The sequence below is a fragment of the Rana temporaria genome, chromosome 2 (genome assembly GCF_905171775.1).
Source record: "Rana temporaria chromosome 2, aRanTem1.1, whole genome shotgun sequence".
NCBI lineage: Eukaryota > Metazoa > Chordata > Amphibia > Anura > Ranidae > Rana > Rana temporaria.
Window position 1 is genome coordinate 140,101,305 of NC_053490.1, and position 288,358 is coordinate 140,389,662.

The 288,358-nt window shown below is 45.0% G+C and overlaps 2 protein-coding genes across 8 annotated transcripts; both read right to left on the reverse strand.

The window, feature by feature from the left end:
* Window positions 1–3,272: 3,272 nt before the first annotated feature.
* PRPF40B (pre-mRNA processing factor 40 homolog B) lies at window positions 3,273–121,795 on the reverse strand. 6 transcript variants are annotated; one of them, XM_040341217.1, is made up of 27 exons: window positions 121,751–121,795; window positions 104,441–104,524; window positions 101,794–101,937; window positions 98,030–98,101; window positions 94,294–94,324; window positions 92,411–92,427; window positions 91,204–91,257; window positions 85,815–85,925; window positions 76,274–76,394; window positions 69,700–69,727; window positions 53,870–54,052; window positions 49,405–49,516; window positions 47,268–47,332; window positions 46,032–46,196; window positions 44,338–44,446; window positions 38,994–39,144; window positions 35,056–35,189; window positions 27,526–27,640; window positions 27,188–27,279; window positions 23,551–23,667; window positions 23,316–23,453; window positions 18,436–18,531; window positions 13,883–14,047; window positions 12,806–12,908; window positions 7,581–7,642; window positions 7,330–7,497; window positions 3,273–3,745 (listed from the first exon to the last, which is right to left on the reverse strand). In XM_040341217.1, the coding sequence occupies exons 1-27, from the start codon at window positions 121,790–121,792 to the stop codon at window positions 3,653–3,655; spliced, it is 2,772 nt and encodes a 923-aa protein (XP_040197151.1). In that variant the 5' UTR covers window positions 121,793–121,795; the 3' UTR covers window positions 3,273–3,652. The 6 variants fall into 6 exon arrangements, with proteins under 6 accessions (XP_040197151.1, XP_040197150.1, XP_040197149.1 ...); XM_040341216.1 differs by having other exon boundaries at window positions 3,273–3,741; window positions 92,411–92,430; XM_040341215.1 differs by having other exon boundaries at window positions 92,411–92,430.
* A 22,609-nt stretch (window positions 121,796–144,404) lies between these two features.
* On the reverse strand, window positions 144,405–153,378 carry ATG101 (autophagy related 101). 2 transcript variants are annotated; one of them, XM_040341222.1, is made up of 3 exons: window positions 153,306–153,378; window positions 148,248–148,517; window positions 144,405–144,989 (listed from the first exon to the last, which is right to left on the reverse strand). In XM_040341222.1, the coding sequence occupies exons 2-3, from the start codon at window positions 148,497–148,499 to the stop codon at window positions 144,585–144,587; spliced, it is 657 nt and encodes a 218-aa protein (XP_040197156.1). In that variant the 5' UTR covers window positions 148,500–148,517; window positions 153,306–153,378; the 3' UTR covers window positions 144,405–144,584. The 2 variants fall into 2 exon arrangements, with proteins under 2 accessions (XP_040197156.1, XP_040197155.1); XM_040341221.1 differs by having other exon boundaries at window positions 153,160–153,355.
* Window positions 153,379–288,358: the final 134,980 nt, after the last annotated feature.

Sequence of the window (288,358 nt, forward strand, 5' to 3'; positions counted from 1 at the left end):
CAGTTGTGTGTGGATGGCAGCGTCTGCTGAGCCCGTACAATGCAACGACATGCTGGTGATCACGTCTGGACGCACATACAAAGTGCTGCTGGCATGTGTAACATGGCAAAATGCCTTTGCGAATGGTGCCCTATACAGTGCCTTTCCTAAATTGGGTAAAAAGCCATATTATCCTTTACAGCTGCTATGCATCTTATCATTCAGCTAGAGAATCCTATCCATGCACTATACTACATCCCTGTCCCCCTGGGCATTGCCATCTACACTTCATTTACAATCTGTTCTCTAAATTTATTTAAGTTTTAGAACACAGTGTTGGCTGTTTGTCTTTGCCCCTAAAATAACAGTGGTGACAGTTTGATGACCTATCGTTTATTTGCTCACCTCCAGCAGTGTTACAATTGCAATACATGTAGAAGACAAAAGGGGCCTGCTGCAAGCTTGTGGTTTTCTGTACCGTAATAATTCTACATGTGGAATACATTCCTGTTCTCCTTCTCCAGAGCCCACAGACATGCAGAGCAGTGTGCGATCAGAGAAGGTGTCCTTCCATACCTTTTCTCAGTGTATTAACCATGTACAGTATGTTATTTCTGATGTTAAGAAGCCAGTAATTGTTTATTACAAGTCATGTTTAAGTTCTTTAAGTGTCAGGTTTCAGGAAAATATTTAGTGCTCTCTGTTATATTATTATTTTATTTTGTCATCAATAAATGTGCAGAGCCCTATCATTCCATGTGTGTGACTCTACCTGTGTTTAGTATCAAGTAGACCAATTTGCACTACAATGCAAAGGCAGGGGGTACTGATATGGGCCAGACCAGTGATGAGGGTAACAATATTGTAATGTCTGGGTATACACAGTAACTAATGAAGAATGGATGTGTTGGTTGTGGAGCTTTAATGATATAAGGGAGAATGAAGGTGAAAAAGCTTTGAGAAACGTGCCTGATTATCTATGTGTTTGTATACCTTTTTCCAGTTGGAGTTGTAAAGGCAGGAGGTTTTTTATCTTAATGCATTAAAGCGGAGGTCCACCCGCCCCTTTAAAAATGAAAAGTCAGTAGCTACACATATACTGTAGCTGCTGACTTTTAACATTAGGGCACTTACCTGTCCTGGAGTCCAGCGATGTCGGCACCGCAGCTGATGTTTCCATTGGCAGGTCGGCTGCTGCAATGCGGGTAAAGGAACCCGGCAGAGTAGCCTTTCGGCTTCAAGACCGGGTCCCTACTGCGCATGGGCGAGGCGTGCTGCGCTCTCTCACTGGCCCGGCTGAAGAGGAGGGGGACGAGCTGCTGACGTAATTTGCCACGGCCCGATCTCCCGAAAATGGGGACAGGGTACCTGTAAAAAACAGGTACCTGCTTCCCTCCACCCCGAAAGGTGGAAAATGTGGCAATGGAATGGGGGGGATCACATAAGTGGAAGTTCCACTTTTGGGTGGAGCTCCGCTTTAAGCTAAGCCTTCTGTGTGCAGCAGCACCCACTAATACTCGCCTAAGCCCCATCTCTGTCCAGCGATGCCCATGTGTCCCTCGGCCATCTGGGACTCTTCCTCCTGATTGGCTGAGACACCACAGCAGCACCATTGGAAGAGATTAATCCAGGCTGCCCTGTTCAAAACCAACTTCACAGAGCAGGTAAGTATAACATGTTTGTTTGTAAAAAACAAAACAAGACTTTACAATCACTTTAAGGCACCCTTTAAAAAAATGCACAATCTGAAGCTACCCCATTCTAAAATGTAAAAAACAAAACTAATAGTTTTCCGTAATGCAGCAACAGCCACACATGTAGTAAACCCAACATTGGAGATTATTTATTCTTCCAAAGCAAATATACTTTTGCACACTGGTAATGACTAGCATTCCAATATTTCTCTTCTGCTTCCATTTTCTCCCTCATTCAGCTAATGTGACCCCAGTGTTGATGGAGAGGGATAGGGGAGGGGAAAACAAGGATGCTGGGCAGGCACCCATTGTCTTCATCAACCAATGATGTCATTATTGGTTGTTAGGATGCTGACAGCTAGAAGGTTGCAAAACCTGTGGCTTTGTGTAACTAAGGGGCAGACTTGATCCACCAGATGGCTTGTATACAATGTTGGGGCAATTTTTTGGCATTTTGCCAATGCAACCGTGATGAAAACTATAGGCACCCTGGTTGAAAAAGGCTGGTCTATGTTATATGAAACTTCTTCAGCACATTCTTACATGGCATTTAAATGAACAGCATATACATAAATATGTTCTGGGGACATATGGAGTAAGGGAACACTCCACTCTTTCATTAGAGAGATCTGTACACACTGGGGGTTATTTACTAAAGGCAAATTAACTTTGCACTGCAAGTGCACTTGAAAGTGCAGTTGCTGTAGATATGAGGAGAACCTCTGAAATTAGGGGAAGGTCTGCTGATTTGATCATCCAATTATGTGCAAGCAAAAATTCATTTTTTTTTATTTTCCTTGCATGTCCCCCTTGGATCTACAGCGACTGCACTTGTAGTGCAAAGTGGATTTGCCTTTCGTAAATAGCCCCCACTGTTTTTTCAAGATTGTTGATAGCACTACTAAACTGTTTTTAATCGAACAGCTTGTTATACAAATGACAATTTAAACTGCATAGCATACACGTGATAGTTTACTAACATGGTATTTAAGTTTATGGCTAGACAATATCTCTATTTTTTTTTTATATATACAATATTTTTTGCGCTATCATTGCAGTCATCTAAATGTTCCATTTAAAGCCCAAATGAATATTTAGTGTAATCAACATAATCCATTCCACGTAAATAAAAAAGTGTTTTAATGTTTTATTTTTTTATTCTAAAGCAACTACAGCCTGAGTAGAAAAGTCTGTCCCCTGCCAGAAGCTGCAGAGTATGACCCTTGTTCTCTGTGGAGAAACGGTGGTCTCTCTGCAAGGGTCTGATATGCCCCCTGCTAAGCCTGAGCTACCCAGTCAGCAGGGAACATGAGCTTTGTTGACTGCAGAGCTTTAGGTCTGCAATGCTTCTTCTTATAGAACAAGAGTCTTGCTCATTAGCTGTTGGGCTTTTCTCCTGAGTGTGTAGTTGTTTTAAACCTTTGTTTTGATGCACCTGCAATATATTTGGCAGATTTAAACTGAAGGATCATTTGGGCTTTAACAGATGCATTTTTTTACTATGGGAAACAATTCTGTAGCTTCATTAAAAATAGCCCTGCAGATATTTCTGTGGGGGGAAAAAAATGATTCTGATATGAAAAAGGATCAAATACAGACTTTTTTTTTTTTTTAATAAAGAATTTTACTTTACAACAAACTAGTAGGGAGCAGCACAATCACACAACTACTTCTGCAGAAGCCTATTGGGTTCTGATGTTTGTTGTATACAGATGCAGCATGTTATGTTTCCTCCAGATTCTGGAGCAATCCAAACAACACAAACTCTGTTTAGTAACACAGTACAAATATAAGTAACCAAGAACTGCAGAGTAAAGTCGGCATCTGCAGTCTCGTATTATTCAGCTCAGCTGAATTTAGTTACGGTATCTGACTGCACTATGTTACCAAATAAAATCAGTGACGTGCAGAGCACATTTAAAGGTTTCAACTCCGAAAAGTCGTTTTGGGTGAACAGAATATCACTCTAGGATGTCTATCTACTGATCATCGTCCAGCTGCTGTAGTAGTGTTCGTCGTCTCTTTTCCAGCTCTCCTTCACTGAGCTCGCTCTCTGATGTGTCCCAGCCTGTCTGATACATATGCAGGAATGAAAAACAGAAAGAATGCGTGATATTAAATAGAGAAAAAACAATTGCTACCTTGAGAACAACATGGTGCAAAATTTTACAAATTGTATCTAAAGCCAAAACGTATTTTCTTTATCAAAAAACTGTGGCCCGAGGGCCAGATATGGCCCTTTGCTAGCTTCTATCCGGCCCTTGGGACACTATTCCTTCCACTGATATGAGGCACTATTCTTCCAACTGACAGCAACAATGGGGCACTCTTTCTTCCACTCATACCAATGATGGGATACTATTCCTTCTATTAATAGGGGCACTACCCCTCCTATTGACCACCAATCCAGAGGCCATATTAATTCTCAATGGTGCCGAAATTTGTGTTGCCCCTGCTGGCCACAATCCAGCCCTCCTAAAGTCTAAAGGACAATAAACTGGCCCTTTGTTTAAAAAGTTTGGAGACCCCTGCCATAGACTTACCAAGACAAATATAGGGGCCGAACCTCTAATAGAAACAAAGAAAAAAAAACAGAAGAGTCCCTGACACAAGATCTAACCCTTCCCCCCTGCATTGAAAACAAAAAATACATTTTGGCTATAGACACCCTTTATTATAAAATCTTTAAATTTCTCAAGTGTTGCTGTAAACTACCATATTTGCCGGTGTATAAGACGACCCCCTAATTTTACAGTTTTTTAAAGATTTTTTGCCTGTACTCATCGTATAAGACGACCCCCCTTCTAAAGCTTCCGACGCTTCATATTTCTTCCTTCTGGAACCATATTCTTCTTCATTCTTGCTGGAGCTGGAGCCAATCAAGGCGAGCAATGTATTCTATTAATGAATACAAAGCCTGCTTGGATTGGCAGAGGCTGTAACATCATCAGCCCACGCTCTGACTCTCAAAGCCAATCTAGCCTGCTCGGATTGGCAGAGGTTGTTACTCCAATCCGAGCAGGCTCTGTATTCATTTGAATACATTGCTCACCGGGATTGGCTAAGCGCTATGTACTGTATGTATCAGAAGCTACATACAGTATTACTGCACATCCAGCAGGCATCCGAGCAGCTGACCCGGCATATAAGACGACCCCTGATTTTTGGCCATTTTTTTTAAGTGTAAAAGGTAGTTTTATACGCCAGCAAATACAGTACCTCTAACAAGATGTTTGTACTTACTGTAATAACACAGTTGACGTCGGTTAGTGAGATTTTTTTAAAATTTTATTTGCACTAACTATTACATTTTAAGGACAGGCTCTACCCCCTTCTAAGGTCCAAGCAGTACTGAGGTGACCTCGGACAAAATCAGGTCCACAAGAAAAGAGCAGCTGGTCTACATGGGAAGCCATATGGGTAAGGCTGAACTAGGATTTGATCCCACAAAGTCGTGAATAAATAGGTATGGTACATTGTGGCTTTGTATGCAAGGAAAATCAAGGGATAGAAGCTAAATCCCCCAACCAAACCTGCAGTACACATCCAAAAGAGTCTGAGGATCAAGCTCAAATCGCACCTAACCTTAAAAAAACAAATGAAAAAAGGCACCCCTTGGAAAAGCAATAAAGAGGGACTTTCTGAAATCTCCTGCCTATCCTGAGCCTTGAAGAGTCACAGTGATATATAGGCCCCTGACCCCAAAGATCCACCAATGCTTCAGAGTCTATGAAGCTACCCTCAGGAATCTCATTAGGACAGTGAATAACATTTGTCTGGGTAAATAAAATCAAGGAAGATCACTAGAAATGTCTTACTTTAGAGTCTGGAAAGCAACCAAGGAAGGTAGGGTCTAGAGCCAGGTGAACAAATCATTTGGAAGCCTTAAAATAATCTCTGGTACTACCAGATAATTCTTGATTCAGGAAACTTGCATGTTCAGCATGCAGATGACCCAGAGTATCATGGGGTCCTCCTGTGACAAACTCCACCTGCAACGCAGGGTCTGGAATGCACCTTGGTGTTTGGACTGCTCGCATATTCATATAACTAACTGTGAAATACTGGTCTTCTTGAGGCATTTTAAAGGAGTGGAGTGGATACGACTAGAACACAAGGTTTTATACAAGTAAGGATCTACACTATTTCTTGTCACAGCAAAATCTATTCTACCTTCTTAATAGGAAAGGCATGTCAGTGTCCTAATATTGTCTAGTGTCCTGAACAGAGAATGTTCCTGCAATGTTGAAGGAACTACTTGTTCTAGAAGTCCAGAATGTAGTCTATCTCCCCGATGACAGAAGAATTCTGATAGGAAGCAAAGTATTTACTAGGGTTAGGATCTTCCTGATCCTCAGAAACTGACAATTCAGTCTGTGTAAAAACCTAATCCACAACCACAAATGAAAGGGCTAAGGTCAGAGAATGACCTGCAGAACAGAGGGTACCTTAGAGCAGTGTTTCCCAACTCCAGTCCTCAAGGCACACCAACAGGTCATGTTTTCAGGCTTTCCATTATTTTGCACAGGTGATTTGATCAGTTTCACTGCCTTCGTAATTACCACAGCCGTTTCATCTGAGGGAAATCCTGAAAACATGACCTGTTGGTGTGCCTTGAGGACTGGAGTTGGGAAACACTGCCTTAGAGAGCCAACACATACTCTCCTGCAACAGTTGAGAAGCAGGTAACTCACTCATCAAAGGAAAGGGACATGAGAGCAAACATGCTTGAGACCCTTCAACTGAAAAACCATATTGGTTAGAACCGTCTACAGCTGTTAGAATTCCAGTGCAGGTTCCTGAAAAAAAAAAAATCCTGCCAAATCTTGGAGGCATTGGGGCCATCAGGAAGACGTTGAGCTCTAGAGCCCATGGCAATTGTTTTCCCCAAAGAAGGTCATCTGTGTGTCCCACAATGGGGTGCAATGAAAAGGCAGTAGGGCTAACATCCTGGAGAGCACTTGGGGTGAATGAGTAAGACGGAGGTCTCAGAGCTCTGGAAGGGCAGTGATCAGCAAGAACTTGTCCTAGATGACTGCACAGGCCAGAGGGTCCCTCTGGGAAGGGACAGTGGTGGTGGGTCTGATGGATACCAAGCACAACTGATGGCCCAAAGGAAACTGCTCTGGGGAAGAGAACTGTGTATAGGTTGGGATACAGCACCCGAAAACAAACTAGCAAAGGGAACTATAAAGGGAATTTTAGGTCCAGGAGACCTCAAGGGAACAGAGATAGGTCTGCTATCACTGAAGTGCTACAGAAATTTCTGGTGAGCCATAAGACGATAAGCAGTCAAATCTTGATGGAAATGTCAGGAGAAAAGGAAATCTGGTGATCAACAAAGTGGTCTCCATCACCAGAGGACACCAGCAAAAACTGGAGCCTCATGGAGTAGGCAGGGTTGTATGGCTGCACTGCTGGGGGCAGTCCCAACAAAGCTTTTGGCTTTTGGCAGTGTCAAATTGTCTAACTCATGGTCTAAGAATCGGTTCCTGCTGTACTGTATGGCAGCTAGCCAATCACAGGTGTCAAAAACAGCAGTAGGATATAGGCAGATTCCTGCCCCTGTCATTCGAACTGGGGTAAACCGCCTGTGCGAATGTAGCCTGACACTGTAGCTGTACATATGTGGTCTTGTACAGAATCACCCACTTACTTTCTCCTTTCTTTTGGCTTGCTTTAATGATCTATAATGACCGTCTGCAGTCTCCACCTCCAGATCTTGGTCTCTGTCTTTTGCTCTCTCTTTCAGTTGCTCGCCTTCTTGATCTCTTTCTCTCTTGTTTTTTTCTTTATCCTTTTCTGATTCACTTTCTGGACTGTTCTAAAAAAGAAAATGCAATTCTTTTTTGATCCCTTCTCCAACACAAACCGTACACTCAGCTTCCCCCATGTCAGTAGGCTCACCGATTTGTGCCTTTTCTTTTTGCTCTTCTTCTTCTGTCTCTTGGATTTCTTGGTGCTATGCTCTGAGAAAACACAAGTGAGATCAGTAAGAATGCATCAGCATCCCCTGGGGATCAGCAATCCTACAAGGCTTCCACTTATACCACTTATACTTCCACATGACATTTCTTGTCCCTAGACATGAGAAGGAGATGGTATTGAGGAATGTGCCTGGGCTGATCAGGGTTTGTATTTGCAAACCTTTTAAATGTATCAATTTTATACAGGAACTCTATTCAGATTTGTTTAGAAAATGATAAAAAAGCTGATAAAGTGCTGCCACTCGAATGAGGAAATTTCCCCTTACTATCAGGAGCCCACTTCCACTGGGACAGGAAGTTGAGGTAAAATCTTAATGGAGGTCCTGATATTTCTAATTCTACTTAAAAGAAACTTTAACAGCAGGGGGTGTGGCCAGGCTGGTTCCCCTGTGGAAGAATCGCACACACCTAGCGGACACAGGCTGGTGCTGGGGCCATCTTGGACACAAGGTCTGCAGCCATGTCAGCAGCAACACCAACATCTCCAGGGGATCCTGTGGCTGGTGGCTCCACAAGTGAGGGGAACTTGGCACCTATCACTGCTTCCAATTAGACACTGATGGCCGAGATATATTTCCTGGCAACGGGGATTGGTCTGAGCAGGTATGCTCTATACAAATTTTGCTCCTGTCTGTCGGAAGTGGAAGACCGTATATCACAAGTGGAGGATTATGCGGTCAGGACTGATTCCACATACCTACACGCTTTACAGCTGCAGGAGAGAGCGCTCCAGGAAAAGGCCATAGACATGGAGAATTGTCTCCGCCACAACCACATGCGGATCCTAAGTTTACCAGAGCATGCGGAGGGATCAAGATGGGTGGAATTCACAGAATCCTTCCTGGCCCAGCTCCTGGATAAGCAAGATCTCCCACCAACATTAGTGTTTGAGCAGGCCCATAATGTCCCCCCTACTTCGCCTGTGCCGGGTGCTCCGACGAGGCCTTTTCTGCTACGCATACTTAATTATCGAAACCATAACAGGATCCTGACCGCGGCAATGAACAAAGCGGATCTCCAATATGAGAATTCCAATATTCTCCTCTTCTCGGATCATTCTCCGGAAATTCAACGGCGTCAAAGGTCATTCACAGAGGTCCGCAGACGCCTCAGAGAGAAGGCTATTAAGTTCAGCCTTTTGTATCCTAGCAGGCTCTGAGTCGTGGATGATGACCGTGCATGGTTCTCTGAATCACCCGCTTGGCTGGATACGTGTTAAGTCCGGGATCTACTAACCCGTTACAGTGATGTCCGGTTGACGTCTTTGCCAAACTAAAGCAAGTACACAAGTTTTCAAAAGTTTTGTTTCTTTGCATTGGTTTATTTTTTGGCAAATGCACATTTCTGCTGCCTTTTGGGGGCTTGTGTTCCATGGGGTTACCCTCTATCCTTACATGAAGAGGGCCAGCCTACTGGAGCTTTGAATTGCCCTGTTCTGGTGCTTCTACTTCAACTCCTTTCAACAGGCTACACCACTTGGGATATCGAAGCGTCTTCTCTGCATTTCCCTACCGGCGTTGTTTTTTGGACTCCTGGTTCCCCTACACTGGACATAGTGTGGTGATTGTGACCAGTTTAGTTAACTGTTTGTTTTGGGATTAGGGTCCCTACCTGCCGCTATTCTCATTCTTGAACGGGGTCAGGTATGGACATGGCTTATACAGTAGTTCTTGGATTGTTTTTTGATTTTTGTTGTTTTTCTCATTCCCAGATAGCTCTTGCTAGACTTGCTAAGCTTCACAACGTTGTTGCACAATTGCAGCAAGTCTGCATTGCGTGACTCCAGATCAACTTTCTTTGCAAATATTCTGCAAGTCTGCTTCAAGTTTTGGTTCAGATATGTTGTGTAATAGTTATCCCACCACAGGGGTCACTGTGGCTGAATTGTCGTCATTGCTCCCTGCTGTGGTCTTGAAGCTGGGGCAGCCAAAGAATCACTTTGGGAGTGGTGTGCAGAGAGGTGAGTGGTAACCATGAGATCTGATATGGAGTTCAGGGAGGTACAAATCAAGGAGTGACTAACCTGAATATCTCATTGGTGTGGCACAATTTGGAATGTTTTATTTTTCCTTGTTTATATGCTGAGATTTAGCAGAAAATTTGTATATTTAACGAGAGGTGGAAATAGAAACCTCAAAGAAGACTACAAATCCCAGCAATACAGTAACAATGCAGAATACCAGCAGCTATAAGTGGGTGTATATAGAGAGCCATGCATTTTATATAGCGAGATGACTGCACTGTACTGTGATGTAAAGAGATCCATGTACTGTATACAGGGAGATTAATTAATTGTGCTGTATACAGAGAGACTCATGAATTGTGCTGTATATAGAGTTATCCCTTTCATGGGGAAAAAGGAAAAGGTGGATACCTTTGTCACCATCTATACCGGCCTCACCTCACTCTACAGAGGTCTCAGGTCACATTCGACCTTTCTGGTCTAGGCATGCCTTATATCCTTGACAGTAAAGCAGAGAGTAGAGCGGAGGGTTCCCCCACTACTGGTTCCTCTATTGGGCTTGGTCTAAAAATGGCTAAATGTGTCTCCTACATTGTGTGCAACGTCTACCATTTCCCTCTTACAATGTATTGATGTCTTCTGTAGCTTTATTCCTGGCTGGCTATTCTCTGCAATCTCTGTATTTATGCATCTGTTGCCCCTCAATCTGAAAACACAATGATTCCCATTATGGGATGCCCTGTGTATATGTAATAATAAATAGTGCGCCATTTCAAGAAGCTATGCAGAAGGAATGACTATCCCTAATTAAAAAAAATAAAATAAAAATGTAGTAATGTGCGATATGTGATCATTTTGTGAAGCAATGATAAAATGCACTAATTCAAGAAGCTATGCAGCAAAAATAAACACACATACATGAATGACTAGCACTAATTTAACCACTTCAATACCAGGCACTTTGCCCCCTTCCTGGCCAAGCCAATTTTCAGATTTCAGCGCTGTCGCTGTTTAAATGACAATTGCGCAGTCATTTTTGTTCCTACAAATAGAGCTTTCTTTTGGTGGTATTTGATCACCTCTGCGGTTTTTTATTTTTTGCTAAACTAATAAAAAAAGACTGAAAATTTGGAAAAATATATTTTTTCTCCGTTTTCTGTTATAAAATGTTGCAAATAAGTATGTTTTCTCATTCACTGATGGGCACTGATGAGGCTGCACTGACGGGCACTCATAAGGCGGCACTGATGTGCGTAGATGAGGTGGCACTGATATTTCACACTGATGGGCACTCATAGGTGGCACTCATGGGCGACACTGAAAGGCTGCACTGATGGGTACTTATGGGCATTTATGAGTGGTACTGATTGATGGCACTGATGGGCATCACCGATTATAAAGCACTGACAGGTCTTGCAGGTGGGCACTGATTGGCATCATGTGTGGGCACACATTGCCACCAGGGATGCCATACCTGATGGTCATCAGTGGTGGCGATCCCTGGTGGTCCTGGATGGGCATCTGCGCAGGGGGGGCTGCGCTTATAAACAATCAGCACAGACACCCCGTCAGGAGAACAGCCAATCGGCTGTCCTCTACTCGCGTCTGTCAGACTCGAGTGAGGAAAATCCCATTAACGGCTCTTCCTGTTTACATTGTGATCAACTGTGATTGGACACGGCTGATCACGTGGTAAAGAGTTTTTGTCATGGTGCTGGCCACATATTCGACAGAGGATGAGGCTGGAAGCCCTTCAGTGTTATTAGTGGAGGAGAGAGCAGTCAAACAGCCAATAAACCCTGCAGAGTCTTTCTGCTATTGCGGGAAAAGATTGAAAAAATATCCTGGTAACTGAATGATAATATTTAGTTTACCACAAATAAGGGACAGACTAGGGATGTTAAATCCTCTCATGTAAGGAGCAACTGATTGAAATTTGGCCAGTCCCTGCTTTGTTCAATGTATGGCCAGCTTACCCTGATCTGTCAGGTGTTTACCCTGATCTGTAATTCTGAGCTATATACCCTGATCTGTGAGGCTGAGCTTGTATACCCTGATCTGTGAGGCTGAGCTTGTATACCCTGATCTGTGAGGCTGAGCTTGTATACCCTGATCTGTGAGGCTGAGCTTGTATACCCTGATCTGTGAGGCTGAGCTTGTATACCCTGATCTGTGAGGCTGAGCTTGTATACCCTGATCTGTGAGGCTGAGCTTGTATACCCTGATCTGTGAGGCTGGGGCTGTATACCCTGATCTGTGAGGCTGGGGCTGTATACCCTGATCTGTGAGGCTGAGCTTGTATACTCTGATCTGTGAGGCTGAGCTTGTATACCCTGATCTGTGAGGCTGAGCTTGTATACCCTGATCTGTGAGGCTGAGCTTGTATACCCTGATCTGTGAGGCTGAGCTTGTATACCCTGATCTGTGAGGCTGAGCTTGTATACCCTGATCTGTGAGGCTGAGCTTGTATACCCTGATCTGTGAGGCTGAGCTTGTATACCCTGATCTGTGAGGCTGGGGCTGTATACCCTGATCTGTGAGGCTGGGGCTGTATACCCTGATCTGTGAGGCTGAGCTTGTATACCCTGATCTGTAATTCTGAGCTATATACCCTGATCTTAGAGGCTGAGCTGTATACCCCGATCTGTGAGGCTGAGCTTGTATACCCCGATCTGTGAGGCTGAGCTTGTATACCCTGATCTGTGAGGCTGAGCTTGTATACCCTGATCTGTGAGGCTGAGCTTGTATACCCTGTCCTGTGAGGCTGAGCTTGTATACCCTGATCTGTGAGGCTGGGGCTGTATACCCTGTCCTGTGATGGGGCTGTATACTCTGTCCTGTGATGCTGCGCCTGTATACTCTGTCCTGGTCTTTTTTGCAATGTCCACATCATGCAGATATTGACATGGACACTTCCTATTGACTGTCCAGTGATGAGGCTCTTTTAGGATTGAGAAAAGGAGACTGGTTGGCGAAGTAGGATGGGTTAAAGGAATGGGACGTGATCATGTTTTTCCAGCAGTGGGGCTTTGATATGTGTAATGGATCAGTGAAAAAACATTTATAGTCCTCTAGTAGTTTCGGTAACATTCACATTCTTTTTCCAATGTTAAAGGAATTATGAACATAATGCCTGGCACTGATCTTTACCTTCTCACCAAGCACACACAAACAGGATGTACCTGAATCAAGTGATGATGATATGTCAGATCCTGACCCTGAATTATTTCTCCTCTTTCTTTTCTGTGGTCGATGCTGGTGGTTTTCCTCATCAGTTTCAGAAGCCTACAGGTATAGCACAGACAACATAAACAACCCAGCTGTCACAATCTGCAAAAATAATACAATAAAAAAAAAGAAAGGGACACCAAACTACCTATGCAGACCTTGGCCCAGATCCACAAAGGATGCCCCTTCGTATCTTTGTTTTGTATCCACAAAACAAGATACAACTGAATGTGGGCTCGATCCGACTGACGTACGTCTTAGTACGCCGTCGGATCTTGGGTGCATATTTTCGCTGGCCGCTAGGTGGCGCTTCCGTCGATCTCTGCGTAGAGTATGCAAATTAGCTAGATATGCCGATCCTCAAACGTACGTCCACCTGGCGCATTTTTTTACGTAAGGCTTTTTTCGGCGTAACGTTACCCCTGGGTCTATGAGGCGTACGCAATGTTAAGTATGGACGTCGGGACAGCGTCGAATTTTCCGTCGTTTGCGTAAAACATTTGCGAATAGGGCTTTGCGTAAATTACGTTCACGTCGAAAGCATTGACTATTTGCGACGTGATTTCGAGCATGCGCACTGGGATATCCCCACGGACGGCGCCGTTAAAAAAAACGTCATTTACGTGGGGTCAAGATGAATTACCATAAAACACGCCTACATCTTATCCATTTGAATTGCGCGCCCTTACGCCGACACAGTTACACTACACCGCCGTAACTTACGGCGCAAATTCTTTCAGGATACGGAAACTATGCTCTAAGTTACGGCGGCGTAGTGTATCTTGGATGCGCTACGCCTGCCTAAAGATAGGCAGATCTTTGTGGATCTGGCCCCTTCGTCTAGATCAGAGAATTTATTTTATTTTATGACCACTTGTCCCTGTCTTAGACACCTTTCGGAGGGCATCCATTCTCGAACACGTCCTGTGTACTGGGTAATATCAATGAACCTGATTCAAAAACAGTTATTTAGCTATGTGATAGATTGCCTATAAGTCATTTAAAGGCATATGTCCACACTAGGTTCTCACCTTCTCCACAGTCCCAGCATTGTCCCATGCATTAAATGGGTCCAAAGCCTTCTTTTTCACTCGTTCCACAGGACTCTGTGACTGTGAGTGAGAGCGCTTACGGTGGTGTTTCTTGGATTTTTTTGAGTGCTTCTTGCCTTTTAAGTGATGATGCTGATATTCATTCTAAAAAAGAAATATGTCCATTAAAAAGGCTCTACTAGTAAATACACATGCTAATATATAAAAATCCAAAGCCTAAACAAGTACTTTCCCTGTACAGTTACACTTAAATTGGCATAGGGAGGATGAGCACTGCAAGCCAATCAGGCACTGCTGCATTGCCCTCTCTATTAATCTAAAGTTACCATAGTCAAACAGCAGCCTTAAAGTGGATGTAAACCCACTCTCATCCTTTCTAAACTACTGCCATGGTGGTTATCTATAAGGATATACATGCCTCCTGCATGTATCCTTTCCTGTCAAATGTCTCCCCTCTGTCTGTTATGAGACCTGAAAAACTGCAGATTCTGTGGGTGGGTCTTTTGTCCAGGGCTCGGTGGGTGGAGTCGTTATGTCAGTAGACTCTCCGCCCACCTCTACACTCCCCCCTTGTCAACATGAATTTTCTCCTGTATATTTCTTGCACTGAATTTCTGTTTGGTTATAGGCTGCTACCTTCAGGTGACTGAACACTGGCAGAGCTTTTGGATATGCCCCCCTTGGGTGTACCCCTATAATTCTAACCCTCTCTATGGGTCCTCAGTTTTTTTTTGTGTCCTGTAGGTTAATGTTTCTCAACTACAGTCCTCAAGTACCCCCAACAGGTCATGTTTTTCAGGCTCTCCATTATTTGCATAGGTGATTTGATCAATTTCACTGCCTTAGTAATTACCACAGCCATTTCATCTGAGGGAAATCTTAAAAACATGACCTGTTGGGGGTGCTTGAAGACTGCCATTGAGAAACCATGCTATAGGTGATGGACCACTTATCCCTTATGGAGAGGTTGCGTTGTGCTGTGCTTTTTCTTCAGAGCAGAAACTGATAGGACTCTGCAAAAAAGTTTGCTAAAATCCTGCAATGTTTATAGCTTGCCCACTGGGGAGTTTTTTTTTCTTCTGAGTTACTCTTTAAATCCAAGTATCTCCTTCACTGGGCACAAAAGGGTCATATTGAGATAAGAAACTGTTGTATCTACAACATGCACACCCCACTATTTATGGAACTCACTATCCATGGAGTAATGTTGAGCAAACCTTTTTGTCAAAAAGAACACTGTGTCAGGGCGAGCCAAGTCTGGGCACAAAAAACACCTTTTATATGCCGCTTCATGATCTATATCATGTAACATATAGAGTAGAGGACTCAGTAAAAGGTAACTTCAAATTAGTCTGGACAACTTCCACAAGAAAACTAGTAAATTCTTCGGATGAGGATTCTTCCAGGTCTCCTTCTACTGGAATATTCTCATCTTCCAGCTGACAAGTATTTTGGAAAGCTGTTACTGTACCCTAGTGATAGAAAATGAGAATTCCTTTAAAGGACCTGGAGGAAGGTGATCTAGAGGTAGTTAACCTACCAGATGGGTATAGGGAGTTAGTTCTGTATAGAACACACCTGCCCACAGGTAATGCATTACACAGAGGGGCTGCACCCAGGCTTGCTGACACATATATAGGGACCCTTGCTGTAAGCAGCGGTCCAAGTCATCTAAGGCTGGATTCATACTTATGCACTTTTAGTGCATTTTGCAGATTTGCACTACAGTCTATTTATCATGGTTTCCTATGGGACACATTCTGTAGTGCAAATCTGCAAAATGCAGAAAGCACTGAAAATGCATAGTTGTGAATCCAGGCTAAGAGGGCACTCAGGCAATAAGCCCCAGTGTACTTGTTTTACCTCAGTTTTCCTCGAAATCTGCCAGTGGCCCTCGCCGCCACAAAAAAAAGTGGTGTGACGTGGCCGCCTTTCAGTACTTGATGTGACCTGTAGTCCCACAAGGAATGGTCTTTTATGATTTGTAGTCATATAGGGGAAGCTGTATTGTGAGCCAGAGGCGTAACTAGGAACTTCATGGCCCTGGTGCAAGAAATCATGAAGGCCCCCCTCCGAAAATACATGATTTTGATTTTTTTTCTTTCACTGTACACTGGTGGTGGTGGTGGTGTTGCTCTGTCTCTTACTGGTCCCATCCCCCCACCACAGATCTTTATCCCTATACCCCCCCATCACCTTTGTTACTGGATGGATCAGTAAGAGGCAGAGGTGGTGGAGGCTGGGATCAATTACACTGGCAATTTGGCACTTACTTAGGTCAAGCAATTGATTCCCCCTCAGAATTCCATCACGGTGCCTCCAGGGATTCCTTTGCCTCATGGGGACTCCTGGCAGTCGCAGAGGGGAGAGCTCCTCCCCCTTCACCCGATTGGTATCGGCTGACTTTCTTTTCCAGTGTGCGCCCAGGTTCAGCTCTGCCCATGCGGGCTCCCCGTCCGTCTGCCAGTGTGAGGGGCACGCGGCCCCTCCGAGGATCTGCTTTTTCCGCCACGGGTGCCCCTCACACTGGCAGATGGGCGGGGAGCCCCCCAAACTGGTGGATGGGCAGGCCCCCCTGAAGTGTCGGAATTGCAGGGCCCAGTCGCAATTGCGACTGTTGCAAGCCTGATAAATCTGCCACTGCTGTGAGCTGTAGTCTGAAAGGCTGAGAACTGTCTATGGCCGGCTTAAAACACGTCATGAAAAAAATTTGCATTTCTCTATGTAAATGCCGAATCGTATGGTTGAACGTCGGGATAACTGAAGCCATCTGTAAAAGACACCTCACTCATATGCCCTTTGACGGAGGATATTTCTTTAGTAAGGCACTTGACAAATTTATCATAGGAGGAGAAAGGTCCTTCTCACAATGAAAGGCTCCAAAACTCCCCTCTTCTGGGGATCTTCTGCCTCATCAAAACACACACCGCTCCCTCAGGCTTCATCTCCATCTTGGAACACAGCTCACAAAAAGTCCGCCACAAAGCCCTCTCCACAATGAAGGGGCACCTTTACACCTAAGATGTTACATTTTGCATTCTTCTGGGTCATAGACATTCAAGTCCTATAAACCTCATTGTTTTCTTCTCTCAAACTTGCCAAAATCTGCCCAAGGACAGTCAAATTTACAAATGGCCCTGAACCATCTCTTGTGCCAGGGAGTTGTCGTTCCTGTCCCTCTCCTTTCAGTGTCAAAAGATTCTATTTAAGCCTGTTCAAAATCCCAAAACCAAACGGGAGTATTTATCCTATTCTGGACCTAAAATCCCCAAACAAAACTTTGGGGCAGATCCACAGACAGAGTTCGCCGGCGTATCTACTGATACGCCGGCGTACTTTCAAATTACCCGCGTCGTATCTTTGGTTTGAATCCTCAAACCAAGATACGACGGCATCTGGGTTAGATCCGACAGGTGTACGTCCTCGTACGCCTTCGGATCTAAGATGCAATACTTCGGCGTCCGCTGGGTGGCGTTCACGTCGTTTTCCGCGTCCGGTATGCAAATTAGCTATTTCCGACTATCCACGAACATACGCGCGGCCGTCGCATTCTCTTATGTCGTCTCTAGTCGGCTTTTTCCGGCTTATAGTTAAAGCTGCTATTTTGCAGCGTATAGTTAGACTTGCCATGTTAAGTATGGCCGTCGTTCCCGCGTTGAAATTAGATTTTTTTTTTTGCGTAAGTTGTCCGTGAATTGGGATGGACGTAATTCACGTCCAAGTTAAAAAAAAAATGACGTTGTTGCGACGTCATTTAGCGCAATGCACGGCAGGAAATTTAGAAACGGAGCATGCGCAGTTCATTCGGCGCGGGGACGCGCTTCATTTAAATGAATCACGCCCCCTAATCGCCGATTTGAATTCCGCGCGGCCACGTCACCGCGTATCGTGTACGCGCGGATTTCTGTCTGATGGTGTGTACAACCATCAGACAGAAATCTCCTGGCGGACATGTCTGCTGAAAACGGTCCGGCGGACCGTTTTTTAGCGGACAGTACGTCCGTCTGTACGAGGCCTTAGAGTTTAAAGTGATTGTAAAGGCAGAAGGTTTTTTATCTTAATGCATTCTATGCATTAACTCATAAAAATAAATAAATACAGATACAAATAAAAACGTGAGTGGCAGGCTGCGCACCCCCGACAACACACTACTGCCTGACTTCTAGTTTTACAAGATATGATGTGAGCTTTGGTCACTACTGTGCTAACACAGGAACAAGGCATAGTTAGTAATGAAGAAAAGATCAATGGAATGGATCCTATATAGACAAATATAGTCACTAGTCCCATTTAGTTACCTTTTCTAAACAAAGCTTGCACAGTTCAAGTCCTCTTTTTTTTAACAGTGCAAGAACATTGATATGTACTTAATTGTATTTAAACAAATGAAATATAATTTTTCACTGAATGCCGAGGGTTAAAGAACTTTTCGCAGTGCTCTTTTTCTTATTAAAAAAAAAAAAGGTATTGGGCACGTTATATCTTCTGAACAGTCACAAAAGGTGCGGGTATATTTGAAAGAACAGTCATACCTCAATAGATAAAACAAACTCCTTAAACAGACGGATTCTTTCCGATTCTACTGTGATTTGATTGAATGCACTGTCTCCAACAAAGCGCTCTCGGACCTGAATATGGAAAGCAGAACAGAACATACCTTACAGTATATACCACACTCAGACATGCAGCCAAGTGCCAACCCTTAAATGCCACATAGAAATAAAAACACAAACATGATAAATAATGTAACTGCTCCAGCTGATCGCAGGAATTCATCTAAAAAAAAGCACCGCTCCAGCCAAAATCATTTTTCTTTTTTAAGGTCAGTTTTTATTTTTATTTATTTCTCTATCCCCAACAAGGAGATGTTTCCTTCATGTCCTGTCTCAGAGGCATAACAATAAGTGAGCAAAAATCTCCCCGTAATCAAGGAAATCTCCCAATTAACATTAATCTACTGAACAGGTTCCCCAACTGGAAGATTTTCCCTCTATCTGCTGGAAGACAATGGTTATTGGGAGACATTATAAGAAAGGACGCTCCCAATAGGGACACACAGAGGAAAAACTATTTGACAGAATGAGCCTTTTGCTCATTCAGTACTAAAAAAGTTGAGTTGGAGTTCTACCTTAATTGCTTGCCGACCAGCGCACGATTATATACGTCAGCAGCATGGCACGGACAGGCAGAAGGACGTATATATATGTCCCCTTTAAGATTATTACGGTTTTGTGGATGCGCCCGCCGCGAGCCTGACCGCGGGTCCCGTGGACTCGATCGCCGCGGGCATACCCGCGATTGTCTCACGGTGAGGAAGAACAGGGAGATGCTGATGTAAACAAGCATCTCCCCGCTCTGCCTAGTGACAATGATCACTGCTTCCTGTAATCGGAAGCGGTCATCACTGCCTTTTCACTAGTAGCCCATACCCCCTACAGTAAGAATCACCCACTAGGACACACTTAACCCCTACAGCGCCACCTAGTGGTTAACCCCTTCCCTGCCAGTGTCATTTTCACAGTAATCGGTGCATTTTTATAGCACTGATCGCTGTAAAAATGACAATGGTCCCAAAAAATGTGTCAAAAGTGTTCGATGTGTCCGCCATAATGTCACAGTCACGATAAAAATCGCTGATCGCTGCCATTGCTAGTAAAAAAATAATTGGTAATAAAAATGCCATAAAACTATCCCCTAACTTTTGCGCAAACCGATCAATAAACGCTTATTGTGATTTTTTTTTTACCAAAAATATGTAGAAGAATACGTATTGGCTTAAACTGAGGAAAAAAATATTTTTGGGGGATATTTATTAAAGCAAAAAGTAAAAAATATTGTTTTTTTTTTTTTTCAAAATTGGCACTTTATTTTTGTTTATAGCGCAAAAAAATAAAAACCGCAGAGGCGATCAAATACCACCAAAAGAAAGCTCTATTTGTGGGAAAAAAAGGACGTCAATTTTGTTTGGGAGCCACGTCGCACGACCGCGCAATTGTCAGTTAAAGCGACGCAGTGCCAAATCGCAAAAAGTGGCCAGGTCATTGACCAGCAAAATGATCCGGGGCTAAAGTGGTTAAGAAATACATTTAAAAAAAATAAATCTTTAAAAGTTTAACCTGAAACTTTGAAGATCTGTAACCGGCACTGGAGAATCTGTCAGCTGATTGGTGCAGGCAAGTCTTATGTTACGCATGCCAAACAATGAGGCAATTTTTTGTGTCGTTTTTCAAAACGTCGTTTTTTGTTTCACAGAAATTGACCGTGTGTACCAAAAAACGACGTTTAAAACGACGTTTTTAAACCCGCGCATGCCCAGAAGCTAGTTTCAATGGAAAAAAGTGGTGAAACGTAACCTCGCTTTGCTAGAGCATTGTGAAAAAATGATGGTGTGTAGGCAACGTCGTTTTTGAAAATGATGTTTCAAAAACGTCGTTTTATTTCATGATTTAAAACGTCGTTTTTTTTTTCATCACAAAAAACGACCGTCTGTACGCGGCATAATAAATCTGAGCCACTAATCTCTGCAAAAAAAAAAACAGCCACTCCCAAAGTTCATTTAAAGGCATAACTAAATCCTTATTATAAATGAATACATGCAAAATAAATCATGAGACTATAAAGCTCCATTGTGTTTTTTTATTTTTCTTAAAGTAGAACTATAGGCAAAAAAAAATATTTTGGATAGAATAAGAGGGTTAAAACCTGTCATTTTTTTCACCATCTGCGTCCCTTTTCTGAGATTTCCCTTTACTTCCTGTCCCATAGCCAAACAGAAAGTGAGGGGAAATCTCTGCAAATTGAGGGAATTCCTTGGGGACCCCCAGGTCACCAGAACTAGTGTCCCCATTGGAAGATTTCCCCTGTATTACTTTTCTGGGGACAACTCAAGGTTTGGGGTTTTCTTTTACTTTCACTTTTAATGATAAACAGGACACATAGAGAAGGGTGAATCTCCTCAATGGGGGTACAGAAAGCAATAAAAACTGACCAGCATTCTAATCCCTCTCCACTCCATACAAAACAAACAAAAATAAAAAGTTTTGCCTTTAGTTATACTTTAAACTTACATTTTAAAGTGGTTGTAAACCCTCAATGACAACTTTGACCTACAGGTAAGCCTAGATTAATTTAATCTACTCTACTCTATCCTGCTATGCATACTAGCTCATTATGCCTTTGTCTTGCAGGGTGTATTTTTTTTTCTTCAGAGGGTTTACTTCCTCTGTAAAGATATGAAATAATTGTGAAGAGAACCTCTACTTTCAAAAGCTTGGAATCTTGCGCATGGCTACACGCTCATTGCTCCCTGGCGCAGACACTGTGGCTGGTTCAGTGAAGAGAGTTCCAAAGAGTAAAATGCTGGCAATATCACCAGCTAAAATTGGAAAGAAAAACTATTTACAAAAAAAAAAAAAAAAAGAATAAGCTTTCAAGAGCTAATGTGAGGTAAGTTTGCAAACGTTTTTTTTTTTTGTTTGTTTTTTTTATTTGGCTTTACATTAACTTTATCTACTTTGTCAGTTTTCCAGCATTTTTACATTTGCGGCACTCACAGATCAACGTAGAATGAACCCAGAACAACATACAGTAAAACCTTGGTTTGAGAGTAACTTGGTTTGAGAGCGTTTTGCAAGACAAGCTATTTTTTTTTATAAATATTGACTTGATATACAAGTAGCGTCATGTCACAACTGAGTATAAAAGAGAAGAGAGGCGCCTCTAAGTGTAGCAATATGGTTACATTTAATAAGGTACAACATTTAGCAACTCTTGTGGTTGATGAATAAAACAGGCACATCTAAGTATACCGGCATCTGGGGTAAAGCTGTCCACATAGACCATTCTCCGCACCGTCATCGACATTATCCCTTCCACGCTGCGCTTCAAACCTCCCTTTCAGATTGCTCTACTGCAGGGTAGACCGGTAGTCCCGGTCATGATTGCAGACTGACAGCGGTGAGAGCCGGCACTGCGGAGGATGGTCTGTGTGGACAGCTTTACCCCAGATGCCTGCAGATGTGAGTTTCTAAATGTTGTACCTTCATTAAATGTAACCATATTACTACACTTAGAGGCTCCTCTCCTTTTTTATACTCTGTAGCTCCTGCTGAATTGTGCTTCTAATCCCCTTGTGAAGGCTTCCATTTCTGAACGGACATTTTATGGTTACACAATCACATTGCTATAATCTTTTTATATGGACTATAAACTGAAGGACTCATGAATAAATGGTTGTGAAATTAATCATCTGATTTTCCATTATTTCTTATGGGGAAATTTGCTTTGATATAAGAGTGCTTTGGATTACAAGCCTGTTTCCGGAACGAATTATACTCACAATCCAAAGTATTATTGTATATAGAACTGTGTTAAAGCAGAGGTTCACCCAAAAATCAACTTTCTGCCATTAGATCCAGCATACTGCTGACATCTGCAGTATGCTGTTTTTTTTTTTTTGTACTTATCGTTTTATCAGCCGTTGTTATCCGGCTCCGAGCAGGGATTCATTCTGGGTATAAGCGATCCTAAGCCAAGCGGAGTTGATTGACGGGCTGCTAAAGCGCGTCACGCCTTCCGAAAATACCCGAAGTGACACTCGGGTGTTTACGGCGCCTGCGCAGTCAGCTCTAAACGGCAGGCGCAGGCGCCGTAAACACCCGAGTGTCACTTCGGGTATTTTCGGAAGGCGTGACGCGCTTTAGCAGCACATCGATCAAATACGCTTGGCTTAGGAACGCCTATTCCCCGCAGAAATCCCCTCTCGGAGCCGGATAACAACGGCTGATAAAACGATAAGTACAAAAAAAAAAACAGCATACTGCAGATGTCAGCAGTATGCTGGATCTAATGGCAGAAGGTTGATTTTTGGGTGAACCTCTGCTTTAAAGAAGCCGTGGAAATGAATAAAGGGGCATTAGCCAAGTAATCTTCTACTATGAATGAATCTACAGAAGGTTAATGACAGACTGAGGCCTCTTTCACACCATGGGACAAACATCTGTTCTCTATGTGTCCTCTTCTCACCACAACACCACATGCAGGGAAATATGCAATGTGTATGCAGTTTTCTGCGCAGAAAAAACTGACCTGACATCAACAGTTCGAAGCGATTCAGTTCGCATGCGCCGCGCTTTATAAGTTTTTCATTCATTCATTCAACATTGTGGTGTGAACAGGGCAGAAGAGAAAGTGATGGCACGGGGTATGATGTCTATCATTGCAAAAACGGATGTCAACTTTCATAAAAACTCACTGAAACTGATGCAAACGTCTGTCTCTGCAAGTGAAATCTGTGCGTTTTTTCCCCATTATGTTTTTATGACCGTATGGTGTGAATGAGGCCTAAATATCTGAGGTTTAACTTCACCAACTGTCAATCTCTTTGAGTCATTAGCACAAACTGTTCTCTCACATCATCCCAGCTGCTGTCTGCTTCCATTGGAGGAGCCGCCTGCTTCAACATGCTTTTAAATGCAGCTTCCTTCCTTCGAAACTTGCGGGCTTCCTCTTTTCCTCGCTCACGCTCCCGAGCTTCGGCTTTCTCCAGCAACTAGGCCAAATTAAACAGGGTTATGAGTCCTGCCCGCACGCTGCATCCTGCCTCCTCTAACACTTTCCACACTTGGCAGATGCATGGAATCACTTACGCTATTAAATGTTAGCTTAATGTTCCCTGCATCAAGTGTGGCGGCCCGCTTGTCAAAACTGATAATGTGAGCAAAGTCTTCAAATGTACTGTTCACTTCTACACTGAAGTTACGGTCCTAAAGAAAAAGGACAGACAGAAAAAATTGTATGTGAGCTTCAAAAATCATTTCCATTATACAGTTCATCTAAATAGTCAAGGGATCTAAATCGATTTTCAAGATTTTGGTATTTGAAAATAATAGGATCATCATGCAAATAACAATATTAATTTCCTGTAAAGCTTAGTTTGATGGATTTTAAGGCCCGGTTCACACTGGTGCAACATGCGATCCGACTTAGAGAGCACAAGTCGCATGACACGTTGCTCCCCATTGAGTGCAGTGGAGCCAATCTAATAGTTTTTTTATGTATTTATTTATTTATTTTTTTATTGTATATGTGCATCCACTGGACCTGCAACTTTCAAGTTTTTCTGTTGCTCATTGATGTACAACAATTGTAATAAATCTTTATATATTTACTTTCACTTGTGCTGTGTACATTGGCTATTATGCCAGGTAACTCACACTCATTGTTGTTGCCACTTTGTTACATAACACTTTGAAAATAATAAATAGATTTTGTCTCTTTGTTGGTTGTGAACATTGGCTGAACCTCTCTCACCTCATTCAAAGTCCCAGGGCTACCCCCCTTTTGTCTTTTTGTGTACTGATAGGGATGGAGGTGTGGCCACATTGGGATTGCAGATGAGGCTTCTTTCAGGCGCTTTACAGGCTTTTTTTTAACGCCAAAGCGCCTGAAAAACGCTCGAATAACGCCCGAAAAACGCCCCAGTGTGAAAGGGGCCTAAAACTTTCAGTTGTGGTTCTTAAAGAGAGTAGATAAAATACAGGATCAGAGCCCCTGGCAAAAGTTCTTCCGAGCAATCATAAGCTTAGTATGGTGGTAATTAAACTGAACACACATCCTCAAAATCTTGGAAACAAAGAGACGTTTAAAAAAAAAAAAAGTGAGTGTAGCTCCAGTAACAGCTTGTAAAAAATGTCCTTCTTAAAACAATGCACTTGGCAGTAATCTGATGAAAAGATAAGACCTGCCAATCAATAGGGATATGTACTGAAAGCCATGGAATTCCCAAAATACCAGGAAACTGCGAGAGGAGATCAGGTTGAAAGATATTTCTTGATGTACAGGTTCAATATTTAATTGTGGAGGAACAGTAATTATGCCAAGCTAGCTCATCTTTAATTTGCTCAGAAAGCCCCTATCTAAAGTAAATACACTGAGCACTGTCCTTTAAAGTGGTATTTGACACCCAGCAATGAAAATGGACAACATATTCACCTACAGAATATTTATTTTGGTGCAAGCTTAATAATATAGCTTCAGCAGTTGCACTACAATTGGGATAGTCAACAATCAAGTCCGTAGCTGTTAAAAAGTGTCCAGATTTCCCAGCATAGCATGCTCTTGCGCCAAGCATGGGCAAACCCAAGCCAGTGCCTTATCAGTGAGTAAATAAATTCTAAAGGCTCATACACACAGTCACACATCCAACAAACTTTCCCTTGGATTTTTGTCTTAATTGATTTGCCCATAGCATACACACGGTCATACTTTTCTGCAAACTTTTCTAAAAATGACCCAACATCACGTGGTTTTTCTGCTCTTTACCGCCACCCTTTGGTTAACTTCTGCTATTGTTGGTTGATTTTAACATTGGTTCTGAGCATGCGTATTTGCACTTTGTCCAAAAGTTGGTTGGCTTGCTGTACACACAGTCAGACAAGACACCATCGGACTTTTGTTGCAGAAAAGTTGGTTCGTTTGCAGACCCAACTTTTTGTCGGATGAAACCCGAAAAAGTTGGTCCGATGGAGCGTACACACGGTCACACAAATTAGAAAAGTGGACGATTTTGAAGTTGGTTGGCAAAAAGTGTGACCGTGTGTATGGGGCTTAAAGCCTGTCCTAGAGGGCTCCAAGCAAACTGGAAAGCTTGCAGCTAAAAATGAAGTCAACATTGGTTCATGAAGCCTCTCCAATATTTAGGACTCCAGGTAAATTTAGCAGGCAACAGGAGGCAAGTCTCTTTAGGATTGCTGACAGTAGCTACTTATCGCTCTAAAAGTTTTGATTGCTAAGTCATTACTTGTTTTTGTATTTCTTGTATTGTGACTGTATACCTTGAATCATCTGGGCTTTGCTTTGAACAGCTTTCGGTAAGGAAGCAACATGGTCACTCAGAGATTACATAGTTGCGGCAGTCTTCATTTGGACCAGATTGTTCTGTTAGGAATGTACCAGTGACAGGGAACATCAGGCTTGACACAGTTCTTAGTGAAAGAGAAATCAAGTAGTCCAGATCAGAAGGCACAGAATCACCTTAGGGTCAGAGGCCAGGGAAAGTTCAGGAGGTAGAGAATCAGCATTGGGGGTCACAAGCCAAGGTCAGAAAGTTCTACTGGCAGGTGCCGTGAGGTCCAGTCCAGCTGTCTGAAAAGCGCTTCCTTATAATTATTTTGTGAGTAGGACCATTGCTTTTTATTCTGTTTTTAATTACAATTTGTAAGTGGTAATGCACAAGGTTGGTGCGCCCTCCTTTCTTTTCTTTTTTCAGAAACCAGCAGCAACAGAGGTATCACAGGACAGTAGGCTGGATTATGTGTGAAGCCCAACAGTCTGGCAAGGAAAAAAGGAGGTCTTAAATAGCTGGCCAATCAACCTGATTTGCCATATGATCAGATGCAAGTGAGACTTAATGCAACTGCAATGCAGTTCTGCATAAATATGACAACTGGTAAAGCAAAAGCTGGAATGGCAGAACAGTATATACCATGATCCAGTCCGTAATGGGACCTGAGCTTAAGAGCCAGGAAACTCAGCCAATGACAGCTAATAAAGCTGGTTAAGCCTATAGGACAAGCCAAAAATTGCTGATTTCTGGAGATTAGGATACATCCGTATCTCTGTAGGGTCTGTGAAGTCCATTGGACATTGACTGACAGAGCTTGAATCTTTTGTTCCATCAGAAGGTGGTCATCTAGGTATCCCATTATGTCAAGAGGACAAAGCAGGGCAAGAACATGGGCTAGCACCTTGGGGAAGATCCGAGGTGCAGTTGCTGGGCGAAAGAGAAGGACAATAAATTGGTAATGTTGAGTGCCCAGAGCAAAATGCAGGTAGCATTGATGTGCCCGTAATAATGGGGACATTCAAGTAGGCTGAGCCATGCTGGTATTAGGAGGGGTTATCCTGGGCTATCAAATCCTCCAGTTGATAGCAGTTTAACCCACATAGAATGTATTAACGTGAAAAAACTTTTACCTTTAATGAAATAATGAAAGTGCACATTAATGGCCATGCATTCAGCATGGCTACTGGTGTGCAAGAGCCCTTAGTGTTTATTGTGGCAGTGTATTTTATTATAGTTATAGTTTTATTTTATAGTATTAAATTCACATGAAAGGGCAGTACAGTACCACATTTAAAAAAAAATCAATGAACCGTTTCCATGCACTGCAATATAAGCAAGCTGGTGGAGACAAATGGAATTCTCCTTTCATTTGGTGAAACAATGCTAAAACACTATAAAAAAAAAAAGAAGGAAAAAGTCTGAACGAGAGTTTTGCTTACCTTCAATATGTCTTTAATGATCTTCTTCTCATCATGGAATCGAGCCTTCAGATCTTCCACGTAAAATTTGAACAGATCGAGAGGAGTAGATCCTGACATATGGAGAGAATGAAAAGGTCACGACGATTATGACAAAGGCATAAAAATGCAATTGGAGAGCACTGGTGTTAACTTCTTTTCTACCAAATGAATAATTCTGCTCAGTCAAACTAGTGATTCACAAATCATTGTTACTCAGCACAGGCAGCAATGTTACACCATTATTCACTAATACAGCCAATGGACTGAAAATAAAGGAGATGAGTGTATGTAGAAATGAGTACAGCAGAATCACCTACCTGTCTGTCCCAGCATGTTAGCAAAACGAGAGTCAGTGCTGACAAAAGGGTAGAGCTCCATCCATGTAGACATGGAGTGTAACTGCCCGGTCTCATGAAGTTCATCAAGAAACACCTAAAAGACAGAAAAAACACACTACAGTATAATGATGAATAAAGTACTGAAACATTTTCTCTCTTCATAGTAAACTGGGACTGGGCGTTCCAATTTGATTGACAGGCTTCCGACGGTCGCATACAGCGAGTCACGATTTTCCGAAAGTAGCCGAACGTTGGTGCGCAGGCGCCGTATAGAGCCACACCGACGTTCAGCTTCTTTCGGCTACTCGTGACGCGATGTATGAGACCGTCGGAAACCTGTCAATCAAATAGGAACGCCCAGTCCCGAAGACCATACCCGGAAGCGGAGGAGAAGATCGCTCTCTAAAACGGTAAGTACTGCTTCGATTTAAAAAAAAAAACACCGATTCCCCTTCACAAAATGAGCCTCAATCTAATGTTAAAAATTGTTTTTCGGGTGAACTCCCGCTTTAAGGTTTCTTGGCCTTATCCATAATACAGTTCATGCAATACATATAGGGCCAAATTCTCAAAAAAGCTGCGTAACTTAACTTTCAGCAGTTAAGTTACACTGACTTAAAATTTCTACCTAAGTGCCTGATCGTCAAAGCACTTACCTAGAAATTACACGCCGTGTAACTTAAGTGCCGCCGTCGTAAGGCGGTCCTCCTCTCCGGGGGGCGTTTAAAATTTAAATGAGGCGCGCTCCCGCGCCGGCCGTACTGCGCATGCGTGTGACGTCATTTTCCCGACGTGCAGCGCGCGAACGTAATTAACGCCGGGCGGCTTTGAGAATTTCGACGGGACACTAAAGTTACGACGGGTGAAAAAAAAAAGACGCGCCGGGAAAACAAATAATTTTAAAAAAAAATGACAGCGTCGCTCAGCATGCATTCCTGAGAGGGAGAACTCCATGCCAATTTTCAAAGAAAAAACCGGCATGGGTTCCCCCCCCCCCCCCAGGAGCATACCAGGCCCTTAGGTCTGGTATGGGTTGTAAGGAGACCCCCCCACGCCGAAAAATCGACGTAGGGGGTCCCCCTACAATCCATACCAGACCCGTATCCAAAGCACGCTACCCGGCCGGTCAGGAAAGGAGTGGGGACGAGCGAGCGCCCCCCCCCTCCTGAGCCGTGCCAGGCCGCATGCCCTCAACATGGGGGGGTTGGGTGCTCTGGGGCAGGGGGGCGCACTGCGGGCCCCCCCACCCCAGAGCACCCTGTCCCCATGTTGATGAGGACAGGACCTCTTCCCGACAACCCTTGCCGTTGGTTGTCGGGGTCTGTGGGAGGGGGCTTATCGGAATCTGGGAGTCCCCTCAAATAAGGGGGCCCCCAGATACCGGCCCCCCACCCTAAGTGAATGGATATGGGGTACATCGTACCCCTATCCATTCACCTGGAGGCGAAAAGTAAAAGTTAGTAAACACACAACACAAGGCTTTTTAAAATAATTTATTATTCTGCTCCGGATGCCCCCCCTGTCTTCTTTATTAGCTCTATTAGCAGGGGGGGCTTCTTCTTCCACTCTCCGGGGGTCTTCCACTCTCCGGGGGGGGTTTCTTCTTCCGCTCTCCGGGGGGGGGCTTCTCCGGACTCCGGGGGGCTTCTTCCATCTTCTCCCCTCTTCCGCTGTTGACTCGGCGAACCCCGGTTGTTCTGCAGATGTCCGGTGCCTTCTTCTTCAGCGCTGGCTGCCTGCTATCTGTGTGTGTTAGCTCAATTTCTAACAGGCAGCCGGCGCGGTCTTCTGTGACGTCAGGGTCTTCTCTTCTGTTCTTCTCCCCTCTTCCGATGTTGCCTCGTCGCCTGTTGTCACTGCAATGATGGAAGCGCGCCTTGCATCCCATTTATATAGGCATCACCGTCCCATCATGCTCCGGTAGGTACCCACGTGGTGGGTGCACGTGGGTAGGCACCCACCACGTGGGTACCTGCCGGAGCATGATGGGACGGTGATGCCTATATAAATGGGATGCAAGGCGCGCTTCCATCATTGCAGTGACAACAGGCGACGAGGCAACATCGGAAGAGGGGAGAAGAACAGAAGAGAAGACCCTGACGTCACAGAAGACCGCGCCGGCTGCCTGTTAGAAATTGAGCTAACACACACAGATAGCAGGCAGCCAGCGCTGAAGAAGAAGGCACCGGACATCTGCAGAACAACCGGGGTTCGCCGAGTCAACAGCGGAAGAGGGGAGAAGATGGAAGAAGCCCCCCGGAGTCCGGAGAAGCCCCCCCCGGAGAGCGGAAGAAGAAACCCCCCCCGGAGAGTGGAAGACCCCCGGAGAGTGGAAGAAGAAGCCCCCCCTGCTAATAGAGCTAATAAAGAAGACAGGGGGGGCATCCGGAGCAGAATAATAAATTATTTTAAAAAGCCTTGTGTTGTGTGTTTACTAACTTTTACTTTTTGCCTCCAGGTGAATGGATAGGGGTACGATGTACCCCATATCCATTCACTTAGGGTGGGGGGCCGGTATCTGGGGGCCCCCTTATTTGAGGGGACTCCCAGATTCCGATAAGCCCCCTCCCGCAGACCCCGACAACCAACGGCAAGGGTTGTCGGGAAGAGGTCCTGTCCTCATCAACATTGGGACAGGGTGCTCTGGGGTGGGGGGGCCCGCAGTGCGCCCCCCTGCCCCAGAGCACCCAACCCCCCCATGTTGAGGGCATGCGGCCTGGCACGGCTCAGGAGGGGGGGGGGGCGCTCGCTCGTCCCCACTCCTTTCCTGACCGGCCGGGTAGCGTGCTTTGGATACGGGTCTGGTATGGATTGTAGGGGGACCCCCTACGTCGCTTTTTTGGCGGAGGGGGGGTCTCCTTACAACCCATACCAGACCTAAGGGCCTGGTATGCTCCTGGGGGGGGAACCCATGCCGGTTTTGAATTTAAAAATTGCCGTGGAGTTCTCCCTCGGGAATGCATACCAAATGCCGTCGCTGGAATGGGCCTTTACAATGTGTGACTAACTTTCCACATTATAAAACCAGCCCTAGTTTTGCGCAGGCAAATTCGGAACTTAGGCAGAAATCACAGTGATGAAATGCTTTGAAAATCTGCTTAAGTCCTCATTTGCATACGCAAAGCTGCATTTCAATGAGAAATGCCCCCAGTGGCGGATGCGGTACTGCATCCTAAAATCTGACCGTGTAAGTGTCTTACACATGTCAGATTTTCTGCCTAACTTTGGAAAAAGCCTTTTGAGAATCGTTTCCAAAGTTAGGCACAGACTGAACAGCAGTTAAGTCTGCGTATCTCTTTTGAGAATCAGGCCCATAAAGTATAATAGATGCTTGTTCTAGCCCAATCATCTTAAAACGTTCAAAAGAAGCCTATACTGAAAGAAATATAGGGGCTGCTATTGATGATCCCCTGCCCGGCTGTCTCTGACATCGAAACTTTCCCAGTCTCTGTCCCAGAATTAGCATGTAAATGATAAAAGTCAAAACATAACTCCAGGAATTATAGCCTTATTAAAATGATGCTGGTTTTTAAGGGTAAAGTCCAACAAATTGTATGCCACTTAGTGGGCTTAGCTCCTATTTACATTTTTACTGAGCACTGGGAGTATAGCAATAATAACCAGAAAGATGCCCTCTGCTTGCCCCTTCCTTCTGTTGTCCGAACATGGAATCTTTTGTATTTTGTGAATGGATTCTTAAAGCCTTCCAAGACTGGGCAATGGCAGAGCAAAAGTGGGCAGAGTGGCTGCAGGCGAGACCCGAAGGTCCACTATCAGACGTATAGCGATGGAGATTGCAGCAAAAAGTTTCAAAAACACTGGATCAGCATGACAGTCAAGCAACTTTCATTTTCAGAAGGAGAGGTCAGCAACAGAAGCCTCCAAAGTCTCTCCGGAGTGGATTACTGTAATTTTTCTACATATGGTAATTTCATGCACAGTACCATTTCTGTTGAGAATAATAATTTATTTCTACATTAGTACCACAAAGGAAAATGTTGTTTCTGACAGAGTGGTTGGCTAACTACAATTAAACTGAGATTAAACTCTAAAGTTACTGATCTGCAGACTATTCAAAGGAAATGTTCCATTTGGGAAATGGTTCCACCCATTGTCTCCTGTTCTTGGATCTGTATGTTGGATTACAGTACCTTCAAAATCTTTTGTGGACGTGACTGCCCTCTGCTGGTAACTTTTTTCTAAGCATGGATCCTTCTTTTATTACCATTCATCAAAAATATTTTTATATATAATTCAGTCCCTTTGCTTTCTTTTTTCTTTGATTAAAGTGTTTGTTAAGGCATTATTATAAGTCTATGCCAGCCCCTCTATTAGGACTCGTACACACGATAGGTTAACCAGAGGACAACGGTCTGAAGGACCGTTTTCATCAGTCAAAACCGATCATGTGTGGGCCCCATAGGTTATTTAACCATAGATTAAAAAAAAGACAACTTGCTTTAAAATTAACCTATGGATTGGTAACCGATAGGTCAAAACTGATCGTTAGTAGGCACAACTATCGGTTAAAAATCCACGCATGCTTAGAATGAAGTTGACGCATGCTTGGAAGCATTAAACTTCGTTTTTTTCAGCACGTCGTTGTGTTTTACGTCACCACGTTCTGACATGATCGGTTATTTAACCTATGGTGTGTAGGCGCGACGGACCATCAGTCAGCTTCATCAGTTAACCTAGGACAACGGTCCTTTAGACCGTTGTCCTCTGGTTAACCTATCGTGTGTACGAGGCTTTAGAGGCTGGCATAGCATACTACGTAAGTTGTATTTAAAAAACGAGCAGTGAAAATACTGAATATGAGCTGTCTTCAGGCCGGTCTCATCACTCACGTCCGCTTTCCAGCTCTGATAGAAGTCTTCTAAGGGAGGGGCCGTAATCTCCCTTTGATGTCAGAGGAAGATCACGTGGCTGCTCGTCTCCCCTGCAGAAGCCACCCATAAGAGCTGGAAAGCAGCCACAAGTCATGTGACTGGCCTGAAGACAGCTGATGTTCAGTATTTACAGCACTCAATTTGAAATACAACATACACAGTGTACTATGCCAGCCTCTAATAGAGGGGCTGGCAGTGACAAATTTTATATTTTAAAATTAAAATAATAGCGGCGGGGGGGGCTGGGCCAGAGACAGACAGAGAGGGCGCTGACAAGGAGGAAGGGGGCAGAGAGCAGGCAGCCTATCACAGAGGGAGGCACTTTGACCATGGAGATCAGGGCGGAGCTGCCCTGGTTATCGTGGTCTGTTTAGACAGGGCATACAGGAAGGTAGGTTTAATTTTTATTTAATTTTTTACAGTGTAGAGGGGGGCAAATTACATAGCACAAGCGCTGTGTAATCTGCTTTAAGGGACCAGAATCGAAAAAAAATTTTTTTGGGGGGGGGGGGGGGATTAACAAATGCTTTAAGTGAAGGAGTTGGGGTTGTCGGGCTGGCTGATTAGCTAACAAGACTAGCTGAAGCAGGTCTGGTTACTCTGGGTTTACCTATAAAAAATTGATTCTGGGGTTACCTATAAAATAGTTTGAGTTATGCTACCACCTTCAGATGAAGGGACACCTGCCTCAAACACAAGGCAGGAATCCTCAGCCAAGCAAAATCCTTACCAGATCAGCTAAACCTTAGATCTGTGGTAAGAAATCAGGAACACAGACAAGAGGGAAGAGATCTCTGTGTTCTGTGATTTACTTCAAGAAAATTATTTTACCTCAAGGTTCTCACAGTGGCCCTCTAAAGTTGGGTATGTTATTGTTCGGCCAGTCAGCACAATTCTGTTTGCCTAGTTGTTGCCCACTCTAATTATTCATTGCTTGGGGACGTCCCAGGTTGATACGATTATATTGATAAGATACAAGGAATATTGACTTACCTGTAAATTCCATATTTTGGAGAACAGTACAGGACACAGGTCCCACTCCCTCCTAATCCTGTGTTATTCTGCATTGCTTGCTACAAAACTGAGGAGTAAGGTACGATTATACAGGAACGACCAGGCTTTGTTAGTGTCCAGTCACTTAAAGGTATCAACGAATAACCCAGGATCCACAAATATCAAGCCTGTGTACTTCAAGGTATGGAATTTATAGGCAAGTCAAAATTCCTCTTTAGATGCACAAAGCCTGGCTCAGCACTAAGCCCATGAGTGCTCCCGTAGCAAGTGGCTTTATCTTCACCAGGATATGGTGGTGTTAGGGCCTCTGTCTTTTTTCATACCCAACGGGGTTTCATTGTTCCACTTATATCAGGAAATTGTGTTGCCATCATTTTGTACTAATCGTAAGCAACATAAGGAGAATGTACTGCACCCTTTGGATGTTGTTAGAGATGTTGTGGATGTTTAAGTTTAAGTTTATCTGAAGTCTACAATTTAATTTTGACAGTCTGATTCCCTATTTGTACAAAATAGATATTTGTTCTGCCTGAGGATCCTTGTAAGGGTCAGGCTGCTTTTCGATCACTCTTTGGTGGAGTAAGAACGTAATAGTGCAGGAGGAGCCTTCTCTTTTACAGTGTAAGCTCTTGAGATGAGAAGCCTTATCCATCTAGCGATGTGGTATTTTGAAGCAGTATCTTTTCCCTTGTGAGGTCCTGAGGGTAGGACGAATAGGGAGTTCTTCCTGAAGTTCCAGCTGTAGGTTTGAGGTAGATTCTGACCACATCCAGGAAGTGAAGAGCAATTTTCTTTTGGTGCTTGGGTGTAGGGCACAAATGAGAGAAGGACTATGTCTTCATTGTTGTGGAATACTGATACAACCTTAGGAAGAAAGAAGGGTCTTGCAATTTTCCATAGTGGATAGTGCATAGTGGAGAGGGCTGAAATGTGAAGTTCTGCCCAAGACAGGATTAGGTTCACTTCTTCCTAAGCAGCGTGGGTTCTTGTCCCTCCTTGATGGTTGATGTATGCCATATCTGTGGTATTGTCCAACAGCACCCTGATAGGGGGTCCTGAAGGCTGACAGACCAGTGTAGGAGAGCCAGCAGAAGTTCCAGGATGTTGATCAGCAAGTTTCGCTCCTTTGAAGACCCAAGTGCCTTCATGCATGTTCAAAACAAAGACGTTTCAAACTACCTCAGCTCGAGGAGACAGGCATTTCACCTGTGGAAGCAGTATCTTCCCCTGTTCCATATGCCAAGGCTGACTTCTAAAGGTTCAGTAACCAGCCAAGCCTTTCCATGACTTTTGCTGCCTGCTGGACATTTGATATCAGTTTATGAGCCAACTGCTTTAAGAAGCAGGTCGTCCAAATGCTGCAAAATAGGGATAACTTGGGTCCTCAACAACCTCAAAACCAGAATCAACACCTTTGTAAACACTCTGGAGGCTATGGATAGACCAAAAGGCAATGCCAAAAACAGTAGTGATTATCCTCAACTGGGAATCAACAAATCTCACCAACAGAAACTGAATATATTTTCTAATTGCCAAACCCGAAATGTCATAACATTTTTGCAATGAACATCAGGCATTTTACAAATATTTAGATAAGATGTACCTGGAAAGATTCTCGATTTTTGCGCTGCTGGCGTTTCTCGCGAACACGGTTTTTCTCTTTCTCTTCTACCTCATCTTTCTCCAGAGCTCTAATGTGCTCCTCAAAGCAAACGAGGGCATCTTCTTTATCCATATCTAACGCAATATAATAGGCATACAATGTTAATTAAGGGATTGTACAGATATACTGTATTTATTGGCGTATACCACTCACTTTTTTACCATGAAAATAGAGGGTAAACTGTGCCTGCGTGTTATACACAGGGGGTTGTAGAACGTTTTTTTCCTGAAACTGCCCTCTTAAAGTTAGGGAGCGTGTTATACGCCTGTTCGTGTTATACGCCGATAAATAAGGTAGTTGCTTTACCAAATTGGGTAGCATTTGCTGTTATGATTTTTATCCATGGATATGAATCATAAGTCTATTGTATATACAAGTATAGATAGCAGTATGCAAATCCTTTGTTGCAAAAAATGTTAAACCGCTACAGAGATATTTCTGTCTGAATGCTTATGATGTCGTAAAATTAGAAAATTCCTGTCATCACACAGTCAATTATTTTTAGATTTTATATATGTGTGTAAAAGAGCCTGAAGTAAATAATGTTATCAATGGGGAAGATTTACTAAACCTGGTGCACACAGAATCTGGTGCAGCTATGCATAGTAATCAATCAGCTTCCAGGTTTTATTGCCAAAGCTTAATTGAACAAGCTGAAGTTAGAAGCTGATTGGGTACTATACATAGCTGCACCAGATTCTGAGTGCACCAGTTTATTTAATCTCCGCCAATATGTTTTAATAAACCTGTATATAGTTTATAAATGTAGATTTATATATATAGTTTGTAAATATGTATGTGCAAGGGAAAATACATACCATTACGTATGTTGGCTGCAGCATTTTAGTGCTACACAATGTTTGTTTTTCACTATTGCAAGTCTGAGTCAATGCACTACTTATGTGGCAGAGATCTTAGCCATCTTTCACACCGAAGCGGTTTTCAGGCGCTTTAGCTCTTAAAAAAGCGCCTGAAAACTGCCTCCCATTCATTTGAATGTGTGCTTTCACACTGGGGCGGTGCGCTTGCGGGACGGTAGAAGATGTCCTGCAAGCAGCATCTTTGGAGCATGTTTGGAGCGCTACAAACAGCCCCTGTCCATTGAAATTAATGGGCAGCACTTCCAAAGGGCCTTAAAAGCGATTTGAAAGTGCTGCAAAACTGGTCTTTTTTCGTTTTTTTTTTTTAAGGTCAAATTGTCACCTTAGAAAAACTTCCCCACTAGGGCCTGAGAAGCACCGCAAAAATGCCACTAAAGCACCAAAAACGACCAGCGCTTTAAGGGCTGTTTTAGCAGTGCTTTAGTGTAAAAGGGGTCTTAGCATAGTGATTGCTAATTAAGTGTTCGGTCCCTCTAGTAGTGAATCAAAAAAAATTGCTTTATTTAAAGTGGAACTTCGTAGCAGTGCCTAAAAGTATGTTTACATTGAAAGAACTGTGCAATGCAAAATCATTTTTATTTTATTTTCATCAATAGTTTTTGGAAGAAAAATTACTGCATTTTTATTTAAAAAACACATTAAGGTAGCAGCATTGTATGATGCGCTAAAAACTTAAGCTGGCCATAGATGGCTAGAATCTTGACCCGTTCAGCAGGGACTGGCCATGATTCCAACTATCTATGGGCAGGCTGACTTCACCCAAGTCAATCCATTGATCGACTTAGGTACACCCAGCATGTCAGATTTTTACATATGATTATTGCAAGTGGCTATAGCCGCTGGCAATAATCATTGTGTTCTCCCACCAGGGATGGCTTCCCACACCCCATGCCAGGAAAATGCAATAGCTCCACGGATGGAATTCCCCAAGGAACACTGACAGTTTTAATGAGGGAATCTAGTGATCTTCTTTCCTGCAACCCATGGTCACATCATCTATGGCCGGACTTACGGGCTAAAGCCCCTTTCACACGGACGGATAGAATGGTGCTTTTAGCTGCAGATTCTACCGCAGCTTGAAGCACACAATGCTTTCCTATGGCCCCCTTCACACACTGTGTTTAGCTGCGATTTCGTTACCTTCAGTTTGGTGCAGATAAAAAAAATGTAATTGACTGCGTCTAGGAGCGATTAGGCACAGCTATCTGCACATAACCGCAGGTAATCGCAGTGCACTGTGTAAGCTGCGTTTGGTATGAATCTTGAGGGGGAACATCACACCAAATTTTAAATAAAAAACCGGCATGGGTTTCCCTCCAAGAGCATACCAGGCCCTTAGGTCTGCTATGGATTTTAAGGGGAGCCCGGTACGCCGAAATAACAGCGTGGGGGTCCCCCCAAAATCCATACCATACCCTTATCCGAGCACACAGCCCGGTCGGTCAGGAAAGGGGGTGGAGATGAGCGAGCGCCCCCCTCCTGAACCGCACCAGGCCGCATGCGCTCAACATGGGGGGTCGGTGCTTTGGGGCAGGGGGCGCCCTCCGGCCTCCCCACCTCAAAGCACCGTGTCCCCATGTTGATGGGGACAAGGGCCTCTTCCCGACAACCCTGTCCGTTGGTTGTCGGGGTTTGTGGGCAGGGAGCTTATCGGAATCCGGGAGCCCCCTTTATTAAGGGGTCCCCCAGATCCCGGCCCCCCCACCCTAAGTGAATGAGTATAGGGTACCTCATACCCCTACCCATTCACCTGGAGGACAAAAATGTAAAAAAAAAAACACACTACACAGGTTTTTGGTGCCCCCCTGCCCCAAAGCATTCACCCCCCATGTTGAGGGTATGCGGCCTGGTACGGTTCAGGAGGGGGGGGGGCGCTCGCTCGTCCCCACCCCCTTTCCTGACCGACCGGGCTGCATGCTTGGATAAGGGTCTGGTATGGATTTTGGGGGGAACCCCATGCCGTTTTTTGGGTGTACGGGGTTCCCCTTAAAATCCATAGCAGACCTAAGGGCCTGGTATGCTCTTGGAGGGGAACCCATGACGTTTTTTTATTTAAAATTTGGCGTGGAGTTTCCCCACAAGATTCATACCATACACAGTGCCTGGTATTGGCAGGAATCCAAGTCGGATCCCCGTTCAATATCGTGCCGCAGCTAAACGCAACCGCAGCTAATCGCACTGTACAAATGCAGCTGATCGCTGTGCCTGGAGTCTTGAATTTCAGCAGAAAATAAACATGCTTTTAACTGCGGCTAAACAGCCGTCCATGTGAAAGGGGCCTAATGGTGCAAAGCCTTCTTTGATTTCTCCTGTGATGTGCATTGTGAGATAAGGAGATCACGATTTTAAGCTGTTGATGAAGGCAGCACAATCTAATCTTGTTGATGGTCAGTTTTCAGACTGTATCATGAGAAAATAAATACTGACCAGCCTGTCCTAGACCTTCGATTAGTGCAGTCGTAAAATATGTGTCTGCTTAGCACGGATAAAGGACAGGAGCACTTTTCCCATTAGTAAATACAGAAACTCTTATGGCTCCACATTTAAAGGAGAGTCATATTGGATATTTGTTATAATATCAAACTACACTCTTGAATAGTGCAGTGATACGCCACAGGTTTTCCTCATTTCTGTTTATTTACTTTTATTCTCACTTTGTTGGAGCAGAAGGGACAGGTTAGGTGACAGGCTGCAAAGTCCATCCTGTCTCCTGCCTGAGCTCAATACTGAAAACAGACTATGATTTAAGACAGATACAGTCAGGAAGAAAAATAACCAAAGGAAATGTTATTTGACTTGTTTTCCTCCAGCAGCATTATGTTGATTATCAGTCCTAAGCTTTAGACATGGGACAGTAATACGGAGATGGATAAGGCGCACCGCCATATACAAAAGCGGCACATTTATTGTTATATATATATATATATGTGTGTTCAAATATTATGTTTTTATTGATTTATTTTGTTCTGTCATTTTGTATGTGTGAGGAAAACTCACTCTGCAGCTCCTCATCCTCTGCAAACATGGGGTTATCCATGAGATATTGCTGGGCTTCTGACCATGTAGTTTGAAAGCTGACATTGTTCATCTTATCTAGGATATTCTTCAGTGCTTGAACATTGCGTTTCCTTAGCTGCTTTGCCTGTTCCTAATATGACAGGAGAAAGAAGGTTTTACTGCATGCTGCAATAGAAAATTGAAAATATCCCCCAAAGCAAGCAAAATGTACGATAAGTACCCTCTCTAAAATGAAAATGTGCATTCCATTGCCTGTCTGATTCAGTTTCTTTTCTGTTAATAAAAGCAACGGCCCTCACACTGCTCTATCTGTTTTTATTCAATGGGGTTGATTTACAAAAGTCAAATCCACTTTGCACTACAAGTGCACTTGGAAGTGCAGTCTCTGTAGATCCGAGGGGGACATACAAGGAAAATAACATTTAGGTAGATTCAGGTAGAGTTAGGCCGACTTATCAGTTGATAAGTCGACCTAACTCAGAATCTACGCCGACCTATGTTTAAGCGTATGCTCAAACAGAGATACGCTTAAACATATCTAAGATAAGACCTATTCCACCTATTAGGTGGAATAACAATGTTAAAGTATGGCCGCCGTTCCCGCAGCGAGATTCTAATTTTTTACGTCGTTTGCGTAAGTTGTCCGCGAATCAGGATTTACGTTGTTTACGTCCACGTCGAAATCAATAAGCCCATGCGGCGTACTTAGCTGCAATGCACACTGGGAAATGTAGTCGCCCGGCGCATGCGCATTACAAAAAAAACGTAGAAAACGTGAGGTCAAGCCTCATTACCATCAAACACGCCCCCCTCCAACACATTTGAATTCGGCGCCCTTACGCCCGCCCGCTTTAGGCTACGCCGCTGTATATTAGCAGGCAAGTACATTGAGAATCATGTACTTGCCTAGCTAACTTACGGCGGCGTAGCCTAAAAAGGCTAAGCTACGCCGCCGCAAGTTTAAGCCTTCGTACCTGAATCTACCTAATTATTTCACAGTCTGGCCAATCACATTTGTATTATTCCACTAATAAATTATATTTAACAGTCTTCTAAAACAAATTCTTATAAAGCCTTGTTTATTTCTATAATAAACCCTAAAAATGGATGGAATGGAAATGCAGTAAGGGTTGTTTATTGAGGACGTTCTTGGAATTGTCACTGTTTAGTGTTTGAGGTACACTGTTAAATAGTTAGGCAGTTTTTTGGTAAAGGTGAACTATGTGGTTAAAGGGCATCTGCAAATTGTGCAGCGATGACCTAAATTGAATAATGCCCTTGGTATAGGTGTAGGCCATTTGCATACAGTATTGTGCAAAAGTTTTAGGCAGGTATGAAGAAATGCTGTATACTAAGAATGCTTTCAAAAATAGATATGTAATTGTTTATTTTTAGCAATTTACAAAATGCAAAGCAAGCGAACAGAAGACAAATTGAAATCAGATTAATATTTCATGTGACTACCCTTTGGCTTCAAAACAGCATCCGATCTTACACTTCCACACTTTGTACACTTGCACAAAGTCAAGGATTTTGTAGAATTAGACTCCGGTGTATGACCAATCAATTATGCCAAGCAGGTGTTAACGATCATCAATTTTATATGTAGGTTGAAATGTCATTTACAAGCCACATAGCAGTGTAGGAGGCTTAATACTGGGTGAGGAACAGACAAACTCTGCTACTAAGGTTAGGATGTAGAAAACAGTTTCATATGACAGGTCATACACCATGACAAGACTGAACACAGCAATAAGACACAAGGTAGTTATACTGCATCAGCAAGATCTCTCCTAAGAAAAGATTTCAAAGCAGACTGAGGTTTAAAGATGTGCTTTTCAAGCTCTTTTGAAGAAGTACAAAGAAATGGGCAATGAGGATCTTAGACACAGTGGTCAGCCAAGGAAACTTAAAGGATTTGTTAACCCATATAACTAAGACTTGCCAGACTCTCTATTAGAGCCTGGCAGAGCACACTGTACCTTTCTTATAGAAAAACGAGCATCGTAAATAATGATTTAGAGCTGTCTTCAGGCCGATCACATGACTCATGGCCGCTGTACAGCTCTGATGAATGGCTACTGCAGGAGGGGCCGTAATATTCCTCTTACGTCAGCCGGGGTGATCACATGGCCGCTCAGTCTCTCCTGCAGTAGCCATAAAAACCGGACAAGAGTCACCTGACCGGCCTGAAGGCAGGGCTAAAACTGTATTTACAGCGCTCGTATTTCTAATAGAAAGGTACAGTGTGCTCTGTCAGTATATGAAAGAGTATCTGGCAGTGAGGAAAAAACATTTTACTAGAAGCCGCGGGGGGCGAAGACAGAGAGCAGAGGGGACAGCAGCGTAAGAAGGAGGCCCGCAATTAGACCATGGTGATCAGGGGCGGAGCTGCCCTGATTTTTGTGGACTAATTAGAGAAGGGATACAGGAAGTGACAGATTCAGTTTTTTTTTTCATAGTTTAGAGAGGGGCAGATTACACAGCACAAGCACTGTGCTGTTTAATCTGCTTTAAGGTACCAGAAAATCTGTTTGGGTTAACAAATGCGTTAATGCAGCAGATGAAAGACACTTTTATCATGCTTAGTTCCCTTCGACATTGGAAGATGTGCAGCAGTGCCATCATTACAGAACTGGTGGAAACCAGTGGGACCCAGGTACATCCATCTACGGTTTGAGAAGTCTGGCCAAAAGTGGTCTCCGTGGAAGAATTACAGCTAAAAAGCCATACCTCTGATGTGGAAACAAGGTTAAAGCGGAGTTCTGGCCACAGTTTCACTTTTTAAATATAAATACCCCTGTAATACACAAGCTTAATGTATTCTAGTAAAGTTAGTCTGTAAACTAAGGTCCGTTTTGTTAGGTTGTTACAGCATTTAGACACTTTATAAAATAGAAATTGACTGGGGCCATCTTAAGTGTGTGCATCATGAAGCTAGACTGTATGACTTCCTGGATTTCAGCCTTGCAAATCTCGCACATGCTCAGTGCTGCACAAGCAGTGTCAGATCAGGTTTCAGCACCTGTGCTGTCCAAGTCACATGATTCTTTGAGACTGGGGAGTGCACAGACTCCTGGAAAGTTACACCCACTACATTCCCAGGAGTCTGTGCGGTGTAGGTTAGGAAGCATTAAGCACCTAGGTGCAGGAAGTGGGAAGATTAACTATTCTGCCTAGCAACAACACTTTGAAGGCATCTAAAAAAAAAAAAAATTCTTAAAGGACTAATGACATTTTTTTAAAACTACTGATGTAATGTTATATTTATGGGTGGAACTCCACTTTAAGTGACCTAACTATGCAGAAAAATGGCAGCAGGTACTCTGGACTGGTGAGTAAAAATGTGACTGTAGCAGGAGGCAGTTTGTTTGGAGAGCAGTACAATAATAAGTGTCTGTAGGCAACAGTGCAGCATGGTGGAGGTTTACTTGCACGTTTGGGGCTACATTTCCACAAATTAAGTTGGAGATTTGGTCAGGATCAATGGGTCCCCAATGCTAAGAAATACAGGCACATACTTATCCATCATGCAACATACAACAAATGTCATTAAGAACTATCTATAGTGTAAAGAAGAACTATGAGTCCTGAAAGTGATTGTTTGGCCCCCACAGAGCCCTGATTTCAACGTTAAGTCTGTCTGGGATTAGATGAAGAGACAGAAGGATCTGAGGCAGCCTACATCCACAGAAGATCTATGATTAATTCTCTAAGATGTTTGGAACATGCAAAACCTCTTGCCGAGTGCCTTAAAAAACTGTGTGGAAGTGTACATAGATAGAAGTATTGATGCTGGTTTGATCTAGAGATAGAGACATTTCAGATTCGGCAGCATCAATGTGACTAATGTGCTTTCATCATGATCACTCAACTTCCCCATCAAACACTGCTGTTCACATAGTGACTACTATCTTGACAGCAAAATGTAACTCTTCCTACCCGAGATCCATATATTAACATTCCTTGCACAATGCCCTACACTGGGAACGTGTTAATAAATATCCTTGCTTCCAGAGCCACCAGCCATCACTTTGTATGGCTCTCGATCCCGAATGTCACGAAGTGGTTCCTGAACTTGTGATCACTATGTCAGCTGTGACATAGTAGTTACAAGCAGACTGGAGGATTCAATGATGGAATAAGTCTTTAGCCTGTAGATGCCACCAGTCAATGTAACTGACAGTTACAAATACAGTATTAGAAATTATTATAAATTAAATTTGTCAGCTTATAATTTAAAAAAAAATGATCAGGGTTTTTTTATTAAAACAGAGTACCAAATAAAAGCCTCACATGTCATTAAGCCTAAATTCACACTGACTGCGGGTTAAAAATCGTGCGAGTCCAGCTGAACTTGCACGGTTTCAAACCAGCATGCCAGTCCGACTTCAGGAGCGATTTCAGAGACATCCCGCACAGATGTCTATTGAAATCACCCCCAAAGTCGCCAAAAGTCGTGCAGTAACTACTTTTGAGAATCGGTGCGGCGCAGCACCGATTTGGACGCCGCCACCGATATGGTTGTAGTGCGAATGTCAAGTAAACTGGTGCATGCTAATGCTGCTAAATTTGGCCTGGGAATGTAGGCATCAATCACTTCTGGTCACAAAAGGGTTAATGTAAACCAATGTGCTAAACTAGGTTTATAGTAGGGAAATTCTCTTCATCTCCATATTGTTCAGCCTTAGGCTCCTTTCACACTGGGGTGGGGGCGGCATCGGCGGTAAAGCGTGGCTATTTTTAGTGGTGGTTTACTGTCAATTTTGCGACGCTATTCGGCCGCTAGCGGGGTGGTTTTACCTTTGCTAGAGGCTGAGAAAGGGTTAAAAACCACTGCAAAGCACCTCTAGAGAGTCGCTTTGCCGGCAGGATATAGCCGTGGTGCGCCATTGATTTCAATAGGCAGGAGCGGTGGAGGAGCGGTATACACAGCGCTCCTTCACTGCTCCAAAGATGCGGCTAGCAGGACTTTTTTTTACCGTCCTCGGGGCCCTCTGGGCTTTAACACTGGAGAGACAGCAGCGGCTGTTTCAGGTCGCTTTGCAGGCGCTATTTTTAGCGTTATAGCGCCTGCAAACTGACCCAGTGTAAAAGGGGTCTTAGCGATTCAACAAATAATTGCAATGTTCAACACTTACTTTCTGGATTTTTCAGTTTCTGGGGGGCTTTGTAGGTTTAGGGTTCTTTGTCAATTACTTAAACGTGGACATGATTGGTTTTTGTATTTCACTTTAGGAACAACTTTAGTACTGTATACTAAATGAACAAACTAAGGAATTCCACAAATTAAATGTATAAACATAATTATCAAAATCAGAACCTTTTCTTTTTTTGCTAGGAAGAAGAGAACATCATCATAAATTTCTTTGCGATCTCGCTCTGGAACATCAGACCACTCTTCTTGATCACCAAACATCTGTTCGGCTTTCCTGTGAAAACAGAGACCTGAGCCATAAAGCGTTCATAACAACTTAAAATAGGTCGTTTATAGCCCGTAGCATGAGGAGATATTTACTATTCACTACATTATCAAAAATGATAAGGGTCCATTCGCAGCAGGTGTGGTAGAACTGCATTGGGCGGCTTTTCCAGTGCAGTCCCACTGCAAAACAGTGCCTTGTCTGCTACCTGGCTGGTTCAAACTATCGCGTTCCAGTGTTGTTCATGGGAAAAAAAAGTACAACATGCAAAAAAAATGTTCAATGCTTCGAGGCTCAATCCATCACCTTGCACCACACTGCGGCCAATAGAGCCTGGTGAAATCTGTTTGATATTTCAATAAAGTTAATTAAAAAAAGGAACCGTGTGATGTGCCGCAATTGGTAAATCGGCACTGCTTTCATCCCATCGCATACCAACAGATGTATTCTAACAAATCTTCTGGTGTGAACTGACCCTAAAAATTCAAGGACTCCCATGTGAACAATGGCCCAGATTCAGGTAGCAATTGCATCTGCGTAACCATAGTTACGCAGCACAATTGCTAACTGGCGCCGGCGTTTCGAATGCTCCTGATTCAGGAACCTCGATACGCCGACTGCAGCCTAAGATATGACTGGCATAAGGCTCTTACGCCAGTCATATCGTAGGCTGCATTCTTACGATGGCCGCTAGGGGGCGTTCCCGTAGTGGTCAGCGTATAGTACGCAAATTGCATACTAACGCCGATTCACTACCCTACGCGAGCCCTTCCGTTCGTCGGGTTTCGCGTAAGGCTGCTCCTGCTAATAGCAGGGGCAGCCAATGCTACGTATACCCCGTCGTTCCCGCGTCCCGAAGTTTAAATTTTACGTTGTTTGCGTAAGTGAATCGTGAATGGCGCTGGACGCCATTTACGTTCACTTTGAAGCAAATGATGTCCTTGCGACGGAATTTGCCGTAATGCACGTCGGGAAAGTTTCCAGACGGAGCATGCGCACTACGTTCGGCGCGGGAACGCGCCTAATTTAAATGATCCATGCCCCCTACGGGATCATTTAAATTACGCGCCATTACGCCGGGCATTTTTGAGGAGCGCCCACGCAAATTACGTGGCTACTGCTTCGTGAATGAAGCGTAGCGCAGATAATTTGCGGGGGCGCAGGGCAAAAACGGGACGCTGCACCTCCGTAAGAAGTGCGCAGCGGTACCTGAATCTGGCCCACTGCTTATTGCAATAGATTTACATGGTAAAGCAACACAGAACTTCAATCAGCTTTAAAATGACTGAAAGTAGATTATTAAAAAAAGCTTGATGATTCTTTACTCTGGCATACTGCACTTTGGCCATTGCCATACTGAATAAGTCTGCTAAGAGACTTGTGTTCATACTAGAGAACAGTTCATTAGCATTGTGATGATTCACTAGACATGTACGCTGTTCTAAGCTATCTGTTGGATGGAGAAGAGGGTAAATAGTAAATGGGGACCCTGTAAAATGAAAATAAGAATAGATATTTTCTGCTACACGGGTAAATTAGTCATTATAGTAAATATATAGAGAAGTAATACAAACACTGAAGCAGGCATACACACCTGTAGCGAGTGATTGAAGTCATCTTGTCGTGTTGCTCTAGGAAGTGCTGTAGCCTCTCTTTTGCTTCTTTAGCTCTAAGTCTCGCCTCCTCCTTTTCTTCTTTCTCACGCTGTGACTTGTAAGCATTGAATGCCTGCTTCTTTTCACTCAACTTGGGCAATGCACTGTGAGAAAAAAGTTCAACACACTGCCCAATAACACAGAAAACAGCAGAAATGACACATGTGCCTCACATTACACTGTAATGTATAAGCTCATATCTGGAGTATAATAATCTAGGAACAGAAACCTAAGTAAGACAGCAAACATACAGTTGGGAAAATAATTATTTGATCCCCTGCAGATTTTGTAAGTTTGCCCACTTACAAAGAAATGAAGGGTCTATCATTTTTATCAAAGGCGTATTTTATATGATAGAGACAGAATATCAACCAAAAATCCAGAAAAAACGTGATACAAATGTTATAAATTGAGTTGCAGTTCATTGAGTAAAATAAGTATTTGATCCCCAAGCAAAACATGACTTGGTACTTGGTGGAGAAACCCATAAAGTACACAGGAGACAGATAGCAGGCTGCAGATGACGGAAACACGCAAACTGACCACAGTGTCAGGGCTCAGCAGCCATAATTATGGTGGTCAGTTTGCAGGGGGAGGGTATAGCCAGGCAGGATCAGCCAGGTATTTCAGGTGATACGGGGGTCCAAATGACACAGCACAAGCACTGTTCTGTATAACATGTTTTAAGGGAACAGGATCTTAGGGTCATAGTCAGCTATATTGTTTTGATTTTTTTATTCCCTTCTTTTTTTTCACACGAAAGTGGAGTTTAACTCTGAGGTTGATCCCATGTCGAAATAACTGCTCTCTTGTAAAAGTACATATATCTCTGTACTTCCTGCAGCTATAAGAGCTACGGCTCTCATACATGGAAGTGGTATTATCATTTGACACTATACAGCTCTTACCATCCCTGTGTAAGAGCTGCAGCAGCCAGGAATATAGCGTTATGCCGCGTACACACGATCGGACATTCCTACAACAAAACCGTGGATTTTTTTCCGACGGATGTTGTCTCAAACTTGTCTTGCATACAACTTAATCTCATGTATTATAGTAACTATTATCTTTCATTTAAGGGCTAAAGATACCAGAGCACGTACGGTTAGCCATATAAATATAAGTGTACATTCATGTGATCAAAATATATTTGCATAGAACATCAAGGCTCTCACCTGTAGCGAGGATCATTTATAATCAATTTCATTGCTTGTTCCCATGAGGCATTGGAAAGAACCCCCTGCAGACGATTGACATGACATGATAACTTAGTAAGTGAATATGAAGAATGCTTTATGAACAAAATATCACTCCTATATTATGAACAACTAAAAATATGACTTTTACATAATGACAATCTAAAAAAAACGTATATACGGTATCTCACAAAAGTGAGTACACCCCTCACATTTTTGTAAATATTTTATTATATCTTTTCATGTGACAACACTGAAGAAATAACACTTTGCTACAATGTAAAGTAGTGAATGTACAGATTGTATAACAGTGTAAATTTGCTCTCCACTCAAAATAACTCAACACACAGCCAGTAATGTCTAAACCGCTGGCAGCATATGTGAGTACACCCCTAAGTGAAAATGTCCAAATTGGGCCCAATTAGCCATTTTCCCTCCCCAGTCTCATGTGACTCATTAGTGTTACAATGTCTTAGGTGTGAATGGGGAGCATGTGTGTTAAATTTGGTGTTATCGCTCTCACTCTCTCATACTGGTCACTGGAAGTTCAACATGGCACCTCATGGCAAAGCACTCTGAGGATTTGAAAAAAAAGAATCGTTGCTCTATATAAAGATGGCCTAGGCTATAAGAAGATTGCCAAGACCCTGAAACTGAGCTGCAGCACAATGGCCAAGACCATACCACGGTTTAACAGGACAGGTTCCACTCAGAACAGGCCTCGCTATGGTCGACCAAAGGGATTGAGTGCACATGCTCAGAGTCATATCCAGAGGTTGTCTTTGGGAAATTGATGTATGAGTGCTGCCAGCATTGCTGAAGAGTTTGAAGGGGTGGAGGGTCAGCCTGTCAGTGCTCAGACCATACGCCACACGCTGCATCAAATTGGTCTGCCTGGCTGTCGTCCCAGAAGAAAGCCTCTTCTAAAGATGATGCACAAGAAAGCCCGCAAACAGTTTGCTGAAGACAAGTAGACTAAGGACATGGATTACTGGAACCATGTCCTGTGGTCTGATGAGACCAAGATAAACTTTTTTGGTTCAGATGGTGTCAAACATGTGTGGCGTCAACCAGGTGAGGGGTACAAAGACAAGTGTGTCTTGCCTACAGTCAAGCATGGTGGTGGGAGTGTCATGGTCTGGGACTGCATGAGTGCCGCTGGCACTGGGGAGCTACAATTCATTGAGGGAACCATGAAGGCCAACATGTACTGTGACATACTGAAGCATAGCATGATCCCCTTCGTTTGGAGACTGGGCCGCGGGGAAGTTTTCCAACATGATAATGACCCCAAATACACCTCCAAGATGACCACTGCCTTGCTAAAGAAGCTGAGGGCAAAAGTGATGGACTGGCCAAGCATGTCTCCAGACCTAAACCCTATTGATCATCTGTGGGGATCCTCAAATGGAAGGTAGAGGAGCGCTAGGTCTCTAACATCCACCAGCTCTGTGATGTCATCATGGAGGAGTGGAAGAGGACTCCAGTGGCATCCTGTGAAGCTCTGGGGAACTCCATACCCAAGAGGGTTAAGGCAGTGCTGGAAAATAATGGTCCCCACACAAAATATTTACACTTTGGGCCCAATTTGGACATTTTCACTTAGGAGTGTGCTCACTTTTGTTGCCAGCGGTTTAGACATTAATGGCGGTGTGTTGAGTTATTTTGAGAGGACAGCAAATTTACATTTATGTTATACAAGCTGTACACTCACTACTTTACATTGTAGCAAAGTGTCATTTCTTCAGTGTTGTCACATGAAAAGATATAATAAAATATTTACAAAAATGTGAGGGGTGTACTTACTTTTGTGAGATACTGTATCTCATCTAAACCTGTATCTGTGCATTTCGCTTTGCACAGGTAATCATAAAATACATGAGTCAGGAATATCAGAAGAAGGAAAGATCTTTTGACAGTCATACCTTTTTTTTTACAAATAATATAACTCTGTTAGATCCATTCAGAGTAAATTTTCCTTTGTTTTACAATAAACGTCACATATCCACAAATGTAAGGCCATACATTATTAAATGAGAATTCATTTTAATTTACTATATATTTCTCTATTTTGCACATTTTGCAAGAATGTCTGCATTTGCAGATGTCACCCCACCTTGTCTTTTAGTAGTTCTTTGAACAATTGCTTTGCTTCTTCCTTTGTGTTCCAATGGTAAACTTTTTCCTCTGGTTCTACCTTGTTTTCATCCTCCAACTGTGAAGAATCACTGTAATACATAACAAATGCATTCAAGTGTTTTCCTTTCACAAAAGTACATGGAAAAGCATCATAGGTAACCATGGGAAATGGTGCAGTCCCCTTTCTCATTTACTTACTCTCCGGTAGTATTGCTCATGGAGGGGCTTTGCCTCCTGTCCCGTCTTTGTAACAATTGATTGTATCAACTCTCAGCCTGGAGAACAAAGGTATCTCTTTTTTGTCTAAGACATTTTCATAGGTCTTCCCTGCAGCATATACTGTGTATATATTAGGAATTTTGGTTTACCTGTAAAATCCTTTTATTGGAGTGCATCACAGCACACAGAGGCGTTACAATGATACTAAAGTCTTGTTTTTTTTTTTTTAAATACCGAACAAACATGTTATACTTACCTGCTCTGTGCAGTGGTTTTGCACAGAGCAGCCCAGATCCTCCTCTTCTTGGGTCCTTCCCAGGACTTTATGGCCCCTCCCTCCTTTCAAGAGCCCCCACAGCAAGCAGCTTGTTATGGGGGCACCTGAGCCAAGCTGGCACTTTGTCCATTCAGACACGGAGCCGTGGCTTGGCCCCGCCCCATCTCCTCATTGGCTCACTGACTTTGATTGACAGCAGTGGGAGCCAATGGCACCCGCTGTGTGTCTCAGCCAATCAGGAGGGAGAGTCCCAGACAGCCGAGTCTCTCGTGCAACCCTCCGGTGTCTTTGCCAGGCTGGCATGATCAGGAATGCCCTCCAACTTTATCCTGTGTAACAGATGAGGAAGGAGTTAAAGTGCAGGCACATTAGGCATGCCCCACCACAGACAAATCTCTGCAAAACATCTCAGGGAGAAGGGTCCATTTATTTTCATTCAGCTATTAACATCTGAGAAAATACACTTGTCAAGGCATTTAGATGGCTAAAAAACCTTCTCCGATTGAGCACAAACAGCGCACATCACTTCCCGCAGATGAGGGGTGCACCGGAAAGGCCTTTTTCTGAATTTTTTGACACCCGCCAGGACCCAAAACCAGGGACTTTAAGGGAAGTAGATTCAGGTAGCGCCAGCTTAAAGTTAATGCAATACAACCACCAGGAAGAATACTGTGGCCTTTTGTGCCTGAGAAAACCCTGAGATTCCTCTTGAGAGGACTCATCTACAGAGGATTCGCAATCCCCAACAGTTTACACTCCTTACTCTTCTTCCAGAAAAACAGAGAAGGGGAAAGAGAGAAGTCATGAGAACTGATCTCACAGTCCAGAAATGGCTGCAGAGAATTCCTCCTTTGACACAAAAGAAGAGGTGGACTGTGCCCCTGAAACAGTGGAGATATCAGATAAGGGTAGTGATTCAGAGGTAATATGATCCACAGGGGAACCATTGCAGGGCAAAGTACATATTGAAGAAATCTGGGAGCCCCTATTGTCCTTCTCCATACTTCTGTCTGCAAGAAGCTCTGGCTTTCTGAGGGATAAAAGACCAGTAACCCATTAGGAAGTGGCCACTCAGATGAGAGGATTGTCAGCGTAATTCAAAACCAAAAATTGACAGGACCCCCCAAAAATCCACCTGACCCTACGTTTGCTGTGACCTGATGGACAGAAGTCAGCTCGGTTACTGGTTGCAGAAGGTAGCATGGCTGAGATATCAGGCAGATTCTTTTGAGCACTGTGGGCAATGAATCCCAATGGAAATGAATAGGACACAAAGGAGTTGATTAACTAAAGGCAATTAGTCTGTGCAGTTGCCCTCTGCAAGAGTGCTCCAGTGCTTAGGAAATAAGCAGAAGCTCTGCTGACTTCTATCATCCAATCATGTGCATGCAAAAATGCTGTTTTTTTTTTAATTTTACTTGCATGTGATTGGATAAAGAAAACACTGTATCTGGCACAACTCCACAAACACAGAGGTAATTACCAGTCCATGCTGCAGAGCCTAGTATTCCCAAACTTCACCTATTACAGTGGGCATTCCCTACAGAGCTTTTAGGGACTTCTCTGCCCTGGACCTGTATAGCACCCTGCCAGTGAGATCATCAGGTGCCCTGTACTTCGAAGGTTCCAGCACTGAAAGCCAGACATTACAGGCGATCCCCGCTCTTGTATGCGGGGTCCTGGTACAGTTGCTCTGGGTCTGCTGGCCATAGTGACTGCTATGGACAGAGGCCACCTCTCAGAAGTGTTAGAACAAGCAAGGAAATGTAGGAGCAAAGTCTCAAAAGGAGACCATTAGAGAGACTCAGGAAAGCATCCATCACTTTCAGACACTAGTACAAAACTTAGCTGAGCTGGGAGGGGTTATGCCAGGGCTGGGATTCCTGCCTTTTTTTCTGGTCAATTACCATTTACCTGAATGTGACAGCATAACTTGTAGTAATGACCTCCTCTGTACTCTGTGATGCATGAAACGTCCATATAAATGAATGGAGACCTACCTTTTGTTTCTGTTAAAAAAAATGAATTTGTGGGAACCTTTGAAGGATTTGAAAGTGACCCTGTTACCATTCCACACATAAGATATTTAACACAGCCAGTAATAGTGAACACTGACAGCGGACACAGACAGCTTACAAATGACCCCTTTGTCCAGCCAGAGAGTTCTGCTGTTTTTGCGTTTTCATCTCTGAAATTTTTGAATTTCCCAATTCTGACACTTCATTCAATGGAGACTTTTTCAGCAGCAATTTCCCACTCCCCAGCCTAGACGTCACAAGTCCTGCAAAGGCCGATGTGGAAAAACGCTTACACAATCATTTAGCAAACAGACCAATCACATAAACACTGAGGCCTCGTACAGACGATAGAACATGTCCAATGAAAACGGTCCGCGGACCGTTTTCATCGCACGTGTCCGCTGGGATCATTTGGTCTGATGGCTGTACACACCATCAGACCAAATTCCCCGCGGACAGGATACGCGGTGACGGGCGGCGATGTCGCAGCGACAATGACGCGGCGACGTACGCGACCCCGGAAGTTCAATGCTTCCACGCATTCGTCAAATCATTTTGACGCATGCGAGGGATTTCGGCCGAGCGGACATGTCCGATGAGTCGTAATGACCATCGAACATGTCCAACGGATATGATTCCAGCGGAAATGTTTCTTAGCATGCTAAGAAACAGTTGTCCGCTGGAAACCTGTCCGCTAGGCCGGGAATCCGGTCGGGCCCTACACACGACCGAACATGTCCGCGGAAACTGGTCCACGGACCAGTTTCAGCAGACATGTTCGGTCGTGTGTACGAGGCCTGAGTCATATGAATGGTCTGTTTACTGAATAATTTGATTGTGGCGCGAATGCGCACCCAGCAAACTTTCATTCTGCGTCACAAGAGTGACATCTTTGTAGCTGCTAGATCTGCTGCACACACAATCAAGATGGCAGCATGAAGCTCACTATCACCAGGCTGTGATTAACCAAGCATATTGAGCCAAGTACATTGCAAAATTCAAGATATGCCTCCAAAATGAACATTTTAGAGCATTTCTGCATTTACGGAGGTTCTTTTTAAAGCATACATCCATACGTTCGTTACGTCGTCGCTAGTCGGTTTTTCCCGTCGCAAAGTTAGGCCTGCTTTTTCATGGCTTAACTTTAGACGAGCCATGTTAAAGTATGGCCGTCGTTCCCGGGTAGAATTTCAATTTTTTTGGCGTAAGACGTCCGGGAATACGAAAGTACGTTACGCACGTCGCCATTCAAAAAACACGTCGGGGCGCCGTAATTTCACGCAATGCACGTCAGGAAATTTCCTAACGGAGCATGCGCAGAACGTTCGGCGCGGGAACGCGCCTAATTTAAATGGTACACGCCCCATTTGAATTAGGCAGGCTTGCGCCGGACGTCTTTACGTTACTCCGCCGCAAGTTTATACTCAAGTGCTTTGTGAATCAAGCACTTACGAGGAAAACTTGTGGCGGTGTAACTTAAAGACGATACGTTACGCCGCCGCAGTTCTCTATGAATCTGGCCCTGTGTGTTTATTGGCATTAGTGTAATGCCCTGTACACACAATCCGAATTTCCGATGGCCTAAAATCTAAAAAAATTTGCCGGAATTCCGTTCAAGCTGTCTTGCATACACACTGTCAGACCAAATTCCGACCATCCAAAACGCGGTGATGTAAAACACTACGACGAGCCGAGGAAAAAGAAGTTCAATGATTCCAAGCATGCGTCGACTTGATTCTGAGCATGCGTGGATTTTTTCTACATCAGAGTTGCACACAAACGATAGGAATTTCCTATCGTTTTTTTTCCATCGGAAATTATATTTCTAAACACAGACAGAAAAAAAATGTCAGATGGGGCCCACACACGATTGGAATTTTTTCATCGGAAATTCCGATCGTGTGTACATGGCATAAGAGTAGCATTACCTGTTAGAGATTTCATTCTGGTAATCTGCGGAGTCTTCCTGCGTAGCTTCTATCTCAGGGGTGTCAGTGCGTTCTGGAACACTGGGCTGGGTGACTCTGATCTCCTCTGCTGGTGTCATTTCAGTATCAGAAGGTGCTGCAGAATGAGGACTAGATGCAGCAGACTGATTCTCATGGTCAATTCTATTATAGGAAAGAAGTCATGGTTATTTCAGTGATTTATGTTTAATAGTACAAATCTAAATATCCCATAAAATAAAGGTGCGATGGGTTAGAAAATTTCTGAATGTAGAAAACTGTTTATATAAGTAATTTGATCTCCAAAGAAGTAATATGACAGTTACACAGATGACAAATCCATAGTATCTACTGTATTTTAGATGACAAATATGGCTAAAAGGAAGGCCTGGTGTAATGCGTTTTATGTGTGCTGCATTTTAGGTGCATTTCACATGCATTACCATTGAACTCTTTACAATGTGCGTTTTGATGAAAGCGCATTAAAGTTGCAGCAAGCAGTAATGTTTTTTTTTAACAGCTTGCCCCTAAAATGTACCTAAAGTGCACAAGTTGTGAACTGTGTTTGAACATTCAGGGTACGGGTATTTAAATAACAAAAAGTACAGGCATAAAAAGGGAAGAATTTTACCAGCTCATGTTGGAACAGTAAAAACTAACATTTATAGTACCTATAATTAAGAATTATTTATGTCTATGTAATGTGGGGATAGTCTTATAAACTGAGCAGCTATAAATAATGGCCCAGATTCAGGTACATTTGCGCTTTATTTGCGGAGGCACAGGGCAACGATTTTGCCCTGCGCCCCCGCAAATATTTTGCGCTGCCCTTGATTCACGGAGCAGTAGCTCCGTAAATTGCGAGGGCGCGCCGGCAAAATTGCCCGGCGTAAGCGCGTGCAATGTAAATGATCCCGCCGGGGGCGGGAATCATTTAAATTAGGCGCGCTCCCGCGCCGAGCGTAAAGCGCATGCTCCGTCGGGAAACTTTCCCGACGTGCATTGCGGCAAATGACGTCGCAAGGACGTAATTTGCTTCAAAGTGAACGTGAATGGCGTCCAGCGCCATTCACGATTCACTTACGCAAACGACGTAGATTTTAAATCTCGCGACGCGGGAACGTGGGTATCCTATAGCATTGGCTGCGCCTGCTATTAGGATGTGTAACCTTACGCGAAACCCGACGTACGCAAACGTTGTGAATCGGTGTTAGTATGCAATTTGCAAACTATACACAGATCACAATGGGAGCGCCCCCTAGCGGCCAACGCAAGAATGCAGCCTAAAATCTGCGTGGCATAAGAGCCTTATGCCACGCAGATTTTAGGCTGCAGTCGGCGTAGCGATGTTCCTGAATCAGGAGCATTCGCTACGCCGGAGCAAGTAAGCAATTGCGCTGTGTAACCTATGGTTACACAGGCGCAATTGCTTCTTGAATCTGGCCCATTATTGCATTGAATATGTAGTGGTTTTGTACATATTTTTATATATATTTTATTTGACTATGGTTACACCTAAGAAAGTAGCTAAATACAATTTAAATGGTTTAAACCTGTAATAAACATTGCAGCTCGCCAATTCTTAGATATTGTGGCTGCATTTGTTTTCTTTTAGCCTTTTATTCACCCAATGATCCAGTCAGTTAGATTGTTATTATTTTTTTCAATGAATTCTTTATTTTGCTTTTACAAAAATGTAAAACATCAGAAAACATGTTTACATTCAGATGGTGTCGATTTATATGAATCTGAAGGAATGGATACAACAATCAGGAGTAGGTTGTCTAGAAGTAGTATCAGCAATTAAGTTCAAAACCAGGAAAGCTGGTCAAGGACACTGGAGACTGAGAATGTAACAGGTTGCTGTTTTGTAATGAACAGAGGGGCGATAGTATCTGCTGAATTGGCACTGCCCAATGTAAGTAAAACAGAATCCATAAACTGCTGAATATTGTCAGTGGGAAAGAGCAAATCATCTCATGTGTAAAGAATCTCCTGATACGCCGTTGTATCTCTGAGTGCAGTCGGTCGTATCTATGCGCCTGATTCAGAGAATCAGTTACGCATAGATATCCCTAAGATCCGACTGGTGTAAGTGTCTTACACCGTCGTATCCTAGGCTGCATTTTCAGGCTGGCCGCTAGGTGGCGCTTCTGTATGTTTACGCAAGGAATATGCTAATTAGGTAGATACGGCGATTCAGAAACGTACGTTCGGCCGGCGCAATTCTTTACGTCGTTTACCTTAGGCTTTTTTTGGCGTATAGTTACCCCTGCTATATGAGGCGTAGCTAATGTTAAGTATGGCCGTCGTTCCCGCGCAGAGTTTTGAAATTTTACGTCGTTTGCGTAAGTCGTTCGCGAATAGGGCAGGACGTCATTTACGTTCACGTCAAATCCAATACGTCCTTGCGGCGTACTTTAGAGCAATGCACACTGGTATATTTTACGGACGGTGCATGCGCCGTTCAAAAAAAATGTAAAAAACGCGGGGTCAAGTAAAATTTAAATAAAACACGCCCCCAACATCCCCATTTGAATTAGGCGGGCTTACGCCGCCACACATACGCTACGACGCCATAAATAAGGGCGCAAGTTCTTTCTGAATACAGAACTTGCGCCCAAAGTTACAGCGGCGTAACGTATTGGAGATACGTTACGCTGGAAGAAAGATGCGATCATCTTTCTGAATCCGGCCCAGTATGTAGAAAGCATAAAGGCCTGAGAGGGAAAATCCCAGGAGAGGAGGGTAGGTTAAAGGCTGGGGCCCGGATTCAGAAAGGAAATACGACGGCGTATCTCCAGATACGCCGTCGTATGTCCGAATGAGCGCCGTCGTATCTATGCGACTGATTCTTAGAATCAGTTACGCTTGAATTCGGCCAAGATACGACTGACGTAAGTCTCCTACGCCGTCGTAACTTGGGTGCATATTTACGCTGGCCGCTAGGGGCGCTTCCGTATATTTCCGCGTTGAATATGCAAATGAGGTAGATACGCCGATTCAGAAACGTACTTGCGCCTGTCAGATTTAGCTACGCCGTTTACGTAAGGCGTCGGTCTGGCGTAACTTTACCCCTCATAAAGCAGGGGTAAGCCATGTTAAGGTATGGACGTCGGAAACGTCGGAACAGCGTCGTATTTTACGTTGTTTGCGTAAGTCGTACGTGAATGGGGCTGGGCGTATGTTACGTTCCCGTCGACAAAGCATTGAGCCGACGTATCTTAGGGAGTATTTGCGACGTGACTCTGAGCATGCGCGTGCATGCGCCGTTCGTTCAGCCCCTCATTTGCATGGGGTCACGGCTCATTTCAATACAACACGCCCACTGCCTTGATCATTTGAATTATGCGGGCTTACACCGGCCCATTTACGCTACGCCGCCGTAACTTAGGGTGCAAGTTCTTTCTGAATACGGTACTCGCCTCTCTAAGTTACGGCGGCGTAGCGTATATAAGATGCGCTACGCCCGCCTAAAGATACGCGATTCTTTCTGAATCTGGGCCTGGGTGTGAGATTGCAAAAGAATAGATAAAAATACACTCTACTCCACTGAACCCATATATAAGTGCATGTACCCATACAGTATATATACCATATATGGAGGGAATTTGCACTGGGTGTAAGATTCAAAAGCTCAAAAAACTGCTTGGCTTTAACGATATGAAGAGGAGATTAGGCTTCTGCGGATGCCACAAAAATTTAAAGAATAGATAAAATCATGCCAGTAAAACCAGGTTTTACAGAATAATTCTGATCTTCCATTGGCGGACGCTATGGTGTCCTCCATGAGCTTGATTTCCTTAACTTTGCGGAACCAGAGGCTAATTAGTGAGGCATTGTTTTTTCCCCCCAAAACAGCAGACTACAGTACATGCCTTAGCAGCAGTTAAAAGATGAATCAACATAGCCTAGCTCTGAGAAAGGGGGTGTGCCCCCTAAAATGCGTTAGCAGTCCCCCGTGTTCTGTGCATGTCCATGCACTGTGTTTTTTGGCTTTTTGTGAGTACCTACGTTTATACAAAAAATGTATATTAATAAATTATCTCTGGTGATGCACTAGGTGTGTTCGCCTTCCATTTCTGTTTAACATAGATTTATTATAGCGTTTGGTCGAGAGTGGGGCAAGATGCAGGAGGAATGCAGTCGGGTCATTATTCAGGTTGATGTCAGTCAATTTGAAAGATATATCACCCACTTGCTTTCTGAATGTCTGCAGAACCGGACAACTCCAGAACATGTATAGAATAATACCTTCCTGTTGACAACACCACCAGCACAATGGAGAGGTGTTGGGAAATAGCCTATATAGAACTTGGGGGACTCTAACCACAAGGAGGTAATTTTAAAATTAGTTTCTTGAATTCTACTCGAAATCGATGCAGCATGATTGAAATGCAAAATCCTCTCCTTCTGCTGTTCTTTGAAATTTTTACCGAAGTCCTTCTTTAATTTCAATAGATAAGGTGGAAAAATATATTTGTAGGAGGCCGTTGACGAAACAGGGCAGAGGACAAGCAAAGTTTGTCAAAATTCATAAAGGGAGAGGAGGTTTGACACTCCTTCCATATTCTGGGTAAAAAGTGCCTGAGTTTTAATGCCATCCAGAAAGGCAAGAGGGGGTCCATCAAAGCCTGGATCTCCAGTATTGCTTTTATCCTTGTAGTGGAAAGAAAATGTTGTAGGCAGAGTTTTCCAGTGTTAAACAAAGGTTGGGTGGTCATTAAAGTGGTTCTTTAAGCATTGTATGTATGAAGTAAAAAAAAAACTCCAGCTCCCCCCAAAGCCCCCCCCCCCTGTATACTTACTTGAGCCCCATTGCGATCCAGCGCTGTGCATGAAAGTTGCGGCTCTCTGCTTTGACCCTCCTCATAGAGCAGATCCACTCCCACTGCTGTCAATCAAACTCTGTGAAGAGGAAGCAGGGGCAGGGCCATGCCCTTCTGTCTTTGTCTATGGACGCAGGCAGCTGGGCTCGAAAACAAGCCCGCATGAGTGCCCCCATAGGAAGCAGCTTCTTATGGCAGCACTTGATCAAGTGGAGGAGCCAGGAGCGCCAGCAGGGAACCGGAGAAGAGGAAGATCGGGGCTGCTCTTTGAAAAATAACTGTACAGAGAAGGTAAGCATATCATGTTACTTATTTTTGTAAAAAAATAAAAATAAAAATATGTACCTTTAGGAACACTTTAAGTCGAGAAAATAATTCACCCTGAGGAGAATATTATCTAATAGAAAACATTTATATATCTATCAAGGAGGAAGTCTCCCTCGTACCCAGGTAAGCCCTGAAGTGGAATCTCAGCTAATACTTGCTCCAGCTGGAATCATCATTTAGTTGTGCCCTGAGTACACCACTCTAAGATTCAAACCATGTGAACAGCCTTATAGTAGTTTAGGGGATCAGGAAAGCCTAGGCCCCCTCTTAATTTCGCTAGTAATAAGAGGGTTTGGTTCAGTCTGTGTGATTTGGCGGCCAGAGAAAATATAAAATTCGCTCCTGACTCCTTTCCAGAATGTTTGAAAAATCAAGATAGGGAGGGTCTGGAATTTGTACAGGAGTCACGGAAAGATAATTCATTTTTTAAATACTGTTCCGACCAAACCAGGAAACAAAGGGGTGTTCCTTTTCGCTAGATATTGATGTATTTCTGTTAGAAGAGTAGGGAGGTTAGCCGAGAAGATAACTTTAAGGGTCTGAGAAAGTCGTATGCCCAGATAAGTGTAATGTTGGGATGCCCATTTGAATGGAAAGTGGGATTTAGGAGTGTCAAGATCAGGAGTGGGAATGCTCAGGTTCAAGGCCTATGATTTCGGAAGATTGATTTTGAATTTGGATAGATGGCCTTATGTTTAAAACTCTGTTAATAAGTTAGTAAGAGAGGGACAGGGGAGGGTGATGAAAAATAGTAAGTAATCTGCATATCTTGCCAATTTATGATCACTACCGGAGGGCAAGAGACCATAAATGTTAGGGGTGAACCTGATGTGGCATAGAAGGACTTCCAGGGTAAGGAGAAAAAATTGAGGGGAAAGTGAGCAACCTTGGTGTGTTCAATTCTTCTATTGGAGCTCTAAGTGTGTCAGGGGGAAAGGAGTGACCATCCCGAAGGGAGTTGAATGCCTCCAGGAATGGTCGAGCCAGTAGGAGGGAAAACATCTGGTGTGGTAAAGGCATTTGGAAATGGAATCACACCAATGAAAATTCCTTAGAAGAAATAGGGGCTTCTAAAGATTGGTATGCCTTACTTGAAAGCCTGGGAAGTCCAGAGTCATCCAAGTATTGAATAATTTGCTCCCTACACACCTCTGAAAGTGGTAAGGAGGATAGAGGGGATGAGTTATACAGAAAACGATAATAGGCCTTAAAACTATTTGCTATTTTTTGAGTAGTATAAACCAGTATACCTCCACCTGAATCTATGCAAGGAACATGTGTTTTTGCTCTAATTTTTCTTGAGGCAAAAGCCTTGTGCCATCAGGACACACCGGGTGTAGCACTTATGTGCTTCCCAGAGCTTAAGTGGAAGCGTTTCCCAGTGGGAATTGAGTTGCAGACACAAGGAGATCTCTGTGGTGACTGTATTATGGACTTCTTCAGGGAACAGTGTAGAACAAAAGAAAACTAGTCTAGGAGAGACGGGTGGGGTGAAGGGAAATGGTCACCCTAATCTTTCCTATAAGAAAATGGTAAAGGAATGAGAAGAGAAACCCAGAGGTGTAGACAGAAAGTTTCCAGAAAAATAGCAAGACATGCATCCCACAAGCAGGATCCAAAAAGGAATCCAGGCGTAACCAGAGCTCAAGTGGCACGTAGTAAAAACAAGAAATCTAACCAGAATCCACATAACCACTATTTAAGCCAAAAGAAATGTTGTAAGAGCAGAAAACACACATCTCTAGAGGTGTCTCCCTCTCTATAGAAGGAGAACTGGTCCTGGAGCCATGAGGACTGTCCCCAGTATCCCAAGACCCGTTGTTTTGAAGATAGCCAGGTTAGGTTGGAGAAATCTCAATTCTTGGTGACAATCTGAAGGGTCCCGCCATTAATAGGGCCCCGCCATGAATAGGGCCCCATCAAAGGAGTTACTGAATAGTAGCCACTGTGTGCGAAGACCTACGGAGGAGCACCTGTCACTAAAAGAGAAGTGGAGCATGAGGGCGTAGAGAGCGCTGTAATGTTGATGAGTGTGAACTAGCATCAGAGTGTCTACCGAAAGACCACACACGTGCCTGATCATGTTAAGTCTACCTCAGGAAGTCAGTAAGAAGGTCCACCACATAACTAGTAGCCAGATGGCCAACCATAGCTACATAGACCCATTCGGGTCAGCACTCACAATTACGTAAGAAGTCCCCCTCCCAAAATAGGGATCAGCTCTCAACACAAGAATGAAAAGAGCTTTAGCTGTACTTCTCCTTCAATCTCCCCAAGGAACAGGCAGAAGAGAACAAAAACTAATAATTGCATTAGTCAGTACTCACTCTGCTCAGTTTGGAGAAACAGCAGTGGGACACAAGTTCATTGTCCTCAGGATGAGTCAGTTGAGTGGCTCTTGCTGATCAGGAGTGGGGTCTCTGCTGGCGTTGGGGCAACGGATTCAATCTGCTGCCTTGTGGGTGTGTTGGAGAATGACAAATGTGAGCCAGTCAGGGGTCTCCACAGGCTCTGTACCTAGAAAAGTGAATAGGTCCGGTAGTTGGTCAGATCGGTGCATGTGAAAATTGTTACTGTCTTTCCTCATTTATATATTGAATGGGTGACCCCAACGATATGAAGCTCCCGTCTCCTGGAAACGCTGTAGCAGGGGTTGCATCTTCCGGCACATAAAGAGGGTATAATTGAAGAGGTCAGGCAGGAAGATCATACCAGGCCTTTTTAATAGAACCTCTTCCTTGAGCTTATAAAAATGGATACGACAGAGTACATCCCTGGGGTTATTTTGCATCTCAGGGACCAGCCAACCAGTGTGATCTATTTCTGTTGTGGGATTGCAGTTCGAAAGCTGGTTGAGAAGAGCGGTGTCTGTGGGGAGCAGATCTGGACCAGCGGTAGCTTCTGGAATGCCTCTGATCCGGAGATTGTGCAATTGAGTAAGAGCTTGTAGATGGATAACATGTGCTTTCAAAGCCTTCAGCCGAATTTAGTTCTTTTGTGATATTGGGTGCACATTAGCTGAGATCTTGGGGACTGGGCCTGTAGCACATAGAAAAAATGTCCTCAAGTTGCCATTGCTTGGCCACGACCCCCTTGTTATTTTTCAACTTACTCTAAAAACCAAGCTGTCCAGACAAAGTAGCAGTTAGTGTTGAGACAAACCATTTAACATTGACAGTGGTGCTTACAATGGTCAGCCTTTATTCATTCTTGTATCCCCTCTATCTCAAATAGAAAAACATTGTTGTAAATGCTTATAAAGTGTTAGCTGGAGTTCAGTTTCAATTTTTTAGTCCATCTAAATCTGCTGGTCTAACACTACCCTCTCCGCAGACTGGCAATGCTGCTGTTCAAAGGTATCTGATTTATTACTTCATCCAGAATGCAGACACCATAAGACAGGACGGCGTTACTGCCAGGATCAGCAGGTGAAATAACAGATAAAATAAAACCTAAAAAATAAAGCTAATCTTGCTACCACATTTAAGGATTGGTAAGCTGTAATCTTTAGCTTTTTTGTTTTTGGGTTAAAATACTGCTTTAGGTCAGGTAACAATAAAATGTTGCATATGAATATTTTTAACTCTCATATGCAACGAGCAGGAAGAGTTCTCAGATATTTTCCTTTCCAGTTTCCTACTATTTTATATTTTCAAAGTATGTTGCTTAGAGAGCTCAATAGCTCAGGCTGACATTTGCATACACACAAGGGGAAAAGGTTACTGCTGAGAGGCAGTGACAGGGCGGACTTTTAAGGCAAGACAGGAACAAAGGATTTAGAAAAAATATAATTTTAATTACAAAAGATACAGTAAGATACATAAAAACCATGTAGAATATACATTCGATTGCAAAATATCCTTTCGTCTACGCGTTTCACCTATTGGCTTCCTCAGGACGAGGTAGGAGAATTTTGACAGTGGGACATTGAGTATTTCATTTATCTGAAATGAAACATGATGGATTATAACATTTGATAGACAATAGCTTTAATGGTTAAAACAATAATAGTAAGCATATAAACAAGGTCTCTGCAAATACCAGAATGATCTTCAGCCATCCATTGCACCGAGGACGTTTAAAATCGCAGGTGTACCATCAAACATTTATATGCAGCTTGTAGAAAAGCTTGTACAGCTACAACAGAAAAATATATATTCAATGTACGGACACATGCACAACATAAAAATAAGTTGAACAAAAAAGCATCCAAGACGCATCAAAAAATAGGCCTACCCAGGCGTAGAGGAGTTCCTCAAAATGACATCAAAATCACGTCTAATCCGTTGACAAGAATGAGATCTAGAGGGGGCAATAAGGTGGATAAGAGAATCCATAGCTGCCAAAAATCCGCACATAAAGTATTCAAAAAATAAAAATAGAATAATAAGAAAAATATGATTACCTAGCAAGTAGCCAGAGCTGTAAATTGAACAACTTTGTTTGCAAACTCTTGGCCTACATTTTGACCAATTTTTTTTTTTCTTTTGATGGGTCCCACTTCCTCCAGGTACAGGGAGTCGCCATGGGCACGTGCTGCGCGCCGCCCTTCGCAAACCTGTACCTGGGGGGGTGGGAACGTGAACTTTTTTCTAGCGATGCATCCACTGACTTATTATCATTTGTATTAGGCTGGTATCGCTACATAGACGATATCCTACTTTTGTGGACAGGATCTCTGGAAAATTTACATGCGTTTATGCAGATACTTGGACAAAATAATTACAACCTTAAATTCACTATGAACTCCAGTCAAACTACACTGGCCTTCCTAGATATAACTATATATATCTCTGAAGAAGGCCTCGTTAATACGTCTTTGTACCGCAAACCAACTGCTGGCAACACTATCTTGCATGCCGCTAGCGCTCACCCCCATTCCTTGGTCTAAAGCATACCTTTTGGACAATACTTACGTCTCCGACGGAACTGTTCAGATGATACAAAATTCAAGTATGAAGCAGACCTCTTATATGCACGACTTAGATCTAGTGGATACAGCAAACATTGCCTGAAGAAAGCCTTTGCGAAGGCCAATGGCAAGCCAAGAAGTGACTTGTTAACAAAAAAACAAAAAAAAAAACAATTCTAATGTAACAAGATTCATCCCCACTTACTCAAACCAACATGCCGAGATTCGGACAATCATACATAAACATTGGCATTTACTCACATCTGACCCAGTGCTCGTCAAACATGTAGGACCTAAACCCGAGATCACCTACAGGCATGCGAGATCTCTCCGTGATCGCCTAGTCACAAGCAAATATTGCAGATCAAGTGACACAACACTTGATCGCCCCGGGCTTTTTAGATGTGGTGAATGCAACTATTGTGAGTCTATAATAGTGGGTAATAGTGTGCTATTACCTAATGGTCATAATGACATGATCAAACAGCATATAACCTGTCAGACCAAGGGAGTTGTGTATCTTATTCAATGTCAATGCGGAAGCTTCTATGTTGGGAAAACTATCCGTCCCTTCTGGAAACGCATTAAGGATCACATATACTATGCCACAAATGGCCTGCTCAACACCACCATGGGACATCATGTAGCCTTTAGACATAGATACAAACCCTATGTATTCAAGTTTACCGCCCTAGAGGGTGTCCATGAGGACTCCAGGGGGGGTAACTTTGACCAACATGTACTCCAATGTGAGACACGTTGGATCTACAAGCTCCGAGCCAATATTTTCCCTGGCTTGAACGATGCCCTGAGCTTCAAGCCTTTTTTAACAACGTGAAAATATATATATATATATTCATTCTCCTCTTTTTGTATAGCTAGTCCCTTTTTACCCCACCTTTTTTCCCCTCATGTTTTGACCTGTCAAAGGCCAATGATGTTGCACCCGACCATGAAGAAGTCATACCCTGGCATTCAATATATACATTATACCGCTATGACCATGGTGTACTTATAATATGTTATGACAATTACTTTATATGTGGGATGACCAGGAAAGAAAAGAAAGGATTACATTTTAAATTATGGGATATACCACAATATGAGAGAAAAAGTCCCAAATTACTCTCTTTTCTTTCGTTCTTTGTTTGTATGGATAAACTATGTACAATCTTTTTTTATTTTATTTTTCTTAGGGGACCAATGTGTTACCTTTATAGCAAAAGTTTTTATTCTCTGTATCGTTTTTTATTCAATTTATGGTTTGCGTGTAGCCTGGTTTTTCGCACATGCCGATGGTTTTGCCTTATATGCCCTTTGTCCAACTTTGTTTGCACTGCAGCTGCCATCTTGTGGCTATTTTCAGCCACTACATACACATGGAAATACCTTGACCTTCTAGCCCATTTGAGCCATCGCCCTTATTTATTTTTATTTCATTTTATTTTTTCTTGGTGCTTTCTTGGAGGGCTCTCCTGCTATTGGAGATATTTTTTGTTTCACTCTTTGAGGGATGCGGGGGGATGCGTCTGCTTAGACGCGTATCGTGTCGGCCAACTGGTACCGTATGTCTCGTTTTTCTTTTGCAGCACACAATGCTATATGTTTTTTCTCGCCCCTCCTGTGTGTGTCGGCGGGATTCGTCCTGCGGACACTTCGTATGGTGCCGCTTTGCTTACGCTGGCCGACGCCGCTGCGTCACTGCGCCACGCCCAGCTCCATCGGCTACAATGTCTATGCGCCCCTCCTGTATGTGTGGGCGGGACTTGTCCTTTGGACACTCTGTTACGGTGCCGCCCCTGTTCACGTTGGCTGATGCCGCTGTGTCACTGCGCCACGCCCACTCCTATCGGCTGCAATGTCTTTTTACTTCAGCGCCCAGCAATGACGTCACCATGCCGTAACGACGCTGCGCCCGGCCCCCCTTCCCTCCTTTCCATCGCCCTATATAAGGCAGCACCGCGTTTGTTGGGTGGCGTATAGCACAGGCTATCCCCCTGGGACGTGTGACATCTCATCATCCGAGAGGCAAGTAATCTCATCCCTTTTTCTTTCATCCAGCATCTTTTTTCTTTATCTCTACCTGGCTTATGATTGCCTCTGCTCATTCACTTACATAGGCCTTAAACCTTATGGTCTTTCCTATAACGGACAGTGCATTGTGGCTGCCTAATCTGGATATATTTCCCACTTTGGCTTCACCGCTCCTGCGGTCCCGGCTGTTTTTGATGCTCTGGCTACTTGCTAGGTAATCATCATTTTCTTATTATTCTATTTTTATTTTTTGAATACTATATGTGCTGATTTTTGGCAGCTATGGATTCTCTTATCCACCTTATTGCCCCCTCTAGATCTCATTTTTGTCAACGGATTAGACGTGATTTTGATGTCATTTAGAGGAACTCCTCTACGCCTGGGTAGGCCTATTTTTTTTATGCGTCTTGGATGCTTTTTTGTTCAACTTATTTTTATGTTGTGCATGTGCCCGTACATTGAATATAGCTTTTTCTGTTGTAGCTGTACAAGCTTTTCTACAAGCTGCATATAAATGACCAATTCTTTCTCTCCCATTTTTGATATGCATATAAATGATTGATGGTACACCTGTGATTTTAAACGTCCTCGGTGCAATGGATGGCTGACGATCATTCTGGTATTTGCGGAGACCTTGTTTATATGCTTACTATTATTGTTTTAACCATTAAAGCTATTGTCTGTCAAATGTTATAATCCATCATGTTTCATTCCAGATAAATGAAATACTCAATGTCCCACAGTCAAAATTCTCCTACCTCGTCCTGAGGAAGCCAATAGGCGAAACGCATAGACGAAAGGATATTTTGCAATCGAATGTATATTCTACATGGTTTTTATGTATCTTACTGTATCTTTTGTAATTAAAATTATATTTTTTCTAAATCCTTTGTTCCCGTCTTGCCTTAAAAGTCCGCCCTGTCACTGCCTCTCAGCAGTAACCTTTTCCCCTATTCAATATTACGGATGTTGGCAAATGTGAGTGCTTTTTTGTTCCCCTTCCCTCCTTTTTGAATTGCATACACACAATTTTAACGCCATTTCTTTCAAATGGTAACACCTGTTATAAATATGTACACAAAGAATCCTTCATTGTTTTTGAGCGTACCCAATGAAGCAGTGCAAACCGTATTAAGTGTCAAACCACCAGTTTTGTGTAGCCAAATCAATAAAAGAAGATTTAGTGTATTTTCAGTTTTTTACTGAGCTTTCCTTGGTTAATAAGCATTTTAAAGTTTATAGGTTAAAGCATATGAACAGACTAAGGCCAGCCATACACGGTTCGAATCTCGGGCGATTCAGCAGGAACCGGACAAGATTCAACAACTTGGGTACAACCAGCCTGCCAGATTCTCTTATGATTTTCACTAGCGGTTGCTGTAGCCGCTAACAATAATCATGGTCTTCTTCCGGCTGGGATGGCTTCCCCCACCTCCTGCATGAGAAGACAATTGCAGATTCCCCTGTCAACACTGTCTGTGTTGATGGGGAACCGTGCAAATATCTTCCCTGCAATGCGCGATTGCAGGAAAGAAATTTGAAAAGTGTATGGCCAGCCTAAGGCAGGCAATAGATATGAGGTTGTCTTAGCAAGAGCGATGAACCAAGAGATGGATTGCTGTTGTCTTGCACTGAATGTGTGCTGGGATCTGATCTTTTTCACAAGGCATATACTAGAGTCCTCACCAGTGTTAATAAAGCCTAATGATGGGAAACAAACACCTGCCTAAGGGTAGGTTTACACAAACCACAGGAAAAACATTCAGTTAGAGGGTAGTGATCGCAGGAAGAAAAAGGGAGGGGCGCTGCCTTGCCATTTTACAATGCAAGGCAGTGTTTCCCCTTTTTTTTGTTACAAAGGGGGGATTTACTAAAACTGGTGTGCAAAGAATCTAGTGCAGCTGTGCATAGTACCCAATAAGCTTCCAAATTTATCTTGTTCAATTAAGCTTTGACAATAAAACCTAGAAGCTGATTGGTTTCTATGCAGAGCTGCACTGGTAAATCTCCCCCAAAGTGACATTCCATTAATTTCTTAAGAGTGACCACACAGAAAAATGCAGGGTCACACAGAGACCTGCAAAGTGATGTGGCGAAAATACAGCCATGTTGGATTTTTCCGCACTGCTCTCCCCCGAAGCTTGAAGCTGGGAGGAAGTGTAAACAGGACACGCAGAAAACCACTGGGGTTGATTTACTAATACTGGAGAGTGCAAAATCTGGTGCAGTTGTGCATGGTAGCCAATCAGCTTCTAACTTCAGCTTGTTCAATTAAGCTTTGACAAAAAAAATGACTGGTTTCTTTTTTAAATCAAAACGACTTTTATTGAGCATAAAATGAAAATGGATGAACAAGCGGGTTATAAGTGCAACATGCACTACAAGTACAAATAATATCCATTTGAAATTCATGGAGACATGCATGGCAGATATACATTAAAGCAAGGGGAGGTAGGGAGTTGGTGGTAACAAGCAAGAGGAGAGGATACGGACATGGCAAGGGCAACAGGGCACAGAGGTTCACAGAGGGAGTGGGCAGACAGCGGGCGGGGACAACGTCTAGTCCATTGTATTACAGGTGGAAGAGTCCCCCAGATCTTATTGTATTTCTTCAGGCAACCCCTGCGGGTGTACATCACTTTTTTGTAGGGAAGGGTAATGTTGACAGCCCTAATCCATTGCTGTAGAGTGGGTGGTGCCCCTCTCATCCACCTCCTAGCGACCTGCATTCTAGCAAGGAATAATGTTTCCTGCAGGAATGTATTAAGGTATTTTTCGCTTTCGGGGAGCGAGAGGAGCCCCAGTACACACTGGCGGGGGCAGAGTGACACGGGGGAGCCCATGCGGTCATGAAGGAACCGAACGACCTGAGTCCAGAACCCCTGTATGGGTGAGCAGGCCCAGAGTAGGTGGAAGAAGGATGCGTCGGGGTGGCCACAACTAGGGCAGTTGGGGTCGTGGTCTCGTCTGAACTTAGAAATGCGATGTGGCGTCAGGTATGACCTGTGGATAATAAATAGGTGGGTGAGGCGGTCAGAGAGCTTAGGGGACACAGTTTTGCAGTTGGCGAGGGTCTCCCCCCAGTCCCCGTCGGTCACCGCGCCAAGGTCGGGTTCCCAACGTGCCTTCAATCGGTAGGATATGGCGGTCGCGGCGGGCTGGAGGAGATATATATAGAGTTGGGAAATTAGTTTCTTATGGTCCGACCCCGATATGATGTCCACCAGGAGAGGGACCTCGAGGGCCGGTATAGGGCCACCGAGTTGTGTGTTGAGTGCGTGCCGGAGTTGAAGGAAGCGAATGAACATGTGATTAGGTAGTGCAAATTTATTTTTAAGTGACTGAAACGACTTGACTGAACCACGAGCCACGACCTGTGACAGGTAGATAACACCCCTGTTGATCCACAGGCCGTGGTCAGGGACAGAAGCAAGCTCGGGCAGGAGGGGGTTATCCCAGAAAATGACTGGTTTCTAAGCACGGTTGCACCAGATTCTGCACTCTCCAGTTTTAGTAAATCAACCCCCATTGTTTTCTGTGTGCTCTTGTGGAGAGCTGCCTTTTCCATATGCAGAGAAAATGCATTTCTCCAGTGAAGTGTAAACCAGCCATTAAGAAACGTCCATTCAAAATACTATTAAATTGTAAATAAGTAGATAACAGATTTCATGAAAGTAATTTTTAGAACAAAATAATTATTCATCACTCACCCAGCTTCTGCCTCTTGTTTTATCAAAACTGTAAAAAAAACATATATTTTAGTTATACCGTACATGGTCTGAGTGAACCTAGTATCAAAGTATCACGCTTATGCAGATTAGAAAATCAGAAGAAGGTCCAATATAGACAATTCTTAGTATTTGAAACTTTTGATATTCATAGTCATTTTGCTGATAAAATTATGATAGAAGATTATAATTACATTTTTTGCTTAAAGCAGAAAGTTGCTCTAGATGGGATCCTACAAGTGTACATTCTGTTTAAAGTGGTTGTAAACCCAGATTTTTTTTTTTAAATAAAGACCAGCAAGACAAAGGCATAATGAGCTAGTATGACTAGCATACTAGCACATTATGAAATAATTACCTTAGATCGAAGCCCCCAAAGCCGTCCTCGTCTCCCCCTCCGGCCGCAGACATCTATCGGGAAGGTTACTTCCGGGTATCGCCGCGAGCGGCGTTGACGTCACTCCGCGCATGCGTGCGGGAGCCATCAAAGCCGGCATTATCATTCATAAAACCGGCACTTTCAGTGCGCCTGCGCCAATGTCTACGGCCGCATGCGCCGTAAACATCGGTGTATTCTTTTTGGCAAAAATCTCCTAAACCGTGTAGGTTTAGGAGATATTGCAAACACCTACAGGTAAGCCTTAATCTAGGCTTACCTGTAGGTGTAACTTCCCCCAGAGGGTTTACAAGGAACAAATGAGAAGGGAAAAAACAGCTCTAGAGAAGGAAGGAAAGAATACAAAGTAAAGAAAAAAGACAAGTAATGATTTGAAAGTAGATTGGGGAGGATATACAAAAAGGGGGGGATAAAGGGGGGAAACCTGGTAGCGATGAATTTGCACCTGCTATATAATCAGATCTTGTATTAACTATCTGTGTATGATCCGAGCAGAGTTATTATGCCGCGTACAGACGGTCGTTTTATGCGATGTTAAAAAACGACGTTTTTAAAAACGTCAATTTAAATGACCGTGTGTGGAAGAAAACGTAGTTTTATGTCTTCTGAACAACGACCAAAAAAAATTGAAGCATGCTTCAATTTTATGTGTCGTTTTTCAAAACGTCGTTTTTTACTTCACAGAAATTGACCGTGTGTAGCAAAAAACGACGTTTCAAACGACGTTTTTACACCCACGCATGCCCAGAAGCTAGTTATGAAGTGAGCTTCAATGGAAAAACGTGGTGAACGTAACCTCGCTTTGCTAGAGCATTGTGAAAAAACAATGGCGTGTAGGCAACATCATTTTTGAAAATTTAAGTTTCAAAAACATCGTTTTTTACTTCACAGAAAACGTCGTTTTTTTACATCGCATAAAACGACCGTCTGTACGCGGCATTACTTTGTCAGAAAGAATAAACATGTTCCATAGCCTCCATGAATTAGAGAGCTTTTTGCTATTTATATTGCTCCGTAAGGACTAAGACCACTAATTTATTTATATCTTCTACTCTGCGTAACCAAGTCCCAATAGAGCTTTTCTTCCAGAGTAGGGGGATGCAGGATTTGGCAGCATTCAGTAAGGGCTCTTTCACACGGGCGGACCATTCAGGTCCACCTGCCAGTTTTTTAGGCGGACCTGAACGGGCGCTCCGTGCTCCTCTATCTACATGCCCGCTGACATCCGACCCGCTCCGATCCACCAAAATTTGATGGAGGAAAAACCTACTTTTCCATCCTTCTGGCGGATCGGATGAACACGGACAGACGGTCCGTGTTCATCCGATCCCCCCATAGGGGAGAGCGGAGAAAAGACAGGGCGGTCCCTGCACAACGGAGAGATCCCCGCTGAGCACTTGTGGCAGAGTCCCCTCATCTAGACAGTAGTCCTTGAAGGTTGTCTGTTTACGATTAATTTGGGTAGGATTTGCATGGGAATGTAAAAAATGATGTAGTCGTACGGCATTCCAAAAAGGCGGTTGAAAGTGACTGGTAGCATTCGTCAACAACTGAAGGGAAGGTCAATGGTCCCCATCTAAGAAATGCGATGCAAGGTCACGACCAGTCTGGGAGAATGCCTTGTATTCCGATTGTCCAAGTCCAGGGGGAAACGCCAGATTACCCAATATAGGGAACAGATGGGATTCTCTAGTGGAGGGAGGGGCTGGAAAGATAGTCTTGGAGCACATACGGAGAGTGGTGCCAATTAGGGGGTGGGATTTTAGCATAGAAGGTAAGCAGTCAAAACACCACACAGCTTCTTTCAGCTAGACGACAGTCTGGGCTTGTACCTGTGTCCAAAGTTTAGTCTTATAGTGCCGACTCCAGTCACTGACTCTCCCAAGGTGTACAGCCAGGTAGTAATTCCTCAAGTCTGGAAGAGCTAAGCCTTCAAAGTGTTTAGGTAATGTAAGATAACGCCTGGGTAGGTGAGGTTTCGAGTGTGCACCAAATTAATTTAACAAAAGGTGAGTGTGCTTGCTTGAAATATTGGGAAGACATCTTTAATAGTAGGGCTTGAAACAAAAAAATAAATTTAGGCAGTATACACATTTTAAAGTGGTTGTAAACCCTTACACACCACTTGTACCTACATGTAAGTCTATAATAAGGCTTACCTGTAGGTATTGGAAATATATTTGCCATATACGCTTACGCCAATATCATCGCTGCATGCACACTAAAGAAAGGGCATGATCGTGCCATTTCTATAGGGCCTGCGCCGTGATCGTTGGCTCCCATGCTTATGCGCGGGTGTGACGGCATGCGGCCCCAGAAAGAAGATTGGCGAAGATCGAGGTAAGTGCAACTTACTGAGATGCATACTAGCACATTATGCTTTTACTTTGCAGGGGAATAAAGAGGAAGTAAAACCCATCAGGGTTTACTACCTCTTTAAGGAGGTTACACCTGCCAAACCAAGAGAATGTATTCCTTTATGCCAACTCTCTAGCAATACACAAGTCTTGGTCAGCAGGGGTGGAAATTAAGTTTGAAAGTGCGCGTTAGATCACGAGTAATGAGAGTACCTAAATATTTGAGAGCACAGACTGACCATTTAAACTTACACTTGGATTGTAAGGTGGTTAAAAGATTGCTGCAGTTTTAGTGGAAGTTGATTTTTAAATTAGAAAGTGCGCCATACATTTTGAACTCTTTAAGAAGGTTAGGTAGGGACACTACGGGTTAGTTAGGGAAAAAAGAAGATCATTGACATACGCTGATATCTTGTGTTGGGAATTACCTATGGTTACTCAAAAGATATCCGGGTTCAAGCGAACTGCACGGAGAAAGGCTTCTAGAGATAGGTCAAAAAGAAGGGGAGAGTGAGCGGGCACTCCTGTCTCGTGCCATTTTTGATGGATAAGGGATCCGAGAGAATACCATTAGCCTTGACCTGAGCTGTCACCAGGCCAATATGTTTAAGCACCGAGGACATAAATACCCAGTTAACATGGTCAAATGTTTTCTCAGCATCCGTGCTGAGAAAGACACGGGGGGTTCGAGTCACAGAGGCAACATGAATTAGGTTAAGGACCTTAGTAGTATTATCTCTAACTTACCTTGAGGGGATAAAACCCACCTGGTCTAGGTGAACTATGTTCTGCAAATGTTGTGCCAGTCAAGTGGCCAAGATATTCACGAAGAGCTTGAGATCTTCAGATCTATACTAGAGATCCCTTAACCTCCCTATCGGTAATCCAGAGTGCGGCTTGGGGTGAAATTTCAGTACCAAAAGCGGTAACCCCGAGCCACACTCGGGATCGCATCGCAGGATCCATGTTCAGGTTACTTACCTTGTCCCCTGGATCCTGCGATGTCTCCCCGCTGTATGTGTCTCACTCGATTCACAGTGCCGAGCTCCGTTACCTGCGAGTGTTGCAACACCCGGGGACGGAGCTCGGCGCCAAATTCAAAAAGTGAAAAACACAGTATAGATACAGTATACTGTAATCTTACAGATTACAGTACTGTATCAAATAATTACACATCCCATTTGTCCCTAGTGGTCTGTCCAGTGCCCTGCATGCAGGTTTATATTATAAATACTTTTTTTTCTGCCTGGAAACTGGAGATTGTCCATAGCAACCAAAAAGTGTCCCTTTATGTCAAAAGTGCTTTTAGACCAGCTAGAAAACAGCGATAATAAATTATAATCACTTGCAGAATAGAACGATAATGATTTGTGGGGAAATTCGTTATCAAACACTGAAAGTAATGACAGCGACAATTCTGCAACTGAGCAAATTTCTGTGTTTTTGATTTGATTACATTATTGAATAATATTTATTATTATTATATTATTATTTGTTATAATTATTTATAGTTATTTATTATATTATAATTAATGATTTTGTGTTTCAAACTTTATCATACCTGGGTTGTCTACTAGACTCTTGTTTGGACAGATTTAAGTAAGTTATTTTTAAGAATTACAGGCCTACAATATTAAACGCCAAATTTCCATGCAAAACATTGTACCGCTTTCAGCATCAAAAATCTCACATAATCATACCGCCAGGGAGGTTAAGAAACACATAATGACTGTCACAGTCTATCAAAGTATAAAAAAATAAAAATAACTAGATCAAGGTTTGATCTGGGTCAGTGACATTGTTAGTGGTTAGGTCAAAAGTCATGATCGGTATATTTTGGGCATGATTTAAAAAAAAATAAAAGCATTTTTAAAGTGGATTTTCACCCAGGAATTTTTTTAGCCCAAAAATCTCCCCCAAAAAAATAGCAAAAACATTTTTTATACTTACCCGAAATACCTGTTGCTATGCGGAAGTCCGTAATCTGCCTTTTCCGTAGCCGCGGTCTATATTCTTCTTCATCTTCTTCTAGTGAATGGGGCGCGCTGCTTTCTGGGAACTGTGTGTGTTCCCAGAGAGCAGCCGCCCATTCACAAGTCGGCACGAGACTCGCGCATCCGCAGTAGGAAACGGCAGTAAAGCCGTAAGGCTTCACTGCCTGTTTACCTTAGTGTGAATGGCGGCGCGGGACCTGCAGCGATCAAAGGATCGGCATCGGGGGGGGGGGGGGGGGGGGGAGGGGGGGCATCAGTGCTGGCGAGTAGGACAGGTAAGTGTCCTTAAAAAAATAAAAAATTGTGGGTGGAATCCCGCTTTAAATAAGTATCAGTTAGTGTCAGTGGGGGAGATTCAGAAAGAGATACGACGGCGTATCTCCTGATACACCATCATATCTCTGAGATCCGACGGTCGGATCTATGCGACTGATTCATAAGAATCAGTTACGCATAGATCTCCCTTACATCCGACAGGTGTAAATGACTTACACCGTCGGATCTTAGGCTGCAATCTCCCGCCGGCCGCTAGGTGGCGCTTCGGTTTTTTACGCAGTGAATATGCAAATTACGATTTCCGCCGATTCAGAAACGAACGCCCACCCGTTGCTTTTTTTTTACGTCGTTTGCGTTCGGCTTTTTCCGGCGTATACTTACCCCTGCTATATGCGGTGTATCCAATGTTAAGTATGGCCGTCGTTCCCGCGCCGAGTTCTGAATTTTTACGTCGTCTGTGTAAGTCGGTCGCGAATACGGATAAACGTAATTTACGTAATTTACGTTCACGCCGAAACCAATGACGTCCTAGCGACGTCATTGGGAGCAATGCACGCTGGGAAAATTCACGGACGGCGCATGTGCATTTAAATCGGCGCGGGGAATTTGAATTCCGCCGGGGGAGTTACGATCCGCCGGCGCAAGTTTCGAGGTAAGTGCTTTCTGAATACTGCACTAGCCTCTCAAAAGATCTAAAGATCCGCTAATCTATCTGAATCTAGCCCAGTGTGTTTTTTATAGGATAAAAAAAGCAAAATGCGCACTATTGATTCTGGTCTGTACTACAGGTACAAGCAGCAACTAACATACACATATGTGGTATCGCTGCAATCATCGGGAACAGGAGAATTTATTTTGGGTTGTACATTGGTGGTAGGTTATGGTACTAGCAAAAAATATAAAGCTAATTTAAAAAAAAAAAAAAAAAAGTTTTTACTATTTTGGGCAAGTTTTCCTTTGATAATATAAAAAATCGGGAGATACCCATTACCATTTACAACCAAATGAAAGCCCAATTTGTCCTGAAAAAAACAAACAAGGTACAATTCACCTGGATGCGCAAAGTAGTTACGATATGATGATATGTACAGTTATATTAACATGTCAAAGTTGCAAAACTGTGTTCAGGCATTAACATTTGTTTTACCCTTAGGCACAAAGGGGTTAAACCAAGCAGCACTGACATCTCTGTCACTAAAGATGACCTACGAGTATCATAACTCTGGATCAACCGTGGGTATAGGAGTGTATGATTTTTTCCCCCTTTTTATTGGATGAACTAGATGGAATTGTGTCTTTTTTTCAACCAGACAATGTAACTATATGACTAACAGGGAAGATTAAAAAAAAATCTTAAAACTGAATGTGATAGCGGCCCATCTATATATATTATACCGTAAATAGTTGAGAGCACCAGGAGGACATGTGCTGTCACCCCTAGCAGATAACTGTATTCATACTGCACTGCAATGTAACATGCCATTGTAAAGAATAGAAGAAGTGTATCTGATTAACCAGTGCAGATCTCTTACCCTCCAGTTCCTCAAAATCTTTGGGCTTGGTCCAGCGTGATTCCTTGGTTTGAGCGTTATAATAATAGGGTTTGCCTGAATCAGATTTATATTCCTTCCAGTTACACTGTGACAAGAGAAGCTGAAAGAAAAAAATGAAAAGCAGTTGCTGTAGTTTTTTTTTAATGTACATCTGCAAAAAATCTGAAAAAAGTTAACAAACTTACATGTTCTTTCGGTGCAGTGTGTGTAGTAATATATGTACACTGGGGCACCTATATTTGAAAATCACATACAGTAGCTCACAAAAGTGAGTACACCCCTCACATTTTTGTAAATATTTTATTATATAATATTAAATTTTTATTTTATTTGTGACTTACTGAAGCAGAGCATGATCCCCTCCCTTCAGAGACTGGGCCGCAGGGCAGTATTCCAACATGATAACGACCCCAAACACACCTCCAAGACAACCACTGCCTTGATATGAAGTTGAGGGTAAAGGTGATGGACTGGCCAAGCATGTCTCCAGACCCAAGCCCTATTGAGCATCTGTGGAAGGTGGAGGAGCGCAAGGTCTCTAACATCCGCCATCTCTGTGATGTCATCATGGAGGAATGGAAGAGGACTCCAGTGGCAACCTGTGAAGCTCTGGTGAACTCCATGCCCAAGAGGGTTAAGGTAGTGCTGGAAAATAATGGTCGCTACACAAAATATTGACACTTTGGGCCCAATTTGGACATTTTCACTTAGGGGTGCACTCACTTTTGTTGCCCGCGGTTTACACATTAATGGCTGTGTGTTGAGTTATTTTGAGGGGACAGCAAATGTACACTGTTATACAAGCTGTACACTCACTACATTACATTGTAGCAAAGTGTAATTTCTTCAGTGTTGTCACATGAAAAGATATAATAAAATATTTACAAAAATGTGAGGGGTGTATGTTAGACCAAGCTTACCTCTTAAGTGTGTGTAAGCATGCATAATGTGTTTCTTAACCACTTCATTACTGGGCACTTAAACCCCCTTCTTGCCCAGACCAATTTTCAGCTTTCAGCGCTGACGCATTTTGAATGACAATTGCGCGGTCATACAACACTGTACCAAAATTGTATTTTTATCATTTTTTCCCCACAAATAGAGCTTTCTTTTGGTGGTATTTGATCATCTCTGTGATTTTTATTTTTTGCGTTTTTTGCATTTTGTTATAATAATATCCCAATTAAAAAAAAAAAAAATGTCCCTCGGTTTAGGCCGATACGTATTCTTCTACATATTTTTGTTAAAAAAATAAGCAATAAGTGTATATTGATTGGTTTGCGCAAAAGTTATAGCGCCAACAAAATAGGGGATAGATTTATGATTTTTTTTTTGTTTTACTAGTAATGGCGGCGATCTGTGATTTTTTTGTCAGGCCTGCGATATTGCGGCGGACGTATCGGACACTTTTGACACAATTTTGATACCATTCACATTTATACAGCGATCAGTGCTATAAAAATTCACTAATTACTGTATAAATGTGACTGGCAGGGAAGGGGTTAACACTAGGGGGTGAGGAAGGGGTTAAATGTGTATCCTGGGTGTGTTCCAACTGTGTGGGGGGAGGGGACTCACTGGGGGAGGTGACCGATGCTGTGTTCCTATGTACAAGGGACACAGATCGGTCTCCTCTCTCCCGGACAGGATGTGGAGCTCTGTGTTTACACACAGAGCTCCACGTCCCTGCTGTCACCGCCGATTGCGGGTACCGGGCGGACATTGCGGCCATCAGGCACGCGCATCGGCTTCCCAGCGATGCGCCGGGCACAGTGTTTCCCCGCTGTGCGCCCCCAGCGGTGCGCATGGGGAATGTAAACAACAGGACGTCCACCCGGCACTTGAGAGCGGCGCTGTGGACGTCTTTCGTCTTTAGCGCGGATCTCAAGTGGTTAATACTGTTATCTCACTGCAAGTCTACAAAAAGGTCTGTTTGTAAATAAAAAAACACTCTCTGCACATTCTAATGAATCATGTGGAATTCCCCAAATGCACCTAGTAGGCAACGTAAATGTCAAAATTTAAGGTCACACGAGGAACCCCAAAAGAAGCATCAATTAACATATGTATCACTTGTTTAAGTGAAGTGTGAATTTTCTTTTTTTAACAGGTAAAAGTTTATTAAATAAAGCACAGGGTAAATACAAAGATCAGTCGGTAGAACACAAATTAGAGGATATAAAAAAAAATGCCTCGTAAGAAGGAGTTTGTACCCTCAGAACAGACAAACCCAGGTAGGTAGGAACATACATGTAAGTTTCCAGAAAAACAATGAGAAACTGGCTCTGGAGAGTTGGCACTCTAGCCAGCTAGTTGCGCCAAAATTTAGATTTACCCTTGGCAGTATAATAGTAATCATTAGAAAGGACATGCACAACTGTCTGCCAGCTCAGGGAGACCTTTGAGAAATAAAAAGCCATGCCACTAAAGCAGGGCTCGACAATTCCCAGGTCGCCAGTTGCCACTGGGCCCTGGAGTTCCGCCACTGTGGGGGCCAAAAGAGCCTGCACTTTAGCTCCCCAGTGTGGTTGCTGGCTGCAAGACTCTGAGAGTGTCTCTCACACACACAGATGGGAGAGGAGAGAGAGAGAGAGCTAATCAGCTTCTCCTCCTCCCACTCTCTCCTTCTGTGTCGGACCAGCCCACACTCTCTAGCAGAGCTTTGCCTCAGAGAAAGGGATGTGTGGGCAGGAAGTTTAAAGCCCAGCAGCTAAAAGAGAAAAGCTGCAGGTGCCTCTCCATCCATCTACTGTGAGTGATGTCGCCTTACTTCCTCCCTTTTCTCTCCTGCCTCTCAGTGAGTACTCTAATGTAAGAGGGACTCAGATGTAAGGGTTGCTCTGTGGATTCAGATGTAAGGGGGGTTATGCAGATTCTGATGTAAATGGGAGCTCTGTGAACTCAGATTTAAGGGGGGATCCATAGACTCAGATGTAGGGGTGCTCTGTGGACTCAGATATAAGAGGTGCTCTGCGGACTCTGATTTAAGGGGGCTCTGTGGACTCTGATGTAAGGGGAGCTATGCGCACTCTGATGTAAGGGGGCTCTGCAGATTTAGATGTAAGGGGGGCTCTGGGGACTCAGATGTAAGGGGTGTTCTGCGAACTCTGATGTAAGGGGGCTCTGCAAACTCAGTACATTCAGAGCATCATGGACATGGCCAGTCAGGTGGCTCTCTACACCTTCAGCCACCGGTCCAACGAGTGGGAAAAGACAGAGGTGGAGGGGACATTGTGTACAGCAGATCTGCATCTCCTAAACATGGCTTCACTATTGTGAACCGGCTGAGTATGGAAACCCACACAGAACCTATTACAAAAGATTTGGACTTCCAGGTGCAAGGTCCCTTTCTGCTATACAGGAATGCCTGATGAGTGACTTCCTTAGATTGGAGTTCCAGCCCTTCTCCCTCTCACGGAGGGATCCGGGAGACAGAGATCCACTCGTCCCTGCAGAGGGCTGATTCTGCCTGCGTTTATGACCTTACTCTTTAGGAGGTCCATCATATCTGGTAAGGGAATCCACCCTAATGGGCTGTACACACGATCTGAATATCGGACAAAAACGTTTGTCCGAGGAAAAATCGTATGATTTTCGGATCGTGTGTACACTACTTTCGAGAGCCGATCACGACAGTTCATCTGATATTATTCGATCGGACAAGCACGAAAATTTTCCTCGTACGATGCCAGATCGCACGATTTTCGTTTAGTCAGTACAGTTGTCGTCCGAAAATACAATACAAATACATTACAACACATGACATCACTTACGATTTTTTTTTCTGTCGTACGAGAATTTTCGTGACTTTAATAACCTATTCAATTTTTACTTGCGACTATTAAGCGGAAAAAGTCGTACAATCTGTCGTACGATATTCGGATCATGTGGACAGGCCATTAGAGTGAGATCATCTTTTCCGATTTGGACTCCTGCACATCTCCTTTTCCTTGGTGAAGGTGGACAAATTCTGGACCTGTATTCATCTATTGTGGACACTTTCATTTTTCTTCCCATCAGTGTTCTAATTCCATATGGACTCAATACATCTTTATGTGTGTTTTTTCTGTTACTAATTACGTTTTTTCATTATAATCTTGATGTCACTATTATTAGCGCAACATATATATTTTTACATTTACTTGATTACCATAGAGATATTTTGATGTTTTTTTGTTGCAGCTTTTCTGTTAGTCCAATTTATTTATTTTTTAGCGCAGTATTACCCCCCTTTTTACATTACATGCAGACTCAGATGTAAGGGGGGCTCTGCTGACTTAGATGTAAGTGGGGCTCTGCGGACTTAAATGTAAGGGGGCTCTGCGGTCTCCGATGTAAGGGGGCTCTGCAGACTCTGATGTAAGTGGGGTTCTGCTGACTCAGATGTAGGGGGGGCTCTGCAGACTCTGATGAAAAGGGGAGCTCTACAGACTCTAATGTAAGGGGGGCTCTGCGGACTCAGATGTAATGGGGCTATGCAGACTTAGTTGTAAGGGGGGCTCTGCTGACTCAGATGTAAGGGGGCTCTGCAGACTCAGTTGTAAGGGGGGCTCTGCTGACTCAGATGTAATGGGGCTATGCAGACTTAGTTGTAAGGGGGGCTCTGCTGACTCAGATGTAAGGGGGCTCTGCAGACTCAGATGTAAGGGGGCTCTGCAGACTCAGATGTAAGGGGGGCTCTGCAGACTCAGTTGTAAGGGGGGCTCTGCTGACTCAGATGTAAGGGGGCTCTGCAGACTCAGATGTAAGGGGGCTCTGCTGACTCAGATGTAAGGGGGGCTCTGTTTACTCAGATGTAAGGGGGGGCTCTGTTGACTCAGATGTAAGGGGGGCTCTGCTGACTCAGATGTAAGGGGCGCTCTGCTGACTCAGATGTAAGGGGGGCTCTGCTGACTCAGATGTAAGGGGGGCTCTGCTGACTCAGATGTAAGGGGGGCTCTGCTGACTCAGATGTAAGGGGGGCTCTGTTGACTCAGATGTAAGGGGGGCTCTGTTGACTCAGATGTAAGGGGGGCTCTGTTGACTCAGATGTAAGGGGGGCTCTGCTGATTCAGATGTAAGGGGGGCTCTGCTGACTCAGATGTAAGGGGGCAGCTCTGCAGAATATGATGTAAGTGGGGATCTGGTGACTCAGATGGGGGGGGGGGGAGCTCTGTGGACTCGGATGTATAGGGGAGCTCTGTGTACTCTGATGTAAGGGGGGCTCTGCGGACACTGATTTAAAGGGGCTCTGCGAATTAAGACATAGGGGGTGCTCTGCAGACTCTGGTGTAAGGGGTGAATGAATGAATGAAAAAAACTTATATAGCGCAGCACATGCGAACTTAATCGCCTCTGGGTGCTATGAGAACTCTGATGTAAGGGGGACTCTGAGGACGGAAAAAGTTAGGATCCAGTTTTTTTAACCCCTTCATGTTTAAGCCTTTTTCTGGCACTTGTTGCTTACAAGTTAAAAATCAGTATTTTTGTTAGAAAATTACTTAGAACCCCCAAACATTATATATATATATATATATATATATATATATATATATATATATATAATCCCCAGACACTGGAGATCAACGACCATGCCTTCCCTGGGGGATTGGGCCACTGAAGTGGGCCGTATTAGAGATCTGGAATGTCTGTTGGCGCAGGAAACTGGAAAAGATGAACAATTCTCTATCACCTGAAACACATGGTCTATGTTCCAATATTCTGCAGAATTTACCCTGCGGGCTAACGGTGATCTGGTCAGTGATCTGGTAGTATAGGTGGAGTGTCCCTTATACTCATTTTCTCTGCCTTTAGCTTTCTCTCCCCCCCCTTTCTCTCCTTCTCCTCTCCATATTAATATCTGCCCCTCCCGTAATCTATGCGATAGGATTATTTTTTCCATACCGATAATAGGTGATTCATACAGCAAACCCTCCTCTGAGAATAAAGTTTGTCCGCATGGTTTGATATGCCTTAATTTGTTTTCATATGATTGTTCACCACCCATGAAGCTGATGGCGGTGGTCAATAATTCCACATATGTTCTTAGATACATAATTGTTATACTCAGTTGATACATTTCGGATACATATTTCTATGCATATCATAACCTCAGTACTCATATCTGTACTATGTATGCGATATTACAAAAAATTCTGTTTAATATGTAACTGAACAATTCTGTTTTGTCTTACGTCTTAATAAAATAAGATTGAATTATAAAAAAAAAACAGTAATGTTAGCATAATTTTTTTGTATAATGTGAGAGATGATGTTACGCCAAGTAAATAGATACTTAACTTGTCATGCTTTAAAATTGCGCACACTCTTTGAATGGCGACAAACTACGGTACCGAAAAATCTCCATAGGCGATGCTTTACAATTTTCTACCAGTTACCTGTTTAGAGTTACAGAGGATGTTTTGTGCTAGAATTATTGCTCCCGCTCTAACGATCACAGCGATACCTCACATGTGTGGTTTAAACACTGTTTACATTTGTGGGTGTGACTTACGTATGCGGTAGCTTTTGCGCACAAGCTCGGAGGGACGGTCGATTTAGATTATTTTTGCTCTTATTTATTTTATTTATTTTTCTTTTTTTACACTGCCCCTTTAAAAGGTTGTATTTTTGATTACTTTTTAAAAAAAAATTAAAATCTAGCGCCTTTAAGTCTTCAAGTGATATCATGACATTGCTTCCGGGTTACTAGATCCGAGACCCAATCAAATCTGATTCTGGCATTGTTTAGGTCTTCGGTAGCCAGCAGACTCCCGTTGCTTGTAATAACAGCCCTTTAGCTGCATTGGTTGTTATCTAAAAAATGGTACCGGGGTGATGCCTGCAGCTGCAAGCATCACCCTTGCACAACCCCTTGAAGCCGAGGGCCGCATATTTGCCAGCGTTAGGGGTTAAACTAACAAAGCTTTCGAAACCCCAACTCTTATGTAGCCCTGATGTGTATCTTTACAGATGCACGACACAGGTTTACACACAGTTATGCCTCTCAGCTTTTGCCTATTATTATTATTATGACACAGAATTAACCTGCTTGGGATCCTTAAGAACATAGGGCCAGATTCACAAAAGCGATACGCCGGCGTATCTCCTGATACGCCGTCGTATCTCTGAGATACGATTGTCGTATCTATGCGCCTGAATCATAGAATCAGTTACGCATAGATAGCCCTAAGATCCGACAGGTGTAACTGTGTTACACCGTCGGATCTTAGGCTGCAATTCTAGGCCGGCCGCTAGGTGGCGATTCCATTGCGGTCGGCGTAAGATATGCAAATGACTAGTTACGTCGATTCACGAACGTCCACTTTGCCCGTCGATCTAAATTTACGTTGTTTCCGTAGAGATGCGTCGCGTAAAACTAAGCATGCCCTCTAGGTGGTCTAACCAATGTTAAGTATGGCCGTCGTTCCCGCGTCAAATTTTTTTATTTCACATCGTTTGCGTAAGTCGTCCGTGAATGGCGCTGGACGCCATTTACGTTAACGTCGAAACCAATGACGTCCTTGCGACGTCATTTAGCGCAATGCTCGTCGGGAAATTTTAGGGACGGAGCATGCGCAGTACGTTCGGCGCGGGAACGCGCCTAATTTAAATGGTCCCTGCCCCATTTGAATTAGGCGGGCTTGCACCAGGCGGATTTACGCTACGCCGCCGCAAGTTTACAGGTAAGTGCTTTGTGAATCAAGCACTTACACTGTAAACTTGCGGCGGTGTAACGTATATGGGATACGTTACGCCGCAGCGTAACGCAATTGTATGTGAATCTGGCCCATAGATCCAACTGCCTTGAAAGAGCATGTGTTTTACATGAGAAACGTTCTTCAGCTAGATGTGTTTTACTTGTTTTTAGCCTTTGAAACAAAGAAGAGTAACATGCTGTGAGTGTCCTGGATTTTGTTTTCTAGGATTGCTATATTTAGATACTTATTTACCAGGAGACCCTGTGTTGTAATTGCATAGAGGTCAGAAGTGTGGGATCTCTAAGGGCAATCTCTTCAATATGCACTAGTCTGAGCTCCCCCCGAAGCTACTAACGGTGAAGGCCACACATCTACAATTGTGTGAAAAATATTTGCCCCCTTCCTGATATTTCTTTTTTTTTGCAGATTTCTCACGCTTAAATGATTCAAATAATTTAACACATTTTAATATTACATAAAGATAACCCAAATAAATCCAAGATGCAGTTTTTTAATTATTATTTCATTTATTAAGGGAAAAAACTGTTCAAACCTGCCTGGCCATATGTGAAAAAGTAATTGCCCACTCCCATGCTGAATCATGAATGAACTGTGACTTACGACATTTTTTGGAAAGTTAAAATTCACTTGCCACACCAAGGCCTGATTACTGCCAGACCTGTTGAATCAAGAAATCACATAAATAGAAGCTGTCTGACAAAGTGAAGCACTGTAACAGATCCCAAAAGGCAACACATCATGCCACAATCTAAAATAATTCAAGAACAGATTAGAAACAAAGTAATGTACATGTATCGGTCTAGGAAGGGTTTCAAAGCCATTTGTAAGGCTTTGGAACTCCAGTGAACCACGGGGAGAGCCATTATCCCACAAATGGAGATAACTTAGAACAGTGGTGGTCCCAGGAGTTGCCGCCTACAAAAATTACTCCAAGAACATGACGACGACTCATCCAGGAGGTCATAAAAGAACCCAGAACAACATCTAAAGAACTACAGGCCTCACTTGCCTCGGGTAAGATCAGTGTTCATGATTCAACAATAAGAAAGAGACCGGGTAAAAATGTCATCCATGGGAGAGTTCCAAGGCCAAAGCCACTGCTGACCAAAAAAAACCACAAAGGCTCATCTCACATTTACCAAAAACATCTTGACTATCCCCAAGACTTTTAGGCAAATATTCTGTAGACTGATGAGACAAAAATTTAAATTTTTGGAAGGTGTACGTCCCATTAATGGTTATCTGGCATAAAACTACTACTACATTTTTAAACATTTAAGAACATCATACATGGTGATGGTAGCGTGATGGTCTGGTGCTGCTTTGCAGCTTCAGAACCTGGACGACTTAACATAACTGATGGAACCATGAATTCTGAGCTCTACCAGAAAATCCTAAAGAAAAATGTCCGGCCATCAGTTCGTGACCTCAAGCTCAAGTGAACTTGGGTTATGCAGAAGGACAATGATCCGAAACACAACAGCAAGTCCACCTCCAAATGGTTCAAACAAAGCAAAATTTAGGTTTTGGAGTGGCCTAGTCAAAGCCTGGACTTAAATCCAATTGAGTAGCTGTTTAATGACGATACACAGGCCGTTCATGCTGGAAAACATGGCTGAAATGTAACAATTCTGCAAAGAAGAGAGGGCCAAATTTTTTCCACAGCAATGTTAAAGACTCATTGTCAGTTATCGCACATGCTTGATTGCAGTTGTTGCCACCAAGGGTGGCACAACCAGTTATTAGGTTTAGTTATTAGGGGCAATTACTTTTTCACACAACTGTATTTTACTTGTATTGTTTACACCTGATAATCTTACTTCTGATTTAGACTTAAACTCATCTGGCTTCTCCCAGGTGGATTGCTTGGTTTCTGTATTGTAGTAGTAGGTTCGTCCATCTGGTGCTTTGTGTTCTGTCCACGGGGATTTCTAAGATTAAAAAAATAATAATAAAAATAATTATATATATATATATGGAAAAACCATAAATTTAAAGCGAAACTTTAAGCTACTAACCATAACAATTTGAAAACAATTAACGTTCTTTAACAAACATTCATTCCATATTAATTATTATGCTACCAAAATGAGTGTGTGTGTTGTGAATTGCCTCCAATGTTGCTCCTTGTTTCTTCTTGCTGGGGGCCACCATTTTGTTGAAGCCCAGAGCAGTCACTTCCTTATTGGAAACTCTCCTGTTCCATCAGAATAGGCGACCCGTCAGATTTCGTAACGAAAGTGACGTTCCATCACGGCCATCTTGGTACAACCCGCACTCGGCAACACTAAGCCTACAGTCTGAAAACGCCAAGCAGACATCTTTTTACACCCTCAAAGTCTTGCATTACACACTTTAAACTGAGCTTATATTGTAAAATACAGAATTTAGAAGTCCATCACACTGTTTTGATGTTGAATTTTAACAGCAGCGGCAAGCCTGCTGATCTCAGAGGTTTGCTAATCTAACAGAAGACCGCTGCTTTTAAAATTCAACATCAAAACAGTGTGACGGACTTCTAAATACTGTATTTAATGATATAAGCACAGTTGACTAGTAAAAATAAGTGTGAAATGCAAAACTTTGGTGGGTGTAAAAAGATGTCCGCTTGGCGACTTCAGATTGTAGACTTATAGCTAGATTCAGTAAGAGTTAGGTCGGCGTATCAGTAGATACGCCGACCTAACTCAGAATCTGCGCTGACCTAGGTTTAAGTGTATTCTCAAACAGAGATACACTTAAACCTATCTTAAACCTATCTAAGATACGACGGCTTGCGCCGTCCTATCTTAGGGTGCAATATTTAGGCCGGCCGCTAGGTGGCGCTTCCATTGTGGTCGGCGTAGAATATGTAAATCACTAGATACGCCTATTCACGAACGTACGCCCGGCCGACGCAGTACAGATACGCCGTTTCCGTAAGAGATAGGCCGCCTAAAGTTATTCCATCAAATAGATGGAATAGTAATATTAAGTATGGCCGCCGTTCCCGCATCGAAATTCGAAAATTTTACGTTGTTTGCGTAAGTCGTCCGTGAATAGGGATTTACGTCGTTTACGTCCACGTCGAAATCAATAGGCCTGTGCGGTGGACTTAGCCGCAATGCACACTGGGAAATGTAGGCGCCCGGCGCATGCGCAGTTAGAAAAAAAACGTCAATCACGTCGGGTCAAGCCTCATTATCATAAAACACGCCCCCTCAGACTAATTTGAATTAGGTGCCCTTATGCCTGCCCGCTTTAGGCTACGCCGCCGTAACTTAGCAGGCAAGTACATTGTGAATCATGTACTTGCCTCGCTAACTTACGGCGGCGTAGCTTAAATGCTTTAAGCTACGCCGCCTTAAAGTTGCGGCCATCTATGTGGATCTAGCTATTACTGTGGCTGAGTGCGGGGTGTATCAAGATGGCCATGACGGAACATCCCCTCCGTTACAAGATTTGACGGGTCGCCTAATCTGATGGAACACCTCCTTCTCTCCTTGGCCTCAAAACTATATGTCACTTTTTGTAATTAAAATATGTACATTTAAAGCCTTTATTGTATGTCTTGGCTCAGATGGTGAGGTAGGCTGGCAGATTACAGTGATGAAGTTCACAGGCTGCCCATGAGAGAGAAAGGAGACAATATCAGAGAGATACGGTAAGACACTATCCATGTAAGTTTAAAGTGGATGTAAACCCTAACATATAGCCTCAGATGATACACAGAGATTAAACAAATCATTCTACATGGGTTTTACTTGTTTAGCTGCAGTCTTCTCAACTTCCTTCATCTGTGAGGAGCAGAGAGGAGGGGGTGGAGAGATGCAGTTACAGTGTGTGAGAGTTGTTTAAAGGAAAATAACACACTCCCTTCACACAGCAGAAGAATGAAGAACTGTGTTCTGAATGGACAGGCTCCATTCTACCCCCTCCCCCTGACACAAATCTCATGTGTTGGGAAAACTTCCCAAAAGTGACTTATGCTGATAACAGAGGAATGAAACACCAGAAAGAAAGGACACTTAGAGCTTTGGAGAGAGATGCGTTAACACTTCAGATATATGTGCTTTGCTCAGATTCTAGGACTGAGGTTTACAACCACTTTAAAGGATACTTTCACCATGTTATGAACAGACCAGCCCCCACACCCCCCCGATCCCCAATGTGACCACTTGCGTGGTTCTTCTCCCTCCCTGCTAGCTGTCACAATTTCGAAAAATTGTGGCCGAACAAGACTCTGCCTGCACAGCCACGTCACTGATTGACAGGGCTCTGGGCATGGAAAATGACAAGGTCCTCCAGATGAAGCCACGTGGGAGGTGGAGCCTGGCGGTGGACTACTACTACTGAGTGAGACTGGCATGCCATTTTTAATGCTTTTTAAACTTCATTAAATGTGAGTTCAATGCTAGCTGCGGTGGAGTGGTTTTATTTTTAACCCCTCAGATACTGCACTATAGGAGGCACTTTTCTCGTTTCTTTTTCCATGTGTTGCTGAACTTACCGGCAGTGGATTTAAAGTTTAAAACAGCATAGTGGAAGGAGTACCTACCTGCTTTTGATTATTTTCATCCTTTGAGCCACCAAGATTCTCTGACGATCCCTGGGAGGGAATGTTTGCACAGGGTACAATCACAAAATATTCCAACTGCACACCTTCCAGGAAAATGGCCAATAAGTAAAAGGGTGCTGAAACGATCACCAGCTGGGAACCGGAAAGCAAATCATGTACACATATTCGCCAGCACACCAAGGATCATTGAAAAAACGTCCAAAAACTTAATGCATAATAGCGATCCAAAAAGCAACGTTTCGAGGTCACGCAGGACCTCTTTGTCTTTTGTCTGACGAAGAGGTCCTGCGTGACCTCGAAACGTTGCTTTTTTGGATCGCTATTATGCATTAAATTTTTGGACGTTTTTTCAATGATCCTTGGTGTGCTGGCGAATATGTGTACATGCACAGGGTACAAGGCGTGTTTGACCCCTTGCAGGGTCGTTTAAAGGAGGTGAGCGAGCATTGCATGAGGTGGTGGGATCACTTCGTTCATGGAGGTTGTCTGAAGACATCACACAAGCTTGTTTTTGTTTTGTTTTTTTGCACAACATGGATTCATTTTTTGTTTTAGTTTTTGGACTTTTTTCATATTACTATAATATCAGTGTTTATCACCATAACTGTTTATTTCACTTTTACAGCGCTGTCACACCTATATTGTTTTTTACAAGGACTGGCAGCCTTTGCGTCTGGCCGCTTGTAGGGGTCTAAGGCTTTTGACAAAAACAAGTACTAAGCCTTGGTTTGGAGGCTGATGGTTTGGGGAAAGCAAGGGTCCCTTTTTCTGACTAGATGTAGTAGCCATAGGAGAAGGAGGGCTTGGGCTTTTTCTTGTGAGGTAAAAGTACCCTTTTCCCAGTGACTTCCTTGATGGATTTACCAAGGGATTCCTTGAATAGGCATTCACCAATAAAAAGGCACGCGTAGAACATTAATTTTACAATCAGTTTCAGCAGATCCAACTTTTTACCACAAAATCCAGCGCAACTGCACAGAGTAAAAAGACAATCTGGAGACTTGCCAAAGTACATTTTTAAGAGCATCAAGACAAAACAGTAAGGCCAAGGGCATCAGCATCAGCTGCAATGTCGGACGGTATAGGCCGTTCAATAGACACCAGCCGACATTTGGCTCATGTGTACTGCTGTCGGTCCGAAAGAAGGCAGCCGTTTGTCCGACTTCTGTCGAAGGGGCATGGCCGAAAAAAGGCCTGCCGACCGTGTCCCACTCAGTGCTCTTAGCCAATGGAGCGACCAGAGTGTTCTGGCGGGGGTGCCCCCCTGTCAGAACACAATAGAACAGCAGGGGAGAGCTCTGTAACTATCAACATCTGATTGTTAGTACATTGGCTCTGACCTGAGCAAGCAGTGCTTTACAGCCTTGCTGCAGTGCTTTTTCTACCCTGATTCCTTTCACACATGTGATTTGGCTGTGCATCACTGGCTATTCTGTGGGCTTTTATTTCCTTCTCTTTCATCACTTCCTGGCCTGCCACCTAGTTTGCTTGCCTATATAAGACATGCTCAGTGTAGCCCACGTTGCCTGAGCAACTTCACAGTTCTCTCACAGCTCCCATTCGCTTGTTACTTGTGTATCCCGTGCCTGACTACCGGTGTTTCTCTACCTGGCTTTGTTCACTGTCTGTGCTTGTTTGCTGCTAGTCCTGACCTTGGCTCGGCTCATGGATTTCCTGTTATCTCCTGCTGTTTGTACTCTGCACACCCGAGTGGTCTCTGCATCCGCAGCTGGGTGTACCCTGGGGCCGCGACCTGGTTCCAGCTTGCTGCAAGTCCACCCCCACCATCAGGGTCTCTGGTGAAGAATCAGGCTGGGGCTTAGACGCCGTGCCCTGGGGAACCCTTAGGTGGCAATCTACAAAGGCTCACTACCACAGATGTTTGACACAAGGGAACAGCTATCACTCAGTGTTTTGAGTTTACTGTATGTCATTAGCAGAGCATTTGTGATTCACCATTGCTTAAATAAGGGGATCCCTGGTGGGTAACCCTGGATACGGAAGGAATGGGGTTTTGCGTTTCTGGAATGCAGGAGCTACTATAACTCAGGCGCTGACCAAGTTTGTGCCATTGTGTCTCTGTAGCAGAAGGCAAGGTTATATCCACCGTGACAGGCCTAGCCTGTCACAGTGGGCATAACCTTTAACAGGTCTTCAGGGAACCATAGAGATGGACCATGTCCCTGGACCTGTATAGCACCATGTATCTAACTACACATGTTGATTCGTGCCTGGGTGAGCACTTAACGCCGGATTCAGTGCCTGAAGCAAACATTATAGGCTGGCCCCACACAGTGTGGTCTAGGTACAGCACCAAGTATTATCAATCTGGAAACTGCTAGATAGCCTAGAGCAATAAGCAATAAGACATTGATAGAAGTGTCTGAAAAGAGAATGGAATGATTTAAAAGAAAAAAAAATTCCCCAAAGGAGAAGGTCCATAACCTAATGAAAAACTGGTGTCTAACGGAGTGGGTTCTATGAGCATACAGTAGGGACAGCGCTATCAAAGTTTTGTATCCAGTATCCATTCATCTGAAGGTAGCCTGCATAGAACCCACTGACATGAAGTCCTGTGTCCTGTACTGTACAAAAAAGATAATATGTTTCTGAAAATGAAATACATGCTGTGCACAAAAACAAATATCAACCTTTTTTGGAATGTCCTGAGAGGGTGACTTGTCATCCACAGTTATCTTTGGCATCTGCACAATGTAGAAGACAACTGCATTAGAGCAATATTTCATATCAACATTCAGAATATTTATGTCCTGAAAGAATTAAAAAGCAGCTCAGAGCAACTGTCAGGAATGTCTCTAAACACCTCTCTGATGCGATCCCACGCCGTCTGTCACAGCTTCCCGGCAGCCTGCAGGAAAGCCTCCTCCATGCTGCCTGGCCGATGGCCACACTCCTCCCTCAATTAGGGTGTCTTTAGCCAGGCAACAGGTCAGGCGCTAGCAGCAACTCCTCACCTTTCTGCTTGGCCACAGTGTCTCGAGCACTCTATTTAAACATCAAATGCCCAAGGCTTGTGATAGCTTTGTATTACACTGGCACTGCACTCATAATACACTGTTCTTACCTTGCAGACTGTTACCCTAATGACTGCTGCCTGCCTTGACTTTTTGCTCCAGGTTAGTCTGTCCTGACTCCTTCCTGTCTTTGGATTATGCTTACTGACCGTTGTCTGCCCTCACCTCTGTCTGTTTCTGGATCACACTTACTATCTACTGCATGCAATGACCTGTGCCAGTCCCTGCATTATACTACTGACCGCCACCAGCCCCAACTATTGAGTGCCTCTGAATTTTGAGAACAAGCACTAAACCAACAAGAAAAATCAATCAGTTAATTGCTAATACAATCACTGCACTGCAACTTCTCTAAAGTTTACTCAATTTACTTTACATCCAGTGAAAAGTGGGAAAATTTCAAATGGATTGCAATAAAATGTTGCCAGGAGTTCTAGCTTTCCCCTACTGCACTAAAAGGAGTGGTTTTATTGCAATTTGTGTTTTCTTGGAGGTTGTCCTTCACTTAGGCCGGCCATAGACAGAGAAAATTTCTTTCCTGCAACCAAACTGTGTTGACAGGGGAATCCCTCCCCCTGAGCCATTTTGTTCTCAGTTGCATAACTGAATCAGGAAATGTGTGTGTCATTTACCCAATTGTGCTGTGTGGCAGAGGTGTGTAAATCACAAGCCCTAGGCAGAAAAAACAGTAAACATGCAGTTATTTTATCTATGCATTGAAAATACAACACACAAATTATGCTTTTGTGAATGGAACCTTGGAAAGATAAAGAGTAAAACTGCATATAGTGATTAGGGGTAGATTAATTACTAAGGTACTCACCGATGGAGCTGGCACTGCTGCTAAAAACACAACCACAAAAAAATTATGTTTATAATATTAGTAAATCAAAGAAGTACATTAGATGAGATCTACATGTGAAAGAGACAAAATCATACTGTATATCAGTAAAAGGCAATCTAAGGCAAGTGTGCCACAGCAGGCATGTGATGTCACTTCCAGTGGCACCAAGATGATTGTCATGTGGTATGTGTACATGCTCAGACTGGCTCCTGCTGAGCCCCTGCTCCTCACAAATACAGTACTGCCGCTATGGGCTGTCAATTTCAAACTATGGCCTGCCTCTCTGCGCCATGACTCACCAACATCATGTTTCAGAGGGGCCTGCCTTACATCTCTAGGGGTCAGGAGCCAGTCCTCCTCTCAGTACCAGCCTAGGCCCATCTGCAGCTTCAGGCATTGTTACATGAAGGAGCCCATCTGTCTACCCTCTTCCTATTTGAACCATCAGCATCAGCACTGAAGGAAAACCTCTTGCCTTCCTGAAGATGCACAAACTGGGGCTGATCCAGCCTAGGCCCATCTGCAGCTTCAGGCATTGTTACATGAAGGAGCCCATCTGTCTACCCTCTTCCTATTTGAACCATCAGCATCAGCACTGAAGGAAAACCTCTTGCCTTCCTGAAGATGCACAAACTGGGGCTGATCTGAGGTCTGAAGGTGCGGGGAACTGGGGCTGATCTGAGGTCTGAAGGTGCGGGGAACTGGGGCTGATCTGAGGTCTGAAGGTGCGGGGAACTGGGGCTGATCTGAGGTCTGAAGGTGCAGGGAACTGGGGCTGATCTGAGGTCTGAAGGTGCAGGGAACTGGGGCTGATCTGAGGTCTGAAGGTGCGGGGAACTGGGGCTGATCTGAGGTCTGAAGGTGCGGGGAACTGGGGCTGATCTGAGGTCTGAAGGTGCAGGGAACTGGGGCTGATCTGAGGTCTGAAGGTGCAGGGAACTGGGGCTGATCTGAGGTCTGAAGGTGCAGGGAACTGGGGCTGATCTGAGGTCTGAAGGTGCGGGGAACTGGGGCTGATCTGAGGTCTGAAGGTGCAGGGAACTGGGGCTGATCTGAGGTCTGAAGGTGCGGGGAACTGGGGCTGATCTGAGGTCTCAAGGTGCAGTAATTTGGGACTGATCTAAGGTCTATGGTATGCTATTGTTAAATGGCACACTGGTTATTTGTAAATTTACACTTAAAGCAGAGTTTCACCCTAAAAATTATTTGTCTTTATCTACCATCCCATCCAGCATACTTGCGTCAGCTATAGTATGTTTTTTTTTTGCCGCTGTAGTTACCGTTTAATCGTCCAGTTTCGTTTCAGACTCCGGCGGGGAAATAGGCGTTCCTATGAAGAGGGGAACACAATTGACGTGCCGCTATGGCACGTCACGCATCCCGAAAATAGCCGAAATAGGACTCGGATATATACGGCGCCTGCGCAGTCAGCTCCTAGTCTGTGCTCAGGCGCCGTATAGCGCCGAGTCCTACTCCGGCTATTTTCGGAACGCGTGACGTGCCATAGCCGGACGTCAATCATGTTCCCCTCTTCATAGGAACGCCTATTTCCCCGCCGGAGTCTGAAACGAAACTGGACGATTAAACAGTAACTACAGCGGCAAAAAAAAAACATACTATAGCTGACGCAAGTATGCGATGGAGCGCCTACTCCCCGCGGGAGTCTGAAACGAAACTCAAGGATTAAACGGTAAATACAGCGAAAAAGAAAAAAACATACTATAGCTGACGCAAGTATGCTGTATGGGATGGTACATGTTTTTTAGGGTGAACCTCGCTTTAATGTGGAAAATGTTGTTGACCCCCTCCTCTATTTCTCCCTTTGTGGCCCCATTACTCTCTCCTTGGAACAGAATACTCACAGCTGACAGACTCTATTCCTGGAGCTGTCACCTGCCAAAAGAAAAATCCACGTATTACTTGTGTACACAGAAACTGAAATGATCATTGTCACACAAAAAAGTGCATTCCTATCACAGAATGTAGTTAAAGTATATGTGCACCCATATATATATATATATATATATATATATATATATATATATTCGAAATATAGAATTTAGAATAGCTGCACTGAACTGACCTGGGGCATGTTAGTTGGACTATTATGAAAAATAAATAGTCAAAAAGACATCATAGCAATTTTTTCCCTTCCCCCATTGAATCTTATGTCATGCCTTGCATTGGGGCCTATTCACACCCAAACATATTCCTCTTTTTACTTCTCTTGTTCTTAGATTTAATGTTATGTTTCCTGTATATCCTTAAAAATGAATAAATGTTGAATGGAAACAGAAGCCCCAAGGGCTCCCCCTCCTGTTCATGCTGTTCCTAGAACCCTTCCTTGCTATGGTCTGAAATAACCCCAATGTCAAGGGTATTTAGGTGGGAGAAGACGAACATAAACTCTCAGCCTTCGCAGACGATGTATTGTTTTATATCATCAACCCCAGGACTACATTAGAGATTTACTTGAAATCCTTAAACAGTATGGAGAGATATCAAACTTTAAAATCAACGTAACAAAGACTGAGATCCTAAATGTCAACATTAGCAAATTAGAAGAACGGCTTTTAAGGGAGGAGTTTAATTTCCCTTGGCAGAAGGAACTTAAGTACTTAGGAGTAAAACTTGCTAATTCAATAAAGAAAATATATAAAATAAACTACATCCCCCCATTAGATGAAATAAGAGCAGAAATTAAAAAAAATATAAATAGACCAATATCATGGATAGGGCGAATTAATATTCTGAAGATGGTTCTTTAACCAAAGATCTTGTATAAATTCCAGATGGTACCAGTGGCAATACCTCAACCATACTTCAGAGTGTTAAAAACGTTGTTAATGAACTTTATATGGAAGAATAAAAAACATTGAATCTCCTTCTTGGTATTAAAACAGGATAAGAAATATGGAGGATTGGCTGTTGCCGACATTACAAAATACTACGATGCGGTTGTGCTGTCCTGGATGGTGGAGTGGGATAGATAAACAGATAAACAGGAAAAAAGATGGGTAAAAATTGAAAATGCACTGTCAAAGACACAATTGGGAAGTAATATATGGTACCCCACCCCCCCCCCCCCCACCCCAGTATAGAGCACTTGATGAAAACAAGCATGTTTTGACACGGAATGCACTTAAAACATGGGACATGTTACACAAAAAAATTGATAGGGAATATAATATCTGGTATGCAACACCAGATAAGATAAGTAAATTTCAAGTGGGACAGAATTAAAATTAAAAAATTTTGGGAGAAAATCCTGGGTTTGATAAAAGAAATGACCAAGAAGGGGATAAAACAAGATCCATGTATAGTCCTATTCCACGGAGGAGACGAGGGGGTGAAACATTATAAAGAGTCACTGATCCTACATCTGTTAAATGCGGCTAAAAGGCTGATTCCAAAAAAATGGCAGAAGGTGCAAAGCCCTCTGATTTGGGAGTGGATTGACTCATGGTGGAAGAGACGCATAGAATGGAAGTTCGGAAATATAGTATAGAGGAAGAAAAAATAGGATTTAAAGATAAATGGGAATCTTGGAAAGAATTTAAGAAATCATGGAGTTATGCTAAAAATCTATGAGTCTAGTTTAACAATGGGGACAGAACAGGAAGAAATAAAAACAGTTGACTGAAAGAACAGAAATCATGAGGTAGAGAGGGGGGGATGGGGGAGAAGGAGGAGGAAAAAAAGGGGGGGGATACAGGGGTTAAAATCAGGATTTTCTTCTAATGCTTGTACATAGATATATATTTGATCTTTTAATATATCTGAAATGTTATGGTATTTTTGATAAAATTAAAATAAAGAATTAAAAAAAAGAAGCCCCAAGGGCAATATGCAAAACATGGCATATACATATATCATATCTGCTATTAAAACATTTTAGGTCCACTTCATACCAGTAGGGGCCCTTTCACACGGTCCGTGTCCGGGCTCCGCTTTGCTCAGCAGGGATCGCTCCGTCGATCCCCGCTGAGCAGGCAGATGACAGTTATGTCACTGTGCAGGGACCAACCTGTCAGAGCGCCGCTCTCCCCTATGGAGGATCGGATGTCGACGGACCGTAGAGTCTGGAGCGGGTCGAATGTCAGCGGGCATGTCACCGCTGACATCCGTGGCTCCATAGACCTCGATGGAGCGCCCGTTCAGGTCCGCCAAAAAATCTGACAGGCAGACCTGAACGGTCCATCCGTGTGAAAGAGGCCTTAATCTGTTTCTGGCAACATCATACCAGTGACAAAATTGCTTAGAATCCAATCACCTTCTCCAACAGTGTCACTCCCTGACTGGACTAAGCAGCAGTGAGTGACTTGTATTAGGGAAAGTGACAGCTGCCCCTTGGAGATACTGTTGAAGTGTTGGGGTTTATATCTACATTAACCCCCTCAGCGGTATTCCCGAGTCTGGCTCGGGGTGTAATTTCAGCACCAAAAGCGGTAACCCCGAGCCAGACTTGGGATCGCCTCGCAGTGTCCACAGGCAGCGTTTACTTACCTTGTTCCTGGATCCTGCGATACGTCCCCGCTCTGTGATCGAGCTGTGTCTCCTCGCTCGATTCACAGTGCCCGTGTGCCGCCGAGCTCCGTTCCCTGAGACGTTACGACGCACGGGGGCGGAGATCGCGCCAAATTCAAAAAAGTAAATAAACACAATACATACAGTATACTGTAATCTTATAGAATGCAGTGCTGTATGAAATAAATACACACCCCCTTTGTCCCTAGGGGTCTGCCCAGTGTCCTGCATGCACTTTTATATAATAAAGACTGTTCTTTTCACCTGGAAACTGGAGATTGTCCATAGCAACCAAAAATTGTCCCTTTATGTCAAAAGTGCTAAAAAACAGCAATAATAAATTAGAATCACTTGCAGAATTGAGCGATAGCGATTTGTGGGGAAATTCGTCATCAAACACTGAAAGTAATAATTTTTATTATTATTATTATATTATTTGTTACAATTATTTATATTTATTTATTATATTATAATTTATGGTTTTGTGTTTCAAATTTTATTATACCCAGGATGTCTACTAGACTCTTGTTTGGACAGATTTAAGTGAGTTATTCCTAAGAATTACAGGCCTACAGTATAAAACGCCAAATTTCCATGCAAAATAATGGTACCGCTTTCAGCAACTAAAATCTGAAAGAATCATACCGCCAGGGAGGTTAAGACCATACAAGAATTTAGGATGACTAATTTATGATATTAACATACTGACCATTGGTCCGGGGAGGTGTAGGACTCTCCAAACCTCCCACCCATTATTTCCATCCTATTCACTTTCCTCTCCCATCAAACCTTTGTCTGTTTATTCCTCCATCCCTCAAAGTCATTCAAACTTTGGCAGAATATATTTACATTACAGTCCTCACTCTTTTATATTTCATTCTCCCATATGTGGAAATGAAATACTGCAATATTATCTTGCTATTTTAACATCAATTTATATTTGTAGGATACGGACACAATACATTAGGAAATTAATAATCCTGTAAGAGGTTTTTATTGTACCTCTATATTGGAATATTTCTGTGATACCCACTTTTCTATAGCAAAAAAACTGAAATCCAGAATACTCACCATTGAAGAGGCTGTGGTCGTTACTGCTGGTAGCATCATGGTTGGCATTAATGGCGGCACCAGGCTTGGAAGCTGTGCAGTAGAAAAAAAGTTAACAGTCTTATCATTGAATTAACTTGGATAGAGTAAGGGAGGGTTATAACCCCTGTCTGATTTTTTTTTCATCATCTGTGTCCCATTGCTCATATTTCTATAGCCAAACAGGAAGTGAGAGGAAATCCCAGAAAATTAGGGGAATTTCTTGGGGACCCCCAGGTCACCAGAACTAGTGTCCCCATTGGATGATTTCCTCTCAATTACTTTCCTGGGGACAAACCAAAATTTGGGATTTCCTTTTACTTTCACTTTCAATGATAATGGTAAATGGGACAAATAGAGATGGGGGAATCTCCTTAACAGGAACACAGACAGCAATAAAAAAAAATACATTTTTTTTCTTTATTTTTTTTTTTATTATTATTAAGCCCGTGGTGTGTGAACACGCTCGAAAAACTTTACCCGGTGCCGAAAAAGTGCACACACATAAAGAGTGAAACACAAAAATGTGCAACGCGTGTACACATGGTTCTCCAAGATCGAAGGACCTTGCCCTGAACCCCCGGGGCATTAGGCTCCAGACAGGGACTGGGGTACTTACACAAGGTCCATCTGGCCAAAACCAGACAGACCCCATTCTTTGGGAGGTCTGCCGAAACAGACTCACCCAAGGACTAGATGGAGCTCCCCCGAAGAAAGGCCCAATGAGAGAGGATCAACTAAGCCAGAAGGCCATGTCCATCCGCTCCAAAAACTTTCAGGGCAGGCCCAAGGACCTACACCCTACCCTACCAGTCACATGTGCAAAAACGTGTACAAACAAAAAAAGTGACAAACAAAGGGCTTAAATAAAAAGAAGTGGGGGAAGGAAGTAGAGGGGAAGTTAAAAGCGACCATTGTGCCATACAATGGCTGGCCCTTCGGCCAGGAATAAAAAATTCCTCTGGTCCTAGCCAAAAGGCTCAGCTCTAGAGGCAGGTGCGGAAAAAAGTGTGCGAGGTGCAGTGGCTTTGGTTCCATAATTCAAGTGATCCACATCACAGTGAAACTGCGGCACCCCTGGACTGCCACTCAAGGGGCACATAAACCACGGGCTTCTTTCAATCCCGGCCTACAGCCAGACCAGTGCAGCCAAAAAAGTTGTAATAGGTATCGGTAATTGGTATTGGCGAGTACCAAAAAAAAAAAGACCCTAATATAACTTAATTGTAATTTTTTTTAATACTTTACACATTACACATCACACCTTAGAGCTGCATGATTCTGGCCAAAATGAGAATCACGTTTTTTTTGCTTGGAATAAAGATCACGATTCTCTTACGTTACTCAGGGCGTAAAATCTTTCACATTATACAAACAAAAAGTGGGCTAACTTTACTGGTTAGTTTTTTTTTTTTTTTTTTATTCATTAAAGTAATTTTTTCCCCAAAAAATGCATTTGAAAGACTGCTGCACAAATACATTGCAACAAATATTGCAACAACCACCATTTTATTCTCTAGGGTCGCTACTAAAAAAATATATATATATATATAATTAAAGGGTCACTAAAGAAAAAAAATTTTTTTTAGCTGAAATGACGGTTTACAGGGTATAGAGACATAACAGTTTACTGATTCCTTTTAAAAATGATCAAAAACAGATAAAAACCAATCGTATAATGTGCCTGCAGTTTAGTTTCGTTTTTGCTGTTGTTTCCTGGTTCTCTGATGTACAGAGAGCCAATAGAGGGCAGTGAGCCAATAGAGGGCAGTGATACTTTGTCTAAAACTCCTCAGCACCAATCCAGTTTCGTTTTAAAGACAGTAATCACACCTCCTTGATTAGTCACCACCGTGAGAAATCTCCCAGTACTGTGGTGATCAGGAAACAGACAACCAGGAAGTGTCCAGAACAGAGAGGATTTACAGCAACATAAGAGCAAAAACAAACAATGAGGACATGAAACCAGGACTGCAGTAAGGTAAAGGAAGCTATTTAGCTAAAAAAAAAAATCCTTCAGTGACCCTTTAATGTTTGGGGGTTCTAAGTCATTTTCTAGCAAAAAAAAAAATGATTTTAACTTGAAAACAACAACTGTCAGAAAAAGGTTTGGTGTTTAAGTGGTTAAACGTTCCTAATTTACATACATAAGTCTATTCCTTTGATGTAAAAGACAAATTGATACAATGTTTAGACATAACATTCCACTGATAGAATGTTTTAAAACTTGGCAGACTGCCCAGACTTTGACTTTTAAAGCGGGAGTTCACCCGAAAAAAATGTTTTAACATTAGATTGAGGCTCATTTTGTCATGGGGAATCGGGTAGTTTTTTTAAAATCGAAGCCGTACTTACCGTTTTAGAGAGCGATCTTCTCCGCCGCTTCCGGGTATGGGCTGCGGGACTGGGCGTTCCTATTTGAGAAAATTCTCTGCATACCAAAGATCAGGAACCCTTTGTCAAGATCGCAACTGGAAAGAATCGCGATAACGATTCTTGACAATTAATCGTGCAGCTCTATCACACCTTATTCTCATTTTATCCAGAATTGTGAACAAGGAGTCCTGCAAATAATCTGGGATTACATGAAGAGATAGAAAGATTTCAGGCAACCTACATACACTGAAGATCTGTAGTTTGTTGTCCAAGATGTTTGAGACAACCTACCTGTCGAGTTCCTTCAAAAACTGTGTGCAAGTGTACCTAGAAGAATTGATGCTGTTTTGAAGGCAAAGGGTGGTCACATCAAATACTGATTTGGATTGCTCTTCTGTTTTACAAGAGGAAGTAAAGCCTTGTTAAAAAAAAAATACTCCCTGCAAGACAAAGGCATAATGAGCTAGTATGCAAAGTATAGTAGCTCATTATGAAGTACTTACCTGAAATCGAAGCCCCATGCAGCCATCCTCGTTCGCCCCCTCCATCGCCGCCATCTCTCCCGGAGTGGCTTCCGGGTATAACGGCTCTGGCGCTGTGACTGGCCGGAGCTGCGATGACGTCACTCCCGCGCATGCGCGGGGGTGCTGCCACTAACGGCAATATCGCCGTTAGAAGTGGCGCGCTCATTGCGCCTGCATGAGGTAAGCCTTAATATAGGCTAACCTGTAGGTAAAAGTGGTCTGTAAGGATTTACAACCACTTTAATTGATATAAATAAACTATTAACACTTCTATTTCTGAAAGCATTCATAATTTACAGTTTTTTTCCCACACCTGCCTGAAACTTTTACACAGTATTGTATGTTCATTTTGGTCCATTTCTTGTTGCATTACTTTCTATAGAATCATTTCTCTCTGTTCATCAATTACTTTTCATGTAGTAACATTATAGGGAAGGAGCTTGCATGAAATTAGCATGAAAATAATATAATACAGGATTGTTTACAAACACTGTAAAATTCACTAAGGCTGCGTTCACACCTAGGCGATTTGCGGCGTTTTTTACCGCGATTTGCCACGACAAAACGCGGCATTTTTAACCGCGGTTTTGTATAGGTCATTGTCGGGTATGGAGAACGCCGAAGCCGCCTGATATGCCGCGACAAAAAAGGGTCCGGGACTTGTTTGAGCTTCAGGCGTTCGGCGTTTGGCGTTGAGATGTGAACCATCTCCATAGAGAATCATGTTATTTCTCCCCTCCAGCGTATTGTAGCGTCGCGCTTCAGGCGTTTTGACGGCTAGGTGTGAATGCAGCCTTAGAATATTACATTTCTAACACCACCGACATGAAATGTTTTAGTTCACACCTGAGCGAGAGGTGGTGGTCCTGCCATGGGTGGGATCATTGGTGGCATCATCGCAAGTGGAATTGGTGGCATTGTGGGGGGCCTCTGCCCAACCGGTGGCAATCCAATTGGTGGAAATGGAGGTGGAAGCCCAAGGGGATGCATCTTAAAAAAAAACAATAAACCAATGTCAAAAGGAGGATAATAGCCGGTATATGGTCTACAAGAATATTATTACAGAGTAACTAAGGGCAAAACTTTTTAACCACTTAAGGACCGGACCAATATGCTGCTAAATGACCCAAACATATATAAAAAAAATTTTTTTTCAATTTAGGCCGATACGTATTCTTCTACCTATTTTTGGTAAAAAAAAACGCAATAAGCGTTTATCGATTGGTTTGCGCAAAATTTATAGCGTTTACAAAATAGGGGATAGTTTGTTTTTTTTACTACTAATGGCGGCGATCAGTGATTTTTTTCGTGACTGCGACATTATGGCGGACACTTCGGACAATTTTGACACATTTTTGGGACCATTGTCATTTTCACAGCAAAAAATGCATTTAAATTGCATTGTTTATTGTGAAAATGACAGTTGCAGTTTGGGAGTTACCCACAGGGGGCGCTGTAGGAGTTAGGGTTCACCTAGTGTGTGTTTACAACTGTAGGGGGGTGTGGCTGTAGGTCTGACGTCATCGATCGAGTCTCCCTATAAAAGGGATCACTCGATCGATGCAGCCGACACAGTGAAGCACGGGGAAGCCATGTTTACATACGGCTCTCCCCGTTCTTCAGCTCCGGGGAGCGATCGCGAGGGGGCGGCTAGAAACGAATAACCGCGCCCTCATCCCGGATCGCTCCTGAAGCCACGGGAACCGCCGCATGTACCGGGGGGGATCCCGATCGGACCCCCGACCCACGTCTAGGCAGGGACGTACAGGTACGCCAATGTGCCTGTCCGTGTCATTCTGCCGACGTAAATGTACATGCGGCGGTCCGGAAGTGGTTAAACTAGTTTTGGATAGAGTGGAGAGAGATTAGGACACCTGGCAGATTTTATTGATGTCTGTGCTTCCTTTATGGAGATTCATCATCTCTATTTGTCCTCTTTACCATAATCACCAAAGCCTAGGTTCACATTGGAGCAATTCTTTTATGCGATTTGAGAGATCAAATCGCATGACAAGTCGCAGCCTACTGGAGGCAATGGCACTGTTCCAATCGGTGCGACACCGATTTGCAAAAGTAGTTCCTGCACTACTTTTGCCGATTTCAGGTGCGACTTCAATAGACATCTGTCTATCAAGTAGCATCTGAAATCATGCTGACCTTGCTACTTTGAAATCGCGCTACTTCAAGTGAAGTAGCGTGATTTTAAAGTAGCAGCAATGTGAACCAGGGCAAATTCTGGGTTGACATCAGAACATTTATGGAGGGGAAATCTTCCTATGGGAACACTAATTCTGATGACCCTAGTCACACACTGGGATTCTCTCACTTTGGAGGGATTTCCTCTCACATCCTCTTTTGGCCACAAAGCAGGAAGTGAAGGGAAATTTCTCCAATGGGACACAGATGGCAAAAACAAAAAACAATCACATGGGTTATAACCCTCCCAAAGGCACTGGGGCGGGAGATGCGGTGGCGATATAGCGCCGCTAAAAATAGGGAAGGAGCGGTATACACACCACTCCTCTCACCGCTCCAAAGATGCTGCTGACAGGAGATTTTTTTTCTTTCCCGCCAGTGCATTGCCTCAGTGTGAAAGCCCTCGGGTTTTTCACATTGAGAATGCTGGGCAGGAGTTTTTTAGGCGGTATTTAGGCGCTATTTTTAGCGCTAAACCACCTGAAAAACTCCTCAGTGTGAAAGGGGCCTTACTCTATCCAAAATAAAATAAAAATATGTTGCCTTTAGTTAAACTTTACGACCTGTTACAGGAAAACTTCTGCTTTCTGTACCATTAGGTTGTTAGATCTGCTCACTATGGTCACTGGGGAATTTTTCCAATCACTCTGATAGGAGTGTTGTGCACTAACCAAAAGCAACCAATCAATTCTTATGAAGAAGTATTAAACCTAAAAGCAAACATTTATTATATTGCAGCTAGAGCTGGGTGATTTTTTCAACTAAAAAGATCTGCGATTTTTTTAATAAAAAACTTGATTTACGATTCGAATCAAGTTTTTTTTTTTTGATGGACACCGCGCCAGTCCTGAGGAGCTGCGGGCAGGAGTTTTTAGGCAAGGCTTCAGCCCTATCCATTTCGGTTACGTGATGTGCAACCCTGGCTCCCTATGTCAGTTGAAGAGAAGAGAGCACACACTGATACAGGGGAATGGGGACACGTGACCAGAGCAGGCCAAAAACAGGTAAGTAGACAACATAGGTAGGAGGGTGGAGAGGACATTTTTAAACATAGTTAGTGTTAGGAAGGAATTTTATGTTAAAAGACAGCAATAAACATGCTCGGTGTAGATTTGTAGGATCTCTTCACAGCTGCAGCAGGGGATAATATTATAATAATATTGTAAAAAAAAAGGTTAAAAGCTCATAATCTGTAGAGGAAAATAACCAAAAATGCATAACAAGGGCATACCAAGTATACACATGCAGTTTTTACATGTGAAATATGCAGTTAACACACCTAAGAGAAGACACTTACAAAGGGTGGAGGCATCAGGGGAAGAGCAGTAGGAAAAGCTGCAGACTGTCCAGGTGGAGCTGCTGTTCCTGAGTCTGGTGCAGACTGCAGAAAACAAAAACAAAAAAATCACAACGGCTAATAAAACCCTTGTCTAACTTTATAAGTTCTTTTCAGTGCCTAATGCAGCACTTAAATTGTGAACCTTTGTTTCACTTATGTAAGTTTTTATGGTTAAAGAATATAAAATGGGCAAAGTAAATAAAAAGTACAAAGGGCTGTGTATGCAAAACCTGGAAAATATAGTATATCTAAAGTAAAAAAAAATTTTTTTTAGTTCTGCGTATAGTTGTGAACAGTGAGCACCCCTATCAAGCTTGCTGTTTCTGTCCCCACTGGGAACAAGTATATCCCAATCAAAAAGCAAAAATTAGATATATCTCTAAAGGAAAAACCAAACTGCTGCTGTAGCTGCTTAAGGCTTCATGTACACCCTGCCTACATCAATTAACTTGGGTACAACCAGCCTGCTGGATTTTACTTGCAATTATTCTCGCTAGCGTCTGCTATAGATGCTAAAATAGTCACTGCCTTTGTATTTTCCTGGCGGGGGCGTGGGGGAAACTGTCCCCGCTGGGAGAATACAATGTCTAGGCAGGAGGGATTCACTGTCAGTACTTTCTGTGTTGATGGGGGAATTGTTCCAAATCTTTTCCTGCAACCAGCAAGAAATTTGAACCGTCTATGGCCTGCCTTAGGCCTCATGTACACTGCTGCTGGTAAACTGACGTTTTTCATCTGCTCCTGAACTCTCCTCTGTTATCTTATCAGTAAATTTACACAGGGTCGTTTACAGTCGTTTCTAGGCAGTTGAGTTTAGAGGCTTTTTTTGGAAAGCAAAAAAATTAGTTCAGATGCTGAGTTTAGAGGCATTTCAAGCGCCAAACGCTTCTAAACGCGGTAACTCGCGTTTAGTTTACAGGCGTTTTTGGCTATTTTTTTTATAAACGCTTCTAAGCGCTACACGCGGCATGTCTACGCGGCAAAATGGCCGTTTTAAACGTGGGTTACTATGTGTTAAATCGTTCAGGAGAGGTTGTAAAAACGTTCCGTGTACATGAAGCCTTATGCCCCGTACTCACGATCTGGCTTTTGCCCGGCTAAACTCACATCGGAATTCCATCGGAGTAAAAGAGAACATGTTCTCTATCTAAACTCCGACGGAATTCCTCGGAATATCTGATGGAAAAACTCGGATGGGCATACACACGGTCGGAATTTCTGATTGTGTGTACGGGGCTTTAGAGGGATGGACAGAAAAACTGATATGAGTTTTAAAGATCCCTTTAACCTTTAAGAAATAAAGGCACTATTGTTTATGTAAAAAGGGGAAGAAGTAGACCCTCTTGTGTTCTATATTATTGTCTGTGTCCTTACTGGAGATTTCCATTATTTCTGTTGTTAGACGACCAGCAAATGAGAAATCACCCCAATAAGGACGCAAGGTCTAAAGCTGCCCATAGGTTGGTCTTTTTTTTGATCAGCCAGTAAGCTGATCAAAAAAATAACTGATTTACTGATTCAAACAATCGAGGTGGATAAAGGAAGCCTTCCCCTTGTGCTTGTGTATTCTGACAGTGCGGACCCCCCCCCCCCTACTCCCAGAACACACTGATCTGCACTGCAGCCAATTGGTCGCAGTGCTGATCAAATTTAAAATTTTCAACATTCCCGTTGGACAGAAATTAGCTGAAACAGCTGAATTTCTATCCATCTATGGCCGGCCTAAAGCCTCATACACACGGTCAGACTTCAAACAAACTTTTTTTTGTTTGAAAGGGACTTGGCGGGGGAACTTGGTATGCATACACACAGTAAGACTTTTTCAGCAAACTTTCCCCAAATCACGTGTTTTTTCAGCTCTTTACTGCTCTTTACCACCACCCTTTGGTCAACTTCTGCTATTGTTGGTTGATTTTAACATTGGTTCTGGGCATACGTGTTTGCACGTTGGACAAAAGTCCGATGGACTTCTGTACACACGATAGGACTTTGCACCGTAGGACCTTTGTTACCGAAAAGTTTGTCCGTTTGCAGAGCGAACTTTTGTCCGATGAAAAACAAAAAAGTTTGTCCGATTTAAAAAAAAAAAGTTTGTTGTCTAATAGCTAGATTCACATACCCCGCCGCAACTTTAAGGCGGCGTAGCGTATCGTATTTACGCTACGCCGCCTTAAGTCAGAGAGGCAAGTACTGTATTCTCAAAGTACTTGCCTCCTAACTTACGGCGGCGTAGCGTAAATGCGGCGGGCGCAATCACGCCTAATTTAAAATAGGCTGAGGGGGCGTGTTTTATGTTAATTATGGTTGACCTTACGTGATTGACGTTTTTTTGGAACGGCGCATGCACCGTCCACCTACATTTCCCAGTGTGCATTGCGGTACGCCGCACGGTCCTATTGATTTCGACGTGTACGTAAATGACGTAAATCCCTATTCACAGACGACTTACGCAGACGACCTAAAATTTTCGAATTTCGAAGCGAGAACGGCGGCCATACTTTAACATTACTATTCCAACTATTAGATGGAATAACTATAGGCCTGATAAAGCGTTACGTAAACGGCGTATCTGTACTGCGGCGGCCGGGCGTACGTTCGTGAATAGGCGTATCTAGTGATTTACATATTCTACGCCGACCGCAATGGAAGCGCCACCTAGCGGCCAGCCTAAATATTGCACCCTAAGATAGGACGTCGCAAGCCGTCGTACCTTAGATAGGTTTAAGCGTATCTCCGTTTGAGAATACACTGAAACTTAGGTGAGCCCAGATTCCGAGTTAGGTCGGCGTATCTACTGATACGCCGACCTAACTCTTACTGAATCTAGCTATAAAAGTCAGACCGTGTGTATGGGGCTTAACTCTTCCCCGCTATAACAAAAACTACAAAGACGTTCTTTGAGCTCCTTTACTTGTAATCCTTTTCACACAACACAGATAAAAAAAAAAACTGGGCACTGCAATAAGCATCCAGAACAATGGAATTATTATTAGATGCTACTAGATATTATGCGTTTGTCGGAGCTGAACACAAGAAACCGCGTCAGTAATGAAATCTGCGGGAAGACACATTCATAACCTTGTACTATCCCTGGTAACACAATGGTATTTCTGGATTCTGAGACGATGCCCAGCTACTGATATTTGTCTTTACCAAATATTGTCAAACATGTATATGTCTAATGATTAATCTAAAGCAGGGGTGCCCAAACTTTTGAAGAGCGAGGGCCACTTAAGCAACTTGCCACCATGAGCGGACGGATGACAGGTCATGGCTACTTTATAGGCCCTCTGATCCGCCCAGATAGAAGGGGACAAATGTTTTTCGGATTGGAGGTAGGCGGGCGTAAATGGACATCTGTCGCTCTGTAGAGGTGAATTGAGGGTCCCATTTGGTCGGGCTGATCATGTGAAAATGGCCTAATACTGCTTTCACACTGATGTGCTGTGGTCTACCCACACCGCGAGTGCAGCTGTGTCTATCCTGCGGGTTAGCTGAACTTTGCCATAGACTCCGCCTGTTGCAAAAGCCGGCGCTGTAGAGGAAGCATCGGCTTATGAGGCTCTGCTTCGCAGCCGCTTTCTTCCTCTACCACTAGCTTCATATCACAACACTGATGTTGTGGTATGACGGGTCGGCAACCTGCGATCTATGCTTGCCAACCAGCCATTCGAGAGCAGGAGGTTGCCGGCCACATCAGAAGGGCTCCGTGGGCCACATCAGAAGGGCTCCGTGGGCCACATCAGAAGGGCTCCGCGGGAAACATCAGAATGGCTCCGTGGGCCACATCAGAAGGGCTCCGTAGGCCACATCAGAAGGGCTCTACGGGAAACATCAGAATGGCTCCGTGGGCCACATCAGAAGGGCTCCGTGGGCCAAATCAGAAGGGCTCCACGGGAAACCTCAGAAAGGCTCCGTGGGCCACATCAGAAGGGCTCCGTGGGCAAAATCAGAAGGGCTCCACGGGAAACCTCAGAAAGGCTCCGTGGGCCACATCAGAAGGGCTCCGTGGGCCAAATCAGAAGGGCTCCACGGGAAACCTCAGAAAGGCTCCGTGGGCCACATCAGAAGGGCTCCGTGGGCCAAATCAGAAGGGCTCCACGGGAAACCTCAGAAAGGCTCCGTGGGCCACATCAGAAGGGCTCCGCGGGAAACATCAGAAAGGCTCCGCGGGCCACATCAGAAGGGCTCCGCGGGAAACATCAGAAGGGCTCCGTGGGCCACATCAGAAGGGCTCCGCGGGCCACATCAGAAGGGCTCCGTGGGCCACATCAGAAGGGCTCCACGGGAAACATCAGAATGGCTCCGCGGGCCACATCAGAGGGGCTCCGCGGGCCACATCAGAAGGGCTCCGTGACCCACATCAGAAGGGCTCCGCGGGCAACATCAGAATGGCTCCGCGGGCCACATCAGAAAGGCTCCGCGGGCCACATCAGAAGGGCTCCGTGACCCACATCAGAAGGGCTCCGCGGGCAACATCAGAAGGGCTCCGTGGGCCACATCAGAATGGCTCCGTGGGCCACATCAGAAGGGCTCCGTGGGCCACATCAGAAGGGCTCTGTGGGCCACATCAGAAGGGCTCCGTGGGCCACATCAGAAGGGCTCCGTGGGCAACATCAGAAGAGCTCCGCGGGAAACATCAGAAGGGCTCCGCGGGCCACATCAGAAGGGCTCCGCTGGAAACATCAGAAGGGCTCCGCGGGCCACATCAGAAGGGTTCCGTGGGCAACATCAGAAGGGCTCCGTGGGCCACATCAGAAGGGCTCTGTGGGCCACATCAGAAGGGTTCCCTGGGCCACATCAGAAGGGTTCCGTGGGCAACATCAGAATGGCTCCGCAGGCCACATCAGAGGGCTCCTCGGACCACATGTGGCCCCCACCTTTTCTAAAGCCTCATACACACGATCGGACTTCAAACAAACTTTTCCGTGGATTTTTGTCTGAAGGGCGTTGGCCGTGAACTTGATATGCATACACACGGCAAGACTTTTTCAGCATACTTTGCCAAAATCATATGGTTTTTCAGCTCTTAACCGCCATCCTTTGGTCAACTTCTGTATTGTTGTCTGATCTTGTCTGATTGTACTTTGGACTTAAATCCGATGGATTTTTGTACACTCGGCAGGACTTTGCACCATAGGACTTTTTTTGTCAGAAAGTTTGGCTGTTTTCATAGTGAACTTTTGTCCGATGAAAACCGAAAAAGTTTGTCCAATGGAGCGTACACACGGTCGGATTTTTGGAAAAACCTTCTCATTTTGAAGTTTGTTGTCAGAAAGTCTGATCGTGTGTATGGGCCTTAAGATTGTGCCACCCCATGTATCAAATTCCATAAAATGTAGCCACTACATATGATGGTGTTTTCCAGCAAGGTGGCACCTTACATGTTTTTTACACGTTTTCGACCAGAAATCCTCCTATGGAGTCAAGCACAGAAATAAAAACATCACAAAGGTTCTAACCCTTCCCCCCATTTTAAACGTATAAAAAAAGTACTGACTGGTGTACTGCTAACAACTGTCTAAGCACACATTTGTTCCAAAGCATAATATGGAGCACCCACTTCTACATGAACCCATGTACTACTAATAATAAAAGCACCGAGTGTCACTACTGGAACCTGAACCTGAGAAACAATACCAGAAATACTCTGCAATCAAAGATTAGACAGCTCCGGGAATATATAGCATCCAAACACTATGTCATCACTCAGCTATGTCAGCTCTCTGTCCCTAAGCAAGTCACTGAAAGGGAACCCAACATAATCTCTAGTGAAGGAAGAATTGAAGTTCAGTATGTTTATATCAGCTCACATCAGCGGCCTACAAATAAATGTTATGATATACCATTATCATATAACTAAGCTATTAGTGTACCTAAATCCAAAAACAAAAAAAATCACTGATGGAATTTATCAAGACTGGAGCAGCCAGAATTTGGAATAACTGTGTATGGCAACCAATCAGCGGCTAGCTTTCATTTTCTACGTTTAAAATGACATTGACCACTTGCTGACCAGTCGCCGCAGTTTTACTGCGGCAACATGGCTCGGCTAGGCGAAACGACATTATGCAGAGTCGCTTCACCCTGTGGCCACTAGGGGTTTGGGTAAAACATTGCATGACCGCACAATTGTCAGTTAAAGTGGATGTAAACAGGTTATTTACATATCTAGCTTGGACATGTTTATCATATGTTATGTTATGTTTATCATAATACGAGGTGATCCACAGGTCATTGTATATTACCATGTGGGGGAGGGGTGGATTTCTCACTTTTTATACTGTGGATCACCTCATATTATGATAAACATAACATATGATAAACATGTCCAAGCTAGATATGTAAATAACCTGTCACTCAAAGCAAGGAGAGAGGAATGGACTTTGTATTTAGACAGGTTTTTATCTGTTAATTTTCACTGAACAATAAAAGAGGATTGCTCAGAGCTGGGTCAACTCTGTGTGGCAAGATTGGGCACAGATGATAGGAAATCTTATACTCTACATTGTGACATCAAAAAAAAAAAAAAAAAATGGGGGTTTACATCCACTTTAAAGCGACGCAGTGCCAAATTGTAAAAAGTGCTCTGGTCAGGAAGGGGGTAAAATCTTCCAGGGCTGAAATGGTTAAAGTGTTACTAAACCCACAACAGTAATGTCTGTATATCCAGTAAAGCATGCTTGTTATACTCACTGTGGGACCTGAGGGGTTAATTCTGCACATTGTGTAAAAAGGCGTTTGATCCCGTCTTCCACTGTCCCCAATCCATCTCATGATAGTACAGAGCCATAGGCCTCGTACACACGGCCGAGGAACTCGACGTGCCAAACACATCGAGTTCCTCGGCCAGTTCAGCACTGAAGCCGCCGAGGAGCTCGGCGGGACGAGAGCTCCCATAGAACAACGAGGAAATAGAGAACATGTTCTCTATTTCCTCGCCGAGCTCCTCGTCGGCTTCCTCAGGCCGAAAGTGTACACACGGCCGGGTTTCTCGGCAGAATTCAGCTCCCGACCGAGTTTCTGGCTGAATTCTGCCGAGGAAACTGGTCGTGTGTACGGGGCCATAGGGTCACTCTGAACATGCTCACTTTGGTGTGTATTGCTAGAGTTTTTTTTTTGGGAGGGAGCATGTGATCAGCACAGGGCCAATCAGCGCTGTCCAGACAGAGGCTTAGGGGTCCTGCAGCCTCATAGGACAGTCAGAATAGAATGAAAACTCCATCTACAAGCTTTAACCAGACACTGAAATAAGTCCCAAGACTGCTATATATTTCTGAGAAAAGTGGTTTACTGGTGTTGTGTGTGTCTGCAAACACATGCAGCCCAGCAGAAGCGTGCATGCATGGGTGCCCCTTAGCCCTCAGCTCGCTACAGAAGGCAACCAAAGGAGGGAGGAGCCTCCCGCTCTGGTGGGGACTGTGAGAAGAGGAGGTAATATTTTACCTGTTCTGTGTCACGATACTGCACGGAATAGTCACTTTCCTCCTCTTCTCACAGTCCCCACCAGAACTCTACGCTCCACCCTCCTTTAGGTGCCTCCTGTAGCGAGCTGAGTGTTAAGAATCACCCATGCATGCTCCGATTCGACCCTACGCTGGTCTGCGTGTGTCTATAGACACACACAACACCAGTAAACCACGCCCTCACATGAGTTTGACTGACGGCAGAAAAAGCGTGTGGCTCTACTGCTCTCAGTTTTTCCTATGGCATCAGGCAGTGCCAATGGAGCTGGAGACAGTGTTTGAGAGGTGATATGGAGCCAGGTAAGGGTTTAGGGACCTGGGATGGGGGTAGAACAGGTAGTTAGGCAATTTTTACCTTATGGCAGACAATGCATTAAGTGTTTGTTTTTTTTAGACTTCAGTACTATTTAAAATGAGCAAGCTGAAGATAGAAGCTGATTGGTTACCATGCACTGCTCTAGATTCTGTCTGCTCCAGTTTTAGTAAATACCCCCCCCCCCCCTTTATTAATTGGAGTTTTTCAGTCTTTGGATGTGGTGGCTGTGTTAGTTTTCTTTTTTTCAGGATTATTTATTTTATTTTCATCTGGTGATTCTGTCAGTAACACACTTCCCCCCATGAGTTTACAATGCTCACTCATGGGGGGTTATTTACGAAAGGCAAATCCACTTTGCACTACAAGTGTAAAGTGCACTTGGAAGTGCAGTCGCTGTAGATCTGAGGGGTAGATCTGAAATGAGGGGAAGCTCTGCTGATTTTATTATCCAATCATGTGCATTTTTATTTTCCTTGCATGTCCCCCTCGGATCTACAGCGACTGCACTTCCAAGTGTACTTTCAGTGCAATTTAAAGTGCACTTTGCACTTGTAGAGCAAAGTGGATTTTGCTTTCGTAAATACCCCCCGTTGCACGGTATCTGTGGAGGAACAGCCTCCCCTCACCTAAATAACGTAGGGTGAACGTATTTGCTTGACCTTGACACACTTCCAAAGAACTACAGCGTGCACAAGACAGCACTGAATTTCTGGCAGGATCAACAGCTTTTTTTTGCACTTATTGAAGACACATAACACAAGATTTTAATAATACATTGAGCAAATAGGCAAGGTTAATTGTTAGGATTTACCTACTCTTTTAAACCTTTTTTTATGGAAGGAAAGCATTCTTTGATTTGTAAAGTTAAACGTGCACAAAAAACCCGCAGCAGCAGCATACCTAACAGGGCTGTGGAGTCGGTAGATAAATGTTCCGACTCCGACTCCTCAGTTTTATGTACTTCCGACTCCGACTCCTCTGTATTAATATGCAAATGTATTTTATACATTCCTTGAGGGAAAGAAACGCAACCTACTACCACAGGACTACTGGATGGGAAGCCAACAGTCTACTGTATTGCACAGTTTAAGCAAAAGACAAACACAATGAAAACAAAGTTTTATTAATTTTTTTTTATTAAAGCGGGGGTTCACCCGTACATAACACTTTTTCCCCTTAGATTCCTGCTCGTTTTGTCTAGGGGAATCGGCTAGTTGTTTTAAAATATGAGCTGTACTTACCCGTTTACGAGATGCATCCTCTCCGTCGCTTCCGGGTATGGGCTGCGGGACTGGGCGTTCCTATTTTGATTGACAGTCTTCCGAGAGGCTTCCGACGGTCGCATCCATCGCGTCACGATTTTCCAAAAGAAGCCGAACGTCGGTGCGCAGGCGCAGTATAGAGCCGCACCGACGTTCGGCTTCTTTCGGCTACTAGTGACGCGATGGATGCGACCGTCGGAAGCCTCTCGGAAGACTGTCAATCAAGAAGGAACGCCCGCTCCCGAAGACCCATACCCGGAATGCCGACGGAGAAGATGCATCTCGAAAACGGTAAGTACAGCTCATATTTTAAAACAACTAGCCGATTCCCCTAGACAAAACGAGCATGAAGCTAAGGGGAAAAATTGTTTTATGGGTGAACTCCCGCTTTAATCAATCAAGTGGCTGGATAGTAGCAGCAGGCATAAACATCAGGAACAGGATCTTTACCAGTTCAAAAATACAAACCACATTATTTGGTTGTTTTAGAACAAAAACAAAACATAGGGCAGTGGGAGGATCCAGGAAGGGGCATTTATTCTAAAACATGATTTTCCTAGGAGAATCCCATAGTCATGTTTAAAGTTTAAGCTAACAATCGGAGTTTACAAGTTTTTATAGCCTTAGCTAAATGACAGCAGTTTTTCCAATGGTTTACAGCTTCAGTCTTGAACTATTGGCCCTCCATTCCCTTCACTTATACAAGTGTCTCACTCTCTAGTCCTGCAAAAAACATATTTATTTAATCCCTTATCAGTGAGAGGCTAGGTTACACATGGACGCTGCATTCCCTGTAAAAGCAGAACACAACACTATGGAAAGTATAAGTATTGCAGCTCCTAATTGTGCGTTGCGTGCCATATAGTGAAGCACATGAAAAGCATGCTTCTTCACGGTCACTTAACGTGTTCGTTTTGCGGTTACGTGAGGCACTGCATGCATTGGTCTTTATTCTTACAGTAGAGAAGTCATTAATTATAACTTTTTGTGAATTGGGACATTTAAACTTGCTTTTTTTTTTTTTAATTCCAATCTAAATTTAGTAGGAGTCGGAGTCGGTGCATTGTTTGCCGACTCCGACTCCAGGTACCCAAAATTTCCCCCGACTCCGACTCCACAGCCCTGATCCCTAAACCTCTGGTCACAGTGCACATAGTGCAGGTTCAGCAAAGTGATGTGCAGTTAGGATTCTTTGCGCACTGTGGGGGTGATTTACTAAAACTGGACAATGTAAAATCTGGCACAGCTGTGCATGGTAGCCAATCATCTCATAACTTCAGATTGTCCAATCAAGCTTTGACAAAAACATGGAAGCTGATTGGTTTCTATGCACAGTTGCACCGGATTTTGCACTCTCCAGTTTTAGTAAATCCCGTCCTTTATGACAAGCCTAATGGCCTGTACACACGATCCCAAAATCGGACAACAGATCGTCTGACTTTTTTCGCTTAATAGCCGCAAGTAGAAATTGAATAGGCTACTAAAGTCACGAAAATTCTCGTACGACAGGAAACAAAAATCAGAAGTGATGTCATGTGTTGTAATATATTTGTATTGTATTTTTGGACGACAACTGTACTGACTGAACGAAAATTTCTGTGCTTGTCCGATCGAATAATAAAATTGTCCTGATCGGCTCTCGAAAGCTCTGTACTAAAGATCCAATTATATGTGATCAGCCTGTATTGATCGATATATGATCAGCCTGTATTGATAGATACATGATCAGCCTGTATTGATAGAGATGTGATCAGCCTGTATTGATAGAGATGTGATCAGCCTGTATTGATAGAGATGTGATCAGCCTGTATTGATAGAGATGTGATCAGCCTGTATTGATAGAGATATGATCAGCCTGTATTGATAGAGATGTGATCAGCCTGTATTGATAGAGATGTGATCAGCCTGTATTGATAGAGATGTGATCAGCCTGTATTGATAGAGATGTGATCAGCCTGTATTGATAGATACATGATCAGCCTGTATTGATAGAGATGTGATCAGCCTGTATTGATAGAGATGTGATCAGCCTGTATTGATAGAGATGTGATCAGCCTGTATTGATAGAGATGTGATCAGCCTGTATTGATAGAGATATGATCAGCCTGTATTGATAGAGATGTGATCAGCCTGTATTGATAGAGATGTGATCAGCCTGTATTGATAGAGATGTGATCAGCCTGTATTGATAGAGATGTGATCAGCCTGTATTGATCGATATATGATCAGCCTGTATTGATAGATACATGATCAGCCTGTATTGATAGAGATGTGATCAGCCTGTATTGATAGAGATATGATCAGCCTGTATTGATAGAGATGTGATCAGCCTGTATTGATAGAGATGTGATCAGCCTGTATTGATAGAGATGTGATCAGCCTGTATTGATAGATATATGATCAGCCTGTATTGATAGAGATGTGATCAGCCTGTATTGATAGAGATGTGATCAGCCTGTATTGATAGAGATGTGATCAGCCTGTATTGATAGAGATGTGATCAGCCTGTATTGATAGATATGTGATCAGCCTGTATTGATAGAGATGTGATCAGCCTGTATTGATAGAGATGTGATCAGCCTGTATTGATAGAGATGTGATCAGCCTGTATTGATAGAGATGTGATCAGCCTGTATTGATAGAGATATGATCAGCCTGTATTGATAGAGATGTGATCAGCCTGTATTGATAGAGATGTGATCAGCCTGTATTGATAGAGATGTGATCAGCCTGTATTGATAGAGATGTGATCAGCCTGTATTGATCGATATATGATCAGCCTGTATTGATAGATACATGATCAGCCTGTATTGATAGAGATGTGATCAGCCTGTATTGATAGAGATATGATCAGCCTGTATTGATAGAGATGTGATCAGCCTGTATTGATAGAGATGTGATCAGCCTGTATTGATAGAGATGTGATCAGCCTGTATTGATAGATACATGATCAGCCTGTATTGATAGAGATGTGATCAGCCTGTATTGATAGAGATGTGATCAGCCTGTATTGATAGAGATGTGATCAGCCTGTATTGATAGAGATGTGATCAGCCTGTATTGATAGATACATGATCAGCCTGTATTGATAGAGATGTGATCAGCCTGTATTGATAGAGATGTGATCAGCCTGTATTGATAGAGATGTGATCACCCTGTATTGATAGAGATGTGATCAGCCTGTATTGATCGATATATGATCAGCCTGTATTAATAGAGATGTGATCAGCCTGTATTGATAGAAGTGATCAGCCTGTATTGATAGAGATGTAATCAGCCTGTATTGATAGAGATATGATCAGCCTGTATTAATAGAGATGTGATCAGCCTGTATTGATAGAGATGTGATCAGCCTGTATTGATAGAAGTGTGATCAGCCTGTATTGATAGAGATGTGATCAGCCTGTATTGATAGAAGTGTGATCAGCCTGTATTGATAAAGATGTGATCAGCCTGTATTGATAGAGATGTGATCAGCCTGTATTGATAGAGATGTGATCAGCCTGTATTGATAGAAGTGTGATCAGCCTGTATTGATAGAGATGTGATCAGCCTGTATTGATAGAGATATGATCAGCTTGTATTAATAGAGATGTGATCAGCCTGTATTGATAGACATGATCAGCCTGTATTGATAGAGATGTAATCAGCCTGTATTGATAGAGATATGATCAGCCTGTATTGATAGAGATATGATCAGCCTGTATTGATAGAGATATGATCAGCCTGTATTGATAGAGATGTGATCAGCCTGTATTGATAGAGATGTGATCAGCCTGTATTGATAGAGATGTGATCAGCCTGTATTGATAGAAGTGTGATCAGCCTGTATTGATAGAGATGTGATCAGCCTGTATTGATAGATACATGATCAGCCTGTATTGATAAAGATGTGATCAGCCTGTATTGATAGAGATGTGATCAGCCTGTATTGATAGAGATGTGATCAGCCTGTGTTGATAGAGATGTGATCAGCCTGTATTGATAGAGATGTGATCAGCCTGTATTGATAGAGATGTTATCAGCCTGTATTGATAGAAGTGTGATCAGCCTGTATTGATACAGATGTGATCAGCCTGTATTGATAGAGATATGATCAGCCTGTATTAATAGAGATGTGATCAGCCTGTATTGATACAGATGTGATCAGCCTGTATTGATAGAGATGTGATCAGCCTGTATTGATCGATATATGATCAGCCTGTATTGATAGAGATATGATCAGCCTGTATTGATAGAGATGTGATCAGCCTGTATTGATCGATATATGATCAGCCTGTATTGATAGAGATGCGATCAGCCTGTATTAATAGAGATGTGATCAGCCTGTATTGATAGACGTGATCAGCCTGTATTGATAGACGTGATCAGCCTGTATTGATAGAGATGTGATCAGCCTGTATTGATCGATAAATGATCAGCCTGTATTGATAGAGATGTGATCAGCCTGTATTAATAGAGATGTGATCAGCCTGTATTGATAGAGATGTGATCAGCCTGTATTGATAGAGATATGATCAGCCTGTATTGATAGAGATATATCATCAGCCTGTATTGATAGAGATGTGATCAGCCTGTATTGATAGAGATATGATTAGCCTGTATTGATAGAGATGTGATCAGCCTGTATTGATAGAGATATGATCAGCCTGTATTGATAGAGATGTGATCAGCCTGTATTGATAGAGATGTGATCAGCCTGTTTTCATTGATAGAGATGTGATCAGCCTGTATTGATAGATATATGATCAGCCTGTATTGATAGATATATGATAAGCCTGTATTGATAGAGATGTGATCAGCCTGTATTGATAGAGATGTGATCAGCCTGTATTGATAGAGATATGATCAGCCTGTATTGATAGAGATGTGATCAGCCTGTATTGATAGAGATGTGATCAGCCTGTATTGATAGAGATATGATCAGCCTGTATTGATAGAGATATATCATCAGCCTGTATTGATAGAGATATGATCAGCCTGTATTGATAGAGATATGATCAGCCTGTATTGATAGAGATATATCATCAGCATGTATTGATAGAGATGTGATCAGCCTGTATTGATAGAGATGTGATCAGCCTGTATTGATAGAGATGTGATCAGCCTGTATTGATAGAGATATGATTAGCCTGTATTGATAGAGATGTGATCAGCCTGTATTGATAGAGATATGATCAGCCTGTATTGATAGAGATGTGATCAGCCTGTATTGATAGAGATGTGATCAGCCTGTTTTCATTGATAGAGATGTGATCAGCCTGTATTGATAGATATATGATCAGCCTGTATTGATAGATATATGATAAGCCTGTATTGATAGAGATGTGATCAGCCTGTATTGATAGAGATGTGATCAGCCTGTATTGATAGAGATATGATCAGCCTGTATTGATAGAGATGTGATCAGCCTGTATTGATAGAGATGTGATCAGCCTGTATTGATAGAGATATGATCAGCCTGTATTGATAGAGATATATCATCAGCCTGTATTGATAGAGATATGATCAGCCTGTATTGATAGAGATATGATCAGCCTGTATTGATAGAGATATATCATCAGCATGTATTGATAGAGATGTGATCAGCCTGTATTGATAGAGATGTGATCAGCCTGTATTGATAGAGATGTGATCACCCTGTATTGATAGAGATGTGATCAGCCTGTATTGATCGATATATGATCAGCCTGTATTAATAGAGATGTGATCAGCCTGTATTGATAGAAGTGATCAGCCTGTATTGATAGAGATGTAATCAGCCTGTATTGATAGAGATATGATCAGCCTGTATTAATAGAGATGTGATCAGCCTGTATTGATAGAGATATGATCAGCCTGTATTGATAGAGATATATCATCAGCATGTATTGATAGAGATGTGATCAGCCTGTATTGATAGAGATGTGATCAGCCTGTATTGATAGAGATGTGATCACCCTGTATTGATAGAGATGTGATCAGCCTGTATTGATCGATATATGATCAGCCTGTATTGATAGAGATGTGATCAGCCTGTATTGATAGAAGTGTGATCAGCCTGTATTGATAGAGATGTGATCAGCCTGTATTGATAGAAGTGTGATCAGCCTGTATTGATAAAGATGTGATCAGCCTGTATTGATAGAGATGTGATCAGCCTGTATTGATAGAGATGTGATCAGCCTGTATTGATAGAAGTGTGATCAGCCTGTATTCATAGAGATGTGATCAGCCTGTATTGATAGAGATATGATCAGCTTGTATTAATAGAGATGTGATCAGCCTGTATTGATAGACATGATCAGCCTGTATTGATAGAGATGTAATCAGCCTGTATTGATAGAGATATGATCAGCCTGTATTGATAGAGATATGATCAGCCTGTATTGATAGAGATATGATCAGCCTGTATTGATAGAGATGTGATCAGCCTGTATTGATAGAGATGTGATCAGCCTGTATTGATAGAGATGTGATCAGCCTGTATTGATAGAAGTGTGATCAGCCTGTATTGATAGAGATGTGATCAGCCTGTATTGATAGATACATGATCAGCCTGTATTGATAAAGATGTGATCAGCCTGTATTGATAGAGATGTGATCAGCCTGTATTGATAGAGATGTGATCAGCCTGTGTTGATAGAGATGTGATCAGCCTGTATTGATAGAGATGTGATCAGCCTGTATTGATAGAGATGTTATCAGCCTGTATTGATAGAAGTGTGATCAGCCTGTATTGATACAGATGTGATCAGCCTGTATTGATAGAGATATGATCAGCCTGTATTAATAGAGATGTGATCAGCCTGTATTGATACAGATGTGATCAGCCTGTATTGATAGAGATGTGATCAGCCTGTATTGATCGATATATGATCAGCCTGTATTGATAGAGATATGATCAGCCTGTATTGATAGAGATGTGATCAGCCTGTATTGATCGATATATGATCAGCCTGTATTGATAGAGATGCGATCAGCCTGTATTAATAGAGATGTGATCAGCCTGTATTGATAGACGTGATCAGCCTGTATTGATAGACGTGATCAGCCTGTATTGATAGAGATGTGATCAGCCTGTATTGATCGATAAATGATCAGCCTGTATTGATAGAGATGTGATCAGCCTGTATTAATAGAGATGTGATCAGCCTGTATTGATAGAGATGTGATCAGCCTGTATTGATAGAGATATGATCAGCCTGTATTGATAGAGATATATCATCAGCCTGTATTGATAGAGATGTGATCAGCCTGTATTGATAGAGATATGATTAGCCTGTATTGATAGAGATGTGATCAGCCTGTATTGATAGAGATATGATCAGCCTGTATTGATAGAGATGTGATCAGCCTGTATTGATAGAGATGTGATCAGCCTGTTTTCATTGATAGAGATGTGATCAGCCTGTATTGATAGATATATGATCAGCCTGTATTGATAGATATATGATAAGCCTGTATTGATAGAGATGTGATCAGCCTGTATTGATAGAGATGTGATCAGCCTGTATTGATAGAGATATGATCAGCCTGTATTGATAGAGATGTGATCAGCCTGTATTGATAGAGATGTGATCAGCCTGTATTGATAGAGATATGATCAGCCTGTATTGATAGAGATATATCATCAGCCTGTATTGATAGAGATATGATCAGCCTGTATTGATAGAGATATGATCAGCCTGTATTGATAGAGATATATCATCAGCATGTATTGATAGAGATGTGATCAGCCTGTATTGATAGAGATGTGATCAGCCTGTATTGATAGAGATGTGATCAGCCTGTATTGAACAGAATGAAGCTCCTACTGCATGGTGCACTTGTACAGAAACACTCAGGTGTATTGAACTGTATTATAATTGCACTGTTGGCACTATATAAATCCTGTATAAAAGAATATAATTAGAACCCATTGGGCACTGGTGTGGCACAGCCAGGTGCCCAGTCCCAATGATAATAATGGAAGTTGTGTGACCATGTAGCAGTCCAGTGACATTGTACAGTGACTCTCCCTCATACACAGCCTGCTCCATCCCTATCCCTGGGATCACAGGGCTCTTATACAAGGTCCTATGGGGGAATGTCCATACACCGCGCACACAAGACTCCTCTGTATTACCTTCATAATAAGCACAGCCGCTGTCCCCCCCACTATACACACACATAGAATACCCTGGGCCCCCCTCCCCCATACACCATGCATTCTACCCGGCACCCCGATGTACAGCTCCCTCACCATCCCTGCTCCAGCCGTGAGCCGACTCAGGCTCCTCCCCATCAACAAGCCGCATGGCCATTGGCAGAGGAGGCGAGGAGGGCGGGGCCTGTGCTCTGTAACCTGAGTGATGCCAGCCGGGCACCGTGTAATCATAGAGTGCCCGCTACTGTGTAATTCCGAGCGTAATTCCGACAGAGCTTTATCCCCGGATTAGGCCAGAGCTGATGGGGAGGAGTCCGGGGCGGGCAGTGCCCGGAGATCAGTGACAGCTGTCAGTCTGGGTCGTCCATGGAATACACACTGAGAACCATACACTCTGATTGTACGATCACTGTACGGTCACTACACACCAAGCGATCGCTCACCAAGCTATTTTGTATGATCGGTTAAAGTAAACCAACAAGATTCTAAGAGATGCGGCTTCCTTTCAGGAAAAATCCTATGGAAATAAAAATCTATTTGACCACTTCTGTGCTAGAGAATTTTTTTCACACATTTAAAGTGATAGTAAACCCTGTTACACGCCACTTGTACCCATTAAAGCGGGAGTTCACCCATTTATTAAATTTTTTTTTTTCTCCCCTTAGATTCCTGCTCGTTTTGTCTAGGGGAATCGGCTATTTGTATTAAAATATGAGCAGTACTTACCCGTTTTCGAGATGCATCTTCTTCCGTCGCTTCCGGGTATGGGTCTTCGGGAGCGGACGTTACTTCTTGATTGACAGTCTTCCGAGAGGCTTCCGACGGTCGCATCCATCGCGTCACTCGTAGCCGAAAGAAGCCGAACGTCGGTGCAAATAGCCGATTCCCCTAGAGAAAACGAGCATCCATCTAAGGGGAAAAAGTGCCCTCTAAGGGTAAACCCCCGCTTTAAGAAGGCTTACCTGTAGGCACAGTGAATAAACTTGCACCATTTAGGAGATATTCAGAGTGCACACAGCCGATGACATAATCTGCGCATACGTATGCTCTGAAGGTCCGGCTTACCGTGCTGGATACACTCATAGGAGGTAAAGCCAAATCTATCAACAATGGGCCGGATTCAAAAAGCCCGGCGTAAATTTGTGCGGGCGTAGCGTATCTCAGATACGCTACGCCGCCGTAACTTAGTGAGGCAGGTTCTGTATTCAGAAAGAACCTGCGCCCTAAGTTAAGGCGGCGTAGCGTATGTGGTCCGGCGTAAGCCCGCGGAATTCAAATTATCCATGCAGTGGGCGTGTTGTATGGTAATGAAGGCTGACCCCACGTAAATGACGTTTTTGACTAACGGCGCATGCGCCGTCCGTGAACGTATCCCAGTGCGCATGCTCCAAATTACGCCGCAAATAGTCATTGCTTTCGACGTGAACGTTACTTACGTACAGCCCTATTCGCGAACAACTTACGCAAACGACGAAATCCACAGAAAATTCGACACTGGCCCGACGTCCATACTTAACATAGGATACGCCTCATATAGCAGGGGTAACTTTACACCGGAAAAAGCCTTACGTAAAGACGTAAAAAAATGCGCCGGGCAGACGTACGTTTCTGAATAGGCGTATCTACCTAATTTGCATATTCTACGAGTAAATCTCCGGAAGCGCCACCTAGCGGCCAGCGTAAATATGCAACTAAGAAACGACGGCGTAAGAGACTTACGTCAGTCGTATCTTGGCCAAATTTCGGAGTATCTTGGTTTCTGAATACAGAAAGAAGATACGCCGGCGCATGCTAGAATTTACGCGGCGTATCAATAAATATGCCGACGTAAATTCTTTCTGAATCCGGGCCAATGTCTTTGCTGCAAGTCACCCACCAGAATTTGCTGAAACTTCCGACTACCCTCCACTGCTTCCACTGCGCGGATCATCCCGGCTATTGCCTGTGTCCTCCTCTTCTGTGTCCTCCTCCTCTGCCCACAGTGTGCTCCTCCCGCCCCCCCCCCCCCCTTCGTACCCCACAGCCGGCTTCCCTCCTCTCCTCACCCGCCGGCTGCTAGAGGGATGTGTCAGGATGCAGAGCGAAGGAAGGGGCCGGTATGTCATTTACCAGCCCCTTCCTTTTCTCGAATGGACACAGAGCAATTGCTTCTGTGTCTTTTATTAACTGAGCAGATGAATGAATGAACGGGAGCCTTTGTCTCCTGTCCATTCATCTTCAATGCTGAGACAGCAGAGAATGGGACTGTGGAATGTGGGGTTGATTTTCTAAAGGCAGATAGATTGTTTACTTTGCAAAAGAAATGTCATAGTGAATAAGGTGAAGTTCTGCTGACCTCCATTATCCAACCATGTGCAAGCTGTAAAAACAAATATTTTTTTTTTTTTTTTCCCTTGCAAGTAATTGGGTTATAATTTGCACTTACAGTAAGACCCCCTTCACACATTGGGGCGATTTTCAGGCATTTTAGCGCTCAAAATAGACAAACAAAATAAGTCTGCGCTATCAATACAGTGAGCAGCCACAAACAATCTAGTGAAACAAGAAAGGGGTACAAATGTGGAAAAAATACAAATAAGTGGCGCTGAATAAATGATGAAAAAAAATGATTTGAAAAAATATAAGTAAATCAACATCAAATCCCAATAAAGACAAAAAATAAAAAGTCCATGTGTTAAACAAATGATATGGAATCGTGAAGAAGTGGTACTGTGGGTGGATAATCTGGTATGCTGAAAACTTCAAACACCGGAGTGAGGTGAAATAAATGACTGTGATAAGTGAATAACCACCACCAGGAAAGGAGGCTTACCAGAGGTATTGAACCCTAATAAGCGTACGCTTAGAGGGTCAATACAGACTTTGTGTGGGTAGTTGAAACCCCATCAATCAGATCCGGATGTCCAGTAGGAAGGATAACCTGAAGGAATCACTTTGGGCCAGAGCAGAAGGAATGACAGCAGCTCAACGATGGCTCATGGGGGATCGGATAGAATCCAAGGTGCATAAAAGAAAACGAAGTCGCATAGTGTGATACCGTAAAATTAATCTTAATTTAATAACGGTTAAAAACACTTACAGTTGCGATAAAAACAAAGGGCATCAATAGATAGTTGCGCATGGCAGCAGCAGAGTCCCGACGCGTTTCGATCTATGTGATCATCATCTGGGGTAAACTCTGCTGTTATTACCATGCTTTTATATGTAAAATGACCCCATCAAAACCATTTCCTGGGAGTGCGCCCAATCGGAGATCACTTCCGGGTTGAACATGTGAATGGGGAATGATTTAAAACAAAAGGGCTGGGAGGCTCTTTAATATTATAAATAATATATGTTAAAATTGTGTTCTTGAAAGAAAAAAACTTCACTTACTGCAAAGATGGTGGACGCTAGTGTGTTTCACATTGTATGTCCCTGGGATCATGTGACTTGTCACATGATTAGTGACCTATGTTAGGAACCAATGGAGTTTGAGTTTGGTAGGTCATATGAGCATTAACCCTATAACAGGCTTCTCACTTAGGGCAGTAAAGATTAGTGAAACTGTGAACTGATAGTCTGAAATTACAGTCACAGTGGCGGTAAATGTATCAATAGCTCACCCCCCAACTTTAGTGTAAAGCAGATACACAGACGTGTATGTGCCGTATAGTTGGAAAACTATGGGCGGGACGGGGACGCAAAAGCGGTGACCTGCGTCGCGTGACGTCGTACGCCGCCTTCCGCAATGCGTTCCAAGTTGAGTGAGTCGGGACGGCGCATGCGCGCACGTCTCGCGTCACAGAACAACACTGGACGTCCTGCGCTGCGTTCCACCGTGTACTCCGAGATGGAAAGAGCGGGACCACGCATGTGCGCAGCTCCGGCGTCGTAGGATAACCACGTAGCGCACGCCTGTCTTACCAGCAGACGTGCGGTGCGGTCCACGCTGGAACGCAGGGGAATAATAGAAGGAGGGAGGGTAAAAAAATATAATGGATAAAATTAAAACCAAATGAGGAATAAATGGTTATTGGTTAAACAAATCTTGTTAAAAAAGAGAGGCTGTTAGATGATAGTAAGTGCAAAAAGAATTTAAATGCCTGTGCCTGTTAATGGAGAAATTGAACGGGCAAAAGTATGTTAATCTCTGGCATATAAAAATATATAAAATATAAAAAATATATATATAATAATAATCTCCCTATGTGAAAAAAATGTTTTTAATTATTCTCTATACATAAACCTGAGAAAAAGGGAGAATAGTAAAATGTATGTATAAAATAGGATTATGAAAAGGGGAATGTTAAATCCAGGAAATGACCTCAAACTGGACAGACTCCCGTATACCCATATACATTATTTACAAAATGAATTATGCACATATTTATATCATGTATACCTGCTCATGTAACATATTGAAACATACAATGAATGTGTGGTATTGTATTAATTTAAAATTGAAGAAGAATAAAAAAATTAGGTATGAATCACAGAATAGACCAGGATACCTATGGTAATGGGAAATGAATCTAAGACTTATTAATAAATGAGTTAATGTCCCATTCTACATTAAGTCCTAAAGGTGTATGTGTGCCAAGTTCGTAAATCCAAAAAGTTTCTAATTGTGATACCCCACGGATTTTTGAGGCACCCCTCCATGGGGGAACAAACTGATCTATAACTAAAAACTGAGTCCCAGTTGGATTTCTGGCGTGGTGTGCTCTGTAATGTCTGGGTACTGTATGATGAGTGTCCCCAGCTAAAATGAGAGCTATATGTTCCGACACTCTCACTGAGAACTTGCGAATAGTGCGGCCAACGTATTGTTGGCCGCATGGACAAGTTATAAGATACACTACATATTTTGTAGCACATGTACAAAACCGTTTTATCGGATAAACTTTTCCAGTGGTTGAGGAATGGAATTCAAGGCTTTTTGCTCTTCCAAAAACATTATATTCACATACTTTGCATTTTTTACATGGATGATAACCTACCAATTGATAGAAAAAGGTAGGGCGTGTTGGTGGATTAATGATATTGGGAGCAATTTTGCTCTGGAGTCTTGGTGCGCCCTTAAATATTACTTTAGCGTGTTCCGGCAAAACTGTCCCCAAAACACGGTCATTTTTTAGTATGTCCCAATGTTTAGACACAATAGACTTAATCTGTTTGTGTTGGGTTGAAAATGACGTTAGTAGAGACCATTTGAAGCTGTCACCTTCTTCACGTTTAGGTTTAATTTCCAATAAGGAGCTCCTGTTAGTCTCCAAGACTGTCTGAAAGTCGGATTCCACAGATGTTGGATTGTACCCTTTTTCAATGAACCTTTTCTTAAGAACATTTGCTTGTATGCAAAAGGTGTCTGTATTGGAACAGTTCCTGCGTAGCCTAAGAAATTGACTTTTAGGAATGGAATTGAGCCATGAGGGGTGATGGCAACTGTCAATTGGTATAAAACCATTGCGATCAGTCTTTTTGAAAAAAGTCTTGAACTGAAATTGTTTGTTCACAATACTAATTTCCAAGTCGAGAAATTGAATGGTTTCTTGGCTAGCTATGAATGTCAGGACTATTCCCCTATCGTTGGTATTTAAAAAGTTCATGAAGGTGTTGAGTGTTGTCATACTGCCATTCCATAGGAGGAGGATGTCGTCTATATATCTTATCCACAACACCAATGAGCTGGTGTCGTAGGAATAGACGGCATCCTCCTCCCACTTAGCCATAAATAGATTGGCAAGACTGGGGGCGTATTTAGCCCCCATGGCAACACCGCGCTGTTGAAGATAAAATTGGTCGTTAAACCAAAAATAACTGCGCTTGGTGGCATACTCCAATAATTCCATAATAAAATCTGTTTGGAAAGACGCCAAACTATGATCTTGTTTTAAAAAATGATGGACAGCTTCAAAACCTCTGTCATGGGGGATACACGTGTATAACGAGGCTACATCTGCGGTAACCATAATGTAATCACCCGAAGTGTCTATCGACTCTAGTTTCCGTATGGTCTCACCCGTGTCCTTCAAATATGAGGGAGTACGTTGGACAAGTGGCTGTAAAAAATTGTCGATGTAGCGGCCGACTCTGGAGGTGACAGAGTCGATCCCGCTTACAATTGGGCGACCAGGTGGATGAATGGGGTCCTTATGTATCTTAGGTAAGTAGTAGATAGTGGGTATCCTGGGTACTGTGGGAACCAAATACTTCTTCTCCTTCAAATTTAAAATTCCTCTATCAAAACCGCTATTAACTAAATTGTGCAACTCTGCTTTGAAACGAGACGTTGGATTAATTGGTAGTTTTTGGTAAGTGTTTGGCTCATTTAGAAGCCTAAGCATCTCCGTTTCGTAATCGGATGTGTCAAGAATAACCACACCACCGCCTTTGTCCGCGGGGCGGATAATAATATCCTTGTTTTGACACAGGGACTTTAGGCCAACATTGGATACCGTGTGTGGGTAAAATCGTTTTTCTGGTATCTCTGCTAGGTCTTTTAAGACCAGGTCCTTGAAGATGTTAACTGCAGCAGCGGATGGAACAGAAGGGTTAAACAATGAAGGATTTGACAACCCTGAGTGTACTGTGCCCGAAGTTGCTGCTCTTGGTTCATTTCTGGTGGGATTAGTAATGATGTATCTCTGTATGTTAATCTTCCGAATGAACTTTTGGATATCGATGAAGGTGCCAAATTTGTCCAGTCGCTTAGGAGGGGCAAACTTGAGACCCCTATCTAGGACCGACATTTCTTCATGTGAAAAAACTTTGGAACTTAAATTAAAAATTCCTAATCCCTTTGTGTTCTTCTTCGTTTTCTTCTTCTGGATTCTCTTCCCCCCTCTTGTCCCTCTCTTGGATCGGGACCCCTTGTGTTTGAAGCTGGGTCCACGCGAAAATCCCGTTCCGCATAATTTTCCCGGGTGGGCGGAATGAATTCTCGATGGGGAGGTTCATGGTGGTTCCAATTCCGGCTGTAATAGCTGTCATTCCGCACTTCACCCAAAGGGGAGAATCTGTTGTGGACTGGAATGTGTGAAACACTATAATAAGGGGAGCGGTCTCTATAAGGCCCGGATCTGTCTCTATGTCTAGATGGAGACGGGTTGTGGGGTCTATCATTATAGTTATAATAAGTGTAACCTTGATGCGGGTTACCTCTAGAGTGACCTCTGCCGCCCTTATTTCCTCTAGATTTTCCTCTGCCTCTTTGATTATTGGTGGCATGAGGGGAGGAGTGGCGAACTCTCGATGTGGGGGAATGGGCTTCTCTACCTCTATTAATTTGCATAGAGGGAGCCCTTAAAAAGCCCAAAGTTCCTTGATTTGTAGAAGGACCCTCATTGGAATTGGACCTAATTAGAGACGCCGGTGTCATGGCTGGAGTAGAATCCATTTCTGTCCCTGAAGGAACTGAAAAAAGTTTCTGCCATGCAAAAACAGTCCCATTTTTGTAGTCTCCTGCGTCTCTGGAGTATTTTTTATGCTTTTTGATTTTTTGATCTCGATCCTCTTTTTCAAGGAAATTAAGCAAATTATTCGATAAAGATACATACTCCAAGGAACTTTTATGTATAACCAATTTTTCTTTAAGTTCCTTAATTTCTTTGTCTAAAGTAGAAAGTCTGGCCTTCTTTTTATTAATCAAAACACCAAGGAATTGAATTCCTGCGTTATTGAAATAATTAAACCAGGATTCTATGTCAGGATCTCCTTGTTGGGGTTGCACCTCCCACCTGAGGCTTCTGGGTACCATTTTATCAGTGATGTATTGATCTAAAAATACTAGGTCCCATTGGAGATGCAACTCAGATGACATGACATTTTTAAGTCTAGTGAATAAACCCCCTATCTCAGAGTCTCGGTCTGTGACAATGAATACACCATCTGTGTTTACAGTGCGTTTAGCTCTGTATTCAAATATATCCATGAAGAAAATGTGGCCTCTGAGATGCAGATAGCAGCAAAAATCAAATCACAAAAACAAGATATACAAACAAAATAAGTCTGAGCTATCAATACAGTGAGCAGCCACAAACAATCTAGTGAAACAAGAAAGGGGTACAAATGTGGAAAAAATACAAATAAGTGGCGCTGAATAAATGATGAAAAAAAATGATTTGAAAAAATATAAGTAAATCAACATCAAATCCCAATAAAGACAAAAAATAAAAAGTCCATGTGTTAAACAAATGATATGGAATCGTGAAGAAGTGGTACTGTGGGTGGATAATCTGGTATGCTGAAAACTTCAAACACCGGAGTGAGGTGAAATAAATGACTGTGATAAGTGAATAACCACCACCAGGAAAGGAGGCTTACCAGAGGTATTGAACCCTAATAAGCGTACGCTTAGAGGGTCAATACAGACTTTGTGTGGGTAGTTGAAACCCCATCAATCAGATCCGGATGTCCAGTAGGAAGGATAACCTGAAGGAATCACTTTGGGCCAGAGCAGAAGGAATGACAGCAGCTCAACGATGGCTCATGGGGGATCGGATAGAATCCAAGGTGCATAAAAGAAAACGAAGTCGCATAGTGTTTTTAACCGTTATTAAATTAAGATTAATTTTACGGTATCACACTATGCGACTTCGTTTTCTTTTATGCACCTTGGATTCTATCCGATCCCCCATGAGCCATCGTTGAGCTGCTGTCATTCCTTCTGCTCTGGCCCAAAGTGATTCCTTCAGGTTATCCTTCCTACTGGACATCCGGATCTGATTGATGGGGTTTCAACTACCCACACAAAGTCTGTATTGACCCTCTAAGCGTACGCTTATTAGGGTTCAATACCTCTGGTAAGCCTCCTTTCCTGGTGGTGGTTATTCACTTATCACAGTCATTTATTTCACCTCACTCCGGTGTTTGAAGTTTTCAGCATACCAGATTATCCACCCACAGTACCACTTCTTCACGATTCCATATCATTTGTTTAACACATGGACTTTTTATTTTTTGTCTTTATTGGGATTTGATGTTGATTTACTTATATTTTTTCAAATCATTTTTTTTCATCATTTATTCAGCGCCACTTATTTGTATTTTTTCCACTAGCGCTCAAAATAGCACCTGAAAAGCGCCTCTCATGCCTCCACAGTGTGAAAGCCTGAGTGCTTTCATACTGGGGGTGGTGCGTTTGCAGGATGGGAAAAAAAGTCATGCAAGCAGCATCTTTGGGGAGGTGGGGGAGTAGTGTATACACCGCTCCTCCATTGCCACTGCCCACTGAAATGAATGGGCAGTGCTGCCGAATTGTTGCAACACAGGCGCTTTTAACCCTTTATTTGGCTGATAACAGGGGTTTAAAACACCCCGCTAGAGGCCATAAAGCACCGCTATACATAGGTGTGCGCAGCCTATTGCATTAGGGTGTGCACCCCAAAGCTCAAACAAATATGCATTTGACATATTTACCAGCCTCTTCCCCCGCTCTCCATCCTGAAACAATGGGAGGAAAGGGGGATCAAGGGAGTACATGGCGGATCCGGGCAACAGAAGGAAGAGGAACAGGGAAAGGAGGGGTGGCATATATTAGTACCGATCCCCTATATTTTCCTCCTGTGGCAGCTGAATGTTGACAAAAGGGAGAGGAGGAGAAGCCTACTTTCAGCCTAAATTCCACCCCTGCCGCCTCTCCTGTGCAGTTTCTGAGGACCGCTGTAGTGTCACAGTTTGCTGCCTATCCTAGAATGCTGCGGAAGTCACGTGGCGGCCAACTGCGCATGCGCGATGTGTTCCAAACGCAAGTGCGATGCGTAACCAATGGATTTTCGACAGTACACACCAGCGAACCCGGCATTCAGGGCGACGTGGATTTAGAGGAAAGTGGCCAGTCGGCCTCCGCTCGCTCGGTCTTTTTTTAACATCCTCCAATCCACGGGGATGTTAAGGAAAGAGCCTGGATGCCGACCCAGGTTTCACTGGTGTGCACTGTTGTGAATGCATTGGAACGCATCGCATTTGCGTTTGGAACGCATCGCGCATGCGCAGTTGGCCGCCACGTGACTTCCGGAGCATTCTAGGATAGGCAGCAATTTGTGACAATACACTGGCAATAAGGATTGCGGTTTACCTGTCACCTGCCCACCATTGACAGGTTGCCAATCCCAGTATTAGGGTGTGCCCAGGCACACTTGGCACACCCCTTGCGCACGCCTAGACGCTATAACAGCGGTTAAGTGGGAAAAAAGTCCTTCAAGCAGCATCTTTGGAGAGGTGGGAGAGTAGTGTATACACTGCTCCTCCATCGCCACTGCCCACTGAAATGAATGGGCAGCGCTGCCGAATTGCTGCAACACAGGCGCTTTTAACCCTTTATTTGGCTGATAACAGGGGTTTAAAGCACCCCGCTAGAGGCCAAAAAGCGCTGCTATAACAGCGGTAAGGCACTGCTAAAACTAGCGATGCTTTGCCGCTAACAGACCCCCACCCCAGTGTGAAAGGGATCTAAACTTCACCACATTCACCAAACTCTGAGGTAAATATATGAAGTTCACCTGCAACATGCAACTTCCCCTTACAAAGCAAATAGCCTATTTGCCTTAATAAATAAACCCATGGCTTCTTAAAGGTCTTTACAGGTCTGTGAATCTGTGAAATGTTTATATAAAAAACACAGACCTCTAGGTTAGGGGCGAATGGATAACGAGTTCTTATCAGAGAATTAGAAGATGTTAAAAGACGTATTTGGGGTGAGATAACGGTTGTGTTCCAACCTAAAAGGCAAACTCCTTGGAAGCCTTGGAGAATTGCTGATAGTCTAAGGCCCCGTACACACGACCGAGTTTCTCGGCAGAATTCAGCCAGAAACTCGGTTCAGAGCTGAATTCTGCCGAGAAACCCGGCCGTGTGTACACTTTCGGCCGAGGAAGCCGACGAGGACCTCGGCGAGGAAATAGAGAACATGTTCTCTATTTCCTCGTTGTTCAATGGCAAAAGTCGGCCCGCCGAGTTCCTCGGCGGCTTCCACACTGAACTCAACGAGGAACTCGATGTGTTTGGCACGTCGAGTTCCTCGGTCGTGTGTACGGGGCCTCAAGGTAGTGAGCATAAAATGGTTTGAGGCATGTAGAGAACAGCATTTCCATTTTCCTCATTGATTTGTTTGCACGTGTGTAATTTTTCCCCAAACAGGAGTTTCAAGATGGCGGCACAGATGTAGAACAGCACAAGGAGAACTTTGACTGAAGGGAAGCATACCTCCTAACTTTTTGAGACGGGAATGATGGACACCTATCAGCAAAAGTATCCAGGCATAGGACACACCCCTTACCACGCCCCCTTAAAGGAGAATTGTACAAAAAAAAATAAGATTGGTTAAACCAACAAGTGCTTTCTTTTTACCACTACTATTCCTTTATATTGGCTTTTGGAATTTACAAATGCAGCAATTTAGAAATCAGATGAAAAGTTTAGCGCTGGAAAACACTTTTTGATAGATAAAAAGTGCATTTTTTATACAGCTGTACAGATCAGACCAAAATGAGGAGGAATGAGGGACAGAGGGACATTGCGCCAAATCAGGGACAATCCCTCGAAACCAGGGACAGTTGGGAGCTATGGGGAAGACAACACTGGACTCCATGGACTAGTAAGTATTTTTTTTTAGCGTCATACATAGACAAATATTAGGGAGTTGAATTTAGGTTAACCTGGGCAGATGACGTTCCTTTATTATATCCTCATTAGTACAGGACCCAGCTAGAGTGAGAGGGGGCATTTCCAGGATTGCCCTATGTCACAGGTCACAAATGCCGCATAGCCACAGTGGAGCTCCAGGCATGGTTTTCCTTATACCATTGCAGGTAATGCACTGATCAGGTCTGAGTAAGCATCTAGGTGGGGAAAACACTGACCATGTAGTACAGGGGCCTGAGGTCAGAGCCATAAGCACCAGGAGGCTGCAGGTTGGGCACCAGGGTCTATACATCCTTTGACTTCCCAGCATAGTGGAGGTGACCATAATGTGTTATTATATACCTCCGCAGAGGTGAGTTGCACAAACTATGGAACCATGTAGCAAAAAAAGCGATTTTAAGACTTTAGTCCTATAAAATATGATAGATAACACCAACTATATTATAATAATGAACTCAATCCTAATTGGGAATGATTCTTTGAAGATTGCAGCTCAATATGGACAGATAACAAAGAAACATCTTCCAATGCTAAGTGGAATTGATTTTCTTACCTTGCACTGGGAATAAGAACCTTTTCTACCTGGGGTCTCCAGGGATATTAAGCAAGATTGCATGTGTTTAAATATATAATTAAGATTAGCTCATGAATATCTTGTGTACTTACCATTTCAGATTCTTCATTCAAGGTTTACCTTATTTTGTTTGTAAAATAACCAAAAATCGCATGTGATCTGATCCTCTTTGCAAATCAAAACATGAAACAGATATCTAAGTGATTTGGGGGATCATTTCCTTCTAATGTCCATTTTGAAGTATCCAGTACCAGTCAGGAAAGCTTCCTTGGATGCTGTAACAGGAAAGCTTAAAGCGGGAGTTCACCCATTTGTAAAAAAAAAAAAAATCTCCCCTTAGCTTCCTGCTCGTTCGGTCTAGGGGAATCGGCTATTTGTATTAAAATATGAGCTGTACTTACCCGTTTTCGAGCTGCATCTTCTTCCGTCGCTTCCGGGTATGGGTCTTCGGGAGCCGGCGTTCCTTCTTGATTGACAGTCTTCCGAAAGGCTTCCGACGGTCGCATCCATCGCGTCACTCGTAGCCGAAAGAAGCCGAACGTCGGTGCGGCTCTATACTGCGCCTGCGCACCGACGTTCGGCTTCTTTCGGAAAATCGTGACGCGATGGATGCGACCGTCGGAAGCCTCTCGGAAGACTGTCAATCAAGAAGGAACGCCCATTCCCGAAGCCCATACCCGGAAGCGACGGAGAGGATGCATCTCGTAAACGGGTAAGTACTGCACATATTTTAAAATAAACAGCCGATTCCCCTAGTAAAAACGAGCAGGAAGCTAAGGGGGAAAAGTGCCCTCTAAGGGTGAACCCCCGCTTTAAAGTATATACAAAAAATCTATGTATATGTACACAAAGGGGTTGATTTAATAAAGGCGTATGTAGCGCCCCCTTACTTTCAGTAAAGGCACTACGCTAAAGTTAGTGGGGGAATGAGAGAGATAATTTGCTCTCATTCCGAATTATGTCAAATTTGGCTGTCGCCAAATCTGGATTGTTCTGTGTGACAGACTACGTTCTAGGGATGTGGTGCCATCCCTGGGTGGCAGGTGGTGCCAGAGAGGTCCAGGCAGCCAATTAGAGGAGTTTTCCCTCGTGGGGCATGCTGGGGAGGAGTATTTCTGTCGCGGAGGCCGTTGTTCTTGGTTCTTCGTGGGTTCCTGGTTCCAGGTGCGGTACCCACCTTTAGGGTGTGCGCACATCGCGGGCCCCACCACTATGGCCTACCTGGCCTGGGGTCGTGCGCAACGCGGAGTTCCGGACTCTAGGCCCTCCTGGCCTGGAGCAACTGATGCCACAGAGGGGCCCCAGTGAATGGCTGGGTCCCCCTTCTACTGAGGAGATCCCAGGCTGTATGCCGTTCGGTGGGGGACTGGCTTGAGGAGAACCCGGAGGCAGGTTGTCCAAAAGGGCTTGAACGAACCATCGGGGATCTGGTGACCGGGACATTGACAGGTACACTTCCACTGTCAACCGGTGACCCTAGCGCAAATTTACTGGGAGGATAAGCTCAACTATTTATCTCATCCAAGTTCTAGGCCTGTGGCAGAGGCCCCATTAGAGCCAGGTCTGTGGCAGAGGCCTGCTCCTCCCAGCATCCTTAAAGTGACACTTCGGCTGCCAGGCCTGTGTGCAGGGGTCTGTCCGGGGGGACTTCACCCACTCTGGCTGGAGTGGCGACGAACTGTATCTACTACTACTGAGAGCAGGATTGCTCTTTCTTCTATCCAAGCCTGAGGCCCCGTACACACGACCGAGTTTCTCGGCAGAATTCAGCCAGAAACTCGGTTCAGAGCTGAATTCTGCCGAGAAACCCGGCCGTGTGTACACTTTCGGCCGAGGAAGCCGACGAGGACCTCGGCGAGGAAATAGAGAACATGTTCTCTATTTCCTCGTTGTTCTATGGGAGAACTCGGCCCGCCGAGCTCCTCGGCGGCTCCAGGACTGAACACGCTGAGGAACTCGATGTGTTTGGCACGTCGAGTTCCTCGGCCATGTGTACGGGGCCTGATACTGCAAGGTTTTCTTACTTCATCAACCTTTCCTGTCCTACCTCATGTTGATGTTGGTCGTGTTGGGCCGAGAAATAAAGCATTCAGAAAACCTATTTCGCTAATCGGACATTTGTTTACTGGTCTGCTCACTGCTATCACCCCTAGACAGCGATTAGAGGTAACTTAATACACCGATCCCAAATCAACCAGCGGCTCCTGAGGGGGTAGCGCTACACGTACCCTTTTCACTTCAAATACATCTGAATGACATTAAAGTGGAACTTTGGACAGAAAATTAAAGCAGCACTTTACCCATAACAACTTGATAACAAATAATGTTCCTTAGCAAGTAACACATTCCACATTAATTATTATGCTACTAAAATTAGTGTGTGCTGTAAAATGCCTCCAGCATGAAGAAACATGAGCAATGCTGGAGGCTGCCATTTTCCTGAAGCCCACAGTCCATAAACAGCAGTAAATAATAAAGCGGAACTAAACCCATCAATTTAACAGTTTCAAATAACAGCTACATTCCTGGAATGCCGAGATTGTTAACTGTCATATTTGCTTGTGTCCTTAAAGTATAACTAAAGGCAAACCTTTTTTTTTTTTCAGTTTTGGATAGATTGCAGAGATATTAGAATGTTTGTCAGTTTTTATTTCTCTCTGTGCCTACGTTAAGGAGATTTAACCTCTCTATTTATCCTGTTTACTATTATCATTGAAAGTGAAATTATTGAAAATTACACATGTTGTCCCAAGAAAAGTAATAGAAGGGACCTATGGGGTTCTAGGGGACCTAGTTCTGGTGACCTAGGGGTCCCAAAGGAATTCCCTTAATTAGTGGAGATTTGCTCTCACTTCCTGTTTGGCTACGGGACAGGAAGTGAAGGGAAATCTCTGCAATGGGACACAGCGAAAAAAACTAATCTGACAGGGGTTATAACCCTCCCTTGCTCTATCCAAAATAAAATATTTTGTCTGTAGTTCTATTTTAACCAAACTGTCAAACCATCAAAAGGCTGGCGTCATAACTGATCACATGTGCAGCACCATGGCAGTTGTAGATCAAATAGAAGTTTAAAAGGGTTGTAAAGGCAGAAGTTTTTTTTACCTTACTTTGCATTAAGATAAAAAGCCCCCTCCCTCAGCCCCCCTAATACTTACCTGAGACCCCTCTCTGTCCAGCGATATCTATGAGTGTCTCGGCCATGCAGGACTCTGCCCCCTGATTGACTGAGACACAGCAGTCGCGCCATTGTCTCCCACTGCTGTCAATCAAAGCCAGTTAGTCAATCAGGAAAGAGAGGGGTGGGACTGTGCCATGGCTTTATGTCTGAATGGGCACAGGGAGCTGTGACTTGGCTCTGGTGCCCCCATAGCAAGCTGCTTGCTGTGGGGGCACTCGACAGGAGGGAGGGACCAGGAGCACTGAAGAGGCAACAGAGAAGAGGAGGATCCAGGCTGCTCTGTGCAAATCCACTGCAACAGAGCAGGTAAGTATAATATGTTTGTTATTTTTATAGAAAAAAAATGAGACTTTACCATAATTTTAATTACGCTTTAAGGCTGTCAATAGATTGGCCTCTACAAACACGGAAGTGCCTAAAAATGCCTAAAATAGAGAGCAACTGAGCATGTGCAGAGCAGGGTGAACTACTTACTCCTATTTGTAATGTTTTGCATAGCTATACCTGAAAAGGGGGTATCAAGTTATTATGGGTAAAGTTCTGCTTTAAGTCCTGCTAGATGACTTCAGGCAGGCCCCCTTTGCAGGTATAGCTATGTAAAACTTAAAAAATAAGGACTGTCTAAAATCCAATAATACACTACCTCACCCTGCTCTGAACATGCTCAGTTGCCCTAAATGTTTAGGCAATGTCGAGTTTGTTTTGGTGTCTTTTTTTCATTAATGTACCTGTTTAAAAAACTCCCAGAGAGCTGCTTTGTTGCTAGGACATTGCTAAGAGACTTATAGCTGTAAAGCCGCGTACACACGACCATTTTTCATGACGAGAATTGTTTTTTAAATTGGTCGTTAAAAAAAGGTCGTGTGTAGGCTCCAAAATGGAACTTCACCTTTATAGTGCCGTCGTACGTGTTGTACGTCACCGCGCTTTGCTTGAGCATTTTTTATCACAATCGTGTGTATGCAAGGCAGGCTTGAGAGGAATCACGTAGAGAAAAATGTTGTTTTTTTCCATAACATGAAAAACGGTCCAGTGTACGCGCCATTATTCTTCACCTCCACCATCACAGGAGTGGGCTGTCCAATGCTGAGCTCAGAGCCACTGCGTCAGGAGAGAGAAAGTGCATGTAATGGGGTTTTAATCAAAGAAAGAGCTCACCTTTAATTTGCGATTGGAATTGTACGGTCTCCAAAAAGTGCTAAGTTGATATAACTCTGAAGGTGTAATATTTTTTTTTTATAGTGATATGCACCAAGCTAAGGAATATTTAGCAACCATCTACAAAATAATGTTACAGACTAATAAAAACCATAAAGCCATATAAAACGATGTTTTACTGTACGAATGACAAAATATTCTAGCATGGCAGCAACCTATGTTATTCAAGAGTGGTGGGACACATAGATCTTTATGATGATCTTATCTGTTTTGTACCACTTACTTAAATAGTGCTAGCATGGCAACCTAGATAAGCTGGAGATCACTTTCTGCATCCTTTGCTGCTGTCATGCTGTGCCAAACTCCAATAGACTTTTCTAAACAAGGCTGATTTACCTTTAAATCAATATGCTTACAGTGCAGTAAGTAAAGTAAGTGAAGTAAGGATTTCTTCCTAAGAGCTAAACTAATGGATTACAAATAAAAAACACACACCTGATTGTTTTGGTGTTGTGTCAGTGCATGTATAGTATGTGTACCAAAGGAAAGATATCCATCCTCAAATTTTCCACTCGCCTCCTCGCATTTTGCGAGTGTAAAATAATTGCTGGCGTTCTTTCTGTTAAAAAAAAAAAAATTGGCGAGTGTGGGGATACCTTGGAGGGGGCAGCTGAATGGGAGCTGTTCTCCCAGCCAGGGGAAGAGAGAGGAGAGGAATGGGGCGAACTGGCCAGCTCATCAGAGAGCTGGGATTGCCTGATGTAACAGCTTTCATTTGATCTGCCCGGTGTTCCCGGAGCGCACCGTCACAGTCCCGCCACCTGGCCCGGAGCCTTTGATAGACAAAACACCGGTCCAATGCTGGGACGTGTGAAGTCATTAAAGATGCCGGGCCAGAAGGCATGACTGTGTGACAGTGAGCTCCAGGAACACCGGGCAATTCAAATGAAAGCTGTTACGGCGGGCAATCCCTGCTCTCTGATGATCCGGCTGGCTCGCCTCTTCCTCTGCACAGGTGAGGCTGTATTGGTGGGCACAGGTTACGCTGTATTGGTGGGCACAGGTCATGCTGCATTGATGGGCGCAGATCACGCTGCATTAATGGGCATAGGGGAAGCTGTATTGATGGGCAGAGGTCACGCTGCATTGATGGGCACTGCTTATGCTGCATTGATGGGCACAGGTCAGGCGGCATTGAAGGGCACTGGCGAGGCTGCGCTGGTGGGCAGTGGTGAGGCTGCACTGATAAAGTGGTTGTTAATATTTATTTTTGTAACTTAATTCTGCAAAAAACATTTAAGTGTAATTTCAAGAGATAATTTATGAGGGCATGTTTGGGGATGGGGCATGGTAGGGGTTGGGTGGGGCAACTGGTGGCGAGTAACACTTAAGGCCTGGCTAATAGCTTAGGACTTGAAATTTTGAGCCCTGCTTGATATCATTCTCCCCTATTTATGAAAGCATTCTCCAATTGAACGAGATAGGGATCATGATATCACCCCACCGCATCCATTTATTGAATAAATACAAAGCAGGCTCTAAATGGCACCCATGCCGAGCACCACAATGCAGCAGGGCAGCAGATCGGCACAGGACCCAGAAGCAAATAAAGATCACTGCAGTAGCGGTGCCTAATACAGTGATTTACAGCTTCCGCAGTTATTGGATGGTATATGAAAAGTTACATTTGTCCAAGCTGGAAATAAAAATATTCATAACTGAAATTCATCTTTAATACTGAATTCAGATTCATACATAAATCTAATCCTGGCTGGTTCTTGATAAATTCTGATACTCAATTCGCTCTTTTGATTCATTCCTGTACAGCAATTTCTTGGCTTCCTAAGAAAAGTAAAGCCTATCTCTGGGCTGCTTTCAGATTTACCCATGTAGTGGTCCCAGTGACCTCCCTCCACCCCCACACTGCATGTATTAAATGCTTATTTGGCTAGGAGAGGGGGGGAATAAAGCTGGCCATACATGGGTGGGCCTCTCGGGTCCTAGACCATTTACAGGCCCCAGGCTGCAAAATTATTGGGGTCATGTTCTGGGTCTGCCTCTGACCCTCCCTCATTCACAAAATGATGCACTTTCATCTTCTGTTTAATTAGCTTCTCTTTTAATAAAGACGTTATTTTCACCAGTTTTAGGCCAGAAAGGGTGTGGGCGAAGAATGGGAAAAGCAGAGCTCCGGGCAGATACATCTAACACAATATATCTGAAAGACTGTGAAAAACACCAACCTGTGTATCAAATGTCATTACCTTTCACACAGTTACCGCCTGCAGACATCTTCATGGAAACCTGCTGCCCCTTTTCTTTATAATTCTAGTTACTTTGCTATCCTTGACCTATACACTTTCTGTGTTACTGACCCGGAATCAGGGTACAGGTCCTAACCCTTCAGGGTTTGGACTAAAGTGGTCATCAATCCTGTCCTCAGGGCCCACTAACAGGCCAGGTTTGCAAAATAACTGAAATACATGACAGGCGATATAATTTGCTGCTCAGTGATTGCAGTATTCTAGTCTGCATCTCACCAAGGCAGGGGTCTCCAAACTGTGGCCCTTTGCTTGCCTTAATGCGGCCCTTGGGGCATTATTCCATCCAATTTAAATGGGGCATAATTCTTCTTGCTGGCACCAATGGGGCACTATTCCTCCAACTGACACCATCCATTCTTTCCATTAACACCAACGATGGGGCATAGTCCTCCCACTGTCACCAAAGATATGGAATTATTTACTCCCACTGGACATTTTTTACTCCCAATGGTCCTAGTCTGGCCCCCCTAAAGTCTGAAGGACCGTAAACCGGCCCTTTGTTTAGAAAGTTTGGAGACCCCTGCCCTAAGGTAATACATAAAATCTGGCCTGATAGTGGGCCCTGAGGACAGGGTTGATGACCACTGGACTAAAGCACACCCTAAATGCCCCTTGCACATGGGGCAGTGGAGGTGCGGTGGCGGGACAGCGGCACGATTTTTAGCGCCGCTATACCGTCGTATTTACCGCGATATTCGGCCGCTAGGGTGTGGTTTTAACCTCCGCTAGCGGCTGAAAAAGGGTTAATACCGCCGGCAATGCGCCTCTGCAGAGGCGTATTACCGCGGTGTACCATTGATTTCAAACACCTCGCTCCTATACCGTTCCAAAGATGCTGCTTGCAGGAGATTTTTTTTCCTCATGCCAGCGTATCGCCTGTGTGAAAGCCCTGGAGAATGCTGGGGCAGGATTATTTCAGGCGTTATTTATGCGCTATTTTTAGCGCTAAAACGCCTGAAATACGCCTCAGTGTGAAAGGGGCCAAAGCCTCATACACACAATTGGACTTCAAACAAACTTTTCCGTGGATTTTTGTCTGAAAGGCGTTGGCCATGAATTTGGTATGCATACACACGGTAGGACTTTTTCAGCAAACTTTCCCGAAATCACGTGGTTTTTCAGCTCTTTACCGCCACCCTTTGGTCAACTTCTGTATTGTTGTCTGATCTTTTGCATTGGTTCTGAGCATGGGTGTTTGTACTTTGAACTTAAGTCCGATGGATTTCTGTACACACGGCAGGACTTTGCACCATAGGACTTTTGTTGCTGGAAAGTTTGTCTGTTTGCAGAGCAGACTTTTGTCCAATGAAAACCGAAAACGTTTGTCCGATGTAGCATACTCGCGGTCGGATTTTTTGAAAAACCTGCTCATTTCGAAGTTTGTTGTCAAAAAGTCCGATCGTGTGTATGGGGCTTTAGGTGCACTCTTTAGTGTGTGTCACATGCATGTTTTTTGTTCACTTTATTTTTTTCTACTGAAACAAAAATATACATTAAGGGGTAGATTCAGGTAAGAGATACGACGGCGTATCTCCAGATACGCCGTCGTAACTCTGAGTGTGCGGCATCGTATCTATGCGCCTGATTCATAGAATCAGTTACGCATAGATTTGACTAAGATCCGACCGGCGTAAGTCTCTTACGCCGTCGTATCTTAGTTGCAATTTTAAGCTGGCCGCTAGGTGGCGTTTTCGTATATTTACGCGTTGAATATGCAAATTAGGTAGATACGCCGATTCAGAAATGTACGTTTGCCCAGCGCATTTTTTCACGTCGTTTACGTTAGCCTTTTTCCGGCGTAAAGTTACCCCTGCTATATGAGGCGTATCCTATGTTAAGTATGGACGTCGTTCCCGCGTCGAATTTAGAAAATTTTACGCAAGTCGTTCGCGAATAGGGATTTGCGTGATTTACGTTCACGTCGAAAGCATTGGCTTTTTGCGGGTTAATTTGGAGAATGCGCACTGGGTTACATTCACGGACGGCGCATGCGCCATTAGTCAAAAACGTCATTTACGTGGGGGTCATGTTTTATTTACATAAAACACGCCCACCTCTTCACAATTTGAATTAGGCGCGATTACGCCGGCAGATTTACGCTACGCCGCCATAACTTAGGGCGCAGGTTCTTGGTGAATACAGAACCTGCCTCACTAAGTTACGGCGGCGTAGCGTATCTGAGATATGCTACGCCCGCACAAAAATAAGCAATTATACCTGAATTTACCCCTAAGTGTCCCCGTGGAAAGATATTCTTCTATTCCTGTTCCCGTAACAGCTGTAAAAAATTGAATTTGTTTGTTCAATTTATTTCTGTCCCAGGGCAATATTCCCCAGAACAAACAGGAGGTTGAAACTCCTCAATGTAGACATCGACAACAATAAAACCTTAAAAAGTGGCAACAACCACAATGGAGTACCATGTCATGGGTTTGCAGCTCAAGATAACGGTTTAATTCATTATAATATATAATCCAGTGTGTTTCAGGGGCTTTTGAATGCCCCCTTTATCTTGAGCGTTAATAGCTGAAAGCAGTGTTAAACCCAAAACCAAAAATGTGTTACATTGCAGTTAACGAATCATTAGATGTGTTGGCTTCATTTGTTTTCTTTTTAACCTTCCTGGCGGTGTTCCCGAGACTGACTCGGGGTTAGATTTTCCTGCTACGATCGGTAACCCCGAGTCAGTCTCGGGCTTGCCTCGCTAGATCCACAGGCACTTTTTACTTACCTTGTCCCTGGATCCAGCGATGCCACCGCGCTGTGTGAGCGAGCGGGACCTCGCTCGATTCACATAGTGCCTCCGTGTGACGCCGATCTCCGTTCCCTGCGACGTTACGACGCACGGGGACGGAGAACGGCGCCAAATTCAAAAACGTAAACAAACACCTTACATACAGTATACTGTAATCTTATAGATTACAGTACTGTATGTAAAAAAAAAAACACACCCCCCCTGTCCCTAGTGGTCTGTCCTGTGTCATGCATGTCATTTTATATAATAAAAACTGTTCTTTCTGCCTGCAAACTGTAGATTGTCCATAGCAACCAAAAGTGTCCCTTTATGTCAAAAATAGTTTTAGATCAGCTAAAAAACAGCGATAATAAATTATAATCACTTGCAGAATTGTGCGATAGCGATTTGTGGGGAAATTCGTCATAAAAAAAAAAAAATAATGACAGCGACAATTCTGCAACTGAGCAAATTTCAGTGATTTTAATTTGATTACATTATTGAATAATTTTTATTATAATTATATTATTATTTGTTATAATTATTTATAATTATTTATTATATTATAATTTATAATTTTGTTTTTAAAAAAATGTCATACCCGGGATGCCTATTAGAATCTTGTTTGGTCAGATTTAAGTGAGTTATTTCTAAAAATTACAGACCTACAATATAAAACGCCAAATTTCCTTGCAAATAATGGTACCGCTTTCAGCATGTTTTTTCGGAAAGAATCATACCGCCAGGGAGGTTAAAGCCTTTTCTCTTTTTTCCACCTGATGATCTGGCCAGTAACGTACCTCCTGTGCTAGAGTGGCCCTACTCTGGATGAAGGAGAAAAGGGGGACCTTTGGACTGCAGCATTGTCAGTCTGAGGGAAGAGAGTGTTAGATGTACTAGCAGATTTGGAACCAAATTTCAGCTAAAACTTTATAGGCAGTTAACATTCATCTCAATAACGAATGTGGTGCCTTGGTGTCTTTTTTTTTTTTTAACTATTTGGATTTACTGCAAATTGCAACAGTTACTGCACACTTTTAATTTTACACCACCTACGGATATTTTTCAAGAGAACATTTTTATACATCTGGCTTCTGAAAAAAATAAATAAAAAAAATACAGTGAATATAAAGAATATATAATAAAAAGGCCAATAATCTGGATATCTTTTAATATTTATAAGAATTACAATATTTTACACACCCTAAAAGAAAAAAGAAATTACTATATACAAACTTGACACTGTTCTATGATTTCTCGTCAATCAGTGTAATTAATGAGCATAAAATGAATGACTGCAGTCCATTCTATAAATATTTCAGGTACATGCAGAGCTACAGTGCCAGTGTGTCTTTGATGAGTCTCCTCATTGTAGTAGTGACAGATGTGCCCAAAGAGTCAGTGATCTGAAAGGAAATTTTGTACAGATAAGGCTGAACATCTTTCAAAGTTGTATCAAAGACATTGTCCACTTCTGATTGGGTTGGCATTTTTGGTAGATACTCGTGTCTGTTCATCACTTCCACAATGTTAATGATCTTTTCTCCCAGTTTCTCTCCCACTTTTTCCCTACAGATCTGTCGTTCCTGCTCAGTGGCCAGTGACACGACGTTGACTTTGATTGTCCAAACCTCCCATGGGATGCATTCATCGGAGAATGGCCAACGAGACTTCTTCTTCTGGTAGAATTCAAGGGAAATCTGACCAATGCCATCATTCCCAGAATTCCTGAGAGCGTCCTGAAAAAAAAAGAGAAAAGTTGAGAATTCTAACACACCCAGGCTCATCAAATAAGGCAACAAGGTGCCCCGAGCAATTACCTAAGCTTTAGGAATCGGGCTAAATTCTGTGTTTTAGCACATTATATATTTTCTTTAAATTTCAGTTTACAAAATGTGTGAAATTGGTATTGAACTTAAAGCGGAGCTCCACCCAAAAGGGAAGCTCCGCTTGTTCACACCCTCCCCCCCTCCACTGCCACATTTGTCACTTTTAAGGGGGGGTACCTGTTTTTTACAGGTACCCGCTCCCACTTCCAGGTAAGATCGCCGCAGCAATCTGCGAGTATGTCCGGCCCTTCCTCCTTCCCCCCCACAGCTTTTTGGGGCACACTCAGGTCCCAGAAGACGGCGAGACCATTTACAAAGGGCAGCACGGCTCTCGCATGCGCATTAGGAAATTGGCTGTGAAAGGATCACTAAAGGAAAATATTTTTTTAGCTAAATAGCTTCCTTTACCTTACTGCAGTCCTGGTTTCATGTCCTCATTGTTCGTTTTTGCTTTGAAGTTGCTGTAATTCTGCTGTGATCTCCACACTTCCTGCTTGTCTGGCTCCTTATGAAAAATCTCATGGCAGCTTTTCACTGTGGTCCAAGCTGTGTGTCTAAAACTCCTCAGAACCAATCAGATTCATTTTAAAAACAAAACACTGCCCTGGATTTGTTTGTTTTTGTTCTGTGTGTCTCTTTACTTCACAGAAACATGAAACCAGTTTAAAAACGAAAGTGAAACTGCAGGTACATGCTGGTTTTCCTTAGTGAATATGCCAGCCCCTGCACCAAAAGCTGATTAAAGAATCTGCTCGGGTGCCAATATCGCTGGATCCCTAGACAGGCAAGTGTCCTTATATTAAAAGTCAGCAGCTAGAGTATTTGTAGCTGCTGACTTTTAATTTCTTTGGGGGGGGGGGGGGGAGAGACTGGAGCTCCTCTTTAAGAGGAACAGCCAAATATGCAGTTGAAATACATTTGAAATCTGAGAATTATTGTACCTGCTAAAGGAGATTTACTTCTGTCCATTTATTCCTGAGATTACACAGCTTTGCCACTCAGAACCACCAGCCCGGAGACCTTCAATTAGTCTACTGCAATCAAAGTGGATCTCCAGCCCCCCTCCCACATTTTAGACCTGTGCCTACCTTGATGTGGGTTGTAACCAATTTAAATACTCACCTGTCTAGCTGTGTCGCTGTGTCCTGCATAATCCACTCAGAATTCTGCCTCACTCGGTCCTGCACCACCATCTTTACTTGAGACATCCTATGGAGGTACACTTTTTTTTTCTGGGTTCAGCCCCCGGGCCTCGTGATGATTCGGCGCTAGACCCGGCCCCTCTCCTCCTTTATCAATGGAGCAATATGTCATGGGATAGGTGATATACAATTCCCAGGAGGCAAAGGGAGGACAGTGCAAGGGGGGCAGGACTGAACGTCTTTTAGTAAATAATAATAATAAAAAACATAGCGCACTCCCCGTGTAAGGGAGGGGAGGCAGGGTGGAGAGGAGATAACGTGACTATGAGGGTGAAGATCGCTTTAAGTACTACAATTGGGTCTCGTCCCTGCCACAAGCCTGGACTGGACAATGAAAGAGACTTACAAGCTCATCCCTCTACCACTCTGCTTTGTTTTCTTGTTGGCATATGAAAACTGCAGCATGTGTGACTAGCTTTTTATGTCTAAAGTCAAACATTTTCTTTAATATTTGTTTAGCATACACAAGGTTTAATCCCTTACTGCTCTATGTTAAATGAAAAAAAAATGCCTTTAAATACACTTTAATCAAAATAAAAAAGTACTTTTTTAATTTTGATTAAAGTGTATTTAAAGCCATTTTTTTCATTTAAGATAGAGCAGTAAGGGATTAAAACTTCCTGTTGTGTTTTTATTGCTGTCAGGGTCCCCACTAGGGAGACCGTTAGTGCTGGTGACCATTTTCACAAATACATAAAGGGGCAGATCCACAGAGCGAGTACGCCGGCGTCTACTGATACGCCGGCGTACTTTCAAATTACCCGCGTTGTATCGTTGTTTTGAATCCTCAAAACAAGATACGACGGCATCTGGGTTAGATCTGACAGGTGTACGTCTTCGTACGCCTTCGGATCTAAGATGCAATTCTTCGGCGTCTGCTGGGTGGCGTTCACGTCGTTTTCCGCGTTGGGTATGCAAATTAGCTATTTCCGACGATCCACGAACGTACGAGCGGCCGTCGCATTTTTTTACGGCGTCTCTAGTCGGCTTTTTTCGGCGTATAGTTAAAACCGGTATTTTGTCGCGTATAGTTAGACTTGCTATGTTAAGTATGGCCGTCGTTCCCGCTTTTAATTAGAATTTTTTGTTTTTGTTTGCGTAAGTTGTCCGTGAATCGGGATGGACGTAATTCACGTCTAAGTTAAAAAAAATTACGTCCTTGCGACGTCATTTAGCGCAATGCACGGCGGGAAATTTAGGGATGGCGCATGCGCAGTTCATTCGGCGCGGGGACGCGCTTCATTTAAACGAAACACGCCCCCTAATCGCCGATTTTAATTCCGCGCCCTTACGCCGCCAGAGATGGACTACGCCACCGTAACTTACGGCGCAAATTCTTTGGGGATTCGAACCTGCCAAAAGTAAGTTACAGCGGCATAGCGTATCTCACAAAAGCTGCGCCCATCTATTTGTATGTGGATCTGCCCCACAGTGAGTAAAACCTGAATAGAGGGGAAATCTTCCAATGAGGATTATTGTTCCATTGACAACTGTCTAAAGTCAGCCATACATGGATCGAAATTCAGCCAATTCAGCAGGGACCAGACACATTTTGATCCATGTATGGGTACAAGTTGATTCATCGGTCAACTTGTGTACAACCAGTCTGTTGGGTTTTTTCTGAATGGTTAGTGCCACAGGCTATAAGCCACCAACACTAATCCTTGTGTTCTGCTGGCAGGGAAAGCTCCCAGCGGCAGAACACAATAACTCTGTGGGAGGGATTCCCCCCATCTATACCGACTGTGTTGATGGGGGTGGATCAAGTCATTTTCCTTCCTTCCACCCGTGGTGGAAGGAAAGAAAATTGCATAATGTATGGCCTGCTTTAGAGAGGATTTCCCTCAAATTGGTGAATACATTTGTGTGTGTTTAGGACAGAAAGTGAAGCGAATTCTCCCTACTGGCAGAGATATTTACACTTCCGTACTCTACTAAGACTTTAAAGAAAATCCAGTTGTCTCACCTTGAATTCACCAACGGCCTTCCTCAGAGCTCTGTCCAGCTCATCTGAAGAGATTTTGACGTAAGTAAACTCTATGAAATCACAGTCAATGTCCTGAGTGCCAACAGTCCCGATAGAATAGGTTCCTTCCTTCTTGTAGTGGAACTTGCCTGTGCTACGGTGAAGAAGTATAGTATGTAGTACCGCCAGCATTGCCTCTTCTACCTGACGGCCCTCTACAGACACTTCCAATACCTCTGAACGGCAGTTCATTGTGATTTGTTAGGAAGCCTGTAGATACACAACAATTCAAATTTGTAAACATCAACCTAAATCATTTGCAGATATTGCGATGTCTTCATTACTAGAATAAAACGCAACTCAATTATTAAAAGGGGTTGTAAAGGTTCATTTTTTATTTTCTAAATAGGTTCCTTTAACCTAGTGCATTGTTGGTCCACTTACCTTTTTCTTAGATTTCCCTTCTAAATGTTTTTTTCCCCCCCTTTGTCTAAATTTCTCACTTCCTGTTCCTCCTCAGTAAGCTGTTCTGGCTGACTAACCCCCAGCCAGAACAGCTCAGATGATGGGGGCAAGCTTACTGAGGAGGAACAGGAAGTGAGAAATTCAGACAAAGAAAAAAAAGATTTAGAAGAGAAATCGAAGGAAAAGGTAAGTGAACTAACAATGCACTAGCTTAACCACTAGCCGACCAGCCGCTGCAGTTATGCAGCGGCAGGTCGGCTCGGCTGCGCGAAATCACGTAGCTATACGTCACTTCGCATTGCAGCCATTAGGGGCACGTGCCCGGTGGGCGCGATCACTGCCGGGCATGCGTGATCGTTCGTTACAGAGCGAGAACCGGGAGCTGTGTGTGTAAACACAGAGCTCCTGGTCCTGTCAGGGGGAGAAATGACCGTTCATCTGTTCATACAATGTATGAACAGCGATCTGTCATTTCCCCTAGTCAGTCCCACCCCCTTCAGTTAGAACACACCCAGGGAACATAATTAACCCCTTCCTCGCCCCCCCTAGTGTTAACCCCTTCCCTGCCAGTGGCATTTTTACAGTAATCAATGCATTTTTATAGCACTGATCGCTATAAAAATGCCAATGGTCCCAAAAATGTGTCAAAAGTGTCCAAAGTGTCCGCCATAAGGTTGCAGTACCGATAAAAATCGCAGATCGCCGCCATTACTAGTAAAAAAAAAAAAATATTAATAAAAATGCCATAAAACGATCCCCTATTTTGTAGACGCTATAATTTTTGCGCAAACCAATCAATAAACGCTTATTGAGTTTTTTTTTTGAAAAATATGTAGAAGAATACGTATCGGCCTAAACTGAGGAAAAAAATTTTTTTTTATATATTTTTGGGGGATATTTATTATAGCAAAAAATATTTTTTTCAAAATTGTAGCTCTATTTTTGTTTATAGCGCAAAAAATAAAAACCGCAGAGGTAATCAAATACCACCAAAAGAAAGCTCTATTTGTGGGGGAATAAAAAGCACGCCAATGTTGTTTGGGAGCCACGTCGCACGAGGCAATTGTCAGTTAAAGCGACGCAGTGCCGAATCGCAAAAAGTGGCCCGGTCGTTGACCAGCAAAATGGTCCGGGGCTGAAGTGGTTAAAAGGAACAGATTTAGAAAATAAAAAACAAACCTTTAAAACCCCTTTAAGGGAGAGGAGGACCCTTACCATGCCAACATCCAAAAAAAATAAAAAATTGGTGGACTTTGTGGGCACATAATGAGAGGAAAAAATCCTTTAAAAAAAGTATACATTTTATTACAGCATAGTTAAAAAACATATAAAACAACATACAAACAACACCCTGTATGGACACAGTTACCAGTTACCCAATAGTGCAGTTACAGAGGGCGGGATCTAAGGTACAAGGATTGATTTGATAATATATCGAAGTGAAAAATATATTTTTTTGATCCAGTAATGCCTCCCAGAACTTTCTCAACGTGTTTCACTAAAATATTAGCTTCTTCAGGACAGATACTGCGTAGGTGCTGGTAAACGTGTGGTTCAGGGTATGGGGACACCTCACAAAACTAAACAGACACCCAAAGAGACAAAGTTTTACGTTTTCATATATATGTATGCAGTGATGAAGTACATGCATATCATATGGTCTATAGTAGGTATCACTGATACAAATATTAGATTATAGGTCACACACAGAGGTAGGTAGGCACTGCGCCAGTATACAGCTTTCCTCTCTGAGAGAGCTGAGTCTGTACCATCAATGACAGATTATTACAACCATGATTTAGTTTTATTTGGTACTAATTGCTGTTATTGGTAATTGTATTGTGTCACTGTGTCTTGTTCCGTTTGTTATTGTGACCTTGTGTTGTCTCTGTTGAATGTAACTTTATCTAAATAATGTGCCTTTGGGATTAATAAAGCATTCTGATTCTGCAAAAATGGCAAAATGCAGGTTCAGATGCCATTATTATTATTTGTAATGGCCCCTAAAACGCTGTGTGGTTTTGCATTAAGCTTGTCACCCAAAATAAGCTCCTGTTCCTTTTTGGGCGTTAAGCTTAATGCAATGCGATTTGCCCCGATTGCAGCCTGATAAATTGTGAGTCACAGCAAAGCTGCACAGCATTTTAGATGCCATTGAAAATAATGGCACCTGAACCTGCGTTTTGCCATTGTAGTGCATTTTGAGATCGTGGGCAAAATCCGCGATCCTAAAACGCCCAGATGTGAATAGAGCCTTAGGGCCCTTTCACACGGGGCGGATCAGTAATGATCCGCCTCCTGGTGTCCGTAAGCTCAGCGGGGATCACTCCGTAAATCCCCGCTGAGCCGTCAGCAGACAGGGCGGTCCTCGCACACTGTGCAGGGACCGTCCTGTCTTTTCTCCACTCTCCCCTATGGGGGATCGAATGAACACGGACCGTGTGTTCATCCAACCTGATCCGCAGGCGGAAGAAAAAAATAGGGTTTTCTTCCGTCCGCAAAATCGGATCTTTGCGGGTGATTACGGGTGTCAGCGGATGTTTATCCGCTGACATCCGCAATCACATAGGGACCAATGTATGTCCCTTTTTCATCCGCAAACTGATGGATGAAAAAGCGGACATACGGTCCGCACGTCTGAAAGGGGCCTTACAGAGATTGGTTTGTTCTAATGACCGTTATCACCGAAGGTAAAAGAAAACACGATTCTGAAAGGTATCCACTCTCACCTTGACCGCCTAAGCGATCAAAATCGGAAGTTCTCCTTCCCTCCTCCCTCCTTGTGTTTTCTGGGACACATGACAGGTCCCAAAAGGCTCCCAGGCCATTCACTGTGCGCAGACATGTTATAGCCAAAAAGGACGGTTACAGCATGGGCTTACTTTGCCAGGAGGGCATACATGGATATCCTCCCGTGATTGCACTTCACTTCGGACTCAGCTAATCACAGATCAGGGTAAAGGGCCAATCACAGCAGCCCTTTACCACGTGATCAGCTGTGTCAAATGACAGCTGGTCACGGATGTCAACACAAGCCAGTTATCAGCTTTTGTTTCCTCATGCTGACAGCGTGAGGAGAGAAGAAGAGAGCCGACAACCGTGTTAAAGGGACACCTACACTGATCATCAGTGCAGTCAGTGTCCATTAGTGCTGCCTACCAGTGCTACCCATTAGTGCCACCAGAGCCTATTATTGCCGATCACTGCCACGTTTGCAAAGTTTTATAACAAGCTATGAAAAATGGGTTATTTTTCAAAAATGTGGGTAAGGTGACCAGATTTTTAAAATGAAATCGGGGGACTTTTTTTTTTTACTAGCAATGGCAGCAATCAATCAGAGAGTCATAGCTGGACTGCGATATTGCAGTTGGAAAATCGGACACTAAGCGACACTTTGTGGGAACCAGTGACACTAATACAGTGATTAGTGCTACAAATATGTACTGTCACTGTACTAATGACACTGGCTGGGAAGGGGATAACATCTAGGGCAAAGGGTAAAATGTGTGCCTAACAAATGTTTTCTTACTGTGGGGAGAGGTGCTTTTACTAGGGAAAGGCATAGATCCCTGTACCTGCTTTGCAGGAACACAGGATCAATGTCTTCCATACTGACAGAATGGCGATCTGCCTTGTTTACATAGCCACACCACCGTTCTGCCTATGCACATAATGATCAGCGGGTACCGGTGGACATCAAGTCCGCACGAGCAGTCGATTGGCTCCCATACCCAGAAATGCAGGGTATGGGATCGCTGTATAGCAGTAAATCTGTTATCAGGCGATCAGCAACTGGTTAACATCATCAGCATTATAACTCACAGGCAGCAGGCACTCTACCATGGCTGAATGGGCATCGCCCGAAACTGAAGAAATGGTCCCTCTGCTCCGACCAGCACATGATCATCAGAAAGGGGCACAGATAATGGAAAAAAATACACCCCCTAAGCTAGTAGGAGGTGCAATTCAGAATTGTTTTTTTTTTTATTATTCTGTACTGTCTATGAAATTGGCCCAGCCCCTGATCTAATCCAGGGATAGACTTGGTCCGGGGACAGTGTCCTCAATCCAGGGACTGTCCCTGGAAACCGGGGATGTCTGGTCACCCTACAGTAGAGAAGTGGTTGATTTTCACTTAAAAGACTGCAGCTCCTCTGTAAGGAGCCCACCATACACTTGGTATCTTCTTTCCTTTCAGTGTCCTTTATCTGTAAATCCTCCCCGGTCCTGGCCGGTTCCCCCTACACTGGCCTATGACTCCCTTGTCCCCCAGGATCAGGAGGTCTCACCTAGGTCCCCCATGTACACAGATCCCTCATCCAATAAGAAAGAGGTACCACGGCTATGTGCCCTGGGATTGGCTGATTGTGAAGTAGGAATTAGGAAGACACCTGTATGTGAGCGCCTTCCACCCAGTGACCCCCAACAACCCAGCCATGACACTTACCGCCTCGGAGGGACAGAAGGCCTGCAGCTGCCGGTCAGTGCACTCATATAGGAGGAGGCGAAGAGGGAAGAGCCGGGCTCAGCGCTGCCAGCTATGTACACACCGGGCCCTCACCACCCGCACAGCTCTGTGCCCCCCACTAGTACCTGCTGATGATGACAGAACCAAAACAATCAACGTCACCGGACTGTACCACCTTCACCGGAAACAGCCTGTACGCCGCTCCTATTATCCGCTCATACAAGAATGCCTGCCGTCTCTCTGTCATTCGAAAGAAAGACGCTCTGACGGATTTTCAGTTTTCATTATCTATCGCACGGACCGTATTCGTAGTCCAGTATGGCTTTTCCGTCCCCTTGTCTCCCTACAGCAATGGTATGGCCCGCTCTGTCAGGTTGGTGCTTGAGCTCCCCCTGCCGGCCATGTTAGTGAAGACAGGAAAGTCGATGAGGTTCTGTGATCATAGAACAGGTGAAGGCATGGAGGCAGACATGACTAGTCTGTCTGGGGGCTTCCCCTAGAAATCCTCTGGATCAACAGCTCATCTGTTTATTTCATGTATGTGCAAAGGGAAAAAAACTTTTTAGTGTTGGATGGAGTGTGGAAGAGTTCAACATTCTAAAAAAGTTGTTCTAGCTGCCCTCAGAGAGATTCACCTTTTCCCTTGCGCTATAAACAAACAAACAAAAAAAAAAAGAGCGACAAGTATAAAAATAAATTATTTTTGCTCTAATAAATAACCCCACCAATTTTTTATTTTTTTTTCTAAAAAAATTATTCATCAATTTCGGCCGATATGTATTCTTCTACATATGCAAATGTAAAAAAGTAGGTGGCGATCAAGGGGTTAAATGTGTTCCCTAGTTACTGTTTCTAACTGTATGGGGATAGGACTGACTGGGGAAGGAGACATATCGCTGTTCCTACTTACTAGGAAAAAATGATATGTCTCCTCTGCCCTGACAGAACAGGGGTCCAGATTCAGCTAGCAATTGCGCCTGCGTAACCATAGGTTACGCAGCGCAATTGCTGACTTGCGCCGGCGTAACAAGTTCTCCTGATTCAGAGAACTCGTTACGCCGACTGCAGCCTAAAATCTGCGTGGCATAAGGCTCTTATGCCACGCAGATTTTAGGCTGCATTCTTGCGTTGATCGCTAGGGGCGCTCCCATTGTGGTCAGCGTATAGTATGCAAATTGCATACTTACGCCGATTCACAATGTTGCGCGGGCCCTGCGTACGCAAGGTACGGAGTTTCCGTACGGCATCTTTGGCGTAAGGCTGCCCCTTCTAATAGTAGGGGCAACCAATGCTAAAGTATAGCCGCCGTTCCCGCGACGTGAAATTTGAATTTCACGTCGTTTGCGTAAGTAATTTGTGAATGGCGCTGGACGCCATTCACGTTCACTTTGAAGCAAATTACGTCCTTGCGAGCATGCGCTCTACGCTCGGCGCGGCTCGGCTTGTCGTAGTGCTGTACGTCACCGCGTTCTTGACGGTTGGAATTTTGTGTGACCGTGTGTATGCAACACAAGTTTGAGCCAATATTCCGTTGGAAAAAAATCCACGGTTTTCTTGTCGGAATTTCCGATCGTGTGTATGCGGCGTAACACCAAACTGATGACCTATAGGGGGCTTTTAAAGCACCAACCTATGAAAAATATAGAGTACTGAAGTTTGTGGCCATTTCACAGGCGCACGCAAATTTAAGGTTCGACATGTTAAGTATCTATTAACGTGGTGCAACCTCGTCTTTTACATTTTACAAAAAAATTGGGTAATTTGTGTGCCCTAAAATTAACTTTTACTAACACATTTTTTACTTACATTTTGCATTAACTAGACCTTTGCGGTAATATTGTGCGAAATTAAAAAATAGAACTACCACGATTATATTCTCTAGGGCAGGCATGTCCAAAGTTCGGCCCGGGGGCCAATTGCGGCCCCCGTTTCAGTTTATTGTGACCCCCCTGGTAATTTGGATATATACTGTATTTATCGGTGCTGCCTCGTGGGGACTGGAAGGGGCGGGGAATGAGTGCTGACAAATGACATACAGGAGAATCTCATGTTTACTCTGCGGCATCTGTAATAGGAAGTCTTGTCTCCTGGACAACTCCTCTGTCTATCATAGGAGGCAGGACATTGTAGTAAAGAGGCTGCTGTGTAAACAGGAGATTCTCCTGTATGTAATCTGTTGGCACTCGTCCCGCCTCCCCTCCGAGGCTGCAGGTGGGCATCGATCAGGCTGCATTCATGGCAATGGAGAGGCTGCATTCATGGCAATGGCAAGGCTGCATTGATGGGCACTGACCCTTATTTTGCTTCACAGTTCTTTATTAACATTTTTTTCCTGAAACTTCCCTCCTAACGTTAAGGTGCGTGTTATACGCCAATAAATACGATATATCCAAATAATACGCTCATCTCTTCACCACACACAGCCACAAATGCAAGAGAATACTTGTTGGGCAGTGTATTAGTGCTCGGGCAAGCACACTTAGACTAAATTTTAATGGTTCAAAGAATGTCAGCAAAATGTTCGGCCCTTACGCATGTTCACTTCATCAAATGTGGCCCTCTTTGAAAAAAGTTTGACCACCCCTGCTCTAGGGTGTCTGCTTTCAGAGAATATACAATATTTTGGGGGGGAGGGGGGGGTAATCTTCAGGCCTAAATAGATTTTTTAAGCATGCGTGCAAAAAAATGCAAAAACGGCTACTTATTGTAGCGCCTGGTTACTTTTCAGAACCGTTGCTAGTGTAAATTTAGAGGGGGTCAGAGAGTTAAGTGACTCTGACTGGGTTAATCTGTTTAAATTTGGAGCCTCTGTCCCAGCTTTGGCTGTGCTGTGGGTTCATGCTGTCGTTTCTGGGGTGCCGATCACACCCCAGGCTGACAGGTGGCAGCAGTGGAGTCAAGGGTTTGGATACTTTTTCCCGGCAGCCTATCAGGAGGAGGTTTCCTCGCTGTGCATGCTGGGGAGGGGTATTTATGGGGCAGACGCAATCTTCTTGTGTCTTCTTCCCGTGTGGCGCCCACCTTCAGGGTAGCCATTCCACGGCACCCCGGCAAATGGCATTCCAGGCCGGGGTGTGCGTGCTACGCAGTGATCCTGGCATGCTTCCTAGTAGCTTTAGCTAGACATTGGATTGCCCAGTGCAGTCTTGCTATTATGACGCTGCTTTTTCTTGGCATTAAAGAACTAGAAGCTTGCCTATGTCAGTGGGGCCCCTGCTTGGCTGGGTAAAGTCTTTATAAAGCAGTTTAATATTTTTGGCTGACTTTGACCAGAAGATTTGATTGCCCCTGAATCACACACAGGCAACTGCTGTTTATAGTAGGCAGCTTTAAACAAAAAAAAAAATAGAGTAACCCCAGTGAGCTTCAGTACTTCTTTAAAATGAGGTTACAATTATGAAAAAAAAAAAAAAATGATATTGGGAAAACAGAATATAATATCGGAGAGTTTATATTTACTGCACTGGAATATGAGAGACAAGAGACAATAAGGCCCCTTTCACACTGGGGTGGGGAGGTGTAGTGGCGGTAAAGCGCCGCTATTTTAAGCAGCGCTTTACCGCTAATTTCGCTGCGCTATTTGGACGCTAGCGGGGCGGTTTTACCCCCCGCTAGCGGCCGAGAAAGGGTTAAAACTGCCCGAAATGCCCCTTTGCAGAGGCGCATTGCCGGTGGTACAGCCGCGCTGTCCCATTGATTTCAATGGGCGGGAGCGGTATACACACCGCTCCTTCACCGCTCCAAAGATGCGGCTAGCAGGACTTTTTTTCCTGTCGTGCTAATGCAGCGCTCCAGTGTGAAAACCATCAGGCTTTCACACTGGAGAAACAACAGCAGCTGTTTGGGGGCGGTTTGCAGGCGATATTTTGAGCGCAATAGGGCCTGCAAACCGCCCCAGTATGAAAGGGGTCTAAGGCAAGCAGCTGACTTTACTTTATTATAAGTAACAAAAAGAGAAGGGTTAACTATTATATACTTGTCTCCCTCTAGCAATGCATTGTGGTTATGCACAGTAAGATACGCATCTGCTATTCATATATACATTCACATAGCCTGAAAATTCTTCTCTTTTATACAACTTGGGCTAGGTTCACATACTGTATCTACCATCTGCGACCCAACAGTCTCTCCCAACCCGCAGAGAAATGCGCTGCACTTTAGCAGGCATGTGCAAGGGTGAGTGGGTGGTTGTTTGTAATGTCCTCCACGTTTCCCTCCTCATTGGGCACCATGAAAGGGTACACGAGAGGCCTACCCAGGGGTGGGTTCTTCTGGGCTATGCTAGGCACCTTATACAGGGTCACTTTACTACACATGGAGTACCTTTACTTTATGCCATCTTCATTAATTCCCTGGGACAAGGCTGAGGTTGCCGTGGGGAATACGCAAACGTAAGGCAGACCTATACACTTGATGAACATACACCATGTACACTGGCACTACAACTGTCCTCCAGTTAAGGCTGGGTTCACACTGGTATGACACAACAGCCATACAACTTTCATCCTACTTTGCTCTGCGACATCAGTCCTACATCCATCCGACTTGAATGAACAGGATACTACTTTGATCCGACTTTGTGATAGTCTGATTTGTTCTTTGACCAATCAAAACAATCCCAGTGTGAGATAAATTCCTTTTACTGCTGCTGTAATCACCATGTCAGATGTCAAAAGTCGGATGGTTAGGGCACGGATCCTACTTTGATCTGACTTCAATGATATTCAATGGCCTGAAGTAGGATCAAATTTGGACCAAAGTAGTACAGGGAGCATTTTTCGGACCAGTTAAGACGGCTCCCATAGGGAAACATTGATTTTCACATGTCATGTGACATGAGCTCCCAATGTCGGAGCATTTGTCGGGACTAGTGTGAACCCAGCCTGACTCTCTGTCCCCTACGATAATGCGCACCTTCTCTGTAATCTGTATTTAGAAGGGACATGCTGAGTTTTGTCCACATCCACCTGTCCAGCGTTTTCCTCTACTACTCCCCGGTAGCGGAGTGAACCCAGCCAAGCACTCTTGAACCTCCACACCTCTGTACAGGATGGGAACCTCTGCAGCATGAATCTGCTCCTCTTGCTCTAGTAGACAGACCGATGGCGGAAGAAGAGCCGACAACATCTCCCTCTCTGCTAGAGGCCACGCCACCTATATCAGGTACACACTACCGACAGGCTGCTTGTTAAACTTCTGTTACCCTAGGTAACCATTTGTGTCTTCACCAGTGGCAGCCCATGCATTGTTGGCCAGAGGCTCTAATAGGCTTTAAAATAGGGTGGGCTCGGAGCGCAGAGCACTGCGTCCCGATCCCACTCTGTTGTGTGATGATAGCGAATACATTTTCGCAATGGTCACACTACAGTTCCTAATTGCCAATCAGGTGTCAGGTCTGTTAAATTTGTTTCCAGATTGGCCAAAGCGCCAGGCGACCCTATTGGATGCCTAGCACTTTGGCGCAAGAGGAGACACACAGGGGAGGAAGCCTATGGAGCGGACACCAGAGCCGCTCCTGCCTGTATTGGAGGAGAGAAGGACAGCCCCGCCATTGCAGGAGAGAAGGACAGACCCATCAATGCAGGAGAGCCCTGCCACACAGCGGGTAAGTGCCCAAAGGTGGTCTGGCTGGTGGTCAGTGCCGTGGGTGGTCCAGTGGGTGCCACTGTGGTCAGTGCAGCAAGTGGTCCAGTCCGGTGGGTGCCGCGGGTGGTCAGTGCCACGCCACCCGGCAACAGTTGGTGCATGTTTGCTGCCCCCCCAAAAGGAGAACTCACCAGCCGCCACTGGTCTTCACTCTACACCGATATCTTCATACCCACTTGGTGAACTATGTGTGTGCCGGTTACCTGCGATACACCCCTTTCAGTAAGTTCCGGCTAGCCAAGGACAATGTTTCAATATTTTACTTTGGGAAAGTGCAAAATGAACATTCCAAAGTCCAACATACAAGTGCAAGGTTATTCATATGTCTCTACTCCTAACTACAGGCTTGTGCTGCCCCAGTAAAGGTGAAGTCCAATCAATTACAGTCCTTCAGAGGTACTCTCATGCAGATGTAAGTCCTTCAGAAGCATACTCCAGTGCTGGTGTCTTCGGGGCGAACTCCAGGTTCAGATGACTTTACATCCCAATGGTAATAGATGACCTCCTTCTGCTCCTCTGGCATCATTCTCCATTTCTCTCCCTTATGGGCCCCAGTCACAGCTATCTCTGTCTATGGGCTCTCTGCGGGGGAGCTCTCTGAACCCTCTATCCTCAGACAGAAATCTCCAGGACACAGGACACCTTGAGGAAAATGCAATGGTATACAATTGGGAAAGGGAGGGAAAACCAGGAGATGGGGAGGGACAAAGTGTAAAATAATAACAATGTAAAAAACGACCTAACATTGGATCTGTGGTTGGAACCATGGCTAGTGGTGACTACCATGGTCTCCATCGTCAATGTTAAAGGAAGAAGGCCTATATAAGGGGAACGGGGACAAGGGGGAAGGGAAGGGTAATAGGGAAAGATGAGGCACAGGGATTGTGGGACTTTTACATGAAACACAACACCAAATTATATTGAATCAGTTAATAAAATACAGTGACATTTATTGGATACAATAGAGCATACCAGAGGTGAACATACATCACAATAAATATTATACAAAATAATAGGCATGATTGGTAAATCAAAAATGATTACATAATGAAACATAACAATACCTATAGTATACCGTAGTATGCATCACTGTAACCAAATGTAAATGTGAGACTATAGAATAAGATATATATAATGAACAAGGTCAGATTGACAGTGTAAAAATTAATTAAATGATCCATAATTCTCAGAGATAGAAATCAATAATGTGATAAGATTGCTGGGACAGAACATCAGTAGGGAGCTCGACGCGTTTCGTGGATATACTTCCACTCATCAGGAGCAAGTAGGGCCTGGATAGATCTGTAAATATAATAGAATATAATACATAAATTCACTAAGTGGTAGTTTAGTGATTGTGACTGGAAGAGTAGGGGGCATAGGGTAAAGTCCCATTACTCTTACCTCTAAATAGGTTGACAGTCAAAAGTAATAAAGGGTAACTGATGATACTGACATCTAGGAACGTTGTGGAAGCTCTCCGTCTGTCACTGAATTTCTTGGACTCCCAGCTACCTGCTGGATCCCTTGCGCTTCACCCACAGCTAACTGCTCCACTTATCTTCAAGCTTTACTTACAGATACCCGCTGTACTCCTTCAAGCTTTATTAATGGCTACCCGCTGTATTCCTGGATGAGTCTCCACTGAAGCTTTCCCACTTATTCACCGTCCCGGCTAGTGAAGCATCTTCTACTCCTTTACCTCCAGCAATAAACACGCTCCCCTCCGGCTGAGCATCTAACACATGCCATTCCGCCCAGACTTCGGGCTTCACTTTTGTTGCTCCTCCTTTGCAGAACCCTGAATTACTGGATAGGCCTCACATAGACCTAGAAACCAGTAGAGCTCCTGCATAAGCCTCAGGCTTCAGGTCTAGTAACCAGGAGCTGTTTGACACACATCCACCCAGGCCGCAACCACCGGCGGGAAGAACCCAGAACACCTAACTCCTTCCGAATAAATGGCCTATCACAGCATACACAGTGACCAAATAAGCTCCTGCTGATTGGCTGAGACAACTTATTTACCCCATCACCTGAATTCAAGTACCAAAGTGCCACCTTTTGACAGAAGAGAGAGATTACAAATTAAACTCAGAATTTGGACAGAAATCAATGGACCAAAAAGACTACCAATTAGCCAGGCTAGTTACCACCTAGTACAACTAGATTTATTAGCAGCCCTGTTTAGGACTAGGGTGCTACATATTTATATACCACAGGATTAGTGGGCCGGACCCAGAGCAGAACCGACCTAAAAAAAACAAAGAACCGGGAAAAGTATTAGCTCCTACCATCCTGGCCGGGACAGCACCTATCTAATTTTAATCTGCCTACACATGCAATTTATTCCTAATGGCACCCCCATGCATCAGGAGCCCTGGCACGATTTTGCACACGTTAAAGCATATGGTGCCGCAGCATTTTTTCCTCGCATTTCTTGCTGGTAGGACAGCCTATTGAAGTGAATGGGCTGCCGTACCCATGACATGCATGCACAAAAATCCTGTGAACGAAGGCTTAAGCAGGCTAGTAAGCGGTGAGACTATAATAAGCAGAGAACCACTGTTTTTACACACGGTACCAAGGTAATAGAGAGGAAGAATATATTTTGTCTTTGCATGCTTTACATCATAAAGCTCACCTCATTCATGGTACAATCTCAGTCAGGTCTGCTAACAACTATGTAGTGCAAGGGCTTGCTTAATCGGATACAAATTGAATGTATAATTTAGCTAGGATTGTGAAAGAGCTGGGGCACCCTTAGGCACCCTAAGTAGAGGAACAATGCAGCCCTATTTGTGGGTGTGACCCAACTATGCAGTGGGAGGGGCTTAAAGAGTCATGGTTAGAGTAGGCTTCTAGACAAATTTAGTTAGCTCCTCTGTAAGCAGAGGAGCTGGGGTTGAGTTCAGTGTCACACATGCTCCTGTTATAGGGTGACCAGACATCCCCAGTTTCAGGGGACAGTCCCCTGATTGAGGACACTGTCCCCGGACCAAGTTTGTCCCTGGTTTTGTCCCCAGATTGGATTTAATAGGGGGCAGGGGCAATTTCAAAAGACAATCAGTGCAGAATTAAAATAAAAAAAATTGAATTCCACACCCCCGCTCCGCCGTGCCTACTAGCATGGGGGGGGGGGGGGGTGTATTTTTCCCATTATCTGTGCCCCTTTCTGATGATCATGTGCTGGTCGGAGGGAATATTTCTTCCGTTTTGGGCGCATGCCCATTTAGCTTCGCTCGCATGTTCTTCTGCCTTGGCTCAAATCCTGGCCAGCCACCCGCCTATCTCATTGCCTTCCCTGGCGGAGTGATCTTCCTCCGCTCCCCATCCAGTAGTAGCCGGGGCCCGAAGAGTAAGACTTAAGAGGCTATGAGGCGGGCGGCGACGGGCAGAAAGTCGCTGATTGTTGCCATTACTAGTAAAAAAAAAATATGTCCCCGGATTTCATTTTAAAAATCTGGTCACCTTATCCTGTTAGCTACTTTCTCTTGTCTTTTGGATATTTCTAGAAGTATAGTGGGAGAGAGAGCAGGACATGCAGCCTGAATATTTATAGAACTCCAGGCAATCCCTGGAGAAGGTGTGTCCAGTAAGTGGCTGGAGAGCCTATAAATATTCTGAGGCCTGGCAGCCAAGGTGCTGAATTCTAGGGTCCAGCCTTCTGGAGGTGGAGGCTTTGCCCCTGGGACACAGAGACAGAGGAGAAGCCTGAGGAGTCCTTTTTGAAGACATCACATTCCCAGCTAGGGTTAGCTGGGGAATCTACCAAAGAGAAAGACCAGAGAAAGAGAGAGCCTGGATAGACCCAGGAGAACAGGTGTGAGGAAGCTCCATTATTCTGAGACTGAGTGAGTGCTTAATCCTGCTACACAGAGGAGAAGTGACTGTGGGGTGCTTTGCCTTACAAGCCAGTGCAGTGCAGCCAGGAGTTTTGCATTATGGCCTCAGTGTGTCCAGTGCAGCCAGGAGCTGTTCAATGCCACATAAGTGTGTCCAGTGCAGCCAGAAGCTGTGCAATGCCACCTAAGTGTGTCCAGTGCAGCCAGAAGCTGTGCAATGCCACCTAAGTGTTTTCAGTGCAGCCAGAAGCTGTGCAATGCCACCTAAGTGTGTCCAGTGCAGCCAGGAGTCAATTCAACAAAGAGACAGTACAGTTGTGCAATAGAGCCAGTATTTTGTACATAGAAGCTAGAAGCCTAGCTACTTAAGGACCGCCTCCTGCACATTTACGTTGGCAGAATGGCACGGCTGGGCACATGCACATATAGGTACGTCCTGTGCTAAACACAGCTTCCCTGTTCTTCACTGTGGCAGCGTCATCGATCGTGTGATCCCTTTTATAGGGATACACAATCGATGACGTCACACCTACAGCCACACCCCCCTACAGTTGTAAACACACATGAGGTCACACATAACCCCATCAGCGCCCCCTTGTGGTTAACTCCCAAACTGCAATTGTCATTTTCACAGTAAACAATGCATTTTAAATGCATTTTTTGCTGTGAAAATTACAATGGTCCCAAAAATGTGTCAAAATTGTCCGAAGTGTCCGTCATAATATCGCAGTCAAGAAAAAAATTGCTGATCGCCGCCATTAGTAGTGAAAAAAAAAAAAATTAATAAAAATGCAATAAAACTATCCCCTATTTTGTAAACGCTATACATTTTTTTACCAAAAATAGGTAGAAGAATACGTATCGCCCTAAACTGAGGGAAAACAACGTTTTTTTATATATTTTTGGGGGATATTTATTATAGCACAAAGTAAAAAATATTGCATTTTATTCAAAATTGTCGCTCTATTTTTGTTTATAGCGCAAAAAATTAAAAACCACAGAGGTGATCAAATACCACCAAAAGAAAGCTCTATTTGTGGGGAAAGAAAGGACGCCAATTTTGTTTGGGAGCCATGTTGCACGACCGCGCAATTGTCTGTTAAATCGACGCAGTGCCGAATCGCAAAACCTGGCCGGGTCCTTTAGCTGCCTAAAGTCTTAAGTGGCTAGCAAGCCCTCAAGTTCTACAGTTGGGGGTATCCCAATCCCTATCCAATTTCAGTTTCAATAAAAACCCTAAAAAGAAACCCCTAGATTGATTCTTGAGCCAGAGGAAGAATGCTAAAACTGGCATTTGTCTGGCTGTGCATGCGGTGAGTGGGGGAGGCCAAATTATAAGCAGCTTCTGTGGAGATAGAGCTACACAATGTTGGTGTCAGTATTAATGCCCCCCCCACAGCTCTGATGTCAGGGGTCACTTACCTCTGTTTACACTCCATGTCCAATGCCACTCCTTGTTGTAGCAGAGGATCACTCCACCCAATAGTGCCAATTAAAGATTAACAGGTGCAGTCATTTAAAAGAACACGCCATAGTTCCATGTCCATCCACATTGATCCTGCAGGAGGACAAAGCTGCTGATAAACCAAGGATCTATTTCTGCAATTTATACCATAATGCTATGTCGCTCAAAACATGGAGCTTGTATGGTGTGCACAGCACCTATGTATTGCAAGAAAGTAAAACTGCTGCAACATCATTCCTATGATCACCTGTTAGTATAAATGTGGATCTGGATTGTTCATATTTTTCCAATATTGTTTAGAAAGTGAGGGTGGTGCCTATGCAGGCTAAATATTGTTAATACAAGCCTTAAATAACTTTTTTTTTTCTTTTTTTTTTATTCACTTCAGACTCTACCTCATAGAGTGCGTATTTATGCTCATGTTCTGCGTACCAGCCCATTGCATCTCTATTTTGGTTTCGCATCATTAGTGTCGCTTTTCTTTATGTGGGTTTCTCTTTTTTTTTATTTATTTATTTATTTTATTTCCTTTTCCTTTTTGTTCTAGTTTCATTTTTTTTTTTTTTTTTTTATACATATGCTATTGTAACATGCACATATACAAATAAACCTATATGAGCCCATATATTACTCCATTTGCAAAGAGCAAGAAAAGCACCAAAAATTAACCATTCCAAGTTTTTAGAACGACCCATGGGTCCATCTTTATCTTTTTCTTTGTGATCTCTTCCACGCAACCCAATATATTTTAAATAACTTTTTATACCTGATTGTCAGACCATTTATTGACACCTTTCAGGACTTACACTAAAATAAAACATTTAATTAGCTTTTTCTAGGTTGATAATTCTTTTCAAACATCAAATTAACTGAATAGGGTGAATCTGCAATTCCAAAAGTCAACCAGCAGATGGCAGAGAAGTATGGTAATTAAAATGTGGCTTCATACTAGTCAAATGATAAACAATAAATACTTGATGCATTTCATACAACTTCATTTTTTTATTTTTATTTTTTTACAAAAGTTTTACAAAAGTATTAAAAAAATAAAAATAGATTTGTATCTGATAAATTTCCAGATGAAATATCTCCTTTTATCATTTGAATAAAATAAAAAATAAATGTCCTGCTGTTTTTAATACATAACAGTTAAAAATTCATATTTTTTATTTGTATAAAAAATAAAATAAAACTAACATATGCATGTGCAATTTATATTTTAGGTAATTTAAATGAATACTTAAATGTATTACTATGACTGTATTTGGCACTAGGGGAATCTAATGTTTAAATTGTATATCCAGCTAAAGACATGATATTACACAGACTATTGATAAACCTGGATTTTTTTTGTTATACCCTCATCATAACCATATTCAGAAATCATATTATTATCCTCATAATTATTCACATGCTTAAAGTGGAACTTTATCCATAACAACTTGATAAAAAAAAAAAAGGTTCTTTAGCAAGGAACATAGGACCAGATTCACCAAAGAGATACAACGGCGTTTCTCCTGATACGCCGTCGTATCTCTGTTTCTATCTATGCGACTGATTCATAAAATCAGTTACGCATAGATATCCATAAGATCCGACAGGTGTAATTGTTTTACACTGTCAGATATTAGGATGCAATACCGCGGCCGCCGCTGGGTGGAGTTCGTGTCGTAAACCAGCGTTGGGTATGCAAATTAGCAGTTACGGCGGATCCCTGATGGATTATCGCGTTCGCTACGTCGCTGCTAGTCTAGTTTCCCGTCGCAAAGTTAGTCGTCGTTTGACCTGCCCTAACTTTAGTCAGCAATCGTATTGCTGTCTAAAGTATGGCCGTCGTTCCCGCGTCGAAATTTAAAATTTAACGTCGTTTGCGTAACACGTCCGGGAATACGGAAGTACGCTACGCGCGTCGCCGTTCAAAAAAATGACGTCACGGCGCGCAAAGCACGGCGGGAGTTAGGAAACGGAGCATGCGCAGTAGGTCCGGCGGGGGAGCGCGCCTAATTTAAATGGCACACGCCCATTTGAATTGGCCCGCCTTGCGCCGGAGGCCGCCGGCGTAGTTTTCATCGCAAGTGCTTTGTGAATCAGGCGATGAAAACTTGCGGCGGTGTAACGTATCTACGATACGTTACGCCGCCGCAGTTCTATGTGAATCTGGCCCATACATTCCATGTTAATAATTATGCTACCACTCAAGGTTTCTACAGGGATTCCATGATCCCCTCCAATTCTAATGTTGGACTTCTAAAAATCTTTATAAAATATATGATCTAATCTCTCCCACTGGGGTGTTGAGCTTTGCCTTTATTAAACAAACACACAAATTACTCCATAAAGAAATTTCTAGGTACAGTGGAACCTCGGATTATGAGCATAATTCATTCCAGGAGAATGCTCGTAATCCAAAGTACTCACATATTAAAGCGATTTTCCCCATTGAAGTCAATGGAAATGAAAATAATTTGTTCCCGCATGAACTTCAAAGGCATGCAATACCGCATGCGGCCAGAGGTGGGGGGCGCCGGAGAGCCTCATAAACGTCCGGAAAGGTCCTAGGACTCAGTTCCCGAGCCTTTCCAAGGTTTGCCGAGGTCAGCCGAACTGTCCTCGGGCCTTTCCGTGCATTTCCAAACGGCTCCTGCGCCCCCCCCCACCTCAGGCCAAAACGAGGTACTGCACACTGCTTTGGCCTGAATCCTGCTTGTGTTGCGAGACAACACTCGCAAACCGAGTTAGGATTTTAGGAAACACAGTGCTCGTATTGCGAAACGCTTGTTAACCGCGTTACTCGCAATCCGAGGTTCCACTGTACCTTCGAATTAAACAATTCATAATCCAAACTATAGGATCATCTTCCAATCTAAAAAAACCCTCACTCTTTTTGAACATTTGTGTAAACATGATCCTACTACTAAAGGTCTTCTCTCAATGATACACTTGAAAAAAAGTCACCTCTATCTCATTCATACATGTCTAATGGGAACATTATCTTGGTGAACCTATAACAGGAAAAGTTTGGAAACAAATTTGGTGCACTACATGCCACTGTTCTATTAATACAGCAGCAGTGGAATCCAATTATAAATTACTCATGAGATGGTATTTAGTTCCCCAACGCTTGGCCAAATTTAACCCAACAGTTTCTGATAAATGCTTTAGAGGTTGTTTGGAAACTAGAACCCTCTGACATATATCGTGGGGCTGTCCTAGAATAGAACAATTTTGGTCTGACATATACCAAATGATTTTTACCATATTTGGAAAACAACTTTTCAAGAACCAACTAGAGCAGGAGTGCCCAACCAGTGGCCCGGGGGCCACATGTGGCCCGTGGAGCCCTCTGGTGTGGCCCGCAACCTCCTGCTCTGGGATGGAATAAAATAGAATAGAATACTGTTATAAAAGGTAAGATTATTACTAATATCACAGTGTATATGGGAATATCTGTACTGCAGTGGTTACTGAACTGCTTTCAAACTGATCCACAGGTAGAAGTGCACCTGTGGGTTACCTGCAGTGAGCCATAGACTTCTATTACCTGCGGGTTTGGTGTGCTGAGAGTAGAGTGGGCTCTATAGAGCCGAGTGGGCTGCCATCCACCTGCTCTGCTATTTGATACAGTAATGTAATCTCTAAGATTACAGTGTACTGTTTGTATTATGTTTTTTTTTTACTTTTTGAATTTGGCGCCGAGCTCCGTTCAGAGGCGTTGCGACGTTCGCAGGGAACAGAGCTCAGCACTGTGATACATTAACTAGTTGCCGACCAGCCGCCGTCATTCTATGGCGGCAGGTCGGCTCTCCTGGGAGAGAGCCCGTAGCTATACGTCGGCTCTTTTAGTGGCCACTAATGGCCCCCGCTCGTCCGTGACTCTCGTGCGGGTGCCCGGCGGGCGCGATTGCCGCCGGGCACCCGGGATTCCTCATTACAGAGCGGGAAACGGGAGCTGTGTGTGTAAACACACAGCTCTCGTTCCTGTCAGGGGGGGAAACGCTGATCCTCTGTTCATACAATGTATGAACAGAAGATCAGTGTTTCCCCTAGTGAGGCCACCCCCCCCCACAGTAAGAACACACCCAGGGAACATACTTAACCCCTTCCCCGCCCCCTAGTGTTAACCCCTTCACTGCCAGTGGCATTTTTATAGTAATCCAATGCCCACTGATCGCTATAAAAATGCCAATGGTCCCAAAAATGTGTCAAAAGTGTCCGAACTGTCCGCCATAATGTTGCAGTACTGAAGAAAAAAAAAAATCGCTGATCGCCGCCATTACTAGTAAAAAAAAATATTAATAAAAATGACATAAAAATACCCCCTATTTTGTAAACGCTATAACTTTTGCGCAAACCAATCAATAAAAATATGTAGAAGAATACGTATTGCCTTAAACTGAGGAAAAAAAATGTTTTTTTATATATTTTTGGGGGATATTTATTACAGCAAAAAGTAAAAAATATTATTTTTTTTCAAAATTGTCGCTCTATTTTTGTTTATAGCGCAAAAAAAAAAAAAAAACACAGAGGTGATCAAATACCACCAAAAGAAAGCTCTATTTGTGGGAAAAAAAGGACGCCAATTTTGTTTGGGAGCCACGTTGCACGACCGCGCAATTGTCAGTTAAAGCGACGCAGTCCCGAATCGCAAAAAGTGCTCTGGTCTTTGGGCAGCAATATGGTCCGGGGGTTAAGTGGTTAAGCGGAGACACGGCTCACACACACAGCGGGGAGACATCGCAGGATCCTGGGGACAAGGTAAGTAAACTGTACATGGATCCTGCGATGCGATCCCGAGTGTGGCCTGGGGTTACCGCTTTTGGAACATAATACATTCCCCCGAGCCACACTCGGGAATAACGCCAGATAAAATGAATTGGTATATGTCTAACGATAACCTTGCTGCTGTTCTTTATGGTGTACACAACTTTGAGAACATTTTGTCCCCTTAGATTACATCCTTCTTGCCCTTTCACACATACGATATGTCCTTAAAAACTCTTGTACATTTGCTAATCGTTTTTGTTCCCTTTAACCACTTAAGGACCGCCTCCTGCAGATATACGTCGGCAGAATGGCACGGCTGGGTACAAGCACGTACCTGTACGTCCTCTTTAAGTGCCCAGCCGTGGGTTGCGGGCACACGCCCGCGACCCGGTCCGAAGCTCCGTGACCGCAGGACCCGCGGACCCGATCGCCGCTGGAGTCCTGCGATTGGTCCCCGGGGAGCTGTGTGTAAACACAGCTTCCCCGTTCTTCACTGTGGCGCTGTCATCGATCGTGTGTTCCCGGATATAGGGAAACACGATCAATGACGTCACACATCCAGCCCTGCCCCCCTACAGTTAGAAACACAGATGAGGTCACACTTAACCCCTTCAGCGCCCCCTAGTGGTTAACTCCCAAACTGCAATTGTCATTTTCACAGTAAACAATGCATTTTTAATGCATTTTTTGCTGTGAAAATGACAATGGTCCCAAAAATGTGTCAAAATTGTCCGAAGTGTCTGCCATAATGTCGCAGACATGAAAAAAATTGCTGATTGCCGCCATTAGTAGTAAAAAAAAAATTAATAAAAATGCAATAAAACTATCCCCTATTTTGTAAACACTATACATTTTGCGCAAACCAATCGATAAATGCTTATTGCGATTTTTTTTACCAAAAATAGGTAGAAGAATACGTATTAGCCTAAACTGAGGAAAAAAAATGTTTTTTATATATTTTTGGGGGATATTTATTATAGCAAAAAGTAAAAAATATTGAATTTTTTTCAAAATTGTCGCTCTATTTTTGTTTATAGCGCAAAAAATAAAAACCCGCAGAGGTGATCAAATACCACCAAAAGAAAGCTCTATTTGTGGGAAAAAAAGGACGCCAATTTTGTTTGGGAGCCACTTCGCACGACCGCGCAATTGTCAGTTAAAGCGACGCAGTGCCGAATCGCAAAAACTGTCCAGGTCCTTTACCTGCCTAATGGGCCGGGTCTTAAGTGGTTAATATTTTTATCCCATTTTTTATTGTTAATTTATCTATATACATTTTAAAATATTTGTTGTATGAATTTGTATACTTTGTGATTATTTTTATTAAGGTTTAAAAATAATAATTTTTATGAAAAGAAATTATTATGCTACCAAAATGAGTATGTGTTGTAAATTACCTCCAGCATTGCTCCTTTTTCTTCTTGTTGGAGGCTGCCATTTTGCTGAAGCCCTCAGCCCATGAACAGCAGTAAAGTGGAACTGAACCCACCGATTTAACGGTTTAAAAAAACAGTTATATTCCTGGAATGCCGGGAACTGTCACATTTGCTTGTGTCCTCAACCAAACTGTCAAACCATCAAATGGCTGGTGTCATATCTGGTCACATGTGCAGCACCATGGCAGTTGCAAATCAAACAGAAGCAGCTTCCTTGGCTGTAAACTAGGATAAGAGGGTTTAACCACTTGCCTACTGGGCACTTTTACCCCCTTCCTGCCCAGCCCAAGATTAATAACAACTTTTAACAGTACAATAAACAATGCGCAGTCCGAAGTATTACATTTATACAATACCGGCACAGAATACAAAGTACAGTAGAATAATGTTCTTGTATCAAAGCAGGTTAATAAAACCGATTGAACCTGAGATGTCATTAGTCGTTATATCTCACAGCGTATGCATCCCTAGATATGGATTCACATCATATCTCTTCCCCAGTACTTTAAATTAAACTCACTCCAAGGGTGAGTACTCACTGAGCGGTTGAGTTCCCATGTTAAGTCAATAGCTTATCAAGAATTAGATCTAATGGAGCCAAGCCAGGGTTAGCTGGCCAGCATCCCTCTTATTGAACCGGGTCGGGCTGCCTCTATGCTAATAAATCAAGCGCTCATATCTCAAAGGTAATCCCAGATTCGCTGACCATATCTCTAAAGTTGGAGAGGGTTGAGAGATCCAATGTTGCAAGATCAGCTTTCGAGCTTAGAACAGTGCTCTGGACACCGCTTCTCTGACATATTTGTCCGTTCTAACCTCATCCAGTATACCCAATCAGCACGGTTTAGGTTCAAGAGAGAGGGCTACTTGAAAAGTAATGTTGATGGCGTTTACTATGCCAGTCCAAAGCGGTGCAACTTTGGGCACCACCAAAGGAGATGTATCAGGTCCCTATTAGCTGGGCGGAGTCCAAGAGCAAACACTGATCCCCGTCTATATCACCCACATCCTCCAGCCATTTTTCCATAGTCGTGTTGGGAAAATTCTCCAGGCACTCATAGCACATGGAGATGAACCCTTTAGTGGATTGTGGATTGCTGCATCATATTGAAAAGAGTAGTGGGAGATAGCGCCACCTACTCTAAGGATGCTTGCGCTTTAGGCTGGGTTCACACTACTACACTACTTTCATCCTACTTTGCTCTGCTACATTGGTCCTACATTTATCCTACTTTCATGAACAGGATACTACTTTGGTCCGACTTCAATGATATTCAATGGGCTGAAGTATGATCAATGTCGGACCAAAAGTAGTACAGGGAGCATTTTCAAAGTTGGACCGACTTGTGTAGGACCAGTTAAGACAGCTCTCATAGGAAAACATTGATTTTCACACGTCATGCTACATGAGGCTCCCAATGTAGGACCGTTTGTCGGACAAGTGTGAACCCAGCCTAAATGGTGTGCTGCAATTAAAGGTATGGGAAGTCAATTTTCTTTGACAAACCATATCTGGCTTGCAGCTGGGCAAATGTGAGCAACCTGCCATTGCTTAAAATATGACGGAGGCAAGTAACATCATATGTGCGCCCAGGGCTGCTGTTAGAAATCACGGGGCCCCGTACAGCCTACCTGGCAGGATCCCCCCCCCCCAAATATATATATAAAAAAAACATTTTCACAATAAATATACTAAAATCATTCTTAGCGGACACACAGATAACAGAGAAGCTGTGTGAATTAGCCCTTTTTTAAATAGTTTTCAATTTTTTTTAACAAAAACATTTTATAATTTAAAAAAATATATATTTTATTTTACAATTTTTACAAATTATTTTTATACAATTTTCAATTTTTTTTTTTACAATGGATTAAAACAATACAGGGTTAATTAATTTTTTTAACAGGAGAAGGAAGCCGGCAGTTGAGTCTGTGTCTCTCCCTGCAACAGCTAAAAGTCGGCGGGAGGGTTTTCAGCTGCTGCCGAGAGCCGCACAGGGCATCCTGTAATTGCCCCTCCCTCCCTCTGGTGTTTGGGCCCCCCTGTGTGCCCGGGCCCCCTACAGGAGGATTGGTGGTCCCCCCCTATCAGCGGCCCTGTGTGCGCCACCGGACTGCACACTGCAGCTTTGCCAGTTTTGGTTAAGTATTTTTATTCCAGATGGGGCTGTGACTAGTAAATCATGACACTCTTTGTAGTTGTTTTTTTGCTTTAAAACAAATCTTATGTAGTAACCTATACATGGGGTACATTTTGTTGGACTTTAAGAAGAGCTTGACCTTTAGGGCTTTCAGGAGAGTCTGAGCGTCTACACAGTACTGTAACGCCACAGCTAAATGTGGAATCAGTGTGTGTGTGTCCCCCTCGGCCAATACACCATTCATGCCATTCAGCAGTTGCTGCAGCTGGGCTGCCAGGTAGTACAGCCAGAGGTTCGTGAAAGTTAGGCCCCCCATTATCCTTGGGCCTCTGGAGTTGCCCCAGCCTGACACTAGCAGGGCACGATTTCCATAGTAGTGAGCAAAATATCACTCAAAATATTTTAAGAGGTATAACCACAGGTGTATTGTGAAGGAAATAGAGCAGCTGAGGCATTAACCACTTAAGCCCTGGACCATTTGGCTGGCCAAAGACCAGGCCACTTTTTGCGATTCGGCACTGTGTTGCTTTAACTGACAATTGCGCAGTCGTGCAAAGTGGCTCCCAAAACAAAGAGCTTTCTTTTGGTGGTATTTGATCACATCTGCAGTTTTTATTTTTTGTGCTATAAACAAAAATAGAGCGACAATTTTGAAAAAAAAAAAATATTTTTTACTTTTTGCTATAATAAATATCCCTAAAAATATCCCCAAAAAACATATACAATTTTTTTCTACTTCTACATATTTTTGGTAAAAAAAGAAGAAAAATAAATCGCAATAAGCGTTTATTGATTGGTTTGCATAAAAGTTATAGCTACAAAATAGGCATTTATATTAATAATTATTTTTTAGTAATTTTAGTAATGGCGGCGTTCAGTGTTTTTTATCGTGACTGCGACACTATGGCAGACACATCGGACACTTTTGACACCATTTTAGGACCATTGACATTTTTACAGCGATCAGTGCTATAAAAATGCAGTGATTACTGTATAAATGACACTGGCAGTGAAGGGGTTAACCTGTAGGGGGCGCTGAAGGGGTTATGTGTGTACTAGACAGTGATTCTAACTGTTAGGGGGCGTGGCTATGAGTGACACATCACTGATCGCTAATCCCGATGAGAGGGAACATTCGATCAGTGACATGTCACTAGGAAGAACGGGGAGATGTGTTTACACTGACATCGCTCCATTCTTCAGCTCTGTGACACGATCGCGGGACACTGTTTATATTGTTTATGTCTCCCACTCCAGTGAATGTGCCTCCCCTTTTCTGATGGTAACCGGGTCGGTTGTATCACTTATCTGTGTGAAGTGATCTGTAGACTGGATGACTAAATGTCTGTAATGAAGGTAAGTCTGCCTGCTTATTCGCCTGGTTCCACCATCTGCAAGTGAACCCGTGTCCAACCCACTCAAACCAATGTCAATGTGAACTAAGACGAATGGGAGTTGTAAACGGACTACAAGGGGCTGCAGCGGCATATACCAATGGCGGTATTGGCAGGACTATAGACTTGGTGATTGGGTTGATGAGCGTGTATCTCAAAAAACAATAGTATTAGGTTGTCATCCAAAGTGTACATATATAGGTTAGTGTCCTCTCATAGTATAGAGATGTGTCATACCATGCTGATTGGTAAACCCATAAATAAGAAGGCCAATATGGTGGCCTGAGTTTATGGGAGGAGCCCGGAGGGTATTTAAGCAGCCCACTCACACATGCTCTTTGTCGGTTCAGTGTGCGGTACTACACGTCACTGGGCCCACTCTTTTCAGCTCACCTCATGTCCGTGAGTCTGCGCATTCAATCGCATTAGACATCGCAAGCGCTTTGCGGCTTCTCCCTTCATGGTCTTCGCCGGCGTTTCCCGCTTACTGTCGCAGGTAGGATTCAAACCTTTTCGTATCTTGTGCAATCTTGCAATTCGTTATGCTTCCTATCCTGCATCCCTTTTGGGAAAAAATCTGCCCCTGAGTTATTGTTGCTCATGTTCCAACATCATTCGGCTCAGGCGTAGTACATTTGTAACTTCCTTCTGCCAAACATACGATTCATTTGTAAATCCATTTGGAGATTGACATGTGTTTGTATGGGTTCTTTGGCAGATTGAGGTGGTAATTGGACTCACATGGTGCCTTGGTAGGTGTTCAGTTTCAAAGCAAGGGGTAGCATACACTCTACAACCAATTCGTATCAGATTCGTTCAATACTCCTTACTATCAATTCGTATCGGATTCATTTCATGCATTTTACAACCGTTTTGTATCAGATACATTGCATACTTTCTACCGTTGCCATTCATTGTTTCCCCCATGTCGTGTGTTTTAGTTCCCGCAGCGGAACTTATGAATTACTTGTACACGGTTCTTCTCTCTCATTTATTTACCAAAGTTATTGCCTGTGTGTCATGCATGGCACCACACCACACTCTTGGGATGTGTTGCAGATCCACTCCAGTCCAAAGCAAACCCAGTCGCACGTTCACTGTCCTAGGTAGGATTCGTTAGCTTGTTTGTCATGTCAAATTCGTGGCCACTCATGGTGTCACCCGTACCATATGTTTGGTTCCCGCAGTGGAGCTTACAAAGCATTGATACGCACTTCTCGTGTTCCATTTTCTACACCAAACCTCGTTGTTTTGCCCCATGCACAGCATCACGCTACACGTTCCCGACATGTTTCACTCCAGCCACAGTCGGCCGCAAACTCACTCGCATGGCCCACTGTCGCAAGTAAGATTTGTTATTACATTCTTTATGTCTTATCAATTTTCTACCATTCGTTGTATCCCATATCGTTCATTAGTGGCCCCTGCGGAACCTACGATTCAAACAGGCGTTGTCCTTCTACCTTATACTACAAACAAACCAGGTGTTTCTATCCTTTCTCAGTAACCCAATTCTTATTGATTGAGACCTTGCAACCATGCAAATCATCTCAGCAGTCTGATACTCTTGTTGAGACCCTTGCAACACATGACCCTTACAAAATGCAAAAAAAAAAAAAAAAACGCAAAAAGGAAAAAATATATATAAAACGCAAAAAAAAAAAAAACAATTGCCACCACGTAATCTCAGCCCAGCAACCTGACACCTGTTGAGACCGTTGCAACCACGCAAAATTCGTCTCCACAGCCTGACACCCTTGTTGAGACCCTTGCAAACACAATACCGTCTCAGCAGCCCCACACTCATCGAGACTCTTGCAACCACACAAAATCGTCTCAGCAGCCTGACACCCTTGTTAAGACCCTTGCAACACATGACCCTTACAAAACAAAAAAAAAAACGGAAAAAAAAAAAAAAACGCAAAAAAAAAACATATTTACACCATGTAATCTCAGCCCAGCAACCTGACACCTGTTGAGACCGTTGCAACCACGCAAAATTCGTCTCTGCAGCCTGACACCCTTGTTGAGACCCTTGCAAACGCAATACCGTCTCAGCAGCCCCACACCCATCGAGACTCTTGCAACCACACAAAATCGTCTCAGCAGCCTGACACCCTTGTTAAGACCCTTGCAACACATGACCCTTACAAAACGCAAAAGAGAAAAAGAAAAGAAAAAAGAAATATAAAGGTGCAGAAAAAAAAAAATTGCCACCTCACAATCTCGGCCCAGCAACCTGACACCTGTTGAGACCATTGCAACCATGCAAAATTGTCTCAGCAGCCTGACACCCTTGTTAAGACCCTTGCCAACGCAATACCGTCTCAGCAGCCCCACACTCATCGAGACTCTTGCAAGCACACAAAATCGTCTCAGCAGCCTGACACCCTTGTTAAGACCCTTGCAACACATGACTCTTACAAAACGAAAAAAAAAAAAAGATATATAAAAAATATATAAAAACGCAAAAAAAATATATAAAAGTGCAAAAAAAAAAAAAAAAATTGCCACCACACAATCTCGGCCCAGCAGCCTGACACCCTTGTTGAGACCCTTGCAGACGCAATACCGTCTCAGCAGCCTCACACTCATCAAGACCCTTGCAACCACACAATACCGTCTCAGCAGCCTCACACCATAGTTCAGACCTTTGCAAACGCAATATCGTCTCAGCAGCCCCACACTCATCAAGACTCTTGCAACCACGCAATACCGTCTCAGCAGCCTCACACCATTGTTGAGTCCCTTGCAAACACAATACCGTCTCAGCAGCTCCACACTCATCGAGACCCTTGCAACCACGCAATACCGTCTTGAGCAACCTCCCACTCCTCAAAGACCTTTGTGACCATGCAGTCTCGCCCCAGCAACCTGGCATTCATTGAGACCCTTGCAGCCAGACAAATCATCTTTAGCCTCATGTACACTGCTGTTGGAAAACAGACGTTTAGGAACAGTTGGGTGTTTTTCAGACGCCCCTGATTTCTCCTCTATGTTATCCTATCAGTACATGTACACAGGATCATTTATAGTCGTTTTTAGGCAGTTGAGTTTAGAAACCTTCCTGGAAAAAAATAATAAAATAAAATGGGTTCAGACGGATGTTCAGAGGCATTCGAAACGCCAATGCCTGGAACAGCTTGTAAACACTGCCAGATGCGGTAACAACTCATGTTTACCAGCGTTTCATTCACAGTCGTTTTCATAAAAAAAAAAAAAAAATAAAGGGGAATATTGGCTCAGCAACTTGACACTCATTTGAGACCATTGCTAAATGTAATATCATCTCAGCTACCTCACACCCGTCTAGACCTTTGCAACCACACAATCTCATCTCAGCAACCTGACACCCGTTCAGACCTTTGCAGCCATACAAAGCCGTCTTAGCAACCTGACACTCATTTGAGACCATTGCAAAACGCAACATCGTCTCAGCAACCCCTCACTTGTTGAGACCCGTGCAAACAAACAATGCCATCTCAAAACAAACCTCATAATCATCGAGACCTTTGCATCACGCAATATCGTCTCAGCAAACCAGACTGAGACCCTTGCAACCACGCAATGCCGTCTCAAAACAAACCTTCATACTCAAGGCCCCTGCAACCACACAATATCGTCCCAGCAACCTGACACTCACTGACACCCTTGCAACCGCACAATATTGTCTGCAGTAGTATAAAACACTTTGCGGCACGCACCTACGTGCAAACCCGAATACAAACTAAACTTGCAAACACACCTCAGTGACAAACAATCAGCCACACAAACACACAGTGGAACCCAGTTGGCCATTCATCTTCAGTGGCACGCGGGCCACTCATCTTTTCTCTGTGTTTTTTCCCTGCGGTTAGTTCAGGTTTTCATCCAGCACCAGCGAGTGCACGTTGGCCTGCGAGTGCACGTTGGCCTGCGAGTGCATGTATATCGTCTTGTTGAGCACCTGTGTATTGTCTTGATTTTCCCACACCAACGCAAGATCCAGTCCAAGTTCTCAAACTAGACCAAGCATCAGTAGCAGACTTAGCTATGTGGGACAACTTCCCCACCTGATAGAACAGCATTTCAATCTTCATCCTGGCAGTGTCAGCCGAGCCACCAAAGGCTTTTGCAGCCATTTTTAGGCCGCCACTGGTTCTCCAAACCTTGGCCCCCAGAAATTCTCTTAAATTTTTGCTTCACCCAGTCTTCATCACGCCTCGTGCTGCACCCCATCGTGGCAGCTGCCCAGGTCTGGGACCACACTTGAACAGGACAGACACTGCTCTTCACCACAGACAATCAGGCCACAGCCGACATCATCAATTAAGGTAGATCTAAGTCACTCCCCATCACTTCCTGCGCAGGCTCGCACAGCTGTCACTCCGTCACCAGTTAATATCCTATGTAGAGCTTTTCCAGGCAAATGCAAAAAGCAGCTGATGTGCTTTCCTATTCCAACCTTGGAATGGATGTTTTTTCCAGCAAGAGCCTGGAGCCGACCCAACAACTATCCCTGTCCCACCATGGACATTGCTGACGATGCACTGAAGTCGCATCTCACAACGCAACGCAATCCAACTTATTAACCACTCCTTGGCAAGCAACACACTGAAGGCATATCGCACTGCTTGGAACACTAATCGCAAATTTTTGGCCCCTTGCCCCGGAGCAGCAATAGGCAACGTTGGACACATCCTAGCCTTCATATCGTATTGCCACATGCAGCTGACCATTTCTCACAATACTATCACGCCATATCTAGATGGCATCCAGCATTTCCTGTCCCTGCAGGACCCCAGTAAACCATCAGTATTCTCGAGCCCATGCAGTCAAGTCCCTCCTACAGGGCATACAGAAGCACCAACCTGTAGTCAGTGACAGGCACCTACCTTTCAAGAGTCCCCTCTTAGGGACATGTCTAAAATCCTTACTTGTTCCCTGTTTAGGGCTTTGCCCAGACTAGTCACCCAAACAGCCATCTACCAGGCCTTCTACGGTTCTCTACAACCTAGTGAATTTAGTCAGCGGCCTTGGCAGTCAGACACTGCTCCGACGCCACCCGACTCGCTTTCGAACCACTACACTCACACAGTCTGCAAACGCAACAAACCAGCCCCTGGGATTGACATCAACCTGTTTCAGACTAACAACGCCTGACGCCCAGTGACGGTGCTCGACCCACTACTGCTCCATCTACCCAGCCAATCTGATGGTAGCTCGTTGCTACCCTTTCTAAACCAGCGCCCTGAATGTCAGCCAGTGTGTCAAGCATGTCAGAATCCTCCTAAGTAACTTGGGCTTCAAACCCCAGTCAGTTCTCTGAACATTCTTTCCGAATTAGAGCAGCCTCAGTTGCCTCCCAACAGGGAGTACCAGACCACGTAATCAAGATACCAGGCTGAGGGAAGTCTCCTTGTTTTGCCACATACATCCCAAATCCTCATGAAGGAATGGCACAAGCCTTTAACAAGCTGGCTCAATAATTACAAGAAATCAATATAAACTATTTCCCTATCTGAGTCTTTTGCCCCCTTTTCTTTGCATACTGACCAGACCACCAAGGCACACTTCAGGTCTATTTATGTTGTAAGTCTTGTTGCGTGTTTATGTGATCCACATCTCTCTCGGTCAGAGGGTAACGACCATAAATAAGAAGGCCAATATGGTGGCCTGAGTTTATGGGAGGAGCCCGGAGGGTATTTAAGCAGCCCACTCACACATGCTCTTTGTCGGTTCAGTGTGCGGTACTACACGTCACTGGGCCGACTCTTCCCAGCTCACCTCATGTCCGTGAGTCTGCGCATTCAATCGCATTCGACACCCTCCCGCCCTTCCCTTTTTCAGGGCACTTCTCAGCATATCCTTCTTCAATTAACTACCCATTACTTACCTTGGGTATGCCCCCTTTTCTTGGCATACTGACCAGACCACCAAGGCACACTTCAGGTCTATTTATGTTGTAAGTCTTGTTGCGTGTTTATGTGATCCACATCTCTCTCGGTCAGAGGGTAACGACCATAAATATAGTTCTCAGTGGCAGCTGGCGCTCAACATTTTTGGGGGTGTGCAAACAAACGAAAAAAAAACAAAAAACAATTGCAGCCTCAATGTGCCCATCAAACTCAGCCTCTGTGCCATGCCATCAATTGTCGCCACTGTGCCATGCCATCAAACGCAGCCAATGTGCCATTAATTGTCGCCACTGCGTCCCCTGCTTAACTATTTGGAAAATATATGAAAAGAGTCCGATGCGCTACTGTGAGTAAACAAAATAGGATAAAAGGTGTGCTAAATGTACCTGGTGCAGCTGTATCTGAAAGTGTTCACATAACACGAAAATATAAGCAAAGTAAGAATGTGATAAGCGCTCCAAATACAAGATAAATCACAACAAAGGTATAAACATGTGATTCAAATGAATATAATAAACCGGAATATGTGACAACTCTAATGTGTATAGAGAGTGTGTCCAAAAGGTGATGCAGGGGTATGACCTCTAGCTGTGGAAGGTATCTAACCCTCTGCGTAACAACATGCATCAAAAACCACAGAAATGTGCAAAATACGAGTGATATAAAATCAAATCAAAATGAGTGATGATCTAGCAGTCTATGGAAATGATGATATATAATTCCAATTTTCAAGTTCTTCACTCTGATTGTAGTGCAATATCCACACAGATGTTGTAGTGCCCTTACCTTAAAGCGGTTCTCCACCCTAAAGTGGAGTCCCGCTGATCGGAACCCTCCCCCCCTCCGGTGTCACATTTGACACCTTTCAGGGGGGAGGGGGGTGCAGATACCTGTCTAAAGACAGGTATTTGCACCCACTTCCGGCCACACGCTACGGGCAAAAGACGGGCATTCCGTCACATCCCGTCTTTCGCCCGTTGTGTGCTGGGAACACTCGGCTCCCAGCACACAGCGTGTGAGCCAATCGGCGGACGCAGCGCGACTCGCGCATGCGCCGTAGGGAACCGGGCAGTGAAGCCGCAGCGCTTCACTTCCTGGTTCCCTCAGCGTGGATTGCGGGGGGAGCAGCAGAGTGACGAGCGATCGCTCGTGCTCTGCTGCGATCGGCGCTGGACTCCAGGACAGGTAAGTGTCCTAATATTAAAAGTCAGCAGCTGCAGTATTTGTAGCTGCTGGCTTTTAATATTTTGTTCCCGTGGCACATCCGCTTTAAGGGTGCTATATGTGCGCATATAGTGTTGTCTCTCCAAGTCCCGGAGTCTCAGGTCTCATCTGTCCCAGGATTGCTGGCTTGAGCTGTTCAAATGCTCCAAAGGATCCAGGCTCAATGATTCCGAATGTGAGATGCAGAAGGGAAAAAGGAAATGCCTCCAATGGTGTAGTATATTAAAATCCCAACAGGGTTTAATGCACCAAATACGGGGGGTTGTACAGACAAAAATAAATAAAATGTACAGGCAGCGTTTTGAAAATCGCGGGGACGCGGCGTACAAACTACCGCCTTACGTCCTGATGGCCTCCGGCTTGTGCGGATAATCCTCGGTCTCGACTCCCTACGGCGTTACGTCCCCTGATGAAGTCACGAGGTGCGTGACGTAACTCATTTTGATTTGATTTTATATCACTCGTATTTTGCACATTTCTGTGGTTTTTGATGCATGTTGTTACGCAGAGGGTTAGATACCTACCACAGCTAGAGGTCATACCCCTGCATCACCTTTTGGACACACTCTCTATACACATTAGAGTTTTGTCACATATTCTGGTTTATTATATTCATTTGAATCACATGTTTATACCTTTGTTGTGATTTATCTTATATTCGGAGCGCTTATCACATTCTTACTTAACTATTTGGAAGCTGATTACAGCCCTCAGGCTCTGATAGACACTTCCAAAGCCAATCAACTGCTGTTATTCAGATGGCCGGCGCTCACCAGGGGGCCGGCCATCTGAATAGCGGGCTGCTGCGGCGCCAGCAACAATACATAGATTCATGCAATGCATAAATCTATGTATTGTTTCAGTGGTGGTACAGGGGAGAGAGTGGGTGCAGGAATGCCGCCCCCTATCGACGCACCGCCACTGATAGTTCTCATACACGCTTCCATTGACTCCCTTTTAGTCCAGCCTGTTGAACACTGATGTCAGATAACACTCGTTTGCTGATTGACCTTCATCGGGAGATGGTGCTAATGAGAGATCTATAACCATCCATCTGCATGTGTATGGACTTCCCAGTAGTGTGTACACGTGGATTGTAGGAAATGAAAGACAGATTGGCATATATGAATACAGAGTTGCAAACCAGATGTATCAACATGCCATGTAATATCACGCTGATTTGTGAACGCCTTGATATATTTCTCATATCCACCACCATAAACTCCCTGCTAGGCACTGATATCAGATAAAAAAACTCAGCAGCTGATTGATATTCACGGGGAGATGGTGCTAAAAAGAGATCTATAACCATCCATCTGCATGTGTATGGACTTCCCAGTAGTCTGTACATGTGGATTTGTTGGAAATGAAAGACAACAGATTGACACATATGAATACAGAGTTGCAATCAAAATTTTCAGCATACCATGCTTGCCCATGATTCCAAAAACGTGTATCTCTTAGGCCGGGTACACACGGACAAACATGTATGGTGAAAGCGGTCCGTCGGACCGTTTTCACCATACATGTCTGCCAGAGGGCTTCTGTACGATGGTTGTACACACCATCGTACAGAAGTCCGCGCGTAAACAATACGCGGGGCGTGTCCGCGGTGTCGCCGCGTCGATGACGCGGTGTCGCCGCGACAATGACGCGGCGACGTGGGCGGCCCGCCTTTAAAATGCTTCCACGCATGCGTCGAAGTCATTCGACGCATGCGAGGGACGGCGGGCGCCTGGACATGTACGGTAGGTCTGTACTGACGACCGTACATGTCCGAGCGGGCTGAATTCCAGCGGGCTGTTTTAAAACAAGTCCAGGAATATTTGTCTGCTGGGAAAAGGCCCGGCGGGCAAATGTTTGCTGGAATTCGGCCCGCTCGCACCTACACACGACCAAACATGTCTGCTGAAACTGGCCTGCGGGCCAGTTTCAGCAGACATGTTTGGTCGTGAGTATGGGGCCTCAATGTGCTTGTCCTCCCTCCTGTTTGGTCCAGCCTATTATGCAGTATCTGCTTGTGCTGTGTGAGCACTGAACAGCAACAGCTGATTGACCTCAATCAGGGGGTGGTGCTCAGGAAAGATCGAGGTTGGACGGCTATCTGCGTGTGTATTGCCGCGTACACACGATCAGGTTTTTGCCCGGCCAAATCACATCGGAATTCCATCGGAGAAAAATAGAACATGTTCTATATCTAAACTCCGATGGAATTCATCGGATTTTCCGATGAAAAAACTCGGAATTTCCGTCAGACTTTTTCCATCAGAAATTCCGATCGTGCGTACGTCTCCCTAGTAAAAGCACTGTATCTGAAATGAGCCCAGATTGAAATGGTTAGAGTATTGGCCAGAAATTCGAGGATATAGGAGATATTTCCAGTTTGTAATTGACAGTGAAAGTCCGCTTGTCCCAACACTCTCTGTTATCGGCCCGCAAAGTGCAAAAGAAAATTAACATTTTGATGTCAATCTCAAAAAATTGGATGGATTTCTGTCCAACAATAAACAATGTTCATCTATTGAAAAATAAACAAACAATCGTCCTCTCACCACTTCCTACAATCACTGTAAATGAATATCCACGATAAAAGAGAAGGCTGGATTTAGATGCTGCATGCTGATAGTTCTAGTTCTTCCAAAGCATTTTCTTCCTTGCAGACTCTTATGCCGCGTACACACAATCGGAAAAAGTCAGACAGACTTTTTACATCGGATATTCCGATCGTGTGTAGCCCCATTGGATATTCCAATGAATTCAATTGGAGTTTAGACATAGAACATGTTCTATTTTACTCCGATGGAATTCCGATGTGATTTGGCCGGGCAAAAGCCCGATCGTGTATACAAGGCATAAGCTGTATAGCACCGTGTGGATACCTTGAACCTTTCTCTAGAGCGGAGATGCATGCCCACATGGATTCACTGATGCCAGCAGGAGATCAACATAGCCGGGATAGAAACCACCTGTGGACCTTGAGGGGGCATGTGTACCCCTCCACCTACGCGTTTTACCCCTCCTACTGACTGGGGCTTTGTCTGGGCGTATGAGTGGTTTGAATGAAAGTTCGCTTATATACCCAGTGCTTAACCATTTCTAGTCCTCTCTAAGGCGCCTTTCACACGGGCGGCTGTTTTGCCGCAGCTAAAAGCATGTTTATGTTTTGCTGGAATTCAAGACTCCAGGCACAGCGGTCAGCTGCATTTGTACAGTGCTTTTAGCTGCGGTTGCGTTTAGCCGCGGCACGATATTGAACGGGGATCCAACTTGGATCCCTGCCAGTACCAAGCACTGTGTTTGGTATGAATCTTGAAGGGGAACTCCCCGCCAAATTTCAAATAAAAAACCGGCATGGGTTCCCCTCCAAGAGCATACCAGGCCTTTGGGTCTGCTATGGATTTTAAGGGGAACCCCCATACGCCGAAAAAACGGCGTGGGGTTTCCCCCAAAATCCATACCAGACCTGTATCCGAACAGCAGCCGGTCGGTCAGGAAAGGGGGTGGGGGACGAGCGAGCGCCCCCCCTCCTTAACCATGCCAGGCCGCATGCCCTCAACATGGGGGGTAGGTGCTTTGGGGCAGGGGGCACCCTGTGGCCCCCCCACCCCAAAGCACCTGTCCCCATGTTGATGAGGACAGGGCCTCTTCCCGACAACCCTGGCTGTTGGTTGTCGGGGTCTGCAGGAAGGGAGCTTATCGGGATCCGGGAACCGCCTTTAATAAGGGGGCCCCCTGATGCTACCCCCCACCCTAGGTGAATGAGTACCCCTACCCATTCACCTGGCGCCCCCCTGCCCCAAAGCACCTACCCCCCATGTTGAGGGCATGCGGCCTGGCACGGTTAAGGAGAGGGGGGGCGCTCGCTCGTCCCCACCCCCTTTCCTGACCGACCGGGCTTCTGCTCGGATACAGGTCTGGTATGGATTTTGGGGGGAACCCCATGCCGTTTTTTTGGCGTACGGGGTTTCCCTTAAAATCCATATCAGACCCAAGGGCCTGGTATGCTCTTGGGGGGGGAGGGGGGAACCCATGACGTTTTTTTTTGGTTGAAATTTGGCGTGGAGTTTCCCCTCAAGATTCATACCAAACGCAGCAGACACAGTGCACTGCGGTTATGTGCCGATAGCTGCGCGAGTTCGCAGCTGGGCGCTTTCAGTTCTATTTTTTCTATCCGCACAAAACCGCAGGTAACCGTAGTGTATGAATGATGTCATAGGAAAGCATTGTGTGCTTCTAGCTGTGGTAAAATCCGCAGCTAAAAGCACCATTCTATCGGTCCGTGTGAAAGGGGCCTAATAGGGTATTGGCAACTTTTCACAACACTCCCGGGATCCATACAATTGTGGGTTTTTTCTTTAAGGTATAGTCACCTACAGTACATTATGATTTAAAGCATGTTATATGGCTTATGGTTTTATATATTGTTTATGTCTAAAAGTACAGTGATATCACCAGGTAATTAGGAGGTACTATTTCCAATCTTTACCTAACCGTTTTTGATCTCTGTGAAAACTGTGTTGCAGCAACCTTTTCCTTTTGTCCTTTCTTGCACCTCCATGAATTTTACTCACTACGTAGTAGCGTAGGGGTTGCACTTTCACTTAAATTTTCAACACACAGACACGTTTTGCCTTTCATTTCTATTTAAACCTGAATGGCCTAAATGCATACAATATTAAAATGCAGAAACACATTGGGCCAGATTCTCGTAGAACGGCGTATCTTTTCGGCGGCGTAACGTATCCGATTTACGTTACACCTCGGTAACTTGACGGGCAGGTGCTGTATTCTCAAAGCACTTGCTCCGTAAGTTGCGGGGGTGTAGCGTAAATCGGCCGGCGTAAGCCCGCCTAATTCAAATGTTGAACAGGGGGGCGTGTTTTATGTTAATGTGCTGTGACCCAACGTGATTGACGTTTTGCACGTACGGCGCATGCGCCGTCCGTGGAATATCCCAGTGTGCTTTGCGTCAAAGTACGCCGCAAGGACGTTTTGGTTTCGACGTGTACGTAAATGACGTCCAGCCCCATTCACGGAGGACTTACGCAAACAACGTAAACATTTTAAATTTCGACGCGGGAACGACGGCCATACTTAACATTGGTACGCCGCACTTACACCACCATATAGCAGGGGTAACTATACTCCGGGAAAAGCCTAACGTAAACGGTGTAAATGTACTGCGTCGGCTGGGCGTACGTTTGTGAATTTGCGTATCTAGCTAATTTGCATACTCGACGCGGAATTCGAAGGAAGCACCACCTAGCGGCCAGCGTAAATATGCAGTTACGATACGACGGTGTAACAGTTACGCCGGTCGGATCTACGGGAAATCTATGCGTAACTGATTCTAAGAATCAGGCGCATAGACACGACCGCACAACTCAGAGATACGACGGCGTATCTGGAGATACGCTGTCGTATGTCGTTTGAGAATCTGGCCCATTATTTATTGAAAAAAGTATTAAACCCAAAAGCAAACATTTATTATATTGCAGCTTCTTATTTCTTTTAATTTTTTTTGTTCAATTTAAAGAATTGTGCTTTTTTATTTTATAAAATACATAAAATATCTCCAAACATATAAAATAAACATGTGGAGCAGGATCCTCCCAATGACAGCAGCTTCCTAAATTTTAGATGTGATGGCTGCATTCGTTTTTTTTTTTAGGCTCTATTTCTTCTGTTTTCATCTGGTGATCTGGCCAGTAAGGCTGGGTTCACACCTATGTGAATTGGATGTGGCTTACACCGCATCCAATTTGCATGACATTTTAAACTACGTTTATTTGAATGATGCCGGTTCACATATCAGAGGTACATTCGTACTCCGCATTGCCTAAAAAACGTGTGCGTTTTCTAGGCAGTGCGGTCCGGGTCAGGTGCGAATTCAGGCCCATTATTTTCTATTGGAATGCATCTGCAGATGCGTTCCGTTGTGAACATGAATTCTCTCCCCCTCCTCCTCTCCCTGCTCAGCTGATTCGCAGCTACAACGGAGAGGCACCGCTGAACAGCTGCCGGAGCTGGAATTCGCACCGGACCAGAGTGAATCCAGCCTCAGTCTTCAATAGAACAAACTCCCCCAAAAACAAATGCAGCCACCACATCTAACAATTGGTCAGCTGCAAATGTTTTGGTTGTGGGTTTAACCACTTGGGATCCGCGCTATGGACGAAAGACGTCCACAGCGCGGCTCTCAAGTGCCGGGTGGACGTCCTGTTGTTGTTGTTCCCCATGCGCGCCGCTGGGGACGCGCAGCGGGGAAACAACGTGCCCGACGCATCGCTCGGGAGCCGATGCGTGTGCCTGGCGGGCGCGATGTCCGCCAGACACCCGCGATCGTCGGTGACACAGCAGGACGTGGAGCTCTGTGTGTAAACACAGAGCTCCACCTGCTGTCAGGGAGAGAGGAGACCGATCTGTGTCCCTTTACATAGGGACACAGCATCAGTCACCTCCCCCAGTCACCCCCCTCCCCCCACACAGTAAGAACACACCCAGGGAATACATTTAACCCCTTCCTCACCACCTAGTGTTAACCCCTTCACTGCCAGTCACATTTATACAGTAATTAGTGCATTTTTATAGCACTGATTGCTGTATAAATGTGAATGGTCCCAAAATTGTGTCAAAAGTGTTCGATACGTCCGCCGCAATATCGCAGGCCTGACAAAAAAATCGCAAATCCCCGCCATTACTAGTAAAAAAAAAAAAAAAAAAAAATCATAAATCTATCCCCTATTTTGTAGGCGCTATAACTTTTGCGCAAACCAATCAATATACGCTTATTGCGATTTTTTTTTAACAAAAATATGTAGAAGAATACGTATCGGCCTAAACCGAGGGAAATTTTTATTTTTTTAAAAAAAATTGGGATATTATTATAACAAAAAGTAAAAAATATTGGGGGTAATCCACAAAAGGGATATGCCGGCGTATCTACTGATACGCCGTCGTATCCCTGTTTCTATCTATGGAACTGATCCACAGAATCAATTTACCATAGATAGACAGAAGATCCGACATGTGTAATTGAATTACACTGTCGGATCTTAAGGATGCAATTCTAGGCCGGCCGCTAGGTGGCGAGGCCATTGCGGCCGGTCTAGAATATGCAAATGAACACTTACGGCGATCCACGAACGTTCCGACGGGCCCGTCGCGCTAAATCTACGTCGTTTACGTCGAGTTACGCCGCGTAAAAATAGGGCTGAGTCCTATTTGACTAAGCCCTATTAAGTATGGCCGTCGTTCCCGCGTCGAAATTTTAAACTCTACGTCGTTTGCGTAAGACGTTCGTGAATGGCGCTGGACGCCATTTACGTTAACGTCTAAGCAAATGACGTCTGAGCGACGTCAGTTAGCGCAATGCACGTCGGGTAGGTTACCCAAGGGAGCATGCGCAGTACGTCCGGCGCGGGAGCGCGCCTAATTTAAATGGGACTCGCCCCATTAGATTCGGCACGCTTTGCGCCGGACGGATTTGAGTTACACCGCCGCAAATTTCCAGGTAAGTGTGTTGTGGATCGATACCTAACTTAGGAAAGTTACGTTGCGCTGCGGGGCTGTGGATTTGGCCCATTGTGTTTTTTTTCAATATTTTCAGTTTTTTTATGTTTATAGCGCAAAAAATTAAAATCGCAGAGGTGATCAAATACCACCAAAAGAAAGCTCTATTTGTGGGGAAAAAATGAAAAAAATATAATTTGGGTACAGTGTTGTATGACCACGCAATTGTCATTCAAAATGCGTCAGCGCTGAAAGCTGAAAATTGGTCTGGGCACGAAGTGGTTAATAGCGCTTTAAGTATACTGACAGGATTGACTGACACATGGTTTTAGCCTGCACAATTAGTAGAAAGCCCCCATATAGTGTGAAATGGATTTCTGCTACTTAGTGAACTGCAGGTTCCTGCGTTGTGTTACACACTTTGCTCCAATATGGATTATAGGCAAACAACCTAATTCTATAAGGCATACCGGTTTGTCATTTGCATTTCCTGTACCATAGGTTTTCATTTATTTGGCTGCTGCATCCTGTGCACAGCCTGCGTTGTGTGATGATAAAACACTCCTTCTGGCACTGAAGTAAATGAGGAATAACATTTGGATTAGCAGGGTTTCGCTAGCGTCAGTGACACCCAGAAAATAAGACACAGCTCAGAGTTCACCGAATGGATGGGATGGTGAGAAAGAAAATGAACAGTAATAGATATTTCTAAGGACATGTTTGTCTCTTATTGCACCTCTGATGTAAATTGAGCGTTACATTGTAAACATATTGTTACAGAACTGTTTCACCTCCTCATCTACAGTGCCTTGCAAAAGTATTCACCCCCTTGGCGTTTTACATATTTTTTACATTACAGACTTTGGTTTAATGTTTTTTTTTTTATCTGAATTATATGTGATGGATCAGAACACAATAGTCTAAGTTGGTGAAGTAAAATTGGAAAAATATATACTATTTTTCAGAAATAAAAAAATGATAATTGGCATGTGCGTATGTATTCACCCCCTTTGTTATGAAGCCCATAAAAAGCTCTGGTGCAACCAATTACCGTATTTATCGGCGTATATCGCGCACTTTTTTGCCCTAAAAATCAAGGCAAAATCGTGGGTGCGCGATATACGCCGATACCCGCTTTCTCGCGCCGAGTTTTGAATACTGCGCCGACATATACCGAGCGCAGTACACTCGGGTATAGTCGGCCAGTCTCGGCTTCTTCCGCGGTCACGTCCTGGACGTACAGGACGTGAGCGCGACAGTTGCCGAGCCTGCCCGAGTGTACTGTGCTCGGTATATGCTGGCGCAGTATTCAAAACTCGGCGCGGGAAACGAGCGGGGAGGACGCCGCGAGGACGCCGCAGAAGGACGCCGGACCCGCCGAAGAGGACACCGGACCCGCCGAAGAGGACACCGGACCCGCCGCAGAAGGACACCTGAAGCCGCAGAAGGACACCCGAACCAGCAGAAGGATGCCGGACCCGCCGAAGAGGACACCCGAAGCCGCAGAAGGACGCCGGACCCGACGAGGCCGCCGATGGACCGATGGACGCCGCGCAAGACACCAAAACTGTAAGTACAAACATAACTTTTTTTCCACAGGATTGGGGGTCACTTTAGGGGTGCGCGGTATACGCGGGAGCGCGTTATACCGCGATAAATACGGTACCTTCAGGAGTCACATAAATAGTGACATGATGTCCACCTGTGTGCAATCTAAGTGTCACATGATCTGTCATTACATATACACACACCTTTTTGAAAGGCCCCAGAGGCCGCAACACCTAAGCAAGAGGCTTGTGCCACGCTGTGTGTGATTTTAGACTAGGACATAGGTTCATCTTCCAGCAGGACAATGACCCCAAACACACTGCTAAAGCAACACTTGAGTGGTTTAAGGGGAAACATGTAAATGTGTTGGCATGGCCTACTCAAAGCCCAGACCTCAATCCAATTGAAAATCTGTGGTCAGACTTAAAGATTGCTGTTCACAAGCGCAAACCATCCAACTTGAAGGAGCTGGAGCAGTTTTGCAAGGAGTAATGGGCAAAAATTCCAGTGGAAAGATGTGACAAGCTCATATAGCTAGATTCAGGTAGGGGCGCGGAAATTTAAGGCGGCGTAGCGCATCGTATTTACACTACGCCGTCTTAAGTCAGAGAGGCAAGTACTGTAAAAGTACTTGCCTCCTAACTTACGGCGGCATAGCGTAAATGCGGCGGGCGCAAGCGCGCCTAATTCAAAATAGGCTGAGGGGGCGTGTTTTATGATAATTTGGTTTGACCTGACGTGATTGACGTCTTTTTGGAACGGCGCATGCGCCGTCCGCCTACATTTCCCAGTGTGCATTGCGGCAATGTACGCCGCACGGGCCTATTGGTTTCAACGTGGATGTAAATGACGTAAATCCCTATTCACGGACGACTTACGCAAACAACGTAAAATTTTCGAATTTCGACACGGGAACGGCGGCCATACTTTAACATTACTATTCCAACTATTTGATGGAATAACTTTAGGCCTGATAAAGCGTTACGTAAATGGCGTATCTGTACTGTGTCGGCCGGGCGTACGTTCATGAATAGGCGTATCTAGTGATTTACATATTCTACGCCGACCGCAATGGAAGCGCCACCTAGCGGCCAGCCTAAATATTGCACCCTAAGATAAGACGGCGCAAGCCGTCGTATCATAGATAGGTTTAAGTGTATCTCTGTTTGAGAATACACTTAAACTTAGGTCGGCGCAGATTCCAAGTTAGGTCGGCGTATCTACTGATACGCCGACCTAACTCTATGTGAATCTAGCTAATAGAGACTTATCCAAAGCGACTTTTTAGGGGGGTGAATAGTTATGCACATTGACTTTTACTGTTATTTTGTTGTTTGCTTCACAATAAAAAATAAATAAAACATTATGCAAATCCTCAAACAATCAATGGGGTAGATTCAAGAAGCACTTGCGCCCGCGCAACCATAGGTTGCGCGGCGCAAGTGCTTACTTGCTCCGGTGTAACGAGTGCTCCTGATTCAGGAACCTCGTTACACCGACTGCAGCCTAGGATCTGACAGACATAAGCCTCCTTATGCCTTCACATCCCAGGCTGCATTCTTGCGTTGGCCGCTAGGGGGCGCGGCCATTGTGATCGGCGTATAGTATGCAAATTGCATACTACCACCGATTCACAAAAGTTGCGCGGGCCCTGCGCACGCAAGGTACGGAGTTTCCGTACGGCGACTTTAGCGCAAGGCTGCTCCTGCTAATAGCAGGGGCAGCCAATGCTAAAGTATAGCTGCGCTTCCCGCTCGTGAAATTTAAATTTCACGTCGTTTACGTAAGTGATTTGTGAATGGCGCTGGACGCCATTCACGTTCACTTAGAAGCAAATGACGTCCTTGCGACGTCATTTGCCGCAATGCACGTCGGGAAAGTTTCCCGACGGAGCATGCGCTGTTCGCTCGGCGCGGGAGCGTGCCTAATTTAAATGATTCCCGCCCCCGGCGGGATCATTTACATTAGGCGCCCTTACGCAGGGCTAATTAGCATAGCGCCCGCGCAATTTACGGAGCTACTGCTCCGTGAATCGCTGGGCAAATCGAAATATTTGCGTGGGCGCAGAGAAAAATCTTTGCTCTTTGCCCACGCAAATATTGCTCCAATCTACCTGAATCTGGGCCAATGTTAATTGCAGGTTGTGAGGCAACAAAACACGAAATATTCCAACGGGTGTGAATACTTTTGCAAGGAAATTTAATTGTGTTTATTAGGTGGAAGGTGTCCCAGCTCAATGGATTGCATTCTGAGACATTAAAAAAAAAAAAATGTAGGCATATACTGTACAAATTTTATGACATACATATGCTTTGTAGGACCTGCATACATTTTGTCATCAGGTTTTTGGGTGTTATTTACTAAAGTGAACTCTAACAATAACATGTACCGTACTTACAAAAATATTAGCAGTATGTACTATTATAAAGCAAGCAATCATAATTCATATTTTACTGATCTGGCTTTCAGAAGCTGAAATTAAAGCAGCGCAACGCTTTATTTTTTTTAACAGAGGAGGTCTTGGGTCAGAATTTTTGCTTTCACTCTAACATTTGTGGCGATACCTTACATATGTGGGCGTGACGTATGTATGCATTCCCTTCTGCGTGCAAGCACATGGGGACAGGAGGGCGCTGAATTATTTTTTTTTATATTTTTTTGAATTAAAAAAAATGTGATCACTTTTATTCCTATTACAAGGAATGCAAACATCCCTTGTAATAGGAATAGGTCATGACAGGTCCTCTTTACAGAGAGCTGTGGGGTCATCTCTCCTCTAGCCTGGAAAGACTGAGATAGAAAAACAAAAACAAACAATCTCAGCCTTTCTAGCCGAAAACACAGCAGTGTTTACAACTTGTCATAACGTCGCGCCCAGCCTCCAAAAATCATAGAGACTGCTGGGGACCTTCTGGTCTGCGGTATTCTCTGTGGTGAACTTCCGCCACCAGCGCATTATTTCTCCGGCTCGCCGATCCGGTAGAGGCATTGGGGGCAGTGGATATCCCCTCCCGGTGCCTGTAAAAACAATCAAGCGACTGAGCAGCCACTATGATTGTTTTTATGGTGCAAGCAATCGCCAGCGGAAAATAATTAGATCTGAATGATGCCTGTAGCTGCAGTCATCATTGGGCACCCCTATAGCAGGTGGGAGTCCAGTGTTTTGTCTCACTTGGTTCAATGTCAAAAAGGGTACTTGAGTTACTTTGGCATCTTTGTCTGTCCAATGAGCCTCCCCTGTGGCATGATAAACGCGCCAACAAATGTGATAGAAATTGCATTGTGTCACACAACTGTGAAAGCAGCTGTGATACTTACCCTTTCTTCACCTGTACTTTCTAGCAATCTTCATTGGTTAGCGAGGATTATGCCACTCCTGCATATGCATGATTTTCTGCCTCTAATTGTCTTCTAACTGCCACTTTTGCTGGACATCTTGGTCTGGTAATGGAAGTTGAAAAACAATAGACTTCCTGCCTGGATCATCAGGTGGAATTAAGGGGGAAAAAAACATAAAAAAGAAAATGAATGCGGCCATCACATCTAAGAACTGGTGAGCTGCAATTTAATATACATATTTGGTTTTAGGTTTAATACCCCTTTAAGGTTCAATAAAGATTTATTGAGGTTTTTAGACAGTATAAAAGAAATAGAACATGGTGCGGTCGAGGGCCCGACACAAGGCGGCCCAGGTCCGAAAACATAAAACGTGCAACATAGTTAATCCTTATTACATAAGGCATGAAACAAAACAGGCAGTCATTGCAGTAAAATGCATGCATCGCAAATTTCACTACTTAACCACTTAAGCCCCGGACCAATATGCAGCCTAAAGACCCAAGGTGTTTTTACAGTTCGGGACTGCGTCGCTTTAACAGACAATTGCGCGGTCGTGCGACGTGGCTCCCAAACAAAATTGGCGTCCTTTTTTCCCCACAAATAGAGCTTTCTTTTGGTGGTATTTGATCACATCTGCGGTTTTTAGTTTTTGCGCTATAAACAAAAATAGAGCGACAATTTTGAAAAAAAAGCAATATTTTTTACTTTTTGCTGTAATAAATATCCCCCAAAAACATATATAAAAAAATTTTTTTTCCTCAGTTTAGGCCAATACGTATTCTTCTACCTATTTTTAGTAAAAAAAATCGCAATAAGCGTTTATCGATTGGTTTGCGCAAAATTTATAGTGTTTACAAAATAGGGGATAGTTTTATTGCATTTTTATTTTTTATTTATTTTTTACTACTAATGGCGGCGATCAGCAATTTTTTTCGTGACTGCGACATTATGGCGGACACTTCGGACAATTTTGACACATTTTTGGGACCATTGTCATTTTCACAGCAAAAAATGCATTTAAATTGCATTCTTTATTGTGAAAATGACAGTTGCAGTTTGGGAGTTAACCACAGGTGGCGCTGTAGGAGTTAGGGTGCACCTAGTATGTGTTTACAACTGTTTGGGGGTGTGGCTGTAGGAATGACGTCATCGATCGTGTCTTCCCTATAAAGGGAATGACGCGATCGATGCGCCGCCATAGTGAAGGACGGGGAAGCCGTGTTTACACACGGCTCTCCTCGTTCTTCAGCTCCGGGGAGCGATCGCGACGGAGCGGCTATAAACAAATAGCCGCGCCGTGGTCCCGGATCGCTCCCCGAGCGGACCCGACCGCCGCATGTAGCGGGGGGGGTCCCGATCGGACCCCCCACCCGCTAATAGGCGAGGACGTACCCATACGCCCATGTGCCTGTACGTGCCATATTGTGGACGTATATGTACATGGGCTGGTCCTTAAGTGGTTAAAGGGTGTGGCCCCAGTCTATGTAAGACCCCCCTCCGGCCTGGGCGCCCCCATGGGATCCATCTGCGTCCAGGCCCAGGGGGGTGGGAAGGTTCAAATCGACCAATGTAGTGAAGTGGCCAGAACTGCCAAATACAATGATACAAAACTCGAACAATGCGAGAATGCTAGAGTACAAGTAAATGACCGTGTGCATCAGTAGGATTGTGCTAAGGTGTCACCATGAGGTAGCTGAAGAGTCAGCCAGAAAAAGAAACAAAAGAAAGGAAAGAAGTAAAAAGAAAAGGAAGGGGAGATGGGGAAGGGGTGAGGGAAGCGATGTGCTCGGCCTCCAGCAGGAGTACGACAATATGTCCCTGACCGACTCTCCTGGTAGATGTCCAGGGAAGAGTGTAAAGCCTATTACCTAAGTTGGAAGGGAGCCCCCCGTGTTGTTTCCATAGCTAGCCCTTGGTCCTCAGGTGGACCCTACGGGGGCGACCCTGTCTTTGTTAATACCCCTTTAAAGTGTAAGTTCACCTTTACAGAAAAATCAGTACAGTGAACTTACACTGGTCCCCCTCCTCGCCCCCCAGGTCCCGTTGACCTGGACTGCCGCAATCTCTGGTTCTAAGCCCCAGTATATCAGCGTCAGGAGCCCAGGGCTTAGAAAATCCTCTCTCCATCCACGCGGCATCTTCATAGCTGACAGGATGGGCTATGCAGCTGTTGATTGGTCAGCGCCACCCATGTGATGGCGCTGACCAATTAGAATGCTCCAAAATGTCCCCCTGATGAGGGACATTTTGGACATTCAGCTGAGAGGATTTCTAAGCCCCGGACACCTGGCCCTGAAATACCTGTAATAGCCGCTTCTTCTGCCGGCTGTTCCTTGTTTAACAGGCGCCGTCGCGCTGCCTGTTCCCTGAATAGCTGGCACTTTCAGTGCCGTAATGCGTTCCACGCTGGAACGCTTACGGCGCACGCGCGATGATGTTATCGCCAGCTTGGAAAGCGGAAGTGCGCCGTGGAGTACGTCGGTCGTTTGAATCAGTGCTGTATGCACTGCACCTGGTCTCCTGCCTAAAAAAGGCATTCAAAGGAGACACATACCCTGTTCTACTATTGTCAGCCATACCGGCCACGCTATAAAGAGGCAACACTATGGCCAGCTAGCAACAGGTCATCACTGCGTCCAGCCTGCCATCGCTCCCTATGCTGCTACACTGCTCCAGGCAACAACTACACCTTTAGTGCTGGTGCACCTGCTACGACAGAGCCATTGCTGGGGACAACCTTGGGCCTTCCTTGCTGAACATCCTTACCACAGATTCCCTACTACCCGCACAGAAGCCTGCAAACGCATAAGTAGCTATTGTGTCACTTGTAGTGCCATAGGAAGAACTGTTGCTTATGTTCCATCTAAACACAATTGCTATTGTTTGTAATGTCTGCTGCCTATCAACATACTATGTGGGTTATACCTCTATTCTAAAGCAGTGGTCCCCAACCTTTTTGGCACCGGGGACCGGCATTGTGGATGAAAATTGTGCCAAGGCCCGATGATGCGGGCCGACGATGCGGTTTTTCGCGGCCAGTTTGTCAGGAAATGGCTGGTGTTAGCACTTCAATCATCACAACACCATGGTTAATATGGTGTCAGGATGATTGAAGCACATTATTTGTATTATTATATTGTAATATAAAATTAAATAGTTAAACTCACCATAATGCAGAATCTGCCACCAGATGCAGCTTGCCACAGTGCCTGTCACCAGATTGCCACATGCTACCAGATGCAGATTGCCACAGTGCCTGCCACCAGATTGGCACATGTCTCCAGATGCAGATTGCCACATGCCTCCAGATGCAGATTGCCGGATGCCACTAGATGCAGATTGCCACATGCCACAGTCACATGCCACCAGATGCAGATTGCCACAGTGCCTGTCACCAGATTGCCACATGCCACCAGATGCAGATTGCCACAGTGCCTGTCATCAGATTGCCACATGCCTCCAGATGCAGATTGCCACATGCCTCCAGATGCAGATTGCCACATGCCACCAGATGCAGATTGCCACATGCCACAGTCACATGCCACCAGATGCAGTTTGCCACATGCCACAGTCACATGCCATCAGATGCAGTTTGCCACAGTGCCTGTCACCAGATTGCCACATGCCTCCAGATGCAGATTGCCACATGCCACCAGATGCAGATTGCCACATGCCACAGTCACATGCCACCAGATGCAGATTGCCACAGTCACATGCCACCAGATACAGATTGCCACAGTGCCTGTCACCAGATTGCCACATGCCTCCAGATGCAGATTGCCACATGCCCCAGTCACATGCCACCAGATGCAGATTGCCCCATGCCACAGTCACATGCCACCAGATGCAGATTGCCACATGCCACAGTCACATGCCACCAGATGCAGATTGCCACATGCCACAGTCACATGCCACCAGATACAGATTGCCACAGTGCCTGTCACCAGATTGCCACATGCCTCCAGAAGCAGATTGCCACATGCCACAGTCACATGCCACCAGATGCAGATTTCTACAGTGCCTGTCACCAGAATGCCACATGCCACCAGATGCAGATTTCCACATGCCACCAGATGTAGATTGCCACAGTCACATGCCACCAGATGCAGATTGCCACATGCCACAGTCACATGCCACCAGATGCAGATTGCTACATGCCACAGTTACATGCCACCAGATGCGGATTGCCACATGCCACAGTCACATGCCACCAGATGCAGATTGCCACAGTTCCTGCACATTGCCCCCCCAGCCTGGGACCCCTGCACATTCCCCCCCACCACCAGCTCTGGACTCCTGCACATTGCCCACCCACCCTCTCCAGCTCTGCACACTGTCTCTCCCTCCTCCTGTGCGGTGTAATGTGATAGCGGCGGCTGGCGATGAGTGTCAGTCAGCCGGGTACAGTCCGCTGCTGCCTGTCACCTCACGGAGGGCGGGGGGGCGCCGGGCTGACATCCCCCCTAATGAATGGCATCCAGTGCAGAATGCACCATCGCCCCCCCTTGGTACGCTGGCCGGGCTGTGTGGGCGGAACAGCGGTGATGCAGGCAAGCAGTGGGAGATGATGTCATCTCTCTGCTCTCCTGCTTCACCCCTAACAGTGTAGCGGCAGGGCTGTGTGGGCGGAAGTGCGGCGGGGCTGTGTGGGCGGAAGTGCGGTGATGGCGGCGATCTCTCTGCTCGCCCGCCGCACCGCAAGCTTCGCGGCTCCCCAGTATACAGGCTGCGGCCCAGTAGTGGGCCGCGGACCGGGGGTTGGAGACCCCTGTTCTAAAGTATTGTTTACTGAGGAAGAACTTAAAAGGACATTTACACCCAAATAGTCTAAGCTATATTCACGTCTTATATGTAACTATTAGTTATTGCTACAACTCCTACTTACAACCTATACTCTTAAAGTACCTGAGCTATATTGCCTCTCATACACAACTATTAATTGTTACAACAATTCTTATTTACTACGTGTACTCTCAAAGTACCTTAGCTATAATTGCTACTCTTATGCAACTATTAGTTGTCACTACAATGCTTATTTACTATGTGCTGACATAAGTGCTACTTGTATATGGGCCCATGCCCTAAAGTTGCGGAACATGTTTGCCTAAACTTTCTATGCTAAGGGTTGACGTATTCTATACCTTCTCCCTTAGTCACCTAATGCATGTCGCTATGTAATACTCATAATCACTAGAGTACAGTTGTGCATTACAATCTTTTAGTACATTATATATTTTAAACGCTTACCTCTGGTCGCATGTTGTAATGCGTCCATCCTTAGTAGCTCAATGCCTTTCTTTAAGTGACAGAGACATGATGTAGAGATCCCCCAAAACTCCAGGAGTGACGCCTGGGGCCCAATACTGAGTTGTCACATAGAAAAGCGCATTGAAATCCTTGCATCCGCAGTTGTGGTTCACTCCCGTTCCCTAGAGCCGTTACAATACCGGGGCCTAGAACTAGAGGTCGACCGATATGGGTTTTTCTCTGGCGGATGCCGATATTTCGAAATTGTGGTGGCTGATGGCCGATATATGATGCCGATTTTTTATTTTTTTTTGGCCGATAGGTTAGGCCGATTTTTTTTATTTTTTTTTCCTTCATTTCATAAAATCTAACAGTTGGTCCCTTTTCACACTGGGGTGTTTTTCAGGCGCTTTTGGGCTGCAAATAGCACCTGTAAAGTGCCTGCAAAACGGCTCCCCTGCAGTCTCAGTGTGAACGCCCGAGTGCTTTCACACTGGAGCGGTGCGCTGGCAGGACGTTAAAAAAAGTCCTGCAAGCAGCATCTTTGGAGTGGTGTATACCGCTCCTCCACCACTCCTGCCCATTGAAATGAATGGTCACTGCTGCCGAAGTGCCTGCAAAGCGCTTCTGCAGCGGTGCTACACGGCCGCATTTAACCTCTTCATTGGCCGCTAGGTGGGTTATATGCACCTCACTGGCAGCCGAATAGCGCCAGTAAAATGATGGTAAAGCGCCGCTAAAAGTAGCAGCGTTTTACCGTCAACACCTGCCCGCTCCAATGTGAAAGCAGCGGAGTTCGGCTGCTGACTTTTAATATATGGACACTTACCTGTCCTGGGCGCCCGCGATGTCGGCACCCAAAGCCGATCTCTCCCTTGGCTCTTGGGTGCTGCCCCCGCCATCTTCGGTAAGGGAATCAGGAAGCAGACACAAAAACAGGTAATCAAAACTTTTGGACCAAAAAAAAAAAACGGGATAACTTTACTGTTTCGTTTTAATTTTTTTTATTTTTATTCATTAACCACTTGCCGCCCGCCAATGACAGATTGACGGCGGCAAAGTGGTTGCCTAATCCTGACTGGAGGTCATATGACGTCCTCAGGATATTGAGCTGCTGCACACCCCGGGGGCGCGCATCGCGGCGATCGTTGTTGCGGGGTGTCAGTCTGACCCCCCGCAACACCGATCTAGGTAAAGTGTCTCTCACGTAAACAGTTTACCAAGTGATCAGCCGTGTCCAATCACGGCTGATCACGATGTAAACAGGAAGAGCTGTTGATGGCTCTTCCTCACTCGCGTCTGACAGACGCGAGTAGAAGAGAGCCGATCGGCGGCTCTCCTGACAGGGGGGGTTTGCGCTGATTGTTTATCAGCGAGGCTCCCCCCCTCGGATCGCCACACTGGACCACCAGGGAATTAAAAAAAAAAATGGGCAAAAAAAATAAATAGTAAAAAATATATAAATAAAAAAAGACAGAAAAAAAGATGCCAATCAGTGCCCACAAATGGGCACTGATTTGCAACATGGATCCATCAGTGCCACCCCACAGTGTCCATCAGTGCCACACCACAGTGTCCATCAGTGCCACCCCACAGTGCCAATCCGTGCCCAGTGCCCACCTATCAGTGCCCATCTGTGCCACCCATAAGTACCCATCAGTGCCACCCATATGTGCCGCCCATGAGTGCCCATATGTGCCGCCTATGAGTGCCCATATGTGCCGCCTATGAGTGCCCTTCAGTGGCGCCCATGAGTGCCCTTCAGTGCCGCCCATGAGTGCCCATCAGTGCCGCCCATGAGTGCCCATCAGTGCCGCCTATGAGTGCCCATCAGTGCCGCCTATGAGTGCCCATCAGTGCCGCATACCAGCGCCGCCTATCAGTGCCACCTCATCGGTGCCCAGCAGTACTACCTTATCGGTGCCCATCAGTGCCACCTCATCGGTGCCCATCAGTGCCGCCATATCAGTGCCCGTAATTGAAAGAGAAAACTTACTTATTTACAAAAAAATTAACAGAAAAAAATAAAAACTTTTTTTTTTTCAAAATTTTCAGTCTTTTTTTAGTTGTTGCGCAAAAAAAAAATCGCAGAGGTGATCAAATACCACCAAAAGAAAGCTCTATTTGTGGGGAAAAAAGGACGCCAATTTTGTTTGGGTACAGTGTAGCATGACCGCGCAATTGTCATTCAAAGTGTGACATGGCTGAAAGCTGAAAATTGGCTTGGGCGGGAAGGTGCATAAGTGCCCTGTATGGAAGTGGTTAAAGTGTTTTTTTCCCCCCCAAAAATTGCATTTAAAAGACCGCTGCGCAAATACCGTGTGACATAAAATATTGCAACAACCGCTATTTTATTCCCTAGGGTCTCTGCTAAAAAAAATATATAATGTTTGGGGGTTCTAAGTAATTTTCTAGCAGAAAATACAGGATTTTTAATTGTAAGCAACAAGTGTCAGAAAAGATTGTCTTTAAATGGTTAAACTTCTAGTTCAGTTCATTGATAAGTAGAAACATTGTATCTCTTTTCTCAAACTTGGCAGGCTGCCCAGAGACAATGACTTCTATGATACAGAAGTTATTTGCAAGTCGCGCTGAGGTTTTACATTCGTTTTTTTTTTTTTAGCACAATCGGCCAATGCCAATAAATTAAAAAGTGCCAAAAATTGGCCGATATATCGGTCAACCTCTACTTAGAACCGGAGATTACCGGTCCAGGTCAGCGGGACCGGGGGATGGGTGGGGGACCTGTGTAAGTTCATTGTACAGAGTTTTCTGTAAAGGAAAACGTACCCTTTAAGGAAATCATGAAAAGGCTTGTTATAGTGCAGAAACAGTGTAGTCATACCTCCCCAACTTTCTGAGATGGGAATGAGGGACACCTATTAGCAAAAGTATGTAGGCCTATGACACACCCCCTTAAGGCCTGGTATGTAAAGGGCCAGGGACTTTTTTCTGTTTTTGTCTCCATAGACTTTAATGGAGGGAAAAAACATGTATTGAAAAATGCTAAATGCACCTAGAATACGTAAACTGCAACCTGCATAGTGACACAGGCCTAAAGTAGAATTATACAAAAAATATATATTGATTAAACCCACAAGTGCTTTTTTTTACCACTACTATTCCTTTATATTGGCTTATGGAATTTACAAAGGCAGCATTTAAGAAATCGGATGAAATGTTTAATACTGAAAGATAAAAGTAAATTTTATATACAACTATTTAGATCAGACCAAAATGAGGGACAAACGAGGAGGAAAGAGGGACAGAGGGACATTGCTCCAAATCAGGGACAGTCCCTTTAAATCAGGGACAGTTGGGAGCTGTGATGTAGTGTGTGCTTGTTACAAAAAGTTGAGATACATCCTCTTTCAGCTATTATTATAAATTTCCCTCCCGTAATTACAAATGATATTGTCTCATTATAAAATACCCTCCTGAAGTATTCAAAGATGATTTCCGTAAAAACAGAATTTTATTTTTTTGATAAGTGTCAATATACATTGCATAGTCTTTATTAGTGTTTGGTAATTTCTACTGCTTTGGGGTCTGGAAACTACGGCCCGCGAGTCCATTATGAGATTGTATCTGTCCCACAGCTAGAGTCAGTGTCACGTCCTCAGACTCAGTGCACAGACTGAAGATTTGGAGCCGTTGTTTTCTGATTCTCCGACCCCCCCTCCTTTTCCTAAATGCCCTAAAGACCCTGATCTAAGGGGGGCTCTGATGTAACAGGGAACTTTGCTTTGTTTTACTGGAGTTCTTTCTCTTTTTCTCTGAATCAAATCATGCTGATTCTGAAAAAGATCCAAATAAAGCTTATTCATTAATTTTATTTATTTAAATTTATTTTTAAAATTCATTATTTTTCTGCCCGAGAAGTAATAGCAGTAGGGCCAATCAATTTGAAAAGCGGGAAAAAGCAAACTTAAGTTGTATATCATTTTGTATTGTTTTATGTTACTGAAAAATATATAAAATGATCACACTCCCTAAGGGGTGTCAACAAATTAAAACAGCGCTAACAAATATCTGTGCATATTTGACTAAATGTGGAAGAAAAAATTATTACAACCCATATATAATGATATATAGTGATAATTAGCAAAATATACCCAGTTGAGGGATGAACACTAAACTGTGACTGTAATAATAAACACCCGTGATTAACTAAATGTGAAGTGAACGCACTACAAGTGCAAAAGAACAGTCTTTAAAAATAGTTCAAAACGTGACCAAAAAAAAAGTTCATGTGTTTAAGGATCCAAAGATCTTCAACTTTTCAAAAACTTTCACCACACCCGACAGTGCTCTGTGACTCCTCCCCCATCAAATGGACACTCACCGGATAGATATGCCTCACACTCTTGTGTTTTGGCACAAAAAACCTTATCAGATATAGGTGTTCCCGTCAATCAAGATGTAATCCAGATATGACTTCCAATAAGTTTCACATATATGTCAGAGAGAGAAAAAAGGAAGTGCAAAATAGTGTGATACCGTCAAGGGTTTAATAGCACACTAAAATAAAACTTCAAACAGTACACTCACAAACAAAATCTTGTAAAACAGCAAAAATGTCACATCAAGAAAATCCTTCAAACGTCAAAGATGGTGAGAAGCGGTCACGGCGGACCCCCGATCAGCGAAAAACAGTGGAACCAATTCTTCTACTCACGGTGCCAAAGATTGCTGTCAGATGAAGCTGCACATCCACTTAAATAAAAACTCCAAGCACACTCTGCATCCAAAAAACGCAGCATTCACTGGTAAAAATAGACTGTGTGGCAATACCCCGACATGTTTCTTTTTAAAAACTTATTCATGGGACGTTTTTATAACGAAACACTTGCACTTGCACTTCCTTTTTTCTCTCTCTGACATATATGGGAAACTTATTGGATGTCATATCTGGATTACATCTTGATTGACGGGAACACCTATATCTGATAAGGTTTTTTGTGCCAAAACACAAGAGTGTGAGGCATATCTATCCGGTGAGTGTCCATTTGATGGGGGAGGAGTCACAGAGCACTGTCGGGTGTGGTGAAAGTTTTTGAAAAGTTGAAGATCTTTGGATCCTTAAACACATGAACTTTTTTTTGGTCACGTTTTGAACTATTTTTAAAGACTGTTCTTTTGCACTTGTAGTGCGTTCACTTCACGTTTAGTTAATCACGGGTGTTTATTATTACAGTCACAGTTTAGTGTTCATCCCTCAACTAGGTATATTTTGCTAATTATCACTATATATCATTATATATGGGTTGTAATAATTTTTTCTTCCACATTTAGTCAAATATGCACAGATATTTGTTAGCGCTGTTTTAATTTGTTGACACCCCTTAGGGAGTGTGATCATTTTATATATTTTTCTGTTCACTTATTATTTTTTAAACAGCAGCTAGGCATCATCTACTCCTCCACAGGCGCAACGGTGGGCGGCTATTAGGGCGCATTCTATAGATCACCCATTGTCTCTATCTGTTTTATGTTACTGTATCTTTATTGTGTTAACCACTTCCATACCCGGCCTATTCTGGCACTTCTCTCCTACATGTAATAATAATAATAATAATAATATATTTTTTGCTCGAAATTTACTCAGAACCCCCAAACATTATATATGTTTTTTTAGCAGACACCCTAGGGAATAAAATGGCGGTCATTGTACGGGATATTGCACGGTATTTGCGCAATCATTTTTCGAATGCCTTTTTTTGGGGGAAAAAACTGTTTCATGAATTAAAAAATAACAAAACAGTAAACATAGCCCATTTTTTTTTGTATAATGTGAAAGATGATGTTACGCCGAGTAAATAGATACCCAACATGTCACGCTTTAAAATTGCGCACACGGTTAAATTTGGGGAGTCCTCGGGCCTTAAGATAAATTGGTCAAAGTCTGCTTTAATGCCCCTGGATGATGCCCAGTTGCAACACGGAGACCGGGTGGGTGGTATCCCTGTAGCTACCTCCTTTAAGTACTTGGGAATATATGTGACACCGCGTATCGGGGACTAGGGCTTACTGAACATCTCCCCGCTGCTGGCTAGGTTTCGCTCCCGTGTTAAGACGTGGAATGCTCTATGTATGTCGGTTGCGGGCAAAGTGAATCTGATTAAGTTGATTCTTATGCCCCAACTGCTCTACATGCTTCACAATTCCTCGTTGGTGATCCCCCTAAAGACCTTCAGGATAATTAACACCATCTTTCGAGAACTGATCTGGAAAAATCGCCTGCCCAGGATAAAACTAGAGCATCTGCAGCGCCCCAAGGATGAGGGGGGTCTTGCCCTGCCGAATCCTTGGCTGTACTACCTGGCATTGCAATTGCAGCACCTGATAGGTACCATGGTCCCAGAGGGGGGCAGTTGGGCAGGGTCCCCAGCGCCTCGGAGCATATTATGCTCCGGACGGTGGGGGGAAAATCAATCCAGACAGCACCTGAGTCCCTGGCCTTTGAAAGACCCCATAAAAGCTTCCCCACATATAGCTTAATACAAAAGATATGGAACAAGACCAAGCATTTACAAGGGGCCTCGGGCGTCACCGAGTTTAGCCCCATTTGGGCAAATGACTCCTATACCGAACTGGCCAAATTGCAACAGGGGGAAAGATGGAAGAGGTATGGGATCCGCTACTTGACACAGGTTTTGGGTAATGGTGGCCTATTGCCTTTTGAGACATTGAGGGAGGCATACCAGCTACCAGCGAGCATGCTCTTCTACTATATGCAGCTTAAGCATGCATTTGTCGCCCAGTCCAGGGCCTCGGAGTGGCATGTGGACTACCCTTCCAACCCTCTCACAGCTCAAGAGTGCAGAGACGTCTAAGGCCCCGTACACACGACCAAACATGTATGCTGAAACTGGTCCGTGGGCCAGTTTCAGCATACATGTTCGGTCGTGTGTAGGCGCGAGCGGGCCGAATTCCAGCAAACATTCGCCCGCCGGGCCTTTTCCCAGCGGGCAAATATTCCTGGACGTGTTTTAAAACCGTCCGCTGGAATCCTGCCCGCTCGGACATGTACGGTCGTCAGTACAGACCTACCGTACATGTCCGAGCGCCCGCCGTCCCTCGCATGCGTCGAATGACTTCGACGCATGCGTGGAAGCCTTTAAATGGCAGGCCCGCCCACGTCTCCGCATCATCGTCGCGGCGATGACGCGGACACGCCCCGCGTATTGTTTACGCGCGGACTTCTCTACGATGGTTAGTACAACCATCGTACAGAAGCCCTCTGGCAGGCATGTACGGTGAAACCGGTCCGATGGACCGGTTTCATCGTACATGTTTGCTCGTGTGTACCGGGCCTCAGGGTTTTATTTCCCAGAGCTATATTATACTGCTTTGCAAATATCTCAAGAAACATCCCCTGACAGTTAGGAGGAAGTGGGAGGTGGATGTAGGTCCCTTAGACGAGGAACAGTGGGAGGAGGCCCTGCAGTCGGTTACCATTTGTTCCCTGAATGTGACACAACTATATACACTCCTAAGAGTATACTATATGCCCCACAGACTACATGTTATGGGATTGCGGCCCACACCGACTTGTGCAAGATGAAAAAGGGACCACGGGGATTTGATACACATGCTTTGGCGCTGCCCCAAGTTGCACGCTTATTGGAAGGGGGTGACAGACACACTAAACACAGTTTTCCAGGTTTCGATCCCGTTAGATCCTAAGCAGTGTCTCCTGAATCTTTTAGATGAGCTGGAATGGGAACCCCATATTAGAGAGGCCATTACCAGGGCCCTTTTTATGGCCAGGAAATTGATTATGATGCACTGGATATCTGAGGTGCCCCCCACGGCTATGGGACTTGTGGTTGGGAATGCCGGGGCTAGCCCTGAACGACCTAGTCATGGACAGACTCTTGGGCTAGCAGGTCGGGGGGTGGTGTGGGGGTTGGATGCGGTTTATATGCCCTTTCAGTATGTTGTTTTTTGTTTACATATACTACTGTTCTGTATATGGCCATGTATGTGTCTGCTATATTGGATATGATTGCGGTACCTTGGACTGTATGTGTCAAATTTTTGATCAATAAACTTGTTTTTCTTGGTAAAAAAAAAAAATTGCGCACACTCGTGGAATGGCGCCAAACTTTGGTAATTAAAAATCTCCATAGGCTGGATGGGGACAGGGTTTAGTGATGATCCTGTGGGTTAAGTGATGTGAATGTCTCTTCTTTTTTTAAATATTTGCGCTGCATTGTCATACCCTTGGCCTGTTATAATTATTTTTATTGTTTGTGAAAACAATTCTTAATAAAAATGATTGTTTAAAAAAAAATTCTCCATAGGCGATGCTGTGATTCTTTTTACAGGTTACCAGTTTAGAGTTACAGAGGAGGTCTAGTGCTAGAATTGATGCTTGGTTTGAACGGCATTTACATATGTGGGCGGGACTTAAGTGTGTGTTTGCTTCTGAGCGCGAGCTACACTTTAAAAAAAAAAAAATGTTGATCATTTTTATTCCTATTACAAGGAATGTAAACATCCCTTGTAATAGTAATGGTTCATGCCAGGTCCTCTTTATGGAGAGATGCAGGGTCAATAAGATGCCACATCTCTCCTCCAGGCTGTAAAGCATGAGAGTGAGAAAAAAAAATTCACTGATCTCATGCTTACTAGCCGCGATCGGAGCTTTGTTTACATCTGGGGCCCGGGTGTGACATCATAACGTTGCGCCCGGGCCTCCGACGGTCATAGAGATGACTGGTGACCATTTGGTCACTGGAAATCTCTATGATCGTCATCCGGCGATGGGCGATTCTTTCTCCGGGACACGAGAGAGCCTGGAGAAGCACCGGATCGCGGCGGGAGGGGGGGTCTCCCCTCCCATCGCTTATAAGAACGATTAAGCGGTGGAACTGCTTCTATGATTGTTCTTATCGTGTACAGAATCGCCGGCTGGAAAGAATGATATCTTAATGAAGCCTGTAGCTGCAGTCATCATTCAGATTTCCCCACACAAAGTCAACAACGTCATATGTCGGCGTGCGGTAGGGAAGTGGTTAAATAAAAAAATTAATATTTTAATATTTTGAAAAGTGGTAGGCTAGAGTTACCTGATATGTGCTAATCCTCCCACTGACACCACCAGGGGGACACTATTCCTCCTACTGAAGCCAATGGTGGGGCACTATTATTCCCACTGATACCAGATGGGGCACTATTCCTCCTCCCACTGACTACTGGCTCTAACTTGTTTATTCCCACTGACCACCAATACTGGGTACTTCCACTGTTTCTGGGACATTTTCTAATCCTACTGGGCACAATAGCCCCCCACCCCCCCCTAAAGTGTGAACTGGCTCCTTGTTTAAAAAGTTTAGAGACCCCTGCTCTAAACCAACAACAAATAGACGACAAAACAATTTTAATCCTGACAATGTGCAGCAAACAAGTAATTAATACAATATACAGGTTTTAAACAGGCAATCGTGACAATATACAGAAACAAGCAAGCAACTATAATAATGCATGGGCAACAAGGCATTTGATACAAAAGAGGGCAATAAACAGGCAATAGTTACAATACACGGGCCACCAATGGACAATTGTGATAATATGCGGGGGAAAAAAAGGGAATCCTCACAATATGCAGGCGTCAAATGGGCAGTTATGACAAAACCTGGGCAACAAATGGCCAATCATGAGCAACATTTTTAATACACCATGTTCCTTAAAATAATAAACATAATGCTCACAACCAATAATGAGTAATTTTTTGTCAGGTCCAACATCATTTAAATAAGCTTCCATAATACTCGGGAGCCATTTAACCACTTCCCTACCTGCCCATTGTCATATGACGTCCACAGATGGGATCTCCCATCCTGGGTGGACGTCATATGGCATCCTAGGCTTCCTGGCCGTCTAGGGGGTGCACCCGCGGCATCGTACGGGACCTGGTGCGCGTACCCGGTGGCCGCAATGTCTGTCAAGCACCCGCGATTGCCCGCAATCACAGCAGGACCGTGGATCTGTGTATGTAAACACACAGATCCATGTCCTGTCAGCGGTAAGGAGACCGATGCTGTTTTCCCAGTACAGAGGAACACACATCGGTCTCCTCCCCTTGTGAGTCCCCTCCCCCTACAGAATCACACGCTAGGGAACATATTAACCCCTTCAACGCCCCCTAGTGTTAACCCCTTCCCTGCCAGTCACATTTATACAGAAATCAGTGCAGTTTTATAGCACTAATCGCTGTATAAATATGAATGGTCCCAAAAATGTGTCAAAAGTATCCGATATGTCGGTCACAATGTCATGGTCACAATAAAAAACGCAGATCACCGCCATTACTAGTAAAAAAAAATAAAAAAATAAAAATGCAATAAAACTATCCCCTATTTTGTAAACGCTATAACTTTTGCGCAAACCAATCAATATACTCTTATTATGATTTTACCAAAAATATGTAGAATACGTATTGGCCTAAATTGAGGAAAAACATTTTGTAACGGACCTATGAACTATTCTGCCTGGACATCGATAATCCTCATGCAGTGAGGCCTACAAAGAACTGCATGACTTGTTACAATTGGATTTACCACATTATATTCTGAGCTCAAAGGGTTAATTATAGAAGGGACTCTTTCACTGCTAAATGCTAATATTCCCTTTGCATAGCTAATTGACTCTCCTTTGTGAAGTTAACAGCCTCCTGTCAGGTGTATGCTGATGGGATTATGTGTGAGTGTATAATTGTTTTAAAGGTTAATTGAATTCTATTGATAAAGGAAGGTGTCTGATCAAATCATGTTAAATGTAAGCTTGGAGCCAAACCGTCTAGAGACTGATTGGCTCAAGGGAATGTCATTATTTCAAAGTATCTGTATTGAAGCCCCCCCCTGTGTGAGGGGGGGCGGAGATTGTCATTGTTCCTGTACAGTTTGTAACCACATATAAGCTAGGGGAAATGTGCCATTAAACAGTCTACTTGACCCTTCAAATGTAGCCTCGTCTCGTTCTTGGAAGGGCATTCGATGGGATATACCGGCTGTACCTGCATATCACAACTTGCCAGGGAAAAGGACGTCTCCAACGGCTGATACCTCCTCACTACCAGTGGGTAGCCGTTACATATTTTTTATAGATTTTTTTGGAAATATTTATTATAGCAAAAAGTAAAAAATCTAGAATTTTTTTCAAAATTGTCGCTCTATTTTTGTTTATAGCGCAAAAAATAAAAACCGTCAAGGTGATCAAATACCATCAAAAGAAATCTCTATTTGTAGGAAAAAAAGGGCGTCAATTTTGTTTGGGAGCCACAATTGTCAGTTAAAGTGATGCAGTGCCGAATCGCACAAAGTGGTCTGGTAAGGAAGGGGGTAAATTCTTCCGGGGCTGAAGTGGTTAAAGCCAATTTTACCTTTTAAAAACCCCCACAGACCACTATAGGTTTGCTTTCCCAATTGACTTCAGTACATTTCCTGAAATGCAAATAGTGTGAATGTTGTTCATAACAACCAATAGGATTCTTTCATGCACAAGAAAATAAAGTTCTGATTCTTATGGACACAAAATGCAGTTTAAAAATGGGCATGGTTCTCATTAAAATGACCATGAGCAGATGAAAAAAAGCATTGCAATAAAAAGTTTATTATATTATAATTTAAGTTATAAAAATTACTTACGTCCAACATACTTTTGCATGACTGACTACCAAACAGAATTCCAAGCACTTGTATACAAAAGAGAATGCAGGGTTTTGGTGCTGTATAAAGACTATATTGAAGAATCAAAGCAGGTCACAACTGCAAAGCCTTAATCAATGTAAACCCAATGAACATAAGAGCTGATGTGTCCTAATAATTACACTTTGTTAGTGAGCAAAAGGAACATTTTTGCCCTCTGAGATCCCCTGTTCCCGAGGACATTATTCTAAATGATAGAAAAGCTTCTGTGCTTCTCAGGCAGAACAATGGGGCTCAGTAAAGAGCACTGCTAATATTCCATCAGTAATGTTATTTGAACTGCCCTCTATAGCAGACAGGTCAACCAGTGAAAGACGTGGACATTTTGTGACTTGATGGGATGTATGTTTGAAGTAACTTGTCCAATTATTCTGTAATTGTTAGAGTGGAATAAATGAAATTGTGGCGTCATTTTATGCATAGGAAAAATAGAGTCTACACCCTAATGCCTTGTACACACGATGAAAAAAGTCTGATGGAATTTTTTCATTCGAAATTCCTATCGTGTGTGGGTCCCATAGGATTTTTTTCCATTGGAGTTTGGAAATAGAACATGTTTTTATTTTTTTCTGATCGAAAAAATCCTATGGGAAATTCCGATCGTCTGTGTGGAACTCCGACGGAGAAATAAACCACGCTTGCTCAGAATCAAGTCGACGCATGCGCGGAAGCATTGAACTTCATTTTTCTCGGCTCGTCGTAGTGTTTTACGTCACTGCGTCGGAATTTAGTCTGACAATGTGTATGCAAGACTGATGGAAGCTTGCGATCACCTCCCTCGCATGCGTCGTAATGATTCGACGCATGCGTGGGAAGTCTTTACCTTCCAGCGTCGTGCACGTCGCCGTGTCATCATCGCGGCGACGGCGCGACACGTCACCGCGGATGGATTACGCGCGGATTTCGATCTGATGGTTAGTACAACCATCAGATCAAAATCCGCCAGAGGATTTATCCGCGGGAACGGTCCGGAGGACCGTTCCCAGCGGATAATCCTCTCGTGTGTACGGGGCCCTACAGAAAATTCCATCAGATTTTAGCCCATAGGAAATTTCTATCGTGTGTACAGGGCATAACTGTAATATACAAGTATAGAAACAATACTGATGCACACTTTAAAAAATATTCAGTTGCGCTGTATAACATTCAACCATCGCAGTTATTTGTAATTACAACTTTGGACAACTAACGTTATAAAACTGGTGGATTAATTGTATGGGAAGCAGGAACTGATACACAAGGTGGTAAAAGCAGTATGTTATGTACTGATTTAGGGAATGGTATCTGATGAGAAGCATGGTCTGATTTTTTGGGCTTTTGGCAACATTTCTTGATGGAGTTACCAAGACAGGTGGAACAGTGCAGACCAAGAGCAGTCACCAGAGGAACAGATGTGGAGATTAGAAGACAGGAACAAGTGGCTGGAAAAAAAGACTACATCCTTTGGGAAATTTACCCCCACCTTTTGTTTTAGTAACTGTAACATTTTGGATTTCGCATCACTTTCTGTTTTGGTGATAATGGTCACTATGGCTGGCCATAGACAGTTCGGATCTGTGTGGGCAGGCGGGATGTACCAAGTTGATCGATTAATTAACTTGGGTACAACCAGTCTCCAATAATCAATGTCTTCTCTCAGTAGGGAATTCCCTTGTCGGCATTGACTGTGTTAATGGGGTTGCAGGAAATAAAATTGCACCATCTATGGCCTGCCTAAGACTAATGGATGAACACATTGAATCTCTCAATCAGGAATATAGACTACAGTAAAGGGTTTTAATCCTTCCATACTTTAAAAAATGGTTTTACATTACTTCAACTGGTGAAAGATATCTTCAGACTGCTTGGTTTGTACTAACCATGATTCAATGGCTTTCTTGGCCTTCAGATGACCCGCTACAGACTCTCTTGATACTGCCTATAAAAAGCGGCGATTAATACGTATGGAACAAGATTCAGCTGCCTTCACTATTTACTTAACCAAATAGAAGTTGTGAAAAAGACAAACATTTCCTAAAAATGCTTTTTGTTCACCAATTTAATTTAGCTGGAGATGAACTGAGTTCCTGGTCGAAAAGGCATCACCCTAAACAGGTTTAAGAGCGATCAGAAAAAACTTGGAAAACGATGTAAGCGCTTTGTAACTGAAGTCTGCAAACTGCTAAAGAGAAACAGTAAGGACAGGAGTTTTCTTTATTACCAACTCACCCAATTCAACTCAACCAAACTTACTGTACACCTGATACACACATTAGGTGAACTTACTATACTCACTTCATGGCTACATTGCAGCAGATCATCAAAGTCTATGCCATCAAATCAATCTTTTCAAGACAGAGAATATGACATGCGAGAAACACCTCTGACTTTTTGGGGAAAGTCCATGGCTTGATGCATATTTCTACCTAATGCATGGTATTGTGGCTGCTCAGAACATAAAAGAATACATACACTAGGGAGGGCATATCAGCCATATACAATGGTCACCAATTTGGCAGGTCACCAGTTGCACATTTTTGTTAGAAAAGTCAGAATAATAGAAACTTTGGTTCTCTAAGCCATTAGGATGGGAATACTATTCTGTCAAACATACAGTATATTACAAATGTATACATGATTATTTCTGTTACAGTATATATGCAAACATCCTTTTCTAAGCAATAGTAATTTACCAATTCATCAATATTTACAAGTTCATAAATAACAGATTGTTAGTACATTATCAGACACACATGAGGTCTTTCGGGAGCCGTGACAGCCTTGTGTACCTTTTGTGCACCATGCTTTTCTTCACCCTGTTTTTAAATCCCGATACATAGGTCATGGTAAAGACAGGTGAGGGTAGATGTTTTACATACTACAGTTGGGGAAATATATATATATTTTTTAAATGTATTAATTCCTTATGCAAACCTGGGGTGGATATTTGGGGAGATGGTCCTGACCGTTATTATTCTATTATGGCTGGTGCTTTGTTTTTGAGAAGTATTTCTATACAGTAAGGCCTCGTACACACGGCCAAGTTACTCGTCGGGCGAAACACATCATTTTCCTCGTCGAGTTCCTTGTTAGGCTTGTCGACAAGCTTGCTTTGCGTACACACTGTCAATCTCGTCGTTCAGGGGAAGTTCGATTACACTGGCACAATCCTTGGGGCTTCTTTTCCTAATTTCATGTTACTGTATGTTAAGTAAAACTTTGGTGAGAGACGATTTGCACTTTTCAGTCAGTTACAGCTTGAAAAATGTGTTATCTCCATTACAAATGCTACTTTCACTCCCGTCTCATACTTCATTCTGAGCAAGCGCGGGTTTTTTAGCATACACACGCTTGAGTTTCTCGTCAAAAACCAGCCTGACGAGGAAATTGAGACTCCCGTCGAGGAAAAAGAGAACTTGCTCTCTTTTTTGCTCGTCGAGTTCCTCGACAGTTTCCTCGATGAAAAATGTACACACGACCAGTTTCCTCGGCAAAAAAGCTCTCCCACCAAGTTTCTTGATGGATTCTGCCGAGGAAACTGGTCGTGTGTATAAGGCATAACTGATTTTGGTATATACGTCTGTATGGTACTATAACATTTCTGTTTATCTAGAAGTTTATACACTCGGGATAAAGAAACAAATCTGTGGGGTTGATTTACTAAAACTGGAGATTGCAAAGTTTGGTGCAGCTGTGGGTCTGGTATGGATTTTGAGGGGAACCCCTACGCCATTTTTAAAAAAAATTGGCGCAGGGTTCCCCTTAATATCCATACCAGACCTGAAGGTTAAAAATCCACGCATGCTCAGAATCAAGTCGACGCATGCTTGGAAGCATTGAACGTAATTTTTCTCAGCACGTCGTTGTGTTTTAAGTCACCGCGTTCTGACACGATCGTTTTTTTAACTGATGGTGTGTAGGTACGCCTGATGAAAGTCAGCTTCATCGGATAACTGATGAAAAAATCCATCAGTCCGTTTTCATCGGATGAACCGATCGTGTGTACAGGGCATTAGTGCATGTACTTTCCATAATTTGCATATTATTGTACATTTATGTATACAATGTGCTTTGAGGTCAACTGTGTTTGTTTGGGGAGAACTGAAATCTTACCAAACAGCTAATATGAAGAACGTAACTGCTCATTGACTTCCTCCAACTATTTTCTCTGAGATTAGTTGGCCAGGAGGTGTCAGCAGAGCTCATCGTCTATCTGTAGGCATACGATTGTTTTGGATTGGCCTGCCATAATTTCATACCCACTGTTAGTGTAAATTCTAGTGAAGTAAACATATGTACAGTATAGGTCTTTTTTCAAAATCATCTCCCCGAAGTAACGTTTTAGGAGAGCAGATGTATCTTTGGATAATGAATTTCTATGTTAGCAGAGGGCCTGTCATCGAATCCTCTGTTTTTTGTTTATTTGTTTGTCACAGCTTGGTTTGCCATGGCACCAGTCTTTGTCACTCAGCAAGAATATCTCATTAAAGTGGGATGTTCTGATTGGCTAAGAAATTTGGCAATAGCACACCCGCTGTAACTCATCTTCTACAGCAATCCATTTACAATGCCATCAATGTTCTCACATACCAGACACAACAACTTTTATACTCTGATGACACTGGTGATTGAAGAAAAATAACTGTTTAATGTTTTAAATCACACAATAAACTTTTAAGCATGAGGCTGACAACAGTCCTTTAAGTCGAATATGCTTTAGAAATAGTAACAGGCAACTAAAATAATCATCTCTTATGGAGACTGCCAAAAATACTTCATTTACAGGATTCCTAGAAGTCAAACAAGCTTATCATAAGGAATCTCATTAGTGAACAGGCTTAGGATCAGCACTCTTCCCTTATGAACTTGGCACAACCATGTATAGTGCATTTGTATTAGAATGTCTGGGAAAAAGCGCAGTGGCTCAGGGAACTGATAGGTGGTCAACTTATTTTGCTAGAGCTGAACTGTTCTCTGTTTTTTGAGTTCACAAATTATAAGGTAATAGATTGATTCTGGAATCAATTGGATTGATTTACTGAAATAAAATAGGCAAGTTTTGGTGTGTGGGGATGAAGTGCTATGCAAAATCTACCCTTTGAAAGTACCGCCCCCGAAAATAATAATAGACAACTATATGTAGTTGGCCAGTCTACCGGGTCCCAAGGCCAAGAAACACAGTTAGGTAGATTCAGTAAGAGTTAGGCCGGCTTATCAGTAGCCGACCTAACTCAGAATCTACGCCGACTTATGTTTAAGTGTATGCTCAAACAGAGATACGCTTAAACATATCTAAGATACGACAGCTTGCGCCGTCCTATCTTAGGTTGCAATATTTCGGATGGCCGCTAGGTGGCGCTTCCATTGTGGTCGGCGTAGAATATGTAAATTAGTAGATACGCCGATTCACGAACGTACGCCCGGCCGCCGCAGTACATTTACGCAGTTTACGTAAGCCATTATCAGGCCTAAAGTTATTCCATCTATTAGATGGAATAGTAATGTTAAAGTATGGCCGCCGTTCCCGCTTCGAGATTCGAAATTTTTACGTAGTTTGCGTAAGTCGTCCGCGAATAGCGATTTACGTCTTTTACGTCCACATCAAAATCAATAGGCCCGTGCGGCGTACTTAGCCGCAATGCGCACTGGGAAATGTAGGCGCCTGGCGCATGCGCAGTAAAAAAAAAACGTAAGGTCAAGCCTTATTAACGTAAAACACGCCCCCCTTACACACATTTGAATTTGGTGCCCTTACGCCTGCCCGCTTTAGGCTACGCCGCCGTAACTTAGCAGGCAAGTACATTGTGAATCATGTACTTGCCTAGCTAACTTACGGCGGTGTAGCCTAAACACGCTAAGCTACGCCGCCGTAAGTGTAGGCACATCTACCTGAATCTACCTATATATTATCAAAAGTATTGGGACACCCGCCTTTACACGCACATGAACTTTATTGGCATCCCAGTCTTAGTCCATAGGATTCAATATTGAGTTGGCTCACCCTTTGCAGCTATAACAGCTTAAACTCTTCTGGGAAGGATATCCACAAAGGTTTAAGAGTGTTTTTATGGCAATGTTTGAAGTGCATTTGTGTGTTCAGGCACTAATGTGGAAGAGAAGGCCTGGCTCGCAATCTCCTCTCCAAGTCATCCCAAAGGTGTTCTTTCAGGTTGAGGTGCAGGCCAGTCAAGTTCCTACACCCCACACTTGCTCATCCATGTCTTTATGGACCTTGCTTTGTGCACTGGTACGCAGTCATGTTGCAACAGGAAGGGGTCATCCCCCACAAAGTTGGAGCATGTAATTATCCTGGAACTAAAGAGCCAAGCCCAACCCCTAAAAAACAACCCCCCATCATAATCCTCCCTCCATCAAATGATTTGAACCAGTGCACAAAGCAAGGTTTATAAAGACATGGATGAGAAAATTTCTGGTGGAGGAACTTGACTGGCCTGACTTTAACCCGATAGAACACCTTTGGGATGAATTAGAGCAGAGACTACGAGCCAGGCCTTCTCATCCAACATCAGTGCTTGACCTCACAAAAGCGCTTCTGGAAGAATGGTCAAAAATTCCCATAGACACATTCCTAAACCTTGTGGACAGCCTTCCCAGAAGAGTTGAAGCTGTTATAGCTGCAAAGGCTGGGCCACCTTAATATTGAACACTACGGACTAAGACTGGGATGCTATTAAAGTTTCATTTTTTTTTTAAATACTCGTTTTAACATGTGATACCCAATAAAATGTATGTTTTTGTATTTTTTGAGTTCGTGCTTACCTCACCCTAGAATGTACATGCAAAGTCCCATACATATTTTTTGGTTTTCTACTAAAATAAAATAGACTGTTCACTTAGCAAGGGAAGTTACACATTTCAAAGAAACTACTTACCATATCATACCATATGTTAAATAATAGGAATGACAGGTAATATCACTGCTCAATTCCCTCATTAAGGCTATGTTCACACTGATCCGACACAAACGTTCCCACCTCAGATCTATACCAGACCCTTTGAGTCTGTATGGATTTTGAGAGGGAATCCCACACAAAAAAAAAAAACGATGTGGGATCCCCCTCAGATTCATACTAGGCCCTTTGAGTCTGGTATGGATTTTGAGGGGAAACCCTGAACCAACATTATAAAACATAAACAAAAAAAAGAAAAAAAAAACACAAACAGTGCGTTGTCCCCCCCCCCCCAAAGTCCAAACCAGACCTGTATCTGAGCACACATCCCGGCAGATCAGGAAAGGGGGGGGGACAAGTGAGTGCTCCCCCTCCTGGACTATACCAGGCAGCATGCCCTCAACATGGGGGGGTGGGTTCTTTGGGGCAGGGGAAGCTCTGCGCCCCCACCCCAAAGCACCTTGTCCCCATGTTGATGGGAACAAGGGCCTCTTCCTGGCAACCCTGGACAGTGGTTGTGGGGGGTCTGCGAGCAGGGGGCTTATCGGAATCTCAAAGCCTCCTTTAAACAAGGGGGCTCCCATATCCCACCCCCCCCCCCCTGCGTGAATAAGTACTTTTTGCACTATTCACTTGCACTTTAGAGAATAATCATTCGAGAAATTTAGATTTCAAAACACATAATGATATAGATATTTCCTCCCCCCACCCCTAAGGCCTAGTACACACAAGAGGATTTATCCGCGCATACGGTCCACTGGACCGTTTCCGCGGATAAATCCTCTCGAGGATTTCCACGGATTTGGATCCGATGGAGTGTACTCACCATCGGATCGAAATCCGCGCCGAAATCCCATCGCGATGACGTGTCGCGCCGTCGCCGCGATGATGACGCGGCGACGTGCGCGACGCTGTCATATAAGGAATTCCACGCATGCGTCGAATCATTACGACGCATGCGGGGGATCCCTTCGGACGGATTGATCCGGTGAGTCTGTACAGACCAGCGGATCAATCCGTTGGGATGGATTCAAGCGGATAGATTTGAAAGCATGTCTTCAAATTTTTATTCGCTTGAAATCCATCCCAGGGGATAAAAATCCGCGGAAACAGATCCGCTGGATTGTACACACCAGGGGATCTATCCGCTGGAGCCGGTCCGCGGATCAATTCCAGCGGATGGATCCTCTCGTGTGTACGGGGCCTAATGCCGCATACACACCATCACTTTATGTGATGAAAAAAACGACACTTTCTGTGAAGTAAAAAATGACGTTTTTGAAACTTCAATTTTCAAAGACGAAGTTGCCTACACACCATCGTTTTTCTCACAATGTTCTTGCAAAGTGAGGTTACGTTCCACCAAGTTTTACCATTGAAGCTCGCTTCATAAGTAGCTTCTGGGCATGCGTGGATGAAAAAACGTCTTAGAAAACTACGTCTTTTGCTACACACGGTCAATTTCTGTGAAGTAAAAAGTGCACTTTTGAAAAACGACACATAAAATTGAAGCATGCTTCAAATTTTTTTGGTCGTTTTTTACAAGACATAAAACGACGTTTTCCCCCACACACAGTCAATTAAAGTGACGTTTTTAAAAACGTCATTTTTTTTCATCACATAAAGTGATGGTGTGTACGCGGCATAAGAGTCGGTTCACACTGGGGCGACTTGGGATCCGACTTGAGGTCGCCTCAAGTCGTCCCAAGTCGTGCTGTAGAGAAAAACAATGTAAGTGAATGGGAGCGGTGTTAATACATACTATTTAAGTCGCTCCGACTTCAGAAGAGGTTCCTGTACTACTTCAATCTGACTTGTAGGCGATTTGTACCCATTGATTTCAATGGAAGTCGCCTCCAAGTCTGATCACTGTCTTAACTGAAGCGATTTTCCAGGAAGATAACATACATTTCTCAGGCAAACCTCTCCCTCCCTCCCCCTCCCTGAGCTGATTGTTGTTTGATTGGCCACTGGAAAGTCTCCTGTCCTGGAGACGACTTCAAGTCGTGTTGTAAATCTCCCCAGATCGCCCTGTGGTTTATGCTCAAGTCGTGTCGGGGTCGCCTCTAAAAGTCACGCTGGAAGTCATGTCGCCCTAGTGTGAACCGACTCTTAATATCACCCTTTTTTTTTTTTGCTTTTCTTCTCTTTCTCCCTCTTTCTCTCCCCCTCCCCATCTCCTCACTATCTCTGATTTTTTTTTAGTTAGAGATATAGATTCTGGGGACTATAGGTTTGGGGCATATCGTATATAGGATGAGCAGATTACCCAGTAAATAATTTTTATCAATTCTTTTAGAACATCTTAATAAGGGAGTATATTGAGACCATTTATGTTGCATGTATGTATGTTTAATGTATTTTTGTATATATTGTAGTGTTGGAAAAGTTTAATAAACATTGTTAGAATGAGTAGGGGGTACCCCTACCCATTTATTCCGGGGAAAAAAAAGTGTAGAGTTACAAAAAACAAAAAGACGTTTTTTGACAAGTCCTTTAATAATTAAAGACTGTCCCCCATGGTAGCTCCCCCTGCTGTTTTATTCCTCTGGTTTTCTCCCCCCGCTGTCTTCTCCCTCCGGTGATATCTTATCCCTTTGCCGATTTCTTCTCCTTCCTCTGCTGCCGCCGCTGCACTCAAAATAAGAAAAAAAATGCTGCTCTGATGCTGGCTCCCATGGTAATGTCAGCTGCGGTGTCTGAGGCCCCGTACACACGACCGAGTTTCTCAGCAGAATTCAGCCAGAAACTCGATCGGAGCTGAATTCTGCCGAGAAACCCGGCGTGTGTACACTTTCGGCCGAGGAAGCCGACGAGTTCCTCGTCGAGCCAAATAGAGAACATGTTCTCTATTTCCTCGTTGTTCAATGAGGAAAGTTGGCTCGCCGAGATCCTCGGCGGCTTCACACAGAACTCGACGAGCAAAACGATGAGTTTTGCCCGTCGAGTTCCTCGGACGTGTGTACAGGGCCTGAGAGTTCTTATATAGCTATGGGTCATGGCCATCAGTGATGTCACCGGAGACACTGTCCCTTGTGACATCACCGCCCATCATGCCCGGGCGGTGACATCACAAGGGGGCAGAGTTTCCACGTGAAGTCACTGTATGGCCCTGCCCCATAGCTATAAAAGAACTGGCAGACACCATAGCTGACATAACCACGGAAGTCGGCGTGGGAGTAACAATTTTTTTTTATTGTGAGAGGGTTGGCAGTGTTGGAGAAAGAAGAAGAAAAAGAAGACGAAATTGGCGAAAGGTTAAGATATCACCGGAGGGAGAAGTCAGCAGGGGGAGAAGACCAGAGGAAGAAGACTGCGGGGGGAAGAAGACCGGAGTAAGAAGACCAGAGGAAGAAGACTGCGGGGGGAAGAAGACCGGAGGAAGAAGACAGCGGGGGGAAAAGACTGGAGGAAGAAGACTGTGGGGGGAAAACACCAGAGGAAGAAGACTGCAGGGGGGAAAAGACCGGAGGAAGAAGACTGCGGGGGGAAGGACCGGAGGAAGAAGACTGCGGGGGGAAGGACTGGAGGAAGAAGACTGCGGGGGGGGGGAGACCGGAGGAAGAAGACTGCGGGGGGAAAAGACAGGAGGAAGAAAACTGCGGGGGGGTTGCGCTAAAAAAACGGAGGAAGAAGACTGCGGGGGGAAAAGACCGGAGGAAGAAGAATGCTGGGGGGGGGAAAGACCGGAGGAAGAAGAATGCAGGGGGGAAAGACCGGAGGAAGAATCCTGCGGGGGGAGGAGAAGACCAGAGGAAGAAGACTGTGGGGGAAGAAGACCGGAGGAAGAAGACTGTGGGGGGAAAAGACCAGAGGAAGAAGACTGCGGGGGGGGGGGGGGGAGACCAGAGGAAGAAGACTGCGGGGGAAAAAGACTGGAGGAAGAAGACTGTGGGGGGAAGAAGACACCTTGGAACTACAACTGGGGACACTCTTCAATTAATAAAGGACTTGTCAAAGACCGTCTTTGTTTTTTGTAACATTACACTTCTTTTTTGGGCTGAATGTACCCCATACTCATTTACATGGGGGCCGGAATCTGGGGGCCACCTTGTTAAAGGGGGCTTCCAGATTCTGATGCCCGCACACCCCCACAACCACCACCCAGGGTTGTCGGGAAGAGCCCACCCCTCCATGTTTAGGGCATGTGGCCTGGTATAGTCCAGGTACAGTCTAGTACTGATTTTGGAGGGGCCTCACACCGTTTTCAATCAGTGAGCAGTAATAATGTGCAGTAACCTCTAGCAACCAATTAGTGAGTGGTACAGATGTCCAGTAACCTCTAGCAATCGATCAGTGAGCAGTATTGATGAACAGTAATCTCTAGCAACCAATCAACAAGCAGAAGTCATGTGCTGTAACCTGTAGAAAATAAACAGTGAGCCATAATGTGTGCTGTAACCTCTATCAGCCAATCAGTGAGCGCTAATGGTACACTGTAACCTGTGGCAACCAATCACAATTGCTGCTTGATTCCATTCAGTAAACTTTTTTTTGAGTCAAGCTTCTATTTATTGTATGTCTCAAAGCATGTGGAGAGTGAAATTGCATGGAAGAGGGGGGCCCAAGAAAATGTTTGCCCATGGTTCAGTCAATATTAAAGACATTTTGACATGTCATGCGACTTGTGCTCTGGAAGTCAGAGTACATGTTGGACCAGTGTGAACCGGCCCTAAAAGTAAGGAGGTTGTAGGAGTGCCATTGATTTTTTTGTATTGTTTTCAGGTGGCAATTGTGAAAGTTATTATTTTTTTTTATTTAGATTTTATAAAAAATAATAAAACACATAAACATACACACAAAAAGACATAGGCCCAGATTCTCGTAGGGCGGCGTAAATCTAAGGCCTAGTACACACGAGAGGATTTATCCGCGGATACGGTCCACCGGACCGTTTCCGCGGATAAATCCTCTCGAGGATTTGCGAGGATTTGGATCCGATGGAGTGTACTCACCATCGGATCGAAATCCGCGCCGAAATCCCCTCGCGATGACGTGTCGCGACGTCGCCGCGATGATGACGCGGCGACGTGCGCGACGCTGTCATAAAAGGAATTCCACGCATGCGTCGAATCATTACGACGCATGCGGGGGATCCATTCGGACGGATTGATCCGGTGAGTCTGTACAGACCAGCGGATCAATCCGTTGGGATGGATTCAAGCGGATAGATTTGAAAGCATGTCTTCCAATTTTTATCCGCTTGAAATCCATCCCAGGGGATAAAAATCAGCGGAAACAGATCCGCCGGATTGTACACACCAGGGGATCTATCCGCTGGAGCCGGTCCGCGGATCAATTCCAGCGGATGGATCCTCTCGTGTGTACGGGGCCTAAGCGGGTGTAGCGTATCGTAGTTACGCTACGCCGTCGCAACTTAGAGAGGCAAGTGCTGTATTCAAAAAGCACCTGCGTCTAAAGTTACGGCGGCGTAGTGTAAATGTGCTGGCGTAAGCGCGCCTAAATCAAATGAGGAACAGGGGGCGTGATTTATGTAAACTAATCATGACCCCACGTAAATGACGCTTTTTTCGAATGGCGCATGCGCGCGCATGCTCAGTATCACGTCGAATTTTCTAATTAAATTACGCCCACTCAATGCCTAGTCGATGTGAACGTAACTTACGTCCAGCCCCCATTCACGGACGACTTACGCAAACGGCTTAAAACACGACGCTGTTCGTACGTTTCCGACGTCCATACCTAACATGACTTACCCCTGCTTTATGAGGGGTAACTTTACACCGGCGTATGTGTTACGTAAACGACGTATCTTGCTACGCCGGGCGCACGTACGTTCGTGAATCGGCATATCTACCTCATTAGCATATTTGACGCGGAAATCTACGGAAATGCGCCACCTAGCGGCCAGCGTAAATATGCACCCTAAGATACGACAGTGTAAGAGACTTACGCCGCTCGTATCTTAGCCGAATTTATGCGTAACTGATTCTAAGAATCAGCCGCATAGATACGACGGCTCTTATTCGGACTTACGACGGCGTACATGGCGCTACGCCGTCGTAAGTCCTTTGAGAATCTGGGCCATAAAGTGCATATCTCAAAGAATCCTATCAAGTCAGAAACAACCACAAAAAGTGCCATATTAAATAACTGCATCAGCCCTGGTTCACATTTTGGTGTCCGTTTATGAAGCAGTAAAGAGCGGTGATCCCAAGGATCACCAGTGATCACAGCCCATAAACAGTTTATGAAACAGAGATAATCGGGGGAGAAGTGTTTGAATTTGTTCTCCCGCAGATTATCTCTACACACAGAGAAGTCTTATAGACTGACACAGAAACGGCCAGTTTATGAAGCTGTGATCTGAGCTCTTCACTGGCGATCTGAGTCAGAATTCACACTCCCTGATTCACCATCTCAGAGCTGGTGAAGCGGGGAGTGAAGAGGGAATCCCGGGGGTTCTGAGGAGAAAGGAGGAAGATTTTTAACTTCCTTCTACCTCGTTCAGACCCCCCAACACTGTAACCATGTCCCCCTGCAATTTTTATGTGTATACATATATATACATAAATATATATAATGTATACATGTACATATATATAATGTGTGTATATATACATGTATATACAATGTGTGTGTGTGTGTATACATATATATATTATGCAGGGGGACTCATTATTTTAATTACATTAACCACGTGTCTTTCAGTGAACTGAGCGGTGATAATTTATCACTGCTCAATAAACTGACATCTCCGTATTTCTGTGGATTTCTGGTCCGTTCTCCACTGTTTGAAGCGTTGGAAGATCACTTCACTCCTCCAAGGGTGAAGCGATCTTCTCCGCTTCATAAACTGGCACACAGAGGAGAAAAATCTTCACCGTGAATGCCGGAGAAAGAAGCAGTGAATAGATTTCACTGCTTCATAAACGGACACCTGAGAGTTCAAGAGAGTTCAAGGTCGCATGACAAGTCAGGCCCCATGAACGGCATTGAAACTGTTCTAATTGGTGCGACTTATTATTATTATTATTATTATACAGGATTTATATAGCGCCAACAGTTTACGCAGCGCTTTACAACATCAGGGAAGACATTATAGTTGCAATACAATTTAATACAGGAATGATCAGAGGGCCCTGCTCGTTAGAGCTTACAATCTAGAAGGGAGGGTCAAGTGGAACAGAGGGTAGTAGATGTGGGGGGTGATCAGGTGGGCAAAGTTAAAATACAGTTGTTAGATGTGGGTAGGATAGGCTTCTCTGAAGAGGAGGGTTTTCAGGGATCCTCTAAAAGCTAATAGAGAAGGAGATAGACGGATAGTTTGGGGTAAGGAGTTCCATAGGCTTGGAGAGGCTCTGGAAAAGTCCTGTAGACGAGCATGGGAGGAGGTGATGAGAGAGCTAGAGAGCAGGAGGTCTTGAGAAGAACGAAGAGAACGATTAGGTTGGTATTTGGAGACTAGGTCAGTGATGTAGCTGGGGGCAGAGTTGTGGATGGCTTTGTAGGTCGTAGTTAGTATTTTGAATTTAATTTGTTGGGCGAGCGGAAGCCAGTGGAGGGATTGACAGAGGGGAGTAGCAGAGACAGAGTGGTTGGTAAGGTGGATAAGTCTGGCCGCAGCATTCATGATGGATTGAAGGGGGGTTAGAGTATGCAGCGGTAAGCCAATGAGAAGGGAATTGCAGTAATCAAGGCGAGAGATGACCAGGGAGTGAATTAAGAGCTTTGTTGCGTCATTGGTTAGAAAGGGGCGTATTTTGGAGATGTTGCGAAGGTTGAGGCGGCAAGATTTGGACAGTGATTGAACGTGAGGCTTAAAGGAGAGTTCAGAGTCCAGGACTACTCCTAGGACCTTGACATGTGGGGATGGGCTGATAGTTGTGCCATTAATTTTGACAGAGAGATCAGGGGAAGAGGCACGTGGGGGAGGGAAAATGATAAGTTCAGTTTTGGATAGATTGAGTTTGAGGAAGTGGTGCGACATCCAAAGTGATATATCTGATAGTAAATTAGTGATACGTGAGGACAATGAAGGAGTGAGTTGAGGGGCAGAGAAATAGATTTGAGTGTCATCAGCGTAGAGGTGGTATTGGAAGCCGTGGGAGGCTATCAGCTGACCCAGGGAAGAGGTGTAGATTGAAAATAGGAGAGTCCAAGAACAGAACCTTGGGGGACCCCAACAGAGAATGGTAAAGGAGAGGAGGAAGTAGAGTTGTAAGTAACGCTGAAGGTGCGGTTGGATAAGTAGGTAGAAAACCAGCGAAGAGTAAAGTCACGGAGACCAAAGGTGTGGAGGTTTTTGAGGAGGAGTGGGTGGTCAACCGTATCGAAGGCGGCAGAGAGGTCCAGGAGTAGGAGCACAGAATAGTGTCCTTTAGTTTTGGCCGTTAATATATCGTTTGTTAGTTTTAGGAGAGCAGTTTCAGTGGAATGTTGACTTAAGTCGCTCTGATTTAGAAATGGGTTCCTGCACTACTTTTGATGGGACTTCAACACAACTTGCATTGACCTCACATAGGGATGTCAAAACAAGCAAAAGTCGCGCAGCTGTGAAGCTGCAGCAGTGTGAACCGGGGGCTTTAAAGGGGTTGTAAAGGTTCGTTTTTTATTTTCTAAATGGGTTCCTTTAAGCTTTTGCATTGTTGGTTCACTTACCTTTTCCTTCAATTTCCCTTCTAAATGTTTTTTTTCTTTGTCTGAATTTCCCACTTCCTGTTCCTCCTTAGTAAGCTGTTCTGACTGACTAACCACCGCTCGGATGAGGGGGGCAAGTTTACTGAGGAGAAACAGGAAGCAGGGCCGGATTTCCCACAAGGCCACGAGGCCTGGCCTAGGAGCGGCAGTGGGTGAAGGGGCGGCACCACTCCCGCGGCGACTTCTCTGCTTTAACATAGCCCCCCTCCGCACTAACATAGCCCCCCTGCGGGCGGCGGCACAGTGTAATGTACTGATGTAGATGTAAGGAAACACTCCGCTAGGGACAGTGACACCTGAGATGTAAGAAAACACTCCGCTGGGGACATTGACACCTGAGATGTAAGGAAGCACTCCGCTGGCTGGGGACAGTGACACCTGAGATGTAAGGAAGCACTCCGCTGGCTGGGGACAGTGACACCTGAGATGTAAGGAAGCACTCCGCTGGGGACATTGACACCTGAGATGTAAGGATGCACTCCGCCGGCTGGGGACAGTGACACCTGAGATGTAAGGAAGCACTCCGCTGGGGACAGTGACACCTGAGATGTAAGGAAGCACTCCGCTGGGGACAGTGACACCTGAGATGTAAGGAAGCACTCCGCTGGGGACAGTGACACCTGAGATGTAAGGAAGCACTCCGCTGGGGACAGTGACACCTGAGATGTAAGGAAACACTCCGCTGGGGACAGTGACACCTGAGATGTAAGGAAGCACTCCGCTGGATGGGGACAGTGACACCTGAGATGTAAGGAAGCACTCCGCTGGGGACAGTGACATCTGAGATGTAAGGAAGCACTCCGCTGGGGACAGTGACACCTGAGATGTAAGGATGCACTCCGCTGGGGACAGTGACACCTGAGATGTAAGGAAGCACTCTGCCGGCTGGGGACAGTGACATCTGAGATGTAAGGAAGCACTCCGCTGGGGACAGTGACACCTGAGATGTAAGGAAGCACTCTGCTGGGGACAGTGACACCTGAGATGTAAGGATGCACTCCGCTGGGGACAGTGACACCTGAGATGTAAGGATGCACTCCGCTGGGGACAGTGACACCTGAGATGTAAGGAAGCACTCCGCTGGGGACAGTGACACCTGAGATGTAAGGAAGCACTCTGCCGGCTGGGGACAGTGACACCTGAGATGTAAGGATGCACTCCGCTGGGGACAGTGACACCTGAGATGTAAGGAAGCACTCTGCTGGCTGGGGACAGTGACACCTGAGATGTAAGGAAGCACTCCGCTGGGGACAGTGACACCTGAGATGTAAGGAAGCACTCTGCTGGCTGGGGACAGTAACACCTGAGATGTAAGGAAGCACTCCGCTGGCTGGGGACAGTGACACCTGAGATGTAAGGAAGCACTCCGCTGGGGACAGTGACACCTGAGATGTAAGGAAGCACTCTGCTGGCTGGGGACAGTAACACCTGAGATGTAAGGAAGCACTCCGCTGGGGACAGTGACACCTGAGATGTAAGGAAGCACTCCGCTGGGGACAGTGACACCTGAGATGTAAGGATGCACTCCGCTGGGGACAGTGACATCTGAGATGTAAGGAAGCACTCCGCTGGGGACAGTGACACCTGAGATGTAAGGAAGCACTCCGCTGGGGACAGGGACACCTGAGATGTAAGGAAGCACTCCGCCGGCTGGGGACAGTGACACCTGAGATGTAAGGAAGCACTCCGCTGGGGACAGTGACACCTGAGATGTAAGGAAGCACTCCGCTGGGGACAGTGACACCTGAGATGTAAGGAAGCACTCCGCTGGGGACAGTGACACCTGAGATGTAAGGAAGCACTCTGCTGGCTGGGGACAGTGACACCTAAGATGTAAGGAAGCACTCCGCTGGGGACAGTGACACCTGAGATGTAAGGAAACACTCCGCTGGGGACAGGGACACCTGAGATGTAAGGAAGCACTCCGCTGGCTGGGGACAGGGACACCTGAGATGTAAGGAAGCACTCCGCTGGGGACAGTGACACCTGAGATGTAAGGAAGCACTCCGCTGGGGACAGTGACACCTGAGATGTAAGGAAGCACTCCGCTGGGGACAGTGACATCTGAGATGTAAGGAAGCACTCTGCTGGCTGGGGACAGTGACACCTGAGATGTAAGGAAGCACTCCGCTGGGGACAGTGACACCTGAGATGTAAGGAAACACTCCGCTGGGGACAGGGACACCTGAGATGTAAGGAAGCACTCCGCTGGGGACAGTGACACCTGAGATGTAAGGAAACACTCCGCTGGGGACAGTGACACCTGAGATGTAAGGAAGCACTCCGCTGGGGACAGTGACACCTGAGATGTAAGGAAGCACTCCGCAGGGGACAGGGACACCTGAGATGTAAGGAAACACTCCGCTGGCTGGGGACAGTGACACCTGAGATGTAAGGAAACACTCCGCTGGGGACAGTGACACCTGAGATGTAAGGAAGCACTCCGCTGGCTGGGGACAGTGACACCTGAGATGTAAGGAAACACTCCGCTGGGGACAGTGACATCTGAGATGTAAGGAAGCACTCCGCTGGGGACAGTGACACCTGAGATGTAAGGAAGCACTCTGCTGGTTGGGGACAGTGACACCTGAGATGTAAGGAAGCACTCCGCTGGCTGGGGACAGTGACACCTGAGATGTAAGGAAGCACTCCGCTGGGGACAGTGACATCTGAGATGTAAGGAAGCACTCCGCTGGGGACAGTGACACCTGAGATGTAAGGAAGCACTCCGCTGGGGACAGTGACACCTGAGATGTAAGGAAGCACTCCGCTGGGGACAGTGACACCTGAGATGTAAGGAAGCACTCCGCTGGGGACAGGGACACCTGAGATGTAAGGAAACACTCCGCTGGCTGGGGACAGTGACACCTGAGATGTAAGGAAGCACTCCGCTGGGGACAGTGACATCTGAGATGTAAGGAAGCACTCCGCTGGGGACAGTGACACCTGAGATGTAAGGAAGCACTCCGCTGGGGACAGTGACACCTGAGATGTAAGGAAGCACTCCGCTGGGGACAGTGACACCTGAGATGTAAGGAAGCACTCCGCTGGGGACAGTGACACCTGAGATGTAAGGAAGCACTCCTCTGGCTGGGGACAGTGACACCTGAGATGTAAGGATGCACTCTGCCGGCTGGGGACAGTGACACCTGAGATGTAAGGAAGCACTCCGCTGGCTGGGGACAGTGACACCTGAGATGTAAGGAAACACTCCGCTGGGGACAGTGACACCTGAGATGTAAGGAAGCACTCCGCTGGGGACAGTGACACCTGAGATGTAAGGAAGCACTCCGCTGGCTGGGGACAGTGACACCTGAGATGTAAGGAAACACTCCGCTGGGGATAGTGACACCTGAGATGTAAGGAAGCACTCCGCTGGGGACAGTGACACCTGAGATGTAAGGAAGCACTCCTCTGGCTGGGGACAGTGACACCTGAGATGTAAGGATGCACTCTGCCGGCTGGGGACAGTGACACCTGAGATGTAAGGAAGCACTCCGCTGGCTGGGGACAGTGACACCTGAGATGTAAGGAAGCACTCCGCTGGGGACAGTGACATCTGAGATGTAAGGAAGCACTCCGCTGGGGACAGTGACACCTGAGATGTAAGGAAACACTCCGCTGGGGACAGTGACACCTGAGATGTAAGGAAGCACTCCGCTGGGGACAGTGACATCTGAGATGTAAGGAAGCACTCCGCTGGGGACAGTGACACCTGAGATGTAAGGAAGCACTCCGCTGGGGACAGTGACACCTGAGATGTAAGGAAGCACTCCGCTGGGGACAGTGACACCTGAGATGTAAGGAAGCACTCTGCTGGCTGGGGACAGTGACACCTGAGATGTAAGGAAGCACTCCGCTGGGGACAGTGACACCTGAGATGTAAGGAAACACTCCGCTGGGGACAGTGACACCTGAGATGTAAGGAAACACTCCGCTGGGGACAGGGACACCTGAGATGTAAGGATGCACTCCGCTGGGGACAGGGACACCTGAGATGTAAGGAAGCACTCCGCTGGGGACAGTGACACCTGAGATGTAAGGAAACACTCCGCTGGGGACAGGGACACCTGAGATGTAAGGAAGCACTCTGCTGGCTGGGGACAGTGACACCTGAGATGTAAGGAAGCACTCTGCTGGCTGGGGACAGTGACACCTGAGATGTAAGGAAGCACTCCGCTGGGGACAGTGACACCTGAGATGTAACGAAACACTCCGCTGGGGACAGGGACACCTGAGATGTAAGGAAGCACTCCGCTGGGGACAGTGACATCTGAGATGTAAGGAAGCACTCTGCTGGGGACAGTGACACCTGAGATGTAAGGAAGCACTCCGCTGGCTGGGGACAGTGACACCTGAGATGTAAGGAAGCACTCCGCTGGGGACATTGACACCTGAGATGTAAGGAAGCACTCCGCTGGGGACAGTGACACCTGAGATGTAAGGAAGCACTCCGCTGGGGACAGGGACACCTGAGATGTAAGGAAACACTCCGCTGGCTGGGGACAGTGACACCTGAGATGTAAGGAAACACTCCGCTGGGGACAGTGACATCTGAGATGTAAGGAAGCACTCCGCTGGCTGGGGACAGTGACACCTGAGATGTAAGGAAGCACTCCGCTGGGGACAGTGACACCTGAGATGTAAGGAAACACTCCGCTGGGGACAGTGACACCTGAGATGTAAGGAAGCACTCCGCTGGCTGGGGACAGTGACACCTGAGATGTAAGGAAGCACTCCGCTGGGGACATTGACACCTGAGATGTAAGGAAGCACTCCGCTGGGGACAGTGACACCTGAGATGTAAGGAAGCACTCCGCTGGGGACAGGGACACCTGAGATGTAAGGAAACACTCCGCTGGCTGGGGACAGTGACACCTGAGATGTAAGGAAACACTCCGCTGGGGACAGTGACACCTGAGATGTAAGGAAGCACTCCGCTGGCTGGGGACAGTGACACCTGAGATGTAAGGAAGCACTCCGCTGGGGACAGTGACACCTGAGATGTAAGGAAACACTCCGCTGGGGACAGTGACACCTGAGATGTAAGGAAGCACTCCGCTGGGGACAGTGACATCTGAGATGTAAGGAAGCACTCCGCTGGGGACAGTGACACCTGAGATGTAAGGAAGCACTCTGCTGGTTGGGGACAGTGACACCTGAGATGTAAGGAAGCACTCCGCTGGGGACAGTGACACCTGAGATGTAAGGAAGCACTCCGCTGGGGACAGTGACACCTGAGATGTAAGGAAGCACTCCGCTGGGGACAGGGACACCTGAGATGTAAGGAAGCACTCCGCTGGGGACAGTGACACCTGAGATGTAAGGAAACACTCCGCTGGGGACAGGGACACCTGAGATGTAAGGAAGCACTCTGCTGGTTGGGGACAGTGACATCTGAGATGTAAGGATGCACTCCGCTGGGGACAGTGACATCTGAGATGTAAGGAAGCACTCTGCTGGTTGGGGACAGTGACATCTGAGATGTAAGGAAGCACTCCGCTGGGGACAGTGACACCTGAGATGTAAGGAAGCACTCCGCTGGCTGGGGACATTAACACCTGAGATGTAAGGATGCACTCCGCCGGCTGGGGACAGTGACACCTGAGATGTAAGGAAGCACTCCGCTGGGGACAGTGACACCTGAGATGTAAGGAAGCACTCCGCTGGGGACAGTGACACCTGAGATGTAAGAAAGCACTCCGCTGGGGACAGTGACACCTGAGATGTAAGGAAGCACTCCGCTGGCTGGGGACAGTGACACCTGAGATGTAAGGAAGCACTCCGCTGGGGACAGTGACACCTGAGATGTAAGGAAGCACTCCGCTGGGGACAGGGACACCTGAGATGTAAGGAAGCACTCCGCTGGGGACAGTGACACCTGAGATGTAAGGAAGCACTCTGCTGGCTGGGGACAGTGACACCTGAGATGTAAGGAAGCACTCTGCTGGTTGGGGACAGTGACACCTGAGATGTAAGGAAACACTCCGCTGGGGACAGTGACACCTGAGATGTAAGGAAGCACTCCGCTGGGGACAGGGACACCTGAGATGTAAGGAAGCACTCCGCTGGCTGGGGACAGTGACACCTGAGATGTAAGGAAGCACTCCGCTGGGGACAGTGACACCTGAGATGTAAGGAAGCACTCCGCTGGGGACAGTGACACCTGAGATGTAAGGAAACACTCCGCTGGGGACAGGGACACCTGAGATGTAAGGAAGCACTCCGCTGGGGACAGTGACACCTGAGATGTAAGGAAACACTCCGCTGGGGACAGTGACACCTGAGATGTAAGGAAGCACTCCGCTGGCTGGGGACAGTGACACCTGAGATGTAAGGAAGCACTCCGCTGGGGACATTGACACCTGAGATGTAAGGAAGCACTCCGCTGGGGACAGGGACACCTGAGATGTAAGGAAACACTCCGCTGGCTGGGGACAGTGACACCTGAGATGTAAGGAAACACTCCGCTGGGGACAGTGACACCTGAGATGTAAGGAAGCACTCCCCTGGCTGGGGACAGTGACACCTGAGATGTAAGGAAGCACTCCGCTGGGGACAGTGACACCTGAGATGTAAGGAAACACTCCGCTGGGGACAGTGACACCTGAGATGTAAGGAAGCACTCCGCTGGGGACAGGGACACCTGAGATGTAAGGAAACACTCCGCTGGCTGGGGACAGTGACACCTGAGATGTAAGGAAACACTCCGCTGGGGACAGTGACACCTGAGATGTAAGGAAGCACTCCGCTGGCTGGGGACAGTGACACCTGAGATGTAAGGAAGCACTCCGCTGGGGACAGTGACACCTGAGATGTAAGGAAACACTCCGCTGGGGACAGTGACATCTGAGATGTAAGGAAGCACTCCGCTGGGGACAGTGACACCTGAGATGTAAGGAAGCACTCTGCTGGTTGGGGACAGTGACACCTGAGATGTAAGGAAGCACTCCGCTGGGGACAGGGACACCTGAGATGTAAGGAAACACTCCGCTGGCTGGGGACAGTGACACCTGAGATGTAAGGAAACACTCCGCTGGGGACAGTGACATCTGAGATGTAAGGAAGCACTCCGCTGGGGACAGTGACACCTGAGATGTAAGGAAGCACTCCGCTGGGGACAGTGACACCTGAGATGTAAGGAAGCACTCTGCTGGTTGGGGACAGTGACATCTGAGATGTAAGGAAGCACTCCGCTGGGGACAGTGACACCTGAGATGTAAGGAAGCACTCCGCTGGCTGGGGACAGTGACACCTGAGATGTAAGGAAGCACTCCGCTGGGGACAGTGACACCTGAGATGTAAGGAAGCACTCCGCTGGGGACAGTGACACCTGAGATGTAAGGAAGCACTCTGCTGGTTGGGGACAGTGACACCTGAGATGTAAGGATGCACTCTGCTGGCTGGGGACAGTGACACCTGAGATGTAAGAAAGCACTCCGCTGGGGACAGTGACACCTGAGATGTAAGGAAGCACTCCGCTGGCTGGGGACAGTGACACCTGAGATGTAAGGAAGCACTCCGCTGGGGACAGTGACACCTGAGATGTAAGGAAACACTCCGCTGGGGACAGTGACATCTGAGATGTAAGGAAGCACTCTGCTGGTTGGGGACAGTGACACCTGAGATGTAAGGAAACACTCCGCTGGGGACAGTGACACCTGAGATGTAAGGAAGCACTCCGCTGGGGACAGTGACACCTGAGATGTAAGGAAGCACTCCGCTGGGGACAGTGACACCTGAGATGTAAGGATGCACTCCGCTGGGGACAGTGACACCTGAGATGTAAGGATGCACTCTGCCGGCTGGGGACAGTGACACCTGAGATGTAAGGAAACACTCCGCTGGGGACAGTGACACCTGAGATGTAAGGAAGCACTCCGCTGGGGACAGTGACACCTGAGATGTAAGGAAACACTCCGCTGGGGACAGTGACACCTGAGATGTAAGGAAGCACTCCGCTGGGGACAGTGACACCTGAGATGTAAGGAAACACTCCGCTGGCTGGGGACAGTGACACCTGAGATGTAAGGAAACACTCCGCTGGGGACAGTGACCCTTGAGATGTAAGGAAGCACTCCGCTGGCTGGGGACAGTGACACCTGAGATGTAAGGAAGCACTCCGCTGGGGACAGTGACATCTGAGATGTAAGGAAGCACTCCGCTGGGGACAGTGACACCTGAGATGTAAGGAAGCACTCCGCTGGGGACAGTGACACCTGAGATGTAAGGAGACACTCCGCTGGGGACAGTGACACCTGAGATGTAAGGAAGCACTCCGCTGGCTGGGGACAGTGACACCTGAGATGTAAGGAAGCACTCCGCTGGGGACAGTGACACCTGAGATGTAAGGAAGCACTCCGCTGGGGACAGGGACACCTGAGATGTAAGGAAGCACTCCGCTGGGGACAGTGACACCTGAGATGTAAGGAAGCACTCTGCTGGCTGGGGACAGTGACACCTGAGATGTAAGGAAGCACTCTGCTGGTTGGGGACAGTGACACCTGAGATGTAAGGAAACACTCCGCTGGGGACAGTGACACCTGAGATGTAAGGAAGCACTCCGCTGGGGACAGGGACACCTGAGATGTAAGGAAGCACTCCGCTGGCTGGGGACAGTGACACCTGAGATGTAAGGAAGCACTCCGCTGGGGACAGTGACACCTGAGATGTAAGGAAACACTCCGCTGGGGACAGGGACACCTGAGATGTAAGGAAGCACTCCGCTGGGGACAGTGACACCTGAGATGTAAGGAAACACTCCGCTGGGGACAGTGACACCTGAGATGTAAGGAAGCACTCCGCTGGCTGGGGACAGTGACACCTGAGATGTAAGGAAGCACTCCGCTGGGGACATTGACACCTGAGATGTAAGGAAGCACTCCGCTGGGGACAGGGACACCTGAGATGTAAGGAAACACTCCGCTGGCTGGGGACAGTGACACCTGAGATGTAAGGAAACACTCCGCTGGGGACAGTGACACCTGAGATGTAAGGAAGCACTCCGCTGGCTGGGGACAGTGACACCTGAGATGTAAGGAAGCACTCCGCTGGGGACAGTGACACCTGAGATGTAAGGAAACACTCCGCTGGGGACAGGGACACCTGAGATGTAAGGAAGCACTCCGCTGGGGACAGTGACACCTGAGATGTAAGGAAACACTCCGCTGGGGACAGTGACACCTGAGATGTAAGGAAGCACTCCGCTGGCTGGGGACAGTGACACCTGAGATGTAAGGAAGCACTCCGCTGGGGACATTGACACCTGAGATGTAAGGAAGCACTCCGCTGGGGACAGGGACACCTGAGATGTAAGGAAACACTCCGCTGGCTGGGGACAGTGACACCTGAGATGTAAGGAAACACTCCGCTGGGGACAGTGACACCTGAGATGTAAGGAAGCACTCCCCTGGCTGGGGACAGTGACACCTGAGATGTAAGGAAGCACTCCGCTGGGGACAGTGACACCTGAGATGTAAGGAAACACTCCGCTGGGGACAGTGACACCTGAGATGTAAGGAAGCACTCCGCTGGGGACAGGGACACCTGAGATGTAAGGAAACACTCCGCTGGCTGGGGACAGTGACACCTGAGATGTAAGGAAACACTCCGCTGGGGACAGTGACACCTGAGATGTAAGGAAGCACTCCGCTGGCTGGGGACAGTGACACCTGAGATGTAAGGAAGCACTCCGCTGGGGACAGTGACACCTGAGATGTAAGGAAGCACTCCGCTGGGGACAGTGACATCTGAGATGTAAGGAAGCACTCCGCTGGGGACAGTGACACCTGAGATGTAAGGAAGCACTCTGCTGGTTGGGGACAGTGACACCTGAGATGTAAGGAAGCACTCCGCTGGGGACAGGGACACCTGAGATGTAAGGAAACACTCCGCTGGCTGGGGACAGTGACACCTGAGATGTAAGGAAACACTCCGCTGGGGACAGTGACATCTGAGATGTAAGGAAGCACTCCGCTGGGGACAGTGACACCTGAGATGTAAGGAAGCACTCCGCTGGGGACAGTGACACCTGAGATGTAAGGAAGCACTCTGCTGGTTGGGGACAGTGACATCTGAGATGTAAGGAAGCACTCCGCTGGGGACAGTGACACCTGAGATGTAAGGAAGCACTCCGCTGGGGACAGTGACACCTGAGATGTAAGGAAGCACTCCGCTGGCTGGGGACAGTAACACCTGAGATGTAAGGAAGCACTCCGCTGGGGACAGTGACACCTGAGATGTAAGGAAGCACTCCGCTGGGGACAGTGACACCTGAGATGTAAGGAAGCACTCTGCTGGTTGGGGACAGTGACACCTGAGATGTAAGGATGCACTCTGCTGGCTGGGGACAGTGACACCTGAGATGTAAGAAAGCACTCCGCTGGGGACAGTGACACCTGAGATGTAAGGAAGCACTCCGCTGGCTGGGGACAGTGACACCTGAGATGTAAGGAAGCACTCCGCTGGGGACAGTGACACCTGAGATGTAAGGAAACACTCCGCTGGGGACAGTGACATCTGAGATGTAAGGAAGCACTCTGCTGGTTGGGGACAGTGACACCTGAGATGTAAGGAAGCACTCCGCTGGGGACAGTGACACCTGAGATGTAAGGAAACACTCCGCTGGGGACAGTGACACCTGAGATGTAAGGAAGCACTCCGCTGGGGACAGTGACACCTGAGATGTAAGGAAGCACTCCGCTGGGGACAGTGACACCTGAGATGTAAGGATGCACTCCGCTGGGGACAGTGACACCTGAGATGTAAGGATGCACTCTGCCGGCTGGGGACAGTGACACCTGAGATGTAAGGAAACACTCCGCTGGGGACAGTGACACCTGAGATGTAAGGAAGCACTCCGCTGGGGACAGTGACACCTGAGATGTAAGGAAACACTCCGCTGGGGACAGTGACACCTGAGATGTAAGGAAGCACTCCGCTGGGGACAGTGACACCTGAGATGTAAGGAAACACTCCGCTGGCTGGGGACAGTGACACCTGAGATGTAAGGAAACACTCCGCTGGGGACAGTGACCCTTGAGATGTAAGGAAGCACTCCGCTGGCTGGGGACAGTGACACCTGAGATGTAAGGAAGCACTCCGCTGGGGACAGTGACATCTGAGATGTAAGGAAGCACTCCGCTGGGGACAGTGACACCTGAGATGTAAGGAAGCACTCCGCTGGGGACAGTGACACCTGAGATGTAAGGAGACACTCCGCTGGGGACAGTGACACCTGAGATGTAAGGAAGCACTCCGCTGGCTGGGGACAGTGACACCTGAGATGTAAGGAAGCACTCCGCTGGGGACAGTGACACCTGAGATGTAAGGAAGCACTCCGCTGGGGACAGGGACACCTGAGATGTAAGGAAGCACTCCGCTGGGGACAGTGACACCTGAGATGTAAGGAAGCACTCTGCTGGCTGGGGACAGTGACACCTGAGATGTAAGGAAGCACTCTGCTGGTTGGGGACAGTGACACCTGAGATGTAAGGAAACACTCCGCTGGGGACAGTGACACCTGAGATGTAAGGAAGCACTCCGCTGGGGACAGGGACACCTGAGATGTAAGGAAGCACTCCGCTGGCTGGGGACAGTGACACCTGAGATGTAAGGAAGCACTCCGCTGGGGACAGTGACACCTGAGATGTAAGGAAACACTCCGCTGGGGACAGGGACACCTGAGATGTAAGGAAGCACTCCGCTGGGGACAGTGACACCTGAGATGTAAGGAAACACTCCGCTGGGGACAGTGACACCTGAGATGTAAGGAAGCACTCCGCTGGCTGGGGACAGTGACACCTGAGATGTAAGGAAGCACTCCGCTGGGGACATTGACACCTGAGATGTAAGGAAGCACTCCGCTGGGGACAGGGACACCTGAGATGTAAGGAAACACTCCGCTGGCTGGGGACAGTGACACCTGAGATGTAAGGAAACACTCCGCTGGGGACAGTGACACCTGAGATGTAAGGAAGCACTCTGCTGGCTGGGGACAGTGACACCTGAGATGTAAGGAAGCACTCCGCTGGGGACAGTGACACCTGAGATGTAAGGAAACACTCCGCTGGGGACAGTGACATCTGAGATGTAAGGAAGCACTCCGCTGGGGACAGTGACACCTGAGATGTAAGGAAGCACTCCGCTGGTTGGGGACAGTGACACCTGAGATGTAAGGAAGCACTCTGCTGGTTGGGGACAGTGACATCTGAGATGTAAGGAAGCACTCCGCTGGGGACAGTGACACCTGAGATGTAAGGAAGCACTCCGCTGGCTGGGGACAGTAACACCTGAGATGTAAGGAAGCACTCCGCTGGGGACAGTGACACCTGAGATGTAAGGAAGCACTCCGCTGGGGACAGTGACACCTGAGATGTAAGGAAGCACTTTGCTGGTTGGGGACAGTGACACCTGAGATGTAAGGATGCACTCTGCTGGCTGGGGACAGTGACACCTGAGATGTAAGGATGCACTCTGCTGGCTGGGGACAGTGACACCTGAGATGTAAGAAAGCACTCCGCTGGGGACAGTGACACCTGAGATGTAAGGAAGCACTCCGCTGGCTGGGGACAGTGACACCTGAGATGTAAGGAAGCACTCCGCTGGGGACAGTGACACCTGAGATGTAAGGAAACACTCCGCTGGGGACAGTGACATCTGAGATGTAAGGAAGCACTCTGCTGGTTGGGGACAGTGACACCTGAGATGTAAGGAAACACTCCGCTGGGGACAGTGACACCTGAGATGTAAGGAAGCACTCCGCTGGGGACAGTGACACCTGAGATGTAAGGAAGCACTCCGCTGGGGACAGTGACACCTGAGATGTAAGGATGCACTCCGCTGGGGACAGTGACACCTGAGATGTAAGGATGCACTCTGCCGGCTGGGGACAGTGACACCTGAGATGTAAGGAAACACTCCGCTGGGGACAGTGACACCTGAGATGTAAGGAAGCACTCCGCTGGGGACAGTGACACCTGAGATGTAAGGAAACACTCCGCTGGGGACAGTGACACCTGAGATGTAAGGAAGCACTCCGCTGGGGACAGTGACACCTGAGATGTAAGGAAACACTCCGCTGGCTGGGGACAGTGACACCTGAGATGTAAGGAAACACTCCGCTGGGGACAGTGACCCTTGAGATGTAAGGAAGCACTCCGCTGGCTGGGGACAGTGACACCTGAGATGTAAGGAAGCACTCCGCTGGGGACAGTGACATCTGAGATGTAAGGAAGCACTCCGCTGGGGACAGTGACACCTGAGATGTAAGGAAGCACTCCGCTGGGGACAGTGACACCTGAGATGTAAGGAAGCACTCCGCTGGGGACAGTGACACCTGAGATGTAAGGAAGCACTCTGCTGGCTGGGGACAGTGACACCTGAGATGTAAGGAAGCACTCCGCTGGGGACAGTGACACCTGAGATGTAAGGAAACACTCCGCTGGGGACAGTGACACCTGAGATGTAAGGAAACACTCCGCTGGGGACAGGGACACCTGAGATGTAAGGATGCACTCCGCTGGGGACAGGGACACCTGAGATGTAAGGAAACACTCCGCTGGGGACAGGGACACCTGAGATGTAAGGAAGCACTCCGCTGGCTGGGGACAGGGACACCTGAGATGTAAGGAAGCACTCCGCTGGGGACAGTGACATCTGAGATGTAAGGAAGCACTCTGCTGGCTGGGGACAGTGACACCTGAGATGTAAGGAAGCACTCTGCTGGCTGGGGACAGTGACACCTGAGATGTAAGGAAGCACTCCGCTGGGGACAGTGACACCTGAGATGTAACGAAACACTCCGCTGGGGACAGGGACACCTGAGATGTAAGGAAGCACTCCGCTGGGGACAGTGACATCTGAGATGTAAGGAAGCACTCTGCTGGGGACAGTGACACCTGAGATGTAAGGAAGCACTCCGCTGGCTGGGGACAGTGACACCTGAGATGTAAGGAAGCACTCCGCTGGGGACATTGACACCTGAGATGTAAGGAAGCACTCCGCTGGGGACAGTGACACCTGAGATGTAAGGAAGCACTCCGCTGGGGACAGGGACACCTGAGATGTAAGGAAACACTCCGCTGGCTGGGGACAGTGACACCTGAGATGTAAGGAAGCACTCCGCTGGGGACAGTGACATCTGAGATGTAAGGAAGCACTCCGCTGGCTGGGGACAGTGACACCTGAGATGTAAGGAAGCACTCCGCTGGGGACAGTGACACCTGAGATGTAAGGAAACACTCCGCTGGGGACAGTGACACCTGAGATGTAAGGAAGCACTCCGCTGGCTGGGGACAGTGACACCTGAGATGTAAGGAAGCACTCCGCTGGGGACATTGACACCTGAGATGTAAGGAAGCACTCCGCTGGGGACAGTGACACCTGAGATGTAAGGAAGCACTCCGCTGGGGACAGGGACACCTGAGATGTAAGGAAACACTCCGCTGGCTGGGGACAGTGACACCTGAGATGTAAGGAAACACTCCGCTGGGGACAGTGACATCTGAGATGTAAGGAAGCACTCCGCTGGGGACATTGACACCTGAGATGTAAGGAAGCACTCCGCTGGGGACAGTGACACCTGAGATGTAAGGAAGCACTCCGCTGGGGACAGTGACACCTGAGATGTAAGGAAACACTCCGCTGGGGACAGTGACACCTGAGATGTAAGGAAGCACTCCGCTGGGGACATTGACACCTGAGATGTAAGGAAGCACTCCGCTGGGGACAGTGACACCTGAGATGTAAGGAAGCACTCCGCTGGGGACAGGGACACCTGAGATGTAAGGAAACACTCCGCTGGCTGGGGACAGTGACACCTGAGATGTAAGGAAACACTCCGCTGGGGACAGTGACACCTGAGATGTAAGGAAGCACTCCGCTGGCTGGGGACAGTGACACCTGAGATGTAAGGAAGCACTCCGCTGGGGACAGTGACACCTGAGATGTAAGGAAACACTCCGCTGGGGACAGTGACACCTGAGATGTAAGGAAGCACTCCGCTGGGGACAGTGACATCTGAGATGTAAGGAAGCACTCCGCTGGGGACAGTGACACCTGAGATGTAAGGAAGCACTCTGCTGGTTGGGGACAGTGACACCTGAGATGTAAGGAAGCACTCCGCTGGGGACAGGGACACCTGAGATGTAAGGAAACACTCCGCTGGCTGGGGACAGTGACACCTGAGATGTAAGGAAACACTCCGCTGGGGACAGTGACATCTGAGATGTAAGGAAGCACTCCGCTGGGGACAGTGACACCTGAGATGTAAGGAAGCACTCCGCTGGGGACAGTGACACCTGAGATGTAAGGAAGCACTCTGCTGGTTGGGGACAGTGACATCTGAGATGTAAGGAAGCACTCCGCTGGGGACAGTGACACCTGAGATGTAAGGAAGCACTCCGCTGGCTGGGGACAGTAACACCTGAGATGTAAGGAAGCTCTCCGCTGGGGACAGTGACACCTGAGATGTAAGGAAGCACTCCGCTGGGGACAGTGACACCTGAGATGTAAGGAAGCACTCTGCTGGTTGGGGACAGTGACACCTGAGATGTAAGGATGCACTCTGCTGGCTGGGGACAGTGACACCTGAGATGTAAGGATGCACTCTGCTGGCTGGGGACAGTGACACCTGAGATGTAAGGAAGCACTCCGCTGGCTGGGGACAGTGACACCTGAGATGTAAGAAAGCACTCCGCTGGGGACAGTGACACCTGAGATGTAAGGAAGCACTCCGCTGGCTGGGGACAGTGACACCTGAGATGTAAGGAAGCACTCCGCTGGGGACAGTGACACCTGAGATGTAAGGAAACACTCCGCTGGGGACAGTGACACCTGAGATGTAAGGAAGCACTCCGCTGGGGACAGTGACACCTGAGATGTAAGGAAGCACTCCGCTGGGGACAGTGACACCTGAGATGTAAGGAAGCACTCTGCTGGCTGGGGACAGTGACACCTGAGATGTAAGGAAGCACTCCGCTGGGGACAGTGACACCTGAGATGTAAGGAAACACTCCGCTGGGGACAGGGACACCTGAGATGTAAGGAAGCACTCCGCTGGGGACAGTGACACCTGAGATGTAAGGAAACACTCCGCTGGGGACAGTGACACCTGAGATGTAAGGAAGCACTCCGCTGGCTGGGGACAGGGACACCTGAGATGTAAGGAAGCACTCCGCTGGGGACAGGGACACCTGAGATGTAAGGAAGCACTCCGCTGGGGACAGTGACACCTGAGATGTAAGGAAACACTCCGCTGGCTGGGGACAGTGACACCTGAGATGTAAGGAAGCACTCCCCTGGGGACAGTGACATCTGAGATGTAAGGAAGCACTCCGCTGGGGACAGTGACACCTGAGATGTAAGGAAGCACTCCTCTGGGGACAGTGACACCTGAGATGTAAGGAAGCACTCCGCTGGGGACAGTGACACCTGAGATGTAAGGAAGCACTCTGCTGGTTGGGGACAGTGACACCTGAGATGTAAGGAAGCACTCCGCTGGGGACAGTGACACCTGAGATGTAAGGAAGCACTCCGCTGGGGACAGTGACACCTGAGATGTAAGGAAACACTCCGCTGGGGATAGTGACACCTGAGATGTAAGGAAGCACTCTGCTGGTTGGGGACAGTGACATCTGAGATGTAAGGAAGCACTCCGCTGGGGACAGTGACACCTGAGATGTAAGGAAGCACTCCGCTGGCTGGGGACAGTAACACCTGAGATGTAAGGATGCACTCCGCCGGCTGGGGACAGTGACACCTGAGATGTAAGGAAGCACTCCGCTGGGGACAGTGACACCTGAGATGTAAGGAAGCACTCCGCTGGGGACAGTGACACCTGAGATGTAAGAAAGCACTCCGCTGGGGACAGTGACACCTGAGATGTAAGGAAGCACTCCGCTGGCTGGGGACAGTGACACCTGAGATGTAAGGAAGCACTCCGCTGGGGACAGTGACACCTGAGATGTAAGGAAACACTCCGCTGGGGACAGTGACACCTGAGATGTAAGGAAGCACTCCGCTGGGGACAGTGACACCTGAGATGTAAGGAAGCACTCCGCTGGGGACAGTGACACCTGAGATGTAAGGAAGCACTCCGCTGGGGACAGTGACACCTGAGATGTAAGGAAGCACTCCGCTGGGGACAGTGACACCTGAGATGTAAGGAAGCACTCCTCTGGCTGGGGACAGTGACACCTGAGATGTAAGGATGCACTCTGCCGGCTGGGGACAGTGACACCTGAGATGTAAGGAAGCACTCCGCTGGGGACAGTGACACCTGAGATGTAAGGAAGCACTCCGCTGGGGACAGTGACATCTGAGATGTAAGGAAGCACTCCGCTGGGGACATTGACACCTGAGATGTAAGGAAGCACTCCGCTGGGGACAGTGACACCTGAGATGTAAGGAAACACTCCGCTGGCTGGGGACAGGGACACCTGAGATGTAAGGAAACACTCCGCTGGCTGGGGACAGTGACACCTGAGATGTAAGGAAACACTCCGCTGGGGACAGTGACATCTGAGATGTAAGGAAGCACTCCGCTGGGGACAGTGACACCTGAGATGTAAGGAAGCACTCCGCTGGGGACAGTGACACCTGAGATGTAAGGAAGCACTCCGCTGGGGACAGTGACACCTGAGATGTAAGGAAGCACTCTGCTGGCTGGGGACAGTGACACCTGAGATGTAAGGAAGCACTCCGCTGGGGACAGTGACACCTGAGATGTAAGGAAACACTCCGCTGGGGACAGGGACACCTGAGATGTAAGGAAGCACTCCGCTGGGGACAGTGACACCTGAGATGTAAGGAAACACTCCGCTGGGGACAGTGACACCTGAGATGTAAGGAAGCACTCCGCTGGCTGGGGACAGGGACACCTGAGATGTAAGGAAGCACTCCGCTGGGGACAGGGACACCTGAGATGTAAGGAAACACTCCGCTGGCTGGGGACAGTGACACCTGAGATGTAAGGAAGCACTCCCCTGGGGACAGTGACATCTGAGATGTAAGGAAGCACTCCGCTGGGGACAGTGACACCTGAGATGTAAGGAAGCACTCCTCTGGGGACAGTGACACCTGAGATGTAAGGAAGCACTCCGCTGGGGACAGTGACACCTGAGATGTAAGGAAGCACTCTGCTGGTTGGGGACAGTGACACCTGAGATGTAAGGAAGCACTCCGCTGGGGACAGTGACACCTGAGATGTAAGGAAGCACTCCGCTGGGGACAGTGACACCTGAGATGTAAGGAAACACTCCGCTGGGGATAGTGACACCTGAGATGTAAGGAAGCACTCTGCTGGTTGGGGACAGTGACATCTGAGATGTAAGGAAGCACTCCGCTGGGGACAGTGACACCTGAGATGTAAGGAAGCACTCCGCTGGCTGGGGACAGTGACACCTGAGATGTAAGGATGCACTCCGCCGGCTGGGGACAGTGACACCTGAGATGTAAGGAAGCACTCCGCTGGGGACAGTGACACCTGAGATGTAAGGAAGCACTCCGCTGGGGACAGTGACACCTGAGATGTAAGAAAGCACTCCGCTGGGGACAGTGACACCTGAGATGTAAGGAAGCACTCCGCTGGCTGGGGACAGTGACACCTGAGATGTAAGGAAGCACTCCGCTGGGGACAGTGACACCTGAGATGTAAGGAAACACTCCGCTGGGGACAGTGACACCTGAGATGTAAGGAAGCACTCCGCTGGGGACAGTGACACCTGAGATGTAAGGAAGCACTCCGCTGGGGACAGTGACACCTGAGATGTAAGGAAGCACTCCGCTGGGGACAGTGACACCTGAGATGTAAGGAAGCACTCCGCTGGGGACAGTGACACCTGAGATGTAAGGAAGCACTCCTCTGGCTGGGGACAGTGACACCTGAGATGTAAGGATGCACTCTGCCGGCTGGGGACAGTGACACCTGAGATGTAAGGAAGCACTCCGCTGGGGACAGTGACACCTGAGATGTAAGGAAGCACTCCGCTGGGGACAGTGACATCTGAGATGTAAGGAAGCACTCCGCTGGGGACATTGACACCTGAGATGTAAGGAAGCACTCCGCTGGGGACAGTGACACCTGAGATGTAAGGAAACACTCCGCTGGCTGGGGACAGGGACACCTGAGATGTAAGGAAACACTCCGCTGGCTGGGGACAGTGACACCTGAGATGTAAGGAAACACTCCGCTGGGGACAGTGACATCTGAGATGTAAGGAAGCACTCCGCTGGGGACAGTGACACCTGAGATGTAAGGAAGCACTCCGCTGGGGACAGTGACACCTGAGATGTAAGGAAGCACTCCGCTGGGGACAGTAACACCTGAGATGTAAGGAAACACTCTGCTGGTTGGGGACAGTGACATCTGAGATGTAAGGAAGCACTCCGCTGGGGACAGTGACACCTGAGATGTAAGGAAGCACTCCGCTGGCTGGGGACAGTAACACCTGAGATGTAAGGAAGCACTCCGCTGGGGACAGTGACACCTGAGATGTAAGGAAGCACTCCGCTGGGGACAGTGACACCTGAGATGTAAGGAAGCACTCCGCTGGCTGGGGACAGTGACACCTGAGATGTAAGGAAGCACTCCGCTGGGGACAGTGACACCTGAGATGTAAGGAAGCACTCCGCTGGGGACAGTGACACCTGAGATGTAAGGAAGCACTCCGCTGGGGACAGTGACACCTGAGATGTAAGGAAACACTCCGCTGGGGACAGTGACATCTGAGATGTAAGGAAGCACTCTGCTGGTTGGGGACAGTGACACCTGAGATGTAAGGAAACACTCCGCTGGGGACAGTGACACCTGAGATGTAAGGAAGCACTCCGCTGGGGACAGTGACACCTGAGATGTAAGGAAGCACTCCGCTGGGGACAGTGACACCTGAGATGTAAGGAAGCACTCCGCTGGGGACAGTGACATCTGAGATGTAAGGAAGCACTCCGCTGGGGACAGTGACACCTGAGATGTAAGGAAGCACTCCGCTGGGGACAGTGACACCTGAGATGTAAGGAAACACTCCGCTGGCTGGGGACAGTGACACCTGAGATGTAAGGAAACACTCCGCTGGGGACAGTGACACCTGAGATGTAAGGAAGCACTCCGCTGGGGACAGTGACACCTGAGATGTAAGGAAGCACTCTGCTGGTTGGGGACAGTGACACCTGAGATGTAAGGAAACACTCCGCTGGGGACAGTGACATCTGAGATGTAAGGAAGCACTCCGCTGGGGACAGTGACACCTGAGATGTAAGGAAGCACTCTGCTGGTTGGGGACAGTGACACCTGAGATGTAAGGAAGCACTCCGCTGGGGACAGTGACACCTGAGATGTAAGGAAACACTCCGCTGGGGACAGTGACATCTGAGATGTAAGGAAGCACTCTGCTGGCTGGGGACAGTGACACCTGAGATGTAAGGAAGCACTCTGCTGGCTGGGGACAGTGACACCTGAGATGTAAGGAAGCACTCCGCTGGGGACAGTGACACCTGAGATGTAAGGAAACACTCCGCTGGGGACAGGGACACCTGAGATGTAAGGAAGCACTCCGCTGGCTGGGGACAGTGACACCTGAGATGTAAGGAAGCACTCTGCTGGCTGGGGACAGTGACACCTGAGATGTAAGGAAGCACTCCGCTGGGGACAGTGACACCTGAGATGTAAGGAAGCACTCCGCTGGCTGGGGACAGTGACACCTGAGATGTAAGGAAACACTCCGCTGGGGACAGGGACACCTGAGATGTAAGGAAGCACTCCGCTGGGGACAGTGACACCTGAGATGTAAGGAAGCACTCCGCTGGCTGGGGACAGTGACACCTGAGATGTAAGGAAGCACTCCGCTGGCTGGGGACAGGGACACCTGAGATGTAAGAAAGCACTCCGCTGGCTGGGGACAGTGACACCTGAGATGTAAGGAAGCACTCCGCTGGGGACAGTGACACCTGAGATGTAAGGAAGCACTCTGCTGGCTGGGGACAGTAACACCTGAGATGTAAGGAAGCACTCCGCTGGGGACAGTGACACCTGAGATGTAAGGAAGCACTCCGCTGGGGACAGTGACACCTGAGATGTAAGGAAGCACTCTGCTGGCTGGGGACAGTGACACCTGAGATGTAAGGAAGCACTCCGCTGGGGACAGGGACACCTGAGATGTAAGGAAGCACTCCGCTGGCTGGGGACAGTGACATCTGAGATGTAAGGAAACACTCCGCTGGGGACAGTGACATCTGAGATGTAAGGAAGCACTCTGCTGGCTGGGGACAGTGACACCTGAGATGTAAGGAAGCACTCTGCTGGCTGGGGACAGTGACACCTGAGATGTAAGGAAGCACTCCGCTGGGGACAGTGACACCTGAGATGTAAGGAAACACTCCGCTGGGGACAGGGACACCTGAGATGTAAGGAAGCACTCCGCTGGCTGGGGACAGGGACACCTGAGATGTAAGGAAGCACTCCGCTGGCTGGGGACAGTGACACCTGAGATGTAAGGAAGCACTCCGCTGGGGACAGTGACACCTGAGATGTAAGGAAGCACTCCGCTGGCTGGGGACAGTGACACCTGAGATGTAAGGAAGCACTCCGCTGGCTGGGGACAGGGACACCTGAGATGTAAGAAAGCACTCCGCTGGCTGGGGACAGTGACACCTGAGATGTAAGGAAGCACTCCGCTGGGGACAGTGACACCTGAGATGTAAGGAAGCACTCCGCTGGGGACAGTGACACCTGAGATGTAAGGAAGCACTCCGCTGGGGACAGTGACATCTGAGATGTAAGGAAGCACTCCGCTGGGGACATGGACACCTGAGATGTAAGGAAGCACTCCGCTGGGGACAGTGACACCTGAGATGTAAGGAAACACTCCGCTGGGGACAGGGACACCTGAGATGTAAGGAAGCACTCCGCTGGGGACAGTGACACCTGAGATGTAAGGAAGCACTCCGCTGGCTGGGGACAGTGACACCTGAGATGTAAGGAAGCACTCCGCTGGCTGGGGACAGGGACACCTGAGATGTAAGAAAGCACTCCGCTGGCTGGGGACAGTGACACCTGAGATGTAAGGAAGCACTCCGCTGGGGACAGTGACACCTGAGATGTAAGGAAGCACTCTGCTGGCTGGGGACAGTAACACCTGAGATGTAAGGAAGCACTCCGCTGGGGACAGTGACACCTGAGATGTAAGGAAGCACTCTGCTGGCTGGGGACAGTGACACCTGAGATGTAAGGAAACACTCCGCTGGGGACAGTGACACCTGAGATGTAAGGAAGCACTCCGCTGGGGACAGTGACACCTGAGATGTAAGGAAGCACTCTGCTGGCTGGGGACAGTGACACCTGAGATGTAAGGAAGCACTCCGCTGGGGACAGTGACACCTGAGATGTAAGGAAGCACTCCGCTGGGGACAGGGACACCTGAGATGTAAGGAAGCACTCCGCTGGGGACAGTGACACCTGAGATGTAAGGAAACACTCCGCTGGGGACAGGGACACCTGAGATGTAAGGAAGCACTCCGCTGGCTGGGGACAGGGACACCTGAGATGTAAGGAAGCACTCCGCTGGCTGGGGACAGTGACACCTGAGATGTAAGGAAGCACTCCGCTGGGGACAGTGACACCTGAGATGTAAGGAAGCACTCCGCTGGCTGGGGACAGTGACACCTGAGATGTAAGGAAGCACTCCGCTGGCTGGGGACAGGGACACCTGAGATGTAAGAAAGCACTCCGCTGGCTGGGGACAGTGACACCTGAGATGTAAGGAAGCACTCCGCTGGGGACAGTGACACCTGAGATGTAAGGAAGCACTCTGCTGGCTGGGGACAGTAACACCTGAGATGTAAGGAAACACTCCGCTGGCTGGGGACAGTGACACCTGAGATGTAAGGAAGCACTCCGCTGGGGACAGTGACACCTGAGATGTAAGGAAGCACTCCGCTGGGGACAGTGACACCTGAGATGTAAGGAAGCACTCTGCTGGCTGGGGACAGTGACACCTGAGATGTAAGGAAGCACTCCGCTGGGGACAGTGACACCTGAGATGTAAGGAAACACTCCGCTGGGGACAGGGACACCTGAGATGTAAGGAAGCACTCCGCTGGCTGGGGACAGGGACACCTGAGATGTAAGGAAGCACTCCGCTGGCTGGGGACAGTGACACCTGAGATGTAAGGAAGCACTCCGCTGGGGACAGTGACACCTGAGATGTAAGGAAGCACTCCGCTGGCTGGGGACAGTGACACCTGAGATGTAAGGAAGCACTCCGCTGGCTGGGGACAGGGACACCTGAGATGTAAGAAAGCACTCCGCTGGCTGGGGACAGTGACACCTGAGATGTAAGGAAGCACTCCGCTGGGGACAGTGACACCTGAGATGTAAGGAAGCACTCTGCTGGCTGGGGACAGTAACACCTGAGATGTAAGGAAGCACTCCGCTGGGGACAGTGACACCTGAGATGTAAGGAAGCACTCTGCTGGCTGGGGACAGTAACACCTGAGATGTAAGGAAGCACTCCGCTGGGGACAGTGACACCTGAGATGTAAGGAAGCACTCCGCTGGGGACAGTGACACCTAAGATGTAAGGAAGCACTCCGCTGGGGACAGTGACACCTGAGATGTAAGGAAGCACTCCGCTGGGGACAGTGACACCTGAGATGTAAGGAAGCACTCCGCTGGGGACAGTGACACCTGAGATGTAAGGAAACACTCCGCTGGGGACAGGGACACCTGAGATGTAAGGAAGCACTCCGCTGGCTGGGGACAGGGACACCTGAGATGTAAGGAAGCACTCCGCTGGCTGGGGACAGTGACACCTGAGATGTAAGGAAGCACTCCGCTGGGGACAGTGACACCTGAGATGTAAGGAAGCACTCCGCTGGGGACAGTGACACCTGAGATGTAAGGAAGCACTCTGCTGGCTGGGGACAGTGACACCTGAGATGTAAGGAAGCACTCCGCTGGGGACAGGGACACCTGAGATGTAAGGAAGCACTCCGCTGGCTGGGGACAGTGACACCTGAGATGTAAGGAAACACTCCGCTGGGGACAGGGACACCTGAGATGTAAGGAAGCACTCCGCTGGCTGGGGACAGGGACACCTGAGATGTAAGGAAGCACTCCGCTGGCTGGGGACAGTGACACCTGAGATGTAAGGAAGCACTCCGCTGGGGACAGTGACACCTGAGATGTAAGGAAGCACTCCGCTGGGGACAGTGACACCTGAGATGTAAGGAAGCACTCTGCTGGCTGGGGACAGTGACACCTGAGATGTAAGGAAGCACTCCGCTGGCTGGGGACAGTGACACCTGAGATGTAAGAAAGCACTCCGCTGGGGACAGTGACATCTGAGATGTAAGGAAGCACTCTGCTGGCTGGGGACAGGGACACCTGAGATGTAAGGAAGCACTCCGCTGGGGACAGTGACACCTGAGATGTAAGGAAACACTCCGCTGGGGACAGGGACACCTGAGATGTAAGGAAGCACTCCGCTGGCTGGGGACAGTGACACCTGAGATGTAAGGAAGCACTCCGCTGGGGACAGTGACACCTGAGATGTAAGGAAGCACTCCGCTGGCTGGGGACAGTGACATCAGGGCTCCCACTCATTCTGCATTATGGTGAGTTGAACTATTTAATTTTATATTACATTGTAATAATAGATGAGTCTGTGATGGGGGATCTTTTATGGGGGGCTTTGTGATGGATGACTATATATGGGGGCTTTTTGATGAGGGGAATCTGTGATGGGGGATCGGCGGCTGTCTCGGCTCCTCCTCGCAAGAACTAACCCCCTTCATGCGAGCTCTCTCACATATGGGTTAGTTCTGACTTGTGTGTGTGTGGGGGGGCAGCATTGAAGGACCCGGCCTTGGGGCGGCACAGGGAGTAAATCCGGGCCTGACAGGAAGTGAGAAATTCAGACAGAAAAAAAACATTTAGAAGGGAAATGGAAGGAAAAGGTAATTGAACCAACAATGCACTAGCTTAAAGGGGTGGTTCCCCCTAAAACAAATTTCTAACAATAGATTCGTAAGACCCGTTACCCTGCGGGTAGGCTGGCTTTTTTTTTTTTTTTTCCGTACATACCGAGATCTCCCCGTCTCGTCCCTTGGCGGTGGGCGTTCCTAGTTGATTGACGTTCCTCGGACGGGCGCATACGTGACGTCACGACTTTCCGACAGAAGCCGAACGTCATTGCGCAGGCGCCGTATAGAGTCGGCTCTATACGGCGCATGCGCAGCGACGTTCGGCTTCTTTCGGAAAGTCGTGACGTCACGTATGCGCCCGTCCGAGGAACGTCAATCAACTAGGAACGCCCACCGCCAAGGGACGAGACGGGGAGATCTCGGTATGTACGAAAAAAAAAAAAAAAAAGCCAGCCTACCCGCAGTGTAACGGGTCTTACGAATCTATTGTTAGCAATGTGTTTTAGGGGGAACCACCCCTTTAAAGAAACCTACTTGGAAAATAAAGAACAAACCTTTACAACCCCTTAAAGCTAAGTAATGTTATAGGAGGACAGTCCTTTTGTTTTATTGTTGCAGCCAAGTTTTACTATTTTAGTTGATTAATGTTTTTGATACAACCTAGCTGAGGTGATTGTATAAAAAAAGGAAAAAGTAACTGCAACTTTGGCAAGTAGTTCAGACAGCATTTTACAATTTTAAAATAGTAGATTGTTCCATACAATTATATGTAGACTTTCCTTTCTTCACCACGTCATTGTACCCCCTGATCTTCTGTTTTTATTATTTATTCTCTTCTGCTTTAATCTTAAAAACAAATACTTCATGGGCCTGAAGGCTCTATTGGACTATAGGCTGCCGTTTTCTGGAAATAACCCAATATAGGCATTACCATAAACATTCCTAATTCCTTATAATTGGAAATGAGCAGCGAAATTGTGCCATCATTCGCATTTTTCTGAAATTTCACCAAGGGAGATGTTTTATTCTTTAATTGAAGATGTTACCCAAACATACTTAGAAAACAGTAGCTTTGCGGGTGGAAAATATTTCATTGCCATTTCTCCTTCCTTTTCCCCCTCTCCTTCCTGTTAAATAATGTTCATGTTTAACATGTTAACAAATGATGCACTGTGTTCTGCTGATCTTCCATTTTATTTTTTGTTTATATATCTGGAAAAAAAAGTAATAAAAACACATAAAAAGACTGAAAAGAAACCTGCATTGGTTGTCAGCAGGCATCAGTCATACATTTTTTTTTTAACTGTTAGGCCCCATACTCACGAGCAAACATGTCTGCTGAAACTGGCCCGCAGGCCAGTTTCAGCAGACATGTTTGCTCGTGTGTGGGCGCGAGCGGGCCGAATTCCAGCAAACATTTGCCCGCCGGGCCTTTTCCCAGCAGACAAATATTCCTGGACTTGTTTTAAAACAGCCCGCTGGAATTCAGCCCGCTCGGACATGTACGGTCGTCAGTACAGACCTACCGTACATGTCCAGCCGCCCGCCGTGCCTCGCATGCGTCGAATGACTTCGACGCATGCGTGGAAGCATTTTAAAGGCGGGCCGCCCACGTCGCCGCGTCATTGTCGCGGCGACACCGCGTCATCGACGCGGCGACACCGCGGACACGCCCCGCGTATTGTTTACGCGCGGACTTCTGTACGATGGTGTGTACAACCATCGTACAGAAGCCCTCTGGCAGACATGTATGGTGAAAACGGTCCGACGGACCGCTTTCACCATACATGTTTGTCCGTGTGTACCCGGCCTTAAAGATATCTTAAAGGAAAACCATAATGTATATTCAGTAGGTACGGTATGTATTTTGAGCTATTATTGTAACATATTGAACCCAGAAAGAAATTTGACACAAAATGTACATTTCTTTCTGTATCATGTCTTGATTTGTTATTTCACATGCAGATCTGTAAATGCTCCCTCTAGTGGACATCTGCATATTAATGAATGCAATTGTTTGCATACTGACAGATATTATTATTATTATACAGGATTTATATAGCGCCAACAGTTTGCAGAGCGCTTTGCAACGATAGAGCAGACCATACAGTTACAATACAATTCAATACAGTAGGAATCAGAGGGACCTGCTCGTTAGAGCTTACAATTATATATATATATATATATATATATATATATATATATATACACACTTATTATTATTATTATTATTATTATTATACAGGATTTATATAGCGCCAACAGTTTGCGCAGTGCTTTCACATACACACTCACTATATTGTCAAAAGTATTGGGACACTGCCTTTACATGCACACGGTCTTGCGTAGGGTTTGATATTGAGTCGGCCCACCCTTTTCAGCTATAACAGCTTTAACTCTTTTGGGAAGGCTGTCTACAAGGTTTAGGAGTGTGTCCATGGGAATGTTTAACTATTCTTCCAGAAACGCATTTGTGAGGTCAGGCACTGATATTGGACAAGAAGGCCCGGTTCGCAGTCTCCACTCTAAATAATCCCAAAGGTGTTCTATCAGGTTGACCAGTCAAGTTCCTCCACCCCAAATCGCTGATCAATGTCTTTATGGACCTTGCTTTGTGCACTGGTGCGAAACCATGTTGGAACAGAAAGGGACCATCCCCAAATTGTTCTCACAAGGTTGGGAGCGCAAAATTGTCCAAAGTGACTTGGTAGACCAACGCCTTAGGAGTTCCCTTCAGGGGTTAAGCCCAACCACTGAAAAACAACCCCACACCATAATTCCCCCTCCGCCAAATGATTTGGACCTGTGCACAAAGCAAGACCTAGATGAGTGAGTTTGGGGTGGAGGAACTGGCCTGCACCTCAACCCGATAGAACATCTTTGGGATGAATTAGAGCGGAGCCTGCGTGCCAGGCTTCCTCACCCAACATCAGTGCCTGACCTCACAAATTCACTTCTGGAAGAATAGTCAAGCATCCCCATAGACACACTCCTAAACCTTGTGGACAGCCTTCCCAGAAGAGTTGAAGCTATTATAGCTGCAAAGGGTGGGCCAACTCAATATTGAACCCTACGAAGACGAAGACTGGGATAACATTAAAGTTCATGTGCGTGTGTAGGCAGGCGGCACAATACTTTTGACAATATAATGTGTGTAATTGTGTGTATGTGTGTGTATATATATATATATATATATATATATGTATATATATAGATTATATACACACATTATTCTATGCTGGTCAAGTATCCAGCTCAAGCTTGTAATTTCGTCTAGTGAGTGCTTTATGGCTATGCCTTGTAAACAAAAATAAAAAAGTTACCAAGGCAACTTTCTGTGAATTAAAAACTGTAAGAGAGACCCTAGTAACTTCTAGACCAATGAAGAATACGAGACATTATCTGGCTTATGATTGGTTGCCGACAACCGAGTTTATTGCAGGCGTCCTTTTTGTGAACTTAACTGCTGTAAATTTCCATGGCATCACGCGTTACCTGCAAGATGGACCTTCTATGGCCAATCTTTTGTCCACTAAAGGATTCTTTATTCCCTTGGATGATGCTCTGGGTGAATAACATGATGGGAAGGCCAAATGTTTGCCAATAACAAGTGTGGAATCTACTGTATCTTAGCTGCCTATTGTCTGGCAGGATGGAAAGATTTTATGGTTCTGATGGGCGTCATGAGGTGGAATAGAAGTCCCAGTGTGTTTTTCTGCTGTGCTGCTGCTGGCAACGATGCAGACACTGGATTCTATCACAGGCCCCCGTACAAAGGGAATGAAAAGTGTCTATGCAATGGGGACTCTGAGAGGCAGCAGTATGAAGCAAGGCCCTCTGTTCCCAGTGAATAAGGATTTCCTTAACCCACACAGTGAAAAACGGCCTGCATTCAGCCCTGGAAAAAACAGGCTGGGATTCCATTTCTGCTGTTACGTCAATTTCTCTTTGACCATTGTACAGTTTAAGAAATTAATGATCAATATGGAACAGAAAGTTCATTGTTTTCCAGCTGCTGTGATGCTCTCTGTTGGTTTCTAAGCTTTGAAAGACACTGTTGTTCTGACTGTTCTCTAGTATATTAATTAACTTTTTCCTGTAGATTTTTATGCCTTTAAAAGTATATGCATCCTTTCTTATGGAGCCAGCATTTTGTATCAGGAACACTTCCTCAATCGGAACACAGAATGTTCCAAAACTTCAATCCATGGAATTTATTTTGATTGTTGGGTACCGGTTGTTTGGACTGGTGTGATCATTATACATTGCTTGTTTCCTGGATGGCGGCATAAATAAGTAATTCTTTCTGTTGTGTCGGTCAACATAGTAATTCATTTAGCACCAGATTATTGAACGTTGTTAACAAAGGCCGTTTACCAAGGCGTAAATGATTAAAAAAAACACTTGAGCTACGAATTTCCGTGCAAGTTATAATTATTTTTTTCTGAACTCTTCTAAAAAGGGCAATAAAATATGAATTATAAACAACCATTGTTTTTAATACACTTTGATCTTAAACAATGTTGGGCGATCTACATATTAGAGATGGAATTGTCCTTAAAGAGTTAGGGCATATGTAATGGCCACTCTTATACCATATGTTGCATTGACATTTTACCTGTTACCAGGTAAAAAAAAACGTGGGAACCAATCTCCCCGGTCTTGAGGTCCCTCCACTGGCTAGCCATAAAGGATCTGGTCACATTCAAGACCCTCTGCCTCACTCACAAATGCTCACAAGGAAACGCTCCTCAATACTTAAATACTTAAATTTTTTATAGGGTGGAGGTTCACCCTATAAAAAATTTCTAACACTAGATCCAGCCCAGTTCTGCATATAAAATGACACTGACCTTTTTTTTTTTTTTTCTCGTAGATATCGTTTAGCCTTAGAATTCACTGCGGCTTCCGGGTAGGGAATCCCGCGGGAGTGGGCGTTCCTATTGACATGTCAATTGATTGACATGCTAAACGACGGCGCACACAGCGCGTCACGACTTCCTGAAGGAAGCTCGGGTCGGCTCTATTCGGCGCCGGTGCGCAGGTGCCGAATAGAGCCGAGCCGACCCGAGCTTCCTTCGGGAAGTCGTGACGCGCTGTGTGCACCGTCGTTTAGCATGTCAATCAATTGGCATGTCAATAGGAACGCCCACTCCCGCGGGATTCCCTACCCGGAAGCCGCGGTGAATTCTAAGGCTAAACGATATCTACGAGAAAAAAAAAAGAAGGTCAGTGTCATTTTATATGCAGAACTGGGCTGGATCTAGTGTTAGAAATTTTTTATAGGGTGAACCTCCACTTTAAGCAAAAAATAAAACCCTACGCCACCAATCGCGTCCTCCGGTCAACCAACCAAAACCTCCTCCGAATCCCGCTACAAATCTAAGGGAGAACGAAGATTTGCAGTCCAAGGACCTCGGCTCTGGAACGCTCTACCCATGACCATCCGCATGGAAGAAAACCATCAGGCTTTTAGGAAAAAACTAAAGACCCACCTCTTCTGAAGGATCAGGATGACACTGGAGGCAAAAAGCACCTTGAGGCGATTTAGTTCGCATTTGTAGCGCTATACAAATTACTCACTCACTCATTCACTAATATGTCTGAGGTCGATGGAGGGGTTCCATAACTGGATAAGTAAACCAAAAAGTGCACTAAATTTTAGTGTAAATAATTTTGTAGGCAGGTTGCCTACAGTGTACTGCACTAGCAGCAAAGTAGTCGGCTTGCCCAGGCTGGGGAGGGGTTACATTTAAGTACCTCCCGCAAGCTGTACACTCACTACTTAACATTGTAGCAAAGTGTCATTTATTTAGTGTTGTTACATGAAAAGATATAATAAAATATTGACAAAAATGTGAGGTTTGTACTCACTTTTGTAAGATACTGTACATATTCCCTGACTTTTTGCAGTACAAATCTTGGTGACTGTACAGCCAGGGGTGTTTTATGCAAGCAGTGGGCCTACATGCAGGATCATAAGTTGGGCTCTCCTGGTTAAAAGGGAAGCAAAGTACAGGGGTAAGTAGTAGTAAGTGAGGCAGAGTCCAGACATCAGTAGTAAGTTAGGTAGGAGCTCCAAATACAAAATATGTACCCCAAGTTCCTGGGCTTTTTGGTCTTGGGCCAGCCTTCCACCGGGAGTGATACATAAAAAGGGGAAGGTCCAGTTCAGGTTTTTTTTTTAGGGCGAGTCTGGTAAGCCTTCCACCTGGTGTGATACATAAATAGAGGGAAGGTCCAGTTCAGGGGGTTTTTCAGGAAAAGTCTGGTGGGAGCTTGAGAACAAGGGAACACACCAGTACATGGAAATTGGAAACCCAATAACCAGCATGTAATCAGCATGAGATGCCGGTGTTCCGGTGGTTCCGGTCATTGAAGATCGCCAGCTATGGACACCTGCATGCCTGGACAGCCATCTTGAATAGTCAGTTCAGGGTCTGGGCTTTGTCGTGTTTGTTGTGTGTTTTGCCATGAGAAGTTTTAGTAAAGTTATCAGACTTTCTAAAACCTGGTCTGAAGTCATTACAAAGGGGTGCATGATGGACTCTGGCATATAAAAGAAAAGGGTCAGTAAAGCACATGTGGGGTGTGAAGCAAGGCCACAACAAAAGTGCAGTTGCTATGGGTAACCAGAACTAGTGTTCCGAGCAAAGCAACCAGTCATGAAGCATGATACCTAGCATGGCAGAGGGTCCGCTGGTAGCGAAGGGGTCAGTGATCTGGCTTCCTCCCCAGAGGTCAGTTTCCTGATTGTATCGGGACCGCACCATACGGAGACCAAGCTTAGCCACATAGTGCACGAGATTAAAGGACCCCATTCTGTCACTTGGAGTGAAGCGACAGAGGTGCGATGGACACTCACGATGCCCAGCGGCGCTTTACCGCTAACGTGGCCAGCTGCCAGTGTAAAAGGGGTCTTACTGAAAGCATACCAATTCTGGTCTGATTTCAAACTATGGACTACCTGCAATTTTAAATGATGTAAAACAGCAACAAATGTTTTTTTTTTAAACTTCAGCATTAGAATTTGTCATGCTTATATGTACCATATTGCTTCATTAAAGAGCGTTTTTTTTTTGTTTGTTTTTTAATGATAGGTCCACTTTAAAAGGAATAATTAGCAAGAGTAGTAGATCATTTACATCTTCTTGTAACCCTTTTTTGTACCAGTATTCTACCACTGAAACATAGTGCTATAGATTATTATTGTGTATATATAAAATATATATATATATATATGCTTGCTAACTGAGCAATTTGTAACCTTTCCTCGCTGTTACTGTACATTTAGAATAATCATTTGGTATTTTATTCTCTCCTAGACTATCTATTTTAAAAATAAAAATAATATATTTCTTTTAAATACCATATATGGATTCTGTGTAGTCATTAACAGTATAAAAATATACGGCAAACAGAACACGTAGCTAGCCCATTAAACATAATCTGATACTAGCTAGCACAATGCAAAGCAATCACATTTTTTAATATGGGTGAGATTGGAAAAACAGAAAAGAGATACTGTGTGAGATGTGAAAGTCGTGTGGTGGGTAGGGTTAAGATAATACAAATGCTGAATTTCTGTTTAGTGCCACTAAGTGTTTTGTTTTCTGTGTGGGTAGTGAGAACCTCCCACTTACAAGGAAGGAATGTGACAGGGTGATTCCTGTTGCACGCAATGATTTTGCTTCTTCTTCACTTGATCATTTCATACTTTATCACCAATATGGCTTCATTCACATGTGTGTCTAGAAGGCAGTAAAACCAGAGGGTTTAGCTACAGTTTTACCACCCGCCTGAAAAAATAAAATAAAAATTAACTGCATTTAACATGACCAAAGAAAACATATTGGACCATACCACAACCATCCCACGACTGCGTACAATGCATGCGATTGCAGCACAGTAGCGTGGCATTTACAGTGAAGCAACATAACGCCACCTCACTGCCTGTAAAATGCCTTCTGAAAAGTGATCTCTTCAAAGGGTACTGCACATGTGAATGAGCCCCAAGATCTGCCATGTCTTATTGGGGGTAATACAGGCAAAATAAATGCATTAACCACTTGCCGACCAGCCGCCATCATTATACGGCGGCAGGTTGGCACTCGGCATGTACCCGCAAATCGCCGTAGCTGTAAGGTGGTCCCTTTAACAGCAGCAGCGGGGGAGCCGATCCGCGCGGCTGACGGCCACAATGTCCGTAGGCACCTGCGATCGCCCCACAGAGAGCCAGAACAGAGATCTGTTGATGTAAACAAACAGATCCCCATTCTGACAGGGGAGTTCAGAGTTATCGTCTGTTCCTAGCTATTTGGAACAGCGATCTCTCTGTACTCCCAGTCAGTTCTTTCCCCCCGCAGTTAGAAACACCTCCCAGGGAACACATTTACCCCTTGATCGCCCCCTAGTGTTAATCCCTTCACTGCCAGTGACATTTATACACTAATTGGTGCATTTTTATAGCACTGTTCGCTGTATAAATGTCAATGGTCCCAAAAAAGTGCCAAGAGTGTCCAATCTGTCAGCCGCAAAAAATCGCTGAGCACCACCATTACTACTAAAAGAAAACAAAAATGATAAAAAAGCCATAAGTCTATCCCATAGTTTGTAGGCGCTATAACTTTTTCGCAAACACAATATACGCAATTTTTTTTTTACCAAAAATATGTAGAAGACTGCATATTGGCCTAAACTGATTAAGAAATTCTTTTTTTTTTTTTTTTGGGGATATTTATTATAGGAAAATATATGTGTAGTGCTTAAACAATGATGGTTGTGATAAAAATCATTATAAACTAATAGACATAAATGTATAGAACACACATCAATAAACACAACATTAACAATTTATATGTGCATCAATAGTGTATCTAATATGTGATAAAATCCATATGGATTGCCAAGTGTGTAGATATCACATGAATCAATGTTCACAACACAGTGGGCCAGATTCAGATAGGTAAGCGGATCTTTAGATCCGCGTAACCTATCTGATTTACGATCCGCCGCCGCAAGTTTTTGAGGCAAGTGCTTTATTCAGAAAGCACTTGCCTCTAAAGTTGCGGCGGCGTATCGTAAATCCCCCGGCGGAATTCAAATTCCGCAGCTAGGGGGTGTGTAACATTTAAATCAGGCGCGTCCCCACGCCGAACGAACTGCGCATGCGCCGTCCGCTAAATATCCCAGCTTGCATTGCTCTAAATGACGTCGCTAGGACGTCATTGGTTTTGACATGAACGTAAATTACGTCCATCCGTATTTCGCGAACGACTTACGCAAACGACGCAAAAAATTCAAAATTCAAACCGGGAACGACGGCCATACTTAACATAGGATACCCAGCATATAGCAGGGGTAACTATACGCCGGAAAAAGCCGAACGCAAACGATGTAAAAAAAAAGCGCCGGGCGAGCGTTCGTTTCTGAATCGGCGTAACTCCTCATTTGCATATTCCTCGCGTATACAAACGGAAGCGCCACCTAGCGGCCAGCATGAGATTGCAGCCTAAGATCCGACGGTGTAAGTCGCTTACACCTGTCGGATCTTAGGGAGATCAAAGCGGAACCTGATTCTGTGAATCAGGCGCATAGATCCGACCGACGGAACTCAGAGATACGACGGCATATCAGGAGATACACCGTCGTATCTCTATCTGAATCTGGCCCAGGTTGTTAAACGCACCAGCGTAAATTCAAACGCAAGTCAAATTATAAATCAGCTGGCGAATATTAATTGGTAACGTCCGTATGAATCAGAAATCAATCAAGTGAATAAGAGAATTAAAACAAATAAGTGACTTCTTCAGTGTGCAGTGTTCCCATCACCAGAAGCAATGCAGGCTTACCAGAGCACGTAGACTTAAGATGACATATGCCACCGAAAGTCAAAGAAGGCTTGTAATGACTGATGTCATAAACGATCAATAGCAGGATCACAGGTTAGCCGATCATCATGTCCTCTACTGGGTGGGTAGATAAAAGGGAGCAAGACCTATGCTGGAAATGGAATCCCCAGGCTGGTTTTCTCACAAGTTATCGGTGGTATAAAGAGATAAAAAGAAAAGTGGCCACAGCGTAATCTTGTCTTGAGAAAGTTAAAAGTTTAATTACAGCTATCACACTTACATTTAGCTGAGATAAAATGCGCTTGTATACAAGTGGGGCGGCAGTGGAGTCCTCCCTATGGGTTGGGGATATTTATTATAGCAAAAAGTAAAAATATATATTTTTTTCTTCAAAATCGTCAGTCCTCTTTTTGTTTATAGTGCAAAAAATATTGGGGGGCTGATCAGTGGCAGAAGTTTTTTCACCTTAAGGCATAGGATGCCTTAAGGTGAAAAAACACAAGGGTTTACAACCCCTTTAAGGGAGTAAATCTTCCGGTTCTTAAGTGGTTAAGGTACTACGAAGGGTAAAATAAATAATGCCATTAATGCTGCAGTGTCTACCCAGCATGAACAGAGCCGTTTTGTGTTACTGAATCCCCTGTCATATAGATTTATTACCTGTTGATCCTGCTGGTAGATCTGTTATTCTTCCGCTTCTTGTAAAAGAGTGACAGTGCTGTTAGTTCTGAAATCACAAAGCAGCACAGTAACGCTGTACACAGGCTTGTCACGGATGGAGATGCAGTTTTAAATGGACTTTAGGAAAGAGACAAACAAAGGAAAACCTAACTCCAGGTAACACCTTTTAACTCCTTGACGCTGGCCATACGCATATATGCTGCCCTGTTCAAACAACTTAAAGTGCTGAGAGCCCATTCACTGCAGGCCCCCAGCATGGTAGCCAACGGGGACCGGGACACTCTTGACTGGGAGCTCTCCAATCATGTGACTGCTGTGGCAGCCAATCACAGAGGTCACATGACCCAAATGTGCGTCACAGCCTCCCATTTTTTAGAACTGTTAGGCCTTGTACAGACGAGCAGGCATGTCTGATGAAAACGGTCGGCGGACCGTTTTCATCGGACATGTCTGCTGGGAGGTTTTGGTCTGATGTGTGTACACACCATCAGACCAAAATCCCAGCGGACAGAGAACGCGGTGACGTAGACGACACCGACGTTCTCTGACACGGAAGGTCAATGCTTCCACGCATGCGTCGAATCAATTCGACGCATGCGCGGGATTTCGGGCCAGCGGACATGTCCGATGAGTCGTACTGACCATCGGACATGTCCGACGGACATGGTTCCAGCGGACAAGTTTCTTAGCATGCTAAGAAACTTTTGTCCGCTGGAAACCTGTCCGCTAGGCCAGGAATCCGGTCCGCTAGTCCGTACACACGGTCGGACATGTCCGCGGAAACTGGTCCGCGGACCAGTTTCAGCAGACATGTTCGGTCGTGTGAACGAGGCCTTAAAGGGCTGGGAGGTGGTCAGCACAAAGTAGTTAAAGATGAAATACAGGTATGGCAATTTTTACACTCCAGCCTGAACCAATATAAGTATGTATGTGCCCTACCTGGTTGATTCCTGTGGAAGCTGAAAATGACTGTAAGCACAGCTACTACAGTGATCTCCACTAGCTTCCAGGTCCGTGCCTAGTAAGTGCCTTACTTGGTATGGGCGCCAATCAGGGAACGCTTTGCATTTTCTCTGTTAATGCAAAGCGGTCTCTGACTGAAAAAGGTGGAAAGGCGGGGTAGTGGTGTCACAATCACCACCTCATCCAATCAGAGACCACATTGAGAAAACAGAAAGTATTCTCTGATTGGCACCCATGCAGACCGCTAACCTTCCTCTGTCCAGAAAGTGTCCAGTAATTGATGCCAAAGGTGCTTCAACAAAGTATTGGGCAAAGACTGTAAATACTTATGTGATTTCAAACAAACTTCTTTGACGTTGTCATTATGGGGTATTGTTTGTAGAATTTGGAGGACAATAATGAATTTAATCCATTTTGGAATAAGGCTGTAACATCACAAAATGTGGAAAAAGTGAAGCGTTGTGAATACTTTCCGGATGCACTGTATATATATATCCAGATTTGATATTTTATGTCAGGATAGGAAATAAATCTTGAATCTATCCCTATTGTTGCCACGGGAGAATTGTAGAAACCTATGAAAGAATTTAGAAAGACGTGAGCAGAGTGAAAAACATGTTGGTATAGTATTATTAGACTGCACTGTTATATCCCCATCCTAATCCTCCTTCTCCCCTGCTTTTTTATTAGCGACTTCTTACTTGCTTTACTAAATCCAGCTGTCTATCACATATCAAGGAAGAACACAGGGCAGGTCAGGTAGAGGAAACATCATACTGTTTAGCAATGTGCTTTAACTGAGAAGGTGTAGAAAGTCTATGACCGACCGCTGAGCTGCAGATACAGATTTCTCTCCAGCAAGCTGCACGCAGTGACATCACCAAATCTCACTCCAGATCTTGTGAGATGAGTAGTCACAAGCAGCAATGCCTTCCTATACTACCTGTGATGCATTTGCCTATATGTCTCAGTCTAATTCTCCCTGCTTGCTCTGTGTGATTGTCCTCGGCTAACATGTTATTGACGTGCTAATGTCCCCTCACTATTTCTAAAGGTTAATTGATCTATTGTGTTGTGTGAAGGAGATCTGTGTTTAAGTGGCTTGTGTTAATTATTCTGATTGCTCCATTGTGGTAATTATCTCTCTATATGCGGGGTCGAGCGGTCTAGTTAATGTATTCAGTACAACTAGTAATCAGCGTCCTTGATGTCATTGTCTAAAGAAAATGTGTTTTCAGACTCGGCTCCATCGTGTCTGCCTAATCATCTGTATGGAAACCCCAGTGTGAGGGGGGCGGAGATTTGTCATTGTAACAGTGTTGGAAATGACATATAAGCTGTGTGATATAACATTAAAGTCTGTCTTGTTCTAGCAGTAAGCTTGTCTCATGTGTGGCTTTCTGGGCGATTCCAGGAATATCCCTCCTCGTGGAATATTGGGGTGATTTTCATTATGGGAAGAAGGGAACGTTGACGGGGATATCATACCAATACCGTCAAAATTGGTTGGCAGCAGTGGGATTTTTCCCTTCTATTTCCCTTCACACCCGGATTCCAAGCAGACACTGGAAGAACTACTGGAAGTTCGTGGAAGGATTGCTAGCAACAAAACCAAGCGGGTCATCATAGCAGAATCAATGGAGATAGACCAGGAGGACGGGATTGCAGCAACGCCAGCAGTACAAGAGATGGAGACACCAGTGATTCAGGAGGAGGAATCGCCAGCCAACAAGCTAATGAGAGAGAAGCTAGCGTGGTTCGGCCCGAACCCAACGCCGGATGTGGTGCTGAAAGTGATGGACCTGTTAGTAAACACAGAACTACAGGAGGCTAAACAAATAAGAGACGCAGAGCTACAGAAGGATAAACAAATAAGAGACGCAGAGCTACAGTTAAAACTGGCAGCAGTCCAACAAGCAGCCGCACATTCTCCAAACAGTGAGTACAGCACAGCAGACGCAAGGAAGATTCCGTTTAGCGCTTTTAAAGCTTTTGATGAAAAGGACTGTGAGATTGATAACTACCTGGCAGATTTTGAGTGACAATGTAACCTGCACCGAATAGCTAGAGGAGACTGGGTTTCAATATTGTCAGGCAAACTGTCAGGCAAAGCTTCTGATGCTTTCCGGACCGTGCCAGATCAGGATATCCATAGCTACGCCAGGGTTAAAGAAGTGCTCCTGGCTCGTTATGCAGTAACCCCAGAGTCCCACCGACAGAAGTTCAGGGACTCACGCAAAACCACGAAAGACTCTTACGCGGAATGGGCATGCCAGTTATCTCGGTCGGCCTCTAACTGGGTTAACAGCAGCCAGGCCACCACCGCAGAGGACATTTTGCAACTAATGCTCTTAGAGCAATTTTACAATCACATCCAGACGGATGTCAAAGATTGGGTGAGAGATCGCAGGCCCATGACTCTACCAGAGGCCGCGAAGTTGGCGGATGAATATGCGGATACTCGCAAGACAAACCAGGTCACACCACGGGTACAACCTCCACGACCAACGGCGCCCTCACACCCACCAGCCGCTAGATACCAACCGCCTAACAGACCGATGACATCGAGCCCTCGCTATCCACGCCAGGAGGACAACGAACAACGCTGCTTCCGGTGCAAACAGTTGGGTCACTTCAAGCAGAATTGCCCCCTGAATGACAACACCAGATCAAATTGGTCTCAACCTGGGTACCGCCCACCAGCAGCAGCCCATTGTGTAGACTCGGCTTGGGATCCCCAGGAGCTGGGTCAGGAAGAACCATTAGGCACCCCTTACGAAGCCCTCATGGTACAATCTGTTATTACGGACAACAGGGAACACCATTGTCAGCTGGTCATGGGCGACAGCCATGAGCCGGAGGGGCCCTGGAGGGAGCTGGGCAGAAAGAGGCACCGCCAGCTACCCTCCAAGAAGAAGAGGTCCTGGAAGTCATATAACCAGCGGACCTGGGAGGAGAAGAAGCGACTGGAGGAGATGGAATCGCAGCGGGCGCCCCAGATGCGGGCCGAGATGTTCGCCAAGGGCCCACCGGTGGCCCCTTACACCACCACCCAGTTCCGGATGATGAAGGACCACGTGGAAAGCCTGCAGGACATGAGCAAGCAGGAGCTGATCCGTGAATACATGGAGCTGGAGGAGTGCATAAGCCGCATGGAGGAGGAGAACAACCACCTGAGGTCACAGCAGGCTGACCCCCCCCAGGCTCCATGAACTGGAGATGGAGCTGGAGAAGCTCAAAGAGGAGAACTGGCAGCTGTGGAGGGAGCAGAGGGTGGCTGACCCTATGGGGCCCTGATTCCCCCCCCCCCCCGAACTCTGAGCACTGGTGCTACAGCATTTCAACAAATATAACTTTTTCTTTTTATGAATCTCCTGTGACTGTCACTTCAGAGCCATAACCTGCCCCTCCCATAGCGGGACACCTAGATGGCGGCGCACAGACCCATTCGCCGTCTTCACACTGACTTCTGGTGACTTTGCAGATCGCACAAAGACTTGGGGACTGACCGGCGTGTGATCTGACGACCCGGTGGCATACCTGAGTCTGAAGCAGTTGCCAAGGGAGGTCAGTCACGCCAAACGGAGTTAACCTCGGACTAAAAGCTCTGAACCCGTCAACCCTACTGGACCAGGGAAGGTCCAACCGGGTTTGCCGTAGCAGGGAGAAAAAGGGGGGCCATTGTGATGCATTTGCCTATATGTCTCAGTCTAATTCTCCCTGCTTGCCCTGTGTGATTGTCCTCGGCTAACATGTTATTGACGTGCTAATGTCCCCTCACTATTTCTAAAGGTTAATTGATCTATTGTGTTGTGTGAAGGAGATCTGTGTTTAAGTGGCTTGTGTTAATTATTCTGATTGCTCCATTGTGGTAATTATCTCTCTATATGCGGGGTCGAGCGGTCTAGTTAATGTATTCAGTACAACTAGTAATCAGCGTCCTTGATGTCATTGTCTAAAGAAAATGTGTTTTCAGACTCGGCTCCATCGTGTCTGCCTAATCATCTGTATGGAAACCCCAGTGTGAGGGGGGCGGAGATTTGTCATTGTAACAGTTTTGGAAATGACATATAAGCTGTGTGATATAACATTAAAGTCTGTCTTGTTCTAGCAGTAAGCTTGTCTCATGTGTGGCTTTCTGGGCGATTCCAGGAATATCCCTCCTCGTGGAATATTGGGGTGATTTTCATTATGGGAAGAAGGGAACGTTGACGGGGATATCATACCAATACCGTCACACTACCTTTATTTTCAATAAATTAAAGCGGAGGTTCACCCTAAATATGAAATTAGTATGACTACAATCCATGTTTTTTTTTCTTCGTAGGTCAATGTTTACCTTGATTCTGGTGCATTTATTGTGGCTTCCGGGTTTCGTTCCCCGCGGGAGTGGGCGTGTCCTTCGTTTTCCCCGATGGCCCAGTGGCTTGTGGGTGCTGTGCGCAATGTCTCCTGGGAGTGATGTGTCGAGACTCCCAGGAGATGATCTTTACTGTCTGCAGCACGGCTACCAGGAAGTCTTTGCTTGTGGGCTTCACAATGCTCACAAGCAAGATGGAAACCGACAGGAAGAAATTTCATAAATCGTTCTTTATCGCGAAAAACAAAGCAATTCTCGAGGATGCGGCTAGCCAGCGAGTGTTACTTTTACATGTATGTTACTATGCATTGCACCTGAAACAATGCGAATCCGCGGAACCTCCGCTGTAACTGTCTTGCAATTTTATGTATAACATTTTTTTTATTGGAAAGTTTCATTTCTTCTTTGGTCTGGTTTTTAGCTATTATGATGAGTGCTACATGTTAACAGATATGTGATGTAATAATTTCTCCTTTATTTTTTTTAGTGTACCTGCCTCATTAACCTTGAAGTTAAGACACATGACCTACAAAATGCAGAGGCACTGATCTGTTTCTTCTGAACATACCGTCATAGATACCAGCATGCACACAGTAAATACGAGGCAGCTGCTTTGAAAAGGTACTCATTTCAGAAGAAGATGCCAAGACACAATATGGCTATAATGTGACCAGTAATGCACAATGTCAGCAGGGAGAAGCAAGCCATCAAAAGACATTCAACAGGACTTGCTGATTTATGACTTGTGTGAGAAGATTCATGTCAACTGCTATGATCTAACCTTGTGCATCTCTCTGTATTATTCATATACTATTGTTATATTGAGTAAAATCAATTAGTGTATGTTTGTAGGCATAAGACTTTCTACTACTTGAACCTCTGGAAGATTTTAGTGTATGTAAATATTGCAGGCTTGAAGCAGTAAATCCTCTTACAGTAATGTTAATTGTCAGCATAGTCAGATTCGAAGAACCTTCATGGAGAAGGGACATCAACAGCTTTATTTGATGTTGGAATTAAAGTAAATCTTTCCTTTGCTCCTGCAGGGCAAAGTAAAAAGTTTTCATAGCTCACACATTTCTACTGCATTTCTACTGCAGCATATACTGACCTTCCGGGAACACCTTTGAGAAATTTAGAAAGAGAGAGGAAGTTTTTCCCATCCGCCCTCCCTGTCGTGTTGTGTTTTTCTTGTTTTCTTTTCTTGCGGGATGCATGGATTTGGGTTGTCATAGCAGCTGTGTAATAGCGGTGTCTTTGGTCTTTGACGGTGGCAGAAAACAGATGTGATGGAAGTGGTGGGGTGCTCATCTGTGGTATGTGCCCCTCTGGTGTATTCCAGTGGAACAGTGTCTGCTGGAATACGGTTATGGTTGCACTGCGGGAAGGGGTGTCTCTAAACTGGTGATACGGCTGGAGGCCTGGTTTGGTAAAATTATGGTCCGGCAGTGTAGTGGTGGAAAGTGGTAAAGTCAGAGACCAACAGACTGGGAGTTATAAAACTGTTACACATTTTTGTATATATGTTAACGGAAAAGTTATTTAATTGAAAGTTATTTAATATTTGGAGTTATTTATTTGTTAATAAAAAGGCTGTTATGGCCAGTTATACTCCAACTCCAGTGTGGTCTATTATTAGTAAATGGGGTAAGATAAGGGGATGTGTAAAATAGGGGGTTTGAAAGGGGGGAAAATGGGTGGTATGGGAGAGTTGGGGATATCTCAAATACACTGGTCATGGCACCTGTCGGGGGAGAGCAGGTACGACGCCTATCAGTCCAGACACCTGGCGGATCCAAACTTCCAGAGTCGCAATGACGAAGTCCTGGCAAGTTATCCTTGCTATCTGGGAAACATGCCAAAGAAGCTTCTGTACTTTTTAGAAGGTTGAGCTTCATGCAGGTTTTAACCATGCATTTGGTCACGTTTGCAAATCTGCTTGCTGCGTTTAGGATGCCATTGACATGAATGGCAATGCAAGAATGATGCATGTTTTTTGCATGTTCCATGAATGCTTATGAAAGCGTGTGCTTTTGCAAGTTTTCACAGAATGCTCAGATGTGAATGGTGCCTTAGTGTAAACTTAATTGTAAGACAGATAAGCATGCAGTAGGATCAATATAATTTAAATATCCATGTTATATAACTATTTGTATTTGCATAAACTGAATTTAAGATATGCACCCTATCAGTCTTTGTACCTAGAATTAGATCTAAAGTAAACAACCAGTAATATGGGGAAGGAGATGAAGTAATCTTCGATGAAAAAAAAGTAACACTATGGCAGTTGTATTTTTGGGGTGGGAAGTATTGGGTTGCATAATATCTCAGGTAGTACGTGACTTAAGGTTTGATATAATATAGTCAAGAGTGGCAGCTTAGCAAACAGCTGCAGATGGTGATAGCCTTTTGGCAGTCTTTTTGGCTAGGTAATGATAAATGGAGAACCAAGTCAGCTTATTTAGCATTCAGCAATCAGCATATGATGGCACAGTCTGAGTATTAGGTTAGAGCTAATGTAGCAGTGCATTTCACCCATAGATAAAATGTTCAGCAGTATATACAGAATAGTACAATTAATTCTGTGTAGCGCTCACCTCCTGAAGGAGCCGCTCGATGTGTTGGGTGCCCTGTTCCTGTGCCCATGACAATGCAATTATCACCACACACTCTTACATACCTGGCTGGGTGGGCAATATTTAATGCAGATGTATAGGCAATATCCCATTGGTAAAATAGATACAAAAATAACAGCATTAACACAACAAGGAATGTATATATATAAAATGTATGAGATCGGGGTGATTCAACTCAAGTGTTGCATGTGATTTAAGAAACATGTCAGACTGCATTTTAAGGCCATGGCAGCCCACGTTTAAAGGAAACAAAAAAGTTCAAACAAACCGCGCAATGTTCCCTCGCTGGGGGTTCCACTATCACTGTATAAACACACACTTCAGCCTCCTGGCTTACTCACTGTCAGCTTCCTGCTGTTCGGTCGCGGGCCCCAAATGTCTGCTACAGACGTGCACGCACAGGCTGCCACCCGCAGCCTTAGACTCCGAGACTTCCTGTCTCTTTCTCCTGGAGCTGTTTCCTACTGGGACCCTCCCGACCTCCTAGGCCAGACTTTACGTCTTCTGGGCGAAGCTTTCTCCAAGTCTGAGCTCTGAGCTCTAGTCCTGAGAAGATTATGAAGCCAGCCTACAGGTGTGCAATTAGCATGCCTGCCAAAATTAGGCATACACTGCTTATATACACTGTGACAAAGAATAAGTTCAGGCACGTTCGCAGCTAGCATGTGCAGAGCCTGCCACTGCGCTAATCACAGGCAGCGAGACATTCCTCAATCTCTGCATCCGCGGATCGGGAACATGTCTCACTGCTTGCGATTAGCACTGTGCCGACTTCCTGGCGGGCTCTGTATGTACTAGTTGCGGAGGCGCCTAAGCTCATCCTTAACCATGACACGGGGTCGCCTCTCCACAATATATATATATATATATGTATACACTGTATATACTGTACACACAGTATTTTACAAAAGTGAGTACACCCCTCACATTTTTGTAAATATTTCATTATATCTTTTCATGTGACAACACTGAGGAGATTACACTTTGCTACAATTTAAAGTAGTGATTACTTCAATACAAGTTCTTTCAATTGCATCTGGACTGAGTGTGTGTTACTGCCGCTGCACTACGTTGCACAAAATTCTGAAAAATAACATAAATTGCAGCCCTTGTGCCAATCATATGCAGCCTCACTGTGCCCATCATATGCAGCCTCACTGTGCCCATCAATTGCAGGCACTGTGCCCATCAATTGCAACCTTACTGTGCCTATCAATTGCAACCTTACTTTGCCCATCAATTGCAGTCACTGTGCTCATTAATTGCAATCACTGTGCACATCAATTGCAACCTCATCGTGTCCATCAATTGCAGCCACTGTGACCCCCTGGCTGTACCTAACCGGCACCTAACTAGCACAACCCCCCCCAAGACACTTAACCAGCACAACCCTATACCCCCCGGCAGCATTTAACCAGCATTCCCCCCGCCCGCCCATTGTCTGCCTGGCACTTACCCCATCTTGGTGGCGGGTCAGGCAGCGGGTGACGGCGGCAAGCTGTGGGACGGGCGACGGGTCAGACAACGGCGAGCTGTGGGACGGGCAGTGGGTCAGGCATGTATGCATGAATCTATCCATTATTCCTATAGAGCAGGGGTGTCAAACTCAATTTCATTGTGGGCTGCATCAGCATTATGATTGTTCTCAAAAGGGCCGGTCGTACCTGTCAGATTAGATGTCCAGCGCATCCCCTTCCCTTACATTAGATGTCACCCCACCATCAGAAGTTGAGTCCCCACTCTCCCTTACATAACAGTGCAACTCCCTTTCCTTATGCTGCTGCTGGGAAGAAGCTGGATGCATTGCATGAAAGCAGAAAGTACAGGGTCTGGCGAAGAACCAGAGAAGGGCTGGAGTTCTCCTGCAGCTGCAGGAGAGGTGCGAGGGCCACATGAAATGGCCTGGAGGGCCGGATTCGGCCCGCGGGCCTTCTGTTTGACACCTATGCTATAGGGGGTGGCATGGATAGAGGGGGCGGTGCCCGTGCGCCCTTAATGGATGGGCTGCCCATGCGTGAAAATATTGCTCCTTCCTATAACATCCTTTTGCAACTTTGGTAACATGCACTCTGAATTGGATCACATTTAACTTTGCAACTCATCAATACACCAAACAAAATATAAACACACATTTCTGCAGCACTTTGTTTTTTTATCACAATGAACAGCTCCCTTTAATGTTCTATTGAACTTTCTTTTGTGGCCAATATTATAATATGTATACCTATGGTTATTTTCTGAAACTGTTTTTTTTTCTGAAATCCAATGCATTCAATTTTGGGTTTCTACTCTACTCATCCTGATGGCTGCTCCATCACCAGTAAGAAAACATTACAGAGCCATGCAAGGCAGTGGCAGATTTTCTGGCAGGCTTCTGTTATTACAAATATGGTCCACAGGTATGTTACCAGATGTGAGGCATGACTGTAAGATCTTATTAGCATAGGGAGATTATTTTCTGGCATAGTGGGACTGCATTGTGTTTTTTTATTATAATGAACTAACCCTTTAAGGACAAATATTTATACAGTTGGCATGACCTGTAATAAAACTATATAACTATAAAACTATATAACAATAAAAACATTTGTCACTTTGCTTTTTACCTCAGGATTTTTTTTTTCCATATGATATTGCAAATTTAAGCTCATGTGCTGTCTCCATCTTTTGTACATAACAACCAGCATGTCGAACAGAGAACAGTTGAAGCTGTAGGATTCAATTCAATTGCAAAATATAAGCTGATCTTTCATATATCCTAGATAAAATCATCACTGTCTTCCTGTGCTAATGTTGATATAATTTTCCTTTCTAATTAGGACATTTACAAAAAATATGGAGTGCAAAAGAGCTTTACAATTGTCAGATTATATAAAAAAATGTAAGTGATTGTAAACGATTGCCTTGTAAAACAACCCATACAAACATCCGGCTTCTGTCAGACAGCCTGGCATACACACAGACTGAATGACGGCCGTTTTATTCGGAACCAGCAAATGTCTCTCCACATTCTGGCCTATGTGTACCCAGCTTAACCTCCCTGGCGGTATGATTCTTTCAGAAAAAAGGTGCTGAAAGCGGTACCATTATTTGCAAGGAAATTTGGCGTTTTATACTGTAGGCCTGTAATTCTTAGGAATAACTCACTTAAATCTGACCAAACAAGAGTCTAGTAGGCATCCCGGGTATGACATTTTTTTAAAAACAAAATGATAAATTATAATATAATAAATAATTATAAATAATTATAACAAATAATAATATAATTATAAAAAAAATTATTCAATAATGTAATCAACTCAAAATCACTGAAATTTGCTCAGTTGCAGAATTGTCGCTGTCATTACTTTTATTTTTTTATGACGAATTTCCCCACAAATCGCTATCGCACAATTCTGCAAGTGATTATAATTTATTATCGCTGTTTTCTAGCTGCTCTAAAACCATTTTTGACATAAAGGGACAATTTTGGTTGCTATGGAGAATCTACAGTTTGCAGGCAGAAAGAACAGTTTTTATTATATAAAAGTACATGTAGGGCACTGGGCAGACCACTAGGGACAAGTGGGGTGTGTATTTTTTACATACAGTACTGTAATCTATAAGATAACAGTATACTGTATGTATTGTGTTTGTGTACCTTTTTGAATTTGGCGCCGTTCTCCGCTCCTGTGCGTCGTAACGTCGCAGGGAACGGAGATCGACGGCACAGGAGGACACTGTGTGAATCGAGCGAGGTCCTGCTCGCTCACACAGCGCAGTGGCATCGCTGGATCCAGGGACAAGGTAAGTAAACCAAGCCTGTGGATTCAGCGAGGCGAGCCCGAGTCTGACTCGGGGTTACCGATCATAGCCAAAAAATCTCACCCCGAGTCAGACTCGGGAATACCGCCAGGGGGGTTAAAGCGTTTTTTTTTTTTAAAAAGTCAGCAGCTACAAACACTGTAGCTGCTGACTTTTAATAAGGACACTTACCTGTCCAAGAAAACCCACGATGTCGGCCCCCGAGGCCGATCCATCCATCGGATCGGGTGCAGGAGCCACCATTCTAATTAAGGAAAACCGGAAGTGCAGCCTTTCGGCTTTACTGCCCGTTTCCTACTGCGCATACACTTTGTGAATGGCCAGCTGTCTTCTGGGACACACACAGGTTCCATAAGACAGTGGGGGGGGGGGCTCATCGAAGAAGAGGATATGATGTCCTGCGCCACGGACTGGATAGATCATAGATAAAAAGGTATGTTAGAAGAAAAATAAATAAATAATTTATTATCCAAAAATGAAGGGTGGAGAGGTGGTCTTTCGTTTAAGACAGAGGTTGACAAATTTGCTTGGAATCTAGGAGCCAGCTAAAAAAGTTAGGAGCCAGAAAACGCGCCCGTCCCGACGAGCTTGCGCGCAGAAGCGAACACATACGTGAGCAGCGCCCGCATATGTAAACGGTGTTCAAACCACACATGTGAGGTATCACCGCGATTGGTAGAGCGAGAGCAATAATTCTAGCTCTAGACCTCCTCTGTAACTCAAAACATGCAACCTGTCGATTTTTTTAAACGTCGCCTATGAAGATTTTAAAGAGTAAAAGTTTGTCGCCATTCCACGAGCGGACGCAATTTTGAAGCGTGACATGTTGGGTATGAATTTACTCGGCGTAACATTATCTTTCATAATATTTAAAAAAATGGGGATAACTTTACTGTTGTCTTATTTTTTTAATTAAAAAAAGTGTAATTTTTTCCCAAAAAAGTGAGCTTGTAAGACCGCTGCGCAAATACGGCATGACAGAAAGTATTGCAACGATCGCCATTTTATTCTCTAGGGTGTTAGGATAAAAAATATATATAATGTTTGGGGGTTGTAATTAGAGGGAAGAAGATGGCAGTGAAAATAGTGAAAAATTACATTAGAATTGCTGTTTAACTTGTAATACCAACGGCCACCACCAAATGGCGCCAGCTTACACATCTGGTGGTAATAACTTGTAATACCAACGGCTCACCACCGGATGGCTCCAGCTCACAAAAAAAAAAAAAAATTTTTTTTTTTTTGCCCCCCCTTCCAAGCCAAGTCGCCAGGAGCCTATTTCTAGTCGCCATGGCGACCTGGCGCCTGGGATTTGTCGAGCCCTGAGGAATGGAGGGTATATGTGTATATAGGGGATGGAGGAATGGGGGTATATGTGTATATAGAGGGTGGAGGAATGGAGGGTATATGTGTATATAGGGGATGGAGGAATGGAGGGTATATGTGTATATAGGGGATGGAGGAATCAGGGCCGGATTAACAATGGGGCTGATGGAGCTGCAGCTCCAGGCCCTTTTCTCAAGATAGGCCCATTTGCCCCAAAAAAATTTTAAGATCGAATTTGGGGGGTTGTAGCTCGATGACCAGAGGTCACAGAAACCCCACATTTGGGGATAGGCATGGGAAGAGCTACCCCACAACTGGTTAAAATATGGGACGGCTATCATTTATGGTTCCGGAGATACGGGCCTGCTTGCACAGCCTGTCAGAAGCTACATTCAGAGCGGCCAATATAAATACAAGCTGACACACTGCAGCAAACTGATAGGATCACAGTGCTTATAATAATTATTTGTATATTACTCATGGTAATTAACCCCTTGCCACCCAGGCCAATTCTGACACTTCTCTACTACATGTAAAAATCATCATTTGTTTTTTGCTAGAAAATGACTCTATGGTGGTCTTTGCACTTTTTATGTTGCAGGGTACAGAGCTGCATGATTCTGGCTAAAATGAGAATTGCAATTTTTTTGCTTAGAAGATAGATCACGATTCTCTCACGATTGTTGCGGTGTAACATCATCTTTCACATTAAAACAAAAAAAATGGGCTAACTTCACTGTTTTGTTTTTATGGTTTTTATTATTCATTGAAGTGGGAAAATGCAGTGTGACATAACATATTGCAGCAATAGCCATTGTATTCCCTAGAGTCTCTGCTAAAATATATATAATGTTTGGCAGTTCCAAGTAATTTTCTAGCAAATAATATTGCTTTTTAACTTAAAGCGGAGGTTCACCCATAGAGAACACGTTTTCCCCTTAGATGAATGCTCGTTTTGTCTAGGGGAATCGGCTAGTTGTTTTAAAATATGAGCCGTACTTACCGTTTACGAGATGCATCTTCTCCGCCGCTTCTGGGTATGGGCTGCGGGACTGGGCGTTCCTTCTTGATTGACAGTCTTCCGAGAGGCTTCCGACGGTCGCATCCATCGTGTCACGATTTTCCGAAAGAAGCTGAACGTCGGTGCGCAGGCGCAGTATAGAGCCGCACCGACGTTCGGCTTCTTTCGGCTACGAGTGACGCGATGGATGCGACCGTCGGAAGCCTCTCGGAAGACTGTCAATCAAGAAGGAACGCCCGCTCCCGAAGACCCATACCCGGAAGTGGCGGAGAAGATGCATCTCGTAAACGGTAAGTACAGCTCATATTTTAAAACAACTAGCCGATTCCCCTAGACAAAACGAGCATGCATCTAAGAGGAAAAGAGAAAAAAAAAACTAATTGGGTGAACTCCCGCTTTAAGAAACAAGTGTTGGACTTTAAGTGGTTAAATTTAGTTACAATGTTAGTTAGTTACAATGTTTCATTTTGTTTACAAACTTCGCAGACTGCCCAGATTTGTTCTTTACACACAGAAGTTTATCCCTTTGATCTAAGAAGGAAGTGTCAGTTACAATGTTTCCTGTTAAAAACTTGGCAGACTGCCCAGATATTTTCTTTTGACAGCTGAAAGTCTCTCCACTTGTTATATGAAAGAATCAGCAAACTCTGCATTGGAGATCGTCAGGGGGGTTGAATCGAGACAATTTTTTTAACGATTAATTGTGCAGCTCTAGCACGGTATTTGCGCAGCAATTTTTCAAACATGTTTTTTTGGAAAAAAATGTTTCATTCATTAAAAAAAACAGTTAGTTAGTTAAGTTAGCACAATTTTTTTTGGTATCCTAAGCGATGCTTTACATTTTTTTAGGTTACATGTTTAGAGTTACAGAGGAGGTCTAGTACTAGAATTATTGTTCTCGCTCTAACGATCGTGGCGTATGTAACCTGTGTGTATCTGGCTCTGATACTACCAGTGCCTACCCAGCCACTGACTAGTATCTCTCCCCAGCCTGTCCCCACACACCCTCTCACCTGCTGACCTGTGGATGGGGGAATCACTCCTGCAGTGTTATTGTGTTCTGCCAGTGTGTACAATGATCAGTGTTGCTAACTTTAGCTGGCAGCACTGATTGTTTTAAGAAAAAAACAGGCTGGTTGTACTCAAGTTGATTAATAGATTGACTTGTGTAAAACCAGCTAGCCCATACATAGATTGACTATGGCTGGTCTCTGCATAATTGGCGTAATTTCAATCCATGTATGACCCGCTTAACCACTACTCAGTCCCTAAATATCCTTCCACTCCTGTACATAGTGCTCACTGTCATACTCTCCACACTCCTCTCCTGTACATAGTGCCCACTGTCATACTCTCCACACTTCTCTCCTATACATAGTACCCACTGTCATACCCTACACACTCCTCTCCTGTACATAGTGCCCACTGTCATACCCTCCACACTCCTCTCCTATACATAGCGCCCACTGTCATACCCTTCACACTCCTCTCCTGTACATAGTGCCTGCTGTCATACACTTCTCTCCTGTACTAAGTGCCCACTGTCACACCCTCCACACTCCTCTCCTGTACATACTGCTCACTGTCATACCCTCCACACTCCTCTCCTATACATAGTGCCCACTGTCATACCCTCCACACTCCTCTCCTATACATAGTGTTCACTGTCATACCCTCCACACTCCTCTCCTATACATAGAGCCCACTATCATACCGTCTACATTCCTCTCCTGTACATACTGCCCACTGTCATACCCTCCACACTCCTCTCCTGTACATACTGCCCCATCATACCCTCCACACTTCTCTCTGGTACGTACTACCCTCTGTCATACCCCCTCACTCTTCCTGTACATACTGCCCATTGTCATACCCGTCACACTCCTCTCCTGTACATAGTGCTTTTTTCCGTACCCTTTGTACTCCTCTCCTGTACATAGTGCCCACTGTTAGACCCTCCACATTCCTCTCCCTCACCTGCACATACTTCCCACTTATATACCGTCCATACTCCTCCCCTATGTCGCTTACCCACAAAAACAGTTCTTTAAAATTATACTGAATATCCTCAATGTTACCAGCTCTAGAATGGACACACTTTTGTTAGTTCAACTAAAGGAAATATCAGTTCTCATATTTGTTCTGCCCCATTATTAGTACTCATTTAATTTTGTGATTACTACTATGATGTATAGAGGAACATCAGGGATCTCAGCTACTCTAAATATAACACTTATATAAAAAAGTGTCCCTGAAAATATTTTTTAAATGTTGGCAACTGTGCACTTAGGCACTGCCCAAGGGCCACCGTCCACCGGGTCAGTAGGGGGCCCCATGAGAGGCTCCTGGGATCCTGTGATAATAAAGCGGTAGTAAACTTTCCTGACATTACTACTTTTTAGAGGCCCTGGGGTAGGTTATGCCACAATGTACAAGTATGCACAGCATATTAGCACATTAGTGTACACTTCAATTTTCAGACTGAGCCCTCCAGTGCTGCGATGAATCAGGCGGGGCCTGGACACTTCCATCTTCACCCGGTCTTCCTTCTGGGTTCTGTGCCTTTGGTCACTTGCCTTGGCTGGGCTGCGTTCATGTCATTCCCACGCATTTATTTATTATTTATTACACCCCATTCACACCTCCGCGACAAAACGCCCGACGCCGGCCGCTCGTGCCGCTGGAGGGGAGAATTCCCATTGCTGTCTATGAGATGGTTCACATTTCATAGACGCCGTACACCTGCGGCATGAAAAAAAGTCCCGGACCCTTTTTTTCAGGCGGCATTGGCGTTCGGCCATACAAAGCAATAGGAAGGATTTGTAAAAAAAAAGTTACACTATTTGCGGCAAAATACGCCGCGTACGCGGCTTTACTTGTCGCGGAGGTGTGAATGCAGCCTAAAAGGCCCCACCAAAATCCTCAGCACCAGGCCCATGATGTTCTTAATCTGGCCCTGGGAGGAATGGAGGGTATATGTGTATATGGGGGATGGGGGGATGGAGGAATGGAGGGTATATGTGTATATAGGGGATGGACAAAGTCACATGACTGACCGAGGTCACCATGTATGGAAGTCACATGCCTGACCGAGGTCACCATGTATTTAAGTCACATGCCTGACCGAGGTCACCATCTGACAAAGTCACATGCCTGACCGAGGTCACCAACTGACAAAGTCACGTGCCTGACCGAGGTCACCAACTGACAAAGTCACATGACTGACCGAGGTCACCAACTGACAAAGTCACATGACTGACCGAGGTCACCAACTGACGAAGTCACATGACTGACCGAGGTCACTATGTATGGAAGTCACATGGAGAATCGGAGGCTGACTGTTCAATAACTGGAAAAAGCAACAATAATGTGCAAAATACACATTATTGTCAGAAAATAAAGTTTTAGCAAAGTGACAGATATGCAGAATGAATGGAAAATATTGATATAGAAGAATGGAGGGTATATGTGTATATAGAGGATGGAGAGTACAGTGTATATAGGGGATGGAGGGTATATGTGTATATAGGGGATGGAGGAATGGAGGGTATATGTGTATATAGGGGATGGAGGGTATATGTGTATATAGAGGGTGGAGGAATGGAGGGTATATGTGTATATAGGGGATGGAGGAATGGAGGGTATATGTGTATATAGAGGGTGGAGGAATGGAGGGTATATGTGTATATAGGGGATGGAGGAATGGAGGGTATATGTGTATATGGGGGATGGAGGAATGGAGGGTATATGTCTATATAGGGGATGGACAAAGTCACATGACTGACCGAGGTCACCAACTGACAAAGTCACATGACTGACCGAGGTCACCATGTATGGAAGTCACATGCCTGACCGAGGTCACCATGTATTTAAGTCACATGCCTGACCGAGGTCACCAACTGACAAAGTCACATGACTGACCGAGGTCACCAACTGACAAAGTCACATGACTGACCGAGGTCACCAACTGACAAAGTCACATGACTGACCGAGGTCACCAACTGACAAAGTCACATGACTGACCGAGGTCACCAACTGACAAAGTCACATGACTGACCGAGGTCACCAACTGACAAAGTCACATGACTGACTGAGGTCACTATGTATGGAAGTCACAAGGAGAATCGGAGGCTGACTGTTCAATAACTGGAAAAAGCAACAATAATGTGCAAAATACACATTATTGTCAGAAAATAAAGTTTTAGCAAAGTGACAGATATACAGAATGAATGGAAAATATTGATATAGAAGAATGGAGGGTATATGTGTATATAGAGGATGGAGAGTACAGTGTATATAGGGGATGGAGGAATGGAGGGTGTATGTGTATATAGAGGGTGGAGGAATGGAGGGTATATGTGTATATAGAGGGTGGAGAAATGGAGGGTATGTGTGTATATAGAGGGTGGAGGAATGGAGGGTATGTGTGTATATAGGGGATGGAGGGTATATGTGTATATAGGGGATGGAGGAATGGAGGGTATATGTGTATATAGGGGACGGAGGGTAAATGTGTATATAGGGGATGGAGGAATGGAGTGTATATGTGTATATAGGGGATGGAGGAATGGAGGGTATATGTGTATATAGAGGGTGGAGGAATGGAGGGTATATGTGTATATAGGGGATGGAGGAATGGAGGGTATATGTGTATATAGGGGATGGAGGAATGGAGGGTATATGTGTATATGGGGGATGGAGGAATGGAGGGTATATGTGTATATAGGGGATGGACAAAGTCACATGACTGACCGAGGTCACCAACTGACAAAGTCACATGACTGACCGAGGTCACCATGTATGGAAGTCACATGCCTGACCGAGGTCACCAACTGACAAAGTCACATGCCTGACCGAGGTCACCAACTGACAAAGTCACATGACTGACCGAGGTCACCAACTGACAAAGTCACATGACTGACCGAGGTCACCAACTGACAAAGTCACATGACTGACCGAGGTCACCAACTGACAAAGTCACATGACTGACTGAGGTCACTATGTATGGCAGTCACAAGGAGAATCGGAGGCTGACTGTTCAATAACTGGAAAAAGCAACAATAATGTGCAAAATACACATTATTGTCAGAAAATAAAGTTTTAGCAAAGTGACAGATATACAGAATGAATGGAAAATATTGATATAGAAGAATGGAGGGTATATGTGTATATAGAGGATGGAGAGTACAGTGTATATAGGGGATGGAGGAATGGAGGGTGTATGTGTATATAGAGGGTGGAGGAATGGAGGGTATGTGTGTGTATATAGAGGGTGGAGGAATGGAGGGTATGTGTGTATATAGGGGATGGAGGGTATATGTGTATATAGGGGATGGACAAAGTCACATGACTGACCGAGGTCACCAACTGACAAAGTCACATGACTGACCGAGGTCACCAACTGACAAAGTCACATGACTGACCGAGGTCACCAACTGACAAAGTCACATGACTGACCGAGGTCACCAACTGACAAAGTCACATGACTGACTGAGGTCACTATGTATGGAAGTCACAAGGAGAATCGGAGGCTGACTGTTCAATAACTGGAAAAAGCAACAATAATGTGCAAAATACACATTATTGTCAGAAAATAAAGTTTTAGCAAAGTGACAGATATACAGAATGAATGGAAAATATTGATATAGAAGAATGGAGGGTATATGTGTATATAGAGGATGGAGAGTACAGTGTATATAGGGGATGGAGGGTATATGTGTATATAGGGGATGGAGGAATGGAGGGTATATGTGTATATAGGGGATGGAGGAATGGAGGGTATATGTGTATATAGAGGGTGGAGGAATGGAGGGTATATGTGTATATAGGGGATGGAGGAATGGAGGGTATATGTGTATATAGAGGGTGGAGGAATGGAGGGTATATGTGTATATAGGGGATGGAGGAATGGAGGGTATATGTGTATATAGGGGATGGAGGAATGGAGGGTATATGTGTATATGGGGGATGGAGGAATGGAGGGTATATGTGTATATAGGGGATGTACAAAGTCACATGACTGACCGAGGTCACCAACTGACAAAGTCACATGACTGACCGAGGTCACCAACTGACAAAGTCACATGACTGACCGAGGTCACCAACTGACAAAGTCACATGACTGACCGAGGTCACCAACTGACAAAGTCACATGACTGACCGAGGTCACCAACTGACAAAGTCACATGACTGACTGAGGTCACTATGTATGGAAGTCACAAGGAGAATCGGAGGCTGACTGTTCAATAACTGGAAAAAGCAACAATAATGTGCAAAATACACATTATTGTCAGAAAATAAAGTTTTAGCAAAGTGACAGATATACAGAATGAATGGAAAATATTGATATAGAAGAATGGAGGGTATATGTGTATATAGAGGATGGAGAGTACAGTGTATATAGGGGATGGAGGAATGGAGGGTGTATGTGTATATAGAGGGTGGAGGAATGGAGGGTATATGTGTATATAGAGGGTGGAGAAATGGAGGGTATGTGTGTATATAGAGGGTGGAGGAATGGAGGGTATGTGTGTATATAGGGGATGGAGGGTATATGTGTATATAGGGGATGGAGGAATGGAGGGTATATGTGTATATAGGGGACGGAGGGTAAATGTGTATATAGGGGATGGAGGAATGGAGTGTATATGTGTATATAGGGGATGGAGGAATGGAGGGTATATGTGTATATAGAGGGTGGAGGAATGGAGGGTATATGTGTATATAGGGGATGGAGGAATGGAGGGTATATGTGTATATAGGGGATGGAGGAATGGAGGGTATATGTGTATATGGGGGATGGAGGAATGGAGGGTATATAGGGGATGGACAAAGTCACATGACTGACCGAGGTCACCAACTGACAAAGTCACATGACTGACCGAGGTCACCATGTATGGAAGTCACATGCCTGACCGAGGTCACCAACTGACAAAGTCACATGCCTGACCGAGGTCACCAACTGACAAAGTCACATGACTGACCGAGGTCACCAACTGACAAAGTCACATGACTGACCGAGGTCACCAACTGACAAAGTCACATGACTGACCGAGGTCACCAACTGACAAAGTCACATGACTGACTGAGGTCACTATGTATGGCAGTCACAAGGAGAATCGGAGGCTGACTGTTCAATAACTGGAAAAAGCAACAATAATGTGCAAAATACACATTATTGTCAGAAAATAAAGTTTTAGCAAAGTGACAGATATACAGAATGAATGGAAAATATTGATATAGAAGAATGGAGGGTATATGTGTATATAGAGGATGGAGAGTACAGTGTATATAGGGGATGGAGGAATGGAGGGTGTATGTGTATATAGAGGGTGGAGGAATGGAGGGTATGTGTGTGTATATAGAGGGTGGAGGAATGGAGGGTATGTGTGTATATAGGGGATGGAGGGTATATGTGTATATAGGGGATGGACAAAGTCACATGACTGACCGAGGTCACCAACTGACAAAGTCACATGACTGACCGAGGTCACCAACTGACAAAGTCACATGACTGACCGAGGTCACCAACTGACAAAGTCACATGACTGACCGAGGTCACCAACTGACAAAGTCACATGACTGACTGAGGTCACTATGTATGGAAGTCACAAGGAGAATCGGAGGCTGACTGTTCAATAACTGGAAAAAGCAACAATAATGTGCAAAATACACATTATTGTCAGAAAATAAAGTTTTAGCCAAGTGACAGATATACAGAATGAATGGAAAATATTGATATAGAAGAATGGAGGGTATATGTGTATATAGAGGATGGAGAGTACAGTGTATATAGGGGATGGAGGGTATATGTGTATATAGGGGATGGAGGAATGGAGGGTATATGTGTATATAGGGGATGGAGGAATGGAGGGTATATGTGTATATAGAGCAGAGGTTGACAAATTTGCTTGGAATCTAGGAGCCAGCTAAAAAAGTTAGGAGCCAGAAAACGCGCCCGTCCCGACGAGCTTGCGCGCAGAAGCGAACACATACGTGAGCAGCGCCCGCATATGTAAACGGTGTTCAAACCACACATGTGAGGTATCACCGCGATTGGTAGAGCGAGAGCAATAATTCTAGCTCTAGACCTCCTCTGTAACTCAAAACATACAAAACTTTTTTAAAAGTCGCCTATGAAGATTTTAAAGGGTAAAAGTTTGTCGCCATTCCACGAGCGGACGCAATTTTGAAGCGTGACATGTTGGGTATGAATTTACTCGGCGTAACATTATCTTTCATAATATTAAAAAAAATGGGGATAACTTTACTGTTGTCTTATTTTTTTCATTAAAAAAAGTGTAATTTTTTCCCAAAAAAGTGAGCTTTTAAGACCGCTGCGCAAATACGGCATGACAGAAAGTATTGCAACGATCGCCATTTTATTCTCTAGGGTGTTAGGATAAAAAATATATATAATGTTTGGGGGTTCTAATTAGAGGGAAGAAGATGGCAGTGAAAATAGTGAAAAATTACATTAGAATTGCTGTTTAACTTGTAATACCAACGGCCACCACCAGATGGCGCCAGCTTACACATCTGGTGGTAATAACTTGTAATACCAACGGCTCACCACCAGATGGCTCCAGCTCACAAAAAATAAATAAAAAAAAAATGTTTTTTTTTTTTTTTGCCCCCCCTTCCAAGCCAAGTCGCCAGGAGCCTATTTCTAGTCGCCATGGCGACCTGGCGCCTGGGATTTGTCGAGCCCTGGTTTAAGACCACCTCTCAAAAGGTGCACTCCTGTGACCCGTTTTCAGCAAAGAGCGGTCTGAAGTCCGCTGTCTGCTGACGTCACCAATTTCAGTCCAGGCACTTCGTCATTCCGACTCTGGAAGTTTGGATCCGCCAGGTGCCTGGACTGATAGGCGTCGCAGCGAGCCACTGAGACACTAAGACGCTAAGACGCAGCCGCTCCCAACCCCTCCATAGCTCATTGTTCCAGTGAACGTGGAGGAGCAGAGTAGGAGAGATGCTGATTGACAGTCAGGAGCGTTCTGCTTGGGGAGCCATAAGAAACCAAAGCCATCGGCTATATTCGATCACTGGGTTCTCAGTGCAGAGTAAGTATAAACTAGGGCAAACTGGGGGGAAAAAACATACCCATACTTCTCTTTCAAAGACGACATGAACACTAACAATTAAAAATATACAGATTTTATTACAGAAGAAATATGAACACAACAATAACAGTAAAATATTGTCTGTGCAAAGACAATTGCAAAAATGTCAAAATTGAGTTGTGTGAATGCATATACAGATACTTAGTACACTCCAAAGTACCCGACGCGTTTCTGGCTTTGTAGCTGAGGGACTGGCAGGAACACCAGGGATTTCACACAAAGGAAGCAATACAAAGAGAACAGGATACTTTCTGTTAGTAAGTAAATGCTGCAATATACAAGGCTAATAAATATAAACTAAATTATTATCCCGAAAGATGTTTATGGATTGCATAAATGGATTGATTTGTCTATGCATATAATTAGTCTATCAAGATTATAAGCACAATAATGTAAAGTTAGATATGAAAACACACACACTGCTGCTGGTAAAAATAACATCTTTCATTTATTCCCAAGAAAATAGGAGGAATATTCTAACTTTACACATTAAACAGCAGAATATATATACAAAAGAACATCAACGATACTGATCACACATGGTTTCATCAGCTGGTTCTGGATGGCAAATGACAACGAGCCTAAAAACTTACATGCGCATGCCAGGAACAGAAAAGGGACAAGAGAACTCTTACTCTTCAGTATGTGCTTTTAACATTCATTCCTCTCACCCATAACCACCCACACTTGCCTCCTGTCCAATCAGATAATGCCAAGGTATTTCTTCTCCTCTCTTTGAAGCTTATAGCCACACCAGGTGGGATGGAGACAATCCCTTTTGTTATGCAGATTCTAATATGCTACAAAGCTTTGACTGTAAGGCCCCGTACACACCATAGAATCCATCCGCAGATAAATCCCAGCAAATGGGTTTCAGCGGATAGATCCTATGGTGTGTACACGCCAGCGGATCTTTTTCCGCGGATATATCTCCCCTGGGATGGATTCCAGCAGATCGGATATTTGCTGACATGCAGAACATATCCATCTGCTGGAGTCCATCCCAACAGATGGATCCGCTGGTCTGTACAGACTCACCGGATCCATCCGTCCGAAGGGATCCCCCGCATGCTTCGTAATGATTCGACGCATGCGTGGAATTCCTTATATGACAGCGTCGCGCACGTCGCCGCGTCATAATCGCGGCGACGGCGCGACACGTCATCGCCAGAGGATTTCAGCGCGGATTTCAATGCGATGGTGAGTACACTCCATCGCATGAAAATCTGCCGAAATCCTCGAGAGGATTTATCCGCGGAAACGGTCCGCTGGACCGTATTCGCGGATAAATTCTATCGTGTGTATGGGGCCTAAGAGCCAGTTCACACTGGGGCGACCTGGGATCCAACTTCAAGTCGCCCCAAGTTGCCCCAAGTTGCGTGGTTGAGAAAATGAATGGAAGTGAATGGGAGCCGTCTTAATGTACACTACTGAAGTCGCTCCGACTTCAGAAAAGGTTCCTGTACTACTTCAATCCGACTTCTAGGCAACTTGTAGGCAACTTGTACCAATTGATTTCAATGGAAGTCGCCTCAGAAGTCGGATCACTGTATTAACTGAAGCAACAATACAGGAAGATAACATAAATTTCTCAGGCAAACCCCTCCCTCCCCCATCCCTCCCACAGAGCTGATTGTTGTTTGATTGGCCACTGGAAAGCCTCCTGTCCTGAAGGCGACTTCACACTGCTGCGAATTCAAAATCGCAGTAAAATCGTGATTTTACCGTGATTTCGCGGCTGCGGTTTTGCCGCGATTTCGGCTGCGATTTAAGAGACATCTGTGCAGGGTTCAATGTAACTCGCGGCCCGAAATCGCAAAAAGTAGTACAGGAACTACTTTTTGAAATCGGTGCAGCGCCGCAAATGCTGCCGATTTGAGATGCGATTTGACATGTGAAATCGCATCTCAAATCATACAAAATCGTACCCAGTGTGAACCTGGGCTGAGGCAACTTCAAGTTACCTTGTGCCCAGGTTTACACTGGGTACGATTTGGTACGATTTGAGATGCGATTTCACATGTCAAATCGCATCTCAAATCGGCGGCATTTGCCGGCAATTGTCGGCAATGGCACTGTCCCAATCGGTGCGACGCCGCATCTGCGGCGCTGCACCGATTTCAAAAAGTAGTTCCTGTACGATTTACATTGAACCCTGCACAGATGTCTCTTAAATCGCGGCCGAAATCGCGGCAAAATCACGGTTTTACCGCGATTTTAAATTTGCAGCAGTGTGAACCTAGCCTGTAAGTTGCCTGATGATTCATACTCAAGTCGTCTCCCAAAGTCGTGCTGGAAGTCGTGAATGGGCTCTAAATTCCAGAACTATGATCTTAAACCATGTTAAATTCGCAGCAGTGTGAACCTAGCCTGTAAGTTGCCTGATGATTCATACTCAAGTCGTCTCCCAAAGTCGTGCTGGAAGTCGTGAATGGGCTCTAAATTCCAGAACTATGATCTTAAACCATGTTGCTTTCCAACACTTTCTCATAAAAGTACCGTATTTATCGGCGTATACCGCGCAGTTTTTTGCCCTGAAAATCAGGGCAAAATCGTGGGTGCGCGATATATGCCGATACCCGCTTTCCCGCGCCGAGTTTGAATACTGCGCCGGCATATACCGAGCGCAGTACACTCGTGTATAGTCGGGCAGGCTCGGCTCCTCTCGCGCTCACGTCCTGGACGTACAGGATGTGAGCGCGAGAGTAGCCGAGCCTGCCCGACTATACACGAGTTTACTGCGCTCGGTATATGCCGGTGCAGTATTCAAACTCGGCGCGGGAAAGCGGGGATCGAGCGCGGAGGACGCCGCAGAAGGACGCCGGACCCGACGAAGAGGACTCCCAAAGCCGCAGACGGACGCCGGCCCCGACGAGGCCGCCGATGGACGCCGCGCAAGACACGAAAACTGTAAGTACAAAAATCTTTTTTCCACAGGAATGCGGGTCCACTTTAGGGGTGCGCGCTATACGCTGGAGCGCGCAATACCCCGATAAATACAGTACATGGTACAGCAGGCACATACAGTATCAGGAATGTGAAATGCTGGTTTTACATACTCTTTAAAGGTGTACTATAACATTCCATAGATAAGTTCATGCATGTTTGGACAAAAGTCTGAGCTATCCTTCTGGAAGGCTGTCAAAGCGACAGCCAATCATAGGAGGCAGAGGAAATCCACCTCCCTGCAGAGACATGTTTGCAAGGGGCATGTATATGTGCAGCTGCGGGGTGGGTAATAGCTTCCCTGCCTATGGTTGACTACTATCTTCAATATCCTCCTGGAAGGATAGCTCAGGCACCAACTGAAGTAGAATAAATGTAACATATTTGGCTTGCCATTGTTAGGTGAAAACATAATCCCCACCACTGTACCTAAATCAGTAGCTCGTCAGCATGAAGTTGCGATTCTCGATTTATTTATTTTTTACTAAAAACTTTGCTGTGTAAATGTGTTGATGAACTGGCTGTACATTGAGAAAATTTGATGACTCTCCTCACCACACCTAGTGTATGCAGTGCATATCTGCTATTCAAATTAATACCTGTTAGGTGAGCTGCCATTACTGCCTGTGGAACATCACATCACAGCACATCACCTTACAAAGGGAAACTGTCATGTGATTGCATTAAACCAGGGGTTTCTAAACAAAGGGCCAGTTTACTGTCCTTCAGACATTATGGGGGCTGGACTGTTACCATCGGGAGTAGAAAAAGTCCTGACATCAGTGACGAGGAAAAAAATGCCTTATTGTTTGTTTCAGTGCCTCATC

What these genes read in the sequence shown, in the direction of transcription:
- ATG101 (XM_040341222.1), bottom strand. Translation starts at nt 148,499, where the DNA reads ATGAACTGCCGTTCAGAGGTATTGGAAGTGTCTGTAGAGGGCCGTCAG. An exon ending in AGGCCGTTGGTGAATTCAAG is followed by an intron (nt 144,990 to 148,247) that starts GTGAGACAACTG and finishes TTTTTTTTTCAG; the next exon opens with GACGCTCTCAGGAATTCTGG.
- PRPF40B (XM_040341216.1), bottom strand. Translation starts at nt 121,792, where the DNA reads ATGGGGAGGAGCCTGAGTCGGCTCACGGCTGGAGCAGGGATG. An exon ending in TTAAGCTAACATTTAATAGC is followed by an intron (nt 23,454 to 23,550) that starts GTAAGTGATTCC and finishes AATTTGGCCTAG; the next exon opens with TTGCTGGAGAAAGCCGAAGC. An exon ending in AGTTTGTTTTATCTATTGAG is followed by an intron (nt 14,048 to 18,435) that starts GTATGACTGTTC and finishes TTTCTTTTTTAG; the next exon opens with AATGAATATCAGCATCATCA.